A 231902-nucleotide genomic window follows, 5' to 3' on the forward strand; every position below is an offset into this window, starting at 1 on the left:
GGATTTTTTGCTTCTTTTGTTCAAGGTCTTCAAATACACTTCACAAGTCCTGTGTCTAAGGTCCATCAATTTAAATTAAGCTGGAGAAAAATTGGTATTTTCCCTATTAAATACACAGGGAATTCATAGTTAGATAAATGCCATCAAAGACCAGGGTGAAAGTCTACAGCACAATTAGAAACATAAGCCAGATTTACAGGTTCATGGGCCAATATCTCAACAAAAGCTGCTTGCTCTTTTTGCCATGGCTGAGAATCAGAACCACTGCTGCTGAAGTCCAAAGTCCAGACTTTCAGCTCTCTCACAAAGGAATAATCGTTTCTTCCCTGACATCCATTCCACCATATTGTCCTTTACACGAATACTCAGTTGTTTCTATCCTTTCTGCTTTGCTGTGTTAGCTCTACATCCTCATTCATTTTGTCTTCATTGAATAGTCTTAAATTATTTTTGAGAGTTTTATTTATTTGCATTTAATTAGAAGATGCACAGTTTAGACTTTCATGTAAAACCAATTAATCAGTGCAAGCTTGGAGAGGATTTGTATGAGAAGAAACTTGTTCTTAACTATATCTTCATCCTTTTTTGGTGTTTTTCTCTTACAGTTCTAACAGAAGTCTAGCTGTACTCCACCAGACTGCTCTGCACCTGTGTAGATGGGTGATTCAGCAACATTTCAGCTAGAGATTTATCAATTTATTGATATGGTATTGGAGACTGAAGCAGAGAGACTATTCGCCATGGTTTAGAAAAAGGCAAATATCACATATCTCTTCAGAAAGGGAAAAAGGGAAGATTGGAAAACTACAGGCCAGTCATCTTGTCTGGGACTTGGAGTCAGACTCAAAACTGGAAAAAATCATGGAAAATTTGCAGTAAAACACTTTTTAAAATTCTGTATTCATGGAGCTAAAATAACAACATCTGAAAAAGAAAGAGGCTAAAAACAGACTGAGGGGAAGAAATCCTGAAAAGAAATGACATGGCAGAATGAAGCTACAGAAAAAGTAAGCTAAGAGGAAATTAATGCTAGAAAGGGAGAAAAGAAGTATGTGTGAGGTAAGAGAAAGATACAGAAAATAAAGGAAGAAAAAGAGGAAAGACAGCTATATAGAAAAACAGAGGGCATAATATTAATTCACTTGGCTTAAATTACCCTTGGTAGAAAGGCAGCCCTTGGCTCATCTTTATTCTGTAAAATGTGTTTGCCAAAGTTCATAATGAAGTCTGGATACACAGAGAATCTGTTGTGAATTCTCTGGGCCTTTGCATATTTTTAAATCATTCTAGATATCACAGAAAAGAAACTGATAAAGTAACACTTTTCTGTGTCTCATTCTAATTCAGTGAGAATTTATAAAGTTCATTTTTTTCACATTGCAATCCTCATGTAATAGTAATTTTTAAATTGTGTATTATAATCAGAAGAGATCATTACCACAATGTAAGTTACCTGAAGACCAGAAACCTAAATTATCCTTTAACCAAAGGGTAATAATATAAAACATTTTATAAAGATTTAAATCCTTTAAATTTCCAGTGCAGTAAAAGAAGCTGAAATTTTTAGATCATGTAGGAAAACCAACTTGCATCACTGCAGTGCTTCTTCTGTACCATTTAAGACATTGTCATCATTATTATAATTATGAAAATAACACTGCTTGCATACTACATAATTAACTAAAAGCATACCATAGTTCCTCATTAACAGTCCTGCATTCCTATCCTGAACCTGTGCATGGAACATATAACTGGGAAATGCACAAGAGCTATTCCAACAGTCACAGGAAATTCAAGGTACCAGCTGAAAGGCTGGTAAATCTGTATGTCATAAAATATACTGTACTACAGTTACCTTGTGTGTGACAGACAAACCCCCCAGGTGTGAAAGGCGGCTATGCAATGCAGCACGCTGCTAAGGAATTGATGTTTCTTTGTACAGTCTATATCCATGTATAGCTAGGTAACTATCAGCCAAAGAGAAGAGAAAAAAACAAAAACAAACATCAGCTTGGTGATGGCTGTCAGTCATCCTGTGTGTGAGATACTCCTCTGGCCCCACCAGGGAACAGAGACTCACAGAATTCAAATAATCCAGAAAGGTCTCTTCAAATTCTTAGTCACAACTTTACCTAAGACACCAAGTGTATTTGAACTGCAAAAGGAAAAGAAAATAAAAATATGTAATGTTCATTTTTCTTTTTAATAATGAACAATCATTTTTAGAAATGGTACCACAAAGAGGCCCTGATGACACTGGTGCACAAGGCTGTGCTGACACCAGCCTTCCTTGTCTTCTGTCTCCTCTTTTTTGTTCTCACTTGTCCACAGCACCTCTGTCCCTATGCTCTGAGTGTTATGAAATGCCAAAACAACTATTGAAGTTATGGATCTTAGGTTTTTTACTTTTCCCTAGTTATTAATGGAACTCTGTGTTCTATCTGAAACCTCATTTCTTGAAACTTACTGGAACCTAATCTTGTAATCTCTCCTGTTCACTGAAAAAGCACAGCAACACTAGTTGAAGCAATAGCTATGGGAGCTACGGGAACAGAGAGGTGGCAACATGAATATTGAGGAACTGTTTTTCCAAATAGGAATGGTTGTTTAGAGACCAGAGGAACACACCAGCCCATCAGCACATGAGATTTCTCTCTACCTCCTTTCTTCTTGTTAGATAAGAGAATAGTGACAGATTTTTCCAGAGATCAGAGGCAACTGTCTGATCCCAGTGGGCTTTAGGGACCTGAGAGGTCTTGCTGAGGGACCTACCACTAGTTAAAAGCAAACAGCTCATCACACAGCAGGAAGGGATCTGAAAAGATGGAAATGAGGCACATAAATGGGAAGGAAGGATTTGACGACAGTAAAAGTGGTAAAGAAAGAATAAAAAAAGAATTAAAAAAAAAAGAAGGAAAAAGCAATAAAATACAGAGGGATGAAATAACCACAACCCCAGTTTGTGCAGGACAACATCATAAACTTCCTGGGCTGCAGCCTTGTTTTAAAATTCCACAAGAATCAGCAGGTACTTTGAGCTGACAGTAAGATGCAGAGCATCCCCTCACATTTATGGGAAGGGTTCTCAGGTGAGGGGAAGTTTTTCCCACGGATACAACAGAATCATTAATTTGCTGGCCCTTGTACTTCAGCACATTAAGACCACATCCTCCTCTCTCCCTCTGCTCATGGGGATGTTTTTCCCTGAATCTCCTGTTCAGGTGAGTGGTTTTCCACTGCTGACATTTAATATTGTTCAAGGTAAAGAGACTGTGTGACCAGACGTCTTTATCAGCAAAAAAGTAAACACATTTTTAGTGTTACTAAATTTTGTTTGGCTGCCTAAAACGAAAACTAGACTGAGTGATAACAGGCTGAAATACCCTGAGACTCAAGGAAATCAAAGACTACTTTAATGGGGACCATGAAAAGTCTTTTGAAAAAATTCAAAGAGCAAAATACTACAGTGGCAAAAAAACTGAATGCTATCTTGAGGGAGTGAGTTAGTTACTTTTCCTCTCCAAAGAAAGTCAATACAAAAAGACACCTGGATCTTCTGATACAAAAAAAAAAAAAAAAAAAGTGGACAAATAAATATTCCTGCCCAGAACTCTCCTCAGTTGCACCAGTTCTGTCTGGAAGAGCTCTAGTGAAGACTCTATAAATATTGTTTCTATAGCATAGGCTTTTGAATGTGGCTGTAGCTTCCTACCTGCAGGCTGAATGGAAGAATACATCCAGAAAACAAAGATCCTTCTTGATCAATAAAATCCACAAGACAGCTTCGGCCATTGAATTACATACGCTCTACAGGAGTTTTCAAGAGAGCCTCTAGAAAAGTTAAGTGAATATGTGTTTTCTTTCTCATAGATAAAATACTCAAGCGTAAAAAGATTAACTGATACTAATTCTGTGCATGAGGCAGCACTGTCTGCCAGTCCCCTTCTTTTGGTGACACACCTACACCCACAAATATCCATCTTTGCTGCGAGATCCCTCTTGAGGGCCTCTTCTCTCAATGCTTATACAAAAAACAGCATCCAAAGGACTCTCCATGCTGCACTGCACACCACACTTACAAAGCACTGCAGATGTATATGCGTGTTAGCCTTGCATTGTGCAATATCCACCTTTACAGGGACACCAGAAACAAATGTGTCCACCACCACCACGCGTCACCACTGATTTGGGAGCTTCTGCTCAGTTCACTCTCAAAGCCTGTTTTGGTTCTGCTCATGACTGCTAATGCAGCAGCTATCTATGGACTGCTTGCCATCTGTTGCTTTTGTCGCTGAGGTGACTTGTGATTTCTGCTTCTGAACAGAGTCAGCTCAGATTCAGAAATGATCTGGTCCTCCATCACCATAGATATTGTCCAGGGCAGCACGGAGTAGCAGCCAAATGGCCTGGTTTTGCCCATGCATAGTCCCCACCACCAAGAGCTTAGTGCAATCCCTCTAGTATGTGACAGTCATTCCTTATATCTGACATGTCTCTTGTCACAGTGCAGGCATTAGGAGATATAAAAGTCTAAATTTCCCAGAGCAGGACATCTACATGTCCACTGCCATGGTTGCAGTTGCATAGTAGTGCCCACCACCTTCTTGCCCAAAGGCTACTGTCGATGCAAAGGACACATCACTGACTTCGCATGGCAGGTGAGGAATGTTTAATGAATCTGCATGAACTGGTGATGAATGATAGATGTTGCTCATTATTAGCAAAGAAAGGCAAGTACCGCTTGGAGTATTTTGACATGTTAGAGACGAGTCATGGGAATTCCTTATTTTGGATTATTAAGAGTCCATTCCAAATAAAGAAAATAACTAATATAAAAATAGCTATTTTCAGCTTCCAAGCTGCCATCTGCTGAGTTCTTGTCACCACCCAGAGAAGCTGGTAAGCATCTAACAACCTTGTGTTACAGGAAGGTAAAGCTGAAAAGCGTGAATTCGTTTGAGTGACAAAGCTGGAACTAAAACTCAGCTCCTCACCCCAACTCAGTTGTTTATACCATATTTCTCTCCTCTAAAATCTTAGAGTGGTTAAATATGAAGTTCAAGTCATTCAAACAGAACCTGATCCCATCAGCATATCAACAGGAGTACTACTGTTAATAATTCATTGTGAAGTCCATGAAGCTGCTGGCAGAAAGTGGGTGTCCACAGCTTCTCTCTGGGAGTAGATGGAAGGCTAGAGAAAATTGTGTTTTCTTAAAAATGGGAAAGAGAAATTGTCAGATGATTCTCCAACTTCAGTATTGTTAGCTGTTGTTAAATTAATAAAACATCCAGTACGTGAGCAAACTATCAAGTGGCTTAAGCACAATTATAGTGCATTTTAAATATCAGTTCTAATTATATTTTCCTTTGACAAAGTAATTACACTTCAAGAAACTGCAATCAGAGCAATTTTTCACTGCCAAATCTGAGAACAGAAGGTGAAAAAGGTGCATTTAGATGATTTTATAAATGAGTAGCTTAACTTTTATATAATAAAAAACCATAACAGTAGAACAGCTTAAAAATAGACTAGAGAACTCACATTTTAATCTTATTTCGAGTCATTCAATGATTTGTAATTTAATGAGCCTTAACACAGAGCTTGTATTTAGTTTTCTTTCCCTCCATTAGCTTGATTTCTTGATATATCAAGTTGTTTGGCTGCTATAGAGACAATACATATTTTTAGTCCAAAATTCACACGAGAGCAAAATTAAGCACAGTCATTTCCTGTCCCACCTCATCTTCACAAGATACTCTGAACGTCTGTTAGAGAAGACTGCAAAATACTCTTGTGAGGACTGAGAGGCTATTTACTTTGTAAGGATATCAGGTTCAGGGCTGATGAGCATAAAAGACTGGGACAAGAGACAGGAAGAGAAAGAATAAATTAAAAACCAAGGCACAGAATCCAAAAAGAGCAGGATAAAATTGAGCCTATACCAAAGACCAGAGCTCTCACTTTGATTATTAATGGGGTATTGCTGGAACTACTTAAAGCTTTGAGGAGCTTGCACCAAAACTCTTTAACTGATAAGGATGTGGAAGCAAGATTACCATGGGTGTTAAGGACATAACAGTACTATGAGATATTTGAGGAAATTGTGGCAGTGTGATAAACTTACTATGAAATTTTAGTGGGAGAGGAAATATAGACATCAATGCAGGCAGGGAAGGACCAATGATGGAAAAAAAGGAGAGAAGAGAGGGGCAGTTCAAAGCCACCAAGTCTGTGCTTGACCACTGCAGTATGTCATTGTTACACTCCATTCCTAAATATTACCCCAGGTGAGAGTGCTCTCCAGTCTAAGCAAATCTACTCTAGAGAACTTCAAGACAGAGTAGTCAGTGAATAGTAGAGATCTGGGGGACAAATACCAGAAGTGTGAGAACTGACTAATGGTGGGACCGTGGTCTGAGCCAGCTATTGGGCAACCCAGGGGCCTGAGAGGTGAAGGACACCATAGGGCTGGACCTGCTACCAGAGAGACCTATTTGTGCTTGTGTGTGTGTGTGTGTGTGTGTGTGTGTGTGTGTGTATGTGTGTGTGTGTGTGTGTGTGTGTGTTTGAGAGCTGCTAGCACGGTTGGATCCCAACTAAACAACAAGTAAGGACCACTTGTATTTCTCACGTTTATGTCAGATGGCCACTGCAGTCCAGAAAACAATGCTGTGCCCCAAAGCCTCCCAGACTCATCCTCCAACAATTCTCCCACTGTAATCCCACTGCCTTCACATACATACGCACACATCTCTGGATGTGCTGTGGATGATCAGAACCACTCTGTCAAGGCAACACTGAAAGAGAAAGCATCTTCTCCATCCTTGCCATGTGGATCTGATGTTATTCCAAGTGGAGGCAGCAAGGAACGTACAGAAGAACTCCCATGTTTCCTCCGTGCTGACTTTGATAATCGCTCCTTCTGGACTGACAGCAGTGGAATAACATGATAAGAGCAAGAAATGCTGGTCTCCAACTCTTCTTTCCTCCTTGCAGTGTAAAGCATAACAGTAGTTTCTGATAGTATACAGAATACTACGGATTTAATGAGGCCTGTAGGGTCCTCTGTGACAGAAGACCAAGAAAAAAGACTACCTCTCCAGGGCAGCATGGTGACTTGGATGCAGTATCTTTTTAAGCTCTACCTCAGTCTCAAAAAGCAACAGTAAGGTCTGAAAAAGTTTCAAGTAGCATTTGACACACAACATTAGCTACTTGCCTCCCCTTAGTGCCCATGAGAAAACCACATACTCAAGATAGCTCACAGAAAAAGCTTGGTGGAGATGCAGGTAAATAGTGGATTTATCTGCACAGTTGACTAGTAGCAGATTGAGAGAGGGAAGATAATTAGCAACTTGGGGATGCTGGCAATAAGCAATTTCAGACAAAAATATTTGCTTTGAGGCTCTGACTTATAGTTCTGGCTCCATTTCTGTTCCAGTCTTCCTTTCTAGATGCTAGAGACAGTTCAAATTCTGGTTGATTGCTGTTTTATCCCCCTTTCTTTTCCTCCCATAATTAAAGTATACTACTTGGTTTTGGAATTAGATGATTTCATTCAATGTTTTCCTTTTTTCCCCATATTCAACTAATGAGCATCACAGCTAATAAATTTGAAATGTTTTCTGGTTTTCAAATGCCACCCACCCTCAACTGCAAGTTTCAGGGCCACTGCAAGCACGTAGCAGCCTCCCATGTGCATCCAAGCAGCTCGTACTTATTTTCTTAAGAAGGAAATTCTTAAAGCAATGCTGTATAGCAATTAGAATTGCTAGCCTGGCTCTTTTTGCTGTATTCCCCTCATCATTTTGTGAGGGGAATCTCTTTCTCATCATTTTTTGTTGTTACACACCTTTTCAGTGTCCTCCCATAGTAATGCCACAAGTCAGGTCAGTTGTTTCTGTATATACAAAGTGGTTTGCAGGTTGATGCTGGGACCCGAGAGGCTGTGGCAACTGCCTGGCTGGGCCCCAGGAGTGCAGCACCAGTGTGCCACTCACATGAAGGACCTGGGAGTGATAATATGCACATTAAAAAGGAGTTATTGGGATGTAACTGTGGAAACAGCCTCCATCATCCTTACTGCAGTATATGTCTGGAAAAATAGTTCTATCTCATAGCAGCACTGTGAAGAATAGTAATTACACCTGAGACCATGCAAGCTAACTGGACTACCAAGCCATGTTTTGACTCACTTCTCACCAGATTCAAATCCCACTTCTCATGTGAATACTGGAAGGTACCAGAGTATTTCACCCATCTAGTGTCTGGTTGTAATTCATAGTCAGGTTCTGAATGCAAACAATGTCCAGAAATAGTTTCTTAAAGGTCCTTTTATAATAGTGATCATGATGGGAACATAGAAAAAAAAACAAATTCAGGCATATTGGTATTCATATCCCAACAAAAAGCGTTAATGTAGTCCTAAAAGTCATTGACCTGATTTGTTGCCTGAATTATTATATTCCTTCAGGGTTTCAGTGATGACACGCTTGCCACATGCTGTCTGTTTCACACGGTTCTTAGTCTTTCTCAGAATTATTCTGTAAAAGTCAGAATTTATGTAAAAGAAAACTAAGGGAAGATTAGAAAGGCCAGGACTGTGCTAGGCCCAACATACAAAACATTCAGCCAACATGCCTTATGTATTGTCGCCAGTGGCACATCTGTCCCTTCTGCTTTCCACCCTCACCCACAAAACATTGTTGGTTTTGCCTTGAATATCACATGAAAATGCACGTGAACATAGGCTTGAGCCTGGGGTTCACAGCAGCAGGGCTTTGGTGTTGATTGTGAGCCATTCTGATGTTTTCCACTGATTACCATTCATGTTTCTCTCCTATTCAACATCTAAAATGATTCCTCATTTCTGTTGTCCTCTCTCCTAATGCAAGAGAAAAGGGCATTCCCTAATATTGAAAGGCAGATGCGGAACACTTTCCCCAGGCAAAGCACAATTAGCCTGTGGTCAACTTCTTTCACAATATTCCTTTCTGTCAACATCTTTCATAGATCCCCCAGATGATTATGCATTTGTACTGATAAGGAGAATACCAAGAGCTTTGGTGGAATATGTGTCCTCGTTCTTCCTTCGAGGTACAAAACTGCTTCTCAGTCAAAGAGACAAAAAAGAAAGTTTCTGTGTCCTTAGAATATTAAATAACTGCAAACTTTGTATTTCTGTAACACATCTAGTACCTCCTGTTACTGGAGGCAAAATAATGAGCTGGATAGACCAGTGTTTGAACAACAAGGTTGCTGTTTATTAATATCATAAAAGACGTCCACTGACCACTCAGTTCTTTTATAAATGCATGCCAGCTCTTATGCATAAGATAGACAAATGCAATATCAGTAATTGTTGATGCATTTTTTCCCTTTGTTTCATAGTCTTTCTCTCTAAGTCCCATTAGCAATCAACAATTCAACAGTCTCACAGGTTGCCCTACTCAGAGCAATAACTTATTTTAAACTTGACTTATCTATTCCTTCTCAAACCACCTACCAGAAGCAGAAATTTTACAGCTTTAAAAATACATTAATACGAAGCTGGAGGCAAGAGTTAATGACAGTCATTTCTACTTTTCTCTAAGTACTGACTTTACATGCAAGGGCTCAAAGAAATTCTTGTTTCTAACAGTATGCATCCTTCACTACAAGATGAGGAATGAGGTGAGTTTCCTTTCTTTTCCAGGAAGACAGGCTTTAAAGGACTTAATATTGCAAAGGAGTCATAGGGTAAAACAACACCACCATACTTTCCCTTATTATTTCACCCCAGGTTGCAGGCACACCAAATATGCAGCTGAATTGTCACAAAATCAATCAAAAAGAAATGTAGAAGACACTGGGGACCTTCAGCCATTACTGTTACACAATATGTGAAACAGTGCCAGGGAGACTCAATGTATGTGTCCAGTTTTGGTATTTCTCCTGTGAAAAACCCCAAATGTTAACTCTTGGCTGCTTCTGAAATCTTGAACATAAATATTCCTTTTTTAAATAAATGGATAAGTTTTTAATTATGAGTCACTCATCTTTAGGGATATTATTATTCTATTTTATTTACTTATTGACAGGTTATAGACAAGAACAAAAACTATTCTATTAATGATAAAATATGACAAATGAAGAGACATGTACTATGCTTAAATGACTTTTCCTCTTTAAGGTTTTGTAAAAAAATAAATGTTTATTGTGTGCTTAAGATCAGACTGGCAGTTCCAAGGCTGTAGTTTCCCTACACCATATATTTAAATAATTTAAGTATTTAAATGAGCTATCATGTAAGTCTGATCCTTTGAGTCCATATCTACCCTGCACAGTGACTGAACTAAATGTTCATTATTAAATGCAGTTGAAGCAGCAAGGAAGGGTGATAAATCACCACCACACTAAGGAAAACAGCCCTTTAAGCTGCTAAAAGTCTGTACAGTCTAGTGTCTCTGAAGTACTTTGTGATGTATATCCTCTAAAAACTCATCTAAGACAAGCTTGACAAAGAACTGAGGTGGACATCACTGTGGCAGGCAGGTACCAACACTTGGAGAATATAGGGACATTTTAGCTACTGTAAGCATGTTTAATGCTTAAATCCCACCTTTCTCACCTTGTACTGTGAAGTTCAAGGATACCCAATAAATGACTCCTATCTCAGGCTGTACCCTCCCCTTGAGACTAATTCCAATGAAGTTAACAGCAGGATTAATTTATGATTAATTTCATATCTTACTCTGCACAGCTTATACTTGCCATCACTAGGAAGAGTCTAACCAAAACAGAACCTCTCTTACTTCTGCAGACACTGCACAGCTGCCCAGAGGTGCTTTATGGATACACAGGAGAGGTCTGACACCTCCCAGCCCACCAGATTTACACTCCAGCTGCAGACTGACCTCCCACAATGTGGGCAGATAGTTAACAGACATATCAAGCTCATCATGCTGCTAAGCTGCACTGAAGCTAGTTGCTTTAAACTGCTCTACATGAGGAACCCCACCAAAGCAAGGAGCCTGGCAAAAGCTGTAGTTTGTATTAAGATAGAGGTACTTTTCATGGCTTTAAGCTTTGTTCTTTTCAGCCTCTTCCTCTCATTTCCTCAAGCCTGTGAGCAACTGTGGACATGGCTCATGGGTACAATTTGTTGGCTGAGAGAGGAATTTCCCAATAGCTCAAATCCTGGAGCTGACAAACCTGCTCTATAAATAAGAGGAGTGGCAGTTTTTCATCATGAGTTTAAATTAGGTTTGACCATTCTGAAAAACCTCCAGTGAACCTGCGATACTGATAAGAAGTGCACATATTTACTCCTTGTATAACCTTTCTCAAATTAACCTCCTTCTACCCATCTAAGTTCTTTCCATCTGGAGGAAATTTTGTGACATTCTGATTCAGATGGAGAAAAAAGGCTGTGGTACTTCATCCAAAGTTTTGTCTCCAGCTTGAATGTTCAGCTAATTATGGAGGCATCTATGCTTCCTTGCTAGGTCTTGAGCAACATGGTCCCAGGGTACTGTTGTGCGTGCTACCAGGGTGTGTCCCACACTTACCGTCGCACACATGTCTCCCTTTTCCACCCCTTCCACCTGCTGGTCCGATGGAAATGAACCCATCAGATTCTCAGAAGGCACCAACCATCTTGGGTTTCATTAAAAAAAATAATAATATGAGGGAGTAAATTTCCCCTCATGCCCAGCAGGCAGGTTGGTGCTTGCTGTCTTGTTTGCCATTGGTGTAAAAGTGCCAGATCCAAATCCTCCCTCCTCCTACACCTTACAAGAAATCTCAAGTACCGGCACAGACTTCTAGCAAGAATATCTTGATTCTTGGATTACATTTTCATTTCTCCTATTGGAATTTCTCCACCTTTTTATGCAATTATCCAATATATTTCGGAGCAGAATTTTAATGTCTGCTTTCTGCACTTCTGACATCATCTTGTGGTACGTCTCAGGAAACATACATTTGAAAAACAATGTCTGCAGAAGATGTGCCCCTACAAAAAAGTATTAAGAGTGCATTAAAATATATTTGATTGCCCTAGTGAAAACTGTCAGAGGCCTACTTGTTCTTCAATGCAGAAAAAGAAAAAAAAAGGCTTTTGGTTTCTATTGACAAGTCTCTGAGCATGTGCAGCTTAGTTTTTTTCCTCCCTTTTTTTAGATTGAGATTTATTCTCAAGTGAAGGGATCAACTTTTACTATTACAGAGATCAATGAGAACATCACTGGCACTATAGGGATCAATGATAACATCACCATATATTTCCCCCACTCTCCTTCTGGCTCTATGATTTCCAGAGGAAACAACTTACTAGGCTTTTTCTGTCTTAACCTTAAGGTGAATTTCTAAAAATATTTTAAAAATCAAGAAAAATACACATTTCCTGTGTATTCTTTCCTATTCTGTTGAGAGTTTTTGTATTCAAGACAGATGTTTTAAAATTTTTTTTGTGCCTATTTAGCTCCATTTCCAGTGAACAGACCCTCAGATGAAAGCAAGGATTTTGTATATTCTTAAGCTAATAATGAGAATTTTATTTCTTGTTAGTATTAAAAATTGCATCTGCTTGAGCTTATTCAATGGTAAATTTAGTTCATATATTCCCTTATGGAGGTTAGGTAACCTCAGCAAACATGAATTTTACCTCTTCGCCTTCTACTCTTTGTGGATTTTCTTTCAGAAGCAATATCTCAGCTGCTAGCACTACATCCTTATCCAGCTTGAAATTAATAAATATACCATTTCCTTTCATGCTGGCAGTTCTCTAAACTTTTGCTGCAATATTGACAATGATTCTTATTATATATTTTATGAGGTAATATTGTTGCTGCAATCTTCTTAGCAGATTGTGTATGAAAACCTTACCAAAGCAAATCAACACAATTTAGTTCTCGCATGTTGCTGCCTGGGGTTGAGTGGTTTGATAGATGTGCTGAGTATTTGCAGTCTCAGCCTTCAAACTGAGCCTGCCTTCCTGTCCTGGGTCTATTTTATTATTTTGATTCTCTGTCATACTTGTAACAGCAGAACAGTCTTCAGCCTTCATATGGTTCAAACTGCAGTATGTTATTCACTTTTAAGGGTAACTTGATTTCATTTATTTCACATTTATATTTATTCAGACCTGGAGTTTGGATCAAAATATGCTAATCTATATATAACATTATAATAAATATACTTACATTTATTAGTTGCTCTATAGGCAAATGTTTGCAGAAAACGAACTTTTCTCATGACCCAACACAAAGACATACTCTTGCAGTTATTAATGAAAGTGTAGAAAATCTCCATACTTGAAGTTACTTGAAAGTCAGCTGTATAGGTCCACCAGCAGCCTGATCTAACTGTAAACTTGAACAGAAACTTGGACCAGATAGCCTCCAGGGATCCCTTTCAACTTAATTATTCTATTTATACATAGCATTAGCATCTTATCTTTAGTATTGATTTTCTTACTATAGTTTGCTGTCTCTTGGGAAGTTTGGCTGCAGAACGAGCTATCAGTTCAGCGCTTATGAAATCACCACACAACAGGGATTGCCTAACCTTCATAGCAAGAGTATAGACTGTATAAGCTTCCCAGCTGTTTTTACAACTACACTTTTAAGATACCTTATTCTTCTTTTTTCCTGTCCAGGGAAGAACTGCAGTGCTAACTGTGTGGTAGATCAGTGCTCTGAACATATGGTACCCTGAGCCCTATATGTTGCTTGCAATTGTTGCTCTTTAGGTGGCAAATCACTTAATAAAATTCAAGCGTATGAGGACAAGTATATGTCCCATCAAGGAATATTTTCTCCTGATGCCTATGTGTTTTTCTGCAGCCACCCCTGTCGCAGGAGCTCCCGATCTGCACACTCCTGCTGTCCAGAGAGTCCTGCTGAGCCAAATCAACCAGTACCTTTCCTTCAGCAGCACTCTCTTCCTATCCCCTTCCCACTGAGTCTTTCTGAGTCTGCTATAACAGTGTTTTGGGATGTTCATGACTTTCCTAGCAGAAGACCTTTCCAAAACGGACCAAAGTGTGAGGACTTCTCTGAGTGACACGGACCAAGTTTCAGCTGGTGACAATAGACACACACATTGCTCATTCATTGATGGAGAAGGCTTCAGCAAAGTCTAATTAGAAAATAATTGCCAAATGCAACCACAGCAGCTTCTGTCAGATACCAATACATCACAACATCTAACACTTCACCACCATCTTCTAGTCCTTTTTCAATATGATTTAATCCTCCCCCACATGGAATTCAGGGTTCTGGGTGTTTCTACTGTAGGCAGATAGGTGGGCACTAGGAGTTTGTACTGCTTAAGGCATAGAGCAAGCACTAAGTCTGAACTGACTGGAGTAGTATAAAAGATAGACAGATGCAGCTATCATTCCTACTCTCCCTTATCACCTAAATACATAAGGTTAGCAAATATGATTTTCTAGGGTGATGAGTTTGATCCTATCAATAGATTCTAGCTACGGAAATATCATTTCTTTAACTGTCCAACTTTGGAAAGGGTGATATTAGGTAAGGAAGAATGAATGTAGTAGAGAAAGTTAAAACAGAAGGAAGCACAGAAAGGGAAGCCATACCTCTGCAGAAAAGGCAAAGTCACTTCACACACGTACCAGGGAAAAGACAACAAAAGTGTAACCAAGTTATTTGAGCACAGTCTTTATGCAACCAGGAAATCACCTATGTGAAATACAAAACAAAGCCTGAAAAAACAAAAACAAAAGTAGAGTAAATTTTGCATAATGTGTCCATCCTAACCTAAGGCTTAGCAAGTAGAAATCTACAGAAACTGATTTAAAATAAGGAATTAACTTTGAACTGTGGATGAAGTCAGAAAGGTAGAACGGACGGTGCTGACACTGCTCAGAATGGAACATTTCCTATAGCCAGCTGGGACAGACAAAGGAATGCAGAATTATTTAAATAAGGATTATAATTTAATCCATGAGGCTCACCATTCTGTATCTTTAGGATTTTAAATCATAGCATTCATAACTTTTCTTGTATTTGAAGACATTTATTCAATCCTTATCATCTACCAGAGCTTTCCGTACAGTAAATAAAGTTTCTAATTGGAGAATGAAGATCAGATCTATTTTTGTAGCTTACTTAAGTGAGTATATAGATCCCATGATTAGCAAAAAGAAAATAGTTGAAACAAGTGATAATGAAAGGCTTATGAACTGAAACACTCTGCTCAGATGACTTGCTATATAAATGATCTGAAATAACTGTATTTCCAGCTGTAGCTGGAAAAATCAAGGTTTGTTTGAGAATGACCTGCAAACAAATGTAATGAGAAATCTGCAGTGACCCGATCAACTTCACAACCTTGGTACATCCCACAATCCTAGCAAAGATGACTGTAAAATATTTCTAGGTGACAAATGCCAGATACAACCAAACCATTTTACTTCTTGTGATCTACAATGGCAAAGTGACGCACAATAATTAGTCACTTCAGGATTTATCACAAGCTTATGATTTCAACTTTATGAGAAATCAAGTGTTACATCAGACATTACAGGACTCTGAATCTTCTGCAGAGCTGGAGCACGTGCTCAGTATGTTATGCAACATGTGAAGTTACGAATGATACTTTTAAAATGGTACATCAGCTTCATCCTTTCCTTTGCTGTTGCTACTGCTGTAGGTAGAGACAAATTTTAACTGATATATTTCAGAAAGGATTGGGCAAGTCAGTATATTTGTTAAGGTGAGTTGATGAGTACATTGCTTGCGTGACATACACCAGCTGAAAAACTCTTTTTGTGCTGCACCGACCTTTTGTCTCTAATTGTTTTGTATGATCTTTGCTTTTTACCTGCAACTGTATGCAACTGCCAAATTGTTTAAATGTGTGGTTACTTATTTAGCGGCCAGTTAAGGATAAGCAGCACTTTGGGCTCTAAGACAGTTGAGTTAAATTGTCTTACTGAAACCACCCACTGAAAATGTAACAGTTAAGTTGAACTTATTGCTAACTGTACTTTTTCTCCCTTTTCTCCCTTTGTTTCAGGTTCCTTTGCATCCTACTCTCACCACATACTTCGTGTTTAACTTTCCTACTTAAGGAAACCTTCCTAGTTTTAAAGGGAAGGGAGGGAGTAGCACAAAAAGAATTGCAGAAATATATAAAGTCCAAAAGGATTACTTTAATCACAAGCAATTTCTTCAATCATTTTTAATCGAGCAACAAGAACTCACATTATGATAACTCTCTGAATTTTTTTAATAATTATTCCTCCTGAACTGATGTTAGTGCCCAAATCAGTACTCTTTTAGGAAAGAACATTATAATCTCTTAATTCTTCTTGTCAAGCAGTGTGAAATACATTAATTCTGTAGATCAGTTTTTTCAATAAACATAAAACCAACGATGTCACAGCATGTGTGTACTCACTGCAGGAAATTTTGGCCGCTCTGAGAACCAAAGGTCCAGCTAGATCCAGCAAAATGTCCAATGTCCTAATGCGAAGTTTCTCTACAATACAAAATTCATAAGAGCCTCAGATTTCTTCTCACTTGCACTTACTTTTACTAGTTGTCCATCCAAGTGATGTTCTATATTTTACAAGTCTCCAGTCTTGAGCACATTATTTGAATATCCTGCCATCAATGGACTTGCTGAGAATCATGTAATGAACAGGCAGGGATAGAATTTTAAAAATATGAAAACTGAGGTCTACTATCCTCTGACAAAGATGCAGTTTTGTCCCAACTAATTAACATTGACACTGAGTATGCTACACAGTAGCTAAATTGCAAGCTGGTTTGTTTGTGTTAATTGCTCTGTTACACATTATTTATCTGTCCTGAATTAATTTAAGCAAGAACAGTTTTTGTTCTTTGGATTTCAATGAAGACTGTATTAAATATAGCTGCTTTCATTTCCTTTGCCATTTTTCCTTGATGTTGCAAAAAGACCAATTTGAAAAGAAAGAAGAACACAGTAAATTTTGGCTCAGTGGGAGATGCACTCACAGTTGGATTCCTTCTTTTTATATTTCTCATAAATGCACAAGTATGTTGCCTCCTGCATTTTCTTAATGACAGAAATTTAAAGTCCTAGACAACAATCAACACTACAGGGGAAAAGTAGTGCAATTTTATTACCATAGAAATAAAACCAAAAGCTAGATTTGAAGCTGTACATTTTTCAACTTTAGCATAATTTCAGTTTTTACCACTTTTTCTTATCGTACATCACAAAAATCTCAGAGTTCTCAAGTTATTACTGAGTATATCAGATCATTTTTAAATTAAGTATGAATAATAAATAGTGAGAGTGAGGATTTTCTTTGTGAACATGGTATTGATATGAGTAGCATGTTGACAGAGGATGCTGAATCCCAGGCAGGTTAAATAATTTACTCAACCCCACACAAAGAAGTGGTAAAAAAGGGCATGGGTGACAGTACCAGGCTGTTCTGCAGAACAGGAGTCAATTCAGAGAAAAATTGTGGGGACTAGAGAAATCTGCACAGACAAAACGCAAATAGACTTCACAACTCCCACTGGCTGCAGTAAATTTTCTGACATTTTATGAGATGACATTGTGGAATGTCCAGTTAAAGCCTTGACCTGTAGTGGGGAAAAATTAAAAGAAGCATAAAATTCCCATCCAAATTAACAAGCCTCTAGCCCTTTCAGACATTTCTAGCTGAAGGAGAGGAAGAGGCAGCACTAAGATTATGATTTTAGTGCAGGCTTGTTTGAAAGATCAGGACAGGGTGGTCGTGTCTAAAAGGGGTGAAATAGCTGCCTTAGGGATTTAGTGAGTACATTAGTGAAGAAAAACATCATGTGCCCCTTCTGTTTCTCTTTTATTAATGAAAATAACTAATGTGAGATGAAAATTTTATTAAGAAAAGAGGTTTATATTTGCCATAGTAAAGACCTTAATAATAAATATGGATGAGGACATAGGATTTTTTTTTAAGGAATTAAGGAGGTGGCGAATGCTCTCAAAGCAACATTCTCCACTCAAACTCCCCTTGGTTTAAACATTGCTACAAGAATCACTAATGCACTGCAGAAATAACAGATGTCCCTCAACTAAAGAAAATTACAGGGAGATCATCACAGAAGTACAGCCTCAGCACAGAGAGATATCATTATTTTCAGGCTCTAGCAACCTGCAGACTCTGCTGAAAAGAAATATAGCCACAGTCAGACCTAATTTACACTAGTGAAAATCCATGTTGAAGCAAATAATTTATTTTAACTAATTATTGTGAATGGAGGTTGGAATCCATTCCGGAGCCTATAATTTTTCCTCATACCTGAAAAAATGGAGTCTAATGGAATTAGATATCACAAGACCACGACCTCATAATTCTCTGAGAGACTGGATAATGAAGAAACGTCTGCAAGAAAAGAAATCCCAGCTTCTACTCTAGACTGTGTTCGGCAGATGGACAGCCATCACTAGCTCTGCACTACCTCTGGTGCGCTAAGCCTCAACTTCACTGGAAGGTGTCTGACTCCAGGCATTCATAAGACAGGACTAGTTGCAAACCATTCTTATTGAGTATGAAAGATATCGAACCATCTGAGACTTCCAAAGAAATCAAGATTTTTAAAATATAAATATGGGAAAAACGCATACAGCAATGTTGTTTAGGCATCGGTTTGCAGCTATTTTAGAAAACTAAAGCAATAGGCACATTCTCAGATATGTAAAGGGAATCCCATTATATTCCTTTATAAATAAGGGAGAAGGAAACAACAGAGTCACATTCTTCTTCCACACACTTTTATGTCTTCTCTAATATTAGTGCTGAATCTGCTTAGAGTACCACACAGACCAGTAAATTACTATTGACAATATGCTACATGAGCAAGAAAATCACTACTTCAATCTACGTTATTCATAGTGAGAAACACTGTATTGTTATTGCTTTAGCTGCTTTTGTAATTTTTTACATTCCTAGCAGCAGCAGAGAAGGATATATTAAACAGTATGAATGATTCGCCATTTCTTGGGTGCTAGTACAAAACCTGAATTTTGACATCCTTTGCTGAGCTCTGTCCAGGCTCAGGAACCTAAAGCACTTTCAAATTGCAACAAACTCTTTATTCATACACACAGCTCCATACAGAACACTACAGAATCTCTACAACCATTGCAGCTCAGCAGAGCAGCTTTTCACCACTCGCAGCAGCACTATATGGTAATTGTAAGGACCAAACACTGAACAATATATCCAGTGATGTTGTGGGGTGTCAGGGACACAAAATATAAATTAAGATATTGTAAACTGAACTGGGACCAATGCCTGCAGTTAAGGTCCTTTATCAGGCTCCAGATTCAGTTGCTTATAATTTTAATTTAACCATTGAGCCAGAGGTTTTCTGACCCAGAGGCTGTCTTGAGTTAAAATTTCAGATCAATTTTTTTCCTCTGTTCCCAGAACAAGGGCATTGCTGGTGAGGTGAGTGCATTTGGCTTCAGGTGGTCTGAAAACTTCAACAGGTTCTAGTTACCACTGCAGCAACCGAAGAGGCCTTGCAACCATCAGCTACTTCTGGGAAGGCTCACACAGGACCAATATGACAATTAAACCTTCAGATTCATAGGTCTGACCACAAGAGTATTCCCACCAGTGCCATGAGTGTAAGGAAAATATATCATGCTTGGGCCATACATTATTGTCATCTGTTTTGTTGTTAAGCTTTAAATGAAGTGTTTGAAAATTAGCATGAAAGGTACTATTGAGATGTTGGAAATGACACTGTTCCTGTAAGAACTCAAAGGTTAACTAAAACTACAAGGCTTTAAATAGATTTGATTTGCCATAAAATTATGAAGGTCCTGGGTAAAGAGAGGAGACAATCTCAGGAAGGATCCATCTGGGGAAAGAAGCAGCAAGGGCTCAGGGTGTTGAATTAAGGGCTGCTCTCTGCGGTCGCTGAGACACCTTCCATGCACTTCAGAGAAGAGGTAGCCAAGACCTCAGGGTACGAAAAAAAACCTGTATGGGAATAGAGAAAAACAGGGAAAGTAGTTGGGGAAAAAAATAAAAGGCCATCTATTAGCAGAGAGAAAGAGATAGCTGGGGTTTGAGACAGAGCAAACAAAATAGAAAAGGTGGGGAACTTGGATACTGCAGGTCAGGTGGGATGGCAGTGAATGGGTTGGAAGCAGAGTGGTGGTGAGGGTCAGGGCAGGATTCCGCAGAGTGATGAGAGGAGACAGCAGAGCAGGACGTGCAGCACAGAATTCTCCTCTGAAACTCAGAACCAGAGACAGTTGTTCTGAATTTCTTTATTCCTCTTCTGTGCTGTTTTTCTCAGCCAGGCTGGAAAAAACAGAAAGCCTGTCATACCACACCATATGGGCCTATCCTGAGGCCCAGTCATCTGAAATTCATCACACAAGTGTGAGCTGAGCGAGTGACTGGGAGCTGCATTGCATGATTATGCCTTGTGAGGGTCTGCTATAACTGAGGTACTCAGAATATTAATGGATTTTACAATGGCTAGAGGACAAATGAGGATGCATTTAAGTTGGCAGACCTTAGGAGTAAGTCCAAACTTATTGTATGACTGAATTTCTGTGTATTCAGGTTGGTGGGGGGGTTTGTTTTTGTTAGATATTAAAAACACAACACTAGTGTCATGAAAGCTAAAAGACATACTCAGTAGTTTTCTGTACATGGAATGAACACTGTAGAAAGGAGTATGTGATTCAAGGCAGTAACATGATGCATAAATCCAAAGCAGTTGAATTTATTTTGCAAAGCAAACCTTCAATCTAGAATTTCACAACTTTCCCGAGTTTGACTTGCACTTTAGTATTGCCTTACTGGGTAATGGAATGAAGGAATTATGCAAACTGTGGTGCAGAGGCCATGGGGATCATCTCATCACCTTTCTTACCAAAGTAGCCCAAGATTTTTAACTAGTGCAAGCTCATTTTCAGTCAGTGTACCCCAGTTTTAAGCATTTGCTGGGAAATGCTTCTCTTCCTCTGCAAAGTCATCATACTGTGTGAGGAGCAGTGGCTCCAGAGACATGAGAACTGAGTGATCTGCAAAACCAGGCATCTCATCTGGTAGGTCTGGTTTTAAAAGTGCCAGTCTAAATGCTGGGGCAGACATAGAGTGGCTTCTGCAAAACATGACAGGACCCAAAGAGGCTGTCTAGTGTCACAGGAGACTGCAGAGCAGAAAGTTATTTTTGGAACCATTCCTTCTTCTGCAGCCTATAATTACTTTTCATTTCTTCAACTGCTTCTATAAGCAATTTCTCACCAGCATGGGGTTTGTGCTGTCAAATGATATACTTTATCTACCTATCTCAGTCTCATTTTTGTTGGTTTTTAGAGCAGAGAACCACAGGGGATCTCCTGAGCTGGTGTAAATTCTTATCTCATTATGGAACTCATTTCATTGATGGTTGAAAAGTGAAGACTACTTTGGATTTGGCATTTGGGCATTCTTTGACATCAACAAACTGAAGAGCCCAGAGAAAGCACCAACCAGAAAAATAATTCAATACAAAACAAACAAACAAACAGACAAAAATGCACAAAACCATTTTTTTCTTTAATTATCATTTGGACTTCTTCCACGCCCACAAGGAAAACTTAGGAATGCTGTCAAACACATGTGCACAGCTCCCATTTCCCACTGAAGTTTCCAAAGAGTTTCATATGCTTAGTGAAGGGTAAATAATTTTCTGTGAGCCTCTTAATGTTTATTTGCAGATGTGTTAGAATCTATATGACCAGTATGCACAGACATTATTGCATTTTATTGTCCTTCAAATGTAAGTTGATTTAGAGAATAAAACTTGTTACACAAGTTCAGCAACAGCAGGCTTATTTTGCCTTTTTGCAACACAAACACAACCCCTACAAAAACTGAATCACGAACTGTTGCTTTCATAAATTATGAGATATGCCTTCTCAGCATTTAAAAAATGAATGAATAAGTAATATTTGAAAATCTGTCTTCAGTACATTTCCAGTTATTTTCTTTTGGCTTTTTAAGTCTATATTGCAGTAATAGCATCATCACCACTCCAGGCATGCTAGGAATCAGTATCATCCAATATGGGTCCTGAGCGTTGCTCTTTGAGACATGTTTCTACCATGGCAATAGTTTAATGATTGCTTAATATATAAAAAATACCTTTAACATTTTATAGTATCATCATGCCACCTAGAGGTGGCAAATCACTGAGGTTCCCACTTATGCTCAGAAAAAAGCAACATCATTAGAGGTATAGTGGGATAGAGGCCTTTAAAGGTAAATTTTCACTAGGGTAGAGATAGTGCTATATGGCATGGACCCTTTGGTGGGCAGTGTATCTGGTGATTCAGATCCCATGGGGGGTAGCAGTGGAAAGTAACCCTCTTAAAAGATGTACCTTTGGGGGTTCTGGTTATGCGTAACTTCTGATCCCAATCCAATAATACGGACTTCTTTCTGACTCTTCATATCCCATACGAAGCCACCAGCTAAACAGAAATCAGCCTGCCCAGATGCCTCTGGCTAGGTGCTTTAGTGGCAAGACTCATAATTTAAAAAATGGCAAATAAGCTTGCAATTATGGAGAAAGTCCCTAATTTCAGTGAACTAACACACCTCTTCAGTTACAGCTCCCATTACAGAGAGAGGCCAGAAGGGATGGAAAGCCCAGCAACATGAAATATACTGTTTTCAAGAAACTGTCCCTCTGGGACATGGAGCATGGACTTTCTGTGTCCAAATAGTCCATGTCACCAGCTGCAGAAGAACTGTGGACCCATTTACTATAGTTTGTGTCTGATACTGAGAGATTCATGAACTCTGCATGAGATGACCTGTAGGGCTCTTATCTCCCTGTGCTTACCTTTGATCTCCCCTGCACAGACCTTCATCCCAGTTAGTGCCTAAGCTGATGAGAGAGACACTGACAGAGTCTTTCTCCATCACCTAAGTTCTTTCTCTCATTAAACACATGGAAATGTAATATTTAAGGCTGCTCCAACAGATTTGGTTTCAATTAGGCCATGGGTTCCAGCACTATTAGTAAAGGACAGGATATGTTGTTGGCTGGGACTCATTAGAAAGTAAGTTAGGCATTCAAAAACCCACTGTTTATGCACAAAAGAAAAATAAGCAATGGACAGTCTGTTGCTTTTCTACTCAGCTCCACTAGAAACTGTGCTGCATCTGGCACTCCATATTCACCCGCCTATGAAGTCCTACAGAGGAATAAACACTGTAAGGATCAATGCTACTTGAAGCAGTAAGATGAGTCAAGTCCATTTCAAAAAGGAAAATTTAAAACAAACCGCCAGCCTTGCACTCACCAGATGCTCCCCATCTGTCTTCATCCCTTGATTTCCCAATACTTTTCCTATTTCCCTGAAGTAACAGATCTCTCAACAGGCACCAAGTATTTCTCACAGAATTAAAGGACCACCAGATAATTCACCCTGGAACTGGCCTCAGAAGGTCTCTCTTCCTGCTTAAGCAAGGATAAGTGTGAGATCAGAACAGTTTTCTCATAACTTTGTCTAGTAAGGTCTTGAAAACCTGCAAGGACAGAGACAGCACAGCCTATATGGTCGAACTGTTCCACAGCTCCACTGTTCCTGCGGGGAACAAGTTTCTCATTGTATTCAGTCTGGATCACCATTTTTCAGCTTATACTGCTCCACCATGCATCTCCGTGATGAGGCTGGCTCCATGTTTTCATAACTTGCTTGTCTGTACTTCAGGGATTTGGTCCCTTCTAAAGTCATATCGTCTGCAGGCTGAACAAGCAGGTCCTTCAGTCTCTTCCCACAGGAGAAGTGCTCCAGCCCTGACGACTCTGGGATCCCTCTGCTGAACATGTTCCAATTCATTGTTGTCTGTCTTCTATTGAGGCCCCAAAACTGGCTGTAGTAATCTAGGTATTGTCTAATGAGTTTAGCTCATTAGCAAAGTTCAGCATTTGCTATAAATTTATTATATTTTTAGCCCTCTGTACAACATTTGCCTTTATTATCTCATGATTTCTGCCTCTGAAGCACGGGAGATGTATGTGTTTCATACATCTGTGCAAACTCTCTCCTTAATAAGGAGAGCAAAAATAAAGAAGAAGCAGGACTACTGACAGGAGGTTGCTGTTGGAAACTAGCAAGAGATACGTGATTATGTTTAGTTACAATTCTCAACTTCTTTTACCTAAGGTGATTCTTGTCCTGTTTTTAAGGATACAAGAAGAGTAAATTAAATAAGGGTATTGCATAGTAAAACTACTGAGAAAAACAGAAATATCTTTTCCCTCTAGCAAAAATCTATTGCTTGGTTTACTTTATGCTTTCTGTTACATATAAAACCTATGGCTGAATTTGCTTTACTATCTACTGTTATATTCCTATATCTAAAAGTACAGAACAAGCAAACGTCAGCATTGAAAAATAATACAGAAAATAAGGTCTTAGCTCAGTGCCCTTGCAAAATAGCATCAAAGGCATTCTGGAAACAACCCTAATCACTAGAAATATATGTCAAAAAGTAGTAATTAGTATTGTAATTATCCTACAGGCTTGGTATCTGTCTTATATAAGCATTTAAGCCCCAAGAAAGCAGGTCAGCATGACTTCAGCTGACACTTACAAAGCGATGAGATTGGAAGAACCAACCAAAACTCAGAAAAATATCATGTTAGCCACATCTGCATTCACTTAGACAGTGTTACATTGGATGTTTTCACCAAGCTCCCAATACCATCTGTCTATGTTATCCAGCAATTCCTCCAATGTAGAATTCATAAGCTGCTCTGGAAGCAGGAGTTACACCATTTCCAGTCATATCTCTAAACAAGAACAATCATTTCCACTGTGCTTTGTGCTGCATTCAGAGTTCTTGGAACACTGAGCGCTCATGTCTCCTATGCTGGGAACCAGGGTGATTGCAAAGCCACCACGGGCCGTATCAAAGAGGCTCTCTGCCCATGCCATGGTACACATCACGACCAACAAGCTGTGGCAGCAGAAAATTGAACCGTTGAAGCTACTATGTGAAGTAGCTCCATCTGTGGCTCAACCTCTTTGAGATACAGCATCCAGTTAATTTTGGCTAGTGAGGATAATTTAAAATTTCCTCTTTGCTGATTTTTTTTTTCTCTAAAGAGAAAGAATAAGATGAAAGACTCAAATAAAAACAGCTCCAGATCCGATGCCATAACAGATCTGCCTTTTTTCCAATCTCTGAAACTTCAAGTTTCTTAGGACCGTGAAACCAGGTGCTTTGGAGCAATAATAGCAATAACAATTTTATCTCTAGTCATATAATTAATATTCTGGTCTTATTCATAAATGTTTCTAAAAACTCTGGAAGTTTGCTGTAAATATTGTAGATTGAGGCTATCTGCTTTAAAAAGAGAAGTCCAGGCTTTAACCTCTCCCTATTTTTTTTTAGAACGATTAATTTACTTCAAGATTATCAATTTTATTTCAAGATTATTAGAAGCTTGGCTCCCAATATAGAGCTATTGGCTCCCAATAGAGAGGTGAAATTTTCCAAAAATTTGGTACAAGGTTGCTCAGCTTGTCTTGTTTCCTGAAAATCAGCCACTTTTTTTGAGCAACGCTGAGAAGTCACAAGTCCTGAGACCTCAAAATTGTCAGTAAAATTTGAGAAGGTTTTGGTATATTTTTATATACATATAAATGAAAGAGATTATTCATATGCATAATGAAATATGATATATTTATTAGATAAATGAGAAATTTATTACAATGTGAATGCACACTTCTCGAGAAAATTCATGGTCCTTTTGTTTCCATAACCATGGAAGTTCATTTAATTTCATCTTTTACAGGATAGGCAGTTATAGTGTTCGGTTTCCTATTCCATGAGTTAATGCTAAGCTTCTCAGCAAGTGTCTGCCTTGTGAGTTAATCTTGCACTCATTATCTACACCAGCAAAATATACCCTTGTGACTGAAAGAAATGGCACCTTAACAGAAAACAGAAAAGCAGATGCCCACTGTGATCAGCAAAAACAACCAGAGCATGATGTTCCTTGAGGATCTCTTTGAATTGATACATAATGACAACCACCATCAAAACAAAGATAATGTCATAAAACAGGAATGGTGAGAAGGTGTAGTAATATTTGAAACAATAAAACTGAATTTCTGAAAAAAGCCTAAATAAAGAACATATTAATACAATCAGGGAAAGAATTAGTGGAACTGGATTTCCTTCTAAGCAATCCTGCACTTTTTTGCTATAATGATGAGCAATCAGTCGAAGAAAAAAACAATTACCCTAGCCCTTATGTGGTGCAGGAAAGGATTTATAAAGAATAATTTGCATTCACAATACAAGGAGGCTAGTGAAAAACCCAGACTGTTTCCACAAGCACCACTAAATTCCCTTTCCAGCTAATGTGCGAATCTTTTATACTTTGTGATTCATCTCCTTGTGCATGTCATTCACATTAGCCATCACCCAAAGAAAGATATAATCACAGAGAGATCCAATGGAAAAAAAGCCCAGAGACTCCCAGGCTTGTGACCCCTACTCCCTGCTGCTTGTCCTGACCTGACTTACCACCCCGCACAGGAGGTCACTGTTGCACAGAGCTGATTAAAGGCAAGTTCTTCTATTTCTCACAAAGTGAAAAAAAACAGGTCATTAACAAGGCCCACAGTACCTACACAATTTTACTAAAGTGATTGCACTGAAGGTCTACCCTGCAGCAGTGGCACCCCACATACTGCAGACAGGACAGTGGCAGCATTAAGGGGTGTTCAGCCCACCTTCATCCACCCTCGCCTCACATCAGATTACCATGCTCACAAAGTTCACCTGTGCTGAACTCAGACCTACACGCCCATCAACATCCTCTGTTGAGATGTGAGCATTTTTTTTGACTCAGTCCTGATCTTCTGCATACTGCCCTCCTCCTCCTCAGCCTTTATCACTAGCTACACCCTCCAGCAAAGGGAGAGTTGATAGCCTGTGTAAAGTTAACCACCAGTAGGTCTCTCACCAGTACTCAGGATGGAATTAATATAAATACAGTCTTTGGCTTCTCTGCTTACTAGTGATACGGTAAAATGTTTAAGTCCAACTTTTATTCATTGAGAGCACTATTCTAAGCTTATCTGTATTATCTGTTGCTATGCATACAAGAAATATAAATTACCTGTGCAAGTAGAGTAGTCCCTGAAAACATCTTGCACTGAACTCTCTCAAAATACACCTTTTGCTCCTTTCTTCTGTTTCATCCACTTTGTAATCCTTTAATCTTTGCCAGCACAATGCTTTCTAAAAGATTTATATCCATAAAAATAACAAAACCTCTTTGCGGAGAGCGATGTGAGTGAAACAGTAATACCAGAGAACACAAACTAGCACAAAAGTGCTCAAGAATGTTCATGCTGGGAGTAGCTAAACTCATGAATTGTTCCCCCTGTAATGTGTCAGGTCTATGATTCTCTGCAACACTGATCCATGACTGAGACAAAGAGAGAACAGCTTTGTGTTCTATGTGTCAAATGTGAGGTCTGAGTGTTTGCATACAATGCCAAAAGACAGAACTTTCCAGAAACATCTGCCTTATCTCTACAGTTGTCTGATTTTTCCAAAGATCCTTTCATTTTGCCTGTTCTGCTTCGAAAACATGCTCGTACCTGTCCCCCTATGAAGTGCAGAGGCTGTCCCTTGTAAAGTAAGCTCTTCTATAAGCAGCACACACAGGGCACTGAGCTTCATATTTATCCTCTATTCCTTGCAGTCACCATCTAGTTACTAGTTACTAGTCACATCTAGTAACTGCTCTCTTCTGGCTTTCCCTTTCACACTGGTCCATACTGTTGTGACTTCTTCCCCTTTTGGTCTTTGTGCATATGTCTGAGTAAGGGTACATAAACATCTGAGGTTTTCATTTTGTCCACAAGGGTTTATGGCCTTTCCCTCAAAACTCCTGCATCGATACAAGAGTGATTTTTACCTTTTTTTCTCTTTTTTATGCCCCCATGTAGATGGAAGTGCAGGAACAAGAGGAAGTCATTCATATCTATGAGTTTAAGTCCAGGGTTTAAACTTTTTCAAGAATTTAGCATATTTCAGTTACCATTTTGCACCCTGGTCTGTGCAGATGTTCCTCCCACCCTTACAGTGAAAAGCACAAAAGGGTAAGCATTTCAAAATGAATGTGTCAATTTGTTTTTTCCACAGGTACCTGGAGAACAGAGGTGGACTACCAACAGTCAGATCAAGGGATGGCCATCACTAAGGATTGTGCACTACTTCCTGCTAGGAAAATTAATGGAGGTCCCAGAATGATGGCTACATATTATACTGACAGAAAATGTATCTCGGCCACTGAGAAGGTATTTCAGGATATATGATCAGCACAGTTTCTGGCTCATATGCAATTACTGGAGAGTGAACAGGCAGTAGGGTTTTACTGTAAAGGGTCTTAGAGCTGTCTCACGATGTACAAGGCTCCAGAAGCACAAGTTCTGATACATGTGCCCTGGGCACACCCAGTAACTGTGGCCAGAAAAATTCCCGCATTCCATCAGACCTGTACTACCTGTCTTGCATGCACCTGTGTACCCCAACCTGAGTCTGTCCATGTTCCAACATGTCCTCCAGGCTGGGCCACACCTGCTCCTGTAGCAGTCACACCCCCAGGGTCAACTGTAAAAAAAATCTGATCAGGATATTCTGATATTCCGAAAATCTGATCAGGATATTCAGTCACCTTCTGCCAAATCTATGGGGTTTGGTACACATTGTAGGAATGCGCCCTCACCACCAGGATGCATCCCATCCTACATGGTGATAAGGACCAGTTCTCTTTAAGCTGGTTGCTGCAGGAAAATAATAAATAGTGGATGCTTTGCTAGTGGTTCACTGCCTTGTCCATGGAGAAGGTGTGGGTGTTTGTCTACAGGGGGAAGCCCAGGCAAGACTGAGATTGCACTGACCACATCCAAAATGCTGTGGCCATGCAGCTCCTGGCTGGGCTGTGCAGGCATCAGCTCACAGTACCACAGTAACCTCTCTGTCTTCAGCAGATTCATGCAGGTCCTCCTTGGGGCTCCTGATTTTTTAAGTGCTAATTTCACTATATTTATCAAGTACAACCTCATGAAAGAACTACTGTGCAGTCAAAAAAGAGGAAGTTCTTAACATGGAAGGATGAAATTCCTCTATTTTTGTGTGCTAGGCCACTGAACGAGAAATATCACGTAAGTGGGTGAATTGAGTAGGTTGTTTTTTCCTTTGATACCACATAAATAAAATTAATAAGTAGATTCTTTGTTTATTCCAAAACCATCTTTTATTTCAGATTTACTACAGTGTCAGTACAGAGACAAATTTTGTTATGATGTTCTCCAGCACAAGGTTAAATAATTGAATTGTCAGCCAAGAAACTAGTTGAGATCTTTAAAAAATATTTATAACTGTCTAACACATAAGCATTGTAGTGTTTTCAGTACTAATTTGTTTCCTCTTTAAGGCTTTCAGATCATTCAAATTGAGACAGACATTATTTTTTTAAAGGATGTTTCTAATATGTTATTATATTATCTCTACAGAAACTGAACATTTATCAGTCCAGGCAAGGTTGTCAGCTTTTGGAACCACAGATATTTATGTATTATGCATTTCTATCAATCACAGCAGAGGTATCCACATTTTTCTTTTCAAAACAAAACAGATATACACGTCCTTTATTATTCTCTTCTCTTTAAACGCTTCTAACATACAGGAATTGCTATTTTATATCTTAACAATTGGTAGTGTTACATATTAGAAACCACTCTGGCCAGTCTAGGCTAGAAATTATAGCCAGATTTCCCATACATCAGAAAATAAGGTACTTAGCAGCTTCCTTAAATAGAGAATTGCAAACACAAATCCAAAGCCAGGTGGAGATGGAGATTGAAAAGTTTACAGAAGGATTTGGTAAAGTACTGCTGATTGCAACAGCACACAGAGGGGCACAGACATGCAGGAGACCTTCTCTGGTTATAGAGTCATTATATGTATTGCTATATATGGTGTTGTAATAGCTCCATAGGGCTACCTTCATCCTCCAGGCCGTGCCCCTCCTGCACAGTGCTCCTGCGTGGAGAAAGGATGATGGTGTGGACGTGCCTCTCTGAGTGCAGACTTCAGGAGAAATCAAAAGCAGCCCAGGCCTTCAAAGCAGCTCCAGTGCTGCCATGCCCCTGTGCACATCCAGCCACCACCCTGTGCCCCTGTGCCCTGTCACGCAGCAGGGCCATGCACCTGGCCCTCGCTCCTTGGGCAGCCCCGCTGGCCATAAAGTGCTCTTTGGAACCGCTGGGTGTTCTCCACAAACAACCTTAATTAGTGACAGCACCACTGATAATCAATAACAACAGCCCTAGTAATATCCAGCTATAACCGTGCAATAAACAGATATCAAATCTTTCATATTAAGTCAATGAATCAGTAGGTAATAAGAGTCTCTTAAACCATCAGAGTGGCATTTTAAATAGATTACTGAGACTTTAAAAGTTATTTGATGTGGGCTTTATCTTCCGACACGGCGTATTCTCAAATTTTTGCACTACTTGCAAAAGCACTGCCAAACCTGTTTATTATCGATACAAGCAGCACTACCTAAGTCAGTAGTAAACAGAAGGCTCAATATCAGCATCAAGTACAGCAGGCTGTGGGACTGGACAAACAGGGGAATGAACAGCAGCCTTTGAGCAAAGAGTTCCAGGAGGGGTAATGGAATAGCATAAACAAATAGGAAATCATCTACAGTTTAAAAATGAGTGAACAATTGGTCTACCTCGTAAAGTAAATAATGAGTCTTTTCTTTCTAATTAATTATTCATGAGGCTTTCTATTGAATCTTTTCATGCCAAATCTCTGGTTTACACTTAAACACATCATACAATAAAATCTTTTCTATATTGATCACATTTTTTTCCTAAAAGAGCAGTTTTTATTGCTCATGAGTAGATAAGAGATGTGGTTTCATCCCTCACAGTGAAACTAGAATATCAGCATAATCCTTCTTAATGCTTTCTTTTCTACTTTAGCTGTGTAATCGTTTCCAAAAATATCTGTGTGACTAGGGATCCAAGTGAGCTCAACAACAGCTCCAATCGATTTCAGTTGTTCATACAGCTGTATGACTTAAGAATATATCTTTTATCCTTTTCTGAATTGCTAACAGAGTCCCAGTAAAATCCTGTAGGATTTTATCTGTTGGTGTGAAACTGACTCCTGATTAATATTAACCTGCCAGTTTAAAGCTGGGATAATACAATTACCTAGAGCTAGATCTTGTAGCCCTACTTACACCTGTGAACACAAAAAAATTCAGGAAACATTGAGAACAGGGGAAAAAAAATCCTACCAGTGTGATGAGTGGATACATATATTAGTGTTTCCAAATTACACAGCTGAAGTCAATGGGAACTTTTATGGAAGCCTCTAGAAAATCTGCATCCTTGGCCAAAATTGAAAGATAAGTACTCATCTAGGGCATTATTAATGTTAATATATCATATCCATGTCATTAAATTCAAAGACAATCTTTAAACTGTAATTTTTAGAGTATTACAAGGCACACGTGAAGGTGAGAAGCAATTTTGACTGACAGGTTACTGATTTATGTAATTTTAACTATATCAACGTATACCAAAGTTTTAAGTACTAGTGACACTATCACTGAGTCATCAGAGCTAACAGGTGCAATTAAAACACGGGGAACCAAAAGGTTTTGCTTTCTATCTGATGTGGAAAATGCAAACGATTTTTTCATTTAGAGTGTTTCCTGATTCTGAGGTTTACATTGTGTTGGGTTGCACATCTGGACTCTCAAAGGGCCCCTTTCTAAGAGGAAAGTGCCTCTGCCCTGCTATGCTGATGAGAACCATCAGGATCCTGGAGTAATGTAAGGCCAGAAGGAAAGTATGTTGCTAAATCACACCAAGAAAACAGTGACTAAGAATTTTTTGTAATTAATTGCGTAGATGATGCAAAGAAAAGGTGGCTATAATCAACATTTGCCACTAAGTAACTATAAAAATAATTTTTGATATTAAGTTCAGCTCTTTGGTTTAATTGTGATCAAGTATTTGTCACATCCTGAAAGCACTGGGGAGGTGGTCTGCCTTGGTTCCTAGGAAAAGAACAAGCTCTTACAACAGTGTGCTACCCTACTTAGACCACAGCAGGGTTCTACATCACTTTCTTTCAGCTATTTCTTTAGTCTATTCACATGATTTTCAAAGTACTTCATCCCGTTTTGCTAAGTGTTCCATCATTGATGACTTCCTTTCAAAGAGTTTTCCAGGAAGTGTTTGATAGCAGAGTTGTCTACAACATGAAATTGTACATTAGCAGCACAAAACCTCTGTAAGTGAAGAAACTTCTCCTATATGATGCATTATTTTTATCTTTAAAGAAAATATCACTTCTGATAGTTCTTGGTTTTCCTACTATAAATCTACCACCATGTTACTTACACTTATACAAACTCTCTCAAGATGTTTTTCAGTGAGCCTGCAGGACCGTATACTAGTTTCACAGACCGTCCACATTGCCTCCTTCGTATTTATATTTGCCTTTATGTTCACAGTGTGGTTTTTTTGAAGAAAGAATTGTTTTTACTTCAGTGGCATTGCTATCTCACACATCTGTAGTTCCACTGCTGACCTATATTTCTATATTTGCCTTCTGCCTGTTTACAATAGAACATTAATTCTGGGGAGAGTGAGAGACCCACTCAATCTGACATGCATTCTCCCAGTTTGCAATATAATCTGTATGTAAAGTTCCACTCCAACTAATGTGTTTTTATGACCAGTGTGAAAGACTTTTAGGTAGATTATTAAGATTTTTATTCTGTGATCATTAGCTATATATATCTAAATATATATCATAAAATAGGCTTCAGACAACATAGTTATAATAAAAGGACCAACATACCCTTTTGTACATCCATTTGCAATTATTCAGATACACACTTCTCAGTTTATAACAGATCATTGCAAAAATTTGTTTAATATTATATAACAGGATGAGGTTTTTCATCCTCAGTTCAATCACTGTCACTTAAAAGGCATGTCTCTTCTGTGTCCTACATCTGAGCACATTTCAAATGAATATTTTTTGTGATGATCAATGTTAACAACTTTCTGTGATGATCACACATCCAACAACCACCTCCCTACTGAACTTTTGCTGTCGTAACTAGATAATTTCTGTTTAAGTTATTTAACTTTTCACCTTTGTTTTTCCCAATTACTGTTAAAATAGGCAGAAAAAAAATCCTTTAGGGAAAAGATCTTTCAACATTATTTCCTAGTGGTATTTGTGAAACAAATGCACATAATTGAGTTCTATATCAACATTACATAAGTGGGCATTAGTTAAGTGTACACCTGCGTATAGGACTATAATGTAACAATAAATAAGACATTTCAAAAGCTGTTATAAATTTAATTTGGAACAACACAGATTTGTCAATACAGGATAGAAATTACATTCTACAAGACAAAAACAGTAACAAGGAGGTTAGTGACCACATGGCACGTAAAGGATTGGAGAGCCAAGCCCTTCGTACTTTTTTAAAGAAGCGTGTGTATCGTCATAATAATTTAATTCCTTTTTCTCTGGTAATTTTATAATCCTGGATCTTATTTTAAAAGCTCATTTTATATGATAAACAAAACATAAAAATCTACATGGGAACTGCATATTCTTCTATTTAGTACAAAAAATATATTGAGTATATGCAGTTCTGATGATTTGAGCTAGAATTTAAGAAACAAATTAAATACAATCTCTCTTCTTGATGTGAGAAGATTACAGTAACTATCATGGTAGAAGAAATTTAACATTTAATGATTTTCTTCTGTCTTAGAGATGTTTTGAGAATTATTCCTAGTGTCAAACAGAAATAAATCCTATAAACTGGCTATAATAAACCAGTAGGAGTTTCTACTGTGTCTGCAACATTTAGATGGGACAGTTACTTTCCCTTCTGGCAGATGCTTTATGGGTCACATCATTTAGTACACCAGAGTTTTATTGTGAGGCACCATTGCACGCTGCAGAAAAGGTCAAAATATTCATCTGGAGGAAAGAAATCCACCTGAGGATTCCTTGACGGTGCTCTTAGCTCACAGCTCTGTAGCAAAGAGGAGAGTTTTCACTGCTATGAGGAAAGTTTGGAGTCTGCTCTCTCACCCAGTACACCTCCAGACAACTACGGGATAAACAAATGTCTATCCAGGCAACACTATTGCCACTGTCTTGTCTATCCCTGCTCTATCCCAGACCTCTGAAAAGGAAGCTGCATATAAGACAGCACAAGCCCTGAGAAGGAGCATTAATTTTTGGAAGCAGTTAAAGAAACACCACCAGTGTACTTAAGTCTGCTTTCTTTCGTGTTTGATTCAAACAACACTTTTGGACAGGAGACAAGGAAAAGTCAGTGTTGACAGAGAATTTTTTGTGGTCCACAGTAGAGTGTTCCCTCTTTCCCATTCCAAACTTGATCTTCTCCCTCCCAGGACAGGCACTGAACAAGCCTGAGGCCAAACTAGGACACAAAGTTCCAGCCTGGGAGGAATTCTGTTCCATGAAGCAGGTGGTTAGAAATCCTCCCTGTGTCCTCATTTCCGTGACATCTGTATTCACTTTTTTTAACCATCAGTCAGACCAGGCTCCTCAGAAGAGATAAGCTGCAGATCTCAGTAGGACTCAGGCATGAAAATGAAGCTAATTTTATGCAAGTTGTTTTTAACATTTTCTTTCCACATAACAGGATTCATTTGCATTGAGTGTGGCTTGATTGACTGCAATATGCTGTATAACTGAAAAATGACAGCTGTCAGTTCTTAGACAAACAAACTAACCCAGAGCATAGGAACCCAACTCCTTCAGGAGTCTTCATTTTGGGTTTCCACCTCATAAGGCTGATGAGACCCATGCCCAAGACTTCTTTGCTTGGTTCCACAGGGCAGAGCTGTACAGTCTAACAAGCAGGGCATTGTCATTGCTAGTAGGAGCCCACAAACTTTGTATTATGTCTGGAAAGCCTTGGAGTTAGGACATGCTTGTATTATCTTGGACTGCCTGAACCTTTCTTTTAGCTAGGTGAGCTGTAACAGAACTTGTTTAGCTGCCAGGTGACTGTTACCTAGTTTGTTTAAGTTTTAGCTTAGCTTTGTAGGTTTGTGTATTGTAACACCTATTGTTAAAACACTTCTATGATTTCTGTATATAATAGATAGTAGAGGAGCAGTAGCTACTTTGTGTAGAGCAGCTATGACGTGGAATAAAACTAGTGTAGAGGATTATTGAAGCAACTCATTATAGAAGAGGTTCTGTAAGTGTGGAGATAGGATGAAACCAGACACTCCTGGGCTATAAGCAAATCACTAATGATCAGTTACTGGTTATTAAGCCCTTTGGAAGGCCAATAAAACTGGCTTTAGAGATAACAAAGGGAGCAAGGAACAAATATTTACAATGAGTAATTAAAACATACTATATATATTTAGATATAAATTGGAATTGTGGACTGATGAAGAAAGAGTAACGAGCGGTACGTGCTAAGAAACATATAAAAATAGCCCCACACTGATCCTAGAGTGAGGTGAAAGAAATCCTCAGCAGCACCATACTTCTTCCAGTGAAGAACTCGGGACACTAACAGCTCACCATAGCTCTCTCCCCTGCTTCTTGAGGACTAACAGAAGGGTGAGCATAACACTGGAGAAAGGGGTAGACACGAGCAAATTGGTTTGTACTAGTATCAATTGCATCATGACTTGGACGGAGCTATAATAACTGGAAAATTTGAAGTGTTGGTTTCCTCAAAATGGGATTAACAATAATGCTTTGATTATACTGCAAATACCTTAATTAATTCTTGGATTGATATGCAAGGTTTCGTTTTTCAGCTCATATAAATTTTGTGATATGGGAGTTTTTTGTGTATTTTGCACCCATAATTCTTAATTGCAATTGTGGATGCAATGCAAAAATAGATTAACAAAATTGTTATTCTCTGGAGCATAAGGTCTACACGATGACAAAAAATACTGAGTACATGAGACAGAAGTTGAAGTATGAGTTAGTACTAAACCAAGCATACTATCTACAGGAGACAGAGATTTCAGAGAGACAATTGTGCCTATTGCTTGGAAGAATAAATAAAGCCTCTTTGGTTTAGAGAAGGTGAACACTTTTTATTCTGACAATTCTGTTTTCCCATTAATAGCTTCCCAAGGCATTGCCATCAGATTGTTGACAGAAATGTGGTTTTGTAAGTATTAATTTCTAGAGGGGGTGGCTCTGTCCCTTAGGCCATAATTTTTGTCACAATAGAAGCAGCTTTTTACATTGCTAAAATTAGTCTTTCAGTTGACTTTGCAGGCAGAAATATGACAAATGCTTCTGAAAATTCTTATTAAGCAAATTTCATGGAGATATTTATTCAGTTTCTTGACATTCTTTAAAAAAATGCAAAATAGAGTATTTTTCTGAGGTATATGACACATTTAAATAACGTCTCACAGAAATAACAGGGTGTAGATGAGAATGGTCAAGATGACAATAGCTTTACTGTAATACATGCCCGTGTTTCCAGTACCATTTCTAGCATCTAATACAGTCCACCTGAATCTTCTGCCTGTTTGCATTTTGATTTTTCTAAATAACAAAATGGACGGGGGAATGGAGAACAGAAGGCCCAATAAAACAAGGTAGAAATTTTTCTCTTGTTCGTATAAAGTCTCTTGGGGCTGCTGTTGGCATATCTTCCAGTCCATATTCACCTGCCTGTGAAATACTACTTGTGAAACCTGGAAGTCCACATCTGTACTTGTTCTGTAAGACCTCTCATTCCCACTTCATTGAGTTAGCCACTACCTTCACAAAAAGTAATCCTTATGTGGCTGGGGTAGCGTCTGACAAAGATACCAGAGAAAAGCTCACTGATCATAATAAGCATATTTTAAAAGAAGTTTAAGGGACAAGAAATCTAGAAGAAAGAGAAGAGGAGCAGAGAGAGCAGGGTCAGTGCTCTGAGGTCAGTAAGAGGAAAGTGTGAAGGGAAGAGACTTTGAGACTAGACCATTTGTTGTTCAATGATCAAAACCAAAACCTTTTGGAAGGATTATGTCAGTTAATAACAGCTCACAAACATTTCTGAAGAACTCATACTCATCCTTTCAGTGAAACTCTTCTTACCCAGTGAAACCAGCACCTTGCATTGTTCAAATAACTTTCTCTTTTGTCTTCTGGTTGGTGGCCAAGCATAGCAATGATGGCCAGTAATATCATATGCACTCAAAAGCCCTGAATAAACTACTGAGAAGTCTGAGAGGCCTGATAGCACTACAGACAAAGTCCTCTATACCATTGCCAGGCTGGCACCAGAAGTCATTTACTCACTTAAGTAGCCTATTCATCTTCATGTCCCCTACTTATTGCTCTCTGTCATAATGCAGTACAAATTCTTTTTCTGTGATTAATTATAACATCATAAATGTATCACTAGAAAAGAAGTTCTACCCTTCTTAAGGGAGCACAGCTAAAAAGATATAAAAATTACTTCTCCTAGGCTAAATGTTAACTTTTATTTCTGTCTGCGTCTGCTGGTTATTGTTCACATTATAATGAAGTTCCTGTTTTCAAAAGGAAAACAAAGAAAAAGATGGGAAACAAAAACACGTTCTGTATGTCAACTAGCCTAGAAGCAAAATGATGCTTTACAAGCTCTTCCAGTGCTGGATGATACCAAGAAATATCTACCAAGAAATCTGTGTCCAGAAAATTTATGTTTACGATGGGTAAAGAAGGATTAAAGCAGGACACAAATACCGTGCACATTCAGTCAGACTTAGTCAGACTGGGGATTGAGCAGAGCTCAGTGGAAGAGATTTAAACTAATACGGTAGTATTCACTGGAATAAGTGGAGAGCATGGGCATAAAGAGGTAGTCTGGCTCAACTGATATGTAGTAATTCCTTCAGCTGCTGTGATTTGATCATCTGTTTGAGTATTTTCACAGTAGGGGTGATTTTGTCAGCTATTGAACTCAATAAAAAGTCTGGCTATGCCAGTGGTGTGATTATTCAGCTGTTGGAGTGAGTTGCTCAGAATGCATTTGGGGCTTTTGTAGTCTTTCTGAGTCCATAAAATTGACTGGTTCACCTTTCTATATTTTCCACTATTATTAGGGTTTATATTTCTCCTTGCAGCTTATTTTTTAATTAGCTAGACAGCAGCTGTAAAGACATCACATAAATAGGAACAATAGTCTGGTATGGTTATGGGTAGAAGTTCTGTAGCTTATTTTCTCTCTCACAAGCAGTTCTAAATTTCCAAATATGGTTGCATCCCAAATGTGGGAAAAGGATACAGTGGTCTTGGGTTTTTTTAAGTGAAATTTTAAAAATAGTTTCATTTGGAAGATCTACAACATTTTTCAGGTATATAAACCTCCAAAAGAGGTATTAATCTTTCCAGAATACATCAAACACCTCTTGTTAACCTCCTCTAAATATGACAGGTTAGCTTCATGGAATGGAAGCAACTTCAGCTAGAATTACAAAGCAAAAAATATCATCCTCCCTGACTTATGGATGTTTGTAAATTCTTCTAAGAAAAAGCACTAGATGTAAGGGAATGACATTCAGGGCTTGTAGACCATAAGGATGTATTCAACATAGCCTAGGCAGATTTCAGTTCAAAGGCATTATGGTCTGTGAATAAATATTTCTTAAATTTACCTTTTTTTCCTAGCCTCATTTTGAAATTGTATTGGGCATTAACACACAATCTAAAATACAGCACCCATTCCTGTGAGTTTCAGACTATGATGTTTCCAGTTGTTGAGGACACTCTACAGACATAAAGCACTCCCAGTAAGACACCATTACTTTTGTGCAATGTTTGTACCTCCCCACAGCCCAAGGAAAAGTACACTTATCCAAATACAAAATACACCAGTCAGAAGCTCAGAATGTAGGTTCTGCTTTGGGCCATTGACTGAAATATTTCTGTGTGCTTTACTTCATGCTTTTTTTTCACTGTACCTAAATGTTCTTCACAGAATAATTCAGCAGCAAGTATTTTGTCTTCCATGTCATGCAAAATCACAGTATAATTTATCTGTGGAATGCTAGGAAATTAAAATCCTGCATTCTCTATAGCAGACAATAACTGCCTTGGGGGATATTTTGGCCTCCTGGTAGGCACTGTCATTAGCAGAGTATGTTCCCAGAAACTAAGTGAGCAATAGTGTTACATTTTTGTTGCAATTTAAGAAAAGACTAATTAGAAACAAAGCAACAAGCCTGAATGCAACAGGAATCCAGAGCAGCCTTCACAAATGCATGCACAAGAGCTATCTCTGGTCACAGGGTAACTTTATCTGCTGAAACAGCAAGGAAGGCTGAACGGTATTATCATCTCAAAAATGGAAGTGTCACTCTGTAAATAGATGATAAACACCAGCTGAACAAAATTACCTTTATTTAGCATAAAAAATCATGAGGTTTTAGCTGCATGTGTCTTCAGCGCCTTTAATTCCCACACTTAAAAACCAAAATGGCAGGTAGCCAAAAAAATAGAAAATAACACCAAGAATGTAAAACCTTATACAGTTACATTTTCCCATCTCCTACTGACATTATTACAAGTAAGAGGTCCCTATAGGATCATCTTTACTGATCTTCACATGTACATTGAAAACTAATGAGATACAATGAAAACCTGAGACATCTCATATATATATATTTGAGTGTAGTCCCTTTGAAAATATTAACTTTAGAGGAAGGAATCTAAGAGAGAATTTGGCTTTGCCCAAGTTGGGAGCAGCAAACGGAAAAATGTTTCAGCCATTACAGACTTTCAGCCACCCATGTGTCAGTCTCAGTTAAGACAAGAAAAATTATTCCCTTTCTCATGTTCGTCCCTTCTCAAACACTTTCTAAGATGATCACAATGAAGCATGGACAGGCTGGACGAGCCTAGCGATTTATATAGGAAGAAAGAAGGTAGAAATGACTGTCTCCTCCAAAAAGTCACTCGTTCCCTTAGCTTTGAACCTCTGTATGTATATATTTGGCTTGTGACTTCACTCACTGAGTACCTTATGAAATGCTCTTTATCTTGGTCTGCAACTTCTAGCAACATGTGTTTCTCACCAGCTTGCATGCCCAGTGCTTCCCTCACAGTCTTTACAGTTAAATCACTTTTCAGGAAAGAAAACTAAAGCTGTCAAAAGTTCTGGAGCTTATGCACAGTAATGGTCTGGATACTCCCACTCTGTAGAAATTGATAGCAAATACTGTCAGCAGCACCATCTGAGCACATGAAACAAGAGAAACATCACAGGAAATAGTCAAGCAAAGTACAAGAAAGTTTGTTGGCTTTATTTGATCTGTCTCCTGAACACCTCTTTTTTTTTTTTAATCAAGTTTCACTGAAGTTACTCTGAATTGTTTCCAACCAATGATGGTACCATTGTATGAGAAAACCACGGATTTAACAGTGACACCTGTATCTGCGACTTTGTGAAGGGTAATATTGTTTCCCGATTCTGGCAAAGCTGACGTCAAGTCAGCTACCCCTAAACACTAAGGACCCAGTACTTCACTCCCAAGAAACTATGCTTTGTGCAGAAATGCCATGATAGGGGCAAAGAATACAGGACAAAGCTTATATTTAAATCATGCTACTGCATGCCCTGCTTTCAGGTAGAAATGCATCTTACTGTGGTATCACTGACATTAGGATTAACTAGTCTACTTGATGATGTTTTGTCATCTCTAATGCATAAATCCTCAAAGATGTGTTGATTTCCATCCTGAATACCTATGCAAACTTGGACTTCAGAATAAGCCCCCAGCACAAGATCTCGTTTATTATGTTGTCTGTCTGTGAAGGTTGCACACAACAAAGACAGGCTTTAAAATGCTATAGTCAGAACTTTTGTTTCAGATGCTAAAACTTCTACGTACGTTCCCCTGACTATACCTTCCCTGCTAAGGAAAACATAATAATAAGTATATTTCAAAAAGTGATACAGCTGAGGGGTACAGATGTTTATCAGTAGCCTTGAGGTTGTATTTATCAGTAAATTTCCATCAGCCTTTGAGGTGTCCTGTGGTGTCCCTGTGGGCGTGCTGGCTCCCCTAGGGCACAAGGACTGCTTCTCTCATGGGCAGATAGCCTAGTTGTGTGTCCTGGGTCTCCCGGTTTCAGTGTGAGTTTGCTGTCTCATGGAGATTTTGCAGCACAAAGTGACAGGTTTTGTGCCTCTTCTTCTCTTTCCCTTCTGGGTTTTTTTAGAAGGTTGTCATCTCTTCTTCCACAGTAACTATGAGCCTGGGGAAACAACCTCCTACAAACAACACGCAGCTTTGTAACATCATTGCTCTTTTTTTTTTTTCCCTAAAAAAAGGAGCACAGGCAAGTATGATATGAGAACAAATGAAATAAACAAAAAAGGAAGGTGAAGTGTGAGAGATGAGAGCTCAAAAATGTATGACAAGGACCCCAAAGATGGACACCAAGAAGAGCACACCCCTCACAGCAGGCTGCTGGGGGTTGTCAGGGTAGTTGGCCATCTAGGAGTGGTAGGCAAGCCCAGTGGTTTCAGCATTCCCCCTCTTGCACTCGGCCTTTCTGGTGGCAGTGATGGACAGAGTGGCCAGAGTAAAGAGAACATCAGCAAGCAGGTCTTGTGATTTATGGGTCTTGTGATTTATGGGTGAGGCAAAAACTGAGAGCTGAGAGAAGGAGAGGATTCAGAAGCTGTGAGAAGTACTGGGAGGGAGTACTCCCAGAGGAGGTACAGAGGAGGGACTGCAGGGAGCTGCCACCTGCACATGCAACTGGAGGCTCTGCAGGAGGGGTGCCTGCCTCTTTGTGGCTCCTGCCTCTTTGTGGCTTCAGGGGTCCTGGTTGCTTCCCCATCCCAGGTCTGGACAAGGTCCTGGGAGACCAGCAGCCCAGAAAAGTCTCCCAAAGGCAGATTACTGCAGGGATCAGTAGAGGGTGGTCACAGCAAAGCCCTTGGTGCTGATGGAGGAAAGAGCACATCGGCACTCCCCACATCAGACTGCCTGCTCCAGAGAGAGTGTCTCCAGGGCCTGGAGGAGAGAGGTCTGGAACCAGCTATGTGTGCAGACCAGCAGCCCTAACCTTTCGTCCTCCAGGGCCAGGAGGACCCTCCAGCCCATCACCTGTGCAACCCTGCCAGAAGCAGCCCTATGTTCCTGGGCCCAGGGTTCATCCTGTGCTGGAGCTGGTGTTTCTGCCACCAGCATCGCACAGCCTGTGAAGCACCAGCAGCTCCCGGAACCCCACATGACATCTACATGGGTGCAATTCACCTGTCTGTATACATCTACATGGTATTTTAATTCCTTTTTCCGTGCTTTTTGGGCTGAGCAGGAGAAAACCTTGACACACACTACAGTTTGCTGGAGTCTTCTTGTCAGGGGCCAATAGTAATAGATAGTAAGACTGCCTCAGAAAAAGAAAAATAATGGTTTGGATCATAAACACTCAGAAAGCATTAATAATCACATCCTCTCACGATCCAGGGTTTTTCCTGTTTTTCTGTAAACACTTTGACTAGGTACAGCCATCACAAGGCCAAGTACTGGGTCCTGCACTTTGACCACAACAACCCACTGCAGCACTACAGGCCAGGCACAGAGTGGCTGGAGAGCAGCCAGGCAGAAAAGGACTTGGGAGTTTGGACTGACAGGAAGCTGAACATGAGCCAGCAGTGTGCCCAGGTGGCCAAGGACAATGGTATCCTGGCCTGTATCAGGAACAGTGTGGCCAGCAGATCCAGGGAAGTGATTCTTCCCCTGTACTCAGCACTGGTGAGGCCACACCTCGAGTACTGTGTCCAGTTCTGGGCCCCTCAGTTCAGGAAGGATATTGAGGTGCTGGAGCAGGTCCAGAGAAGAGCAACAAGGCTGGTGAAGGCACTTGAACACAAGTCCTATGAGGAGCAGCTGAGGGAACTGGGATTGTTCAGTGTGGAGAAGAGGAGGCTCAGAGAAGACTTCATCACTCTCTACAGCTACCTGAAAGGAGGTTGTAGCCAGGTGGGCGTCGGTCTCTTCTCCCAGGCAACCAGCAGTAGGACAAGAGGGCACAATCTTAAGCTCCACCAGGGGAAGTTTAGGTTGGATATTAGGAAGAAATCTTTTACAGAGAGAGTAATCAGTCATTGGAATGGGCTGCCCAGGGAGGTGGTGGATTCACCATCCCTGGAGGTTTTTAAGATGAGACTGGATGTGGCACTTAGCGCCATGGTCTAGTAACCACAGCAGTGTTGGATCAAGGGTTGGACTTGATGATTTCGGTGGTCTTTTCCAACCCAGTTGATTCTATGATTCTATGATCACCATGGCCACATTACATAGGATATACGTTATTCTCCTTCTAAACACAGTTGCTAAGCTGAGACTCATGTACAAGAGGTCCCTGGCCTTTTCCTTACCCATTTGAATCTTGAAATTATTGGCATATATGCTTTAGAAAATCTTCCCCAGTACTGTTTTTGAGTTCACCACTCTCATGTTTCCAGGATAAATTTAATCTTGCATTTATGATATGAATTTTTTTCTGAAGCATCTCAGCCTCAGTAACCACTGTTGTAATAAGAGTGATGAACAAATATCTCTCTGGACTTGGTTCCATTGTCAAATTCTCTAGAAATCCAGCTTACAATTTCAAGGATATATTGAAGCTGCAAGTCACACTCCATAACTGAAAAATAATGAAAAATAACCGTTGGCCAGGCTCTGTTTGGTAATTCCTTATGATTTACAATCAGTTTCAAATAGCACTGGCCTTCAGTAAATAAAAATGTATGGTTTTGTTTATTTCCATGACTGAGATTAAATCTTCTTTTTTTTCCCCTGTGAGTATACCTAAGTTTTTGTTAACTCATAAACTACTACAATCTTTTTTTATTATTATTTTCCACACTGCTTAGAAGGACTACATCAACATATGCCCTGAAATCCTCCATGGATGATTTACTTTAAGGTCTGAAATGTCTAATTAATTCCTTCTTTCTCAATTTTTTCAGTAATTACATGTAAGATGATTATGACAGCACTCTCCAGAAGCTACATTAGGTACATATTTCTCTTCAAAATTCAACATCCAAATACTGTTGGAGAATACATATTGATGAATATTTTCTGGTGATTTACTTGGGTTTGTGCCAATTTTTTTTCATGTATGTTATTAGTTGTGTTACATAGTATTTACAGTGTTGTTTGTCCAGCTTCAGCCCAGAAAGACAATTTTTTCTGTGGCTGCTCTCAGCCAGTATTTTTCACCAAATCTAAATGCCATCTGTATAAATCTTACTAACTTGAAAGGCATGAAAAATTTATCACATTTTTCCTTGGGTGCCAACTGCAGCCTAACTAGGCATGTGAGAAAACAGTGCAGCTCACAAAGGCTTCAGAAAGTTCAAAAAACCCCCACCCTTTTATTTTTGCTACTATGAATACCTGCCAGGAGCCCCATGATGTGTGAGGGACAGAGGTATTTGTCACTGACCATATCTCCCCTTGGTAGTGTAACAGACCTGTTCTGTTTCTTCAGGTCTATCAATGGACAAACAAGGAGTTTCAGTCATCTTTTCTATAACTGCAAGAACTATTCTGTCTATTCTTCCAGTCATTGCAGAGTGATACGCATATCCTGCTCCTCTTTAGAGCATGGCCTTTCAGTGTGAAGGGATCACATAGGTGTGGGAATTGTTGGACAATTCAATGCTTTCCTGAATTTTTTAGTATTCATAAGGTATTGATCCACTATAAAATGACTTCAAATTATTTTCAGCTTTTTTTGCTTGTGTTCTTACACAGGATCTAAATGCTTACATCACCTTGATGCACTGAATTGCACTGCACTTTCCCTTTTTTCCATCTATTAAGAATTTGTACATTTATTTCTCATATATCTTCTGTAGACTTAGCCTAGTGGTTTTAAACTCTGTGACTCAACTATTTTCCTTTCCATTCCCTTTAATTTAAGTGTAATAACACAACTTTTGGCAGCATCTTAGTATATCTGTCACCTGAAAATCAGTACTACTACTATCCCCAGACAGATCCACTGCCTTGGTGGCCTTTGCTCCTGTAAGACATTCTGAGCCAGGTCATATGCTCTGCATATGCCATGTGTGCCTTGCTGAAACTTCCAACCTCTTCCGAAGTGATATTACCTTTTTCAGTTCCTAGATCTTTTCCAGTTGTTCAAGTGCCACACTTTGTCACAGTGTACAAGTGACACAGACTGTTCCTCTCCTAAGTCTCAAACATGACCTGATGCCTTCTCTAGGGCTCAAGCTCTCAAATACATGTTCTTCAGTCCTAGTGCAGTTAAAAGTTGTTCTGAAAGAAACAACTTCTTCTCCTCTCTTTTTGTTTTTAGAAATCACCTCTATGTTTTATGTTTTCTATGACTTTTCCTTCTTAGTGTGTTTTCTTAATTAGTTTCCAGTAAGTCTCCCAAAGGCAAGATTGTGTAACAACATTTTTTTTTATTTGTTTTCCTCTTTAATGGCAGACATTGGTTGCAAGTCTAGAGTGCTATATTATTTAAATCCCTTCCAATTCATTTTTCAAACTTATAAAATATCAATGCTAGTGGGACTGTATTAGACCCTTTCTCTCATCTGGACTATGATCCAGTGCAATGATCTCTTGATGCTCAAGTCATCTGTTTGGAGTTATGTCCCATTCTGAACAGATATGTAACGTCAAAAAATTTGCATCCTCACAGCAGCTTATCCCTTAAAGACTCATTTCTCAATGCATATCCATTGCAGACTCTGGCTCCGCAGGATGGCTGTAGCTACCAAGAATATCTAGAGAATCTCAGAGATCACGTACTTTCAAGCATCCCCATGCCAAATTCCATTCATTCCAATGTGACATTCCTATTGTCCCTACTCACAGGTAAAATGGCACAGGAGAGCCGAGACACAAAAAAAGCAGCTCTCCTTCCAGGCAAGCATTTGCTGTTGTGCTTCTACAACATTCTTGGCTTCTGCAATTCTCGGGTTAGGCTTCCAAGAGTAGAGAAAGGCAGCCAAACCTTAGGTCTGGCCAGTAGCCAAGGGGCAAGTCAGTGCCAGCATGGCAAAAGCAACCACAGCTTCACCTCAGCTGTAAATACAAGGTCTGGGACTTTCCCTGAGACTTTGACGGGAAGTTCTTTCAACTTGCGCAGACAGAAAAGGCTTGCGACATCCCCTCATCTGTTTCTCCCCGTGCACTCACCCCGGCTTCCACTAGATAAACACCAGATGGGCTGCCAGGGTTTCTGCACTCTTCTCTGCAGCTCCTGAGGTCTCTCTTGGTCCAGCACATACAGCATCTCAGCAGCTCGGAGAGCACTGGCTTGCTTAGGAGGACTGCATCAGGTTGAGTGCACAGGTGAGTTTTATATAAATGAGACACAAGTTTCTCTCATTTCTGCAGGTGGGAAATGGGAACAAAACAGCTAAACTGTTGACCTGGGAAGCTTAGGTGGGCTCAAACTTAAATTTTTAAGTCTTCTGATGAAATTTTACCCCAGTGTTTCTCCCTAGTAGACAAAAAACCCACAGATCTAGGCCATGTCTGTTGGTATTTTATTGACATTATACAACCTATTTGTAACTAAAAGCTGATGTATGGAAGCACTGAGACATAGGAAAGTATTTTTATTTGTAAATTTAGGACAAACCAGAGCTTCATATTTGTCAATTAGTATTCAGAGAGATTACATATCAGATAACAAGTTTATTTAATCTTCCAGAGGTATTTGCTATAGTTAAAGAAGTCAAGAAAACTTTTGCAAATAAGGGTTGGAAGTGGGCTTTAAATGATGGATCTAGAAAGTGGATTTCCTTTCCTAAGCCAGAGCCAAAATATTGGTTTGAATTTTAGTAGCAATCGCAGGGTGTTGATTTTCCCCAAATTATAAGTTATAACTAATAAAAGTTGGAACTAATGATTCCTCTGGATTTATATGTGGATTTCAAGTTTTCTTATCCCATTCAGGCAGCATACCAATTTTAATCCTGTTTAATATTTTATAAGTAAGGGGCTTCAATGCTGCAGAAGGAAATGGATTTTTCTTAAATATTGTCTTATATCAGCTCCACATTATTAATTCAGAGAACATTTGCAGCTGTCAGAACTGTTCTTCAATTTTGATATAGGAAATTTCATATCCCCTCTAAATCTGGAACACAAACTGTCACTCAGACGAAAGGCCAATTTTTTCAAGTCTGTTGAGACTTCATAAAATGATGCAATTAGTGGAAGATGTAAATCTTTTTTTAGATGTGGCCTTTCTGAAGCTCCTAGATTTGTTAATAGCAACGATTTAGACTAGCATGAAGTAGCACTGAACTTCATACCAAAACATTGCAACAGCCATTGAGAAATCAAGCATCCCTGTACTTTCTTCCTCCATATTGGAATTTTCTTACACAAATATATTAGGCACTTTTCATATTTGTGCATTCTTAGGCAGATGACATGTTTTTAATTTACTTCTTTTAGTTACAGGCAGAAATAATGACCACATAAGGGGTCTACATTGTGTTCAGAAATTATTCACAAAGTGTGTAACCTACATTAGTGTTTTATTTCTGAGCAGAAGTTCACTTGGGAATTATTCTGCTGCCCTTCACCAGATATTCTGTCATGTTTCACATGACAGAGCAGTTGGGGACATGCAACCTCAGCTGCTCATGGGTGAAACAAAACAATCTCACAGCTAACTGCAATTAAGATCACAGGACCAGACCAGAGCTAGTCCAAAGTAAAAACCCCATCAGCGTGGGTGTTGAGTGCTCAGGTTCCTCCATATAAACGCAGACCCTCAAAAACACAGACCCTCCTCAAAAACACAGACAGTAACTAAGGCTTTCAGGGAGGGTAATTAAAATCTACATATTTTAAAGCCTTTTTCACTGCTTCCCCATCTATTTTTATTAAAAGCTGTTTATTTGGTAACTTCAATATTTAAGCCAACCCTTTCTCCCATTTTGAACTTAGTTACTGGAACTGCAACTTTTTCAACATTTTATTTTCTGTGGCACATTTTAGAGATGTTGGCATTTTGACGTCATTTTTATTCTATTTAGATTTTAATGTATATTGACTTTGGTGTTTGAAAGCTTTTTTTTTGGTGAAGAAAAAGTAGGTACGCATATTTAAATGTCACATTTACATGCCTATTCCAATCCAAACGCGTAGGGTCTTTTTGTCCCTGCATGCTCTAAAGCAAAAACCCCAGGGGTTTTTTCCCTCTTTTGACATCACTGTTTAGAACCACATACTCTTTCAAGATTTCTTCAACATGTACTCCCTTTAGTGAGAGCACTGAACAATGTAAGTAAATTCACTTACTTGGTGTCGTAGGCAGGGCTGTGACAAAGGGGTGCACTCTCAAATGTCCTTGTGAGCTCTTCCTGGGCTGCTGCTGACAGGTCTCCTACCTGCTGCAGCAGTTTGGGCAGGGTGCTCAGTGGGTGGCAGGCCAGGTAAGCACTGGTTATATTGGTGCTTCTTGGACAGAGGGGGAGTAGGAACAGCTGCTGGCAAAGACTTTAATTAGAGGACTGACAAAGCTGCTTCCCAATTTCATAGTGACTACTGAGTACAGCCCTGGACATACAATTGCAACAGTGACTTTTTGGGTTTTTTTAACTTTACTAAATTACTGAGGTGACTTCTGGTGGGGTTACAGGAGAAATGCTCTAACTTTGGTGGTAGCAGTATACTGAGACAGGTTCAAGACACCCAGCTTGGAACTGCTCTTCTCATGCTTGACTGAGCTGCCTCGCGTGTTGCGCTGGCAGAGCAACGCAGATCACCCTGGGTCAGGAGAAAGGCTAGGTCTAACCTTGCACTGGGAGATGCATTCCCATGACTTGCTTAGGAAAATATGAAGTTAAGATTAAATCAGGAGTGAGGACAGGTTCTTAGTTCTGGATGATTTCCCTCCATGTGCTTTTCTCAAGTGGAACAGCCTCACCAGGACTAATCAGAATGTTCAGAAAAAAACATTCTCATAAACGGCATGATATCCCTAAAAAAATAAGAACATTACTAAATTTCATTTGAATCCTGCAACTTGAACTGCACCAGAGCCTCATATAACTTGGCAGTTCAAAGGTGTTTAATTATAATAATCTGCTACATACTACTTGATCAATACTGAAATGGCTCAGCCACCCAGTTCAGACAAGTTACACTTGAGGAGTTACACCTGAGCACCTGGTGATTGGGATCAAAGTGTTTTACTGCTGCCTGTCACCAATCCTTTAGTGATAGCACCATGTGAGCTGGAGGCATCTAAATAAACAAGCCTTAAGAGCTAAGAAATGTAGTGGAGAGGTTGATTGCCAAAGAGCAAAACACTTTCTGGCATCATTAGAGCACAGGAATGTTTGACCAAGGATTGCTCTGGGTGGTCCCATGCTATGATGACTGTGAGAGCAGGAAATGTGTAAAAAGAACACAAGTACTCAGAACAAGTGGATAATTATGCAATAATAGTAATAGCATAAAATGGTAATCGAATAAAAGACAATGGGTTTATTCAGAAAACTCAGTTCCTCATTTTGTATTGCATTTCCTTGCTAAAAATGCAAGAGAGGGTCACCCAGCAGGAGGGAATTATTTTGTCCAATTAGGCAATTACAAAAGCAGCATGACACTGTGTTTTGTACCTCCTGGCACCCTCTTCTTTGCTCTTCAGCTAAGTTTAGTAAGAACACACAAGCTTTTCATTTGCCTCTGCTCTACACCATGTCCCAAATACCCACGTTTTGCTTCACTCCTTTCTAGCTTATTGCATGGTCTTGATGTGCGGAACCAAGAGGGTGACTTATGCCTTGAGTCCATGTATTTCACAGGGGTAGGAACAAGAGAGAGGCAGTGACTGAGACCCAGGAGAAAGTAGAAGACAAAAACCAGAGCGATTTCCCTCCACAGACAGCACCCTCTGCGTAAGAGCACTCAGGTAGCAGGGATCTGTAAGAGATCTTGTGTAAGGTTTCCTGTGCCCCTGTGCAGTGAACCACGGCACAGGATAACACTGGCTGCCATGGGCTGTACTACAAGCAATTCGGTGGCAACTGTGCCCCAAGAGCAATGCCTCACAGGCAGTACCCTGGCAGACAGGTGTCATTTATACCACCACCATCTTGGCTGGGAGCCAAGGTAATGTCCCACTGCTGTGCACACCCATCCCTGCTTACCAGGTGAGGAAATCAGCAGCAGCAGCTCAGGAATCTGCAAAACCCGGGCTGAATTCACAGGGAGCTTTGATTAGAATAAAAAAAACCAAAGTAGATCTTTCATGCTGCCCTGAACAGCTCTGTAATTTTTTTACTAATCCCAGTACTGTTTTATTTTGGGGGTTTTTCTATTTTAAAAACATGTTTCTAAATTCAGGCTTCTCAGCAATTAATTTTCAAAGCCTATAGGTTAAGGTTATTGCTTGAAGCATCTTGAAATCATTGGCTCAGTAAGGAGAACTTCTCCCATCTTGCAAAAGAATTAGTTTTTAAAAGATTGCCTGATAAGAATTTTACCTTGTTGAAAAATGCAACAGCATTTAAAACTGGTTTTTTTCTTGTTTTATTTTTTTCTTTTTTCTTTTTTTTTTTTTGTGAGGAACATAATTTCATCTGAAAATATCAGTATTCATTTTGCCCTGAAGGCAGGCATGCCTCTGCAGATGTCACTTGCCTTTACTCAAGTGGGAGAGGAAAATGTTCAAGTCCACATAAAGGAAACCAAAAGGAGCAAGTAAACACATTTAATATACCTCACATTAAGTGAGTAAGGGAGCTGACAAAGTTATCTACTGTCTTGGATTGTCATTCAATCATATGTCTTTAAATGCATTTTAGTATATAAGCTAGTGTAAGCAAGAACACAGGTTAATGAACTTTCTGTAAAATCTGATTGGCCCCATTCAAGACATGTTGTGAACACACATTAATTTGTTTTGGCATGGAAAATACATATTCATGCTCCGTTTCCTTAAATCTTTCATCATACTCTCACTCCTGAGATTTCTAAGGGCATAGGACAGCCAAGAACACTGTCACTGCATCACAGCAGCCACCTTGCCTCTGTTTTTATCACAGGTTTTATGAAGCAACTGGGTTTCATTTTTTTTTTCTCACTTGTGCAACTCCATCCAAACACGAGCTAACTGAAAACCAACAATTCATTACTGTAAACAGGAAGAGAGTCAGGCTTGTCACGCACTCCTAGAGCTCATAATAAATATGTGGCATGAACTCTTGCATTTTTAGTTTTCTGAAGCTCTGGTTTTAGCGGGTTGCTGGTGTAATGCCAGCTAATTCCAGTCTTAGTGTATGCTACTGATGGCCTGTCAATAAAAGTTTCCTGCAAAATATCCCCTGACTCGTCCTCCATGACTTTTGACCACAATAACAGAGGGTCACAGTTGAAAGCCATTTCTCACTTGCTTCCTTCTCTTTTGGTGATACAGACATGCATTTGGGTGTATGAACATCACAAATTTTTTAGGGTGTCCATTATTTTAGCTTCATTTCTGCAGGAAGTGAGATTTCTCTGCTCATGGAGGGGTATGTGAGCGTCTTATGTTTGTGTGTTTCTCAATAACTTTTTTAGTGATGATTTTAAATGTACCACGAGGGCAGAGCGCTCTCCTTTCCATATGTTGCATGAAAAAGGGCAGCTGAAGACCCCACAGAAAAGTTCTGAAAAATTAAAGACTTTGACTATATACATTTGAAATACCTAAAATCCACTAGAAGAAGTGTTCTAGGAGTCATCTCCTGTGATTGGAAACAGTCTCAAACAGCGCTTGTAATCAGCCAAGAAACACAAACCCCTAGGAGGCCAGGCTTCATTATTTTTAGTGTTATTTCTCTCTGAGATAGAGCTATTTGTTAATGTCTCTAAATGGCAGATGCTCGAAAGAATAGCTTCACAGTGAGGGGAGGACTGCAGAAGAGCAAGGGGTGCTTCTCCATGCATGGTGTATCTGCAAGCATGTCTTTCAAGGTCTCAGCACATCTTTTGGGCCAATTGGGGTAAACCCAGTGCACCCTGCACTGTAGGCAGGTCTGTCTCTCCTTCTCACACTTGCTCACCTTCAGCTGTTTTAAGAAATATTTTCATTCTTCTTGCAGTTGACTAGGCTGGATTAAAGCTTAATACCTACACACCTCAGAACAGTACAACAGCCCTGAAGAGACTGAGGAAATTACTCAAGTTATAGCTGGTTTATGGGAGCAGCTGGAGGTGGTGAGATTTCCAGCCCTCTCAGTACTTTGCTATGATTTAGACAACATTAAGCACATCTATTTAGGACGATACTTCATCTGTTTGAAGAGCCTCCAGGCAGCTTTAGTGTACTCCTGATAAAAAGTGAAGATGTGGTAGATGCGATGTCCTCCATAGGAGGATTTATTGTCTCAAACAATTAATTTTTTATCAGCTTTGTCAAAACTTGGAGCCCAGGATTTTCTGCTGAGAAGAGCAGCAGATATTCATTTGCTTGAAAGAAAAATCATGAATAATTTGTTGTAATACATTTGTTTGGAGCTATTCTGCTGTTTTCTTTACATGTTTAAGTACTGGATTAATCATGGGAGAGTAGTTTAGCCATGTGCCTTTCAGTTTTAGGTGTATCAAGAAACAGAAAATGCAATTTATAATTTAGAGCAGATTTGGTTCCACAGCTGTCAACTTATGAGAAACAGTATTTGTTATAGAGTGCATTCTTTCTCTTTCTGTGGGAATAGTAAAATGAAACTTAAAGTAAATGAGATTGCCTCCAAGTAGTGCACATGTCTTTCCAAGGAGAAATTTTAAATCGCATTTCACCTGTTTTCCAAGCTAAACCAGAATTACTGTATATTATGCATGTGTGAAATACTTCATAAAGTATTCCAAAGCTGCAGTATTACATACGTAAGAAATGAAGCATCAGTCTCTCTCTTTTTCTATTGTAAAATATAAAATATATATATATAAAAAGCATGTATTTTAATGAATTACTATATGTAATTTTAGTGAATTAGGGTATTTTTGTCTAATATACACCTTTTGATCATAGATTACAAGATAAAGCAGAAGTTTCATTTAGAAAAAAAAAAAAACAGCAGTTGTGGATGACTTCTACTTGCCAGTACATGCAAAAAATATTTAAAACAATAATGACAATTAACTCTATTCCTGAAAGAAACTGTTTAACTTTGGAGAACTCAACAGCATGGGAAACTAAAAATCATCAGTGCAAAAACTATAAATCCAAACAAAAATATGTACACATTTACTCCTTTGGTTCAAGTTCACCATGCCCATCCACAGGTATACAGAGCTTAAAGGAAGTAATGAAAAAAAGAGGGTTGATATAAATAAATAAATACATACATACATACATAAATACAGACCCTGGCTGTTTCCACTGCTTGTCACTCTCAATCATAGGCACTGTTCTTCATTGCCACCAGCTTATGTACATGTTTATAGGCTGGTGTCAAAGCACCATAGTCACCAGCAGTGCAGCCCAGCCATGATTGAAAAGGATGTATGTTTATCAGGTAGGGAGGGATTAGGTGTGCACAGAGGCATCAGGGAAGCAAACCTGATTAAACCTGCTTGGTCTGTTCAAAGAGGTATGAGGAAGGTCAGCAGGACTTGGGGCAAGAGTTTAGTTTCACCAGTTCAGCCTTAAATGCAAACTCAAGATCAGCTCACAGTTGCCCAGCAAGTTCAGGATGAGTAATCACGTTAAGTCCAATAGCATGCAGGGCTTTCTGTCTGTAGTGGTGGTGAGAATCTGTTTTAAAAGTGTTTTGTAAAAGACAGGCTGCAAACCTCTTAATGAAATGAGATGCCATGTGCCCTGCCTGTGTGTTTCAAAATATGTAAGCAAGTTCTTGAATCCATGTGAGGAACTGCATGCTTTCCTGACCAGAGAGATACAGAGCTTTGACTGGAAGAAACCCCCAGCAGAGACTTGAGGACTAATATACGTGGATGGTGTGTGAGAAAGTTCAGCTGATCCTTGCTGTAGTGACGATACAGAAGACCAAAAAAAAAATAATCAGAAACAGCTAAATCCTCTGCGTTAAAAGACCAGTGGAGTTACAGCAAGATGTAAAAGTCATGTCAGCAGTTTAAAATGAAGGTATAGTCTGAATCCAAACTGCTTATTCCAGATGTCCCTGTTGTACCAGCAGAGTTAAACACCAAAGGTTAGCAAACCTGAGGGAAGAACTAGTTTCTTCATGCAGCAAGATAGTATTAGAATTCAGCTGTGCAATGGACTAAATTTAATAAGCTCCAAAGTCAATCCAAGTGTGTCTCCATCATTACAGAAAAATAACCCTTTTGAAATCTGGAGAAACAAAGTTTATCTAGAAAGGTGAACCCAGAAAACAGACTTCATACACATATCCTGCTACACAGAACTGCTGGAATATGCAATCTACATGTCATGGTTTCTGTGTAACTATGTATGAATTCACGCAGCTGAATCTACCCCGAGAATTCTATATAATGAGCAAGATGAATTATGGCAAAACCTTTATTTGCCTCCAGAATGCTGTACTAGAGCAATGGCAAGCTACCCGAGAGAGGGGCCATTCTCACTGTTTATTATTTGCATAGTGTAACAGAATCCTTGCTGTTATTTACAAGGAAATAGCAGTAAAAATATTTTGTTTACTTAGAAAGAAGGCCTTTGAAATTTCATTTTTTAAAGTTATGCTCCCATAATATTTGTTCTGCTTTTAATCCTTATGTCCACCTTTGGGATTATGATTCTGACAATGAGTTTAAAAAGGGAGGGGAAAAAAAAAAAGATAAACGGATCAGCATTGTAAATCTTGGGACTAGTTCCTGCAGTAGACAATACCATAACCTACTTATAAACCTTTCTTTTACATGGCAGCGGATCAAATTCCTGGCAATACTTCGGCCACTTCTCACAGTCCTTATATCCTGCTTTGTCTTCTAAATTTTTGCCCTGAGTCAAAAGATAAAAGAATATAATCCCAGTAGAAGATTTTGGAAAATGATAGACGGAAAAATATAGAGGGTCTGTCACAGCTGGGAGCCAGCACAGGCCACCAGGCAACATCAAGTGCTCAAAAATGGATTTGTCCACCTAGCAGAATAATAAACAGAATATACTAGACTCTGAAGGTGGGATAGTGATATTCCATGAGAAGTATAATTTGAGGAGAAAATAAGGTCAGGAGATTTGGCAGCTGCTTATAGAGACTGTTAAAAGTAGAGACATAAAGATTGCAACGCAGAGCAAGGGCTGAAGTAAGCCATGCAGCTGGACCTGTCAGTTCTTCCAAAACTTCAAAATCTAATAGCATACAGAAACCAAAATCTATGGACAAGCACAGAATTGTGCTGATATATTGGTAAGATTTGAAAAGACACAGCACAAAAAGAAACATAATTAGTAAGGTACATACAGAATAACAAGAAGTTTCCTATAAAAACATGAACTGTGGAAGAAAAATCAAGGAGAGAATTGATCCACCGCTCAACTGAGAGAAAGCTATTGACTAACAACTCCAAGAAAGCCAACTTTGTAATGTCTATTTTGCTCTTTGTTCACTAGAAGGGTCAACCATGATAAAAGGGTTTATATCAGCAGCAAAGAGCTGGAAATTGTTGCTAAATGACAGAAGAAAGAGATTAGGCCTTGCTTAGGTGAGTTAAATGACCTGAGATTAACGAGGCTGATGGAATTCACCTCACACTGTTCAAGAGAAAACTGAAGCATCTCCTCACTTGTAAACAACTATCTTTAAGAATTGTGTGGAAGAGATAAAGTTTTAAAAGACTGAAAAGGCAAGAATAACAGCTATCTTTAAATGTACCAAGAAAGAGGAGGTGTGGAATTACGGCCCAATCAATTTAAATACAATTCTCAAACAAGTAGAGGAAGCAAATAGAACATAAGAAAGAAACGGGCTATAGGCATAAGGATTAATCAAGAGTAAATCATTTCAAACAAACCTCGTTTCCTCTTATAAAAGGACAGTAGGTTTTGGGAATACAACTTGGCATAAGCAAAGTTTTTAGTATGTTATGTGTCAGGAAAAAAATTCAAAAGCAAACTAGGAAAATGCAGTTCAGATTAACCTTATATAAGGTAAAGTTTTGTGGAAATAACAAAAGAAACATTTTTCAGTCTCTCCACTAAATATTATCAAAGTAAAAGACTGCATTTATTGCAGATATACAGGGAGTCTCTCGTGGCAAAAGTCCTGTTCCAGAATTTAATTAAAAGGCTGGAATAGATGCTGGAATAGACACTATACTCATGAAAGCTGACAATCTGACAAAGTTGAAAAGGGCTGTAAGTACGATAGAGGACAGGCTTGGAAATCAAAATGATCTTGGCAAATCGAAGCTACAGTTTGAAAAAATATGGTGCTATGCAACAGGGACTGCACAATGCAGCTCTGAGTTGGAAAACACTGCAGAAATCAAGGATGGAATAAGTGGCGAGGGAGCAGTCCAATTAAAGGATTGGGTGTAACAGGATGCCGTTGCATTAGTATTTCTGTTCTGATGAGATGTAGAAGCAGATTGTCACTTTTCAAGCTTTGCTTTATACACAGAGAGCTCTTGAAACATACGAAACTAGATTCCTTTCCACAAAATCTCAGCCAGAAGACATGTTTTAGTTGGACTCAAATGCACTGCAGCTGCTAGCTAGCTAAGTAGAATTAGTCCAAGGTGGCAATCTCTGACAAATGGATAGTGTGGAAATCATGAGCTCAGCATCAGCTGTTGCACTCCACATCATGGTTCCTGTTGCCACACACACTACTTGTTAAAGCACTCATCACCTTAATGCATCACAGGCTGACTATGAATCAGCTATGTTGTGAATAAGACAAATGTGACAGCAGGATTACATGTGATGTGTGACACAAGTGAAGCAATCCTTCTAGTATCTGGTAAGATGTCCTGCAAGAGTACTGCTTTCAGTTTCAGCAACATACTTTTAACAATTGGAGCAGTTTAGCCTAGAAAGATCAGAAGAAAGCCATGAGAAAGATCGCCACTCTCAGAAGCACAAGTTGCAGGGAAAGATTTGGGACTCTTTTATCTAGAGAAGAAAAGGGTGAAATGGTAACAGCTTTCATGTCCAACAAAGGCTGCTGCAAAGAGAGGGGGGATAAATTGACAGCTGCTGTGGGGGAGGCAATACAGATTGCTAATAGGAAAATCTGCCTAATAGAAGGGCTGAGAAAGCAGTAAGCCAAGGAAGCCTTCGGCATCCACAATACAGGAAGGTTTTACAAACAGGTTAGACAAGCATTTGTCAGACTTGATTTAAACACAGTTCATTCTGCCTTAGGAGAGGAGGTGGACTAGACAATCCCTTGAGATCACTACCAGAGCCACTTGTTTTGCTTCTGTTTTAAATGTAAATAGTAAAATCACTCTTTCCTGCTCCTTTCATCTTGTCTTTCTAACTTTTGAATCATTCCACTGATCTTCCATCTGCATTTCATGTCACATCTTTCTGATCTTTCCATTATCTATCCCAATCTATGTCTTGATCCCATCTCTGCCTTTCTGATTTTGGCACTGTACTTTATTTGTGGCATTGCTTCTGCTAGGATCCCTCCTTTTGCCCAAGTGCAAAGCAATGTGCCTGTCTTAATTCAATTCCCTACATAATCAAAGCATTTGCCTATAACTGCTTAACTAAACGTTGTTTCTTCATTCACCTCCCCTAAGCGTTTATGCAATGGGTAAAAATGACAGTGTTGCAATTAGGTTCTATTTTTCTTTCAGCACCTCCTTTTATTATTACTGACCAAATAAACTCAGAGATTGCCACCATTTTCCTTAAAACAGGATCATTCAGTGTACAAGAAGGAGGAGGAGAAGGATTACCTTTTAAATAACAAAAGGCATCCCTAGTGCTCTCATGTTAAGGGAATGGATATAAGCAAAAACATTATGTGTGGATACAAAGCTTTATGGCTTTTTCTCAGTTAATCTTTGGCTACTTATGTAAAAGAACAGACAGTGGTTACTGCATGTTTCTTTGCTGGTATTTCTGCTTTCCTCTGGTGTTTTGAGAGAGCCCAGCACAATCCATGGGCATGAAGCAGAGCCCCACTGCCACCAGCTGCTGACTGATAGCCCAGTGCCAGCCTTTGGGCTGAACTTCAAGTTACTAAACAAGCCTTGTGTCCCTTGTGATATACTTCTGCTTCCCATCTTTCACACTGACATGACAATAAAACACCTCGTCCTATAGAAAATTACTATCCTTTTGCATTGCAGCTATCACTGTCATGAATCTGGGAGTCCATTCTTTTGACTTCACAATCACACAGTTGCCATTAGATGCTGCATTTTCTTCAAATACACAGAGCAAATCCAGAATTTTTCTATGTGCTCTCTATATGCTTGCAACTTACTGCCTGAGTTAACCTCCAGAAGTTCACTGCCGAGCCCACAACCTTCTTTTAGTTCAATAACAGCCAGCTGGCACAAAGACATGTTGAAAGAAAGGAAAAGTAGGATTCTATGGAGAAAATTAACTTAATTTCTGTCTTTATTAGAAGGAGGCATGGTCCGGAAGGCCTGGGATTTAAAAGCAAACTTGCCTTGTCTTAAATGTGATTTTCAGAAGTAGCAGATGCGCTATTAAATTACTATCAGCTTTACAATATACTTAATTTGTTTAAAAGTTCATTGGTGAACAGTTTGTTTCTAATATACAATATGTGCCATCAAAACAGCTATGGGCATCTCTATTAGGTAATTATTAAAAAGAAAAGGTAAATTCTGCTTACTTTATTCAAGCAAATTGTATCACTTGTTAAAAATTGCATTAAGATAAATTAGACCACCGATACTAAAGAAAACTTTTACTCTCTTCAGCTTTCTATGTCTTCTACATTCCCTTTACATCTTAGATAGCGCTTCAAGAAACTGTATTTTGAAAGAAAAAATGTTCCTTCCATTAATTTTTTCTTTTCATCTCCTTCTTTTTCTCTTCTCTGGCAAAATGAGTTCAGTGTTCACTAGCAAATGAGATATTCAGTATAAGTGAACAATGGAAGCACTTCACAGACTTATTTCTTGCTGGTGGATCCATTTCTATAATAAATATTTTTTAAGGTCAAGCAAAATATAACTTGACTGATCTACCAAATATATTACCTGATAACATCCATTTGAGTTTTGGAGGGTGTTTTTCCAGTCTTACTTTGGAGAGGAAAATGATTTGCATAGTTCACTCAGGAATAACTTAAGGATTTCTTGAGGACAAACACAGATGTTTTCAACTGGATGATTGTGTGTTACAAATAAGTTTTACTTTTGATTTTAGCTAGGAGCCTACTTTGTTAAAAAGAAAAATTAATAAAGGAAAGTTGAGCCTTATTAGGTATTGAGTTGGACCATTTATTAATATTACATATGCAACTCTTCTCTATTTTTTGAAATACAGACCATCCCCAAAAAGGAAATTCATAGTGTTAGTCACATTAGAGCCTTGTGGGACATTAATAAACCCCTCAGAGAATGATTTTCAAATATGTCAGAGGACTTGCAATTTTATGCATGTGCCAGAGTCCCCAGATATTCAAGACACGTTCAGATGGGAATCTATGAGGATTTATTTTCATTTTCAGTGTGCTACTTGATGATGCACATGCATAGCTGGGACTGCAGCTCAGCAGAGCCGGGGTGAACACCTTGCTGCGCTGCAAAGGTGCCAACAGGACCTGTTCAAGCCACACAGATCCTCCAGCACGCAGATACTCAGGCCCTTTTCTGCCTGAATCCACACCTTCCCCTAATGACCAAAAGCAACTCTGTTGGCAGCTCTCTAAGTTACAGGACTCCCGCAGCTCATTGCGAGAATGGTGCTGAGCAGGCGCTGATGCCAACTGAGGGCTACATAGCTACACACAGAGGTAGTCCAAGCCAAAATCTTCATATACAATTCTTAGAGTAAGCATTTATGTGTCCATCTCACTAGCAAGGCTTACACCCTACAGCATAGGCCATGGATGTTTGAATCCTTGACTTATGGCCCTTATCTCTAGGTCATGGCAGGGTAGGGGAAAGTTCAGGCTTGATTTTTTATTCACCAAACATATGCAAGGTTTGGGTCAAACAGTTTAAAATCATGCCAGATTTTTAAAAAGCAAAAACGGTTCTGACTAGAGAAAATTACAAAAGGAAGTGAAGATCATAATCTCAGTGTTTTTAAATGGCAGTATGTTTACATTTCAGCATTCTGAATGGTGCTTCACAGATTAATGTATGCAGATTAATGTTCCTAAATAGCAGAAGTAAAGCAGTTGTTTTGTGTTTACCTAACCATTTCACGTATTTCTTTCCTGCAAATTAGAATATCTGTTATTCCCACAGCTCTAATAAGGACAGTTACCTGTGATGCAGCGAAAGACTTACCATCAGGGCTCCTGCTAATTAAATTGCTGCTCTAAGTACCAAATTGATGGCCAGTTCAAGAGAGGGGTCTCTCAGGGTCTCCTCTTGGAGGTCTTAGGTTGTCTGGTTTGAGTTTCGTAAAGGGAAAACAGCATGTGGACCTACTGCAAGACCTTCGACATTTTTGATTGTGTGTTTGTATCATGGGTCTCACTCTGCAAGTACAGAACATACATACTGCTATTGAATGGATAATACATTAAAGACTTGGAATCTACCAGGTACTGCGATATATAAAAATTTCTAAGAGAATTTCATTATGAGTAATATATAAATCTATGTTCAACATGAAATATTCCAAGTCCACTGTCTAAATGCTTCACGGAACATTCTTCAGAAAATTGCAGAACAGCAATAAAACAAACTGGTACTGACTAGTTGAATTAAGGAAATATTGAGGACAACAGATAGTTTTGTAGCTATATTTTATAATATCTCTTCTTCAAGTATTCTGAAAAACGCCTTCCAGGTTCTAATCTGATTAGAAACACACTCCTCCTCAATGCTTTTCTATAGCATAACTAAGCAGAAATTACTCTGAAATATGGGCTACCCTTACTCTCTGTGTTCCAATGTCTTTTCCTCCTGTTTTCCCTTTGAGAGAGGAACACTGCAACAGTTCAGCTGAATGTTAAAATCCATAAAATTAATGGAAAAGAGGGTGCCATATGAGAGGTGGAGAAGTGAGTATTCAGACTGTTCTTTTAAAAATTGTACAGAAATCTTCTGAGAGTGTGTATTCAGAAGAGTGTGCAGGAACCATATTAAGCAGCAAGAAAACTCTCAGATTCCTGAGAGCTGTACTTCCAGAGTGGATACTAGCCTTTCATTTTCAAGAGATTCATGTTTTGCTTAGTTTGTTCCTATTACTTTTTTTTTAACAGATGAATACAAATTCTTCCAGCATGATGGCCTTGGCTCCTAACACTTCTAAGAAAAGAGAGACAGTGTGCATATTTGGAACTGGAGATTTTGGACGAGCTCTGGGGCATAAAATGATTCAGTGTGGCTACCACGTGGTGTATGGAAGTCGGAGCACCCAGATATCAAACCTGATTCCCAAGGATGCAGAGGTGTTGAGCCACACAGAGGCAGCACAGAAAGCTGCCATCGTCATTATAGCAATCCAGAGGCAACATTACAACTTCCTTACACCACTAGCAGAAATTCTCCGTGGAAAAGTTGTGGTGGACATAAGCAACAACTTAAAATTAAACCAGTATCCTGAATCCAATGCAGAGTACCTTGCTCAGCTGCTGCCAGGCGCCAGGGTTGTGAAAGCCTTTAACACTGTGTCAGCCTGGGCCTTGCAGTCGGGAGCGTTGGATGCAAGCCGGCAGGTAAGTCTGAGCTACAGGGATTTCCATTTGTCATGGAGTTATTCATCGTATGGCTTCTTATTAGCTAGAGAAAACACACACGGGACATACAAATCAGATAGGGTTGAAATGGTATTTTCTCTATAATCCCTCATTTCAAAATAATTTGAGCTAAAATTTCCTTTGGGTTTGTAATATGGCATGACAAGGAATATCAATAGCTTGCCTCTGAACTCAGTGTTTAGAGACGCTAGAGAAGCAAGGAAAGAAAGATGGCAGAGCTACCAAGAGAGAGACAGTAAATCAGGAGGACGTGAGGGTTGCATCAGTTGTTCATAGGGGTTGTAAAGTTAAACAGAAAGGAGATAGGAGGAATATAATGAAGCAAGAACAAAATGAAGAAAGAAAAACCAGGGAGGCAAGGGATATGATAGGCAACAGAAGTGAGCTAGAAGATGAATAAATTACTAAAATTTTCTAAATTAGAATCTATCACCACCTAAGTTTAACACAACATCAGAGTGTGCAAACCATTTTAACCTACTCCTTAACCACAGGCCAGCAAGCACAGAGCTGGGCATAGGAAGCAACATGGCAGCTTATTTGAAGAAAAATCATTTATTATTACTCTATTTTCTGCCACTTTCAGGGACAGTGCTCTTGTACAATGCATGAAATCACCCAGCTACTCAAACCATTACTAGCTTTGTTTTCTGCTGCCAGATAAATGGTTTTGGCTAAACCAAAGGTCAAATCTTCTATGCAAAGGCTTATACTAAGCATGTTATACATTATTCTTTCCAGATATAAAATTTTGCCACTTGAAACAATCTCCTTCCCAAAAGAAAAAAATCATATTCTAAGTTCATGGACCGGTTGGCCTAATGTACCTATAGGCTACTTTTTGCCTGTTTTAATTAAGGTCAGCAGGGAAGTCAGCAAGCAGCCTAGGAAGCTTGTGCTCATTGTCTACATCCAGGACCAGCATGGCAGCAGAGAATGTCACAAAAATCTGTCAAAATAAAACTTCTATTTGTTTTTGGCTGCAGGTGTTTGTCTGTGGAGATGACACGGAAGCTAAAGAAATGGTGATGAATATTGTTCGTGCACTGGGTCTCACTCCACTTGATCAGGGATCCCTCTTGGCTGCTCAGGAGATAGAAAATTACCCTCTGCAGCTCTTTCCAATGTGGAAGTTTCCCATCTTTTTGTCCCTTGGCCTAACTGTATTCTTCTTCTTCTACTGTTTGGCTCTTGATGTAATTTACACTTACATATACGAAAACAACAACTTTTCATTTTTTATTGCAATGACCATTCCAAATCGAATCTGCCCTGTAGTGGCACTCATCCTTCTTGGCTTGGTTTATCTTCCTGGTATACTTGCTGCAATTATTCAGTTATACAGAGGCACCAAATATCGCCGTTTTCCAAACTGGCTGGACAAATGGATGCTGTGTAGGAAACAACTTGGACTAATAGCCTTGGCATTTGCCTCTTTGCATGCTGTGTTCACTCTTGCTAGTCCACTTCGTTCCTTCATAAAATGGAGAAACGGCATATCAATCATTTCCCAGGTGAGTTTTGTTCCCCGCGGTAGGTCTCCCTTTCTTCTGGCCTTGTTATAAGTACTACCATCTATCTTGAGCTTCAGAAATCCATGTGGACAGCCTAATGATCTTTACAATAGGGTCATATTCCTAGTTTCTATGTTCCTTTTAATCATTGGTATATCTAAAGTTTGTTGGCATTATGCTGAGCTGAGGGGATTTCTGGCCCCAGTCTTCCTTCTAGATAGTTGACATATTAATAAAATAAGCAGGGAAAATGTAAACATAAAGAGTACTTAAAAGAAGCACATTTCCCTATTTCTTCATATACCTTTAAGAATAGAATATATTTTTACTTTCTGATTCTACTTAAGAAGAAAGGATCACATATCTGTCTCAATGGCAGGTAAACAGATATGTAAAACAGGTACCACAATTACAGGTACATGGAAACCACACGTAATATAATGCCTCCTTCTTGAGCAGGCATTCAAAGTAAATCTCCAATGATTTTCAGAGAGTTAATGTATAACATTTATCTCCTAGTTACCTTAAAGGATGGAGTTTTTTCTGTTTATTGATCCTAAAACTGCTATCATGAAAATATACCTGGTCTTCTTTTCTTCAGGCACTGAACAATAAAACAGAACCACTCGACACGACTAATGCCTGGCTTAGTGACTCTTACTTGGCTTTGGGAATTATAGGGTTTTTTTTCTTTGTTCTTGTGGGAATAACCTCCTTGCCTTCAGTGAGCAACAGTGTCAACTGGCGAGAATTTCGATTTGTACAGGTAAGAAAATGACTTCCAGAAAAAACTTCTTCCCTTATAAACTATGGCCACAGGCAGGTTACTAGAGACTTATGGCTTTCCTCCATTAATATCTCCAAATGTGATGTGTGTACTCTCCATGATCAGATAGTGAAAAAAAATCTACATGGCAATAGAGCTTAACTATAGAAACCCACAACTGCTCTGATGGCTGCTTAAGGTGCAGTTGGGATTACTACATAAACAAGAGAAAGTTGGGAAGATGTGAGCTCCTAAATGACAAACAGGAAGCTGACTTTGATGTCAAATTCCACAATTACACTAAGGTGCAAAATAATTTAGCCATTTATTGGGATAATTTTGTTGGTTTATAAGATAAATCAGTTAAAATGGATTTGAAAAGTTACTTTGTACCTTGAATCTTCTCAATGCCAAGCATCTAAAGAGAATCTGCAATTTCTGCAGAGTGTAAAAACTGATGTGCCTATAAACAGGCTGCCCTCACTATAATCTCAGCCCTCTTTTAAGAGGAAGTTTGGTGCAAGCTGCCATGCCTCTGCAGGAGCTGAGCTGGATGGGAAGGGGGGCAAGAGAAGGGGAAATTACTATCAATGAATGTTTTACCAAGGCGAAAAACTTGCACAGTATGGTATTGCTGGATAGATAGCACTACAGCATAAAAAATCTTGGATCTCTCCACTGAATGTCACCACTTTCTCTGCTTTTTCACAAATATGACAGCTACTAGGGAATATGCGTGAGCCAGGAAAAATTATCATGGATATTGACAGAGAAGAAAAACCAACTGTGTTTCCCCAATATCCATTTGAATTAATCTTTATTAAAAACAATAAGAGCCTTTATATAAAACAGTTTCATGTCACCAGTCCCCAAATTGGCACATGCCACAAATCTTACTGTGTTCTTAAAATTCCATTTGTTCTGTTTTAATTTTCTGTTTTAACCTCCACTTCTTTCTTTCTTTCTCTCTTTCTTTCCTTCATTTTCTCCTAGTCCAAACTGGGATATCTGACACTGATTTTGTGTACTGCGCACACGCTGGTTTACGGTGGAAAATGGTTCCTGAGCCCATCAGCATACAAATGGTATCTTCCAAACATCTATATGCTCTCCCTTGTTGTGCCATGTGCTGTACTGGTAGTCAAATTTGTGCTGATATTTCCTTGTGTGGACAAACCTCTCACACGAATTCGACAGGGCTGGGAGAGGAATCCCAAATCCTCGGAACAATCAAATTACATTATAAACAAGTCTGCTGTATAATTAGACTAAACTGTATCATCAAAAAAATATTATGAAGACACATAAAAATGAAGTCTTGAGCCTGCTCTATCTGGAGAGGGAGAGAAAAAGTGAAAAACTTGGTCAGACCCTGTGTGAAACAAAGTTATCCCAATGACAAGCTTAAAATACAAATCAAATGAGGCCACTGATTTTCTACACCCCAGGCAGTCTTTCACACAGGTGCAGGCCCTCTCTTCTGCTCTATATATTCCCCCTTGACTGTTTATCCTCCATTTCTAAGAAGAGTATGTGAGAAGTAAGTGGTGATCCATGTCCCTCCTCTGTAGTTTCAAACCTCCTCCAGAGCTGGGCAGATCCACAGTAACCTTTGCTGTTAGACAATGGCCGCTCCTCTTCCCTATCCTGCCCTTTGGGACTCAGGTCTACATGCACCTATACGCATCCACAGAGATCCATATACACACCTGCATATATTTCCACACATTTCCCTGTTTCCATCCCCAGAATCCACCAGCACCAAAAGAACAGATGCACAATGGATGCTATCTCTTCCTCCTAGCATTAGTTTATCCTCCATTAACATCTGATCCAAAGAGATCTATGTTTATACCTTAGAGATAGTTGAGTAAGATTTGTTTAGTTTATGTACAATGATATTCAAAGGGTATGGGTCAAGGACTGCTGAATCTTTGCTTGTACTGCTCTACCACAAATTTGGGGGCAAGGGGAAGGACGAAAGATCAAAATGGCAGAGAGATGTGAGAAGGGCTCACAAGCCCATGCTTCTCAAGTATAGGCAAAAAATGATCTGTGATCTTTTATGTAAGCAGTGAGTTGTAAGGAAAGAAACTGAAGGAAAATCCTTTCTGTATGAGGTGGTTGTATTATATGTCATAGCTATATCTCATGAAGATAATACTGTTGGTATTTAAAAAAACAAATCTTTGGACATTATATTACAAATATTCTATAAAAATACACATATTTTAAAGACAATAAAGATTTTTTTTTTACACTGTTGAGTTCTGTTATCACTTCCGGAACCTCTTTTGCTATGATGCAGCTGCTGGTGCGCTCAGTTGCACAAAGATTTTGGAAAGCTTCAGGACAAATAATAAAATGGGATCCTGCCTTCAGCCAGCTGTCTGGACTCACCTTCCCCAATCTTTGTTTCTTGGATGCTCACATAAGCAGATCTTTGCTTAGTCAACCAAGTTGGCTGAGGATGTTGTGGAAAAACAGGATCCAGCTGGGATGGTGACCTCCTCTTAAACTGCAAACAGAGGATCCAACAGTGTCCTTTGGATTGGAGAATAAAGAAAATGCAAAATGTGCTTGTTTTTATAGGAAGAGAATTGCTTACTGTTCTTTTACTTTTCTGTTGTCCTCCTCCCTGTCCATACAAAGAATACTCACACATGTGAAAGTATGAGCATGCTAACTAGTATTGATAACTGTGCTTTAAAACAAGCATTATCAAGCAGCTCAAAAAAATAAAAAAAAAAAACCACACAAACAAACAAACAAACCTATCTGAATGATACTTTTCCAAACATTTCTCAACAATAGAGTCTTTTTTTATTCCAGACACACATCCCCTTCTCATGTGATCCTCTGGCCCAGAAAGAATCTGTTCTTAATACCCAAAAGAATGGTAAAGGAGTTTGGGATATCAGCAATTGATGGAGCCAGATTTCGTAGAAATAATTCTGGCACCAAGTACTCTCACTAACCACCACTGGAGCATATGTTATACTTGTCCTAAACTGATACGCATATATTGATACAAGTCTTTACAGAAGTCTCCCTTGACCCATGCCATGATGGAGTAGTACCACATTTCAAGTTTCCTTCAGTGATTTTCCACATTAATCTTACAGAATCATTTCCTGCAGAAGGGCCTAATGACAACACTGTTGTGAGGATGCCTGTAACACCTTTACAGCTCCCCAGAGAAGAGAGGGATGGAAGCAGCAGAAAGAGAGAAGGAAAACAAGACAGAATAAGAGAGAGTTTGTGTGTGTATATAGGTAAAAGAGAAAGGGACAGACAGAGCAGAAAATAAGTAGCAGCAGCTTCAGTTAATATTCTCTAGATTTGCCATTTTGGGGGCAAATTCTAGTCTCAGTAACACAGTTACTTGAGATTTATATTATTACAAGTAACATCAGTTCCAAGGCACTGACACATCAGTTTTTAAAGGATATATTTTTGGGGGTTCTGCCTATCTAAACCTGATCTAAAACCTACCTTTCCTCTCTCAGAGCTCAGTCAGTGGGTTGGAGTTTAAACTGCAACAGCAATGGCAAGTCCCACCCATTTACAAGCTATGCTCTGCATCCTTTACGTCCAGCGAACAGGCTCTTGTGTGTTTCTGAGTGCCTTGCGTTAAGGAGAATCACAGGCCCAACCAGGTCTTCTTTACCCTCACCGAGAACCAGTGCACAGTAACAGTGGCCTGACTGCACACTGCCTTGTACACTCACTGCCATCTAAACCACAGTCTCAAACACCCACAGAATTGTTGCTTCTGCAGGAAAGACAAGAGAACTTCTTTGGAGATGGATATCTCATTGTTTTGCTAAGTGAAAACATAGGCCACGATGTACTGGAAATGCTAAGTGGCTGGGTACAATTTGCAATTTGCTGTTTGCTCCAAGGATAAAGTGCCAATATCTGCTGTGTACAAACTGAGGAGGCAATACTGTTTGTTTACATGGGGGGTGTGCAGCAGCTCTCAGGAGAAGATCCAGAGCCCTTGCATCTGAACTCAGAAGCAGGTGCTTTGTTGACTTACATAGATAATAGGTCAGATCCTCATCAGCACTTGTTTTTCCAGATGGAGTGAAGGATTTCATGTCCTGTTATTCTTGGGCAGCTGGGGAGTATTTGCTTTACAAATTTACATATTTACTTCTTGAACATGGTAGAGAAAATCAATTTCTTCAGTAACTGTACATGACAGTTAAAGTATTCAATGGCAGTATTTTGAAAAGTATAACCAGTGCCTCGAAAACTGTTGGTAGCTTGTATATACTTCTCACAGCTGAGCTCTTGGTATTTTTTTTTCTTTTATGTACTGACAAAGCCTGGTCAAAAAGAAGATCAGAAGGATCATGAAAGGAATTTTGGAAAAGGTTTTTTACCTATGGTTCCCAGAAGCCATGAAGAGTTTTATGTGCATATATATATATAATGCCATTCTAAGAATTCCTGCAGGAATACAGCATTGATTATCAGATCTACTTCTAAATCAGAGTCAACACTTGGAAAATAGAAATTACAGCTTTTTAAATAAGTGGTGACATGGATATTGTCATGATAACAACTAAGTTTGGATTTCATTGCATAAGAAAGTTTTATTCTGATGCACCACAGCATAGCGGGATAGACAACATAGTGTGTGTAGACCTCTACATCCTTCATGATACAGCTAACTTCACTTTCTTTGCCTTTTTATTATACCCAGGGAATATCTATTTCAACCAAAATGTTCACTTATTAGTGAATTAATTAGATTTGCTTGAAACAGAATGGGATGTCAGACACACGCTGGCCTCAGGGGATGGAGCTGACACCATCTGACTGGCACAGCTGACACTGCTGGATTCCGAATCACTGAGATCTGAGCAATTCCCTTTAGTTCCACCACACTGCACTGCAAGTCCTGAGATCTGCAGCTTGTTTTGTTCTGCAGCATGACCTTCTGTCAGGCTTCTCTGCCTTATCTAACAGTCACCTCTCACTCCAAGACATGAGGCTTCATGATCCAGCCTACGAAGCTCCTTTTTTGCCGTATGTCAGGTTTTTGTAGCTTTGCTTTTATAACCTCCTCAGACACAAGATTTTACAAGAGCATCTTTTGTTTCAAACACTGGTGAGCATGTTGGAGTCACTAGTCCAAATAAAGAACTAGTGTATAGTATGAACTCTTGCAGTAGCTATGTAACTTATGTTCAGCTGCTCTTTCATACTGCAATTAATATATTTAATAAGCATCCAGTTTTCCCATAATAGTCTAAATATGGTTTCTTCCACACACTATGGAAGCTTTTCTCTCCTACAGAGATTCTTTTCTTTTCTCTGCATTATACATTTTGGTGTGGATTTCCATTTCTATCACGAATTCCTGACCTTAACATAAAAGGTTCACTCCCTCAAAGAAGTTGACATTCATCAAGACATAATTTTTTTATCTATCACCACAAAAAACTGCACATCTCTTATTCTTGCACATTGCTTTAATTGAATGTTCTTGAATCTACAAATACAGAATAGACATAAATAGTAGCTCTGACAAGACTGGACCCCTACATATTATTTTCTTATAAGGAACCTCAGTGCTACAAGAAAAATACACTGCAGAACCTTGAGAGGATATTCACAGACCTCAGAGAACTGCATAAAACTTAGCTAATGCCTCCAAATGCTGCAAACCAGAAGCGGTAATATTTTGTCCATGTGGCTTCACAGTATCCTTTATTCCTGTCTTTGTTTTTACTTCCACATCCAGATTTGCTTATTATTTGAGATACAGCCCCTTCATTGTGCTTGCTTTTCTTCACACTTGCTCAGATTTAAACTAGGAAAAGCTTAACTGCAGTCAGTAGTCTCAAGCTATTAAACATCAGTGCATAGGCCTTTCCTACTTTATTACCCATTAATTTTTTGGTCCCCAGTTTTATGGAAGATGGTAAAGAGTAGTCTTTATAATCCTTTCTTTAGAGACTTCAGAAAGAAATAAATGAAAAGTGAAAAAACTTAAGTTATTGTAATACGCTAATCATTATAGGACACAAGTGGTTGAACATCACTGGACCAAATGAGAATGTCCCAAAAAAGGCATTTTTGGGATATATTATCTATGACAGAGTGTTGGCATCAAAGCAGGAAGGTATTTTTAACGAAATATTCTGGAGAAAAGTATATGGAACAAAAGTAAAAAATTTATTAGAATGAGGAAGTGAGAGAGAAGGAAAGAAAAAGGAGGAAGACAAAGTTGGTTTTCTTTTTTTCTGCTGGCTCCATGACAGAAAATGTCATGCATTTTTGATTGCATGGTACCAATTATTTCAGCACCTTATAAAGAATTAAACGATGCGCTTGATCTTGGCAGTCCCGGAGTCCAAATTACCCTTTAGGATCCCTCCATAAGCTTCTTTACCCAGACAAATGGGTACAAATCTGCTTCTCATCCTTTACAACAACCTTTCCAAAGATAGTTGCCACTCCACTCCACACCACTCACTGTTGAGCAGCAGCAGTAGCAAACCCAGTTGTGCACCAGGCACAGGATTTGCATGTCTTAGAACTGAATATAGTTGGAAAAATGGCGTCCTTGGGGTAAAAGAATTAGGAGAGATGCCATTGTCCAATTGTCCCTACTCAGGAAGGAGACTACTTAATGGACCGCTCCATTTCAATGTGGGACACCATCATCTTCATTTTACAATTAAAGAAGTAAAATCTTCAGGATCTTGCTGAAGAAAAGGTAAATCATTAAGGCGGTATGAAAATTTGATCTAAAGGAAAGCCTACAGTACTCAATGAAGAAGATAAGTGAGAGCTGGACAGACTGAGCAGAACCTGAAGACGTGGCTGAAAGGGTAGTCCTTTCCCCTTCCCACTTGTCTAGAGATGAAACAGAACTTTGGGAGCCCAGGAACAGGACAGATGTAGTGTCCCTGTCCCTGAGAACCAACCCAGGCAATCACAGGAGATGGGTGCAGAAGCAATTGCAGGGAATTATGTTAAATACATACAGGATTACAGTTTGTTTGTTTTGCTTGTAGCTTCTGGTTTCCAATCTCACAAGCAAAGATTGAAAATCAAATCCCATCTTTAATTGGATTGGTCTAAAGGTCAAGTCTCAAATCACATGACAGAAACTCCAGTCTCGTTTTACTACTAAGCCTGCCTGGGCATTGTTGAGATAAATAAATCTTTAGGATACCCAGTCTTGACAGGGCCTGAGGGATATCCCCTGTCCAGTTACAAAAGTCTGAGAAGGGTGAAGAGGATGACTTGGAACAATATCATATACACAAACATCACTGAATAACTTCTAACATCTCTTCTTCAAACACAAACCCATGTTTCTCAGCAAAGCTGTCTTCCCTGTCTTTTACAAAGAAGCTGACACTTAGATTCACACTTAACTGTCATCACAGACATATCCCAACTTTCTTTAATGATCCCTGTGTCAGTAACTCATAAAACATCACACAGGAAGTCAGAGACAAGGAGAGGAATTGGATGCAGGTTTCCTGGAGCTAAGGATAGTTCTCTAATTACGAGGAGCTTTACAGATTAGAAAGCCAGAAGGTAACCTTGTGATTAGCTATTCTCTCTTCCTGCAGAACATGAGCTGCAGACACTGCCTAAATTAATTCCTTTCTGAATTATCAGGAGTTGTCATATTTTTCGGTTCACAGACCTGCTACAAATTTTCCAACAGTAATACAGATTGCTGTAAAGTTTAAGCTTCCTGACAACATGTAGTTTTATCCTAGCTACCATTTGTTATTGCTGGCAGGTAATCCATTAAAACAGGCTGCATTAGAGATATTCTGAAAGAACTGCTGAACTTGATTTAAACGTTAGAGAGCTCACCACAACTTTTGGCAAATTATTTTGACAGCTGATTACCCTCACTTCAATATATAGCCTGGATTTTTTTCACTGTAGTATTCAGCCAACATAACTTATGATTTCCATGACTTATCTGAAGTGTCCAGAATGGTGGCAATATATGGAACATATAGATTACTCCAGAGAAGAAGCCCAGGTAAAAGAAGAAAAAGTGTAATATATAGATACAAATACAGATATAGAGGAATATAAATTCAACTAGTCCTACTGCATATGTGGAAATTCAACCACACACTGAAGCTTCTTGGTGATCACAATGAAAAATTTGAGGTATTTCCAACTACAACTTTTTTATTTTAAAATTAAAAAAACCCTAACAAAGTAAAAACCTAAAAATATTAACAGTCACCACGAACAATCTCAAACTTGACCATAATTTCACCAACCCCATCCCCCAAACAAATGCTAATAAATGTTTGTTAATAACACGGTGAAAACAAGGATGTTACCTGCAGGATTACAGTTTTTGTAACCTACTCTGGTAAATTCTTACAGAGAACAACTACCACATGAGTCGGTTTCTAGGGAGTTTCTCAGGAATTAGTGGCAGACCTAGTATTACACATAAGAAGTCTCAACAAACAGAAAATCACCGCTGAGGAAATGTGCAAACCTACATTACCCTGGAAATCCTTATGCACAATGAGGACAGACAGAGACGGAAGCAATTCGATGGGTGGTGCATTTTCAGCCATAGCCCCATTGAATCCAGCTCTGAGGAAGGCAACTGTAGAAGAAAAAAGACTGAGACTGCATGTCACACTTCCAGCCCAAGGAGATGTAGCCTGGAAAGCACCAGCTGAAAATCATTCACAGAGGGTCTACTAGAAAGGGTTATGAACCACGTTCAAAAATTCTAAGTGGGCAGGAAAAAGAGGACAGGAGAAAGATCTAACATGCTTTTGTGATTTTCAAATTCACAGAGAAGAGAAGTTACTCAACTGCTCATGAGTGGCTGCATATTGTTTCACACTGTGAAAGGGACAATGAAGACTCTGGTAAAAACTCCATTACACCAAAAATGGTGCAAGAATGTGGAGAAATTTCTTGCACTTGCAGACTACAAGAATTTAATTGATTCATTTTACAAAAGAAAATTTAGAGGTGAATGCAATAAAAAGTACCCACATCACTATTCTACTTACAAGATGTCATAATCCAGTAACTAGAGAAGTGAGAGAAAGCAGCTTGTCTCTTCTACGAAACAGCAGAAAAAAACTTAATTTATACAAATATATGCAATTCTGAGATTGTTTAACAGAGCAGTGGATATGAGAGAAGGATACAGGGAGTATCACATAAGCTTCAGATAAAACCACAGTGTACTTGGGCAGCTTTGGCTTGGTTTAAAGTTGAAACTCTTCTCAAATCACTCTACCCAGAGGCTGAGAGTAAAGAAACTTGTTCATTTCTTCCCAAATTTAGGTATTAGATATTTGATGCTACTGTACTTATTTTCAAAGAACACACATAAGGAAATATATGGCTCAATTACAACTTCCCTTTCTAAAAAAAAAAGAACACAAAGAGTAATAAGCTGTAAATGCATGGGGTTAGGAGAAGCATTAGAACCATTAGAGAGACGAAACACCATTATCCCAGCATGGGAAAGATACAACAAAAAAAGCACAGAGATAAAGGTATACAAATTACATTAAAAACCTTCTGGATGTGCCTTGAAGACAAAAAAAATTGAAAAATCATCCTCAGGTATCAGGTGAGTATTCTTTAATATGGGTGGATTCTCTCTTGCAAACATCAGGTCAAGCATGGATGCCTTAGTCAAGCTTAAGTCACCAAGTTTAGCATACGGTCAACAGCATTAGATTAAATGTTAAATGCCTGCGTAATGCCAAAGGTTACACTACATCACGAAATCCTTGTTTGTTCTCTAAATTATGGGAATGACTGTGTGAATGCTACCACCTGCATACCTTTCATTTATTCTTCTGAGATTTCTTAAAAACAGACAACTGAAAAAACGATCATGCTGTTTCATCATCTCCTTCGTCCCCCACACAGTTATGAGGAAAAAAAAAAGTGAAGAGTTTTTTAAGTAGGTCATCTAGCACAAGCACAGAGTATGTGTAAATAAAGAGCCATGGATTTTCCCCTTAGCTATCTGGAGAGAAGTTTCAGTGATCAGTCCAAACACTTTTTCTGTCAGAGAGGTGTTGGAAAAAACAGTAAAAATAAATTCAGCAGAAAATACAATAGCAACAACTTCCTAAGTAGGGTTCTTTAGGTTTTAGAAAATACACAGTAATAAAATAGACTAATTAAATTCAATCTGCTACATATGACATGAAAAGCAAGCTGAAAAGGGATCACAGTGCTAGAACTAGGGGCAGTGCTAATGTACTCTGGGAAAGACACATAGAACTAGAGGCATCTGACCACTCTTGACCCTCAGCTCTAACTACTGCAGTAGAAGAAAATCAAGTACCTCTCTTTGGGCGCAAAGTACTCATACCTAATGTATATCTACATTGAAGACAACTTTTAAAACCAGATCTTTCAACCAGGATAAGGACACCCCTTAACATGCCTCCATGTTATGTTCCGGAGAGGAAAGGGCAGTTTCTTTAGCTTTCTGACCAGTTTTATTATGAGTGCACGAGAGAAACAAAATAAAGCACTTAATCCATATTCATTCTCCACCCCTCCTCTCCCTGCACTCACAAATCTCCAGAGGAAGCAGACTTTTTTACCACTCAGATAAAAAACCCCCTGGCTACTTCTACAAGCATGATGATAGATACCTGTGACCTCTGCTCCCAGGAAGGTTTTCAACAAAGGGCTTCACAAGATTGATTCAATCTTTACAACCATTGTAAGTTCCTGTGCAAAACAGGCCTATGCAAGTATAACTCACTGGGCCCACTACCAGAGAAGAACTGTGGCTCCTTAAATCCAAGATAAGGATGGTCATAAGCTGCCATAAAACCATCTCATGTGCCAGAACTACTACACAGTTGGCTCTGCCCTGAATACATATTTGCAGTTTTATTGGACCATATCTTTCAGGGTTTTGTCCCAGTCTTCAATATTTTCATTAGCCTCTATGCTAAAACATGAAGAGAACACTAGTTTTGACCAAATTTTTTAAGTATGTATGTAAAATATGTATGTGAAAGTCTGCCAATTCTTTGCAGTGTTAGATGTGGAGGCATTGTGCTTAAGCTAAACTACCAAAAAGGTATTATTAGATATTCACTAATACAAAAGAGGATGAAAAACATCAGGAATGAACAAAGACGCAAAACCTGTGGATGAAAGCAGAAATAGAAGAGGATGAGAACATCCTTAGAGTTATATAAACACGCTTGTCCAGAAGAGTGTGGAGATGACTGTGCTTATCCAGACTGGGCTCCCACATCGGAGAGCAGCTCCAAATTTCAGAGTGTGTTTTTAATGTTTACTGCCACCAACCAGTTGTTCTAACTTTCGCTAAAATAAAAATCAAATTAAATCAGAAAGCTTTGCTGTAAACTTGCAGAGTGCTACTAGACAGCTCAAGGCCAATTCATTCCTGACTGTAACACATAAAGCATGTACAACACAAATGGAAAACACCAAGTGATTACAGATTACAGATTACATTTGCAGATGCTAACATCTGCAAAGACTCCTGGAACAGGTCTATTATAAAAAAGTAAGTATTGTTCTTAATGACACTATGCAGTTATCAGAAAACAAAAAAGTAAATTTCTGTAGCTTTTCTTAAATTGGAGAATCCTAAACATTTTGGAGTACAGAGTACAGCAACTGACAGCCCATTTGGTCTCTTTATCCCTTTGCTTTCTAATAAGCTCTGCACATAGTTTCAAACAACATATGTGGATGTTTTTATTAAGAGGTGATATAGAACCTGTATTTTATTTTGCTGAAAATTCTAATCATTTTACTGAAAGAATAAGGAATAATTACCTATGATGTACATATTAACAATGCATGAAAGGATTCAGCTACAAAAGGACTGGACAAGAAAGAAGCAACAATACTGATCATGATCTCATTTGTAGATAGTGCTCACTCTTTCTAGGTGGACAAAAAGATTCTTACCCCCAACAAAGGGAGGAGAAATGTTCCCTGATTCATATAAAATATGTCAAAATAGAATATTTTAAGTGGCAGATTTATGGCTAATTTTAGAAATTACACTGCTTAACCAATCTAGTTATTTAGAACTATCATATCCATTTACATATTAGCCAAAAACTTCAGAATGGATTTCCAAAAATATATGCATAAGCCTATGTTAAGTTTTTCCCAATAGAAAAACCTATATATAAACTCCTAAACCACTGACAGATATTTAAAAAGGGAGTTTGGCACATGTAATTCCTTTTGGCTCAGGAATATTACAGCTCCTATTAGAGGTCATCCCTGAGATCTAAGGAGCCACTTCTGCAGCAGGTACTTGAGGCTTACCTAGGTAAGTTCTGTTTCTACCTTTGGCAGAACTTACATTTGTATATGGTAAAAAACAGGTATAGGTTACGAAGCCATCAAGCAAGGGCTGATGTTCCCGTATTAGAAGTGCCAGTGTGACATCTAGTGGGCACTTTTTGGGACAGCAATAGCCTTTTTAGCAACTTATAAAGGTCGTGAGAAATTAAACAAAAGGAGCAAAAAAGCTAGTACGAGGAACAAGAAAAACAGCACGGACTACATGTGTGAGAAAAAGCGACAGCTGGAGGAAGATATTTTGTGTTCACTGGTATTGCTTTCAGAGTGTGCGCAAGTACGATAAAATTTTGTGACAGGAACTGCAAATACGTCTCATGTTGGCCACTTGGGGATGTGTGCTGCAACATTTGAGGTATTTCCAACACACACCCCATGCTGTAACAGAAGCATTAACCGAAACAGGCACTGAGAGGAGACATCATGATCAGGAAAGTGACTTTTCCCTACAGGGTGTGGCACATCTCTCTCATTCCCAGTATGTTGAAACGTGATTTCTCCAAATGCTAGAAACTCCACTACATCATCGGTGGTAGTGGGGAACATAAAGAAACGAGTAAATAAAACCCAAACTTCATTTTCCTGAAGATGTTTATTTGCATGACACTTCTACTGTATGAGTCACATGCAAAACAGCCCAAGACATTTCCTCAGTAATTTGACCAGTGATTGGTTAAGGAAATTGCAGACCAGGAAAAAAAAACTAATTCTGGTAACACTGGAGTGGCATCAACTCAGTTCAAGCACTAGACATGGAGAAAATAAACTCTATCTGCCTAGATTCTCAAGAAACCTAGGAGGTAAAACTGAGAGCCCAAATGGACATTAGGCACCTAATGGGTGACAATCATAGAATTCTGACACCTGAAACACAATTTCTATATTCTGCATGCTGTTTTTCTGTCCAGAAGTACTGTCCCATGGCTGACTAACCAGCTAGGAGCTAATTTCTCACCTATCACCAGAGGTGATGGTGCAGAGCATAATTCCTAAATCCTCTGATTGGATCACATGGCACAACTAAGTTTACTGCAGAACAATGTGGGCAGAACAGCATGATACCTTTTTGTTTTTTGGTTTGCATAAATAACTCCTAATGCTGAGGGGTTCATCCACCAAGTGGCAGAAATTACTTTCAGGTTACCTAACAAAAAGCTGTCCTTCAAAATCCTAGCTGAAGGGAATTTTGTAAAACAATATGTTTCAGCTCACATGTGCCACTGTGCAACTGGAAATTTAATCAAGAGAACAAACAAGTAAGATAATTTTACTTTATCCCACAGATTATGCATTTCAGACCTGGCCTCCTGGACTGTTTGTCCATTTTTTCATTAGGTTTTTAATTACATCATTCAGAAAATAGAGAGTGGAACCAGGAATACGCCTTTTGTAGCTGGATACTCATGACACTGCTTCAAAAGAATAAGGCTTCACAGCACTTTCTTTCCATACGCATCTGAGAGTTTTACAAAATGATGCTTGTCATCCAGCCAGTCCTAGACTTTCAGAAGGTAAAGTAGTATAATACATATTCTTATTTTTATCAGAACATATATGCTGACACATATGATTGCAAAAAGTGGTGTACGGAGGAAATCAGATGCCTTATTGCTGAACTTGTTTTGTGCTGCAATCATTTTATACACAGTTCATATTCTGGCTTCTGCCTGGCAAAAACAGAGACCTGGATCCTGACATCACAGTATTCAACCAAAGAATTAAAGGAGCTTACTTGGCCTGCTTCAGTTATCATCAATCTGTTTTAGATTATCCAAGCTTTTGGTATTGAAGGTTTTGAAATAAGGTACATAGATAGTAAGGGAAAAAAGATCAGTTGTAAAGGGATATGCTAAGTAAGCAGTATTGTAAATGTCTTTTCCAAGTCATGGGCATGTATCACTGTTATCATCAGACATCTTTATATTGTAATTACAACTTTGGTTAAAGACCATCTTGGGAACCATCTGACTGCAACATACCAGATCTAAGAAATTATTGTCATTACTGAAAAACTGCCTTTCAACTTTTGTTCTGTAAAGAACTCGTGCCTGGGGAATGAGTTCTTCATAAATATATGCCTGCTGTATTTATAATTAAATGGGTGTGGTAAACTGTGTTATTGTACTGCCTTGAATAAAAGCTGACCATTAGCCCCAAAATCTCAATATCAAAACTTCACTAACTGCACCATCCACAGTTAAAGTTATCTTGTCTTGGGCCTTCAGTGATACTTTTCCTGATGTTCAGTAAATGATGAAAAATTTCCCCAATTTTGAACACAGAGGAAACAAAGAAGGGAATGAGTATGAAGTAAGGAAGTTGGTCCCCACTGAATCATCCATTAAAGAAGCTGAAGCTGGGAGAGAAAAGTCTGGAAGACAGATGAAGTTGCAGAAAAATTGAAGTAGCTCAAATGGGATGATTAAAATCCACAAAAATTTTGATCAACATTCTCTCTTTACCTATAAAGTGTCAGGAATGCCTTTCCCCTGTCCCCTATCCTTTCATTCACATTACATGATGAATCCAACATAAAACTTGGCTATTAAAGAAAATCCCGTACAAAGTAACTGGCTGCAGAACTGAGCATAAATAATGGGCAGTAAATAGAAAATGAAGGGGAAAGGGTGGTGTCAAAGAGAAGAAAAAGCAGCAGAACAGTGGAGCACCATTCCTTCTGGGCACCACGTGAGGCATTACATTAACAATGTCTGGTCTGTACTATATTTACTGTATTTACTTTTACTATATTTACTTTTACAGGAACCTGCACGTGGGGCCGCAGGGTCCCCCCCTGCGGATCTGCACAGCACAGGGCCGCCTCCAGGCCCGCACGGGGCTGCCCCCAGCGGGGGAAAGGAGAGGGGGAGCTTCGCCGGCCCCTCGGAGCACACAGAGGTTTGCCGGTCCGGTCTGGGGGAGGGGAAGGGTGCTGGGCGGGCCGTGGGCATCCTCGGGCTGGCGAGAGGGTGGGTGGGGCAGCCCTGCGTGAAACGTCGCAGGTAAGTGGTGCGTGGGAAGATATGAGGTAACACGGTGGGGGGAGGATAAGGTCAGGGTGGGTAATGGTTTCTTCTGGGGGGGTTGGGGATCCTGGCCAGGCTAGGGCCTTGAGAGGTACTCGAGCCCCAGGTGGGTACGGGGGCCGGAATGATTTGTTCGTTTGGTTGGTTTTGGCTCACCTGCGTCTACTGCCCATGTTCGGTATGTTCTGGATATATTTGTTACATCTTGCAAGGGTAGTCAGGACAAAAGGTTGTTCCTGGGTATTTCCTTGGGATTTAATATAGATAGGTGGCAGAAAAGTAGGAAGTGAAAGACTTGCCCTAATCATTTTAATAGGAATGAAGCCTGTGTACCCCATGCGGTTGCGAGCTATGCTGGCAATGGTACATACCTTCAGTAGGGTCGCCCATGCCAGACAGGTCAAAACCGTAGGGCGAGATACAATATATCCATGGGTAGGATGAGCTCGTTAGCCTTCTGGTAGTCATCCTAGGAGAAGGACAACTCTAATCCCAAACCCAGGCAGATGGAGCTCGCTTAGCCCCGTAAGGCCATCCATCTAAGAGAAGGTCACTCTAATTAAACCTACGTCCTGAGGACCTCGCTGCCACCGTCCAAGCTCGCTCAGTCCTGGCAGATGAACCTTAGGATTAAAGGGTGGGTTCAGTTTCGCACATACTGCATCTCACCTAAAAAATCCATTGTGCAGGCTCGAAGGCCTTACTCACATTTGCAAAGCCCTGTAGCGACCGGCAAGGGTCAAAATGGCAGGTGAAAGGTGCACTGGAAGCCGCAGACCCAACCCTGCATGCAGGCGGTTCAGGATATTGGTTGTCAGAGACTGACCGGAGATGACAGTCTCTTGGGGCAGCACCCTGAATGTCCAAGCAGCCTTTTCAAGGAGAGCACTGCTTGCTCCACTCGGAGAGGGGTCTAGAAAAGGTGGCCTAAACAAAGCTCATCTCCCCCTTCACCTGGCTGGTTAACCGCGGCCAACGGGCATCTTCTACAAATGCGGTCACACAAAGATCAAAAGACAAAGGCATACACCTGCCTTCAAAGGTGTACCCAAATTAACTCTAACATGCTGGAACATCAGAACCATGCTGGATTCTGCAGATAGCGGACGTCCTGAGCATCGTTCTGCCCTAATTGCCCACGAACTATCACATCTCAACATCGACATTGCTGCTCTCAGTGAAGTTCATCTCCACGAGGAAGGCAGCCTTAGAGAACATAGTGCCTGTTACACACTCTTTTGGTCAGGTAAACCCAGAACCGAAAGGCATCTCTCAGGAGTTGGCTTCATGATTAAAAATTCTATTGTTCCTAAACTCGAAAATCTGCCAATAGGTCATTCTGATCACATTATCTCCTTACGCCTCCCACTAAACAACAAGCAACACGTTGTCCTCTTTAGTATATATGCCCCAACTCTTCAAGCTGACCCTGCTGAAAAAGATAAATTTTACACCGACCTGCGCCGCCTTACCCAAAAGGTTCCTGCAGATGATAAGATCATTATCCTTGGTGATTTCAACGGCAGAGTAGGAAAGAATTTTGAAGCCTGGAAAGGAATTTTAGGCAAGCATGGTTTTGGAAACTGCAACGATAATGGTCGCCTTCTGCTAGAGTTTTGTGCAGAGCAGCAGCTCACCATCACTAATACTATCTTTCAGCAGAAAAATAGACTAAAGACAACCTGGATGCATCCTAGATCTAAGCATTGGCACCTCATCGATTATGTCGTGGTGTGATGGAGAGATGCCCGCGATGTCCTCCATACCCGTGTGATGCCCAGTGCAGAATGCCAAACAGACCATCGACTTGTGAGATGTAAACTTAACTTCAATCTTAAATTCAAACCTAAAAGGGGCAGTATCCCAAGGAGGAGACTCCAAGTTAACAATCTCCAATCAGCCATAGTGAGAGACAGATTCCAGGCAAATCTTCAAACTAGGCTTGAAAACCATTCCATAGATTCTACAGATGCCTCTCCTGAAACACTTTGGCACCATATTAAAAACAGCATCCTGCAGTCCTCTGAAGAATCCTTAGGGTTCTACTTCAAGAAGAACAAGGACTGGTTTGATGAAAACAATCAAGAGATCCAGGAATTGTTGAGGAAGAAGAGAACCGCTCACCAAGCACACCAGAAGCGTGGGGGCCCATGCACTCCATGCTAAATTTCATGAGTTTGTGGTGCGCTGTTGGGAACTAGGTGTACTACCATCAGACCTTCGTGATGCAGTCATCATCACTTTGTATAAGAAGAAAAGAGTTAAATCAGACTGTTCAAATTACCGTGGTATTACTCTGCTCTCCATTGCTGGCAAAATCCTGGCAAGAATACTCTTGAACAGACTAATACCCGCTATAGCAGAAGGAATTCTACCTGAAAGTCAGTGTGGTTTCAGAGCCAACAGGAGTACCACAGACATGGTATTTGTTCTCAGACAACTGCAAGAGAAGTGTAGGGAACAGAACAAAGGTCTCTATGTAACCTTTGTTGACCTCACCAAGGCTTTCAATACTGTGAGCAGAAAAGGTCTATGGCAGATTTTGGAATGTTTAGGATGTCCCCCCAAGTTCCTTAAAATGATCATCTCACTCCATGAGGATCAGCACGGCCAAGTCAGATATGGCAATGCACTTTCTGAGCCCTTTCTAATAACTAATGGTATGAAACAAGGCTGCGTTCTTGCACCAACCCTATTCACAATCTTTTTCAGCAGGATGCTCCAAAGGGTCACTGCAGACCTCAAGGATCAGGACGGTATCTACATTCAATATCGTACTGATGGAAGCCTTTTCAACCTAAGGCGACTGAAGGCCCACACCAAGACCTTAAACCATCTTGTCCAGAAGCTGCTTTATGCTGATGACGCCGCCCTTGTTGCCCACACAGAAGCAGCTCTGCAGCGTTTAACATCCTGCTTTGCAGACGCTGCTGAGCTCTTTGGGCTGGAAGTCAGCTTAAAGAAGACAGAAGTTCTCTATCAGCTGGCACCTCAGGAAGTCTTCCATCATCCCCGTATCACCATTGGCAAATCAGAGCTCAGATCAGTCCAGCAGTTTAATTACCTAGGCAGCCTCATCTCCTCGGATGGTAAGATTGAGGGAGAGATAGACAACATGTTAGCAAAGGCATATAGTGCCTTTGGAAAGCTTCATAAAAGAGTTTGGCAAAATAAACACTTGAAGAAAAGTACAAAGATCAGTGTTTACAGAGCCATTGTGCTGTCTACTCTCTTATATGGACCTGAATCATGGGTCATCTACCACCACCACCTGCGACTCCTAGAACACTTCCATCAACGCTGCCTCTGTACAATCCTAAACATTCACTGGTCAGATTATGTGACTAATACATCTGTTCTAGAACAAGCAGCAGTCACAAGTACTGAGGCCATGTTGCTGAGAACACAGCTGCGCTGGGCAGGACATGTCTCAAGGATGAAGGACCACTGCCTCCCTAAGATCTTGCTTTATGGTGAACTTGCCACCGGCTGCCGCATGAGAGGAACCCCAAAGAGAAGATACAAGGACTCCCTGAAACAACATCTCAGCCTTGGCCATATTGAGCAACATAACTGGTCTACTCTGGCCTCCAATCGGGAGGTCTGGAGACACACGCTGCTGCTTCTTTTGAGAAAGCACACAGGATCACTCTTGAGGAGAAAAGACAATGCAGAAAGAATCGTGCCTTGCAGAATTTATCACCTAAGGAGTCCTTCTGCTGTACCTTTTGCAATCGGACATGCCTGTCTCGTACTGGTGGCCTTTGTAGCCACCAATGCACTTGTAACAAACGTGGGTAGAGCCCTTGCCAAATCTTCATTCGCGAAGCCTAGCCATGAACATTTACTTTTACACTGTTTAAATTTATGCCTCTTCTCAAGTTATTGCAATTAAAAGACTAAGGAGATTATTTCTTGTCCTTTCTTAAGCAGTATACTTATTCAGAAGTCTTTATCCCCTCAGCTGTGCTAAGTAAACACGTCAAGACATTCGAACTTTATACTTTAATTCCCTATTTCCTCCCTAGCTTCTTTTATTGCAGTTCTGGAAAGGACAAATTCCACACGTGGCTTGCCAGGAAAGCATGACACCTCAGAACGCCAGCACCAACTCCCAGCCACTACACCAGATGGGAACATAACTGGCAGCATGATGTAGCTCAAGGCTCTCAGTTCAGGGTGACTGAACCATGTGTGAGCTCATGACAGGGTTAAATGGACCCAGACTCAGAGGGACAGAAGTAGAGAAGATGGGCAAGCAGAAAGTGTGTGACTTGTTGTGGGTTTATGATAGCCTTTGTTCCCTGTGAGGAAGTGTGGCACATACAATGAATGTGACTTGTGACCAGAGTTTAAGGCAGTAATGTTTAACTGTAGCTCCATTTTGAATTTCTTCTTAAAATCCTATTACAAAGAATCCAGCAAAAGCTATGGAATGGAAACTGCATGTAATTTTCACTTTCTAAACAAAATTATTTTACTTAAGGTCTTTTCTTAGGAAAATATACTGAATTATCTCAAAAAAACAAAACAAAACAAAAACCAAACCCCCAAAAAACCAAAAAACAAAAATCCACAAGACAATAGTACTAGCTTTACTTCAATTTTCCCACTAGAGGGATTACACGTTCTTTGAGATCCACAAAATCAGAAGCTATTTATTCTACACAGATTTCTTACTGGTTATTTCCAATACGATGATCTTATCATAACTTAAAATGTTAACACAGCTCAGCAGCCCTTCAGAAAGCAGGTGTGTACTCATTAATCTCCTCAAACACCCTTCTTTTGTAGCCTTCTTTTTTCTTAGATAAGGAATAAACAAATGCACCAGTGCAAACAAAATGCCTACCCAATAATCCATATAAAATACATCCCTTGGTTACATCTGTCTCCTAGCTCTTTTGCTCATGTATGTTTAAATACAAATAATGCTACAAATGCCAACTACTGAGTGCAATGCATTTGGGCCCCTCTCTACAAAAAAGACGTTGAGGTGCTGGAACGTGTGAGAGAAGGGCAACGAAGCTGGTGAAGGGTCTGGAGCACAAGTCTTGTGAGGAGAGGCTGAGGGAGCTCAGGGTGTTTAGCCCAAAGAAAAGGAGGCTGAGAGGGTTGTCATCCCTCAACTACCTGAAAGGAGGTTGGAGTGAGGTAGGAGTCAGTTTCTTCTAGCAAGTAACACAGGATAGAATGAGAGGAAAAGATCTCAGGTTGTGTCAGGGGAGGTTTCAGTTAACTGGATATTAGGAAAAATATCTTCACTGAAAGGGTTGTCGAGCATTGGACCAGGTTGCCCATGAAAGCAGTTGAGTGACCATCCCTGGGAGTATTTAAAAGACACATAGAAGTGGCACTGAGGGACACGGTTTAGTGGTGGGCTTGGCCATACTGGGTTAACAGTTGGACTCAATGTTCCTAGAGATCTTTTCCAACCTAAACAATTCTATGATTCAGGAGTCTCAGCAGAACTACTGCAAATGGAGGAGTACCAGGTATTTATGCTGAGTTAAAGCAAGAAAAAACCCCACCCCAAACTGAGAAACACATTTTACTTTTCTATACAACTACAGTTGTATAGTTTAGTATCTTTATCTACCAACTGGTCTGAATCTTATCTGGTTTTTTCTCACTGAAGCAGTTAAAAATTAATTTCTATTAAGCTACTGGCAATATATATATACTTCTCGATGTTTTGCTTATCAGTGTATAACTCTTCAAATCTTATCACTTATATTCTTTGCCACTTATTTTCAATCTTTCCACCCTTTAATATTTTTTATCACGGTTCCTAGGTCCTATTTTAATTAAGAAGGCTTCTTGCCTAGACATTAATATGTGTACTCTAACAAAGTTCAGCCCAGGGTCTCCAATAACCTGCACTACACGTGATTAAGGCTGGTGAATAAAACTATTTGACCACCACACAGTTTGATATCAACAGACGCTTAGTCAAATACTCTTGTGAGATATGTATTTCTTAAGCCAAAAAGCTAGCCAAGTTCTTGACTTTGTTTCTCAGCTGCCCTGAAAAGATGGGCTTCATATATGCTATCCTGTGTGATGAAGGTATTAAATAATGCTTTGTCTCTTTCATTTGGCAGCTCTATTGATTATTAAATTTCACAGAACACCACAGTACTTGTTTTCATGTCACTGGCAACTGTTAACAGTTATTAGTTGGTGCTTAAATAAATATATGCCATATAGATACTATCTGGAAGTCTTGTTTACTGGATCACTTAAAAGATGAGAAGGGTGACTCACTTTTAATAAAAAGTTTGCTATAAATTAGCATGCTCTAATTAATAAGGTCCTACTCAAGTTTACAAATTTCTTCAGAAATTACGTTAATAAACAATAAAATGTTATGTGTCCAAAATTCTGACAGTAGACCATTTACCCTTCCAGGTCAAATCAGTAGATTTGTTTCAGTCATATAGACTCTAGTCTATAGACTCTAGAAAATCATTTCTCATCGTTTTGAGACAGAATTAAATACCTCTCACCACGAGGGAGTTCTAATGTTTTGCAAATATGCAGTCCAGCTCAGACCAAGCTGAGGTCATTTCAGCTGATGTTGGTCCCCGGAATACAGAGTGGTCAGTGGGATCAAACCACGGGCTGTACCAGTTCCTCCAGGCGGGATGAGGATGTTGGATCAAAGCTGGGCCTCCTTCAGCTTCAGCTTCCTTCAGCTTCACTCCTTCAGAGTGGCCCCTGCCTGAACACAAAAGGGCTCCCTAGCTCCAGTGGCACACCGGCATTCCCCCAGTTCCTGCTGAATTTGGACCTACAGACCCAAGAGAAATCGTACAGCCTGTTATGTGTCTTGGGGAACAGGGACAGGTGCTCAGACTTTGAAGAGAAAGCTGCGGTACTAAAAGAGAACATGTAAGGATGCGTTCTGCGATACACGTGATATATATTCACGAACTACAGAGTTTGAGCTTTGTGGCCTTTTGGTAAATCACGACTGGGTGACTTTAAAGTAATCTGACATCAACTCAGCCGATTCACCACTGAGTCTGTTCAGAGCTTCCCTGGTGCCTTAGCGGGCAGCAGCCGACGCAGAGCAGCGCTGCCCCCGCGGTGTACCAGGGACCGGCCTCATCTCCGCTGCCCGCGGCCGCTGGCTCCGCGCCGCAGCCTCCTCCTCAGCGGAGCAGTGGTGTCCACGGGCGTGGCCTCCCACGGGTGTCCGTCCCCTGATGGCCGGGAGCCGCAGGCGGCCTGAACCCGCTACCCTTCACCGGCAGCTGCGGCGCCCTCAACACTCCCCGCCTGCATCCCACCCCGACGGACCCGCCCATCCCCAGAGACCCACATCACATTCCGCCGGCGGACGCCGGGAAGGGGCCACTCCTCCTCCCTGTACGGGCGGGCCCGAGGCAGCGCCGCGCTCCGCAGGCACTGCGGGCAGGAAATGCCTCGGGGCGGGCGGCCTGTACCACCACTATGGAGGGGGGAACGTTAGAGGAGAGAAAGTTGGACGGCGTGGTCCCTCGGCTCCCGATGGCACCTTCCCGGTGACAGAAGGCTGCCGTTTTTCCCGCAGGGGCGGCAGCTTCCAGCTCCAGCCCTTCCCGGAGCCCGCGGCCCGCCACTGCGCCCCCCTGTCTGGACGGGTGGTTGCGGCCGGGCGCGGCCGGAGCCGTGGCCGGGGCAGGGCCGGTGCCAGTGCCAGGCGAAGATGGCGTTTCCCGGGCAGCCCGCGCCCGGTGGCGGCTTCTACCATGGCGGGGTGAGCGGGGACTGTCCGGCCTGAGGGGGGGATTTGACTCTCCGGCCCAAGGGGGATGTCCCTGTCCGGCCTGAGGGGGGATGTGGCTCTCCGGCTCAAGGGGGGTGTGACTGTCCGGCCCATGGGGGGATGTGGATGTGGCTGTGCAGCCCAAGGGGAAGGGGTGAGAGCCGTGTGAGGCGGGGTCTTGCCCGGCCTCCGGCCGCCGCTCCCACCGGGAGGTGCTGCAGGAGCCAGCTCGGGGCTGTGCCCTCGGGAACGGGAAGGGAGAAGAGGAGGGACACGGCCGGCACCTGCTGCTGAGGGACGAAAGTCAGTGCCGGGGATGTCATTCCGTGATTTTCAGTTAACGGTCAGTTTTACTTAAAGGTTTTCACACTTAATGCATATTCTTCCAAGTATTTTCCCTAGAGATCTGTCTTGATCAGTTTTTCTGAAGTGGAGAGAAAAATCTGCAGTGCCTTAGTCTTTCTTTAGCACCCCAATTTCTGCTAATGGTACACTAAAATTAAACTTTGATGAGATTCAGTAGACTGTATCTAGATCAGTGGATTGCTCCGGTGCAATATTTTACACTGATCTGCTTACATTACAACAAATTAGTATATCAATACTAAATTTAAAGTTCGTGATTTTTTATAAGGAATTTCTTTTTTGATTATTTTTTTTTTTAGCATGGTGTGTGTATATAAAACCGTAAGTTGATCAGTACAGATTCTTAACTGAATCACTGATTTAAAATTACTTTTCTTCTTGATTACTATAGTATGGAGGAGCCCCAGGAGGACCAGCATTCCCTGGACAAGCTCAGGATCCTTTGTATGGTTATTTTGCTGCAGTAGGAGGGCAGGTAAACTTCTAAAATGTTATTTGCTTCTTGATTTTTTTTTCTGGGGAATATTTTCTACAGTAGCCTTTGGAAAGAGGAATGCCAATATTTGCACTGAGAAAAACTACTATTTCAAATTTAAAAAAAAAAAACACCAAAACCAGAATTGTTTTACTTAGCCCATTTGCTATATGTAGGTGTGTCACTCTACAATATAGCTGTATACACACAGGAACTCTGCAGCTTGAATAATGCTGTTAGTTTTTATATTGTGTGTGTAAATACATGCATATATATATGAACATATGCTTGTATGACAGTATTTCCTATATAGGTATATACAGGGTCTATATAGATGCATGAAATGTAACTGAATCTTGGCTCAGCTCTGGTCTGGTGAATGCTGTCAGATTCAGGACAAAGAAACCAGAAACAATGGAAATCATGGGCTGTGGAGATGGCCTGGCTAAGAGCAGGAAATGCTAATAGGAAAGAGGTCATTACATGATCTTAATAGACTTGCAAATGGAAGAGCAGTCCTGAGTTGTTCCAATATCTGGGTTTACTGGTAGCATAGAGTGATTATGCTTTTAGAGGATAGCATTCACAACTTTCTTTTTTTTTTCTTCCCTTTTCTTTCCATCATTCTGCAATGCATTTTGAATTTCTTTCCTGTAATTTTGTGGCATATATATTGGGTTTGTATGGTTATGTACCGTACTAGATAAGTAAGATAAATGTTGCTTGAACTATACTACAAAGTCTAGGAGCAATTAAGTCAGGTTTATTGAAGTTCTGTCTTTGTTGGCCATATGTATAACTGTTTATTGCACACTTGTAGGATGTGTGCGGATCTAAAATTCTGCTCCTGGGTCTGTTATCCACAGGTAGACATAACCACAACATGACAGTTTGAATTCAGCAATATTAACTGATGTTCAAATCCCCACTGTAATTTGGGCTAGTTTTGTTCTCTGTGTTAACTCTTTTGAGTTAATAACGTATCTCACAGACTATATCTTACTTCTTTATAACTGCTTATGAAAATATTTAGACTGCGTGTTTTTGTAGTAAAGGAGAACACTGGAACGGCCTGTGTGTAGTGAGGCCTCTCTGGGAAGGTGGAGCCCAAGCTCAGTTCTCCTGAATGTGCTGACAAATTGCCTGCCAGCTGAGATGCCTCTGCATGCAGGTGCCACCTGGATGTGTGCCAGGAGTCAGCAGTGGAGCCAGTGACTGACACTGGAAGAGTGAATAAGCTCCTAGTGTAAAGAGAAAGGGAGGTAGCAGCAAACAGGATGTGGAGCTGTGGAGAAGCGGTGACAGGAACTGGACATCAGCAAAACGTAGACCGTTCCCAGTCTTCTCAAGTGAAGCCTGGTTACGGAAAGCTAGGGAACCAGTGGGTTGATGGGTATGATCAAGTTATAGCACTTTAGAATACTGAAGTTAGTCCTCTGAAATACTTTATATTTGTAGAAATCATTCCTTACTGAAATAAACTGGGTAGCTTTTGAAATGTTATCCTTGGAATTGGAGGTGTCAGTTTTAGAGACCAGTGGCAGTGCAGAAGTAAAAACCCTGTAAGGAGACAGTGAAATAGAACAGATAAATTATCAGCTGCCATCTGTGCAACTCTGTAAAAAGTCACATCTCAGTTTCCCCTATGTACTTACTGTAGAATTAGTAGGTTTTGATTATGGTTTGCTGCTCTCTGTGTTGGTTTTTATGCCTATATAATATATAATGGTATCTCTGAGCTTTCTTTGATGTAGTTTACAACAGAGATCTTGTCTTTGATTTATTAGTTTACTTTGTTTACAGAAGAAAGTCAAAAGTATTGTTTCAAATCTTTATTCAATGTAATCGAGTCTGTCTTTGTAGGAAGTAATAATTTTATTTTATTTTAGTCTGTTTGCAAAGCCCATATGCCTTGTCTAGTTTAATTGCTTATGTTCTACTTAAAAAAAAGCCAAGGATCTTTTTGGTAATGTTAATCTTGATTACAGATCATGCTTGTCTGTTTTCCTCTATTTTAAAGTTATGCAGATCCTACCTTTGCTTCAGAAGCTATAAAGGCTTTGAAGAGATTTGCTACTTAATATTCCTGGCTATATATCTTTTTTTTTTTTTTCCCTGTGAACATAAAGTGTTAAATACATCTGTATTGTTAGACTATGGAATAGATTGGAAGCAATTTTGGGTTTAGGTTCCCTTTACTTTACATAGAATCAAAACACTGTTGCTCTTTTTTCAGAGATTGTCAAATATTGTTTAACATAGTAACTACTACTTGTCTTATAAATAATGATACTTCATTTTTGAAAGCTATCTGGCTGTGCTGTTCTCACCATGCCATTTAGTAGCATATCTCTGTTCTTATAAAAGAATAAAAATAAAAAAAAAAACTTAGCAGATTTAAAAGCATCAGGAAAATGCTGAAGCAAATAAATTTGTTTCAAATACAAAGCAATTTTCTTTTCAATATTTAATGCTTTAGAGAAGGGGCATTTTTATATCTACAGATATAATGTTCCCTTCCTGGATGAGGTTAAATTAAACTCTCTGTGAACCAAACTTCATGTTGGGTGTGGAGGAATAAAACCTAGAATTCCAGCTCCACTTTTGGCAGATCATTGCTTTCCGTGAATTGGCAGTTGTTTTCTCTATTTGGCCTTGAGCAGGATGTGTTGAAAGTGCACCTTTTTCCAAACCGTGCAGATAGGTATCTTTTCTGGGTTTGTTTTGTTTTTCTTTTGAAGTTCTTTGCCTTCTGCTTTTGTTTGTTCTGATAGCAACTGACTATTTCCAAAACACCCCCAGATTTTTTAGTTTAGATTTGTCAGTCTTAAAGCTGTCTTGAGAATAGGTTATGTATCTGGATTCCTTTTTGAAAGGGTAACTAATTTAATGCTACTGGAAAGGGAGTGGGTTCTGGGAATAACCAGACGGGGAACGGGAATTAAAACAATAGCTGATACCTCTTCTATTATCCAAAGGATGGACAAATAGATGCTGATGAGCTACAGAGATGTCTCACGCAGTCAGGGATTGCAGGAGCCTATAAACGTAAGTTAATGATTTAAATAAACAAGCAGATCTAAGGCATAATAATTCTTCTACCATTTACTAGAAAATGCTTGTAGTGGTGCCTTGTCCAAAGATGTCCATGATAAATGGGTTTTCCTTTCATGTGGACAACTTGGCAACATAAATTCTCTGTACTCAGTTCTGTGCACATAATACTCCCCTTGTCAGCGTCTTTAATTTACCACTGCTGGGCTGTGGAGTCGGAGAAGTGTTTGTTTTGTAATGGACAGACAGTTCTTAAAAAGGTGTTTTGCTTTGGTTGAAATGGAGCTTTGATATTGACCAAAATCTGTGGCAGGACTCCTCTGTCAAGATACCTCCTGTTCCGTTTACAAAATCAGGCTTCTGTGAGTGCAATTGGCTTGCTCAAGCCGTGTCTATGGTGGAATATAAATGACCACTTTGACTGAAGCACAAAACTGTTATGCATTGATATATAAGTAAAATAATTTTAAATATAACTTGAATTGCCTCCAGGTTGTCTACTATCAGTTTTTCTGACAAGTAATGGCTTTTACTTGGATCAAAATATAGTATGGTTGTATACAGGGGAACCAGTTATATAATACTTTATACGTCAAATATACTATCAGTATATAATTTAAATATATAATAAATTTAAAATTTTACATTTGGACAAAACTGAAAAGTATGCTTTTAACATAATTTATTTTTTGTTTTTCTAATTTTAACAGCTTTCAACTTAGAGACTTGCAGACTTATGATCTCAATGCTGGACGTATCCTTTACTATGAAATGTAAAAATTTTTGCATTATATAAGCAAAGATAAAAGGGTGCCAGAAATTTGGGAAATGCTTGCCTTTACTTGATAAGTATTGTGATCATTATGATTGGGGAGCTACTTCCATTCTTACTGATTTTAAAGGATGAAGAAATAATAATAAAAGAGTCTCGGTGACTGATCTTCTTACAAGTGGTATTCCTCTAAGCCTGGGGAACTCTTTCTGCATTCATGTATGAAGAATCAGGTCTGGTGGCACAGAATAGAGGTTTGTGCAAATCCCTTATTGTGCTTTTCAAATAGGACAGCTTTCCAGTCCTTCCAAATTAGTTTTAAACATTTGTACTACACAGCCTGAATAAGCAATCTAAGTCCCCCTAAATCGTGTTCTTTGAATGAATCAGGTTTGAATATTTAATAGAGTGGTATATGGCACTCGGTGGTAGGACCTATGGAAGACGTAGGTATACTGTGTAAGGTACACCTTGGAGTCTTTTTAGCCAAAGCTTAAATTGTTATGTTAGAATGTTTTGCTGCTTCAAAAGAAAAAAGAATAAAGGAATCTTTCTTAAAAAGAAAAAAGCAGAAATAAAACTGGAAGGACTCTTAGCTCACCTTGAACAAACTACCTAGAATATGAGAGAACTGATATTATTATTATAACTTAATTTTTTCTTTGGCATCTGTTTTTATTTCAGATATATATTCTATTGGTTACAGTTATATACCAGCAGGTTAAAGAGAAGTGTGTGAACTAAGTTAAATTCAGAAAGAGCAAAGAGTTTTAGCAGGTTTCAGTGGGGAGAGGAGGTTCTCTGACCTTTGGATTTGGGCAAAAGTATTATCTCCATCTCTGCTGGGGATGCTTTAGGTAGTTTCCTACCAGAAGAAATGAATAATAGTAAAATGATATTAATATTGACCTTCAAGTAAGGGTTTATAACTACAGAGAGATGGCTTGCTTTGTTTGTTTGTTTTTGTTAAGAAGTGGTTTTCTTAGCTTTGAAATCAGAGAGATATGTCTGGCACACTGGGATTTAATGAGTTTAAAGAACTCTGGGCTGTGGTCAATGGCTGGAAGCAACACTTTGTAACTTTTGACAGTGATGGAAGTGGCACAGTGGATCGTCAAGAACTGGAGAAAGCCTTGATGAATATGGGTAACTTGGGAAATATTCTTGCTTCTGACACTACTTACACCATTTCCCAGTATGAGTTATCACCCTGCAGTAACTGACATGATATTTACAATGAAAAATGCATTGGAGTCTGTTAATTTACCTGTGTTTTGAAAATAGGACTTTTTATTTTCAAATAGGATTTAGACTGAGCCCACAGGCTGTGTCTGCAATCACAAAGCGATACAGCACTCACGGAAAGATTGCATTTGATGATTACATTGCCTGCTGTGTGAAACTCCGAGCTCTCACTGGTATGCTGGATTATAGCCTTATTACTATCATTTCCATAATATACTTTTATTTAATAAAATCTGACTGCTCACTTATCTTAAGTTCAACTTTTGTGTACTTCAAATTAGGTTTCCTTCAATAGTCTACAGGCAGAACTGGAACAGCTCTTACTATAGATAAGGATTTTTTAAATTCCAATGGAAAAATGGACTTAAAACTAATGCAGGGTTTACTCTAGAGGCTAGAAGAGTTATGTTATCAAAATTAGGAAACTGTGTTTATTAACAGAATGTAAAGGCTTGTATATGATAAATACAAAAATTTAGAATGGGAAATTAAGTCTTGGAATGAATTGCAGTATTCTTTATCAGTTCTCATTCATGTGACTTGGGGAATTTTAGAAAACTACTATATGTTTTTAAAAAATGTATTAACTGTAATTTTTCTTACCTGGTTTCTGTTTTCTTAATGTATTTTTGCAGAATGCTTTAGAAGAAGGGACACAACTCAGCAGGGCTTTGTGAATTTCCAGTATGATGATGTAAGTGAATTTTAAGGAATACATTAAAATTCCAGCATAAAACCAAGGAAAAACATAAAACAGAAGACAATCAGTAATGATTTGAATTTGTGCCTATCGTCTCTACACTTCTCTACTTTGTGTAGAGAAGAGACACTTAGAGCCCAAAAGTTCTGGGGCTTGTTGAGTATTGTCTTAAAAAGTTTTCATGTATTTTATAGGTTTCTATAAAATGTTGTTGTGCTCTTTTGTCGGGAGTTTTTACCAGCCTGGTTCAAGAAGATCCAAGAAGCTACATTGCTTGACAGCATCACTTTCTGTGACTGTCTTTTCATTTTTTTATTTTAAGGCTTGGTAGGCATTTTTCCCAGGAAGGGTTGGCAGAGGTCTGGTGGGGACAGACACAAATCACACTCAGTCAGGCTTGTGGTTATTTGCCTCCTGGCCACATTTGTGCAGGAAAAGGAGAAAACTAGATTCAAACCTTCCTGTTTTTTGGGGTGGGGTTCTTTGCTTGTTGTTTTGTTTGGGGTTTTTTTTGGTGGGGGAGGGAGGCATTCATTGGGGTTTATTTTTGTTATCATTAAGGAGGTACTTTGTTTTTATTAGCTATTTACTGATTTTTGTACTTAAAGTTTTGTTGTTCTTTACAGAATTTCTTTACAGAAAAGTGTAGTGACAATGAGTATTGTAGGAGAAAAAGTGAAAACTTTATCTCTGCCTTACATCTAATACGTGGTTTTCCTCTTTTTAGTTCATACAGTGTGTTATGAGCATCTAAATCAAAAGGAAGCAAGCCATGGATGATCATGATTTAACATTCCAGTTTGTGTTTTGCTTTGCCAACTCTTCCAATGATTGTGTATCTCAGGATTGGAAACTGCATATTTTATGAAGTACCGCTTTACACACATTTTTTTAGTCTTGATAATGAATATGAACTACTCACGTACTGTTGTCTATCACTTCCAACCTGTGATTATTAAAGATGCTTTTATTTTTATAAACTTGCAATTCACTATGTATAACTCAGATCGTGCAAATGGTAAGATTTTCTGTGTTTACTTTTTTCCCATAATGCACTAAAACCAGTTTCTGGAGTGCAACTTACCTTTTCTGTCTTAAACAGTAACATGTATGACTTAAGATGATGACTTCTTTTGTCTTTGATGGTGTAAGACACGTACAAACTGAAAGGGCTTTGGAATGGTCATTTTACACTGGTCTGTTAGAGCATCAGTAAGTTTTTGTTGCTTATTTTGTCAGCTGTTTTCAAGATGAATTTGTGACACCATGCACTGAGTGTGAGACTACCTGCTGGAACTTCTCATAAGCAGGGATGCAACAAAACATAGCAGAGAACTCTCCTAGCTGCATGCTCTGGTATAGGGGCTTTTGTTCCTATAAGATTCTTGCTCTGATTGTGTCACTATATAAAATACTTTTAAACATCCAAAAGTTGTTCCATGTCAGTTTGTACATCAACTTTCCCTTTTAACAATTAACTTCTAAGCTGGCAGACTTCAGTTACATGTAAATGAATGTTTCTATCTCCTCCACTTTAAACCCTAACAGGTAGGGTTTGCCTCAGTATGCCATCTAATGTACAAGGGCCTAAACCCACTACAAAAAAATTCTTGCCAGATTAGTCTTTCAGATCACAGCAGTAGTTACCAATGCTGTAGCATGCTCATGAAAGCACATACAGAAAGACATATAACAGAAGTAATCCTCAGAGCAGAAATCTTGCTTGAAGATATTTTTTATACCCTACCTTGCTAAGAATACTATAAAATTCAGGTCTCTAGTTTCTGGGCTATAAATTCAAAGCAGGCTGCTCTCGCCTAAAGAAGCAACTCATACTTACTACTTAAATTTAGAATCCTTTGGATATTGCTTCTAGTTTCATTTCAGGAGCTAGTTCTCTTTCTGCATAGACAGCATTATACTTTCACATTCTGATAATTGCACATTGTCCTGTTGCACGTAAAGTTGGGAAACAGACAGAACGCTACAGAAAGCATTTCTGATGTAGTGACCAAAATTCATAAAGGTTCATCTGAGTCAAGTAGCCAACATCAGTTTTGCTGCAGTCCAAAATTCTGACAGCTGACAAGGTTAGGAAGAGTATAAACCAAAGGCTATTCTTCCTCTAGGGACTTGATAAGACCATTTTGCTTAAATACAGTATTCATCCTTACAGTGTTCATTTTACCCTAAAAATGATGAGGTATCTTTACCAAAATGCTAATTACCCCCAGAGTTTTTCTCTACCTCTGCTTAGTTGTGTTTCTGGTCTTGTAGTGGCTTTGCTGGGATAGAATTAATTTTCTTTATGGCAGCCTATAGGCTGCTGTGTTTTAGATTTGTGACTACTCAGCATCAGTAGCACAGCAGCATTTGAGCTGTTGCTGGGCAGTGCTTGCACAGATTCAGGGCCTTCTCGAGTTCTCAGTCTGCAATTTCAGTGAGTAGGCTGAGGGGGGGGGGGAATGGAATGGGGAGAGCTGACCCAAATGGGCCAAAGCACTCAAGGCCCAAGGGCCCAAGACTCAAGTCTTTCTCAGTTTATTTTGGCACCAGCCAGCTACTGGGCAGTGAAATGCTGCAGTGTGAACCAGTAGGGTTTTCTTCAGTGATCTTTGTAAACTGGAAAACAAATTGTAAACTGGAAAAAAACATTGTTCCAAAACCAGGAGAAAATTCTAGCTTACTCAAGAAAAAAAAATGTTTTTTGTTCTCCCATAAGCATTTTAAAAATCCATCATATTCATAGGGACCAGTGGGATAAATCATCTATCATGTTTAGACACAAACTAAGCTAATACATACAGATGCTAAGAAGTTACTATGCTATCATCTAGCTAAAAAAAAGCCACCTGAAACCTTTGTGAAAACTGCTTACCCATTAAGAGTAGATTCAGTGGGCAGGTTGAATATACAAGTTACCTGCTTCAAAGAAACAGTTATTTCAAACCCAGAATTAAGGGTTTCTCTTTCCCACAAGGCATACTGGGAAGGATGCTTGATACCAAGAGGTGTGATTGCTCTTGACCTTTGTGCAAACAATTGGGCATAGTTTCAAATGGATATTTTTTCTAGGTTGCCCTTAAACCTGCAAACTAAGGAACAGTAATTTTAGATTTGCTTTGAGAAAAATAAGCCCCTAAGATAAAGATTTGAGAAGCTCACAGGATCATTTTCAACCCTGGAATTTGAAAAATAACATCGGTATTCTACTATTAATCTTTTCCCATTCAAGCATCATCTTTTTTTTACAGAGGCCTATAAATCAGAAAGTGCTAAATACAAGAACTTAGAAGAACAAAATACACACAACAGTCTTTGTCATTGAAAATCACTTTACTGATGTTACAATATGTTAGTTACATTGAAAACCACAGGCATTTGTATTAAATACTCTCATAGAAGTGGATAGTGTAACGCTGTTATTATTAAAAGTGAGCAGGAATTTAGAACCCCAAATTACAATTATTTGATTTTATAAAAAGCAACATTTTGTTTAGCTACATGAAAGCCAGATTCATTCAACAGCCCAATGCCTGTAGTGTTTATGACAAAAATATCACACTGAAAGCTAGAAAGTTGTAAATTGCAATACTTCGTTTTGGTGTTTGTCAAAACATTATGCTTCTGTTACCTCAGATATGATTTTTAAAGGATTTTAACTAGCAAAGACAACGATATGGTGCAGATTGTTGTTTTTGCCAATACTAGCCCAGCCACAGTGGTGAAACATGATTCTTCTTGCCTCTCTCAATAAGGGCTAGTACAAGTGAAAAAATAGCTTTTTTTTTTACAGCAATGTCCAAGTTAAGCACTAGCACAAAATGAAGATGGCAGAGCCAGTTGGTCTATACCACTCCAAAAGCTTTGCTGAAAGAACCGGTCATACCATAAATAGTGTTTTCTCCAGCAGATTAAAAATTCTGTAATGCTTTGCTATTCTGAAAAAAATACTTTGCATTTATGCAATGATAAAAATAAGTACTGTATTCTATATAAAACATTACCTATTGTAATATATTTTTACCCTTAAGAAAAGAAAAATCAGGTTATATATTCACAGTTTGAATATGTTCTGGACTGTATTTCCAAGCATAAAATATGTAGAGTCTACACAGGCAGTGAGCAGGAGTTCTTGTACCAATAATCAAAATAAATCAGCATTTACTGTTATACAGAGCCTTACAATATTGCATGGTTATCTACTCGCATCACTATACTTACAAGGTCAGTCAGGCCTATATACAGAATTTCTAACATGGTTGTAAAAATAGACTCTCCATGCTAAAGTTAGAATATATTAGGTCTTAAGGCCTCATGTTGATTTTTTTTAACAAAAACTTATTTTTTTTTACTCATAGGAATACAGAAATAGAAAAAAAAGTTTGTTCCTTTGACATTTTTTGCTTTAGCAATTAAAGACAGTGTTAAAGCACCTGTACTTCTGCCTCAGAGAACGTTTCTTTTTAACTGCTGTGTGCTTATTTTCCCAGATTTTCCTCATCTCATTCTGAGTTATATTGCAATTGCAGCTTAAGTAGCACAAGTTTTTAAACAGTTTAAACCTGGCTTAGCTGAAGTGATTTTGATACTGTTGTAGATTGGATTTTAGAGAACTAAAACTGCCAGACCTGGTTAGGTGAGCCAATTTTGAAGCCAGGTACAGAGTCTCAAGGGTGAGCAAATTGCCACATTTCTGTGTTCTGACCTTATTTTTACTGATTGTTTTGGTTACATATTACATATTAATGTTGACTGTTGTAGTGCTTTCTCTAAAGTTGCAGAAAACGGTTGTGGAATGACAAGATACCACATGCTGGGTGCACAAGCTGCTGTTTCCAAAGCTTTAGTTTACATCAGCATCCATACTTGAGGCACCAGAAATGATTTTCATAAGCTGACTTAGAAAATACTCACGTCAAAGCAGTTTCTTGGTGTAGATGATAGAAACTATTAACTCCTTTCCTGTTCTGGTCAAATCACACTTAAGAGAGTCCTATCTGTTTGCAGCTATCAGTTTCACTGTTTCCTTTCTTCTGCTTTATTAGGATAATAGTTAGGCACACACAGGAACCTTACCCACCATGCAGTCATGGGATTACAACCTGCACATATGTGTGCAGTTTATTTAAGTCTGTCTTCAGGAAATGTGATCAAAGTCAAATACCATATTGCCAATAAATGTCATATGATTTGGAAGCTATGCAAAGAGTGGGTCACCAGCTCAGTAGTCTGATGGATAATCCATTCTGGGAATAAAAAGTCTTCAGCAGAGACCAAAATACTCAAGTTCTTTAAAAATGAGGCAAACAACCTCACACTGTGGTTGATAACAGTGGTCCAAACAGTCCACTGTTATCCAGTGACACTGATACTCAAATAGTTTAGCTAAAGAAATGAATGATCTTCAGCCTTGGAGCAAGAGAAACAGGAAACAGCTCAACTTTTAGGTTCACAAACTTGGTGATTAAAGAGGCTTAGCCTTCAAAAATGCGAAGGTGAGAAAGACACAGGATGGCTGAGCGACCAAGTGATTTTACCAGCTGTCATTGTGGTTTAACCCCAACCAGTAACTAAGCCCCACACAGCTGCTCACTCACCCCCCACCTCCAGTGGGATGAGGGAAGAGAACTGGAAGGACAGAAGTGAGAAAACTCATGGGGTAACATAAGAACAGCTTAATAATTGAAATGAAATAATAGTAGTAGTAGTAAAAAAAATAATGAAAAGGAAATTAACTGAGAGAGAAATAAAACCCAAGAAAGACAAGTGATGCAAATTAAAAGAATTGCTCACCACCACCAAACCAATGCTCAGCCAGTCCCCTGAGCTGTGGTTCCCCACTGCCAACCTTCCCCCTAGTTTATAGCTGAGCATGGTGCCACCTGGTATAGAATATTCCTTGGATCAGGTGAGGTCACTACTGTAGCTGTGTCCCCTCCCAACTCCTTGTGCACCCCCAGCCCACTCACTGTTGGGGCAGTGTGAGGAGCAAAAAAGGCCTTGGCTATGTGCAAGCACTGCTCAGCAATAACTAACAAATTCCCCATGTTATCAACAATTTTCAGCACAAATCCAAACCAGAGCCCCATACCAGCTACTCTGAAGAAAATTAAGTCTACCCCAGGCAAAACAAGCACACCAGTGCAAATTGCACAAGAGGTGAGGTGCCATCACCTACACTATAGCAAAAGCATAAGATCACAGAATCATAGAATGATTTGGGTTGAAAGGGACCTTAAAGATCATGTAGTTCCAACCCCCTCTGCCAAGGGAAGGGACACCTTCCACTAGACCAGGTTGCTCAGAGCCCCATTCAACCTAGCATTGAACAATTCAAGGGATGGAGCATCCACAACTTCTCTGGGCAACTTGTTCCAGTGTCCAACCACCCTCACTGTGAAGCATTTCTTCCTAATAAGGTGACAAACTTAGCAGCTTTCTGATCTCAGCCAACTCACACAAGAGGAAATCAGTGGATAAATCATTCATGAAAATGCTTTTCAGTAGGAGTAGAAAGGGGACGGAAGAGAACAGGAGCTTGATGAGTTTTACACTGGAGTGCAATAACTTTCCTTACAACAGCTATGTATGGGATTCGCAAGTCCTAAGAGCTAACTGGTTATCCTTTAGGATTATGAAGTCTCATCCTTCTTTCACATTACATCCTATCCTATTCATTAACCAATTCATTCATGAAATTACTGCAAATTTGGTCAGAATTTCTAGTATATGCATGTCTATAGCACTGTATGTACCCATTCTTTGCTCTGATTTTGAAATCAGTTGTCACATAAGTGTTGACAAGACCAGTCAGTCCAAATCACCAACAGGGATTCGAGTAAGAGGATTTCAGTACACTAGCTATTGACACAATTTCTTTCTGATTTTAATTCAGGATATAGCTCAAAAGTCCACTTGTTCATCAGCACAATCAAAATTATTTCATGAGCGCATCAGTTCAGCAGATTCAACATCTCATAAACCAGGAACTCTTAAATCATTTGGAAGAAGCCATCTTCAAAGTAAAGTCACACTTCAAATCAGATAACTGGCAAGTAGTGGTTTAAGTTCACAACTTAAGCAAAGGTAGGCTGTACAAAATTAACAATCTCCTTGAATCTAATTACTTAAATATAACAAAATTATACATAAATTATCAGTCACAACCATTTCTGGTATATTGCCTGAGATTACTGAAGTTTTTGAATCAACAAATACAGATATTAGCAGGAAAATTTTTACTTATTAGACTGTGGCATCATTGTGCAGCGTTATTATTCTGATATGATCTGCATTTTCCAGTCTCCATCAGTTAGTCATATTAATTTCATTATAAATTATGCAAGATTCTTCTCCCACATTGAAATACCTAAAGCCAACTATAACTCATCCTGTAGGTCCTATGCTCATATGAACAATTATTTCTATTTGAGAAGAACTGATAACATCCCCACTTCAACAAGCATCTGCAGTGTAGCTGGCAATAACTAGTTCATTTATTAAAATTAAAATAAAACAATAAAAGCATGAGTCTCAATGAGTCAAAATCACTGAGCTATCTTAGTGACAAGTACTCTACTTTAGTCTGGATGAGGTATTATGCAGCAATTTTATATTGCTATTGCCAGTGTAACTAACTATAGTGGATAGAAATATTTGCAATCTTCGAGGTTATTAATCTGGCAGCTTTCCAACACACTACATTTTAGAAGTAGGACATGACAGACTGTAAGTAAACAACTTCCCTCTCCAACCTCCAGTGGCTTGGGAGGCTCACACAGCCCTGCCAGTTCAGGTTTTGTGCAATGACAAGGTTTCCCAAGTTACCAACCTGACAGAAAATTCTCTGCAGCAGAATTTTACAAAAACCCAAGTCCTGTGATATTCTCACTCTAGACCAAAGCGAAAGTCGATATTTATTTAACTTAAACTTAGTGCTCATAACTAGACTTCCAGTCACTACATATTTCCAGATTTGAAGGTGACTGTTAAAAGTACACTACACACATAACTGTACCATCATATGCTACAAACAAATTATACCAAAACAAAAGAGAAGCTGGAAGTACACGCTACATTGAAAATACAGTCAGGAGAGCCATTTGTTCGCAAAACAAGAAGCTATGAACATTGCACAAAGAGCCAGTATGTTATATCCAGTTCTGTCTGCCAAACCTTGCTGCTCCTTGGTAAGGCAAAATGGAAAGGGAAGAGTAAACAGTGGTAAACATAAGATAAGCACAGAAATCTAACAGAACTATTCAGAATAACACACCAGTTTGTATCCAAACAAATACCATAAAAGGCACATGATGAACAGTCCAGTTACTGAAGACAAGATATGAATATAAGAGGGAAAACTAGCTTCCGGGGAACAGAGTAACACAGTGGCTATAGGGTTAGCATAATGTCCTAATGTGGGTGAACTTCTTGAGAGTCCTGCTTAAAGTCCAGTGAAATCAATAAAAGACATACTGATTTCAAGTTACTATGGCTGAGACCCTAATTTCATGAGTTACATGCTACCAACTATCTTTAATCCAGTTATCTACACTCAAATCTTTGCAAAAATATTCTTCAGTGCTGATGGATATTTACCTTTCAAAAAAGTGCAGAACCTTTTCCTAAAGCAATTACAAGTGACTGGCTCCTTCCAGATGGTCTGTCTGCACCCAATGGCACTCACATTTGTCTTTTTCCAAAATACTTACCAGAACCCGTCAGCTGTGAAGGAAAATCATTTGAACACCAAAGCCAATATTTTGCCATAATCCAACATACAGCCTAATCATAAAATATAGTGCTTCTAAAAATCTTACATACTTTACACTTGCTGACATCTTTAAACATTTCTTCATTTAATCTTAATATATCTAACTTTATTGAGAGACGTAAAAGTTAAAAAAATATATTAAAAGGTTGCAAGTGTTGGGGTCACTTATTAAAGGAAATACATGAAAGAGGTAGAAGATTCAGAAACACCATAGATGTTCCCATTACAAGAATATCTAATTGATCGTACTGCTGTTGGGCAAGGTATTCAACTGCACCACAGAGTCAGGTGTTTTATTCTGCAATGGTGCTACCCAGAGCTAAGAATCGGTCAATTTTGGAAAGCCAGAGAATTATACATTGATTTAATATGGTCCAGTTCCTTTACTAACTGAAAATTCCCAAACAGAAGATATTTGTTTTACAACAACCTTTAGAAGTCTCAGGTGTTAGAAATATAACCATCCACTCACTCAGGAGATTAACATCTCCATAGTAAAGGGTTTGTTGCCCTCCACCCTGTTCTTTTTAGGCTAAACTCACTTGTACTCAATTTAATGCCCAAAAAATGTCAAGGGGTCTTCAGGGGCAGCAAGCACAGCATTCAAGCGCATGGTAACAAAAAAAATTAAAAGACAGCAATGAAACTGGCCACTTGCCCAGCACTGTTATTATCTAGTGCAGTGAAATCCTTATACTTCTCATAAGCTATGCCTTGCCATCTAAAACAGTGTCTGAAATGGTCTATCAAAAATACACAGCAACTCTCACCAGACAGACTTCACATCACCACATCCTGAACTGACTACTTAGAAGTATTCCCAAATGTCCAGTAAGTTTGGGCTGCACATGACTTAAAGACTATGTTGTCTGCTGAATCATTCTTGATTACACCTGTGAGAGGATACAGTGCTCATCTCACTGAACAATGGATTTTGGCTGGTTCCTCTTACGATGATTTAAGACAAAGTGCTGCTGTACTGGTTTCTGCAGTCTACTGTACAATTGAGATTGTCAAGACAGTATAAGATGGTTAAAAATAGTACAGATTTTGGTCAAACACCAGTTTCTGAGAGACACAGTTTTACAGTACTGTACTTTCAGTATTTCCAAAGATGTCTGCTCGTAATATTAGAAAATCTGAAGTGTGATGATGTTAGTCATGACTGTTTCTTTAGGCATTTGGCAAAATACACTTACGTATAACAGCTATTTTTGACATTATCAAATGTTTACATATATACAATCTGTATATTGAGACTATAAACATGTAAGGTAAAAAAAAAAGATATGATCCTTGTTTGTTTGACATTTGTGTCAAATAGTTGCCTTTCAAAGCTTGAAATCCTGTCACAAAAAAAATCCTATATTTCTTACTCCTGCATGCTAATCTCTACTACAGCATGTTGTTTATCCCTTACATGTGGAAAGTAAAGAACACAAGGTTCATGCATACAGCGTACAAGTTTACATCGTCTGGGCTCTCCGGGAGGCACATTCCCAGTTCCATTTTGGTCTGACTTGGGACTGCAACAAACCAGAGAAACACCTCTCTTATTCAGGACTGGCAAATGGACTGCAGTTGGGATTCTAGGTAAGTGTATCTGTCGTCATGCGGCATAGCCTTGTCACATCCGGGCTAATTGTCCTCTATTAATTGTTATGATTTTGGTTGTTCATGAAATCCGTAAAATATTAGTCAACAAAAAAGAAAAAAAAAAAAAGACTGCTTTTTTCCCTTCCAGATGAGAGGAAGTTCTCACTGCGATCACAGGCATCTCTGTTGATCTTTCAAATTGTCTGAAGAGCAGATGAATGTGCAATGACTCAGTGATGCTGAGTTTCTATAAAATCCAAAGTAAACAGTTCTGATGTGACCCCAGGAAAACAGTGCAGCTAGATGGATGTCTCCCATAGCTGGAGAGGGGGAAAAGGAACACAAACACACATTGAACACCGAGATAAAACAGGCTGTTACCCAAACAGTGCAAGGAGCTTGTTTGGGGAACTGCATTTAAATCACTTGGGTTACCAAGGCTACGCTCTTGGTCTCGTCCCAGCCTCTGGTGGGTATCTGTTCAGTCCACAAAGTCAGCAGACAGTCTCAAGCATTTTAGCATGACTTGCAGTTGGCATAGTAAATGTCCATGGCTGGGAGTGCAAAGTGTTTGAAGGAAAAATGTCAGTGTAGTACAAGCAGACTTGTACTAGACAGCTTTTACCTTACAGTTACACTAACTAATATTAGTATAGACATAATTTCCCATTCTTTTCTGCCTAACTCTGCTCAGAACAGCTTGACTTTCTGCTGTGGGTTTGAGCTGCTGCCAAAGCAGCTCCAGGGCTGAGACACATCAGTAAAGCCTGGCCTCCAAGCTGTGCTGAGAGACCCTGTGCTGCACCTCACACACTTTCTGCCCTGAGCAGCACCGGGAGTAGCAGCTTGCAGATTCCCTCAGCAGCACTCCACTCCTTTTCTTCTTGACAAAGGAGGACAGAGAACAGTGATGAGCATCAGCAACATGAAGCAAAGCTATTACAAGTAAAATTTCTAAAGCAAATTTCAGGGCTTTTTTCTTATTCAAATACCTGCTACGTCTGAATTAACATAAAGGAAGCAAGAGCTAGCACCGCCTTTTGGAGTAGCTGGAAATCTCTCTATATGGAGAGATCCACCCACCACACATTCCAGCGGTCCCTGCTCACCCTGGGGGGATCAGGGTGGGGCTCAGGTCATGCAGCAGCGAAGTCCCTCCAGGTCTGCAACGGCTTGGTGCAAGCCCTCCACATGCTACATAACAGGAACTTTGTTACTTTTCTATAAAGCTGGAAACAAGCTATCCCCCACCTGAATGAGAGTTGCTGGGAGAAGGGGAAGGGAAGGAGAGCCAGACACACCACTTGCTCCAGGGCTGCCTGTCCTCTGCACCCCAAAGGCTGCCCCAGGCACTCTCTCAGCTTGAAATAAGAAAAGTAGTGAAATCTGAGCTTCAGGGCAGGTTTAAGAGCAACCTGAACAGCTCTCTGTAAACATAGCCACTGAGGCTGCCTTAACGACTGCCAGAGGCTCAGCCTTCAGCAGCTTCAGAAGTTCAGGGTGCAAATCAAATGCCACTCTTGCTCTCACTGCTAGTCACAGGTGTTGATCTGCTCACTTTCCTTTCAAAAAACTACCAGTAAATCAAGTCACTGATGAAATGGAGAGAGAAGAGGGATACATACCCTGGCACTTTGCCTGTTGGCTTTTTTCTCTTCATCAGGAAGTGGTGGCATCGGGTAAGGATATTTTCTGCTGGAAGCAATAGATCCAGTGGATGAAGATGGAGACTTTGCAGGAGACAGTGTCCTGAGATGTTGAAACAGACAAAATAAATGTGATGCTTTTGCACTCCAGCACTGCAACAGCAACTGCCATTACTCTGAAGCTTGGTTCAGAACCAAGTATTTAGCTTATTATTGTCTCAATCAGGGGGATAAAATTGCTTCATCAGAAGTCTAATAATTTCATTATATGAATAAAGGTATTTATAGATTTCAGGAACACTGGAAGAAAAAATAAAATTTGCTACTTCTTATTAGAATTGTATTGCATAACAAAAAGGATTTCTTAAACTGTTTTATACAGTACTATAATTATTAATTATAAAATTAATAAAACAAATCTGCAGTTGAATAACTACAGAACTAAAACATATTATAAGGCCTAAATAGAAAGAGTAATTGTATAAATAAAAGCTGAACAACATCTTCTGCCAGTGACTAAATGGTAATTATCAGCGTCTTTATGGATGTATTTATATTGATACAAACATAGCAAATAAATCTATTATTTTTATAACACATTAAATTACACGAATGCATGCACTTAGAGGCCAAACTGTTAGTTGTGAAGTAACAAAGGCATATACAAAGTGCTAATAACAAATTATTATACATGCAAGCATCATACAGTGCATATTGTTCCAGCCAAAGAAAGAGTCTGATGAGAATATACAAAAATGGACTGATTAGTCAATGGCAATCAGCATTTCTGTACAAGGTGAGTAGAGTAAGCAGGAGCAAGTAAATGTTTGTATCACATGAAAGGCATTCTTTTCATGTCAATAAGGCAGCAGCACATTATTGACTGAAATTTTATACCCAAGAAAAACTCTTACGCTTCTGTTTTGAGATTCTGCACTTTTCCCACTTAAGAGGATCCTATCTAAATGAGAGGCTCTAAATCTGGGCAGAATTAAAGGGAAAAAAAATCCTCAAAGTAGAAAAATTGAGCTACCCTGGCCTCCTTGTTCTCTTATGCAGACCAAGGGAAGCCTCATACTAGTGCAGGCACATCACCCAGACCCTCCCTGGACACCACTACCTACTATCTTCTGAGTTTAATGCATCCCCGAAGATGGAGGATTTCCCTCAGTCCCTACAGACAGGTCTTCCAAGTCCCTCAAATGTAGAAGGGGGTTGCAGCATGCTGTGCATCTACAGACCCCAGTGATGAGCACTACTGCCAACATCACTGATTCCAAGGAATCACAGGAGTGACCGCTGGCAGACAGCCCCACATGCCTGGCTCTGGGATGTAGAGGATCAGGTCCTTTCATCTAGAGAGGACTACAGACAAGGCAGGGACTCTTGTGTCTGGAATTGTTTTGTATCTCTAAGTGAAATTTATTTACTTTTAAATAATTGTATTTTTTAATCTGGAGTAGTGTATCATTTGGTTGTGTCTGCAGCTCCCTACAACATCGCACTCTCTTGCCTCCCATACAAACAATGACTGATGGTAGCCACGAGCAACAAGGTGTCAATGGAAATTAAACGGTGAGAACTCTCCAGTCTGGCTTATGATCCTCTAATGACTCATGTGGTAGCCTCTAAGTTCAACAGCACTTAAAAGATTTGGGTTGGTACAATTATCCACACATGGAAGTGTACATCTTCAGTACATGCACTTTGATCACCCATTAAGATGAAGTGGACATACATTAATGTTTTCAGGAAAAAAAACTTGAAACAGTTACTGCAGTATAAAACAAGGTTTTCATATGTCCAGCATCACAGATCTGGGCACCAAACTGCATGTAAGAAAACAGGTTAATTTAAAAAAAAAAAATCCAGGGAAACATTCTCAACAGTGACCTGCTGTTCACTACCCATACAAGTCCTCTCATGTCTGTCCACATTTGGACTAATAACAATCGCTGATAAACTATTGGTGGATCTAGAATTTAAAAAATAAGAAGAGGAAGGGGGGTGGGAATAAGGAGAGCAGATTTTAAGTATTATTAGTAATCCAATTATTCACAAATTTTGCCCCACGGTTGCAGTAGAATTTAAAATTTTCATATTAAAATTTATAACAATGCACTTGGAGATTAGAAACAAGGAACCGGTGTTGTGAGATGTGACTTGGAAAGCCCTATCAGAAAGCTGTTTATAATGGTACCAACAGCTAGGAGGTGGCATGAAGAATGAAGGAATCTCCATCTCTTGGACCACAACCAGGCACAACATCACCTCCTGCACATCACAGGTTGTGTTTTAAAAACAGTAAGAGAAGGCTACAGTGAGAGGAAAAGCCATGGCCAATCTACCTGCCCATCAGTCTGAGCAGGTGATCCTGGAAGGAGTAATAATCCCCCAAAGATGGGACATCTTGAACATTTTCCTTGCACAAACAGGTCATCTGACCAGGATCTCTAACTGAGCCTTTAGCCAGGCAGCTTTGCACCATAACCCAAACACAATGCTGTCTTTTCAAAAGATTTTGAAGGCCAGACCTCCAGTGTGGCTTCCTACACATCCTTCTTCTCAAACCCCCCTGGCACTGCCTGCTCAACTGTGGTTTGCCATGTCTAACAGATGTGCACTTTGCTGTTCACCTGCACCTGCAAAGCTACAGCAGAATACATCCAGAATGCAGTTGCACACTTAGAGAAATGACCTTGCCCTCCTTTCACAGGGCCTCACCACTTATTTTTGCTACAGAGTTATGTGCTACAGAGTTACATTGTCATCTTTAGTGCCCACTACTTTGAACATAAAGGACTCAGAGTATGCTCACAGATCTTACAATGCGTCTTCTCTGATAAATGTAGTTGTTTGAGGCGGTTTTGGTCACCTTTCAGGTTAAGCCCTGCAATTGTGTATGTGCTGTGTATCCCAGATTTACATATACTTTAAATGAGAAAGAGCCAGTCATGACCTTTCTCATTTACAGGATGGAGAGACAGCATTCAGGGACACTTGCAGGTAATGCTGGGGTTAAAGGTAGGCAAAACTTGGCAGTTTTGGTCAAGGGTGGGATCCATTTAGCTTTCCCTAGGGTTTTAGTTCTCCTGCAGTCAAATCCATTAGCTTTCATGCCAAATGTTGCCTCCAGCTAAAACTTATACAAGAAACCAGTACACACCACAACAGAGATTCAGAGGTTTAACTGCCACCCCCAAATGAAGCCATGCACCTCAACGTGCTACAAAAAAAAATCTAATTTCTGAAGAGAAAGCAAGATGCAGTAGCCACTTTGTGTCTCTCTTTCTGTTCTGGAAGGTGAAACTAAGAGTGTGAGACTACTCTGTGATTCACAACAAAACACTGTAGCAGCAGGAAGACACCCTGCAGCCATAGGCTGCCTGTTCTGCCTCTCTTCACCTAAACAGGGAATGTTAGCCCACAAGAAACAGTGCAAAATGTGTCACCTGGTCACACAACCAAACATTTTGCAATTTTGAGTGTTGTTATAGCTGAACTCAAGGCAGGTGGCTATGACTGATATGAAATATTCATAAACTGTGATTGATTCTCTTTCCCAGACTGAAATACTTCAGTGAAATTCAATTAATATTCAACCTGGTGAAAGCATTTCAAGCCCATATATAGATACTGTCAGCCTAACCTGACCTTTGCTGCCATGGGTAGATCTCTGTAGGGCCTCATCAGCCTGAATTATTCTACATTAGGAAGTTAGGATCTTCTAGAAACATTGGTGTGGCTAAACATTTTAAATCAAGTTCCTTTTAAAAGCCACAGATGTGCACAGAGGTCCTCAGAAAGAGCAGCAGCAGAGGGGAGAGGAGGCTCAGGAGTGGCCGAAGAAGAGACAATGGCTATGGCTTGAGCCACCACTTTGGGAACTGTACATCAGTGCCCCAGAAGTCACATGCTTTAATGAATTCTTCTCCCTAACTCTTGAAATTAAATCTAGATCCTACTGACATCAATAAGCATATTTTTCGTTGTCTGCCTACACAGCCATTTTGCTTTGCTTGTAATAGGGAAAAGTTTTGTGGGTTTTTTTCTTTAAGCACAGTCTAGAACTGCCTCAATAAGAGAAGGGTAGATAGGGGTTGGTCACAGCTCTGCCTCAGCTGGATGCTCATAGAGGAAGGCAATGGAGCTGAGGAGGAGCTGAGAAAAAATCGAGGACACAAAAGCACATTAAAATAGGAGAGAAACGGCAGCCTGCTGTCTCCTGCCTTCCATGCCCCTTCTCAGTGCCCTTCTGACATGGGATGGCCATTTTCCTTCTAGTTATGTGCTCTGGGTCTCCATCTAAAAAAAAAAATAATTTCCTTGTAAACTATTTTTATATTTAAACAACCCTAATAAAATATAAGTTACTGTAAATATTTGCACTAAATCAAATGTAAGCAGCTCAGTGCTTCAGAAGGTGCCTTCTAGGTTTTTTTGTTTAAAATTATCTACAGAAATGCCACATCTGGAGATTCTGGCAGTTTGTTTTCTGATACCAACATGGTTCCCAAGTCTTTCAAGATTCAATGAGAATTCTGAGTAATTACATTTCACAAGGCCAGCCTGTGCAGTAATTGCAGTGACTGTAATTGTCAGTAACAAGAATAAGCAGTCATAGCACATTCATAAAATAACATCCCTTGCAGCAAAGCCAAAATCAGGGAAAGGCTTCCTGCCTGGGTTTATTGCTGGGGTTATGAGCGTGTAGCCTGGCACGAGCATTTTTCAGATCGCAGTGTGGCCTGGTGCAAGGGCGGGGGATGCACCACCACACATGCAAAATTAAAACCCAGACTAGTCTTTGAGCAGGAAAATGAGATTTTTCTTCATAGATCTTATTTTCTTACAGATAGGAATCCCACACCTGGGAATTTTCTGGCATCAGAGACACCATCAGCTACTATTATTACTATCATTAATAAAAAGTAATTATATAGAAACAGCCATCAGACTTGCAGACTAGAAAAAAACCCTAGAACATCAGGTGTTAAAAAGACAAATTCTGATTTATAAAGGGTTTTTTAAGTAGATGCAGAAAATCTTTGTAATGACTAATATCTCTATTTTCTAAAAATCTGCAACATTCCTAGGAATTGTAAGAAGTCGTTTTGTCTTTTTTCCTCATTCTACTTCGACTCTTCCTAAAGCAGCACTAGTCACAGCATATGATTCCTAAAACTACAGGAAAACAAGCAAACCAGCAATGTTACTTTGACAACTCCTTTGAAAGAACAGAGAAATCAAAGACAATTAAAAAAAATATTCCTCAGCCAATCACCTGGTGTAAATTTCCTAATATAGGGCTGTGACTCCTAAAATATGGAGCTGGACAGTCTGACTTTAGCCTGATTTTCTGGTTTATCAAGCCAGATTTGCTTTGTTTTGTTTGCAAATGACTATACAGGCTCAGGCTCAACACCCAGCCACGGGATGTTCTGACACACCGTTCTTAAGCAAAATTGCACCTGAGTTTTAAGGAGAAAAAGTTCAGTTCAACCTTGTGTAAACACATGGCAACTCATCTCAGGAGAGTTGATCCTTTGCCTTCCATAGTGTGCCCACAGAATACTCCCCTATGATTTCCTCACTTAATTAGGACAGAGAGGTTTCTAAATTTATTCTAGTTGCTTTCTCATTTCTAAAGCTAACTGCTGCAGGCAGTGATTAGTAAGCTTCTATGGTGTAAAATTTTTAATTTATGTTTCATCTCTGCTGATATACAGCTTTTAAAACTCATACAGGTCAGCCTAATCCTCATCTACATTCCAAAGATGCTTGGTTTGTATCAGATACAATTAGAAAAATGACTCATTCAATGCAACAGCTGAAGACCCTCAGGGGCAGGGTACCTTCTCATCAATTTAATCTAGTTACTAAATTGTGATATACTGATATTGAAAGATGAAAACAAAAGTATAAGTGTGCACACAAGATTTTAAGCCTGTTTAACTAAACCCTTTAAAGTAACCTATTTTCAACTAGTGCTACATTCATATTCCATCAGTGTCTTTGCTTATTGTGACCACAGGGTGTCCGATACAAACACCCTGAAAGACAAATACGGGATTAGGTTATGGTGGGCAACTCTTGACTTTGCCTGAACAATAGAGGTCAAAAGGGTATTTTTATGAAAAGGTTTGCTAATAAAAACACATCTAATTTCTCCTGTGAGTTTGCCTGATTTCACATTCTAGTGATCTTTGGTCATTACCAGTATTAGTTTGCTAATCTAAAGGGCCCACCACAAAGATTTTGCTCCATATGCAGCTATGAGGACTTCATGATCAGGTAAGTGTTCAGTTGTTCCATTAAACTGAACAGCTTGAGGCCCTGCAGTCCTTTTTTTTTATGGTTTCACTGGGCTTAAATCTCCCCAGTTCTAGAACATGCTTGATGAACCATGGACACCAGAACCTGACCCTGTATCTCAGTGCTAAAATGACCAGACTCACAATACTTCCTGCCTGAATGTCCAAGCACCAACACAGAGATGTGACTGATACCAATGGGCACAATCACAATCTCCTGCAAGCCTTGCATTCTTGTATCAGGGATCTTTACTCCCTGTTCAGGACCAAGTTCAGGACTGAGAGGCTTGAGTTTACTCATTTTCCCTATTCACTGGAAAGCTTTTCTGTGGTTTACTCTGTGATTTACTAGGTGCTGAAAGCAAACACAAATGGTTTTAAAAAGTAACCATTTTATTGTCTTTTAAGAGTTTGGGACATTTTTAGTTCTAAAAATGACTAAACTCCTACCCTGATATTTGATGCCCGCCACTGGATCTACTGGAAAAAGAGTTTCATTAGTATCTTGTGATACAACTCCATCACATTTTTTTCCCAAATGCAACTGGACATATTTAGTGTATGTTTCTGCCCTTTTGCATTATTATTAGGTCTACTTGTGTAGCAAAATTATTAAGATTCTATTTACTTGTTCTTACCATCCTTCAGTGTTTTGGCTAAAGATTTTGCTTGTTACTTTCTTTTCTTTGTGTTTCTATAATTCTTTCAGCTTCATTTTTGATATGTCAGCTTAGAGCTTCCTGGATTTCATTCATGTTTTATGTTATTTGTCTTAAATTGCCTTCCATTCTCTCCTATGTTAGCTGATCTTTTCAGCTGATGCAGACATCTGTCGTTCTGTCTAGGCTGTGGGATAGTGTCTTTTGGGAACCTACTGCAATGTTCTCAGTCTCCAGATTCATGTCCAACAGGGAGGCCAGCCTCATGCACGCTTCTTCTCTTTAACTTGCAATGTATAAAATAATACACACTTTTCCCTTTCAAAAACAAGTGATATTTTTGACTGAACCCTACCGCACTTGTAACAGATTCATTAGCAGTTTGATAATTAGAGCACAGAGTATATTCTCATACATTTAGCTTTCCAATTACAATATATAAATTATTTCATTGTAGGCTGAGGGTAAAATACTACTGCTTTTTATTCTTTTTTTCATTTAAATTTTGGTATGCACTATATAAGACAGTGGGTAGAGTCAATGTGTTATGAAACCACTTGCTTCAGTAAATTAACATTCTATTTAAGTTAATACTACTTTATTAGTGATAAATACGTCTCATGCCCATAAAACACTACTTGGCATAAAATGATGCAAAAGCTACTACAAGCTATAGATGATGGTGGGAACGCATGCACTACACACACCCTTTTCAATGGCTTCATTAAAACATTCAGAAAAAGAACTGTAAATTGCACGTGAAGCCAAAAACAGACATCAAAATGCAGCAAAAGAAGAGGGGCCCTTTGCACCTAGAGTAACTTGTATTGATTTATACAAGGTAGGAGTCCCAAGATATTTGTATATGCTGGAACAGCTCTTAAAAATGAGAATTATAGAATTAATTTACAAAATACCTAAAGTATGGTCCTTCAGTGTTTTTATTCACATCTTCTACCCACTTAGCTACATTATATTCTCTTTTGAACCATGGGTTTAAATACCTGCAGAAAGCAATGGAAGGAACAGAGAAAGCAGAAGAACAAGAATAGAAAATCTGAGAACACACAGCACAAGCTTAGCAAGGATGTCTTCATCCCCAAAATGCAAGTGAATATGGCAAATAAATCAGAATGAATGTTGGGTGAGGACTAGGCAACGTGTACAACTGCATGAGAAAATCTGACCTACAACAAGACTCATATGTTTGATTAATCTGGAAACTCTTTGGGATATACCATTTATTTAAGGGTAAAATTCACTCCTATGCAGAAGGCCAGCATTAAGCTCATGGTTTAACTTTCCTCATGATCTCAGAATAAGGATGAAGGGGCATTTTGGCTCCAATCATGCAGTTTGCTTGTTAAAGACACACTTTTGCACTCATCTAAAATAAATTGCAAGATAATTGCTAAATGAGCACAAAATCTTCAGTTTGACCCTTTCTACAGGAATGAATTTCAGCCTCAGTTTGTTAAAAGGCTTGAATTGTTTGCCACTACAGTGACAATTTTTACACTTATATGCAAATAACCCTCTGATTTTTCAATGTTCATTTAATTTGGTAGGATCACAAGAAGCTTTAATGGAGGTGGGCTGCAGAGTTATCTCACATTTTACAGAAGCAATCTTGATACCAAAACCACACTTTATAGGAAAAAAAGTCTGAGCTGCATAATCATATTAGGTACACAAAAATTATGAAATAAAGATGTTTAATTATCTGACAGCAAATTACTAGGGAAGAAGAAAATTTTTTTATAATAAATTTTCTCCAGTAACAAGATTAGCAAATTCCTCATGTTAAGAAAAAAGGGCGATGCAGAAACAGAAGTCTGCCTGGTCCAATTTATTCTTGTTATATACGAATGGCAACAGTTAAGTGATTATTTGTGATCACCACCTTTATATAACAGAGACTAGCACAGTGAAATAGGAAACAAATTATAACCAAAGAAAAAGGGAAAGAAAATTCCTCTTTAAGTTATTGTTGATATTTCTGGTCCAGTTCTTGCCACCCTTATTTGTTAGATTTACTCCAGTGACCTCACACATGGGAACAGGCCTCACAAGATATTGCTCAGATGAATAAAATCAGGCCGAATCATGTCTTTCAACCCCCACCATATTTCAAACCATGTTGACAACAAAAAGCAGCAGCACTTTTTCAACTTCTTTTGCTCCTTTTTTGCTCTGGAACATCTCCTCCCCGCCCTGCGCAAGCACAGCCACAGCTCTCAGAAAGTACTCGCCCTCAGCCACAAGTGCTTCTAAGTAGCTTCCTCAGCTCGCTTATTTATCAGGAATCGGGAGTGCTTTATGCTTTCCAGCTCGGGATCTTAAGAGAAAGGAAATGTCAAAAGTGGTAGCGCAGCAAAACAGATGAGCCACAATCAAAGCAACAGGCCGATGCCAGCATTGCCAAGAACTAATGAACTTCTGCTTTGACTTTAATTGCACATTTTCTTGTACTTGCTGCAATACTTTTGACTTCAAGTTTTTCATTTGAAAGGGTCTTTTGGTAACCATGAAACACTCCCAATCTGGCTTCCTGTATTAGAAAACAAAGTGTAATGTGGTATCAAAGCATGCAATTGTTGCACAACCGTGTTGCAGGGTTTCCTGGGTCTGCATGTATTACAGACCACCATTCACCACCTCAATCCATCTGTTACAGAAAGGTTAAACTCGAGTTACTGCAGACCACTATATGATACCATTAGAAAGCTCTTAGGCTGATCTTTCCAGCCACATGTTCATTAGCAAAGGACAGAATCTGCATTTCCTTTCAGTGAGAAATTCTGCTTTAAAACAAGGTGTCCTTACACATAAGCCTACAGCTAGACGGACAGCTCAGTTTGGCTTGTAGCGCAACATGCAACAAGGCAAAAGACCTGGGCTCAAGAGTACTCGTACTCCTCAGGCCGGTGAGGAGGAAGGTTAGCTAGCGCTGCATCAGCAGGAGCACCTCCAAGCAGTCACGGTGTTTTGCCACAGTGAAACTATTGTACACTGAGGGAAGGGACTTTTCACGGGATAAAATGGCAGCCCAGAATGCAGGGGTGGGTGAGACTGACCTGTGATCCAGACTCCCTGTTTGGGGGTGGTCAGAACCCCCTGAGCTTATGCCTTGGGCAGGGGTTTGGTGGGCGAGAGAAAGCCCAGGCTCAGATGCATGGGTTACCCGGCTGCAAAAAGACAATATATAATAGAAAGTCTAAACCAAAGATGTTCGTATCAGTTATAACAACGAGGAAGACAAATGCTTATAGGAAAAGCCGTGCAAATTAACAAAGGTCTGAACCTCTATCTGTTCCCTGGAACCTGTTTTAACACAAGCTCCCAATTAAACTATCAACTTATTCAGAAAACTCTCATTATAATTCCTGAACAATTCTAATTGATTTTAATAGAGAACTCTTTTATCAGGTTGTTTCATCAACCATGTTTCTGAAAAAGCATTTGGCCTGTTGGCATTCCTTCCATGTATAATGAACCATCTGCCTTTAGTAAAGAACATTAATTTTGTTTTAAAACATCTAGAAACAATTAAAAATGCCCCAAAATACCTTTAGTAGTCTCCACTGAGCTCTACACTTAGCATAAGCCTTGTTCATGTATGTTAGTCCAAGGGTGACGCAAACTTGCGAGCTGTAAGTTTTTCAGGAGCTGCCCAAAATGCTTGCAAACCTCCCACCAGTGCTGCTCATGAGGGCTGCAGACCTCAAACCCTTCTCAGTGTTTAAGAAATTTTGCTTCTGTGATTAATGACACATGTCTCTTTAATGCTTGGCTGTATAAAAAAAAAAGCCTCTGTGCATAATATGTGCAGTTATTGCAGACTTAGGCATACACCAAATATTTTTGCAGGCATCTGCACTAGTGTGCACCTGCTAAAAAAAAGAAACTGAATTCTGCACAAGGTATGGCACAAATGAATCCAATTTTCTAGTGGTTAACTACACTCTACTAATAACAGGAGACCAACAGTGTTATCCCTTTTCTTCCATTCAGCAAGTATGCTTCATTGGACTTCTAGGGGCCCCACAGGTGGACTTTCCAAGTACTGCTTCAGAACAGATTTCAGTATTATTCTATATTTCCCAGAGAAGGTAGGAAGGTACATATGTCTGGGAAAAGCCTCCATGTATTCTGAGGCATCCTCAAAGCAGCTGGTATTGCTTTTTTTTAACTTAAATGAGTAAATGCTGTCCACAGTTATATCATTTTCAGTCAATTTTCTCTGCTTGCACAGGAAGCTACCCCTCTAACCAGAGCCACCATGTGCCCTTGGCAACTCTCTCCATTTCCTGCTGAACTGGCACAGCATGTGGATCATTCAGTGGGAGCTCTCTCTGAGTGGTGACGGGTCTGCCAAGGAGACTCAGATAAATCATGTGAGTGCAGTCCAGGATAGACCCCATCAGGAGAAAGAGTGTTTTCCTGCCTGGCAGGTCTCTCCCAGGAACACACACTGTACTTCATCCCCAACAGGCTGCTACATGGCCATTGGGAAGTACAAGCCTCCTTTCTCTAGCACAAGGGCTGCTGTTGGGCTGAGGGACCATAACAAGCATCAAGAAGGAAAGCAGAGAATTAGGTGGAAAATCAAGGGCACCTTTAAAAGAGAAAAAAATTTACATGGCAAAATATTTCCAACTCACAATATCTCTGTCTGCCCACTTATTTAGTGCTCCAAAGTTCTCAGAGCATATCTCATTTGTGTTCTTGGCAGTTTGGTCAGACTAATTTTGGTTTTATCAAACTGTCTCATGCAAGGAGAAAAGAAAACAAGCAAAATAATATTTCAGAAAGAGTTTATCGGCACAAAGACCAAGAGCACAGGGACTCTTGATAGATAAACTCCTCCAAGGGCTAAAATTTCTGGTTCCATGCTGCCATTTTGACCATGCCATGTTATAATTGCAATACGCATCAAAATATTATTTCCGTATCTTGTAACACAGGGTCTTCTCTATGAACCTTTCTGAACCTACTCACCTCAAGACAGTGCACTGCAGGTGAAAGAAAAGTTTCAGAACAAACTCAAGCTCCCCAAACCAGAGAAAGTGGAGCCCAGAGAGAAATTAGCATTATTAGTTTCCAGCAGGGTTGGTATCAAGCCCATTTGCCCATAGAGGTGCAAAGTTAGTACTCAAGACATGGGGAAGGGCAGTGTCATTGCCAACATGGTCAAAGAAGGGGCCACTCCTGTGTGGTGTAAGTGCCGTAAGAGCAGGCCAGAACTTGACAAGCCCAGAGATTACGCTTCCAGCCATTCACCATTCACTCACAAAAGGGGCCTGAACCAGCAGGCTTAAGTACATTAGAAAGGCTCTTTCCTTTTGGGGAGCACTGCACACATGGGCTCTTCAGTTAATAAATCAATAAGCAAGCAGCTCTAAGCCATACTGGAAAAGTTTGGGGGTCAGTCGCTTGGTAAGGACTTTAATTATCCACTTATTGCAGGGCTTGCTCCAGACTGGCTGTTTCAGGCTTATAACGACAAACTTCAAGCTACTCTCAAAGAAGACAGATGCCTCTCCTAAAACCTCCAGGAAGGTACATAGAGATACACATCTCTAACTCTGCAGTGGCCCAACCCATGGTGAAGCAAAGGGTAGGAAATAGGTTATCAGAAACTCAGTATTGAACCAGGATACACTCAGCAATGGCAGTTAACTGTAGACAAAAGCCTGCAGTGATGGTGCAGGCTGCCACCATCACTGGGAATTGCTATAGGAACGACTGTGAGGAAGCCTACATAAAAAAGAAAATTCATAGTTAATTTTTAAAGAATAAATAAAAAGATATCAAAATACATTAGCCAAACCATTTACCAGATTAGCAGTCAGCAATCAGAAAGGGCCACAGAGCAAAAATGCAACTGTCTACTTTTCAGTACTCTTAATCTCCATCTACAAAACACAAATATGAAAACTGTACTTTTTGGCTTTGCTTTTGTAAGTTCAGACTTACTCAGTTGAATTAGACCGTGGCCTAAATCTTTTGCCTCTGACTTTCTTTCTGTTTCCTCCTATATTACCTGAAAGAAATCAAAGGATAAAGACAGACAGTAAAACAACTTGAAACTCACCTGCATCCCATGCCAAACTGTATATTCTTTTTGCATCCATAGCAAAAGAGTTGTTACCTCAATAGCTTTAACCATTTAAATGTCACAGGTCAGTCCCTCTTAATTTACCTCAGACTCTTAGGTGAGCTTTCTCTACTTTTTGCCGCAACTGCGCAGAGCAAAAAACTCCTTAATTTCAGCTTTCATTTGACAAAATCACTACACTTCAAGAAAAACACTAAACACTGCCTGATAAAAATCACAGAAGCTGACAAGAGTGAATAGACTTCCTTCTCTTCTTCATGTTAGCTTATACTGGAGGAGTGGGAGAAATTAAATGTCATTTCTATGTGACAAAGCACTGCGCAAAAAAAGGCACTTGTGTAGGGTGCTGTTAAATCCTAAGTCCAGGTTAATAACAATCAGCACAATTTTAAGGAGTCATGCTGCTGTCTTAAGATCAGCTAAACTTCCAGCAGAGCAGCAATGGTCCATAGGCTGGTTTCCACCGTGGCCAGCACAGTAGTTCACACTTACCTTGCCAAGAATTACTCCTAGGCCTCCCATTTTCACAAATGTCTGAAATATGTTTTGTGTCTGGGATCCTTTCACTCCAGGAATGAGATAATCCATTTGACCTGGAATAGGAGGGCTCAGATGCGGTTATTGTTAAGGGTATTGTCTCACATCATGTTAACTCAGTGGTTCAGTCACATTCCCGAGGCTAGTGACAAAACACAGCCTAAGGTCTGTCTGCACTAGCAGAGCCTCCAGGATTTCTGATTAAACCCTGCAGTTACACTTTGCAGCTGTCTCTGCAGTGGTCTGGTGTGCCCACGTTCAAGAGTCAGGCTTCAGCAGTGCTTTCTCACTTGTTGTCTGTGGAATGCACAAACACCAGCATGCACCAAATTTCCTTTGGATTTGCAGTTCTGCCCCAGCTCCTAGATAGAAGATGCTCTTCCAACTGTGTTCACCTCAAGGTTTTTTTATCTTGCAGTCAAGCACATCTCACCTGCAGGCTGCCCACTCCCTCCTTGTGCTGCTGCAGGAAAGCGTGGACAGCTTACCTCACCCCACTGCTACCAGTCTCAGGGGCTCAGGAGTCCTTGATAAGTATGTTCCCACCCAGAGCTGGTAGTGCCAGGGGAGAGGTAACTCTGCCTCATTTTTGATAATTTTGAATTTTTATAATATTTTATTAGTCAATTGCTGCAGTGTATACCTCTAATGCTAAACTCAAAGCCAAAAATAGTCTTTTTATCAAGGTGCTTGGTGCAAACTGAAGTTTTTCTTTCCTCTCGTATTCCCTCTAAGAGCCAGAGATGTGTGTTGGTGATGTCCAACCTGTGTGGTTTTGCAACAGGCTCCCTCTTGTTGAACTAGAGCTGCTGCTCAGCTGTTTGCCATGAGATCTACAATTATTTCCAAAAGAGAAGAGGAAGTTGAAAAATTCATAATAGATGGCTTACTTACTACAAAGAAGTTTTGCTTAAAGGAACTATTTCTGCAGTTTTTAAGTCTGGATACTCCTGCATTTTTCAGTCTCTGTTTTCCTTGGAGGGCAGGCATCTGAGAGATGCTCTTCAGTTTCCAAAAAAACAGGCTAATCACAGCCACAGTGAAGTACACTCAGGGTTTCATTAACTGAAACTTAATTACAGCATGAAAGGTCTGAGAACCAACAGATCCACTGACAGATTTTTAAACATTTTCTCCCCCTCACAGTCTATTTTCAGGTTCAGGAATATCTTGCTATATACTGGTTTTGGTGTTTGCTATTTCATAACAGCAAGAGTTATCATAAAGTTATGTCTTAATCCTTGAAAACCCTCTGAATCCAAATAATATCTCAAAGTGCTTTCCATCATGGAGAAGTCCAGGCACCCAAAGGCCCAGCTACTCTAACATCTCCCAGGAGATGCCATCCATACCGGCACACAGAGCAAATCAAAATCAGCTCAGAAGGTAGGAAATAGCACTCTGGGCATTAAAATGGAAGGACTATGTCAGCTGTATCACAATGTTAATGGAATATTTGTCAGACTTACTTTTCCAGACTTGACAGTGGCACAACATACCTGAACTGGCAGTGGGGAACAACAAAACTCTCTAGTACAGACAGACCTTAGAATCCATTAGCTTTTTGGAACAAATAATAAACAGAGACATATGAAATAAATGAAGTATGAAAAGAAACACAGATACTGAATGAAAGAAGAAATACATTAAATTACATTAATTTAAAAAGAAATTTTTTTCTTAACTGGTATTCGAACCTGATACACGAAGCTGCAAAAATTTGCTTTCCCAAGACTTTTTGCAAAATTTCATCCCAATGAAAAAAAATTCTCCAACACAAACACTGAATCATTTAAGATTAATGTTTACTTCCTGAAAAAAACAATAATGTATCCACCCACACATCTAAAAAACTGAATTTAAAAATTAGAAATCATTAATTAATCACTACTAAAGTTTTCCTAATAACATATTCATTAGAACATGTTGCAATATTCATTAGAATGGAGTTGTAATAGGATCAAGCAGCTACGTCAAAATAGCAAATGTGTCCCTTCCATACATTTCTCTTTACTTTCATTGAAATAACAGCATAGAAAACGGCTTCATCAACTGCACAGTTATAGGCTGCTTAGTGAGACAAGAATTGAGAATTGCAGTTTTCCTATGAAGTAGTTCAGGACTGTCAATCTCTCCTAGACACAGTGCTTCTCACAAATTGTTTTACAATGCTAGCTGGAGATTTTCATAATTAAAGGATCTCTAACTGTAGAGGGACGGTAAGCACCATGACCTTAGCAAATACCAATGACTCTCAATGCTTTTCAATGAATTTTCCATTTTAAAATGTTGGGGGTTTTAAGCAACTGGAACAATAACAGAATTAGTGAAATCGGATCAAGGACAAAATCTAATTCTCTCATGATAGCAAACTGAAAACTACAGAAAGTCTTTGTAGAATTATTTTCTAAAATAATGCTTGGTGATCATTTAGTATACTAGTCTAGTAAGTGGAATAAAACGCAAGCACTATCATCTTTAATAAGAGACAGCAGAAGTCTAGGTCAACACAGTGAATTAATGACACTGACAAATAAAGATATAAAAATAACATTCATATTTAACATTTTATGTTTATAACCATTACTGAAGCAAGACAGTGTTCCTTTCCTTTGATTACATGACCATGATTTAAAAAGTTGTGGATTTTTTATTTAATTTTCTTTCAGCCAGCAATTATTTTTACAGTCTACTTGAAAACAATTCTCAAGCAGGAAGATGATGAAAATTTGATTAAACCAAAGTTTGTTTACAATGCAAAACGTTTTTATTCTAGTCTAATCATAATAATTAGTAGCTTAGGATACAGGAGAAAAATCAGTAATCAAAGCAAAAAGGATGCTATTTCAAACATTCCACAAAGAAAGAAGAAAGAATCAAACCTGCTGCAAAACAATGAAATGTTCTGACTAATGGAATAATGGGTGATGGAACAGGTAGAAATCTGAAAATGCGACAGAAAAGCAGACCTCTTCTTAGAACTAGATGCAGAGTTTGTGCTGACTCCAGGAGGCATGTCGCTATAAAAAGAGTCGGCCTCTCCCGGCTTTTTTACATAATCTCCCTGGGGTATTTGTCTAAAGTATAATAAACATTGTAGAGTCAGAAAACATGACAGGAACTAGCACGCACACAAACATGCATGAACATTAGTTTAAAAGAAAGAGGTAAAGATAGCAAGGAAGCCCGTTAATCACACACAATAAGGCTACTAATACATAATTCAACCATCTGAGAGAAAACTCCCACCCGCTTCTGTTAAGTGGTTATGTGGTTTTGGTAAGCACAAACAAGGAGAATTTCCTAGGTAAACCCTTATCACAACTTTCAAAGTGAACAGTTTGTGTTTATTGAGACACTGGATAACCAGTTCAGACATTTCAAATGGCTCATCACGCCGGTCGCAAAAAACACCCCCAGGTGCAGCACCAGTACTGAGCCTGAGCTGAATACATGCCTGCATCAAAAAGGAATTCAGGAAAAGTGAATGCTTTTTTCCTTCTGAGATAGATGCTTTCCATTTAACTTTTGTGATGATTATTGAATTCAAGAATAGCAACCTGTTGAGTTGTTTAAACCTCAGGAGGATAAAAATCTCCAGTTTTTTTAACTGATTTCTTGTGCAGGGGAACTAACACCAGTGTCAGAGATTCTCACCTACTCCTGATTACCACAGTAGACTCAATCTGCCAAGACACACAAAAATAATGTCACACATATCTGATAATAGGTTATTCTTTTCCAGTACGAGAGGCTCCGTTATGGTACACAAAACTATCAATGCATTAGAAAGTTCTAATCAAGTTATACAGCGTTTTTGTAGATGGTGAATTCATCACCAGCTGAAAAAACCTGCCATACAAATATTCCAGTCATAGTTCCATCAGGTTGAAAAATCCTCCCAAGTACAAGTAGCTACTCTGAAAGTTGGCTATTTCATAGCATCATCAACTTAAGCATCTATTCAGCCTTGCACTCTCCAAGGCCTTTTTGTTTCAGTCTGCCCTATTAAGATGCACATTTATTGGGTTGATTTACATTCAGATTGTGTCCAGCTACAGATCTGAACTGGGATCTCTTCAGGGCATATCTGAATTTCTAATGCTCCTAAAATATTTAAAGTATATAACTACATGGCACATAAATCATTTAGTATAATGCAGTACTTCCACACTCCATCTTCTAACACCTTCTCATCCCATTCTTCAGCTAGTACATGCGTGTGTTCAGAGTTCACTCAGTGTGGGCAGCTCTGCTCCCCAGGGTTCCTCTAGCAAACTGCTCTCTTGCTACTCCATCAGAAATAACTTCTCCCATGTAGCTGTGCCCTTTACAGCCACACTATCCCAGCTGGCAGAATCCTTGCTAATTGGCTCTTGCTACTTTCAGTTTACTTGCTTCAGTTGCTTAGTGCTACCACGTATCACCCCTTATGCAATGCTCAAAAATATCATAATAGCTTGTTTTCATCTTCATTCAAGAAGTAATCATAAACAATTAAAAAAAAAAAAAAGGGACAGCCTGGACAATCTGGTGGATGTCTGTTTTTTCTATTTATGGAGAACTCCTTGCATTTATCTAAAATTCCAAAATTATTCTATTTAGAAGTCAGCCTAGAGAACTTCATTTTTAGCATGAAGGAGATTTATTTACTAAATATCTCCATCATCTTTAAAGTGACGGAGCCCTCCATTACCTTCAGAAGCCTCAGTTTACACCAGTTTCCACTCTGCCCATTCCCACAGACACAGCTGCAGACTGACTGCATACTCACAGCTCTCTGGCCATAAACCAATTTCTGGAGATATGGATATCTGAAAAAGTTAAGTTCTCTAATATTCCAAGGCAAACATGCACGGGGTGGTCTCTTTCTCTGTTCTGTCATCAGCCAATACTGAAACACCCACAGTAGTGACCTGATGGCCATGTTAGTCTGCACTGAGATATATCACACACCACTAAGCAGCACCAAACCCTTAAATTCTGCCATCCTAGTGCCATTTCCTACTCACCAACCTCTGCATAAGGCTTGATTTCAATAGCTTTGCCCTTTTCCTGTTACTGTACCTTTCCCCAATCTGACCTTGTAGCACACAACCAGCACTTGGCAGTGCTTTTCTGCTTTCACAAGTATTTTGAGTCTGGTAGAGAAAGTGCTACACAAGGAGAAATGGAGAGCAAGCACAACAGGTAGCAGCAACAAATAAAGCAGCAGCTTGGACCAGGAGGCAATGGTGCAGGCAGAAAACAGGGGAATTTGAGAAACCCTCTTATCTTTGGTGGACTGGGAGAGGAAGGAGCCAACTCCTTCCCAGAAGACCCATCTGCCAGACAGATGGTTGATCAAAGGGAGGTGGTCTTCCAGGGGCAAAACACAAGTCACTTGGAACAGTTTGGGTTTTGACACAAGCTTGAAATGATGAAAGCTCAGCCCTGTGCTGAGGACAGTACCATGCTTTAGCTACAACATCAACCAAACAGGGTGACGAGAAAGAATGGGCTCTTCATTCACACAGCAAGTTAACTGCATTGTATATTTAACTGCAAAGAAGCTCCAGTAATGAATTTGTCTCAAAAGGCTCCTGAACATCATGTTAATATTAATTATTCAATTCTTAGCCTCCCAAGAACACTTTCATCTCTAATAGCCAATTTTCAGTCTCTTATTGGAAATGTTCTCCTGTTTTACTAAATAAAATAGTCTATTGCAGAAGTAAACATTATTTTTGCTACTGAGTCCAGTGAAATCAGGATTTCAAGCAATTTATTAACAGAATACCACTTTCATAAATTCAAGGAAATATTATTTAAAATATGATAATTCATCACTATATTTTCTTTATAGCATGTAAATGAACAAGAGAAAAGCTATTTTCAGAGCTTTCTAAGATACATTCCATTACTTTTATCACATACCTCTGTCTTCTGTAGTTTCTTTCCATACAAAGAGAAGAGAAAGAAGGAAGAATGAGTTATTAGTATGCAGGTCAGTAAGATAAAAAAAATGTAAAAAGAAGAGCAATGTATACAGAATGAAATTTTAGTTCAAAATATTTCTACAAAAACACTTCACAAATAAACATACTTACAAAACTACTAAATCAGAATAACTTAGAAAAATCACGATGATGGCCAAAGTCAGTGCTGAGTTGGAGGTATAGTTCATGATGGATTTATGTGTATTTATTGTGAAGCTGCTAGTGAAAGGTGCACTATTGCCCTCCACCTCCAAAACTAATCTCACTGGCTAGACGTGATCTCAAAATGAGCCCTTAACTTTTGGACTTTTACAGAAAAGAGAAGTCCAGATTTTCAAATGCTGTCAGAAACTGAGAGTGATATACAAAGACAGTATAACCTACCTTTCTACAATCCTAATCTTCATGCTTTTTTCCAAATGCTTGTTTCCTTACATATTTCTGAGCTGCCCTCAGTCCTACCTCAGTCTAACAGATCAGCAGGGGATGTGACAGTTTGTTATGCCAAACCTCTGGGGCCATGTCCCAACTGTAGCACTGTCTGCAGCTGAAACTGCCCTGCCCTCCAAGCACACCAAGGACCCAGGGAGGATGGACCTCAAGAGCCAGTCTCACCCAAACAGATGATAAAGTCAGTACCTTGAATCATTTTTTATTACAAGTAAAGAACCATAAATCCCTCTATTTTTAGAAGAAATCCATAAAAGAAGGAAAAATGAAAAAGACCACTCAGGTTGCCGTTATGGATTTTGCCTCTCAGTGAGCACTGACAGCTCTACACCAGGCAAGAACTTTCACCTTATTTGCAAATTACAGATTTTTCTGACCAAAAAATGTGCCTGAATTAATTTCAGCTTAAGCTGACTAAATTAAACATCTGTTCAAGGAAGCATATGGTTAAATGCTTTACTGACTGACTGAAGGCTAATCTTGTTATATTTACTTCATTATAAGGAAAAACTGATAATTGTATTTCCTTTGTCAGATACAGTAAAATCATAATCTGATCGTTTACCAAAGAAAAAAAAAAAGAAAAAAACCCAAACTGAAATGAGCAATGAATTTCAAATCTGGATCAAGCCCTCCAAAATCACATACAAATGTAAGAAGTGCTTGAAAAATATTAGTACTATAAAAATGTCCCTATATAAATATTATTGAAGTAGGACTTTTTTAGATTGCTATTTTCATAACATAATTGGCTACCAGATGAAATACACACATTTCTTAACTGTATTAAGAAGAACAAAACTTACTTACTTGTAACCCCAACCAGTTATTCCTAAAACGAGAGCCAACACTAAAATGGTGCCCGCAATAGCCCCTATTATTATATTTGTGCTAACCACACCTGGAAACACAAGAAAGAGGAAAAAATATACAGTGTTTTAGGAGAAGAATACACAAAACCAGTAAATGCACCATCTTTCAGAAACCTGCTTGAACAACTTGCACTAGGCTGATTAATTGTAAGCAGTGATATAATCCTGAAGTATAGCATGGACATAAAAGATTACCTGTAAATCAAGCTTTGATCTCTGTGTCTAATCCCTTAACTGAACACTTGCTACATGGGACAGTCATGTCAGGTATGTCAATACAATGTTATCAATATCAAACTGCTGTGGCTTACATCCTTACAAACTGCCTGGCAAATACATGCTTAAGTTGCAATAAAAGTGACTGTTTGGTTTTGTTCAAATCTCTTCTATAGGTGAGTAAATTAACCAAAAGAGATATTCTGAAAGATGGTAAACTGTCCCCCCTACAAGGATTTATAATGCCAAACATTTACATGCTCTTTTTTCCACAGTATAACCTTCTCTTGGAGGCAAGCCTAAAGCCGAATAAAAACTTTCACCCCAAAAATGTAAAAGCCAAAAATTTGTGTGCCAACATGTTGCATACTGGCCACGTAATAAGAAATTTACACTACAAATAAAAACCAATCATGTAAGTAACATGACCTTTCCCTCTGGATATGAAAAGCCCCAGTAACTTTTCTGCTTGTCCTGATCCACTAATACACGTAATAAGGCCCCTCAGATGTCTGGGACAGGCAAGGTAGAGCCGCACACACTGGTACCAGCTCCGGAAGGTGTACTGAGTGTGAGCAGCACCATGCACACCCAAACCCAGGTCTGAGGCCTCATTTACAGACACTGAGTGCTTCTGCTGTGGGAGGAAGGGAGAGGAACAAGGCTTCTAATGCTGCAGCATGTTGCATGCTAACTGAAAGAGTAGGAGACCTAGTTTGCCTTAATGAACATTCCTCAAATCCAAGATTTTCCAGTTATTAGTAAAAGTTATAGCAACATACCTTTATTGATGGCATCTTTATCAAAAAAGAGATCATCTTTGATGCGAGAACTGCAGTCGTCTCCTCCCCAGAATCGGTCACAGACGCACTTTATTTCATTGCTACAAACCTGCAGCCAAAAGTGTAGCTCAGAAAAAAATTAGAAAATTAATCCATTCCCGTAATTAATACCTAAAGTATAGGTACAGTGATAAAGCACTGATTTTGACTGCCTGCAAAATTTTACAAAAAAATTTATGTATTAGATATAAATGCATTAAATGTACTATTACATTTTATATAAATAGAAGTAACATGTATTAAGTACATTAATATCTTTTAATGCATTTATAATTGCTTTCGGAGACTCTGATCTCAAGACTTTTTTTTACAAAATATGATGAAGTGGTTGATTTCAGATTAAAAAGGGAGTTTTAATACAGTATACAAGACAAAAGACATTATGAGAGAACAACTCCTTTAACCTCATCTCGGCCATAGGGACCTGGACACTGTTTCAAACTGCGACGGACACGGGGACGTGCCAGGACCATTGTAAAGTCACAGGCTGTGCACCAAGCAGAGAAGCTGCCACAAGCCAAAAGCCGTGGCTTGCTCCTCCAGAGCAAAGTATCTCTCAGCCAATAAAATCCAACACCTTATGAACTATCTTGGCTGTTGACACAATAAGGAGGTAATTAAAAAGGACATCTAGAAAAACAGAGAACCAAGTTTCTCAATGCATAAAACCTTTGTATTTATTCTCCTCTACATTGCCAGAAGAAATATCAATCAAGTGAGCAAAAGTGATAGCAAAAAAATTGATTGATAAAATTTTTGTAAAACTAGTACATACTTACATACATACACATTGCTTAAGATGCCTTGACAGGAATGCATTAGGTTTACTTAGGTACTTCCTTTCTTTTTCCTTTTGAAAAACTTCTCTGGCATAAAGACTTCTAGAGTCATACTGCTGGCTTCCTGAAAAGTCTGTACAGGCTAGTACACTACACAGTGCCAGGTACTCAGCAAAAACAGAAAGAGAATAAAGAGTGTAAGAACATACACCATGTCCTGAGCAAATCTGGCTGTCTGTAGTGCCTGGGCAGGTGCTGAAGTTGAAGGCCTCAATGGGGAGGCAGCGATGGTCAAGGCACACCATGTTGGGCCCACACGGTGTCCCGTTCTCTACATAGCCCAGGTCCGTCTCCTCATCAAGCTTCACATGGCCACCACTGCAAGACAACCAAGAGGATCTTGGAGACTTGTGCTGTGATTAGATGGGACTATTTGAGAAACTGGGTTCTGGGCTGCTGCCTTTATTTCTATCTACATTATACTACACACAGGTATATCTACATCAAACAAATGTAATGGTAAAAACAAAGACCATTTTTCCTGTGAAAGAGCTAGAGTTAGATAAAACACTGAGTTTACTTGTTTAGGACTTTATTTCATCTTACAGTTCTATGAAACTATGAAAACATACCATGTCTATAATTGGGATTCATCGAACATATAGCAAATTAAGCTGCCAGTTAGCTTTGGCAGTGCAGGCATATGTCTAAGTATTTTGGGTACATTAAGTACTTTTACAAATACTAAAGAATGTAAAATCAAGGGGCCTGAGAAGAGCATTACATCTCTACAGGCAAAATTAACCACTGAACAGAGGGGACTGCAAAACAGTTGCACACCCCATAATGCAGGTAATTTCCTGAAGCTTAACAAAGGTTGAAATGGAATAATGATTACGTGCTAATAGGAAAAAAAACTTCATGGAAATAGTTTTTCTGCACTAAGGAATGATAAAGCAGCTTTTCTATGCAAGATGGATATCCATTGTTCTGTTTTCAGGATTTCCAAATACCTGCAATTGTAGACTCTTCCAAAGTGCAAGATTGATGTTGTGATTTCACCATCAAGTTCTCCAAGTCTGGGCACACTGGATATATTGGAGCACAGAAGGTATCCACAAAGCACATCTCTGCATTGAAAGAATAAAAAGATACTCATAAAAAATAAAATTCAATTTAAATGAATAATAAAAAAATACAAGGATTTCTAACTTTCTTGGTTACATATTTGTTATTCCTTTTTTCTCCCACTGACAATAACTCCCATAAATAATGTGGTTCCCAAGAAAATTTTCCTCCTTGAGCTTAGATTGGGAAAAATCTATATTTTATAACGTATTATCAAAAACGCTCTGAGTAATAGCAAGGAGGAAGTTGTCAAGAACAAATCACATCAAACTGATTTAATAACCGATCAAAATACAGTAATTTGTCCACAGAGGAGCAACAGTAGATACTGGTTTTAAATAAACTCTCATATGACACATATGTAAGAGAACTGCAGACATGAAGTTTAATTCAACTGCTGAAGCAACTTTACTTCTCATGTGTGGAGACTTTTGCACTGTCACAATAGCAGGGTCTGGTATCCCACATATTACTGAATATTTTTTACTTATGAATTTGTAATGGAACAGAAGTAAGGTTATCAAATCTGCACAGAAAGGTGGAAAAAGACATCAGTTCACCAGTAGGCAGAACTAGAATTCAAATGGCACTGACAGAATGGAGAAATCTGAAAAAACAGTTTTATAAGGACTGGTGAAAGGTTCAGAAATAGGCAGAAATAATGAATTGCATAAATACAGAATGTGAAACAATGGTTTAAGTAACAACTTGCAGGAAAATATTTGAAAAGTTACAATACAATGAAAAGTGAATGCAACTTAGCAATGCAATGGCACAGCATAAAAAGATACCACAACAAGACGTGAGACCACAGGCTACTCTCCCCCTCACTGCTAAGCCTCACCAAGAGTAATAGGGCCACTTTTGGTCCAAGTTTTCCCAAGCTCGGATGGTGCTCTCTTGTCAGAGATCATCTCTTCTCGACACTTTGCTTCCTCCACAATTTCTTGCACAAAGGTCTGCAGAAGGCGGCCAGGAGAATTCTGATCCACACAGAGGCTTTTTGAGCCTCTTCATACCAGCTAAAGAAATGGATCAGGGTTCAAAAAGCTCATACCAGTTGTTTTCTAAATGGATCAACTTACTGTTTATTGCACTGTATCCAAGACTCTTTGTCTCGTCCACAGTTTCCTTTCTCGGTTCCTTCAATATTCAGTTTCTCATAGCAGTACCTGTCAGCAGCCGTCACTTCTAAAAACAGAAACAAATCTCTTCTAAGATGATGATGACTTTGAAAAGCCAGGTCACAGGAAATGGGAATGCACAATCAAGCAAGCAGGGCTTCCCAATTTGTGAACTGAAGTACCATGATCTGCAGGGGGCCCATGAAATTGCACGATGTTCTTCTGAATTAAAAGTGAAGATTTTAGATTTTGTTCAGATTGATAAGAGGTTATTGGTCAAAAATGTCCAGAAGACACTGAAATTAATTAATGAAGCCTAATGGAGCCTAATGAGCCTAAACTAAAGAGTATAGGCTCCCTAGATGATTATTAATGAGAACTTAAACCTCAGAGTAAACACCAGTAGGCTAACAAACACTGGAGAAAGAGCTGGAAAAGAGGATGGAAAGACGAAATGAAGGGGGAAGAGTCAGAGGGACATACAGTTCTAGATATTTTCAATGGTTCTCAATATGTCTCTTCCATAATTGTTTTTAGCTAAAATAATCTTTCAAGCCACATGAATTACAACCAATGTAGAAACAATAACATTCACTCACTTTCACCCCAGATATATTTACACTGCCGGTCCCTGGTTTTACATCTTCCTCCAAAGCAAATACCCTAGAAAGAAAGAAAAAAATACAGAACAGGTTTCAAATCACTCGATTTTCCAAAATACGTAATTTTTACTATACAGATTTGTCACATGCTTTCTACTGAGGTAGCTAATATGTGATTCTATCTTTTTTTCATTGAAAATATGACAAGCACCCGAAACTCATGAATGTTAGCAGAACTGTCCCAGGTGATTTCCAAAGATCCTAAAACAAAATCTATAAAAAGCAATTTACAACTGCAGAAAGAATGTAAAACAAACTGAAGTGCTAATTACCTGTTTGTTATCACATGAATATCCATCCATTTTATGAATATTAGGAGAACACTATAGAAATACAAAACAAGTAATACATCATAGATCAGACAAGCATGAAAGCAAAGTATACAACAAAAGTGATATGAAAAATTATTTCAGTATCATGCTGGTTTTTTCAGTATCAACAGGTGTAACACAATTTTTATTTACCTTACTATACAAAACAGTAACATTCATTGTGATTGAGACACTACATGTGGGATTTTTAGTCTTTGGATAGAAGACACAAAAATCACCTGACTAGAATTTCCTGTGCAGTTCTCTGCAATATCACAATCATTCACCGCTTCTCGACACAAAACTCCTTTAGGTTCAAACTGGAAAAAAAAGGACAGAAAATTAGTGTCTTCATTTCTCCATATCTTGCCTTAAATGCAATGCTTCCTTATAGCTTTATCTAAAATAAAAAAATAGGAAATATTCATGTGCTGACTGAAGTGCAAAGACTTTCCTTTATGTGGTGTGATTGCTGCCTTTTACTCGTGCAAGTGATACCACTCTCTGAGGCACTCCCTCCCAAGTGCATCAACTGGGGGACCAAGCAGGAGAAGTGCTCTCTTGGAACACAGAACACCTGGGATTTATCAAACCAATACCACAGTGGCTTACAGCATTATCCTGACTAGGTCATTGTGCCGTTCTATGACTATTTTACTCTTCTTTACAACATAAAAAGAGTGATCCTGATCCTCTCTCTAGGGATGAAGAACACCACAGAGCTCCACGGATGAACACTTTGGTTATCATAATCCCCCACTGTTGTTGCAGAATGGAAACTATTACTAAATGTACTGAATTCTGTACAGTTTGACACAATTTTCCAAGTGACAAGATACTTAACAATGGGCTAAGTCTCAAGACCTGGAAAAGCAGGAAGACATCCCATTTGTGGAAATTGTTAGTGCTTCTGGTCATGGACATACTACAGATGCCTTATTTTTTCCTGAAAGTTTTCTTAACCCTGTGATACCCAGTACATTTTGCAGTACTGAGTTTTCCTTTTTTTTGGATCTGCGTGCACACACATTTTGGTGGGGAAAACTGCTAACTCCACAGCTGGTGCCAACGGGCACAACCAGTGGAAGAGCTAGACTAGGGTACTTTCTGAGCCTTCAGCTTCCTTTTCCTACCAGTCTTTGGAATGCAGACAGGAATTTTGTCAGAGACATTACAGGATGCTAGGATGTACACTCACCATGTTTTGCTTTCAACCCATCCTTCAATCCTGCTTTCAGGCAGGGTATTACAGGGGACGGTAACTCCAAGTTTGGGAACTGTTATATATGGTCTTTTGAGTTGTCCTTATTAGCACCTCCTGGGGATACCTGTTATGCAAAATTCTACTTTTCTGTTCATTTGCTCACCCTTACCACTCTGTATGTAGATAAAACCTTGTGTTCTTTGCAAAAAATACAGAAGCTTAGTTTTGTTTTGATAGTCTTTAATGTACTGCCTATGTGACTTAGATTCTTGAACAAAATTCACCCACACTAGCAATCTGCTGATTTCTTTTTTTTTATATTACAGTAAAAAAAGGAATGTGCTAAGGGAAATGTGATCTGTTCCAGCATAATCTGTGCTTTTTCTTTTTTTAACATTAGGATGAGCAAAAAGTCGAGAACGTGGTCCACAGTTATTACTAATGATCCTCCCAAGGAAATGAAACCATCAAATGTGCACAGACAAAGATAAAAATATCACACATAGTACACCAGAGTTTTAATTACACTAATACTAATTATCATTATTACTAAATGAGTATAAACAACTATCTGAAGTCATATTTAGCTGGGCTCCCTTACAGCCAAGATCTGGTTAAACCTCCTTTTACTATTTACTGATGTATCAGGAAGAACACCTTACAGTTTACATAGGGCTTGGTTCTCTTTACTCAATGGGATTTCAGTCAGTCCAAACATAAGGAGACACAGGCAGACCAAACTGAAACTGAAGTCATGTGTCTTTTAGATGAAACCTTCTGAACAATTCTGTTAGCTGTGCTTTTGGTTTTCTTACTGTATCCTTTTCTCAGACCCTCTGTGGTACAATTTTCCCATTCAGTCTCATAGGGCAAATCCAGAGCAGCATGTATGGCACTGGGAACGGCACAAGGACATCTAATGAAATCTCATGGAACTTCAACCTGATTAAAACTTCTCTGAAACTGGAAGGATTTAATTTACCTCTGCATTTGATGACAGTCCCTGCCCCAAGAAGCCAAGCCTAAAAGACAGAGTATAGCCCCAGACAAATCAGATTTCAGCCAATTTTAAAAGGTAAGCTTTCAGAAGAGTGATCGCAAGGTCTGGAAGGGATGTGGTACCTGCAGCCACCCGGATGCATTCCCACCAGGATGCTGCAGTGAAGGTCACTGCCCTTACCCGGCACTTCCGACAGCAAAGCCCGTTGCTGCACTGGGAGCCCGCTGTCAGGGTGCAAGTGTTGCAGCACTCTCCTCCTTCACTGGCACACTCCTGAGGAACACACACACTTATAACAGAATACATGGGAAAAGCACATGAGCCCCAAGCTCTCTTATTACTTCTCGTCTTAGCATGCTACCTGAATGGATTTCTACTCAGGCTTTTAGGCACCTGGAAGAAGAAAAAGGCATGCACTTGTGGGGCGTGAAACTGCTGTTTCCTATGCAATATAGAAAATAATTTTTCTAACTTCATATTGTCAATCATTAAATACCGACATTTTAGCACTGAGTCGTGTTCCCAACTAGCAAAATACTTTCTTTAACATCTTTGAAGGCCTGATTCTGCACAGGCAGGTATTACTATTACTCTTCAGAATTTATGTGGTGATAAAATAAAAAAGCTGGACCACATTCTGTTAAACATGATGGAAAATGTAAGAAATTATGAATTCTTTGGCACAGGACCTTCACATTGCTTGTCTTCCCCCACTTATTGTTAATGGCAGCAACGGGCAGCACCAAGTCCTGGAGAATCTAGTTGCTAATTTAAAGTGCATTGCACTTACCGCTATTGTCCCACAGTCACATTCTTCTCCATCTTCCACAAAGCCATTGCCACATTCTGGAGGATCCAGAAGCTGCAGGGTAAATGCAGAAATCAAAGGGCATGTCTCTCCTAAAGGAATCATTGTCATATTTACTCTGTGCAACATGGTTTTTTACCCAGCACTCTAAATTTATTAACTGAAAAACAGTATCCAATCTGAAACAGACTAAGAGAACACAACTGAGGTGTACAGAGAATGAACACTGCTTTAAATTAATTCAACAATACTGCCCAGTCACATGGTAACTTACGTGCATAAGTGTCAGTTTTACAGCAAATTCAGTTTGAGCAGAAGTTACAATGAAAAAAAAAATGTGACAATAAAGGAAGAAAATTAAAACAATATGATGCTTTCATTATCTTCACAGTGGTTGCAATTGCTGTGCTGAAATTCAAGGGATGAGGGCTCAGAGGTTAAAGCCTGCACTGTAAGTTCAGAAGGAAAATCCATAAAAATTTCTCCTTTGGTAGTATGTGGCTTAGAAATGCATGGAAAGTCAAGCAGCTGAGTTTCTTTGTCAGTTTTTGTTGTAGCTGGATTTTTCTTTCCCTTTTTCTCTACCACAGTTGGAAACTTTCAGCAGTTTCCTATAAGCATGTATCACATAAGGGAGATGAGGAAGTATAGCTGGTGAGACTTCCTCCCTTTCCTTTCAGTCTTCCCACTGAACCGTAACTTAAAATATCTAAATCTGTATACTTGTGTGCTATACTCTCTTCTAATGAACACTTAGACACTTATATTCTGTTCTTTCCAGTTTCATTGTTTCTGTTTTTCTAAAACTACAACACATAATTCTTCTAAAAGAAAACAAATGAGAAGGCATATAAATGTGTCACAAGATTAAAATTTTGCAGATTGTCTCTAAGTTCTCTTGTCCCATCTGCACAAGTACATCATTCATGGTGTAGAGTGCATTTCTCTCCACCTGCTGCCTCTCTGTCAGTAGCCCACAGGATGGAGCATCACCCCGCGCGTTTCACTGTGCCACAAACCACAGCCTGACACAGGCTGATGTGCTATTATTAGATCCCCCTATTAAAATGGAAATCTGGCTGCAGCATGAAATGCATATGAAGAATTTAACATAAAATGTATGCAAGCAATTATCTTTTGGAGTTACTAAGGAGTTGTAAAAACTGCTTGTTTCCTATGTATTTTTCCAGACATCTTAACTTCTTCCTTATGTCTAGGTTGGCTGCAGAACAGAGACAAGGAGATGGCAGTAACAGAGCGTCCTGCCTTGAAAAGGCCTTGAGGGGAAGCCGTATGAGGAATGGCTGAGGCCACTTGGTCTGTTCAGTCTGGAGGAGACTGAGGGGAGACCTCATTGCAGTTACAACTTCCTCCTGAGGGGAAGAGGAAGGGCAGGCACTGATTTCTTCTCTGTGACCAGTCACAGGACCTGAGGGAATGGTCTGGAGTTGTGTCAGGGGAGGTTTCGGTTGGATCTTAGAAAGAGGTTCTTCACCCAGAGGGTGGTTGGGCACTGGAACAGACTCCCCAGGGAAGTGGTCACAGCACCAAGCCTGACAGAGTTCAGGAAGTGCTTGGATGATACTCTCAGGCATATAGTGTAACTCTTGGGGATGGTCCTGTGCAGGGCTAAGGGTTGGACTCGATGATCTTTCCAACTAGGTATAATCTGTGATTCTGTGAAAATATTGGGCCAATTTGCTACAGTACACAGGGACAGCTAAATAAGAAATTGAAGAAAAAAAAACCCCACATTAAAAGTAAACTGTGTAACTTTTCCCCAAATTTATATTATTCATCCATTCATTTGAAAAGTGCATATGTTCAATCTGCTTCAGCAGCCACTAATGTAATTTTCGGGATCATAGCTGATCTAACAGTGGAGCACTGTCAAACACTGCACCTTGTCACATCAACTTTCCTTTATCTCGTAATTCCTGAAAAGCAAAAGTAAGTTTGTGTTTCACCATCCTTGCTAGGAAACACATCTTTGACAGCTTTGTGAATTAGACAGACATCCATTGACAATACCTTTAAACAAACTCAATCACAACATATAAAAGAGTCTGAATCACCATGGCTTCCACATCTAACTTCCATATTTCTGCATGCCATTAGAAACAAACTGTAAATATGCCAAACTAAATTGGAGCAGGGCAATTGGGTTTTTTTTCAAATGAGATGTGTAAACAAAATCACTAAAACAAGATCAAAGAATCACAGATCAACTGGCTTAGAAAAGACCTCCGAGATCATCAAGTCCAACCCTTGATCCAACACCACCATGGTTACCGGACCATGGCACTAAGTGCCACATCCAGTCTCTTCTTAAAAACCCCCAGGGATGGTGAATTCACCATCTGGGCAGTCCATTCCAGTGTCTGATTACTTTCTCTGTAAAAAATTTCTTCCTAATATCCAACCTAAACCTCCCCTGGCACAGATTAAGATCATCCGCTCTTGTCCTGCTGCTGGTTGCCTGGGAAAAGAGACCAACCCTCATCTGGCTACAACCTCCTTTCAGGTAGTTGTAGAGAGTGATGAGGTCTTCTCTGAGCCTCCTCTTCTCCAGTCTAAACAACCCCAGCTCCCTCAGCCTCTCCTCATAGGACTTGTGCTCGAGATCAAGTAAGACACATTACACTAGGTAAACAATTCACTCAGCAAAGAAATAAAACCACCAGTATTTCTCTTTACCCTTAACAAACTTTTTAAATGCAGCTGCATTCTAAATTAGAAATCTTACATCTTATTCATGAATTACAGTGCTTTCTCTCCATTTTTAATAATACATTATTCCATCAAAAGAGACCTTTAGGAGAAAAGCAGTCTCAGCTTGTCCAGATGTGATGCCTTCTCTTCCCCTCTCTAACATTTATTGAAACTCTGTGGTTATCAGAAGATGTACTTTTTCTCAGGTGCACCAGAAGGAACATGCATCACTCCTGAACTGGCTTTCTTCTCTTTTACATCTGTGACCACCTCAGTTATCAAGTCTTTTTTCCACACTGGACTGTCTTTCTGCCTTAGCCTCTTTGCTTGTTGAAAGACAGCCATTAAGCAGAGGCTAACGTTAATTATATATAGAAAAGAGTCAAGACCATTATTCTGCTTGCTTTACATTTTAACATGTGCTTCAGTGAACAGAGCAGGAATATACTGAAACACTGCTGCAAATCCTCCACTGCAGAAGCCCTTGCATCCTGGTTGGAGTTTCTTTAGCCTTGCTTTGCATTTACCTGCCTTAAATGTCTGGTGGTAGGGCAATGCACCCCCTGCAGAGGCTATAGAAGTCATGTCTTCATCTTGGGACAGATGTGAAATAAAAATGATCCTACTTCAGCCTCCAGAGATTTATACCAAAAGACATTCAAGGTAAATTAGAAAACAAGCTGTGCAAAAGTTTACCAAGACACTTGAAACCTCAGTAAATACAGTCAGTTGTAATATATAACATAATACAATACAATAATATCACACAAAGATATAATACAAAAATGTATGGTATTTACAATATTCAGAACAAACTGCATGAGGGATGGTTCTAGATCAAAGGCTCTGAGAACTCTGTTGGACATGAAACCGCTTTATTAAAAATGTATTAAAATATAATTTATAAACTACTATGAACTAAAATAATCTACTTAGACCCATATGTTGCCAGAATAGTTAGAACTTAGCAAAAAAACCCAGATATATAAAAATTAAAGGGTTTTTTCCAACATTATAATTTTCATTTTTCTTAGTTTCATCTAAACTAGGAATAGAATAGAAATAATACTCAATAATAAGGTAATGCTTACTTTGGTTGGTTTATTGAAAAGGCAGGCGCCACCTCCATTGTTTAAAAATTCATGATACTCTTCAATATCACACTCAGAGAACTTGCTTGGAAGATAGTACCTGACAGAAATAAGGTAGCAGGATTACTTTCTCTAGTGCTTTTTACACTGTATTTTCTTTTTTCAAAATATGACATTATAGTTTAGAAAAAGTATAAAAGCACGCTGTTCAGAATCAAAGTGACTCTTTGTAAGTCTATCTAATTGGAAATCCTTTCAGTAAATAACAAGGAAATTTCAACAATGACATAGAGCTCATGGAAAGCGAGAGGTTTAGAACGTTTCACTAAACTTTTACAAGTCAAAGACCGCAAGTCTTATTACACAGTATGTAGTTCTCACAAGTGTGACTTGTTCCACTAACAGGCCTGATCTCAGAAATGTATTTCTTTCCCATACATACTGCAAGAGACAAAGACTGATCCTAGTTTGTTTCCCTCTTAGAGGAAATTGCTCTCCTGGCCCACAGAATAGAGTTATGGCATTTTAAACATGCTTCTAACAAACACCATCTAACATTTCAGCTTCCCCCTGTCGTGTGTCCCACTCAGTAAATTTCAACTGAGTACAGAGTGCCAATCTGAGGCACAGTGCCCCACCTAAAAACCATATGACTCTTTGCATGGATCCTTTCCACAGGGAAATAATTTTTCTCAAAGGACTTCAGTGATCTTTATATTCAGGTGCATAGTCATGAAAGTAGTTATGCTTCAAGCAGATTGTGAAGTCTCAAGGGCTTTCCTCTATCAGCTCATCACAGAATAAAAAAAATATTAGCCAGTGTTATCCTGCATTTCCAGGAGTGATTACTGGCCCTTTCCATCCCTAGTGTTCATCACTTAGGTCTAAACACTACAGAGATTGTGGAATTCACCAACATTCATCAATAAGCTAGGTAAATAAAAGGCTTTTTTGTGTACCTAATTATTTGAACATCAAATAAAGAATTTTAAGGCCCTTAGATAAGAAAGCACTTTTGCAAGAATCAAAAATGTTTCTCTGATTTGATTTTTAACACACTAAAAATCAGAAAAATCCTACCGTATATGTTTTCAGGTATACCAAGGTGAAAAATGCACACATTCATACTTTCAAAGAGCTTTGGATGAAATACACTTCTTTGTTCAAAATTTTTCTGACCACGAAGCTACTGTGAAAATTTGCATATTCCCTTGAAATGAATTAAAAACTTGGAGCACTGTCTACATCTAAAACTAGACTACAGTTTAATTTACACACATGATAAAAGACAAGCTTGTAATCAGAATTAAGGCCTGTATACACATATTAGAAGGCATCAAGTTTCAATCAGTAGCAAAAATTTGCTGATTCACTAGTTCTTAGGTAAAATCTCTCCAGGCACACTCAGCCTCCAACGGGGGCGTTTTTTTTCTGACAATATCACACAACTTGAGGGATAAAAAAATGATAGATACAGATGAAAGATTCCAACAGAAACACTGAAAATGAGACATACTTCAGAAATTTGATTACAGTATTTCAAGAATTTGGGTATGTCATTGTTTGTTCCCACAACTCAATAGTAAACTTGCAGGAGAAAAGAAGCTACGCATGCTTCTGTGTCTTTGCAATAACATGGTTTGACTGTTGAACCCAGTGCTTTTAAAGTTAAATCAGCATTCACCAAAAATTCTCATATATCCTCTCATTAAGTCACTTATTCTCACATTTCTTTGAAGGTATCTAAGGTACATACCTAATTCCTTACTTTCTGAAAAATGAATCATCAAAAATATTCTGCTGAACCACAAGAGGGAAACATTTTCACACCTTTCCTTTATGTCACTGTATAAAGAACATGACTTTACTCTAGTGAAATGCCTTACCCCATATCTCCCATTATGCATCCAGACCACATGTCCTCACACTTACACTCACCTGACAAAAAAAAAAGATAAAATCAAAAGTTACATCTTTAGTCTTGTGAGTCCAAAATAATAGATTTCTTATCACAAAAACCACACTGTACTCAGTTCCATTTCATATTTTAATACAAGTTGAAAAGAACAATTTTTTTGTTTATTGCACACCTTGGTTTAAGTGTATCAGTGCACGCTGCCAAACTTTTTCTAAAAACTATGCATGATTCTATGCAATCCTGAGCTTTGAAAATATGTCCTGTTTTTCTTTCCTACTCTTAAAGTGAAGTTAGAGGAAACTGCAGTGTCAGCCTTCAGCACTTGCAAATCATGAGTCTGCTCTCTCGTCTTCTCCTGAGTGATGATATTCAATTCCCAAATTTTCAGAGTAAAAAAAAGAATCATTTTAACTCTTCTATTTTTTAGTTCTCTTCTTTGACTATACTAATGGGACTGAGGAAATCTCCACTCGAAAAAAATCCCTAACAATAAGGCAGACAAAAAAAGCATAAAACAGTCAGTAAACAAAAGGCAATACAGCAGGATCTATCAGCTTCTTCCTCTGCTCTCCCTTCCTTCGCCATGCAACTCCCTGGCTGGCAGAGGGCAGTCCTCCCTTCTGCCCTGCCAGCCTGTCTGGGGTCACTTTGTTTTGGTCTCAGTCCACCACTTTCATTACTGTGTCTTGTTTCTATTTCAGTAGAAGTGCTTTGTACATACGCTTTCTGTAACTTGCCTTACTGTACAGGAACATCAGTTTATTGCTTCCATTTTAAAAGTACAACTAGAAAGGAAATGAGGCTCTGTCCAACAGTTGCATTCTCCCCTCTCCCCATCAAAACAGTGCCCTGCCTCCCTCAGCCATAGAGAAAGGGAATTGCCACTATTATAATTTTCACTTTTACCCTGCCCCTATATCAGCTCAAAAACATGCAGATGGAAAATGAATGCTGAACATGTCTGTAGCATAGAGCATCCGCCCTACATTTCTGAGTATTTTTAAAAATAGAATTACATAATCTGCAAAATCCTTTAAATGCAGATATATCCCTGCATTATATACTTTCTTTACAATGTCTATAAACAAAATCCACGTAAGCAGAGTTCTATTACTAAAATAGTAATTTATCTTTTTCCAAATAGTAATTTATCTTTTTTAAGCCACAAAAGTACATATGATCCAATAAGTAAACACTCCAATTCATCATCTAAATTGTTTCAAAACTGTATTTTTATTTTAATCATATCAAGGCTGGGACTTAATATAACATGGAAGCAGGGAGGATGAAGTGCTTGTTGTGGGAGATTTCAATTAAAGCACTGCTTATAAACAGGGGTTACTAAGAAGTTGAACACCAAGGTTACAGGAGAGAAATGGTAGCAGTAGGGTGGCAAATACAAGGTATTAGTGTAATCTACAAGAGGAACTGGGCATTTGGGAAATCTACAAGAAGAAATCAATCAAGGAAAACAGAGAAAAAGTTATATTGTCAAAACTATTTTGCGTAACAGTATTAAGCTTACTCCTCATAATCCCCAGGTCTAATAATGTATGTCTCCACCTTTGTGCTGTAAGACAGCAGCTGTTTGGTCCATGGATGGAACACCAATCTACCTGAAATGAATGGAAGTGGCAGACAACTTTATGGTTTATTTTGAATGAAACACTGACACCAGTGCTGCCAGGAATTATGAGCAGGGGGATATCATAGTATTTAAATAGTGGAAAATTAATGATATCACAGAATCACAGAATATGCCTAGTTGGAAGGGACCCACAAGGATCATCAAGTCCAACCCTTAGCCCTGCACAGGACCATCACCAAGAGTCACACCATGTACCTGAGAGTATCATCCAAGCACTTCCTGAACTCTGTCAGGCTTGGTGCTGTGACCACTTCCCTGGGGAGTCTGTTCCAGTGCCCAACCACCAAAGGGTGAAGAACCTCTTTCTAAGATCCAACCGAAACTTCCCCTGACACAACTCCAGGCCATTCCCTCAGGTCCTGTGACTGGTCACCACACAGAAGAGATCAGTGCCTGCTCCTCCTCTTCCCCCCATGAGGAAGTTGTAACTGCAATGAGATCTCCCCTCAGTCTCCTCTTCTCCAGACTGAACAGACCAAGTGACCTCAGCCGCTTCTCACATGGCTTTCCCTCAAAGCCCTTCACCATCTTCGTTGCCCTCCTTTGGACACTCTCTAATAGCTTAATGCCTTCTTTATATTGCAGTGACCAAAACTGCACACAATATTCAAGGTGAGGCCATCACAGTGCAGAGCAGAGCAGGTCCCATCCCTTGACCAGCTGGAGATGCTTTGCCTGATGCCCCCAGGACATGGTTGGCCCTCCTGGTTGGCCAGCCAGGGCACTGCTGACTCATATTCAACTTGCCATCGACCAGGACCCCCAGGTCCCTTTCCGTGGCACTGCTTTCCAGCACCTCATTCCCCAGTCCGTATGAACATCCAGGGTTGCCCCATCTCAGGAGCAGAATCCAGCACTTCCCCTTGTTGAACTTCCTATGGTTGGTGATTGCCCAGTCCTCTAATTTGTCGAGGTCTCTCTGCAGGCCCTCCCTGTCCTCAGGGGAGTCAACAGCTCTTCTGAGTTTTGTGTCATCTGCAAACTTGCTTAGTATCCCTTCCAGTCCTGTATCCAAGTCATTTATGACAGAGCTCGGTGGAACCTCACCAGCGACAGGTCACCAGCCTGATGTTATCCCATTCACTGTTACCATCTGTGCTCGACTCATGAGCCAATTGCTCACCCACTGCATGATGTGTTTATCCAGCTGTGTGCTGGGCATTTTGTCCAGAAGGATACTGTAAGAGACAGTATCAAAGGTTTTACGGAAATCCAAAAAGATTACGTCAACTGGCTTCCCTTGATCAACTAGGCGGGTTACCTTGTCATAAAAAGAAACCAGGTTTGATAAGCAGGGCTTTCCTCTCATGAAGCCATGCTGGCTGTGACCATGTCTGTCCCTTCTCACGTTATTACAAGAAATAAAAATATTTCAATGTTATGAGAAAGACAAGGAAGAAATACCTGTTAGAGAGATACTGATAAGATTCTCCACATTTTTTTTTTCTTGAGATAGAGTGAAAAAACAAATAACCTTACCACTTATAATTTTTCTTCTGTCTGAGAAAATGCCAATGTTTTGGGCCAAGGTCTGTGCCAGGGTAACTGCCATCAAGTCTGGCTTTCCAAACTGACAGAAATAAGCAAGGTAGGAAAAGTAATCAGTTACATACAGGTATCTCAGATTAAAGTGAAGCTTTTCTCACTTCAAAGCAATAAAAGGTAAAGTCTCATGCACAATGTTAAGCGTTCTTATTTCAGGGTAGCTAGATAATGAACAAGTGAGGAAAACTAAGCACTGGCTTATGGATAAGTTAAGTAAGAGAAAGTCTGTTTATTTCTTGCTGTTGTGGCTGCAAATATGAATGATAGGATATTGCAGAACTTGCTGAAAAGTGTATTTGAATCTATATCTGACTTTATTCACTCATCACTTCATTGAGATGTCCCTTCTATAGAGCTGCACTAAAATTCTGAATCAGTAAAGAAAGAGAAAAATATTTTGAGGAACATATCTGCACTGACAAATTCTGTGCAGATAAATTTCCACCACTTTTTGCTCATACCAGTATCCCCACCTACCTCATTCACACCTCCGCCTTTAAGCAAGGAGCAGATTCCACCCGTGTGGGCTATTCCACTTCGACTGCTCTGAAATCGACTCCCCCTTTGACAAAAAGGAAAGAAAAAGGAACTTTACCCTGACCAGTCCATGAGTTTCGCATCTATTTATTCCAGTATCTACCCTTCTGATTTTCAAATGAGAAGCTGGCATTTGCAAATGCTGGTTACCACCACCACACTGCAAACTGTGCCTCCTCCTTCTCAGAATACCGAATACAAGAAGGCATAAGAAAAAGAGGACTATTTTGTCAAATCACCTGGATCTCACCAGCCCTTTGTTTCTTGACATACCACTGCACTGAGTGACTTCTGCTGACACATGCTACAGGCAGAGTGCAGGAGAGGTCATCATGCTGCCAACGCAGGGGGACTAGTAAAATGACACTGTCTAATTGGGTAATGCTGATAGTAAAAACTCATAGGGAGAGGCATTAGTGGAAGATGCAGCAGTAGGTGAAAATTCCCTGAAACTGCAGCCCGTCTCATCCAAGGAACAGATGCACTCCAAGCCTAAATCTAGTTACCTCTTTGGTGCTGACCACATCAGCATGAATGACTGCCAGTTACTGGACACAAAATATACTCTGCTTTGCTTGAGAGTACTGATCCATCTGAGCCCTGGTAAGTTATTTTTCTCAAAAAAATAAGAAAATCATCGAGAAACAATACAATGGGCTACCTGTGATGAAGGTGAAAGTTCATTTGTAACCACTGTACCATCACACTGGCTAACCTCACCTCCTAACTTAGCCATGTCTCACTCAATTTCAGAAACTGCTATTTCTAAACAATCTATGAATGCAATACCTCAAACACCATTTGGAGGGGCTATAGATAGCACTAGAATTAGCATTACAAGCCAAATCAAGCTCTCTTCTGTCATAGTCAATCCACACACTTTCACAAGAACAAGACTTCCCCCCAAAGATCCTACAATGTACCGGAGAACATCCATGAAGGATGTGAGAAAACCTGATTCCCATTTAACAGATGAAGATCTGAGCCATGGAGAAACAAAAATCTACAAGCACCACTTGCAGATCTTACTAGCTTTCTTCATGACAGAAGTCAATGACAGTAATTAAGCATGTGCAAAAATTCTGAGAGGATGGATACTGGGCTTGGGTATCCTGGAACCATACTGGAGTAATGTAAAAGTGAGGTGTTTAAGTTAGGTTTATTCATATAGGATTCTAAAATAGTCAGCACAGGGAAAAAAGGACCCCAAAAGATATTCATATGGTCTGTCTGTTGTGGATCAGAAATCTCAGCCATGAACCTGTCCTCTATTTTTGGAGGTTCTATTTTATTATATCAATCTTATTTCCAAAACAATTAAGATATTTAGATAAAATAACATTCTTCTCGTCTTATTCTTCCTATAGCTCAAATGTCTTGGGAGAACAAACTGTGTGGAGAATCTGAAATACTTCAATAATCCTGCAGCATGCAGGTCATTCAATAGTAAAGTAGGCCATAGTGTGCTTAAGCAGGAAACCTCACTGGTTTCAAAACTGATGTTCTGCTTTTAAATACTACAACAGGGCCATCCATGCTCTGCTGCTGAAGAAGTCAACCTCTGAGGTGGAATCATGCATGACCCTCCAGGTATCTGCACTTGTGGATAGGCAATTGCACAGAATAACAAAGGATCACAGCACATGCAGCTCAGTCTTAGTACGTTAAAACTAAAACGAGAGTCAAACCTCTAGTTGCATTGGCAGGCAATTTGTGCATTATCTTTTCCCCACCTCCCCACCCAAAACATTTTTTTCTGAATTATTGTGGATTACACACACAACAGAAAGGAGATACATGAGCCACTTGTGAGAATCAACCCCCAAGGAAAGAAAAAGCCCAGTAATAAAACATCACACGAGGTTACGTACGAAAAAAGGTGAACTGCGTCACTTTTCTCTCTGATAAAATCCCTCCTATATTTCATAAACTCACGCAGGGTCACCAAGGGATTTTCAGATATGGTGAACTTGTTATCAGTAGCCCAGGTTTCCATGGCAACCAATACTATCCTGGTGTTAAGTTGTTCTTTATATATCTAGTATATTAACAGAATGAACAAACACATTATGTCAAATAGAACAAAGGTGAGTTTTACCCTTTCTTGAAATAGCTTGCATTTTTACATAACTAAATAATTAGCTTCTTTTAGCACAATTTAGGTTCTCCCGGGTGATTTTATCTCCCTTAAACACAACAAACATGAAAACAAAGTAAAATCTAAATTCTAGGCCTAATTCTTCAATCAGTTCTCTTAGTCTGCAAAAAGATCCCTTGTAGGTCCTACACAGGCAGAGGTGTATCGAAGAAAGATATGATTTTTGAAAAATTACTATAGAACCATTCCAAATACCACGAAGATTTGGAATTAATGGGTCTTTTATAAATCCAGCTTACCCCAGTGACACATAAGGGCTCTCTTGTACTGAATAGTGATCTATAAAACCATATTTTTTACTGTTGTACACCTCTACAGGAGTATTTAACCTTATGCTGGCTTAATCACGAAAAAGAGGCCATCCTTTCAATGCTGGGGGTTGACACTCCACACCAAATACTTTCAAGCATTTTTTCTAGTAAAATACTGTTCTTTTTCTAGCAATACTTTAGTGGGGTGAGGTGCAAGAGCCAGCATCTCATCCAATTTAGCATCATAGATATAATCCACATAGCCCACCTCTACATCCCTATTCTAACTCATTTACTCAAATGCACTTTTTCTGGAGAATTTTAGTGCATTCTTATTTCAGATTGTCTTTTGGGTTTCAAGTCGTCAACACAGGAATCTTGTGTTAAAAATTGTCATATCTAAGGTGCTCTTTAATACCCAGACTCAAGGCACTGATCCAGCAGCATACTTAAACATTTGAAGCCACAAGAAGTCTCTAATGCATTATGTTAGACAATAATAGGTGGCTGACTGGTTATAGGTGGCTGACTGTGGTTCTAGATGAAAATTTGTGATCTTTACATACATTATTATTGGTATACAATGAACTGACAACTCCTGCATACATCGCCTGGAGAATCATATGACTCACCTCACACATAAAAGAACATTTAGTTGAGTGATACTTACTAAATCTGCCATGTTCACAACTGATTTAGCATAGCTGTTAGTATGGCCGACTGACAAGCGGTGCTTTTTACACTGTGAAACAAACACAGACAAGTTACACGTGCAGACTTCAGAAAAATAAGCTCCATTTCCAAAAAAGAATGAAGTAAAAAGCAACTATGTCAACAGTAAAACCCCTGTGCAAAGTTTGGTCTCCTGTGTTGAATGTAATGGCAAGAAGCAATACTGGAAAATTGCTCAGAAATTCAAATTACTGATATACTTTACAACAGCTGTTGTGAGGATCTATTAATTCCTGTTTGGAAAGTACTCTAAGGCCTTTACTGGGAAATGCTATAAGAACCACAACATATTGTTACTCTTCTTATCTTTATTGTTGGCAACTTTAAAGTCCATCACAAATGCCAATGCAGAAATTAGCAAAAAAACTTCTATAGTTGAGACTCCTTTAAAGCTGTTATCCCAGAAATCCTGAAGTGCCTGCATCCATGTTCTAATCTAACAGACTTCCTTTTTTTTCTTCAGTTCACTTTCTCAAGCTGTTTTCTGTTTTTCTGCCTGTATAGTTACACATTCCCAAAATGCCACAGTAACTGGTTCAAATCATTTCAGCAATCAGATTACAATGCCACCTTTACTGAAATCTGTAATGCAGTTCTATAAAGATGACACTGTAAACAGCTGTCCAGGTACTCCTATTTACAGGAAAAAAACACTTATAAATGAGTACCATGGGTATGGAAGTCACAAGTATCTCAGAGTAATTTAGGACAAAATGGACAAGATTTTCAGAAATGTTTAACTATCTTGTGCCCCATGATGCTTGCTTTTGGAGTGAAAGTTGTCCATATTTTCTGGGAGTTAGGATCTTTTAGTGGGCAAGACGAAGTGCCCAGCAACTAGCGGGTGAGAAAGATATGGTTTCAAGAAGGAATGGGGGGAAAAAAACACCAAAAATAAGGAAGTTACTGGAAAAAAAAAACAAAAAAAACCAAAAAACAGAAGAACAGGACTGTGAATCTAAAAATTACAGAAAGAATGAAATGAAAAAGCTAAAAAATAAATGGAAAATGAAACACTGAAACAAAGGGAAATAAGTATACTACTCAAGTCTCTATTTGCAGTTAAAATCTCACACTTTAGGATACTTAGAGACACTGGAGGCCTACTGAAATATTTTCAGTATAATAATTTATAAGTCCATTTGGGTTTTAAAAGCTTTATGCCCCAGCTGGAAGCAATGGTTGGACAAGCAGCTGAGAGGGCAGAGAGGTGGGCACTGCACCCCTCGCAGTGGTGAGCACCCCAGGGGGACTGGTGGGATGTAGCCAGTTCCCTGGACCAGAGGAGGAAGCATGAATTTCATTGTGCCCTCTGGGAATGCCTGGTGAGGGTGAACAGCAAAAGAAGCTCCAACTCTTTAGGGTGTCAGCTCCACACCGAGTGCACCTGGAGCGAGGCATCGACTGATGCACAGAGGGAAATCTAAATACACATGTGCACCAGCCCAGGCCATGGGGAAAGGGACAACCCCAGAGCCGACAATGATACTTCCTTCTCCCACGAGGAGATTATTTGGCTTCTTCAGTCATGGATATTCACTGGCATTTGCTTCTGAGAATAAACTCCTAAGTGGACTGACTCTTGCAGTAGCTGTAATTAATCCAAGTCAGAAAACATGGTCCTTGGAGAAAATCTTCCCAAACAGCTAAGGTCCCAAGGGGAAACTTGTTGCTTCGTGTCTTTAGGATCAAACACAATTACACCAATTTAGGGAATCTGCATCCATTATTATTCGTTTTAATCCAAGAATTTGTTGCTATGCTCACCAAACTGAGCTGAAGGAGGAGCACGCTGTCCAAGGACAGTGACACATTCCTTGTATACTTTGATGTCTGTTTTTGCCCATTTGGGTATTGTTTGAGAGAACCACTGCACATTAAAGAAAGAGTAGACAAAATGTATAGAAATATTTTGATTTTTAAAGTCATAAAGGACCATAAAATCATCTAATGTCACCAATCAGATGAACACCACCAGTCTGAACTTTTATCCAGTTACTTCAAGATGGGATTCTATCGTTTGTGTTTGACACTACCTTTGAAGACTGCAAGACATGAAGAATTCACCATTTCCTTTGATATTTTCATTAATTATTAATAATCTTCACTTACATAAATCTGTGCCTTTTCCCACTTCAATGAGCCTGGTTTTTCTTCAATACACTAATCTTTATTATGTCTCTTTCCACTACATTAAAGAGCCTATTTATGTTCTCCCAGAGAAAGTATACAAGCTTAACAAAATAATTTCCCTATATTGATTTGGATGTATCAAAAAATGTAGTCACTATTAATTTCCCCATTGTCAACTGCAATAACTGCACTATTGATTGCTGAGTGGCTGTAACTAAGAGAAGTGTTCAAGAAAGCCAGAAAGAAAATCATCAGCTTAAGTCACACTGACATTACTTTATGACCCTTTTTCCTGATACTCAGGCCTAGTTGCATTCCTTGTGTAATTACCTTGCCAAAATTCAGAAACAACTTCATCAATGTTTAATGAAACCAGAATCTTTTTTATTAAGGACATACTAAATGTAATCTGGCCATATATTGTTCTTAATTGTTATCTCTTATGGATCAATTAAAGGTGATGCTAATTATAATTGTAAGATGTTGAAGTGTGTCAGTCTTACCATTAGATGATCATTTACAATCATTAACTCAATATATTTTGTTTCTTCTTCAACTTTACGTGGAATCTGACGAACCTACAGAGAGAATATAACTCTAAGGTTAGAGTCTTACAACACAGAGAGAGTGTAACTGGTACCAAACACCTGCACTTAGTGGCTCCCTCACTTTAATAAACAGGGAATGAACCCTCAGTTTAAAATATTTATTTTGAATCAAAATAAAGTGAGCTACTTGTCACCATTGTAACATAAAAAAAAATATGTATTTCATTAATGGGAGTTTCTGATAAAACTCTATACTCAAAATGAGAAAAAACAGTTTTTCATTTGGAATTCAGCAGTATTTAACAATTTCATAACTCTTCAGGTAAGCAATGTCCAAGAGAACCCAACAATGTTCAGCTCACATTACATATCTCTTTTTGTAACAGCTGTATTGATATAGAGACCTCATGCCAAACCAGCACAAGCAGCAGAACTCCATGTGGGTAAATTAACTCAGCAGACATAAAAAAAACTTGATGGTATATTACTTATAAACAAACATATTGGCACATACCTGCCTTTTCCTTCTTTTGTGTCTTGGCCTTACAACAAAATTCTGTGATGTAGCATTCATCTGCCAGAACTCTAAGCAGAAAACACAGACAAATACACCGAATATTTACAAGAATATATTCCAACAATCAGTGACCCTGATGCCACATGACCGTAGTATGGCATTCTTTAGCACATCAGATACAGCAACAACAACTCATTTTTTAAAGTTTCCGACTAGAAAGGAGGCAACGTTATAGATGCTTCTCAGTAACAGGGCTCTTATTAAAACCTCTACTAGTGATAATCTGGGTCTGTTGAAACAGATGATCTGTGGGTGTCACACTTCTGAAAGCACAGCAGATGTTCTATGCCAAAACTTCACCAACACTGGGCATGAAATATTATTAGCACAGTGCTTCCATGGAGTGAATAACATTTTCAGGAATTCAGCAGCCATTGACAGAGTTCTTGCAATAGCTACCTAAATTAATAAGAAGAGCATGGAAGTCAGAATTAATGCTTTAAGACGATTATATTCACAAAGCAAAATATGTCAGGGTTGGGAGAAACCTTATAAGATTTGGCAATGCTCACTTATCAATACAATATTCCTCCCTGCTAATCCCACTGTGTCTTTAATTTCTTGAATCTCTAATCATATGCACCAAGTAGTTTATTCTTTTGCCAAATCCCTTCACCAAATCTATTACTAGCCACTCACGGAAAAGGACACATTATAAATTAAGCAGAGGACAACACTTGTTCTCACCCTTTTAAATGTCCAAGAAGTATTTTTCCATCATTAATCTTAGATTCATAGTCGCTGCCTCTCTTTCCCTATACAAAAGAAACCTCTTTCCTTATCTTGTATAAACGTGTTTGCTATTCACATAACCCCAAGATCTTTCTTTGAGACATGTAAATTAAATGTTTGCAGTTGCTTCATTTGTAATATTTATTTTTCCCTTTACTGACTTCACACCAAAGGTTCCCTATTTATAGCTTAAAGACCTGCAGTCTCTTGAGTTTGCAATGGTGAGAAACTAAATCTTGAAAACTTTCTTACAGTGTTGTTTTTATTATGCTTTATATATGTTAATTAATTTGGCATGTGTTCTGGTGCTACACAACTGGATCTTAACCTGTCATTTTTGGTTTAATAACATGAGTAATGAAACTGCTAAAAATAACACTTTTCAACTAATAAAAAAATAATTTACAATACGTATACAGGATCTCAGATAACTTTACCAGCAAATGTGATTGTTTTACCACTATCAGAAGTCAGTCATCTCCAGACAGAAATGATGCAGTCATTAATGTTAACACATTAACACTGTGTTATAATTCACAAGCTGGATGAATTCACACATGGTACATTTCCAGCCAAGAGCCTTCAGGCAACAGAACAGGACCAGAAAAATCACCAAAAGCCTAACAAGATATTTTGATGGAAGTAGTTTACCTTGAAAAACTGTAATGAGGATTCGCAGTCATAGCATCATTTTGGTTGGAAAAGACTGCTAAAATCATTGAATTCAACTATAAACCAAACACTGCCAAGTCCAATTAAATCATGTCCCTAAGGGTCACATCTGCACATTTTTCAAGTGATCTCAAAAAAAAAAAAGGGACATCTGTTACACGTTATTTGAAAAACAGCACCTTCAATACCATAGTGTTATCTAAGGTTGTATCTAAGGCATCACAGGTTGTGGGGAAAAATATAGTCTAGTAAATACAAAGTCAAATGCTCTAAGCATGCCAAGTCATTCATCCAAGTTTTCCTTATTTAAAGCCCTATTACCTCTCAGACCATTCCAAAGTACTGTACAGTAAAATCTTTTGTGCAATACCTTGCTTCTTTTTAATACACAAGAAGCAAAAGAATGTAAAAAGTACATTGTTATCAATGATAGCGATACTGTAGTATAACAGTGTGTGCTTTTACTATCACTGATAGCAAATAATCCCTATTACTTGAATTTTTTCCCTTTCTAACATCAAGATTGGAGCTGATGATACATCCAGTTCATTCCTAATGCAGTGCTGAGTGGAAATTTTAGCTTATACAAACATTCTTTCAAAGATAAGAGGAAAATCTTGGCTTCAAGGAAGATTTCCTTAGGCTGATCAAATTGATAAATTACAAGAATAATAAGGAACGTAAGAAATACTGATGACATACCGTAGCACAATGCTTGCTACTAATAATAATAATTCTGCTGTAGTACTTTTAAAAAAATCAATCATAACAATACTACTAGCAATTAATTGCCAATATTATTTAAAGAAAAAAAGACAAGTCAAGACAACGCTCAGCACTCTTCAGCACTAGAAGGGAAGAGGCAGGACCACGCAGAGACATCGATGGGGCTCTTGTCCTCTGGAGCTGTGGCTATGCATGGAGGATGACTTAAAGAGAGATAAATTGAATAAACACTGACAAAGAAAAATTGTGAGATTCTTAATGAGGATGTATTATAACTATGGAAATTTTCACTACAAACCTCAGAAATGCCTTTTCAAACAATTTTACAAAAGCAAGTATGAGCATGTGGGAAAGCAGACTGTGAGTTAAAGTTTACTTCTCCATATCCTACAGATATTCTTCAGAACCAAAATTAGGCGAGCCAGTTGTAGCAATTTCCCTTGGCTTTTTCCTCACTAGCTCTCTGAATTATTCTTTGCTTGACAACTACCAAACCTGCACACACTGTGCTCCAGGGAAGGACCATTCTATGTGCAGTACTCAGCACCATAAGATCTCTGACTCAACTGTTACCACAGGACAAAAAGTTTGTAACAAGAAGACTGGATATTCATAACTCTCCTGAAGAAATTAGTCTAGAGACGGTTTGTACTAAAACATCAGTGTTTATGACGAAAAGTTTTATTTATCTAGGATATATATTATAGAGTAGGAAAACGCATCTGTAAAATTGGCAGATCCTTGACAGAATGGGGATATGTCATAAATACTGCAATTTTAGCTTCAATTAACATGCCAACTTCTCAGATGAAAACTCATTTTTTTAAAAAACCCTTCTCCGTCCATACAAAATGTGAAAAGTTCGTGGGCATTCATCATACAAACACTTGAAACCACTTCTGCCTCTATATTCATTTGCACTGAAATGCATGGCTCTCATCAGAGCCGGTACTGTGAAAGATGCTGATTGGACTGGAGATGAGAGAGTCACTGAACAGCAATGACATTTGGCAAGTTCTTGTCTCCCATGCTTATGCTCACACCATGGTACTTGCCCTGTATCTCAAAACAGGAAAAATTCATGAAGAGTTATCAACCACTGGCAATGTAAGGTTTATTTTTATCATCTTTAGGCTACCTCAATCCTTTCCACTCTACAAATACTAGCACATAATTCAGTCCATACACCACATGATTTTTTAAGAGAAACATATATCACAACATGAAGTTCTAGGAGAGGTTTCGTTCATTGGATTCAGGGTTCTTTTAGCACTTTCATCAAAATCCTTTTTTTCAGTGCCTTTTTATTTAATTGGGGAAAAGAAGATACATAAAAAGAAACAATATACTATCAGAAGATGATCTATCAAATGGCATTAACAAATTTGGCCTTAGACTAAAACATTTCATAATTCATGAATAGTAAAAAATCATACCAGATGGTAGGTCATCAGAAGGAAACTCAAACAACTTGGATTTGTAAACAGAGTGGAAATGGAAGTCATCCTGTAATAGTAAATAATTGCAAGAATTAAACTGGGAAAAACTAATCCATCTCATGAGCCTTAAATAGACAATTGCAAAGGTTCTTGTTATCCAACACATATACCAGTGAACATGTAAGTTGCAAGGCACCGTTCTTCTTTACCCAGTTATAATATGATCACTAACATCACAGTTAATCATCTTTCACTGGAAATACCTGAGTATATCAGAGTGGCTGAGCATGCCTAAAGCTAGGCTTAAGAGAGCTGCCCAGGGAGAGTTAATGAGAGTTGCAGGAGATGCTGAACTAGAGTCAAGGATGAACCAGGAGGAAAATGATGTCATGAACCCACAGCAGGAAGTGCCAGACAAGGGGACAGGGCTTCTGTTGCTGGTTCCAAGGGACCCTCATCACCCTCTGTGCTGCAGTGCTCTAAAGTGTTACGGAGTACACACATATATATATAAACCACTGCCTAATTTTTGTCTGTGATGATGGAGTCTTACACATGAGGTAAATGAGTGGAGAATGAGGGGATGATCCTTTGGTCCCACAGCCTTACGCCTACCCTGCACCCATGGATGACTGTAATCAACAAATACAGCAGGACTACTGCAAGGTCTACTTACATCTGAAGTGTAGTTCTCATCTGGCTCAATAAGGTAAGTATGATTTCCATCATAGAACATCCCACTGTCAAGAGCAGGAAATGTAAATACTGATTTACTAAACAAATACTGGTGCAACATGGAATTAAGTTTAAGAAGTTCATATACTTTAAAAATTTAAATATTTAGAAAAGGAAGCAGTTAAAACTGGTTTCAGGAACTGAATGCAATTTTGGACCAATCTTTTGTTTCTTCACTTCAGAAAGAAAGATTTTCTCCTGTGGTGAAACAGACTGTTCTTTCTTCCACAAACCTTCTCTATAACATATACAAACACCAAAAAATGGACTAATTTAGCCAACTGAAAATCTAGTTCAAAGCCCCCACTCCCGCGCAAGAGATATCTACCTTCAACAGATAAGTAAACAACTTGTCTTTATGAACACACATATTTGGAACATAAGAATAGCTTTCCTCAAATAAAAAAATGTTATTTAATTGAATTAATGTTAGGTTTTAATGGGTTTTATTAACTCTTTCCTCAGCATTTCATTTAAAGATAGTGTTGATACTGATATTACAGTAAGAGCATAAAGTCAAAGAGTATTTCTTATATCACTACCACTCTGATCTTCAAGCAAATCAGCATATTTTTTTAATACTTTTGCCTTTATTTCAGTGGCATACGTGCATGATTGGGATTAGGTTGTATCAGCCTGTCCCTTTCAAAGGGCCACTACTAAGGTCTTTAAGCTTGGCCATAAATATGAACTGTGAACTCAAATTAGGCACAGAGCCCTCAACAGCAGCACAAAAGCAAGATTATTTATTTATTTGCATTACTCTTAAAACCACCCAAAATAAACACTGAATTATAAACAACAAAACCAGATACTTTTCTTTTTTCTTATGCAGCAGGTTTTCCTAATCAGCAAAATTGACAATTACAGAAGTATCTTGGGTTATTGACTGTATAACATACAGCAAGTGTGAGCATGAGTAATTTCTAAAATGTAAAGCTGTTTCACCATTCAAATTACCTGTGCTTACTCTTTAGAAATAAATACTGTCTACACAGCTTAGGTGAAATATTCTAGCACCTACTGAAGCTTCTTTGCTTGGGAATAAGGTGAGGTTGGGGAATATACTGTAGCTTTTTATCAGGCCAAACTTCCAATTGCAATTTTAGTTAAGCACAGTCTGCAAGACAAAGCTCTATCAGCAAACAGCTTCTCGTGAGACTGGTGCACCCAGCAGCACTGATCTCTGATCAAGTCACTCAACAGTGACAACAATAATAGTCACAGCTGACCTATAGATCTGGCTTGTCCTCTCAAAGCGTTAATGGCTCTTTTCCAAACAACTTCAACAGCCCAGTGTCCTGTGAATAAACCCCATGCTCATGGATGTGTTAGAGAGAAACCAACACCAAAACATGGGCCATTTCAAAAACCTGCATTTTGATGATGTATAGTCTTCAAACAATCAAACTTGTAGGCGTGAAAGTCAAATTTGCAGCAGTAACGGCAGTTTTAACATTCACCACCAGCTGGCAGCAAAATCCCAGACCTGCCTGCTGCCTGTACTCTCTCCTCCAAACCCAGGGCTGCCTGACTATAGCTTATTTATATCCCAGCAACCGCTGTGTTTTGCATTCAAAGTCTTTTTTGTGTTAACCCATAGGAAACCGTGGTTACAGCACATCTCACAGAAAACAACAACAAAAATCCAAACAAAGCGGCTCGCTGGAAGTTAAGGTTGCAAAGGTACCTTTGTCATTAGTAAAGTCATTAAGAGAAGACATTCATAATTGTAACTATTCTGTCAGCCAGTCATCTGATCAATTTAACTAATAAAAGGAAGCACACAAAACAGACATTACCAACAGAAGAACTTATAATTTATGATTAAAAAAGCCCAACATTTTCTCACATGTATGAAAAATTCTGCTGTTACTGGCCGAGATCCAGAGGTACTAATATGCAAGAGAAGAGACTGGCATGAACTTTGAGGATATGAAGCTTGTTATTCGATTAAAGGCATCTGTTCTGTCTTATGCACTTCTTAAAATTCATGAAAGCAAATGTCCTGCCCTGTAGACCTTATTAGAAGACAACTCTTCCCAGATTCCCTTATTCCAGCGAGGTGCTCCAAACTGTGGTTGAAGCGAAGGAACTCTGTGCCAGTGTGAGTTTCTAGTAATTACTTATCATTTAAATTCGACTGTGTAGGAACTAGTTGTAATGACAGAAATGCAGCGCCAGAGAACGTGAGTTTAATACAGCTCGGGAAAGCATTACTTTCTCATACTGGATGCTCTAATTACCAGCCTGCTAGAGAAAGACCGTGTGAAGGATAACTCTGCTGAAACTTTATTGTAACAGGAAAAAAAAAAGGGGGGGGAGAGGTTGAGGAGGGGAAGATAACTCTCAAGAGAGAGCTCAATCGCACAATTAAAAAAATGCAACATTTTTGATGCATCATTTTGACCAATTTGAATATCAGGCCATTTAAGAATACAGAGCAGCAGGATGCTCAGTCTTAAGAATAAACTCACAAAAAGAGGGCAGGGAAGGACAGATGCAGACTCTCCTTCCTTTCTGCTTTTTCTCCCAGGAGTTAGCAGAGGCCAAGACCTAATGGATCATTGCTAATGGAAGCCATGCAGTGGCTCAGGATGCATTAGGATGCTACTATTTTTAGTCTCACTGTCCATACTGAAACTGGGCTCAAGTTTCTTGAGCTGCACAGCTGTTAATCAGGTAAGTGCAAGGATGCAAGCCTTCTGCATGCATTCTCGCCCTTCCTAACAAAGAACATACAAGTATAAAAGAAAGACACTACTTAAATATATGTACTTATATGGTTGATACCAGAACTACAGAATAGCTGAAGATAGACAACAGGCTGAAGATTTCCATCAGCTAAGCCCCGTTTTTGCAGAAAAAGGCAAAGCTCACATAACCTCCACACTTGCCGCTGTGACTTTTCAAGCTGACCTCAGTATCAAAAGTGCTGAGATCCTGTAATTCCCAGGTGCAACAGGCACTGAAGTTGCTTGGTTGCTCTGAAAACCTGACCAGCATCATTCAATAGTACCAAAAGTAGACAGGTCCAAAAGCTGTACAATCAATAACACAGTTTAATGTAACCCTCAGATGATAGATGTTTTAATTATATTTTCACTAAAATTATGAAATTCAAAGCAAAATTATTGCACCATTTTATATCTTTCCTTCTAGATTTTTCAAGATTTTACTATATCAAAGGTATTTATTCAATGCCACAACTTAAGGCCAGCAATTCTGCTTAAAAAAAAAAAGGATAGTACAAAATAAACTCTAAACTGGCATTTTCTTTGTAAAGAAATTAGAAAAGAAAGATAATATACATCATTGTAGCAAAAAGAAAAGACATAATTTCCAAATGGTACACTGGTATTGTTTTCATTCTTGTAGAATAGGATGTTTTCAGCTACTTCTACTCTGCTGTCTCTAATAAATTATCTTAAAACAATACCTGGCCACTGCCATAAGTACTCAGTTTGAAAAAAAATAATTCTGAAGATTGTTGAGTACTTAATATTGGTGACAAACTAGTAGGAAAATAAATAGCATTTGTTTTACTATATACATATATTATTTTACTATAAATAGCTTTACTTTCCTTCAAAGAGTAATAAAAAAAGGCCAGTAAAACTAAAAGAGCAAACTTACTGTAATCCATGGCATGTTGACAAGGCAACAAATGATACAGGATTTCCTCGAATTTTTCCCTGATAATAGCAATGTTCTCCTCCCTGAAATTGGAAATTGAGACTGTAAATCCACAAGACATCCCACAGTATCACACACCATACTGTCAAACACTGTTTTTCCATAAACACATATCCAAACCGCTCACATGACACCAGGAATTGACTATCACTCACAAGGGTGTTCATCCCATCTCCTTTTAGCCATGCTTTCGTACTTAGACAAACACCATCCGGACATGCTACACCAAATGGAGATATCCCTGACATCCTGAGACAGATTTCAGAGACAAATTACTCCAGAAGTGCTTATCTTTCTTCATTGACCAGGAAGAGTTGGAAGTAGGGGGCTTAGGCTCAGCATCTGCTCTGCACATGGCTACATCAGACAAGATGAACTCTGCTCTGAGGGTAAGGCAATTTCCTTCTTCTGAGGAGAAAGGTATTTAACCAAATAATAACCACAGAATACCAGAATATTCCGATTTGGAAGGGACCCACAAGGATCATCGAGTCCAACTCTTAGCCCTGCCCAGGACCATCCCCAAGAGTCACACCATGTGCCTGAGAGCATCGTCCAAACACTTCTTGAACTCTGTCAGGCTTGGTGCTGTGACCACTTCCCTGGGGAGCCTGTTCCAGTGCTCAGCCACCCTCTGGGTGAAGAACCTTTTTCTAAGATCCAAATTAAACCTCCCCTTACACAACTTTAAGCCATTCCCTCAGGTCCTATGACTGGTCACCACAGAGAAGAGATCAGTGTTTGCTCCTCCTCTTCCTCTCATGAGGATGTTATGCTTCAGTAAAAAAAAGAGCAAATCAGAAGTAGTCACTAGGGTAACAAAAATAATAGAAACTCTAAGTGTAACTAAACAGTAAAGAAATAAAACGAAAATTAATATCTGCCTCTTCTGCAAATAAAATATACACCTTTCAAATCAAATCCAGCAGACCCTATTCAAAAATTCCCCCTAGTTTTACTGACAGGGATGGAAGCCCTACTGCATGTGCACCAAATCTGTTCAGTATTGAACCATGTCAATACTTGTATGCAGAATTAGAAAAAAAATCCAAACTTCCCTTAAATTCTCACTGTCACTCTACCCTTCAGAAGAACTTACCTATTAGTGCCTTACCAAATTCAGCTATGTTGTAATGCACTAATGTTGATTAAAGGACTATGAAGGAGATTTTCAGTGCGCCTTTTTTTTAATAGCATTTATTTGCAAATACTTGTTTCATCAAATGTGTAGTCTACCTAGCCTAATGTACCCAGTCATGTGAATATTTATGTCCATTTACTGCACAGAGGGAAAGGCATTACAATTACAGCTTTTTCAGAAGCCAGCAGTCACTTGCACGATGCATAGCATAGTCATTTTAAACATCTGACATTAACTGTTCTTACATTTTATGTTTCAAACATGAAAAAAATTATCAAGATGAGGCAAAAGGCGAGAAAATACATAGAATCTGTAGGTAGTTTTGTATTTTGATTGGGAAATCCTGTTCTGTTTTCTACAAGATGAGCAAACTGTTTTTGAAAGCAGCTACAAAGCATGGATGCCACTGGTATGAGGTGCTCTCCTTAAGAGAGTATAGGAGCCTGTTTATCAGAGCACAGCTGCATGCAGGGAAAAGGACTTGACCTCAGCCTGATCACTGGAAATTGCTAGTTCCTCTTCAGAATCTTCACTGGAGGGTCCGTGCATGCCATGCTGCTGCCGGACCCCAAAGCACCAACACAGAACACCCGAGGCAGCAACAGCAGCAGCACTGTAGAGAAATGCAACACCTGACCCAACAGATTACAAGTGACACTATTTGGCAGGCTCGTTGCTTCACTCAGCAAGAGAATCCCTGTGGCATAGCTTCTGTTAAGTGTTACACTTCCCTCCCCCGAGTTTCATTTAATCTTATTATTTCCTCTCTTCTATATACCACTTTTTTCTTCCACTTGCTGCAGTGACTGCACCTCCACTGCCTATCTATCTTGGCATCTTTGCCTTTGGTACAGACACAGAACACCTTCACCAAACTGACCTGTACATTAACCACCATGATGCCCATCATGGCACTTCTCTGCTCAGATGTCTGAAAGAAAACTGGTGCCACACAGGTAATGTTCTGTCTCATGTTGGTGAAAAGCTCTGGGGCTGACTCGCACCAGGCTACAACAGAGTGTCTGGTAGAAGGTGTAAAACACATCACCCTTGGACCAGCATTTCTCAGGACTAACAAGGGTTTGGGACACAGACCAAGTACAACGAAAAGGAGGTGGTTTGAGTTTCTGCTTTGCACTCACGTGCATTTCAGCCACCAACATCCCAAGTTACGTTAGATTTCAGACCCTACATTGTTTTTCCTGAAACCTTGGCTCATTTTCTCCATTTTATTCTCCTTTTTTACACCTATTTACTTCTATATCTTAGCTACTTATAGCTCTCTTCATTTGAGATTTTCTTTCTTTCAATCTGCAGGTGTCCCCCACTACAGGATCATGAGACTGCTTAAGGTTTTCAGGTCTTTTTTGGAATATATGAATAAAAAGTAAACAAAGAGAAACTCCAATAGGCAAATAACAAAACTAACAATCAAATTATGTGGACGATCTAAAACCTTATGAGTAATAAAATACTCTCTAAAGAGAATTCTTGCAGCAGTATTCCTGTAAAAGATATAACTGGAATAAGTGCATGAATATGGGAATAATGTTGAAAAGACTATCAGTAGGGAGTTGTAGAGAGTTCTAGCTGTGGAAGGATTTTGGAGTAATTACACAAATTGGTTTGTTCTCAGAAAATGTAGTTAATATGTACCAGAAAAAGAATCTCAGGCTCCATTACCTTGCAAAACCATGTTTTTGCAAACAGGAGGAGCATTTTTTCATACTAAGAATCCAGTCTGTGGCTCAAAAGTGTTTTTTGATCTTCTTAATGAGAATCAAATAAATGCCGCATGGCAGTACCTTCAAATTAATTTATTCTGTAATAAATCCATGGGAAAAAATTTACACATACAGATCTAGAAAAGAAAAATGTAAGAAAAACATCTCTAAATTCTTGCCTGGGAAAAATATAACTCAGACACACAACTTCTATTCAATCAAATCAATTTAACTCGACTCATTGATCTACTAAAGTTCATGGTAGTTTCGGTGGAGACAGAAACACAATTGTGATCTCAGTCTCAGGGATCAAATCTTATCACTACAAAATATTCACTTCTATATGCTGTCATCTAGGGGATATTTTTTATGTATGTATTTACGTTCCTATCACTATAATGTAAGTCCCTTCAAACCAGTTAATAAAATCAACTTCAGTTAATAAAATTTAATTTCATTTCTTCAAATGAAAATAGGTTTTTTTCAAGTACTTAATGCATTAGTGGTGTGTTGGTTTCTTTCTGAAAAGAACTCTTCAGCATAAGAAATCCTGCTGTCAGGATACTCCTAAGTGAAGTTCTGAGGATTTTTATAATCTCAGCAAGGAAGTAGGAGGTGATGCAGTGACATCAGATGGCACAAGCACTGGATGGCTCTGGGAACAGTGATTACTTACCACTCCTTACCGTGTATCAAGTGGACAAAACATGCCAGTAACATGTGGCATGTGGTGGGAAGGCTATAAATTGTGTATTTTCTATATGGAAGACTCATTTTCAACAGTTCACAAAATCGGTGGAGAGAAGCACTTAAAGCTACAAATTCTGAGACTGGAAGTGTTGAAGAAACCATCCTATGTGGCACTTACTGCTGTGGTTTTGTTGGCATAGTGGTGTTTGGTCAAAGGTTGGACCCAATGACCTTGGAGGTCTTTTCCAACCTTAATGAGTTTATGATTCTATGGTTCTGTACTAAGAGTCAGGGACTCTACAGGTCAATGTTTTCTTTAGGGCACATGTAACTTTGGACAAGAAGTTTACTGTCATTGCCTTCCTGTACTGCTGAGGCTGAAATTATATTGGGTTTGACATGTACTAAAGCTCTTTTATAGCAAGTGCTATAAAAAAATACTCTGTACAAGAGGAGGAATCACAGTATACGGGAGATCTAAGACCACTAAAGGACTAAATGTAATCATTATATCTCTCTTCTTTTCCTCTGCTCTTGGAACCACTCCCTAAGGACTGGGATTGTCCTCTCTGTTGGTATCTGTAGCATTGAGATAGAAGCTGAAAAAAAGATCTTAATTTTCTTCCTAAAAATATTCTGGCCCCATATGAAAATTAAGACTTCCCCCATAGGGAAGAGTTGAAATCAGCATCAACAGCAGTTCAGTCCAGAACATCAAGGGTGTTTTGTGAAGAGCTGCTGGCTTCCTGTAGCTATTAGAGCATCTCTCTGCTCTCTCAAAAGCAGGCAATAATTGCCAATCTCAGCAAATCAAACCTCCACACCGGCCTTTGTCAGCTACTGGGGAATGGTTTTGTGTAAGATAAGAGGAAATTAGACCGCTCTTCTAACATATGCCAGCCATAAGCGTGAGTGGCACATTTACCATTTCTGCTCTAAAACTGAACCTGGCCAGTATGGAGTGTGGGAGGAAATTAGGCTACATGTCATCTCCTGTGAGACGAGGTCAGCCTGGTGACAATGCCTGTGACACAAACCTGCAACCCACACAGGCACACACTCACACCATATCCAAGGGCACACTAATGCTACAGCAGAGACAAGTTCAACATTTTTGCCCCCACAAGGTGCTCAGCCACTGTTCATGCTGTGGTTTCCATCACGCAAGGCAAATTTTCTGCCAATGCCATTGGCACTCTTGTCCGTTTCCTTGCATCAGTAAGTTATCCTCCCTTCATGAAACTTCTCAGCCTTTTCAGTGACATCCAAGGGCAATACAAAATATACAGTTGTTTAACAAGGAGTCTATTGAATTGGAGAGATAAAAATGTAATAACCTCCTACAAAAAAAATATAAGAAAAAAATCAGAATGACCCCAGGGTCGATTAAAACAAATTAATCTTTATGATAGTGGTCACTTTGTGATATAATCTTCATCTTGATGTTTCATTTGCCTAATTATAGCAAAATCCTGAATTAGAGGTATTTGCCCTGTGAACTGCTACAGCTCATTGCCAATAAGATGCAATCTTTTTGCCCATGCCAGCACAAGTTTCCCTGCAGCCTGTCAGGTAGGTAATGTGCCAAAGATACTAAAAAATGAGAAGACGTAGATGTTAGCAATAGAAGTAAAAATCTGTCCTCATTTTTATCCTTTGAGATAGTTTGTCCATAATCAGAGAGGCACCAGCTGCTGAGTAGACACAAAAGAGATGAAAACACATTAACCAATACTCATAATAAAGGGGGAAATAACTAAAGCAACATGCAGTAATCGTGGCAGTTCACTCTTCTCTGCAGTCACAGTGGAGAAAGCATCTGCTGACCATACACTGACAGTGTTTGCTATTCGCTTCAGAGACCATGACCTTCCCAGGGGAGGAAAATAAGGATGCACATTCATCTGCTTTTGAATCAGATCTTCAAGTAAGCCATTTTCTGCTATTAGGAGAGGTGATGGCCAGTAAACATCATGCTACACTCTGGTACTTCCTTCTTCTACATATTCCTATTTTAACACTCATTAATCCAAAGGAAAAGAGATTGCTGGTCTAGTTCAAATCCTAGTAATACATCCCCCTCTTTCCTTACAGCAGAAAGCTCCCAAAAGGCCACCTAAGGCTCAAGACACCGTTCCATGAAGCGTCAGATAATGAGTAGCTTTTTAAAGAGCTACCTGTTGTGGGGCCACTACTTGCCAAACTGCATAACTAAGACTGCATGAACAATAGCAACAGGAAAAGAAAATGCACACTTGCTCCTGACTACTACAGCAGAAAACGACCTGTTAGGGATGGGTTTCTATTTTTAAATAGAAAAGTCAAAATGGCACTTTGACCTATGTAACTGTAATGAGAGAGAGAACATTTTTTTCATTGACATGTGCTTCAGTAATTGGTGGGGGGCCAGCTGTGGGGCTCTGCTGCAGGACAGCAGAGCCCTGGGCTTAGCTCTTACACAGCTCAGTAACAACTTCAGGGACCCTGGCACCACCTCTTTGCAGGGTATGTCTCCGGACCTTCCTATGGTGTACTGCAGATGCCCGAAAGCCAAACATTTTGAAAATGTGAAGGATGCCCTCCCTTTGTAGGAAGACAGCTATCACATGTACACATACACCTCAGAGCCAACAAGCTGTAGTCACATTAGGTTATAACGCTGTTTCAAATTCTGAAATCACAGAGATAGATTCCAAAATTAGGATAAAGCATCACCGCTTCCAAGTCTTCCCCACAAAATGCCCATATTTAAAGACTGTTGCCAGTGCTCTTAACAAATAGAGACACACACGTATGTGACAGGGTCCTGCACATGGGCGACTCACTCCAACTGCCGTCGGTGACTCACAGTAGGCGCTTTCAGCAGATGGCACAACATATCAGCCCAGTTTCCCGGTTCAGAGGCCAAATGAGGCTTCTGTTTACTGCCCAGTAGCTATGACAGAAGATGCTCTACGAACATAGCTGCAGGCTGTGGACAGAGAGCTCATGCCAGCACAACACCATCTGGTCTGGAAGCTGCCTTGGCATCTGCTTGGGAAACAGCCTCTTGACTTCCCTTGCCTTACCTTGGCATTAGAGAAAATTATTTTAAATATCAGCTGCCAGACAAAGATGAGGCAGAGGAGAACAGGTTACCTCTTCCTGCCTACTCTGTTGTTGTCTTTTAAGTCAGCTCTTGTAGCAGTGCCTAGTGTCTCTTAGTCATGGTGTCAAGTCATTTTTAACGACAGGTATTTTTCCATTCCTGCATGCCTATTCCAGGGAAATGGAAGCAAACATTTTAAGGGACAGTATGAACATAATTTAAAATCTACCCATACTAATCTGTCTCATCAGGTCATCAGCCTACCCCAAGTCTAAAGCCAAGTTATAAGCATGTGAGTTAAAGGATTACTATAAACACAACACAACACGTACGTGGATACCAATCAGTCAGCAGAAGATAATGTCTTGAGGAAAATGGAGAAAAACACCACACCTTATTGGCTCGTTATTTCTGAATAACAGGAACTCCTTTTTAAGTGAAAATTCACAGAGCTTGTGACTGTATCTAGAAACATTAACCTACTGTATATAATACACTGCCAGGTTGGTATCCATAGAGAACAACAGACATGTCTAGGCAAAGCTATTTACAGAAGTCAAGATGAAGAAAGTAAAGATGTCAAGCCAAAACACACTTAAGTCTTACATGGAAGTGCTCCTTCAGAAGTACAGCAGCTTCTGTTTGCTTAGCTAATTCCCCCTCAAAGGGATTAAGTTAAACCCAAAAAGATACTTTCATTTTTTAGTAAGAGCATCTACAAAGTGATTATAAGTTCTTTAATGTTATAGCAGTAATTAATTTCTCTTAGTTATACTCAGTCCTCGCATGGTCTGAGATTACCGAACATTTGGTTGCTACCACTTTCTGGTTATGTATGCTGTATGTTGTAGCATACAACAATATGGAAAATAACTCACAAGGTGAACAAAGTCTGGCAAGACTTTTCTGCAAATTCAAGCTGCCCTCCTTCCGGGGCATGTGAAGACTGCAGCAGAGTACACAAGAGGTGACTCCTGATGGTCACAAAGTCACTCGACTTGTCACTTCAGCAGAACTAGGACTTTATCACTGGAGCCCACATCTGCAGTAAGATATACTTTTTAAGCTCTTGAAGACTCCCACTTTCTGACAATTTTCTCCCCTCCAGAACTAGCTAAACCCACTGGATTAATTTTTTTTTTTGTCACAAAGAAAAAGGAGACAAAATAATTAAACCTGCAAAATCCTACATGAATCATGATCAGAGATTCATTCTAGTGTAGTATATGCAAAAACATGACCTGGGAATGACTCCTAATACAGAAAGCTGCCACTTCTAATTTTCTTCTTCTTGGTAGCAGAATCTATGTAGAAAGTAAGCTAGTAATAGCAGGGAGATAATCAGATATAAAAAATGCTACTGTGATCATTAGGTCAGGTAAATGCATTACATATAAGGGCTGATTATCTTGCCCTGTTATCCCACAAAGGATACTACATTTTACTAAACCCCAAAGGGTTTCATAATTCAAGTAATGCTAAAACAGGAAAGTGAAATATTTCTCAATGCCTATCAATTCAGTGTGACAGTATAACACTGTTGAAAAAAAAGATATCCAGAGCAACCAAAACCACACAGAAATTCAAAAAATTTGTCAATTCTTCATCAAGGTTCATACAGTAATATTAGTTCTGGTCAAAATCCACAGGAAGTAATTGGACCAGCATACTCTAGGACCACAGTTCTCTTCCATCCTGTTGTTCCCTGTTCCACTACTACACAATGATCTTCGCCTTCTCGTGGAACTTTCAAGTTATGAACTTCTATCATACAGTAAAAACACCTACAATTAGTATAAGAACTTGCCATTTTTTTCTATCCCATTTTTGTTTACTTCATTGGTCAAAAATAGCCAGTTCTCCAACTGATCCTTCTGTGCACTGTAACGCTGGCAAATTTCATTAGTAAACAAATACTTTTTAAGTCATTAATGAAAATATTAGATGAGAGCACTCTGAACATCAACCTTGCAGGAACCCTCTGCTAAACTGTGTCAGATGCACAGACTACCTGTCAGCTCTTCTTCAGTTAGTTTACTGCTATCACTAAAAAGTAGATTATGGCCTAGATTTGTTATAATAATTTGCCATGAGGCAAACAGAGCTCTGTTGAGGGAGTAAAGGAGAGGAGATCTGGTGACATTATGGGAACCTGTATTCAAAATCTTCTTTCAAACAAGCTAGAGAGTAATTTTTCTGCTACTAACAGCTTCTCTAGTCTCTGGACACAGACAAAAAAGCTCTGCCAGAAATAGGCATATATAATTCCTGCATTATTTATGATTTGTTCCTTTTCAGGTTATTTTTTCCCTCAGGGGCTCATCACCAGGTTGTGCAAGTTCCAGGTACATGCACGCACAGCTCCCTACCAGCCCCAGGCTCCAGTCTGCCAGGGCAGAGTCTTCCTGTGCTCCCCTCCCATCCCCTCCTGCCAGCCCAGCTCTCCCTCTTTCTTCAGGAGAAAATGTAATCCCATACAGGAAAGCATGTTTAGCATACAGGCTTTTCTGGCAACTGAAACACCTTCCTCTTTGGTTACAGAATGGTGAGTTACCAAAAGTGGAAAAAAAGTAAAGAGATTCTTCTATGGAGCTCAAACAGTGGATGCCCTAATTGGAAAATGCTGGTGGAAGCACCTTGCTATAAGACTGGAAACATAGCAGTCAATAATTAAAACTACCTGCTCACAGGTTCAGTGTTTATTCTGGCTGCACCACAAATTATTGTAGACTTATGATCAGTTTGTACCTGTGGAGATACAATGAAATGTTGGAATGCTACTTCGGATAAGGTCTCATCAAACACAGGCACTAAGATGTGACATACACACACTGCTCTCAGTCAAGGGACTGTACCTAAACAACTCTTTGAGCAGCTCAGATCTGAAGGAGAAAGTTTAGTTGAAAAAGTAATATTCACCACATCAAGAGTACTCAAACTCCTCAGATCTGAAGGAGAAAGTTTAGTTGAAAAAGTAATATTCACCACATCAAGAGTACTCAAACTCCTCTACTCTATCAAGATTTCAATATTTTTCTCACTTCTATATTATTTTCCGAAAAAAGAGCACATAAAGAGCCCTTCAAATACACATCATGGCACATAGAAGATTTAAGGCAATGAAGAACAGTAATTTCCCCCTCTTGTGCAGAGGCATCAAAATAGCTGTATGCTACAGTCACAGGCATCTTACACACACTTCTAGCCACATAATGCACATAACAAAATGACTATTTTTGCATACTGACTGTTCTGCTTTGCTGTGCAGCATTAGAATGCATTTGCCCCAAAACCCCCACTGCCCAAACTACAATGATGGTATCCCTGCTAGAGCACAAGGTCACACTGTGGCACCCCAGTTCAACAGGACAGCCCTGGGCACTTTGAAGAAAGGACACTGGGCACTGTCCTGCCCACACTCATGGGCTGAGCACCTCAGGGACCAGCAACACAGCTCAGCACAGCCTGGGATACAAAGCCATGAGGCAGTCTTAAGCCACAAGACAAGACTGGCCAAAGCTTCTCTGTCAACACTACAATAGAGAAAAACAGTACCTAGCATTTACTATGTCTCTATTTATGTTGTTCAGTGCTATCGTGAGTATGAACATGCTGTGAGATAGAAGCAAAAAGTAGTGTTCTTTTACGCTGTAAGCACTCTTGCTGTAATTTTGTGCCCATAACACATACACTGTGTTTACACCGCCACACTAAAGAATTTTAGACTTTAAGGACTGCCTATGAAATATAGTTCCATCTAGTTACGTTTAAACATGCCATCAAAAATTTCTAGTATTTATCTACCACAACTCTCTACCTGTGCAAGTTCTCTGACTGGGGATCTGAATTATTTTCATTGCTTATTTTTTTCCAGAAATCTATTTTCTAAGAATTAATAGAATTGTCCAATGTTTTGGGGGAATACAAGAAGAAACATCTATTTCTACACACCCTGAAGAGGAAAACTGAAACGTTTTATATGAGAAAATATCACTGAATAGATATCAGTTGTTCCTTCTGAGGGAGAAAAATCCAGCAATGTGAATTACTCAGCACTATAGCTGTTTTTTGCCTTTCATCTCACCGACAGCATCAGTGACAGAATGATAACCAAAAAAAAAAAAAAGAGGGAGAGAGAGATAAAAGGACACAGAGACATACTGCAACAACATTAGGTATACATAGGTTGAGTACTGATGTGCTGTGAGCATAGGATGATCTGGAATGACACAATCAGGAAAAGACAATGCCAAGAAGGGTTTTTCTCTTTCTTATTAATTGATTATTCTCTTTGCTACTAGAGGAAATTTAGGCCAACACTACCGCTTTTCTAGCAGTTAGACACATGATGTACAGTAGAGGAGGATGTGAGGGGAAACACCAAAATAATTCAAACATCTACCTCTCTTTTTTTTTTCCTCAGGAATGGCACATTGCTGCTGGTTTAATAAGAATGTCATAGGTGCTGCCTAACTGTGCCAAATTAACAAGGGCACCTCACACAGAAGCTTCTCCTCTGCAGCAACTAAATGCTGGTACCCTGCAAAAATATGTGTAACATGTTCTACCTTCACAATGGTCTAATGTATTAATGAATTATGCAGAAATCAAATGCAATGCAACTTTCTCTTATGATAAAAAGGTATGTTAAATTGAGGACTCTTCTCCCTATGAAAATCTCTTTGCTACTTCAAAGCAGCATTTTTTTATGATCTGAATGTTTCTCCCTTTCCCTGCCCCCCTCTTCTCTCTGAAGCATCCTCAGTAATGGCAGAAGATCCATCTGTATTTTACAGCACAGGAAGTTTTATTGGGAGGCAAGGAGAGGGGGAGGAGTGGCAGAAGTAGTTATCAACTCCACATCACATATGAGCCAAGGCAGGCATTCACTCCCCAGACACATTCATGCCTGTAACATTCCCAAACTGCTGAGTGTATGTACAGCTGCCTTCATACAATGATTCAAAGCTCCTGACATCTCCCATACAGCTGATGGCACAAGAGCAGCACTGACGATCCGTGCGTTTGTGCGGTCTTCCTGCACAAAGAAATGCAAGTGGAAATATGTATGTATTTTAAAATACACCTTTCCTCAGCCAGTGAGAAGGCCAAGAACAGAGGAGGCCATTTTGCTGTATAAACAGGCTTGCTCAAAGCCTGCAGTTGGCAGTGGATGGCAGATGGACATTTTCTTTCTGTCACCGTTTCTCCCACCAAAGCAGCAAGAGAGATGTTGCCAGGCCGCCTCTGTCTCTGCCTACGGCCCAAGACAAACTGCACAGAGGTGGGTGAAGAGCAGCATGTTGAAGCAACTGATAGAAACCTGGCTCCTTTCTGAAATACTTCTTCTGCCTCTGCTTAAGAATATGCTGCATAGTAGAGTGCATATTTTGCAATTTATTTATAAGTTGCACCCTTTTACTACTGTTTTTAAATAAGTATCTAAGCAATCTGCACAATCCCCAAAATCTAGTATAATTATGTAACCAGTTATGGTAAACAATTTCCACAGAAATGGAAGATACTAAGTCACTATAACGAAAATGTCTTTTATTTGCAGCACGATTTTCAAAACATTTGATGTAAAACCAGAGCTCAGTTTCTCAAATGCAAAATAGATACTGCTAGGCTTTTCAGAAACTGTTTGACAGACAAACAAAGCTCTCTAATGCACTTACAGGTGGCTCTAAAAAATACTGGTCAGAAAGTATCAGATTTATTTTTAAACAGCTATTGGGTACTGAAATCAGCTTCACTTTGTGTCTGGTAGCAAAATGTACTTGGTAGCCTGCATTTTTCCAGAAATCAGTATCTAAACTTTTCTGAAAACGTTCCCATGGTTGGGGCCAACAGGTTCCCTCTCCTCCGATCCCACACACTCGGGTGCAACAAAACAAGTAAAAAATTTACATCCCCCTTCCTAGCATGCTTCCATTGGACTGCTGCCTGCAGCAGTGGAAGACGAGGGGGCAGAAAAGCCTCTCTGTATGGGCCATCCACCCCTGCACCCCTGCCCATGGGTATGCAAGGTATGAGGTAGCATGGAGGGGGAAACACACCACTCAAACAGCAACCTCTCTCCTTTATAGTACAGTCTCATGCCCCTTTCACTCCCAATTCAGCTAACGTCAAGTATCAAGCTCCATGCAGCAATGCTGGTTCTCTGCTTAAAGCAGATTTGAGAGTGCTAAGCAAGGTAGTGACAGCCATCCCTGAAGGTATACCATGACCCTGCATGGTAGATAACTGAAGAGGAAATAATCTCTGGGACCCTGGAGACTGGGAGTTGTTTGGCCCAGATCATTTTATGACCCTTCCTCCGAAAAGCCTGATCCTCCTATCTCTTCCCTACGTAATTAAACAGTACTTGGATGCAAAGAGCCACTGATTTCAAACACTTCCTTGTTTGATTAAGGCTTGCTCATCAGAAATAGATTTGTCCTAATCCAGTGATGGCACTTGGATAGATTAACTTAGATAACTTGAACATACACCTTGATGCAGACAAATGGATTGTTTTGTTCTTATTAATATCAGCTATTACCTTTATTTCTGCTTTGACTCATATTCTGAATCTCAGTCAAGACTTCTTGACTGCAGAGTACAGCTGACTGAGAAATTAGTCTTTACAATTTAATGGAACACGAATGTGTTTGCCTCAGTCTGATAATGTATGCAGACTATCATCTCTGACAACAGTAAAAGAGCAGACTTCACATCTGCAAGTGACTGAAGGGGACAAACCAAAGGATATCTTTAGCTATTCATTGGCTAAAGGACTACGTTGCCCACTTCCATTTCCATTTTCACACTGCAGAGGTTAATACATTTGTTTCAGTGTATTTAGGTGATCTCAGATCTAGTAATGCACTCTGGGGGACTTGAAAAAAAAATTTAAAAATTTTACATTTTTAAAACAAACTTTGAGCAAAAGTTTATCTGATAATTACCTCATAGCCAAATTTAAAGAGTTTCCATTATGCAAAGCATATAATACATTTGTGCACATTTTATGTAATCTACAGCAATTTTACAGCTGACATCTACAAAATAAGTCCTAACAGAAGATCCTCAAGAAAAATCTCCCATGTTACATGCATATAACAAAACACTTCTGCAAAAGTTGTCGGACATTTTACATTGCAACAAATAGGATCCTGTAGTAATCATGCCAACAAACATACAGAGAAATAAACCCATGACTAGATATTTGGAAATATTATACCATAAATCTTGCTATTTTCAAATTCATAAAGAAGTTCATAACCAACAAACTTGGGCATTACTACAACGTGGAAAGCTAGATATCAAAACAAAAGGATTTTCTTCTATAGGCATCAAAAGTAAAGTATATTTATTACTAAAATGAACTATCATATATACATTTTTCATGGATACCATTTTGATATGAACATTAATATACTAAATTTGCCAAAGAAGTTTATTTGCCTTGTTTAAAAGCCAGAAGTTAGAAAACATGAAACGTGCTTGCCTCAGAAAAGTAGAAAAGTAGATTTTCCCTTGAAAAATCAGATCTCTCTTCTTTCACAAACACAGGTGAGTTTGCATTAACATCAAAAGCCAAGTAAATTAAAAACACAGTGTATAAAAAGGAAATTCTTACTTTAACTTCCACTGTCTTCCCACCTTGCTCGATATGCCTCTCAAGATACTCAGAAGACAGCAGGTCACTGCAAGAAAAAGAAAAAAGGAACAATAAGCCTTGCGCACGTGTTCTTGCACTCCCTCTCAGCAAGCACTGATTAAACATTTACATTTGAAAAGGGCAAAACCTGCAGGATACTTTTCCTAAAATGTTCATAAAAATCACTGAAACAACCATCTCCAATGGAGTTACACAGTGCATGGGATACATTGATTTTTAATACCAGAAGGTGGGACAAGGAAAATTGAGGGAGAGTTTCTTCATGGAAGCTTCAAAACCAGCCACTGATACTGATTTTAATTCAAGACGCTTTCCTATTTGCTGCCAAAGCTGAACAGTACAGAAGTTAGGTGGACTTTAAAAAAAGAAAAAAGCAGAAGGATGAAAAACCAGCAGGAGTGACTCCAACTCAATATGAGGGAAAGTGGTAGCTGCGCTGGCAGGCTCCTAAGGACACAATGGCACAATAATAAAATGACCTTGTAACACCAATACGATGAGCTCAGGTCCATACTTAACAGGTGAGCAAAGCCATCGGCCATGGGAGCTGCAGCCCAGGCAGGCTCACAGTGCAGGTGTGAAGGCTGTGGTGGGGCCCCTAGGGCAGGGCCTGTCCCAAGGAATCCCCACCACCGCTCTCCCTGGGAGCCCTGGAGCTTTAGCAGTGCTAGAGGAAAAGGCTCTGGGCAACAGCAATCGCAGCCTTCAAGTACGCAAGGATTTGGAACAAACACTGAAGAGAAAAAACAATCAGACCTGGGGCAAACATATATAAATTAAATGCAGGCTGTATTTACTAAGACACTTCAGTGCAAAACCAGTCAAATCCTCTCCCTCATAATTATTTTCTAGGCAAGCAAATTATAGAATCACAGAATCGGGAAGGTTAGAAGGGACCAAATCATCTGCATCATAAATTTCACTAAGCATTTTCAAAGACTGCAAAATATTACTGAGATTAAATAAGTATAAAGACTTGATATTGTCCCACCTCAGTGGTGATTAAACTGAAAAAGATGAAGAATTGGTACAGAAAACCTGACAAGAGGCAGGTTGACTGCTGGGCCAAAAGGCAATTAGCAGAGAGCCCCTCAGCAGAAGAAGCACAATTGAATATTTCTCCTTCAAATCAGCAAAACACCAGGCTAGGAGTGAACTGACCTGCTGAGGGAGGGCAGGAACAGCAGAGTGGCACCCAGGGCAGCGGTTCATCACCTTTCCAGAGCTTTGCTCTGGCCAAACAGGGAGCAGGACCATGGACTTTGTTGCTCACAGCCATGAGTGAGCTGCAAGCAGGACAAGGTTGACAGCATGGGTCCTCCCATATCAGCCCTAAAAGCTGCCAGCTTGGTATTCGCATTAATAACCCAGGCACAAATCCCAGGAGGGTTCCAATGAAATATGCTGATAATGTTAAACTGGAAAGCATGAGGAATAAAGAAGAAGAAGAAGAAGATCAAAAAAACTCCCACAGGAAAGACCTGGATAATCTTCAGCACTAGATATTAGAAATAAGATCAAATTCAATTATACAAACAGCAAATTTATGCACTTAAGGGATGGAGGGAATTTCTATCATGTTGTTTTGGAAGGCCTGGTTTATAAGGAAGAGAGACATGACCGCACTTGTTTCTGGCAAAATGATTTGCCAGATCAATAGGGTGTCTTCCTGAAAAACACAACTGTCATCTCAGAATACATCAAAGAAGATGTATTTCCAGTCAAACTGAGGTAAGATTAATACCATTGCCCAAAGGAAAACTCTTTCCAAATACTGCAGACAAGTACTGGACAGCTTTGTTTATAAAGTTCCATTACCTGGCAGCACAGAGAGGCTCCTGAAGACTAGCAAAAAATTGAGTTGTGAGGGAATGTGAATGCACCAGAGTCTATACACCAAAATATAAAGGCAGATAATTAGGCTATAGAAGATGCTGGCAAAACCTCAAATGTACAAGGACTGTCAATGGAAACTGAATGTTAAAGGGAAAAAACAAACAAACAAAAAAAAAACCAAACCAAAAACCAAAACCACTTTGTATCTCAGTGTAAGCGACAGCAGCCACAAAAAGAGGGATGCTAACAAATTTCTGAATGGTAGCATCCATGGGACAACTGTCCATGCAGGTGGGGTTCCCTCAGTCACAGTGAATTCACAGTTGGTTGCTGCTGAAAGCAGAAGGTCTCAGTGCCCCCTCAGGAGCAAGCACTGAACCTACCTTGTGTAAGCACAAGCACTCATCAAAACACTCTTGGTGTCAGAACTAACACTCATCAAAACACTCTTCGTGTCAGCCCTGGTATAAGTCAAGGTACACTTGGGAGGGTTCAACAAACCCATGTTTTTGCTGCATTAGGTAACTGAAGTCCTTTGAGAAGAGGTACGATAAGCTCCAGAGCTGACAGAAGGGAGGGAATGTACCTGAGCAGCTGCCAATAAGGGTGGAAGAAAGAGTGAGTGACTCCTTCAGCCACTGCGGAACCAGTGTGATCAGCTGCCCCAGATTTGCCCTCTAGGACCCCCTTAATTATGGTCAGGTCCATATACCTATACCTATATTGATGTTTTGCACAGCCGCCTGCAGGTGACCCATTATTGAGGAGCACCTAAAAGAGATGCTGTTGAGTTACTCATTACAATACTCTAAACCCTCTTAGAAGTGAATATTAAATATTTAGGATACTCATTCCCTGGGGGAAGCTCAAAGACTTCTATAAGGTCTTGTATACCTTTTCCAGATTTAGAAACTTAGATAGATGTTCTCTTAAAATGTATTTAGTTCAGCTTGCTGAAGTCAGATACATAGTTTCCCAGCATTCACTACACTTTCTTTCAGCAGAAGTTTATGCTTCCACTGATTTACTAAAGCCTCCTTTATAGTTTAGGGTTCTACTTTTACTTTTCACTATTTCTAGGGGACTCAGTTAAACTAAGGCTGTCATTCTCATCTGATGGCCACAAAGGGTTTTGTGCCAAGGAAGATGCAAGAGATTATAAAATGTAAGATATTAAAGTAAGTATACAGTACAAAAGACAAGGCTCAAACAACATGGTTTAACTCAGAGAGACTTTTATAGTTGTGTTTGGAAGGATGATAAGGAGAAGCACAGGGTCTGCTCCTGTGAGTCTGACAAAATTACTGCTTTTTAAAAGATACTACTGTTAATGTTTTTATGTTCTTGAAGATCATATATTATCTTCTCAAAGATCTGGATATTGTGTCTGCAATGAGAAAACAAAGAGATTGATCATTCTCTGCCTTGTACAACACAAGAACTAGGACGTAACAGAAAAGATTGGTAAACTCAGAACTAATAAAAAGGAACCTTTTCTGGCACAGCCACTAGTTACAATGTGCCAGTTCAAGACACTTTTAAAGCCTATCCTAAATAACATGGCAGTATATGTCCGAGAATATTTTATAACCTCTTGCCACAGGAAGGTATGGATACTAGAGGTCTGTATTGGTCCAAGCTGGGAATGAACAAGTTAGTGGACATAAGTGGGAGCTGCCAAATGCACAGAAATTGCACCTGACTCAAAGTCTTGGAGTCCTGGAAAAGGACACTGGGGATGCCTCATACAAGCTTTTTCTGCTCTTCCACTTCTCCCTCAGCATCTGCCCAGGGCTACTGGGACAGGGCAGTTGGTCAAGCACCCCTTTGACCTGGCCTGGGCTGCTCTGCCTGCACCCTGAAGGGCTGTGTTTCTCCTATGGCTTATACAGGGTCCCCTGGGATCCAGCTCCAGGATTGCTGGTGGTCAGTCAGCTGCTCTTCTCCCACCCATCACCCTTGTGATGGACATACCCAGGTTGTTCAAGTTGTGTTTATTTACAAAGTAGGCCAAGAAAAGGATTCCTAAACAGGTCCATCCATTTTTTCCTCCTTCTATGTCCTTACTTTCGAGGACAAAAGGGATGAAAACAGCTGGGGAACCACTGGCACTCCCCCACCTCTTGAGGATTCTTGCAAGTGCCTTGATTCCAAAAATGAGCCTGCCTGGAAGGGAAACACCATGGGGTCACCTGCCTGCACAGCTCCTGGGGACCGAATTAAGAGCTTACAAACAGACAATGGGTCTGAATTAAAGATACTTTTAAAGCCTATCCTAAGTAACATGGCAGGATATGTCCAAGAATATTTTATCAGTATAAAAACCACAAATGAAGCCATGTTATGCTTTATTATTATGACTCACTGCACTGAAAATATCATAAGAAAACACAACACTCTTGCAGATCCAATAATGCAATCAGTGCTATTACAAACTAATCTACAACCTAACAATTATAAACGATCTTAAAAACTCAGGCCAAAAGATATGCTTCTCTCATGAGATCACCTCATAGGTGGAGTCATGTTTTGTCTTCAGTACCAGTGAGGCACATAAGTGCATAATTTTAATAGAAGTCATTGCTTTAAAACAAACAAAAAGCTAGATTAAAATACTTGTGAAACATTATTACAATTATTTAAGGCAAGACAGAGCGATCAGCATTAAAATAATATGCATTTCAACATAAATAAATAAACACTTCCCTACGGTAGAGACAAAATAGGAACAATTTAGCTTGCCTGCCAATCTATCCTAAAAGCCATCTTTGTCAGCTTAAGTAGTAGGTTTTGTATCAATTATAAATAAAATCTGTGAAAAAAGAACAGACTGTGAAAAAAAATCTAAGCAACACCAGGGACAGAGAAAATTACAGAGAATAAAACATCAACACTATGAAAGACAATACTGTAGAATGAGATTTTCAGAAACATTTGCTGAGCCATTGACATAAAGTCTTTGAAAAGGCATGGCAAAAACCTGCATATGTTAAGACTTAAAACAAAAAAATTTCACAGTAAAAAAGCACGTGATCTGTTGTTTTTACAAGGAAAAGAAACGTTACGCTAATAATGGCAATTCTGTTTTCAGAGGTCTGTTATTTTTTAAATGTACACAAATTTAGTAATGTAGTTTTGTTTTCAGCAGCATCATTTCTTTGAGCATTATCTTAAGTCCATATGAGACAACCCATGAGTCCATTCAATACAGACCCAATAACAGCATAAGGGCCAGAACAAAAAATGAGCAAGCTCCTCTCTGCTCTTCCAATGCTCCCAAACAGTCACAACAATACACAAGAAGTAGAGGCTGCGGGGAATTTTTTTTACAGAACAGGGCCCCAACTAAGGAAATTACCCTTATCCAAGATGATGCATATATATGCACTTGAATTGTGCCTTGAATTACTGCAGCATTTGCATATGAGGTTTACCAAAATGAAGCTGGGAGTGGGAACCCAGGAAAACAGATCAGCTTTGGAAATAGATGGGTTCCCCAGCAGAAAGAGGCTGCTCCAGGAAGAAAAAGAGGTTAAAAAAATGTACTGGTAAGAGAAAAGAGGACAGAACAGGTCAAGTGTTTAAAGAAACAGAAAGAAAAAACAGGAGATTACAAAGCACTTCTACTCAAAAGAAGAAAAAAAATAGCCCCTTAAGATTTTTGAAAAAGGAAGAGGTTTGCATTTGAATATGAAATGGATAAAAAAATGGAAATTATCCCTTGAAATTTAATAGAAACGTTCACTTTTCAATATAAAAGGAAAATTCCTATCACCAGCTTCTGAACAAATATTAACTTTCTAGATTTAAGAGACTGAAAAGACTAAGAGCTGCAGAAGAAAAGAAGCAGAAATGATAGGGACCTCTTTAGAGGCCACAGGAAGAATTACAAAGTCAAGAAAGGTAGAAACAGAGGGAGCTCATAATCACAGTACTAAAATGCACTTTTGTCAACATAGTGTTATAAATGAGAGAAATTACTGGTTTCATGATATCTGATATCATTGCTGTGTCTCCTTGAACACCATAAGAATTCTTTATCATTTCTCCTGTTTGTTCACCCTGATTTCTGTCTCCACAACTCTCCATTATGTACACCTGAAATTTCAGATTAATATAGTGATTTCAGATTAAATATGGTGCCAGACAAGGACATCAAATGAGAGATCTGAGGTAAGATGCATTACTGAAAAGGAAGACAGGGTTTTAGTTGAAGTCAGCAGAAAGGTCTGAATGGGTGGAAAGCCAGCAGGAAATTATCAGCAGACAGATGGAGACATTCAAGAGAAAACAGTTTCAGGGAAATGATAGAGACACTGATAAGAGATTGATGTCGTATCAACTGCACAACTAATGCTAACCCATGTTGCAGAGAAAGCTGTGAGAAGGAAGCCTCCTGCTTGAAAGGGTTGCAGTAAAAGGAATGGGCACTGTTTGAATGATGAAACTTCCCACAAAATAAAATATTTTCCCCCGATGGTGTACATCCTATACCAAGTATTAACAGGACTAATAGATATGGAAGGAGCGGCTATGGGAGGTAATTTTTAGAACAGCCCATCTTGTACAGCAGGAAAGAGAAGGCAGCTTGATTATCATGAATCAAGGACCAAGAAAGAGGAAGACTAGATGAGAGGGAACAGAACGGATGTTTGTATCTGCCAGTCAGTAAGAGTATAATGCAATTTGTATTACCTTGGATTACACTATGGTCCTAAAACATTTTCAGTATCAGCCATGAGCTAACCACAGCAAGATAAACTTCAAAAAGCCCCTTAGCCAGCAGATTTCTCTATCTGACTACCTAGGACATTTTAATTCTGCTTTATCCTCATGCCTACCCGGAAACCTTCTCTCTGCTCACATATGATCTTTCTTTGCCTTTAGGAGGGATTATCTATCTCCATACTCCATGAACCAATCTGCTTTAATAGCCATAGCTCTAAAACTTTCATCTCCACCTTCCCATCAAAAGAATTGCTGAATTTCTTTTTATGTGGATAGTTAATTTAATTAATGACTGTATCTGTTAAATTAGCCAAATGGACTAATCAATCAGAATTAGATAGCTTCTCATAGACACGGTAACAGTTTTTACAGTGCCTACTCAGAGGAATTAAAAAACAACTGAGAAAAACAGAGCCAGTTTTCGTCTGCACAAATTGACATTTCACCCCTTTTTAAAATATTCTTACTGTACTTTTCTGTTTTTATTGCTCCTAATATGAAGGGGAGAAAGGAGAAAGTAATCTCTTAACATTTCTACTCCTATCAACTATTTAAGACCTTCTTCAAAAAGAAATTAGGGACTTAAGAAGGTGTTAAATCCTCAAGGGATTATACACAAATGCTGAGTCGTACCCAATCTCTGTCCTTTCCTGGAGCTTAATTTCACATTTCAGTAATAAACAATGATGCACAACTTGAATCTCTGCTGATGTTTCTTCCAAATACTAACGTTTGCTCATTTGTTTCCCCTCCAGTACTTCTGTCTCAGATCCCTAATGCCATCTGACTTGAAAATGCACTTAGTCCCTTCAGCCCTTAATAGCTAATTTGCCTGTAGGATAGGACACAATAGTAACTGCCCTGCACCCTACTGCAGACAGGAAACCGCAGAGCAACTCTGCAGCCCTGCACAGGGCCTCCACCTCTGGCATCAGAGAAGGAGTCTCACAGCTCTGGCTTACAAACAGTATGTGTTTCATTTACTGGACTGGCTTCATTTCTGGATGAGAACAGGTTTAAGCAGGTTGAAGACATTCTTTCTTAGTTTCTCCAAATTTCTATTACATATGGTTCCTATTGTTAGCATAAAGTAGGAGAGAGTACACAACAGAAGCTGCAAGTAAAACCTGTAAAGCAACAGCGGTAGTTTCAAGGCTCAGGCTGGTGCGACCATATCCTGATGCTGGACGTGCCTTGTGCACATGAACAGCACCTGAAGTACATCCAGCGGGCGTTCTGTGGTGACACTTTCCATCAACAGTTACTACACTATTGACTTTTTGTTCCATCCTTTACGATCTTTGCAATTCAGTTTGAACTCCTCTGTCTAAATGACCATATGGGCAACCTTATCATGATGAACAGAAACGCCTTGTATTTTCCAGGGTGAAAAAAACTAGAAGTTTATATTTAATTTCTGCAGCTAGGAAGAGACATACTTACACACTAACTCATTTACTCATATTTACTCATATCACCACAAGTTTCTTTTCACTATATTTTAAGGAAATATAGCTCTCTACCCCAACAAACTAAGAGCAAAACATAGCTAAAACATCTCTGAAATAATAATTTGGGGTTCTATTTGTTTATTGCAAGTTAAATATAAACAATAATTTGATTATATTTCTTGTATCAATATTAATATTTCCTAATAAAAACAGTGAAATTGATAAGTAGCATCTGATATGATATATAATGAAAACTCTTTTATTTTTTAAATAAGGCATTTAAAAACATTTTGTGGTGCAAGCACTGCAAAGGGCATAAATTCAGTACAGCAGTTAATTCATGCTGCTAGTGATGTAGGGAAAGTGATTACAGTCTTCTGTTTCAGACAGCAGGGAGATTAAATCTACTGCCCTAACAAGGAAGCTGCACACACAGTCTCACAGATTTTTCCCAATATCCATGGGAAGACACTGCTACTCAAGATGCCATAGTGCTAAACTAGAGACTTTAACAAGAAGAAAGAGCAGACAGCAGTTGTTTGCAAGATTCTTATCAGGCAGAAAGGTGAAGTGGGATTTTTCCTGCTCTAAACTTCTGCTTTCACAGGCAGAGTTGAAAGCAGTCTGGGCAAGGTTCACTCTCCTCCTTACCCATTTTTCCATATAGTACTGATGGCAATGCAAGTGTCAATAAAACCTCACACTGTTTTTGCTGATGAATAATTACACCTATGTTTCTTCTAGCAATTACTTTTTTTCTTATAGAAATTTCAAAAGGAGTCCTATTAAAATGAGGAGATATTTTCATACCATGTTTATACTGTTACTACAAAGCAGTTTCCTCCAAGCCATTCTGTTCATACACTTGTTCCTTTAAAGACAGGATAATCATAGTTAATTTTAGTATTTGAGAAGATCATAAATTAATAAAAAAGGGAAGAGAAATGCACACAAGAAGTACAGGCTACATATTTTCCTGCACAAATGCACTACTAATCCTAGTCTAATCCTAGTTTTTAATATGCTTCTTCATACACTCAAACTGTTTTATACTACATGGAAAATCACTCCCCAAGTAAACTCACTTGTGATTCAACCACATTTCAACCCAACTCTCTGTGTATTGTCCACAAACGCTGTATTAAAAGAGAAAAACAGAAAAATTAAATGCTTAAATGTTATATATGGCCCTAATATTACTTTGTGCTCTTAAACACAAGCACATATTTTGCACAGGACACCTGTATCATCTAGTGAACAGACTTTACTATATTTTTTATTTGGGAGCTTCCTTCATGATTTGCCCTCAAATTTTAGTTACTGTATACATACTTCTTGCCCTGAAGCAAATATACAAATTATTTCTGCTCTTATGCACATTTCCATGATGTTCTCTCAAAGTACCTGCAAAACACAAACACAAAACACAAATACTGACTACATACTGTCCCCAGAAGAGTTCATATTAGCAGTTCCCGATCAAACTATCTATTTGTTTTGGGTACCCAGTTTAAAACTTCACAGAGCCACATACTTTAGAAATACAGTGCCTTTTTCATTTTAACACATTTCAGATGTGTCCTGCCCTGTGTTGCAGTTCGGACAACTCAGGAGCTCTTGGAGCTCTTCAGAGCTGATTCCAAGAATCCTCCGCATGGAGTGCCTGAAGAACAAGAAACTGTGACTAGAGCAAATGGTGAAGGCTTCACTTTGGGGGATGTTTGTCCAGAACCATGAAGGAAATCCCTGTCAAAGTGATCAGGCATCCCCACTAGCTTTGCACATACACACTTTCCAACCCAGTAACAGGTAAACTGGGACTGTTGAGCAAACTGCCTCATTGCCAGCACAGTCTTGCCTCACTCCCAGATTACAGGCAACAAACAGCATATAATTACAGAAATAAAATAAAAAATCTTAAACTGAATAAAATAGGAATACAAATTATGCTCTGCTTCAGCTTCATCACCTCCTTCCAAACTCTCCATTGTCATACCTACCTTCCTCTCCCTTTATTCCCCAGCCCACCACCCTCCCTTCTTGCCAACCAACATTTCCATGCCACTGCTTCCCACTTCTGCATGATGCCAAGGAAGACTAGCAAAGGAAGTCAAGAGATATACAGTTATGCACTAACACTGAACACATCCATCCTAAAATGTGCATTCTTAATGACAGCAAAGCTTTCCCCTGCTGTGCTGTCATTTCTTTTATAAGCACTTAACAAACACCCCCTTATGCTCATGGTTACCTGCTGTTAGAACTTTGCATTTTATCCTCTAATTTGAGAGGCTGCTCATGCCCCAAGAACATTTTATGTAGTCATCTCCAAGAATAGTAATTTCTTCTGATCTGTGTTATTTCATGTAATAACAGTATTTGTATCTATGGATTGAAAAATTATGGAGAAGTTTGTTTTTGTTGTTAATCTAATGAATGCATCAATTGTTCAAGTACCTGATATGTGTCAGAAAAAAAGATCAGAAAACATGGTTACCCCTACTTTTATCTTTGTTCTCAATAGATGTGAACTTCAGAAAAGGGTATACCTGAAAATAGTTTCAATTCAAAACACAGCACACCTTAAATCTAGGAACTAATTAGTTGCTAGAAACTACTCTGATGAAGAAAATATGCTAGAATTTCAAGAAGATAGAAATGGGCTTGAAACTCAGAGACATTGAAAAAGCCTGTTATTGGTAGAGAGGCTAAGGAATAATGAGTCATGAAAAACATCTACAATGAGAGGCAAATTAAAGAGCAAGAAACTGAAATTATCTGCTGTAGCACCTTAATTTCTCTATTTTGATAAAGAAGGTCCTTTTTAACAGCACAGAACATTGTGTCAACCAGAAGTCAAAGGTCTCACACTTCATCTGGGGTTGGGCCAGGATTTTAGTCTGAAACTAAGCAAATAAATCCAATGGCACAGTTAAGGGAGACAAGGAAAGAAGTCTCTTGAAGAAACAGTCTGCACTACTGAGAAAACATCTCAAAATATCCACACATAACACATGACACAAAGGTTTGTGAAATAAAATTCATGGCTCATCTTATAAATGAATGAAGAGTGGGAAGACACTGAATTCTCAGGAGCCAGATTCTGAGACAACGCTAATCACTTAACCAAAGTCCAATGAATTATCACAGCTCCCTCAAACTTACAGTAATCAGTCTTCATTTAGCAGATATAACTACAAGAGTACAGCTAGCTTCAGAGAGACAAAAATCCATTTCTTAATGCTGTTCCAAGTCAAATTTTCTGGCTTGCCAGATGGCTCTGACATTACTGATGACCCCAGCAGGTTCCTTTGCCTCCCTGTGTGTTACCTGCCAGTAAATTATCCTCTCTAAACTCAAAAGGCTCTTCAATTTGGAGAAGAGAGGATGGGGTGAGGATGTGGGAATATGATACAGGTTTACAATATCATGTAGACCATAGAGAGAATTAATACAAAGCTGTTATTCACCTAATTCTGCATTAGTAAAATAGGGAAGTACTTGAAGAAATTAGAAGACCAATTTAAAACAGATCAAAGAAAGCACTGTCACACAACAAGTTGTGAATCTCTGCAACATGTTGCCACAGGAGGCTGCACAGGCACACAGCATCAGAAGGTATCAGAGAAAATGACTGGAAGCCATGAACAATGGGTTCATAAACAGGTACTCAAAGGCACACATAGGGATGCGTCTTCTGGCATCTCTAATCAAACAGTCATGGATGTTGTGGAGGGGTGATTGGAATAGATACTGAAAGTGGCCCAACCCTGTGCTCTTTCATTGCCAGTGCCAGGACAGATGGACCATTGGTATGACACAGTTTCATTTCTTGTGTGTTTAATCACTGTCACTGCCCCTTAGGGTAAAATGAATACAGTAATCTGATATTTTAAAATTATCTTTCTATCCAAAGTTATTTTCTGAAACTGAGAGTTCTTATAGAATTTGCACTTTTGAATTCAAATTATTTTTTCACATATTAGCACAGGATTGGTTTTAAACATATGGTTCATATTCACCTCATGTAACCTACAACAGGTGTATGGAGTAACAGTGACCAGCAGCACCTGGCTAGCTGCATCCATTGCAGAGACTGCTCCACAGCTGTAACTGGAGATCTATTTCTGAAAATGCAGCTATGATAGTTTTCCATCAGCTGTTGCATGGATAGGACTATGATTCAATTCATACTGACTATCCTACAGCAAAACTCCTGGAGGTTCAAATATCTCCCTCTTTTCTTATCATAGGTATCACATCCTTCTGGTAGGATGAATATGATTATATGACTAGCTTCATTCCTCTGTATGCAAAACTCCCTATCTTCACACTCCTCCAAGACAACAAAACTTTATATTAAGGCCAATTACACTGGTGGGTGACATAACTATAGGTGTTATTTAAGCAGTAAAAAAGAGAACACAATGAAATCCTTGGCATTATTAATGGTATTCACATATCCACCTAAACTGGTGTATTGATTGTTAAAAGAAGTCATAAACAAAATTCTGAGGTTTGCAGCTGGTTGACTCAGGTAGCATTGGTAGAAGTTCTCATTTGACTGATGTTCTGCTGCTACCATCCATTTTTTCTATACACACACTTATATATCCTATATATACACACAGAGAGATCTTCTATAAACTACATATCCAATTTTTATAGGGTATATTTTACATCTCTAGCAGGCATCTGTCAGCAACACGCTATGCATGATACATCCAACTTGCTTATTTGTTTTCTCTTGCTCCTTCACCTTTTTCTATCCCTTTATTCTCATCTTTCATGTCATCCTCTCTTAAATCAGGACCTTGCCTGCCCTATTTGCAGAATTGTCTGTTTGGAGAATTCTAGATCAAAATTGTTATGATTAGAAAATAGCAGAAAGCTCTCTTTCTTGACTTAAAACACAAATCGAATTGTTTTATCCTGCATGCCTACTAATGTGTCTAATGTGACAAGACTTTCAGAATTTCACATATTTTATTCAGTCATGCTCCAAAATAAGCCACCTGCAACTCTTCTTGCTGCCACCTAAGCAATGGTTTAAATTTCAGAAGATATATATCCCACAATGGAAAAATTGGCAGGGTTAAAGCAGATCCAAGAATACTGAATTCTTCCTGTAGAGTCTTAAATCTTAATCACCATCTCCTTATATCTCCAGAACACTTGCCACAACAACTTCTCTGAAGCAGGTTTATGGTGCCAGCAAAGACTCAAAATTTTGTTTTGGTGATAATGGAAATCCTTACGACTATTTTGTCTTTTCCTTTAGCCTCTCATCTTTCAGCCATGATGTGTCTGCAGACAGAAACATTATATACTCATTTATAAAATGAGAATAGATTTCTAAGAAATATCTTATTTATTATCTATTAATATTATCTATTTTTATCCTGATGTACTCTCTTTAGGATGAAAAGGGATCTTCAGACTTGAGTGTGCCAGCTCCAGTTACTATGTTTCAAAGAACTAACCTCTTCATTAGGAAGTTACTTACCTGCTCTCCTTTTTTCTTCCAGGGTATTTTCTGTAGGTCAGGCTGAGCACCTGGCATCTCAGATCTGCAGGACTCAGAGAGTGGCATTCTTTGCAAATGTGGCAACTCTCTGGCACTGAGCAGTTACATTTCGAACGTGGTGCAGCAAAACATTACAGTCGTGCTGCAAGTGCATCTTGCAGGAGGAGATGCAAGTATGCAATCAATTCCAGTAGAGGCAGAAGTGAGCAGGAATATATTCTGCCATTCTAGCATACGCCTTGTTTTCCTTCAAAGGGTTTCACATTAATGTCTTTCCGAACAGCTGAATATAACCAAGACGAAAACCTAAGTCTGTTTAGATGAAGTTAATTTTCATGAAGCAACTGCATAGCCTGATGCTTGCCCATAAAAAAATAACATCTAAAGGTGCAGAACAGCTGCAGACCCTTTTAAATGCTATACAGTAGTGTGGTAGAAAACCTTGAAAGAACAAAAGAACTGCCCTAAAAGCACACAGTATAACACCTTCCCCCTCAGAGCCTTTGACTCAGTCACTACTTTCACAGAGCACTTCATCATAATATAACCTCTGATAATCAGAAGTGCCAGTGTTCCTCAGCAAAGAGATGGGGAATAAAGACCACAGTGTCACTTCTGAATGCCACTGTCCCTCTTGTAGTCCTGTCCTTTTGCCCACCAGAACTGAGATGTGAAACACAGCTGAAGGGATCTGTGGCTGGGAGCACACCCAGCATCTGTAGAGCCATCCCATCAGCCAGGGACACAGTCACATGCAGATGGCTCCAGGTATGATCTGCATCTGAATGTAGAGCTGCCTCTAATTAAAATTTTAATTCAGTGAATGATGAATCTGAATTTGACCAAGCACTTCTAGAGGAAACCTACTTTCAAATCTCCTGTCATCTTTGTTTGGCATCTCAGTGATGTGCTTACACTGTTCTAACAAAAGAACTGCTCCAGCTCCCTACTTGTCCTCATCCTGAGCTAACCTGGTATCCTAAAGGAACCTCTGCAGCAGAGCAAAGATATAGAAGGACTTTTTTAAAGAGACAGGGAAACCATCCTCCCCCTTCTTCACTCTGCTGAGCCACAGGGAAACAGAACACTCCACTGGGAGGCTGGTCCCTATGGGATACCCCTCTCCACAGTTAGCAGAGAGAAAAGAGCAGTTGCTCACAAAGGCAAGACCTCACCCTCCCACCAGACTCCTACCCCAATGACCCTTTGCCGGAGCCCACACTCTCCCTGCTAACTACAGAGATCCTTGGAGATTAGCCTCCTAAGTTAGGTGCCTCTGATAACCAGGCAGGGGAACACCATGGGAATACAATCCAGCACCTCAGTGGAGAGTTCAAGAGCCTCTCACTTACAACAGTGCTCATCAGTTCTTAAGGAACATCGTGTGGTTTTGCAAACATTAATTTCAATAAACAGCACACTACTGTTTATACCTACAGCTCACATTGACAAGCAAATGTTCAAGAAGGTATTCTCCTCTTCAGTACAAAAATATATAAGGATATTCTTATTATCATCCTTACTACATATTTCTGGAATCTTGCTCAATACTTTAAATTATTTATGTTCCTAAAAATAATCCTCCTAACATGTCATGTGTTACTTATAATAAAAGCTGGATTTAAGACTCAAGTTCTACAGTGCAATGCATTTGATGAGCAATCATCAGGGAGGCTAATGTGGCTTGCAGAACAAGAAAAAGCCTTCCAAAAGCTCCACATAACATTGTGGAATTTAATGCCGAGCTAAACTATAAATTAAAGCTAACCAACCTCCAAGGATGCTAATGGTTTTTAAGTTAGAGGACTTACAGGGTTATATACATTTTTATACACCCAGACATTTTTTCCCCCTCAGAAAAACAGAGCCAGATATATTTACAATTATACAACCAATTAATCAATTCTGTAATGTTTTTCATGGGAATATTTTCAGTACATCTGGTAAACACTGTTAGTACAACTGAAATCTGCAGCATTCTATCTTAATATTTGGAGATGAGAATTAAACTGCAAGTTAGAAAAATAAATATAGCTGTTTCTTTAATCACAAAGACATACATGTTGATGAATACTTTCTTAAAGCTAATTGACTCTGCATATTGATACGATTCCCAGTGTTTGGGAAGAGGTGACATAATCTCAAACACTGATTGCCATAATTAGAAATATATAAATCTAAAAAAGGATAATTTAGAAGTAAAGTAATCAAGTGTAAGGAATGCCTTCACCAGAATAAATGCATTTTTCATTTACATTTGGTTTTTTTACAGACCAGCAATGTGTGGAGGTGGAAACAACTACGCTGTATAGAGAATTAGAATGTAAGAAAGATGGCAAGATGTCTGACACCTCAGATGCCCTGAAAACATATTTTTAAATTAGTGCTGGCCAGGAATTTCCAATAAATGGTTTTTCACAAAAAAAAACCCCTCCAGCTTTTCCAGAGTGAAACCTTAATCAGAAATGTAACAGTTTAAAATTTTTGTTCCAAAACACACCTCCATATAGCCAAAGAACTGCACAACTCTTTACATTCACATCCAAAGCCCTGATTTGCTTGATTTAGATCAAGAAATATAACTGAAGCATCTATAAAGAGATGTGTACCCTAATTATTGCTCTTCAGACTATTCTTGGATTGGCATCAATTTCATGATTTCCACTCTGTGCCATACAAGTGATTCATTGGACCAAAGGAAGCAAAAACAAGACTAACTGAAAAATGTTGACACATTTGAGATATAAGAGGCTTTAAGTCTCCTGGACCTATTATCAGTTCTCGCCCCTGTTAGTTTCCAAACTGCCATTTTCTCTCAAAAACATGAGATATTTTGAGCGGTTGAGCATTCATTATGTGCATTAAAAAAGCAGAGGGTATTAATATGCAGCACTTTTGAAAATCAGTTCATTTCTATTTAAACAATAGAATATGGATTGTGCACTTCATATTGACATATCTGGTCAAAAATACGTAAGCGTTAAAACATTCAAAATCAGAATAGAAATGTGTAAGGGAACCCTAGAGATACATCAAAGTTTCATGAAAACTTACTTTGTGAGAGAATATGGCTACACCCATGGCAGATGGGTGATGTACTGCAGAACAGGTGGATTCCAGATCTTCCAGTATTGGTATCATCACTTTACACAGACTTCAGACTTCACAAAAGTTTAGTATTTAGGGTTACAATAGCAGAGCAAAGACCTGCTACACCTTACGTATTACAAGAGGTGCCTGTCACTGAAATCTACTGACACTACACTTCCTTATGAAATATTTTTAAGGGAAACAAATCTTAACAGAGCAGAACCCTTTTCTAAACACAACAGGTTTTCTTTTCATTGAGTTGCACAGTCTCTGAGGTATTGACAAATTTCGCATGGAGAATTCCAGCATTTTCAAAACTCATTTCATTTTGATACAATATACCCTAGAGCTTTTCATTGTGGAAGGCATAAAAAATAACACAGAAACTATCCAAATACATATGGATTTGGTTTTCTTATTGAAATATTTGAGTTTAAAATCTCCTCAAATACGACTAAATTTAACACCAGAAACATGAACAAACTCCTGAAATGCAATGATACGTTCTCTACAAAGTCTTAATCCATACATAAAAATGGTAGAAAATTAACATTGATTAAAAAAAAATTAAAAAGAGTAGATGTGTTCTCCCTTAACCCAAGCATCCTTTCATACACTATTTCACTTTTTGACAGTTTGCAGCATAAAATGTTCTTTAAAGTTAAATAATGCATTTGCAGAATTAATATATAATATCAGCTGGAAGCACACGTTAAGGAAAATGTGAGGAGAGAAAACACTTTCATCTTAGAATGAGATAACAGAGAAGCAGGAGATGAAGTAGTGCTATTCTAGATATTGTGAGCTGCTAGAGAAATTTTCTTAATACCCAGGATGATGATATTGCTCTGAGACATGAAGTTCATACTTCAGTCCATGCAATCTGAGTATGCAAAAAGTGAAGGCAACCAATTCCCACTTAAATGAGTGGAAGTCAAGGGTACTCAGTCCCTGAAAGACTTAATCTCTCTGAGATGAGGCATCACTCATGCCAGCCTAATTTCAGATTACAAGAATCGGTCTATAATCATACTTGGGTATGCCTGCCTGAATCCATGTATTCATGAATTAGCTTCAGTCACAGAAAATGAAATGGAAGGTGACACTTAGAAAGTATAGACTTCGATATGCTACTCAAAAGCACTGATGTGCAGTAGAGCATGGGAATTACTCCTTGCAGCTAGGCAGAACTCCAGCCTCACTCTCAGCAAAAATGGTGGAGAAGGAACTACTATTTATATTGTACAGCTATTATCTATACTTATGTATATGTGTATACTTTGTTATTTATACTACATTTATGCTATAATAATATAGCATTATTTATACTATTACACCATCACCTCAGAAAGGTGACAAGAGGTGGAGAACTGCAAATAAACTAAAATTTGAAAAGACAGGAGTAGAAAGCAAACCCCTTCGGTGTCCCAGAGATGACTGCATTCCAATCTCCTCCCAGCTATGCCCTAAAGCCAAAGGAAGCCCCCTAAGCTATCTGATCAGCATTCTCCCTCCCACACAGTCCAAGTATTTAAAGGCTTTTGCTCACAGTATGTCGATATAGTTCTGTCCAATATCGTTAATTTTGTATTCCTGAAATCCTTTCTTTTTCCAGTGTATTTTAAAACACAGAAAGTACTATACAGTGAAAGCTCAGAAAGTTCTATCTTGTTACCATATTTTTCACGCCATAAATGGACCATAAATAGCACAAAAGCTTTACACTTTTATCGGTTTAATCAGGAGTTTCCATTCACTAGAGGTTATTCAACAAATTCCAGACCCTTTTGTCTAATAAGAAAGAGTTTATTAACCTTTTTTTCCAAATAGGTTTTCTCCCCCAAGCAATTCCTTTTTTTAGTCTTCAAAGGCACTTAAATAAGAGAAACCCCCCAAAATAGAATCACATTCATATTTCCTGAATGAGCAACTTGTTGTAATGTATTGGAAAACAATTCAAAATAAGCAATTATTCTTTGCTACTTGGCCACTTCAGCCGCAGCAATTTTTTTAGGATACAAATACGTATTTTACCAGTACTATTGACACGGGTTTATAAAAGGACACGGAAAAAAAATCATGAGTTACTATTCCAGACTTGCAAAATATCATTCCCAAAAGCACAATAACACTCTTGTCCGAAATTCAATTTTTTCAGAGTTATGCAGCAAAGAACCCTACCCTACAACTGAAGAGAAGTCAGTGACTGGGTAACAACAACACACTAAATAGTGAATGAAACACAGAATGCAATATTTCATCCAGGAGAAAAAAAAAAAGTTTGCAGGAAAAGAATACAACCAAAAGAATAATAAGCACAAATGTAAGCTAGTTTGTTAAATGAAAATCTGAGAAAATGTTAAAATGTTGTACATTCTGTTGGTTTATTTAAGTCAAGACTTGAAAAGCTTCTGCAATATTTTTAAAGAATGATTTTGTTTGCATTTCCACCCACTGTTAGTGTCTCAGCCATCAAGACAACAAAGAAACTACTGCCAAAAAAATGTCCAAACTTCATTATTGTTCTTGGTTTTGTCAGAAAAATTGATAAATTAGGTAAGATTCTGGCAAACATACACATTGTTTTTCTAACAGAAAATCATCTTATCTTTACAGCAATTATTTAGTTTTTATAAGAACACAGGTTATCACTGGCAAGCCTACTGTAGAATTTCACTTGCACAGTTCACACAACTCCAAAAAATAACTAGACAGAATTTCAATTGCAATTGTTGAGATTTTTAAACAGTTATGTTATAGATGGAAGATTTCTACCATGACCTGATCAGACATAGCCAGAACTGTGAGGTGGTTTGTACCTTCAAGATCTTCAAGGAATAGAATGCTTTTCATTTAAAAAAAATAAATACATCAAGAGTAGGTTTTATTTTAATCTAAATCAGAATAATAAACTTTTTAATCCATCCGTCATAAGAAAAACCGGTTATGTAACAGCATTTATGTATATCCAGAAAGTGTGTGTAAAAAAAATCGCCCCAGCCCAATGAGACATTGCAGAGCAGCAGCACTGAAGATGCCACAAGCAGAAAGTGTGAGGTGCCACATAGGTCTCTCCTAGGAGAATAAGCAGTCCTGGGGCACAGGCTCAAGCATGGCCATACGACCATGCGTTGCGTTGTCTGCAGTGTTGTTTCATACACCATGTCCTGAGAGAGAAGCTTCCTGAAAATGGACACTGCTGCCAGGAGGCTGCAAGGTTTCCAAGCCTAGGAAGTGAGAACAGAGTGAAGATAGCCTTCCCAAAGAAGCTGTGGATAGTCTTCTCTCTTGGGAACATCCTCACAGATGTAGACTTCTCCAAGTATAAAGGCATCCAGGATCTTCTAGCCTTCATGTACAGTCCCAGAGTCGACACTCTGAGACTAGAGACTGAGGGAAAGGATTTCTCACTGAGGTAAACTTGGAGTTTGGTCTTAAGCATCTTTCTAGGCCTGAAAATTAACAAAATATTACAAATAACATATAACTAGAAGACATGGTTCACCTGAACAATTTTCAGTGCTCCACTTGAAGCCAGGCAACATGGAGAAGCCAAAGTGGAGTGTCAGTTCCGTATACAGGCCATTGGGCAGAGGCCAGAACACTGTTCTGCGCCACTTCACCTGTAGCAACAAGCTTGAAGAGAGAGGAAACAACAGTGCAACTCTCTGAAAGAGTCCAATATGAGAAGAAAAGGGGCAGGCAAAAGGGGAGGAAAAGTAGAGGTTCTGGGAACAGCTGCAGACCAGACCAGCTGGGCATCCTAAAACACAGTCCTCAGCCAAAGCTGGATGAGAGGCACAGCAGGAAGCGCTGTCCTTAGGCCTTCAGTGTGAGGACAGACAACACATATGGGGCTCCCTGTGAGACTGTAAAAGGCAAAACCCATCTACACCAACTGTTTGAAGTTCCCATGCATACACAGGAGTATATATGGGTAAATACGCAGAGCAGATACATATGTGCAATGCTACAAAACCAGAGTACTACATATTTTTCAAGATAAAGTCAAAGAAGTTATCCATTCTTCATAATCTCTTCCCTATTCCCTATTGATACTATCTAAACAAAAAAATAAGTTCTCCAACTCTCCACTGAGATTCATACTGAAACACCTAGAGTTCTCCCCTTGACACTAAACCATGAGCAATATCCTGAAAAACTGCATGTACTACATGCATCACTTTATGCTTAATTTTTCTAAAGTAAACAGGTATCACAAATTTTCACCGCTGTCAGTGATACAAAAAGGGACTACAAATATTATTAAAAGAACTTCCCATGTGGGTATCAGGTTGATGAGTACTTTTACCTCTTACATTAGCTATGGCTAACACACCGGTACACCTTTTATTTCTTTAATATCAAGACATTAATGTCTAAAGAACTGACATTCATCAGTAAGCTTTCTCTTCCAAAGACAATCAACAGTAAAATCTTTATTACAGACTCTTGGAAATGTAAAGAAAGAGATAAAAAAGAACTCTTACAATGAAACAGTTACAATTCGCTAACCATTTCACCCAAAATATCTCACAAAATATTAAAATAACGTATCTGAAAACCAGCACAGAACTATAATTTTTCAGACAACCAGAGTGCAAATTATTTCCAAATGTACTTGGGAAAAAAAACAAAGTGCTATCTTTCCACCCACATGAATGTTTATTACTGTCTATATAGTGGTATAAAAACACTTGACACAAGTGAAAGGGAATAAAATTACGTGATTGCTACTGGATGCCTAAATACTCTACTTCTCCCTCTTTCCCCTTAAGATTATTAGAGTTTACTTTTAAGGAAATAAAGACAAACAGGGATTACTGGAAACAAACCTTCTCCCTTCCCTTCAGTTAGAGGCCTCATTAGCAAAACTAGATCTGGATGACATGAAAAAATGCAGCAGATCCAAATTCCCTGGGTATGCTCTAAATTTCACAGTCCTGCTCCATCTCTAACTTCACTGCTTGAGCCACCACTGGGCTGCAACCCTCCAGCTCAGGCTCAGCGACTCTCCAACACTGCACGTAAGAAGAACCAAAATCAGTTTGCAGTCTCTGCCTGCTGGCTCAGTTCACACACAAGTGCAGGCTCTGTGGCTTACACTGTCCTCATGACCGCAGAGGTTACAAATCTGCGAGCTGCCAGGAAAATTAATCTGCCCAGAGGCTCAGTCCCTGCAACCTCTTTTTTCTTAGAGTAATCAGGGACAGATAAATTGGTCTGGTGGTGACAATGTTCCCAGCCACTGCTTTCCCTTGATCCTTCTCCGTGGATGTGTGCCAGCTACACAGACAAAGCATGGTCAAAAACGGCTGCAAAAGCCATGTGGACCTAACCATCCCTGTTAGCCATCTTTCTTGGGGCAGCTATTTAGTGATTCAGTTCTCATATGTTCACATGGATACACAAACTGTGGTGGCTTGGCTGCCTATGCATGGGATAGCCATGGAGTCCATGGACTCTAGATCAGGTGTTGCTTGGAAAAACAAGATTAGCTGCAGTTGCACAGCTCAGCTGAACCACTCATGCATACTATTCCCAGAGGAAAAGGTTTTTCCTCACACTCCTTCTGACATACAAAGATGCTAAGGTACTTGCACAGCTGGATTGGACTGTGCTATGTCAAAACACATAGCCCACAGAGTGATATACCCCTCCCAGCAGAGTGTTTATTCAGTTGTTTGGATTGGGAAGGTACTTTGTAAATGAAAAATCTCAGTTCAAAGACAGGAGATTTGATCTAAAAAAAGAATTTTGCAAAAGATGTCTGGAAACTGAACAGACAAATGTGCTCTGTTCCTCTCAGAGACCCTCCTGGAAGCAGTCTGGGTAGGATTTTCTGGGGTTTTTTTAAGCTCATTTGTGTGTTTTTTTCCAGTACTATAAGTCTCTATTGTTAACTTATGCATTATTTAAGAGATACTGAGTTTAAAAATAGCTCTAACCCACCAAGGGAAAATGGGAAAAGCAGTGAGCTGAAAGCCACAGCATTTCTCTCACCGATTGTTTCAGCACGCAAGACATCACAGTTTTCTGCCGTTTTCATTTCAATTTAGTAGCTGTCTTTGACATATGCCCACCCATTTTCACCATCAAAGTATCTGAGGATAGCTCATTCCTGAGGGTGCATATTACAAGTCTCTGTGCACCACAGCAAATTACTACCACACTAGGTCCTGGGATATATATATATATATATATATATATATATATATATATGGTTAAAGCCTTTGGGTTTGGAAGTTCTGTGTCCAACCCTCATGTTTTGAGTTCGCATATTAGATGAGCAGTTTACACTCTTTAATATGTTAAAGCTCATGACACCCTTTCAAATTAGAGATTGTCTATTATCCTGCTTCACAGACACCAACTGAGTTACAGTGAGATGAAGTGATTTGCCTAAGACTGTAAGTGAAGCTGTGGTAGATCAAGGGACTGCCCATCCCCAGGGGTGTTTCTAGCTACTGGATCACCTTTGCTCTCCCTTCAATTGCAAACAACCATACAGGATGGGTGGGCTACCAAGGTAGCTCAAACACAGAGGAAGCTCTTGCACATGCTGACTGTACACTGTACGAGCAGCTACCTGGGGCAAGCAGCAAGCCTTCCTCAGGCACCTGAGACAGAAAAGATAAATGGGGTCAGAATATGAACATCCTAGGGCATAAGGAAGGAATTAGAAATATCTGAGGCCAATCTAAAATCAACAGTGATCCTCACTCTTTATAACATATGTAAATTGAAGTCCAGAAGAAGACAGGTCTGGAAGTACTTAACAATCTTCTGTTTATAGAAGTCTCAGCACTGAGCTCCACAACAGGGAAAGAGCAATCATGTAAAAACTATATGCACACCAGAACTAGAGGACTGCTCCACACCGCAAGAGAAACTATCTTAAGCATACATACGTTGATTTTAGTCCAAAACATTTTTCTGGAGTTTTGCCGTGTAGTGATCTTAGACACTACATTAAATGGTGTCCGTGAATGTTTATTTCCAAAGAAAGGAGAAATAATAAAGGGAGGAGGGGGGTGTCATGCGGGCAGGAAGGGTTACCATGTTTAAAATATAGCAGGTTGTTCACATCTCAAAATTCAACATGTGATAGGAGTAATAGTTAGAACCTGTATGGACAATACCCTGTATGACAAAGGTACAATAAAACAAAGCTATCACTGCATAAATTAACCCATGGATAACAACAAAAGTGTTCTAACAGCTTGAAAACATATACAAATAACCCCAAATGAACCCAAGACTGCTGAGGAAGAAACCCACACCATCACCACCAAGCTCCTGACAAAGACCTCAGGACAGTTCAAGAGAGGGTGGTGAGGACTAATGACTTGATGTTTATGCACTGAGAAGAGTCTTAGAGAGTCCTTTCCTTACCCCAGTTTGCAATAATGGAGGCTGTTTCCCTGAAGTAATAGGTGATTTGTTATATTAGTCAGCCCCTTGTTACAGAGGTACCCCCCAAGTTATGGGGGGGCAGCAGGAGTCAGTGCAAGAGCATGCAGTGAAAACACCATGAGACTTCTAAACTTATCAGTGGCTAAGGACAAAACAGAATAGAAAAAACAATGTTTCTGTATAAATATACCTATACTGTCACCTTGAAATCTCCCCTTCTTGAATACAGAAATATGTACTGCAGTATTTTAGCAGAATGGTAGAGGACCAAGATCTGTACAGAGTGCAGAGGCCCCATAGTGCAGCAGATAACATATGGTACCTACCTTCAAATTGATTTTGGGCTGCTGAAGGAAGGTACTGCTGATAAGATCTCTGCAGTGGAGGTGACACACAAAAAATGACATTTAAAGCTACCTAGTTCTAAGAGTTAAGAAAAAACATTATTCTTGTTTATAGCTGCTAGAGACAACAGTACTATTAAACACACTAAGACAACACCATAAAAACTTGTACAAAAATACTCCAGAACTATAACTAAAAACAAATTCATGAATTGCATTTGGTAATTGGTGGAAGAGAGAAGACTTTAAATGGGAAGAAAAAGCAGAGGAGAAAGTCACTGAGAGAAGAGACATGGCTGGAGGAGTAGCTCTGTGAGATAACGCCAGGAAAAGGAATGGTACATTAAAAATAAAATAAAAAGAGCAACCTTAAAAATTAAGAGAACCACATTAAAACTTTCAGCAAAGATTTCAGGCAAGATGAAAACCCCCACTGATTACTCAGATCCCTCTGTCTCCAGCACGAAGACAGTTCAGTCTTTTCAAGTGCAATCTGAAATTAATGTGCTATTGCACATTAGAAGTTGAGTGACACACATTTCCTAGCCCTGACGTCCTTAGCAAAAACAAACATGTGAGAAGAGACAATGCAGTACGTGAGCTAAAACAATCAAGTAAAGTCCCAAACCAAGGAGGAGGAGAAGCACTGTTGAAAAAAAGTCACTCTAAGACTGCAAGAGCAATGTCATGCTGCTCTTGATGTCAAGCCAAGTTAACTGTGATACACTAGAAGAGTTCAAAGGGGCACCTGATAAAGGTGCATCAAGTATTCTTGCATCAAGTATTCTCTCTACAGTTGGAAAATGTCTAATTCCAGAGACCCATCACATTCAATATCATGCAGATAAAGAAAAATTTATCACAAAGACAGTGCACCTGTGTGACACTGAAAGTTAACAGCTATACTATTCCAAGCGTGGCATGTGACTGTTGACAAGTAGAAAACAGTGACTGCATTAACAGCAAACAGCCAGGCTCAGTGTTGATATCAGGAGAGCAATATGTATGTATTTTCTCTCTCTCTAAAAAAAATAAAATAAAATAAAATCATTTTTAATAATGAGAAATTCAATCCATGGGAGCAACACAGGTATAGAAAGGATGCAATGGAAGAAGCAATAGTGGCAACAAGTAAATGCTTGCACCAAGTTACAGTAAGGACAGAAAAAGCAAGCAACCATTTTCTAAACTTTTTGATATTTAGCAATACCAGAGTGAGAAGGAAGATGACAATATCAACACAGCAGCACCAGCTGCCTCCCCTGTAGCACAGATGCATTGATGCTGAAAGAGATCAAAAGCTGTGTGATATTTTGGCAACCAAACCTCCTTGAAGGACAATGGAAGAGTCAATTGAAAATTATAAGATTTTGTTCATTCAGATCTGGACACTGGCTAAAAAACAGTGATGACATTTTCCAAAAGTTTTTAAAACTCTCCTGGTTTCTTACAGGATGTTCAGCTTGAGACTTTGAGTGTGTTGGCATTATTTTAATGCTGTTTTTTCATACCTAAATTTTGTGTAAAAAATTGTTAAAAAATATTTTGCGGTTAAAAAACTCCAATAACCCTGAAGATATTAAATTTGTACTAAGGAAAACTAGCTTTATACAAAGGGGACTGGACAGGACTACTCAATTTTGTATTAAAGAGAGAGGGCTTCTATGGATCCTTATCAGAAAAACAAACTCTGTTCGAAAACACTTGTTAACAGATAATACTCAATCTCTCATTGATGGTTATAGAATGAAAGTACAAACTATGGCATTCATGCACACTAGTCCTAGTATTATACTAAAATAATGTCATTACCAATTTATTATGTAAATTGGTAATATGACCATTTATTTGAAAGTTACTAAACAAGGTCACAGTTTGAATAATAACAATTATTTCAATGCATAGCTGATGTGTCTGTAAGGAAAAGCAAAGCAAGAAAAACTCAGCAATTCATAAACAGTTTAAAGCAAGAAAAACTCAGCAATTCATAAACAGTTTATCTGTTCACATCCTCTAATTTAATGCAACTTTTCTTAGTCACTAAACCAACAAATTCTTACTGCTCTTCAGATTGATGCTGACACCAGTTTAATCACTAAACAGCTACCACAGATAAATGAAGCATTTCTCTGTCTCAGTTCAACATCTACCCAGTATAAACTCTCACACAATAACAGACACCTAAGGAAACAAGACAGCTGGCAGACCTGTTTTAAAAATCCCTACTTAGGTTGATTTGATGGAAAAAAACTTAAATCAGGTTTCTCACATCCCAGGTCAAAGCTCTAACTACTGGGCTTTTGGAAAGCTTTTGATTTGTTATACATGCTCAACAACCATTAAGCCTGAAAGGCAAATTCTGCAGCGAATGACTCTGGACTCTGAGTTGGAGTGGTAAACGTGGTCTAAGTCCTACATTGGGCACTGGGAATTCTCCTTCCCATTAATGGGGAAACTTGTAAAAACATAGAAACATTTCTTACTCCAGCCTCAGTTTACTGACCGCTGCATCCCCAGTTTACCAGCAGGCGGGCAATCCCGCTCTACCCATTTACTGCAGCATACAAATATTATCAGAATCTGTTGGGAAATACCTAACACAGCTTCAGCCTTTTAGTTTCTCCAGGGGGTTTCTCAGTCTATTGATTACTCCCAGCTCTAGCTTACTCTTTAACAGGCATATAAATTCCTTTGTCTCATGGCTCCTTTGTAGTGAACTGGAAGACTTTGGTTGCCATATGGTCTAAGAGAAGGGGAAAGGATTCTTGATTTCTGATATGCTCTTGTGCCAGTTCTGCTGCTGAGAGCTGAGAGTTGCCTCCCCCTCTTCCTGCCTCTTCCCTTAAGTAACAACAGTAATCCACAGCAGAGGTTGTTAGCTACATTTGGAAACCCCAGGGAATATATGACTTGCACAGTTACAATACATGACCGATGTATACAAATACAGCTTAAAAATTATACAAAACACAGTGTCCCAGTAAGCGTATCTATAGCAGTTTCTACACACAGCTGGTGTTTAAGATCATTGTGCTCTGGTTAGAGTGTTAATTGTCCATGCAGACTTACAAAATCCTAAACACTTTAGTTAGGTGGCAGTAGATTTCAAGGTCTGGGATCTCAAAGGTGCTCAGACACCGGCCTCTTATTCCCATACGGTATTTAGCTCCTTCTGTTTGGCTTTCCAAGGTCAACTGAAAGAGACTTGTTAATAATTCTGGTGATTTTGTACTTTGAAAACAGGGAGATGCAAATTCCTAGAACACAGAATGCACCAAAAGGGGTTTTAGGTCCAAGGCAAAGTACTTTTTTTAGGATGTTTGCTTGCAGCTCCTGCTGAAGTCAACTGGAACTATTAATGTTCATCCAAGGGCAAAATTTGACATATAACATTTATTTTATGCTATACACAAATCTGAATAAAGATAATATGAAATGCATAACTGAAAACTAGCTAATAGGTTTGGACAAAGCAAAAAACTGAAAGGCAGCAGTTGGCAGGAGCATGATTTAGTTTGCTGTAGTCCTTGTGCAATTCTACTACCATCCTCTTTTTCTGCTGGGGTGCCACAGCTGACACAAGAGTATTAATACATCTTTTGATGTATTTTTGTTTGAATCACACACAGACTTCTACCTAGAAATATTGAAGTACTAGTGGGCCAACAGTACAGAAAACAACTCATGACTTGGTCATTCCCCAGCCATTCCCCTGAATCCCACACTGTCAATTAGGTAGCACCATGGTGGTCTTCCTTCTCCCAGTGTGAGTAGGAAGGAGCTTATGTTATCAGCAACATGGAGTGTAGAGATTACATCCACAGTGATTTACAGTGACCTGCAAACCATTCTGAAAACAGCTTAAAAGCTGCTTTCCATATAACAAAAATATTGAAAATGTCCATATTTTTTCCCTGTTGAAGGTCAGCTTGAATACTTTTCTTATTCCTGATGGCATAGTAAAGCATCAGCATGTTGCTGCTTTAATTTCTCCATAACAGAAAGAGAAGCAGAGAGAATTAAAAAAAAAAAAAAATAAAATAAAAAAATCAATCATATTGCACTAAACTAATGTACTTAAAGGTAAACCCTTTCTTATGACAGGCTTTGCAAGGACCAAGCAGTAATAGACTTGTTTTTCTCATGTTCATTTTGTGAGAAATAAGAGTTGCTCTCAGGAATTATCTGCATGATTATTAACATGCAAGAACTGAAACTAAAATAAAAGCAGAGTATTTTATTAAAAAAAACCAACAACCTTTAGAATCTATCTGTAAAAGAAATAAAAGTAGTGAAGATCTCACTCCTCTGAAGTGCCAAAGTGCCTCCTGTTCAATCTGTTCATTTGAGGTGGAGAGTGGGATAGAAATGGAAAGCAGGAAATTTGAAAGAATCCTGCTAGGAGGTAGGTGTTCAAGTTCATCTCCCATATGAGAAGCCAAATCGAGAATCTGCATAACCTTCCTGCTCTAATGTCTGCACACTCAGACAATGTCTAGACAATTCTATTGCAGGTAACAGCCTTTCTATGCTGCTACTAGGAACAATGTGTGAATTACTTAAAAGTCTTTAATGCACACCAACCTATGGAGAGGGAGTGCAGAAATACCACTCTGTTTATGTGTGTGTATATATGTACCTGTGGGTGGGTGGGTGTGTGTATACACATAGGTTGATTAAAAACAAAGTACAGAGGAAGTTACTACAGTTAGTAATACAATTCATTGTGCTATTTATGAAGAACTGTCAAATAATATATATTTCTTTGGACTTTCTGACAGCCTCTACCCATTTCAACTAAACTATGCAGTTAGCTAATAGTGAAACTGTTCTGATCTAATCCATTGGTATTACACCAGGCAGCAACACGAAGGCTATCACAATTCAAAGATAAATACATATTAATACACTATCTAAATTTTGCTCTGTTTTTCTTTGATTGAAGATAATTTTCTGTATAAGGTCAAAAAAGTCAATAGAAGCAGCAAGTGCTCTGTATCCCTGAAATTTAAGTTAGACTGCAGCTTAAGGGGACATACAGTGATGTTTTCTCCCTTGTTTGTACTTACATGAAAACCTTGTTTAAGTGGATGTTTATATGAGATTTGAAGGAAGGAAGAAAAGAAAAGAAAAAAGAAACAGTTAATGACAAACTCTTATCACTATATTTCAACAGAGTCCATCCAGGAATAAGACCCTGAGTAAGTTTACAAAGAAAACAATTTACATTTAAAAAGTTAACAGGTCACTTAGGAGGAAATGCATCAATATGTCAGTGAAATCTGGATTTAAAGGGCAGAAATGGCATCAGTCAGCAAACCTATATGCTTGGGCCTAAAGTGTTGCATTTCTGCTGTCCAGACAAAGCAGGACTGGAATTAAGGTGAACTCAAACGAGCTTCACAGTCCAAAACCCCTAAAGTCACGTACAAGAACCAGTCATCAAGGGAAAGGCAGAAATTCAGTATCAGCTCCTAGTCTTTCAGATTCCCAGCTGCAAAATTATCTCAATCTTACTACCAAAAATGGAAAGCAAATATATTCAATAAGAAGTGATGAATTGCCACTTTTGAATTTCCACAGTCTATCTTAGAGACAGGAAAAGGGAAGAACAAAACATGAGTAGAGCGTAGCTGCCTAATTCAAGAGGCAACACATTACATATTTGCAGGCCATTGGAACATTATTATATCTATTTCTATTGTAAAATTTCTAGCACACCAGAAATCCATTAGCAATTGTGTTCTGGCAAACCACCAAAGAAAAATACATCCTCTTATACCAAAAAAGAAATGAAGATCACAGAATGATTATGGATAAGTAGAGGCTAAAGATCAGCAAGCTCACCCAGAAAATACATTGTAATGTAAGATTTAACAATTCTTCCAAAAAGAGAAAGACAAAAGAAACCCTCTAACTTTGCACCAAAGCAAAGGCTGTGCACATAAAGATTAAAAGCTCCAGCCATCGTTTTTCATTAACACTGGTAATGTATTTATATTAATCTCTTTAGCTAGACTTGGCAGTTTTGTTACAGTATCATATTCAGCTCGATCTTGGTGCTTCTTTGCAGTTTCACAATTCGTGATTTCCACTTACTGATGAGCAGCTTTCCAGAGAGAAGTACATTAAACCAAATTTATTCCTTGGCTAACTTTTAGGAAGTTTTCTCTGTAATCAAACTGGACACCTGACATAGGCAGAAATGCATTAATAATCTGACACCTTGGGATTGATTACTGTCTCTTCAGTCATCGGGAGAATTCCCCTGCTTTTATAATTAAGCAAAAATGGAGGTGACGCTAAACATATGGCAACAAAACAAAAAGCTTTCCATCCCTTCCTTTAGGAAGTGGAGATACATCAGAATTTCCTTACTTATTTGCTCTGAAATCATGCATAACTCTATTATAGAAATATTACATCAAGCTCATTTTTTTCCTTTTCCCTCATCATAACTTCATTGACCACTATCTAAATTTGACAGACCAAATGGAAAGTATGATTCATTATAAGAGCAATAATGAGCAGAGAGACAATTGTAATTTTACTGTCGCCACCAAGACTGTCTCTGTGAAAGGAAGGTTGAATGGGTGTCACTTGGATTACCACACTTACAGTCAGAAAAGGTATGGTTTTGTTCTAACTGAACAGCTTTGCAGAGGGAAAATCTTTAAGATGCATTTAGTTATCTCTACCATGATTTAGTCTCAGAACTCTCACTATGGTATATTTGATAACACTCAACTAAGGGCCTAAAATCTGTCACACTCTCTGGACATGAATGTTTTCATTTTGTTCTTCTGAAGCAAATCTCACATCTTTGATATTCAGGCCAACCTCAGTAGGTCATCAGGAGGGGTTTTACTTTAGGAGATGAGTACATCCCGTACATTTGTAACTCTTCCTGCATGTTTATACTCTCCCCAATAGACTCTTCAGCAAGAACACAGAGATCTGATAAGAGGTAAGCAAACAACAGTTGATAAAAACAAATTCAACTATTAAAAAGCTAGTTTTAAGTGGTTTTATTTCTTTAGAGAAAGAAGGGGAGAACATCAAGAGAAAAAAATGTATTTTTTCTCAAATGACCTTTTACATCTCAAAAAAGGGCAGAAGCCCAATTTAGATGAAATATCTCTTTGTAGGTCATCTTTAATAAAAGTACAAGATGATTCTTCTCCTTCATCTCACTGTATATCACAGTAGATGACAGCATTTTATTTCCTTTGGGATAGTGGAAATAAAGTAAATGGAATAGAACAAGGACACATGATAAATACTCTTTTAACATTGTTTTGTCTTTTTTTTTAAAAAAAAAAAAAAAAAAAAGAAATAGAACTGTTATCATACAACCAGTACTTCAGTCAATCGATAAAGGGATCTTTTTTTGGCTTACGTGAATTTATTTGTATTTTATGGTTATTATACAAGCAGATTCCATAATCCTTTATTAAAACACTTGAGAAGAAACAGAAAAGCTAAAAAAGGAGTTCTTTTCAATAATATACCAGAAAACAACCACATGCCTCAGTATTTCTGTTAGGATTATCAGACAACACATTTGATTAAACAACTTCTTAATATGTTGGTGCAAAGTAAATTGTTCCATATTTTCTTAAAAAACAGATTTTAATGCCATACTTGATTAGGTGTACAAGTAAGGTATATGTCACTGCCTCATCCATCTACTACTATTTTGTAATACAGCTTGGACAATAAAGACCTAAAACTAAATAGGAAGCAATTAGGTATTTGAAGAATTTTAGAAACATAGTGCATTCTGTTCAAATCAGATTATTTAGAAGAAAAATTTATCATATAATTGAAAAAACCAAGGAAATAGATGGACCATTACAGAAGAATCACAACAACAATAGGTCACAAACTGTAAAGTCCGAAGGCCTGGTAAGTATCAAAAGATTCCAGCAGTTTGAATTGAGGGAGGATCAGGTTATAGTCAAGCCAACTCTCATCTACAGTACAGAAACAGAGTATCTTTCAATTATACACAAAAAATGAGAGCTTTGCCAGTAGGAAAGTTGTCTATCACAAGCCAGTCTACAATTCTAAAGCATCCTCCAGGGTGAAAACCCTCTGATAAAAGGCCACGACCCTGACTCAGCCCAGGGTGCTGTGGAGAGCAGTGGTACCAGCAGGACAGGGCACAAACCCCTGCCTTCCCTGGCCACAGCACCCCTGACAACAGGGAAACGGCAATGAGCTGGATCAGTATTTCTTACCAGATTTGCATTTGATAATTGGTGCTTTGGAATTTGAAAACCTGATTTTTGTGCGTGTTTTGGAAGAGGAAAGAAATTTCCCCATATGGAGGGGTTATTACACTGGGTAATAACCTGCTGCTTCTCATGCTAAGACAGCCAGGAAGAGAATCAGAGTAACATGTATGAAGTCTTTCAAACCAGAGTGCAGAATTTGATTTGCTTGTGGTTTACTTCAAGAAAACTCTTTCTGCACCAAGACAACACAATTGTCTGTAAACACAGTTTTACCCACTAGCAGGTCCCAACCAAATGAAAACAATTACATTAAAGACCACACTATACAGAAAGTCTGTCAAAAGAAGCCTGTTTCCAGCCACTGAGTGAGAAAACATGAGCACACCCATCTTGAATCTCACTAACAAAATGCATTAAAAAATGCCACATAAATTTCACATAACCACAGAAACAAATAGCTACAGACTTCAAACGTACACCTTATGTCTGCAATAGATGCTGCAAAGTCAGCAAACAAGCCCAATGCTTTGATACAACAGAGTTCCTGTGCACAAGTTGAGCACTGTTATTTGCTGGCTAAGATGTTCCATATGTTAACAACATATTGTTTTAATAAAGCCTATTGATTCAGTTTCTGGACTAAAAACACATTTCTCAGGAAGAACCACTATCCTGAGTAAAAAAGGGCTGAACAACCTATTCCTTGTGTAATGATCTTACAGAATTAAAGACCATGAGTTTGCAGGCTGATGGTTTTCCAGTCATTCATTAGGTCCTCTGATTCTACACCAGAAAGCCTAGTAGTTTTTATTGCTTTCATTCTTCATATCTTCCTTCCTAGCTCCATGCATCACTTGACTCATTGTCTAGAAAAGGAAATTTCTATTCATTTTACTGCTTGGCTGAGGAAAGTATTTGAGCCCCAAGCTAAGAGGCCTGTAGCACTTCCTCTGTTTCTCTAAGTGTTATTTTTACAGAAGGTTATGATGCCAAAGGAGTTCTCAAGGAGAAAGTAAAAAACAGGGCAGAGTGGCTGGACAACACCAGGAGAGACATATGAAGGGAACTGTATCAGCAGGAAGGCTGCTGACTCAGGGAAGAGATGCCCTATAAATGACAGTACAGAAAACCCCTCCTATCCACAGTCCAAATTAATGTGCTTTCCTGTTTACTACCCTCTCCCTGTGTCTTACTCCAAGTAGTATTATACGTAACAATTCATAGGGCCATAGTAGTGTTGTAGCAACAGTGGTCTGAGAATCTAAGTGACAGAAAGCAAGAAAGAAAAAATAATCACTTCTGTTAGACCAACTTGTATGGCTGTTGCTTGCTTTTGTAAACACAAACCCTATTCTAGCTGTTAAACCATAACCAAATAAAGAAATGATTGGAAAAGTCAAGGGTTTGTTTTACATTATTTGCAGATGTGGCAGTAATCTATACATAAACCAAAACTCTGGTGCCTAAACTGACGTTAGCATATCAGAATATAATTTCATTACAACAGTAAATCCAGAAATTACACTTTGACTGATGAGAGCCACTTTTTAAAGGTTAAATCAAAAGTACAATTTCTCTTTTAAAATCTCTCATAATGGCTTATATGACTGTTAAAGTTACTGTCACTTGGAGATACCTGACATTTAGAAGATAAATTCATAGGTGCTGAAACGTTATTTGATTCTTCCTCTAGTTAAGCCATTTTACTTAAAAGTTGATGTTAAATATAGATCACGATTGATCTGCACACGATACAGAGATGAAGTATGTCTGTATATGTGTATGTGAAGTATATTTCTCCTAAGTGACCTGGTAATCTAAGGTATATCATCAAAAAAGGAAAACATCATACTAAAAGAATGATAATATCTCTCTGGAATAATTAATCATTTTCTTCCTACACACATACCCTCAAAAATATACAGTAATACATTCTCTATAACTACTTTTGTGTCCAAAAAATCAGACCATGAAAAGGCAATTTACTCAGAATATATATCCCATATATTTTAATTACTCTACTCTAAAACAACAAACGCTGCTTCCAGTGAACCACAGTAAAATATTCTTTATCACATTCATTGAGAGAAAAAAAAAAAGGACTGACCTTTTCAGAAACTTTTTTTAATGGGCCAGGAAGGTATCTTATGAGTGAATTCAATGCAGTTACACAATCAGAAATAACAGATAAATTAAACAAACTATCTTTTTCATTCTCACTTTAACCGGGATGCCAATTAACCCTCACAGGAATTTTACAGAAATCACTTAAACTTTTCATATCCAAATGAAATCAATAAACCTGTGTTGATTTCAACAGCCTTTACCAGTAGCTGGTACTAAATCAACAAATCTAACAAAAATAATAGAGAAATAATCGTAACAGAAATTTGTTAATCTAAAACTAAATTATAATATAAAAAATAAAATGCAATTGAGTTATCAAAAGCAATTTACCCTTTCAAGAGAAGTTTTAAGCATAACAGAACAGTGTATAAAAAAAATGAAGGAAGGTAATAAACTTACCAAAAATCAACACAGGTTTATAGAAAATTTTTCTTATCAAAGTAATCTGGTATTTTTCTTACATGGGATTACAAATTCCATAGTAATAGTGATTATATAATAAGATCAAAGAACATAGTTCATATTTTCTAAACAAGAAACTCTAAGCTTGGAAGAAAGAATTTATTTTTTTTTTTAAATTTAAATCCTGAGCAAATCCTGGGAACTATGTAAACAAGGATATCAATTAGCAATGTGAAACCTCTGCTACCTTTATACATGACACTGTCAAAATGCAGTAGTGAATGTACAATTCAGCAAGAATACTGATATTGGGGAGGTCATCGAAGAGGAACAGAAATTATTACAGGCCTTAAAAGATGCCATTTTATCAAGGATCCAGGAGATCGACCTTTTGAATATAACAAAAAGAAGGCTGATATGCTGTATATACCAAGGTGGGAAGAAAACTCAATGCTGCAGAGCTTTTTCAAACTGAAACTATGGTTCAAACGTTTAGCAATTAGGGTAATTAGCTATTCAAACAATTTATATTTTGACAAATTCTTAATTCTCATACTTCTTCATCACAAAAATGAAAAAAAAAGAAATCCCCAACAAACCACAAAAGGCAGGAACCCTTAACGATGATGCTACACAGCTCTAACTGCATAATCCAAGGCATTCTCCCCAGTCTCAGGATATTTAGTGATACACTAGTAAAACCTTAAATTTTTGCCTTACCTTCCTTTGTCTTTGAGCCCAATCAGAACTAGTTGTCAGAAATCTCTGCAGAATTAGCATTTCTCATTAAGCGTAAAAAACTGTAAGTCATTCAAAAACAGTTTGTACAATACACATGTTAGCAACAAATGGAATAATTGCCTCCCAAAGAACAAAATCAACCTCTGAAATTAAGCAACAATATAAATGAGAAAGTGTTTCCCAAGACTTGTTTGCAGTTATGACCAAATTAGTTTTTCCATCACAGACTGGGATAGGGATAGAATGACTTTGCAAAACAGGGCTGTGAAAGAACAATCCTGTTGGGTCAGCTGGGGTTCTGATCACAGAGCACATGATAAACACTACTCAACAAATGATTGAAAGAAAGTGCAGAATACGATTCAGGATCTCAGTCAGAAGACCTGAAACCAGTCTACGTTGCACTACATGTAAATTGATAATAAATATTACAATTAACTTTTCAGAGCACTCTCATATGGTAAAAAAGGCCATTATTTTAAGTAAGAATCAATTACTAAAATGTGATTGTACCCAAGTGGGGCTTCTCAACTGGCATGCACACAGAGTGAACAAGAAAAGCGAACAGAGCTTGAATTCCCTTGATTCCAATAAATTCCACCCACCAGTGGGAAAAATTGGGACTGTGTGCAGCCAAGATATTCATTAAAGTAACTAAGAAAGGACTGAGTTGGACTTTAGGGAGATGCAAAACAGATCAAAGGAAGTGCTGCTCCTCCTCAAGTCTGATCTGACCATCACTGAGCACACGCAGTTACCCAAACAGTTACCAGGCACCACCACAAAAGTACCAGAGATCGTAAAGCACAGAGTACTTTTAGAGCAGGAAAGGCAGACGAGTCCCCTCACATCCAGCAGCACAACCCAGCAGGTCATCCCACATCAGACCACGTGGAATCCCTCAGCAGCACGCCCATCCCATGGGCAGGAGGAGCGCAAGACTCACAGGGACAGCACAGGAGAAAGACTCACCAAAAACTACAATAGTCACAAAACAGTGTAACTGCATTTTTTAAACCACCATTAATCCTTTTGAATTCCACGCAGCCAAATGTTTACAATTTAGAGCAAATTTAGGAATATGTTTTTCATTTACAGCTTACATGACACATTGATATTAGTGTTGGAGACCATTTGCCAAGAGAAATTACAGGCAAGGTTTCAGCAGTTTGCCTCATGAAAATGCTGGCACTTGTCTGTCAGGCTGCCTTTTATTCTGCTTCTGTTTTCAGGGTTTTTAGATGAAATTTACAATCTGATTCTGTAAGGTTTGCAAAACTAGTTAGAAGACATTCCTAATAAACATTCCCCACAAAACATGAGGAATGTCTGTATGTCTCTCAGCAGAAGTTGCAAAAAGCATTCAGTGGTGAGACAAAATAATTCAACTGCTGGAGTTCCAGGAACCTTCCAGTACTACTAACCAGAAATAATTTAAATTAAGATTGATACACACAAAAGATCTATCAATATTTTCTGAGTAAGCTTTTTTTGTTTTGCCTATCTTTTGGTAAACTAAGAGAAAAGGGTGTTTATTTTCCACATAGAGAACAGAATGACTGCAGAGATTTTAAAATTTGCCTGATGTTTAGTTTTTCAGTCTCCTGAATGTAGCTGATCACCACAGCCATTAATTTACACACAGTGTTGGTACTCCTTTGGGACACAGCCAGCTGTTCAATGGGAAGAGAAGACGTGTGAGTTTCCTAAAGTGGCAGTTTCTGACCACATCTTGCCCAGCCTACTACTTCTTTATAGATTACTTTCCACTAAAACATGGACCAGAGGAATTAAATTTGTGTTACAAGAAGAGAAAGCAGGTTTTGATTATGCTCCATACTAGTGACTGAGCACCACCAGGAAGGACAGAGCAGTTCTGAAGCACTGAATATAAACTTGAAATCCTTATTTATGCTTGTGACCCTTCAGAGCACTTCCTCATCACCACAAACCTGAGGATCCCAGGCTATCAATGTGTCAACTCTCAGGGAGGGCTTTTTTTGTTACAACATGAGAAGTCAGAGTACATGCAGGTGAGCCAGATGCTTCAGCTTTCTGAAGGCCAAGCATCTCCTCACCAGGGCACCTGGTGTCTACACTGCACCTCAGAAGTGACCACATTTCAAACTCATACTTAAGAAACACTCTCTGCTTGTCTCCATGATGGGAGACATCACAGCCCTTATATGAAGATTGATGCTGCATCTTTCTTACCTATGATGGCTATCACAAAGCGAACCTGGGGTGATCACCCAGAGCCCATCCACTCTCCAGACAAGTACAGATAAGAGTGTAATTTAAGAAGAAATACATTTAAGAAGAAATACTCTGCATGAAGAAAGAAACAGCCATTTGCTGAGCCATGGATGACATGACAGTACTAAAAATTTCAAGGGGAAGGAATTAAAAAAAAAAAAAAAAATGAGGAAGCACACTTCATTGCTTTGCGACTCCTGCACAGGTCTGGGTCAATGGCCAGCACTGGATACATGTGGGAGCGGGAAGGCTGCGAGCAGCACCTGTCTGCACTGCTCAGCCAGCCGGCCCTGGTTCTGCTGGTGCTGGAGGCAGCACTAACAAGGAATAGCCAGAGAAAACAGCTCCATTAGATGCAGCCCTGAACGCATAAGGATATCGAGGCAACGGATTCATAAACACACCGACGCAACTAATGCATCCCTAACCTCTGCCTAAGGAATTGAACCCTTTAAAAATACAGCTGATTCGATCTGAAAGCTTCTTTGTAAACACTTCAGACAGTCGAACAGGCAAGAAAAGCTAAAAAGAAACACTGTATCTTAAAAAAAGCTCATTGTAGAGACACTATAGCAACTCTGGGGAAAAAAGGAAGAAAGAACGAATGGTGACTTATGAGGAGAAAATACCACCATCATTGCAAAAAAAAAAAAAGGAAACTACACTATAATTATAACAGCTTATTATTATTTTTTATTATCATTCTACATTATGCTTCAGTGTATTTGACATCCGCATTTAATGTGAACAAATGCACATTCACAACTGGTTGAGTCCAAAGTGAGCAAGAGAAAGCACGCAGATTTCAGTGTTAAATTAAAACTGCCACACTTTAATGCCAGTTGGAAATTTTTTTGTTTCCTTCCTCTCACTTGCATCCAGAACTTGCAGAACACTCCTGTCCCAGGCCTCAGTTTTCTTGATGTCTGGAATGTCAGTGTAAGCTCTGCTTCTTTTTATTTCCCTGTCCACCTCGTTTCCCAGCTTGTTTCACTGCAGAAATCAGCCTTTGGTTGCAGGCCACTCTTGTAAGAGATGGTAGAGGAAGGGACTAGGAAAGGAAAGTTGCTTCAACTAACACCCAGATTCAAGGGAATCATACAATATCCTGAGTTGGAAGGTACTCATTGGGATCATTGAGTTCAACTCCTGGCCCTAGAGGACAACACAGGACACCCGTAGAGTGACACCATGTCCCTGAGAGCATTGTTCAAACGCATCTTGAACTCTGTCAGGCTTGGTGCTGAGACCGCTTCCCCGGAGAGCCTGTTCCAGTGCCCAAACACCCTCTGGGTGAAAAATCCAACCTAAACCTCCCCTAACTCAGCTTCATGCCATTTCCTCAACTCCTGTCACAGGTCACCACAGATTAGAGATCAGTGCCTGCCCCTCCACTTCCCCTCACGAGGAAGGTGTAGACTGAAATGAGGTTTCCCTCAGTCTCCTCTTCTCCAGGCTCAACAGACCAAGTGACCTCAGTCACTCCTCGGAAGGCTTCTCTTCCAGATCCTTCACCTTCCTTGTGGCTCTCCTTTGGACACTCTGTAATAGCTTAATGTCTTTTTTATATTGTGTACACAATATTCAAGGTGAGGCCACACCAGTGCAGAGTAGGGCAGGACTTGCTTTGACTGGCTAGCAATGCTGTGCTTAATAGTAGCATGTCCTTTGGTGAAGTGAAGAGATAAAACAGAGGGTATCAGGCAATGGGGGAAGAGAGACAAGTAGGAGATCCTGAACATTTCTGCCAGCCTGAACTGTCAGTGTACAGAAGGTTGCCAAGGAAAAGGTTGCAAGTAAAACAAGAATTTTGTGTGGTACCTGTGGTGATGGAAAAGTGGACAACTATTCCTGATGTAAAGATAAGAGAAAGAAATGTGTGACGCTAGAAAACTGAGTAAGAACAGAGATGGAAAATACACAAACACAACAGAATTGAAAATACAAAAGGGTACACAACAGGGGGATAAAGGAGATAGCACAGGCAAATGCAGCAAAGGAAACAGAGAACCTGTCAGATAAGAAGATGGATTTGAAGAGAATAGAGAAAATAATGCCCACACGGAAAGCCACAAAAAAAAGAAAAACTATTTGAGGACAATCATTAGGAGGTGGGCATATTTTAGTTTCTGGCTTTTTTTAAGCTCTTTGTTTGCTACTCTCATTTTAATTTTGAACTTTATTTCCTCCATAAATTGGGGAACCACATGGAGGAATAAACATTTTCACTGTGACTGACCACCACTGATATTATAACTGCAGATGATGCTCAGATATATTCATACGTACAAGTCATATACACTAACCTTTAAACAACATGGAAACTGCAAGAAAGAAAATGGACAAAAGCAGGGAGAGTCTCTCCTTTCTGATAATCTATGTATTTCAAATTATTTCTCCCCACTCTGTCCCCCATACCTCCCTTACCATTTTTCAAATGCATACTACACATAAGAGCTCATTTTACCACAGGGGCCTGCTTCAGCATGCTTTAGATATTAGCAGAGGTTCAGTTATAAATACTAAGCTGATGTTTTTTCCAGAGAATAACCAAAATCTTGAACCTTGCTGCTTACAAGAATTCAACAACTCTTCAACTATTAAGTTAGTGTGGTCTAAATTTGCAAACCACTTCTCAAAAAAAAATTAGTTGTTTTTTTCTCAGGTCTCTTAAAATATACACACAGAATATACTATGGAGAGTAAGAACTGCAAAAGAAGAAAAATTGTATACAACCTCCTGAATGAAATAGATTTTTTTCACAGGAATGATAATAAAAAATACATTTTAAATGCTGGTCTGGTTTACACTTGGTTATTAAAATGCTCACAGCCACCAGTTTTCAGCAAATCCATCTCTTATTATCCAGGGAGGCTCTGCATGAGAAATTTGCTTTTATGGTAAACTGAAAGAAGGCAAGGTCACACCTGGAGTTCTGTGTCCAGTTCTGGGCTCCTCGGTACAAGAGAAATATGGAACTCCTGAAGCAAGTCCAACACAGGACAACAAAGATTATTAAGGGACAGCAGCATCTCTCTTATGAGGAAAGGCTGAGGGAGTTGGACCTATTCAGTCTTGAGCAGAGATGCCTGAGACAGGACCTCACCAATGTCTATAAGTATCTGAAGGGAGGGTGTCAAGAGGATGGAGTCAGGCTCTTCTCGGTGGTGCCAAGACACAAAGAGACAAAGACAAGAGACAAGGACAAGAGGCAAAGGGCAGAAACTGATGCACAGGAAGTTGCACCTGAATATAAGGAAGAACTTCTTTACTCTGCGGGTGACTGAGCACTGGAATAGATTGTCCAGAGAGATTGTGGAGTCTCCCTCACTGGAGATATTCAAGAACCATCTAGATACAATTCTGTGCCATGAGCTCTAGGATGACCCGGCTTGAGCAGGAAGGTTGGACCAGATAATTCACTGTGATCCCTTCTGACCTGACCCATCCTGTGATTCTGTGACTCTGTGACTCTGTGAAATGAAATTATAATACTAAAATGCTAGTTACACTGCAATAGCTCCTAAGTATCAAAAATGGGAATATCAAAGCCTACAATGGTACTCGACAAAATAACAGAAGAACTTAAAATATGCTACTGTAGATCAACTCACTACCTAAAATAGCATTTGTGTCATAATATAGCCTCTAAAACCTCCACTGAAAAATTACATTTCACTGGCACCAGGTCTTGAACAAATGTAGAGTAAGATAGTCATTACTTACTGGTTTAGTGTCACATCTAGGATGAAAGATGATCCAAAAGCATCAACCTGGAAGCTGGCTCGAGCAATGTGGGTAGACTGCAATATGGAAAAGACTGGAATTATTATTCAGCCACAACAAAACATTGTACTGGTTTGTGAATGCAGAAACAAAATATATATATATACTAAGTATATAGATGTTTCTTAACCTGACTCTGGACATCGACCGGTGGAGAACAGCTGAGATGTTACTGGTTTGGTCAGTCACATATACATTCACAATTCTCACCAACATTACCTGACAGAAACACTCTCATTTAGGACCATATAGTGAGATAATAGCAATGGGCTAAAACATGATTAGTTGCATTTTCTGTAAAGCTCTGACTCACCACCCTGTAACCTATCTCCTCTAAAAGGCTTCCAAAACTCCAGCCCCCTGAGTAGTCACTAAAACCAAAGAAAAATGGGTGGTAGAAACATCTTTCTTTCTTTCTTTCTTTTCTTCCTTTCTTTGCCATATATTTTCCCCAAATTAATTCCTTTCACAGTCCTATAGAGGACAAACATGGGAATACTTCGTAACTCATGATCTGCCAGAAACAGTGTTTTATTCTAATAGTAGTGGAAGAAAATACTCAGCTATCCAATAGAAACAAGACTTGTTTCTAGACCTGAAAACTCTCAAGAAACAGAACAGCCATGTTATGTAGTTAATTAATAAGAAAAGCTACTTGCAGACACTTTGGAGGAGTATCAACTTCGTTCTCATTTTCTTTCCATTGAAATCTGCACATTAAGATTTGAAGCATGTAGACAGAGGACCTAAGAGGAAACACTGAGGAACCACTTACAACTCTCAACTATACTTCTCCAAATAAATAGAATACAGGACAGTACAACTGTAACAAAGGATTTATTGAAAACTCTGGGAAACACAGGACAGGATGGGATAATGTGAATCATCAAATTCACTCTCTAAAACTACTGGCAGGCTTTCGATAGGCATTAAATCCAGAAGAGCTGAGAATACCACTTTCCCTGGAAAGGAACAGCATCAAAGAAACAGAAAGTCAACGGAACCATGACTTTTTTGATTATTACGTTTTTTAGTTGCCCTACAGCAAAATTTTCTTTTTATGTCTACATATATAAGCATGAGTATTAATAAATAAAAAAGACAACAACCATGAATATATTTCCACAAACATGATGAATGCTTTAAAAAAATAAACAAATGTCAGGACAGCTTCTCTTAGCAGAGGACCCTCAGGCTGAGGGCCCTCTATAAAAATGCCTGGCTGTGTCACTGCAGTGGACGTGCATGCAAAATTGCATGACAAGAAAATCCACACATTTACATTATACTTCAGAAGGACACAGTTAAACTGGAAAGTTTCTTAGAAAGTGCCTCAGTAGATATAATTCAGTGTCAGATGTCAGACATCCTTTCAGCTATCCCCATTACACCTAACACAGGCCATAGGTCTTTGCTAAGTGCTTCTTATAATTTCTGAATGATTTAAGACCTTCTTTTTTGCACAGTTGAGTAGTCTTGACCAACTAATTGACTATAACATATAATTTAGCTTACCTGGGCAAATAATTTCAGTGAATAATTACCATCAATATTAAAAGCCTACTTTCTATCCAAAAAAGATTTTAAAAATAATAAAAAAAGCAAGCCAACAAACATAAAAAAGACACAGCCAGCTGGCAATGAAAGACACCACAGAATGTACAGACACCCACAGCACATACGGCACCCACATGTAGGACCATCATTTAGCTATTTCTGGCCTGCAGCAGCTATGCAACCACAAATACAGTAAAAATAACCATCAACAAATTATCAAATTACGATTGTTGTTTCTTTTTTACCTCTCAGGCTTTAGAGTCTGCTTTGAATGATTTTAAAATTTCATCTTCTCTTGCTAGATGAATTCTTAAGCTGCTGCTCACAAACAGGATGTGACAGGCCAAGTATCAAGTAACATAAAAGGAGCCAATGGTAGTTTTGTCATTCCCTTGTTCCACTGCAGCACATTTGCTAACCTTAACTAACCTTCATTTACCTACCTGCACTGCAACAACCTCCTTCTGATCAACGAGTAATGGCAGTCCAGTTGTTTGCTTATCATCATTACATTATTAAATGCAAAGAACATTCTACAGTACTTTTTTGTTTGTTAACAGTATATGTCATCATTCAGATTTCTTTACACAGTATAACCAAGTCTTCTATACAACCATATGCTGGTACCAAAAGACAATTAGTCAGTAAAAACAGAAAAAGAAAGCCTAACATGGATTTCTAGATGTACATATACTAAATGTAACATCTGTCATTAAAATGTATTCACGTCATAGACCATAAAAGCAAAAATGACTAGATTGTTTCGGTTTGGTTTTTAACCACTAGGTATATTGCACCATATTGATTTGGTCCGGGAGATTTCCGCTCTTGAACATGTCTTTAATATAAACAATTAGAAGGCTAATGTATTTCTAAGGTGACCCTGGGCCAGTTACTCCCTGACAGAAACTGCTCATGTGGATTTAAGGGAGAAAATACCTCTTAAGCAATTAATATGGAAAATTACACAGATGTAACCATCTCCCAAGACTCATGATACAAATCCAGAAAGCTTACCATTAATTTTAAGCTCAAATGCAATCAAGTGTATCCCAAGGGTATTTCAAGCCTACTGAGATACCAAAACATTTTGGATAGCCTGACAAACTCAGCCCTTTCCAGGAATTGCAGCCCTTCCTTCAGCCCTGATATGTGTTTGTAAAGCACTGCCACACTGCACGCTGTGGGTTGCTGCCAAAAATGAGCAGTTCTGCCCCATCCTGGCCATGTGTTCCCACCTACTCTCCCTTGTCAGCTCATGTGACTAGCCAGAAAGTCTGACCAGCATCAGAAAATTAATCATCACATGGAGTGGGTCCAATTTTTGTCAGACAAATAAGCTGATCCAAAGAAACCATGAGGTAGATGCAATGCAAAGAAGCCAGAGGGCACACCCAAGAGAGACTGAGGAGGAAGACAGATTCCCACTTTCAATAGCAGACAAAAAAATCTCATTCAGCATAAAAAAAACCTATCCCTTAAGAGTTCCAGTCAGTACATTTTTTAAGATAACTAGGTATTTAGAAGAATTGTTAAGAACCACAAAATAAAGAAATGGATTTTAAAAAGTCTTGGCTCTACATTATTTTTAAGCACAGCTACCTGCCTGCTCAGTGAATAGGTAAACTGGCCAGTTGCAAAGAAAGTTTACATTCACAGACATATGTCAATAAAAGAACCCAAAGGAAGGAAATAAGTACTTTTCCATCTATACCACCTCATTCAAACAGAAGTAACAAGAAAGACACCTGCAAAGGTCTCTCTAAATCACTGAAGCATGACAATCAATTATGTCCTTCAGTTCTCAAACCAAGGAATTCTCTTGGAAAATTTGAGGTTTTTCCAACAACCATCAGCTTGACACATCAACGGCTGACAACTGAGTCATAAAAGGGGAGTTCTTGGAGCCCAGAAGAGATGTACTCAACGCAGAGCATGAACAAGAGCCAGGAAAGGAGAAGCTAACAACTTAATGGAAGAGTGCAACGACATGTCTCCAACACAATCAAAAAGTTCTGAAATTTTAATGTCAAACAACCGAAGAAGGAAAACATCAATAACAACTCTGAAATTAGCTCCAGTACTTTCAGATGCAATTTCTAGTGGCACATAAATTATATTACCCTGCAAGCCCCTCCAGAAGGAAATACTAAGCATCCCATGCATCCAATGCAACTATGAGAGAGCTAACTTCTGTTAAATATTGTGAAGTTTAAGCATCTCAGTGAATGTCTGAAAGGAATCAAAAGTAAATGGAGTCGAAAGGATTATTTCAATTCACTAAGCACAATGGTATTTTATCTAAAACTAAGATTAAAAGCTTGAATTCTAGAAAAACAAAAGTGGTACGCAAACCTTGCTGCCAAACCAAGAGCAATGTGATTCCAATTATTTTAAATCACCTGCTCCATGCCTCAGGGATCAATCACTGCAGTAACAGAGGAGATGGGCAATCAGTACCAAATATGACTACTTATTATTACAAAGAAACACAACTGAATAATGATGTCCTTTCAGTACTCCAGCTGGGGTTCAGCTTTCTCCAGAAACTGGTCCTGAAGAATGAGCATCTGCAAAGGGAATACATGTACATCAAACTACAACCAACATACATCACTGCAGATCAACATCATTGCACTGGAGGTAACCTTAAATGTGTTTGGAAGATTTTCATTTCAAATAGGTCAAATACCTTAATCACCAGTGAAACACTTACAAATAATCAAACTAACAAGAATTTTGAAAGGAAAAATTTAGACATTTTCCTCACATTGTGTATAATTAGCTGAGTGCTGAAAGCAGCACAGTAGCATGATGACTAATATCTTTCCTCATAAAATAAGGAAAAATAATTAAAAACATATCATAATGCAATGTGCAATTCCTTGTAACATGTTTCTTCCTTTAGAAGTATCCTTAAGAAAGCACTTAGATGCTTTATAATAAGTTTTGCTGGAAGAGATAAGAATTTCCATCAAAAAAGAACGAAGTCTTTTGTAAAAAAAAATTGAGGAGAAAATCCTATTTATATGCTTGCCCTTTGATGTAAAGAATTTTATATTTACTACTATTTATAGCATTGTGGTTTCTAATTAAAAGATTCTGATCAAACTTGTAGACTTGAAAGAAAATCACCAAGAGAATCAAGAGATAAAATAATACAGGATGATATAGGAAGAGAGAACTTAAAAACTATGCTTTAGAGTTTGCAAGAACAATAAGGTTTTATAGCAGGCATTTGGTGATTTAGTCACATTTAGAAAATAATAGATATTAATTTAATTCCTCCCTCTCTATTTCACAGAACAGAAACTTCACCTTGCTAACAATCCTTTAAATGTGCATGAAATAATTGTTTCTTAAGTTCAGTAAGGACACAGATAAGCCAATAGGAAATCAAAATAAATATATTAATGAAATTAAATGACAAATATACTAAAAATTTTATGTAGATTTACCTAAAAAGAATTAACTGCTGGTTTGAAAATAATCATTACACTTAAATTTATACTAGAGTAGAGGAACACAGTGCTAATTGGTACATGTACACACCAAAAAAGGACAATTTTCAGCCTCATTTTTGTTGTAATAAATCCAGAGTTATGGAGTACACTGTTGCTGTATGTAAAGTAAGAAATTTTTTCAAAAACTGACTTTTTTACTTGTACTGGGAAGAAAAAAAAATTAAGACTTTGCTCAGAGACAAAATTCAGAAATAAGCCTAGGTCTAATACTAAAAATAAATACCCAAAGTGAAAGAATCTTCTTTAAAAAATGCACAATAAAATACAGCTGCAACATGATTTCCAGGCCTTCTCTATTGCCATTTGCAAATATCTAATTTTAATCAAAAGTTCAGTGCCACTGAACTGGATCCACATATCATAGCATATTAAACAACTACAAAATCTCTTTTTTTACTTTCCCTGGCATTCTCACAATATTTATAGGCACTTGTGTGTATTAAACACCATTATCTTTCATTCTTCATGCAAACTCTCTCTTTTTATCCATTGCATAAATCTAAATACCTATGGGGCATTTGGTAGGGGGCAGTTTATTTAATGAAAAAAACGCAGAAAAGAATCATGGTTTTTACAAAAGGCTTTTACAGCTGCCTCTTTGGGGTACATTTAGTAAACAAGTTATTTATTCTGAGAAAAAGCTAGAAATAAGAAAATATTTTAATAGGTCCATGTTCGTTTTTTAATCCTGGATCACATCTGTTCTCCATGCCAAGTAAGGGTGGAGCAGAGGGAGACCTAAACACCATCAGCTGGAATGTAGTGGCAAGGGCCAGTTCACTGTGGTCATAAATATGACCTAAAATAGCTTTTCTCCATATAAATATCATAGTATCAATGAACTCTAAGACAGAAGCAAGAACTGCTTGTACTTCTAAAATGCCAGTAATTAGTCTTATCAACAGAAAAGAAAAAAAAAAACAACCAAAGCAAAAATACCAAAAAAACTCTTTTGTTTATTTGTGTGTTTGAAAGCAAAGGCTGTTCGAATTTGCTCAATATAGTAGGGGGGGAACAGCACCAGGAAAAAAAGTCCCAAGCACAAACTAATGCAATGTATTGCAGGTGTCACTGCTGCAGAGTCAGTGCCTGGGCAGCAGCACAGATCCTTCTCATGTCCTGCAGGGGTGTAATGCTGAGCTACGAGAACTTGGCTGTATCTGCTCACACATCTCATCCCAGACCTCCACCCAGCACTCCAAAACTATGAGCATCTTTGAACAGTTACAACAAATTGAGTAAGAAAAAATAATTCTCATTTCCCCCTGAAAACTTCTTTTCTTGCTCTACTTCCTCACCTCCACTTCATCTTTCTCAAAAATTCACATGAGGTTAAATGATGGAACAACGAAGACAGGAAAACTATCGGCCTGTCACTGATAGCAAATTTAGCATGAGCTACCATTTGTTCCCACAGATCTAATAGGACAAATTTAAGTAACTGAATGGGCAAGATGCTGCTTCCCAAGAGGCAATTTCACGCTTGTCTCCAGCACCAGAAAAGCCCTGTGGCACCAGATCTTACACTCATGCTTTTAAATACAGAGAATGACGTTAATTTGATTCTAAAATTTTGTTTATAACTTTTGATTTCCTAAGAGACTAATTGCTGCAAGTCTTCATATCACTGCGAAAGAAAGAACTGCAAGAACTTTTGGGAAGCTGTATTTATTTTTTTCCCCTTTTTCTGGAAGGGAAGCAGCAAAGATTCATGTATAAAAGGTTACATACAACTAATTTGCAAGAGGTCTTAAAAATATCACTACTGGGGCAATGCACTCAATCAGGTTCTTCATCAAATACTAATGACTAGGGAAAGTATGACCAAATAGGTTGTTATAAGTGTGATTAATCAAGTACAGGGTCACGAACAGAAAAGAAACAAAAATCATGAATGGAAACTTGTAAAGTTCAGAATCTTTTCCTGCCATAATTCATACAAAAGCTTTGATAACTGTTGGAGATCACACTTGCAAAACCAAGAAAGGGCGTAAACAGATACTCATCCTGTGCCCCAGGAACATCACAGTTTCCATTGCCCTCCACAGCAACTGTGGCTTTCAGAGGGTCAGATCTAACAAGAAAAAGAATGCTACCTACAACTGCAGTAGTGCAATGTGTTCCATCTATCTCACTCAAGAGCCTAGGACCTGACAGTGCAATCAGATGGGGAAACTACTTCCTTGTGAAGAAACATGAGATCAGATGGAAGGAACTTGAACAAGGACAACCTTTCCTCAGTGAAATATTCCTCTCCCAAGGATGTCTGCCAGTATCGAGTCAGCGGAACCCAAACGAGCCACTAGTTGTGCACAGCTGCAGCGTGAGAGGCAAACAACCAACACACCACCCATCTGCAGGGGGAGAGAACACAAAACAAGGGCAGCAATGCACGCACCATAGGCATCACAGACCCATCTGGACCACTATGTCATCTATCTGCAGAAAGGGCTATTGTCTCAAGGACCCCATCTAGGCAAGAAGGAAAACTCAATGGATCTAAGAGTCAGGAGGAGTGAACGCATTTCCTTCGCCAGACCAGATGGTGCCTTGAGGTCATTTTTAGCTGCATGTTTTCCAAGCTCTGAAAGGAATCAATAACGTTTTAAGAGTCCCTTTTCAGCATCTCTTGTAGGCTTCACAAATGAAGGAACCCCTTCATTATGCCACCTTTACATTACAAATTGACACCTACATTACTCTTTGACACCTAAAGCCTCCCGACACGGTTAATTTCTCCCATGAACAGCTCTGGGCACCAGTAGAAAGTTTAGTAACATCTTGTCAGCATCACAGGCTAAGAAGAGCTTGACAAAACTTGCAGACTGTTAGGCATGCCAATATATTGCTCAATCAATTCCACAGATAATACTTTTTAAATATGACTCACCCTCTACATTTAAGTATCAAAGTCCTGCTTAAAGTTGAAAAGTGCATGAAAAGCAAACTTCAAAACTCCTTTTCCTCTTGATACAGACAAGGAGATCAAAACAAATCAACATTTTCATTGTATATATTTTCTGAAACAGCTGATGGATTTTTTTTATTCCCGCAGAGTTTCAGGGGTTGAAATACTCTAAGGAGACATTTCTGGAACAGAGTGTATTCCTACATACTACTATTCTCCTGGGCAATTTTTGAGTCAGGGCTGTAGCCTCCATACTCCTATACATCACACTTCCATTAAAAGGCATTTACCTTTTTCTAAACCTTGTATTATTACTTCATTCTGGAATATGTGTTTTCTAAAGCATTGCCACTTGCTACAGTTTTCTGGTCTGGCAACACTCATTTCATTAAAAAAAGGAAAGATACTGTACAATAAAATTTAGTATAGGTAGACAAATCAGAGCTGGTCAAATTACCAGCTGAATCATCAAATTTCACTGTAGGATGGCAAATGCCCAGCAGCAATGCCATGCTTCTTTAACTGAATCCAATTTTCAAGCTTAACGACTCAACAGTTAAACAGCTCTATGTCATTTGCCACTTTCTTTGATTTCTACATAATCAATCGTGTCTTTAATTCACATGACACGGGCTTTCCACTTGAACTTACCCAATCAGCAAACCCCCATCATGGGAGTGCATGCCACAGCTTGGTAGAACACATTCTGTCCATGTGCTCAGCACTCCCATGCAGCACTTCAGTCACCTCTGCTGCTCAATGCTCAACAATAAAGTTTCTGGGAAAAAAAACATGAGCCTTCCCTCACACAGTCCTCCCACCAAAGTATTAAAACCTTGCACAGATGTAATCTTCTGTGTGCAAAGCTCTCATCTGCACTGAACATACCTCTCCATCTGAGGAGAAAGATGTTGTTCCACATCCATGCTTGGCTGTGGCTCAGCACAGCTGCCACTGCACAGTTCATCCCTGCAGCAATGATTTATCCTCCTCAGATTAATGCAACTATTGCAGTGGCTTCAGAGGAGTACTATCAGGGGGCATCTGCAGCTATGAAGAGCAAAATTTCATCTGACAGGCCTCTGTGATCCTATATGTGCTCCAAAAGACATCTCTGCAGAACAGTGTATCCATACAGTATCCAGGAGGCCACTGGCAAGCCAAAGAAAAGAAGATAACTAGAAGGACTCTGAAGGCTTTCTTGTCTGAAAGTTTTCCACAGACAATCATAGCAAATTTGACTTGGTTTAAAATAAATTACGTAAGTCAAAACTAGAGAAAAGGGAGACAGGTTGGAAATTACAGTGATTTGTGGAGATGTTAAATACAGCAGTTTTGATTAACATGCAAGAAACCAACAATACACTATTTCCAGAAAATACGATACTGAAAAAAATATTATCTAGGGACAAAAACACTGAACCATATCAGTAGATGAATGAGAAAGAGATATTGTGTAGGAAGACACCACAATCCTGTGTCCAAGACTAGTAAGCTTGATCCTCTAACAGTACTGGACTTTACCCTCCACATCCACAGTTATCCACACTGAGAGAATACACACAGACCTGGCCTGGCAACCAAATCATCTGACAACAGACCAGTGAACTACTTCCCATGAAGCAGAAGGGCAGTCTACCTGGGAGAAGCAACTTCGTCTCAAACCTACAGGAGTGGAAGACAAAGAATCCCCATCCTCTCAAGGTGGCTGCACTAAGTGGAAGGACCACAAAACTCAGCAGAGCTGATTTGGGAGGTAAAAGCACTGAGACAGCACTAGCCACAAGGACCCACAAATTACAGAGTTTAGCCTTATCAGGTTTTTGAAGGTTTTATACAGTTCGATTGACCTTTAAGCAGTGTTTGACAGGATAACTGCGATAATGTTTTCACAAGCAGAGCCCTAAAAAAAGTTGTTAGTTTTGAGTCACTTAAAGAGTGGTATGATTATTGGGAAAACTACAAAAGGGACCTGGACTACCAGAAGGATAATATAATACCAGATCTACCATGATTGTGTACACATATGTCCATAATGATCTTGTGGAAAACATTTCAGAGTGCACGTTAACGTCACTGGATGTAGTTCAAATTATGGATGTAGTTCAGCCATAATTTGGCTAAATCTCAGCAAAGTTTATCATGACACTCCTTGTAATGCAACATGCTTCTACACCATGAATGTTTTATAGCTGATATAGCTGATTAGCCACTGCAGAGGTCCCAGAACATGTATACTCCGTGAAACAGTGGCAGAAAGAATATTCTGTTTGATCCTGCACTCGCGGGCACCAACACAGAGCAGGAGTGAATACAGACACGTTGATTACCAGAGCTAGAAGGGACTTCTCTATCAGACTTTTCAATTACTACACTGATCATGGCAACAAGCAAATGTTGGGAAAATACTTTCTATATGAATTGTTACATCTGAGCCTTTAAGATCCTTCTTGACTGTATATAAGCCTGTTTTATGCGATTAAGCCATAGCTTTAGGAAGATCTCTCTTTTCAACGCTGCTATGGGACAAGCAAGAGAAGATAACACAAAACAAAGATTTTTCATGCAGTCCTTTTACCCAAACTAGGATTTTCAAATATACCTATGTCTTTTTACCACCCCTCAAAATGTGAGTCCTGATACAATGTTTCTGCAACATGAACTCTGAAGCAGCAGCTACCTGAGGTTTTTTTGATGGATGATTTCTTTGGACTTATACATTTACTGTCATAACAAATCTCATTATCAAGCAGGGAAAGACTTTCACTGAGCTTGCCAAGAAGGATAAATTAGGAATTTGAAATATTCTTTGCTTATAAAATACCAAAACACATTATGAATATTTTATAAAAAGGTGTATCTGAAAGTCTCTCTTACATTTGAGAAATCAAAGGACACTCTAAATGTCCTTGCATCATTCAACAACCTATAGCAAAGTGTGGCTTTCAGGAAGGCAAGACCTGCATCAAAAGTATGGGTATTTTAACCATAAGTATTTAACATATTCATAAAGTATTGCTAGGTTGGTGAAGTATCTTACCCCTACGCAAATATTGCAGAACTGCATACAGTGAACATGCAGGAAAGTATCTCACGCACTTTGCCTAATGTCTTATAAACTTTAAGGGAAGAGGAAGAAGAGGCAACAAGGAAGGAAGAAGAACAAATTCAGCAACAAACCAAAAGCATGTTATTACTCACTATAGCCCAGTTTAGCCTTCTGCCCTTTGGTTTTGTGATAGGATGACCAAAAATTGTGCCCAAGTTTCTCCAAGAGACCACAGTCATTAGATTAAGTGAACAGAAAATAATTTTTAAAATTGGGCAATTTCTCATGACACTTCTCTTTTCAACATCACCATCCATCAGTCCCAAACTCTAGAGATGTTTTTATAAACCACTCAACAGTCAGCACTCATATTTTAACCAAAAAATTACTAGTTGTTTGAGCTACCCGACACAGTAACTTACATTACCAACAGAAGCTGAAAGTATCAGAACAGAAAGCAAGAGTGTTTTAAACAAAGTCAGCAGTTTCAGAAGCAACTATAAAGAATAGGGATATTCTGTTGAAGACCAGAGCGAGAGGCCAACAGTCAGAGAATCCAATAGCAAAGACTAGGCAACACCTGAATAACTAAGGAAGATTTCAACTCTAAGTGTAAGCAGAGCTATGCAAACTCAGCATGACAGAGCAAAGTTTCACTGCAATTATTATTATCAATAAGAAGTCATTTTAGAAATCTGTAAGCCATGCTTCCAAATTGGTGTCTGCAATTTTATCATTTGGTCACAAACAAATCAGAAATGCAGGCTGCGGAAGGCAAATAAATTCCTTGCTGAGAACTACTGACTCACTCTGGACTACGAACATGTACTTCTGTCTCAGCTCAGTCCTGGAGCCCTTTCACACCAGGCTCTCTATAACCAGGTCAGCCCTTTTACTCTCTAGGAAGGAATCCAGTGTACCTTCATGACAACTGGCAATGAGCAAGTGAAAAACAGCCTGACAAACTGAAATTGCTATGTTTGTGCAAGGCATTCATAACAGCAGAGATGAGGGAATCTATGTCCATAGTAGGTCAGAACCTTGTTCCCGCTGAAAATCATTATAAATCTCACATATTTCCATATCAACACCTAGATATATAAAAAATGGATAATGTAATAAAAGCCACAAGAGGAACAATGTTGTCCCTCAGACTATGTGTGCAGACCTACTAGTATGACCATGAAGTGCTGGCCTTAAGGAGAACTGGGACCCTTCACTGGTGTTGTTGAGTGGCAATCTCCAGCTGAGAGCAAGATCACTTTCAAGTTATACCGAGGGTTCAGGGAAGGCATCTGTTAGGTGAAGGCATGTAGTGGTCTGGTACTCTAATTATCAGCTGGAAAATGGACCTCATCTTCCCAACGAGAACATCTGACCCACAGAAAACTACAAACAACATACACTTCTGTCTCCAGACACAGCTCAGTCACATTTTAACAAAAAACACATCTGCATAGTATTGACTAAAGCAGAATATTAAGAAACTTGTGGTTTCCCATGTGCTTTTTACAATACCAAAATACAGCTCAAGGCACAGAGTTAAAAGGTTCCTTATAAATGTCCACAGTAGGATCTTTCTTTCTTTTAAACACAAAAATCTTAGCTCAGCCTGCACTAAATGCCCCTGACATAGAGGACTTTCATCTTCTAAGAGGCTTATTTATGCAACCGTAAATTAAGTGTCCATTGCTAAGATCCTGGATTGTATTAATAATTATATAATATTAGCATATTTTTAGATATATCTTATCTTGATTACCCCTTAGATTAAGTTCTGTGCAGCTGCTAACAGGCCCCCTTTGGGGAACAGAGAAATTGAAACATAGGAGTGTCACAGATACTGGTAGAGACGCTATTTCACAATGGAATTAAAAGCAGAAACCCAAAGTCACATGAATTCTCCTATATCCACTATATACTGTACGTTCAAACATTATTACCATGAACACGTAATAGCCTACAACATTTGCCTTGTGCTACGTTCTGAAGTCCAGTAATGTTTGACAACTATTACTGTAAGCACATTAATTTTTCTTAAGCAGTTACATTCTGGGCTTCTAGGATGAGTACACAGATTACTTTACTAATTAATAGTAAAGCATGCATGTTGAGAAGTCACTCAACAGTTATGGCAATGGCAATGGCCCAAAAACCCCAAACCAAACAAAACAAAGGATGTTGCTAGAGAAAATCCTCAACAAATGATATAAATAAACCATACATGTCCAGAAATCTGCAATCCATCACTTCCTAGTAACTTCTGCCTTTAATTAGCTGCTTTCACCTCCTTTTATCGTATTACACTCCTCTGGTTCAACTCCATCTTAAGCCTGTTCTAAAACTCCTGATTTGCTAAGGCCCCGCTTTGCTTCTGTGTTCCCCTGCATGATCATCTTCATTTCCCTTTGTGGAATTCCAAACTCAGGCTTGTACCCTTCTTATACAGCTTCTGCCCTTTCTGCAGCTAAAGCTTTCATCCAGGAATTAAAGGAATCCAATCCGGTTTAATGCAACTTCCCTCTCTCCAGTTTATCTCTCTCTCTCCTTTTATCTTTATCCAACTCAAAACACAATTAGATTGTTTTACATTAATTCAACTACAGCCTTGTTGTCTAGTCCTCTGACTGCACCCTCCCATTCAGGTATCTCTATTTTTCTAGACATGGTTATTTGTCCTTCACTCATTGAAGATTCTTCCTGAATGCTTCAACCTCCTCCAAGAAGCATCCTCCCTAAACTAATCCAGAAGGCCCTTAGCTTTGGTTTGAAATCTATTCCAGACCATTTTTTCTAACTCTCATATATAGCTATTCAAAGACTACTAGCAATGAATAGAATAGGGCATGGAGACAGAATGTATTTAATCATAAAATAAACTAATACACATGGAAATGTTATGGATGGAGAGGGAACCTCTGTTCCCCTACCCTTCATATGCCACTGATCTTGGGCTCTTAACTCTTCAGGGCAGGCATGGGTGTCTCTTCATGTAAGAGCAGAATCCAGTATCTTTATACTTTATGCGACTTTCATCACACACACAAAAGCAACCATAAAAGTTAACTCCATGAAGTCAGTCCATAACTTTGATAAGCATTCTGGCAGAGGTAACAGTGTTGGGGTTTTTATGGGATGCTAGACTTTAGGAGTCAGGATATTAAATTACTCAACTGCAACCCTTAACACCAACAATACAAAAGTACCTTCCTAAACGCAGCTTCTACAAAACTTCATTTAAGCAAAGTCAGCCACACTGCTGGTCCATTACCACCGAGCTGACTCAGATCTCTGGGCAAGGGATGCAATATCTTGCAATTAGGATGTAACCATGCCCTGTGCCAGAATCACAGAAAATCAGTACTGCTCCACTCAGTTTGGCCTGCTCTGCAATTTTCTTTCTCCAATGCACTGCCAGGTACTGTATCCTTCAGTGAGTAACAACCATCAGATACCACGGGAGAGGCTGGAGATATTTTAAGCAGCAGAGGGGAAACTTCTTCATCAGGAAGAAAAGTTGCAGTTGCACAAAGAGCTTTACACATTTCCATCAGAGCTTCTACACATTTACATTGGTTTAGTGGGGGGGCTGCTGTGAAAAAATGCATTTAACCCTTTTTAAACCATTTGTGTTACTTTTTTTTTCTGCTTGGAGTAATATTCATACTAACAACTGAATTAGGTGAGAATGACTTGAAAACTTTTTATGAGCATAAGATTTGGTGAACAAAAGCTGAGACATTCAGAAAACTAAACTCCATTAAATAGCAGTTTCTTCTGTAAGACCAGTATTTTAATTGTAATACTAGAGCGAAATGCAACCATTACTATGTTTTAAACAGACATGTTACAAAGTGTTTCAACTTGTGACTGTTCAGGGACCTTCAAAGAATCCTGAAATGCATAGAGGATTTTTTTTCTTTTTTTTTTTAAGCAAAGCATTATGGACCTTTAAGAATCCTATTTTATTGTACTGTAAATACGGTCTTCACATCTGAAAAATCTTTACACAGAATAAGTCACATTCAGAGGCTAATAAATACGCTATGAAGAGCCTGCTTATTATTTAACTATACAGAAAGAATACAAGCTGTCAGTGCTTATACTTTACAGATTATAAAAAAGAAATAGGAGACAATTTTTTCACTTGTTACTTAAACACAAAGCAGTCAATTGGAAAAAGAAGAAATGGAGGCCTGCAACTCATCCTGGATGTCAGCAGCTGCTTCAAATGCACAAATTTTATGTTCTTCAATAACAGCAAGGACTCAATTTTTTTTATCTTTAGATGTAACAGCCATGTACCACCTCAAACATGATCAGTAGCGGTCAAGATGAAAATTACTGTATTTTAATACAAATTGGGGCGGCTATTTGTTAAAAGTTAGAGGGACTGGTCTTCATGCAACACGAATATGTTTTATAACATAAACATTGCTAGGTTAATGGTTGGACTCGATGATCTTAGGTCCTTCCCAACCTGAACGATTCTATGACTCTACAGAATTTGAAAACATACTCCGGTTTGGCTAACAAGCAATATGTACGTTAAATCGCTATGTTATGTTCACATGTTATATTTCAAGCAATTCCCCTCCGATTTCTATTTTTAAAATCACATCCGAGCCCACGGAACACAAACCCACCCTGCCTCACGCTTCAGCCAAAAGCCGAAATTAAGCCGCAGCGTTTTAAGCCCCCCTGTCGCAAAGGCACCGCAACTTTCATTTCGGGGCCCCCGGTCGCCGCAGACAGCGGGCTGTGCCCGCCCGGGCCCCCGCTGACGGCCGGGGGAGGGCATTGCCAGGCACGGGGACCATCTTAACTAATTCGGGCGCCGCTGCGGAAGGACTGGCATTCCCAGCGCTCCTGCGGGAAATCGAGCCGCGCGTCTCGCCGAGCATCGCAGTGCACTGAGCGTTATCTTTCAGCGGTACAAACACCCTTGCGGAGAGGTGCGGCGAGGCTCCTCCGCACCGCCGCCCCTGCCGCGGGCCCCTCTCCCCCCGCTCCCCCAGCCGTGCCCGAGCCCCCCTGCCCCCGCGGCTTCCCCGCCCGGCGCTCACCTGTGTCCGCACCGCCTCGCTCCGCACCCGTGTGCTCAGCGCCGGCCACCGCGCCCCGCCGCCGCCCTCGCCGGAGACCAACCGCAGGGGCCTGATGCTCTCCCGCTCCGCGAAGCGGCTCTCGCCCCGCCGCCCCGCTGTCGCTGGCCCGGAGCCTCCTGGGCAGGGGACAGGCACCGTCAGCCGGCTGCGCCCTCGCCCCCAGCGCGCAGGCTGTTGCGGGGGCTCCGTTTCCATGGGGCTCCGCAGCAGCCTCGGCGCAGCGTCCCCCCCTCCCCGCCGCCCCCGCCCCGAGCGCGGCGGCGCTGCCCCGGGCCGCGGCTCACCTGGGGCAGCCGGCAGGGCGCAGAGCGCCAGGGAGAGGAGGCAGGCGGCAGCCCGCATGGCGCTGCCCGCCGCCCCGCTCGCCGCCGTGTGCCGCCCCGGCTGCCGCCGCCGAGCGCCGCCGGCTCCGCGCCTGCACGGGCGGGGGGGCTGCGGGGCCGCGGGGCCGGGGCTGCCGAGCTCCGCCCCGCCGCCGCGCCGAGCCCCCTGCCAGCGAAGGAGATGGCGAGAGCCGCCGAGGCTCCCCGCAGAGCCCGCTTGGAAGAGGGAAGTGCTGGGAAATGTAGTCGTTTGCCAGGGTGTGAGGTAGCGGGGCGAGACCGGAGGGGAAGCCCCGGAGCCCGAGGAGCGCTGCAAGGATTCC

At 39.2% G+C, this 231902-nt stretch overlaps 3 protein-coding genes across 11 annotated transcripts; 2 read left to right on the forward strand and 1 right to left on the reverse strand.

Annotated features, from left to right (window-relative positions):
* The first annotated feature begins 3653 nt into the window (after positions 1-3653).
* On the forward strand, positions 3654-66549 carry STEAP4 (STEAP4 metalloreductase). Of its 4 annotated transcripts, none has more exons than XM_032708825.1 (5): positions 3654-3839; positions 61449-61904; positions 62933-63460; positions 64062-64226; positions 65220-66547. In XM_032708825.1, the coding sequence occupies exons 2-5, from the start codon at positions 61449-61451 to the stop codon at positions 65487-65489; spliced, it is 1419 nt and encodes a 472-aa protein (XP_032564716.1). In that variant the 5' UTR covers positions 3654-3839; the 3' UTR covers positions 65490-66547. The 4 variants fall into 4 exon arrangements, with proteins under 4 accessions (XP_032564716.1, XP_032564699.1, XP_032564724.1 ...); XM_032708808.1 differs by lacking the exon at positions 3654-3839 and adding an exon at positions 28211-28347 and having other exon boundaries at positions 65220-66549; XM_032708833.1 differs by lacking the exon at positions 3654-3839 and adding an exon at positions 35706-35728.
* Positions 66550-86972: 20423 nt separating this feature from the next.
* Positions 86973-95414, forward strand: SRI (sorcin). Its single transcript, XM_032679064.1, has 8 exons — positions 86973-87362; positions 88129-88212; positions 91191-91260; positions 91977-92020; positions 93037-93184; positions 93343-93456; positions 93919-93977; positions 94711-95414. Exons 1-8 carry the CDS (start codon positions 87312-87314, stop codon positions 94735-94737), a joined length of 597 nt encoding a protein of 198 aa, XP_032534955.1. The 5' UTR covers positions 86973-87311; the 3' UTR covers positions 94738-95414.
* Positions 95415-100850: 5436 nt separating this feature from the next.
* Positions 100851-231602, reverse strand: ADAM22 (ADAM metallopeptidase domain 22). Of its 6 annotated transcripts, none has more exons than XM_032678598.1 (32): positions 231541-231602; positions 231215-231372; positions 215051-215127; positions 173124-173190; positions 158797-158879; positions 155102-155165; positions 154423-154492; positions 150794-150864; positions 150235-150309; positions 147537-147608; positions 146329-146495; positions 144398-144482; positions 143855-143945; positions 140696-140747; positions 138810-138909; positions 134989-135060; positions 134379-134471; positions 132234-132314; positions 131956-132006; positions 131621-131684; positions 130983-131088; positions 129783-129899; positions 128979-129147; positions 127931-128039; positions 126871-126961; positions 125549-125566; positions 122602-122709; positions 119588-119688; positions 118954-119020; positions 113892-113978; positions 105981-106104; positions 100851-104675 (listed from the first exon to the last, which is right to left on the reverse strand). In XM_032678598.1, the coding sequence occupies exons 1-32, from the start codon at positions 231596-231598 to the stop codon at positions 104655-104657; spliced, it is 2769 nt and encodes a 922-aa protein (XP_032534489.1). In that variant the 5' UTR covers positions 231599-231602; the 3' UTR covers positions 100851-104654. The 6 variants fall into 6 exon arrangements, with proteins under 6 accessions (XP_032534489.1, XP_032534397.1, XP_032534656.1 ...); XM_032678506.1 differs by lacking the exon at positions 113892-113978 and adding an exon at positions 116052-116162; XM_032678765.1 differs by lacking the exon at positions 122602-122709.
* Positions 231603-231902: the final 300 nt, after the last annotated feature.

This window comes from Chiroxiphia lanceolata, chromosome 1 (genome assembly GCF_009829145.1).
Source record: "Chiroxiphia lanceolata isolate bChiLan1 chromosome 1, bChiLan1.pri, whole genome shotgun sequence".
Taxonomy (NCBI): Eukaryota; Metazoa; Chordata; class Aves; order Passeriformes; family Pipridae; genus Chiroxiphia; species Chiroxiphia lanceolata.

Excerpts from the sequence above, each read along its gene's own strand:
- SRI (XM_032679064.1), top strand. The coding sequence starts at position 87,312 with ATGGCGTTTCCCGGGCAGCCCGCGCCCGGTGGCGGCTTCTACCATGGC. Across the intron at positions 91,261-91,976 it reads GATTGCAGGAGCCTATAAAC|CTTTCAACTTAGAGACTTGC; the intron begins GTAAGTTAATGA and ends TAATTTTAACAG. Across the intron at positions 93,457-93,918 it reads GAAACTCCGAGCTCTCACTG|AATGCTTTAGAAGAAGGGAC; the intron begins GTATGCTGGATT and ends GTATTTTTGCAG.
- STEAP4 (XM_032708808.1), top strand. The coding sequence starts at position 28,237 with ATGGCCATCACTAAGGATTGTGCACTACTTCCTGCTAGGAAAATTAAT. Across the intron at positions 61,905-62,932 it reads CGTTGGATGCAAGCCGGCAG|GTGTTTGTCTGTGGAGATGA; the intron begins GTAAGTCTGAGC and ends TTTTGGCTGCAG. Across the intron at positions 63,461-64,061 it reads GCATATCAATCATTTCCCAG|GCACTGAACAATAAAACAGA; the intron begins GTGAGTTTTGTT and ends TCTTTTCTTCAG.
- ADAM22 (XM_032678506.1), bottom strand. The coding sequence starts at position 231,598 with ATGCGGGCTGCCGCCTGCCTCCTCTCCCTGGCGCTCTGCGCCCTGCCG. Across the intron at positions 150,865-154,422 it reads TTCTGATGACCTACCATCTG|AGTTCTGGCAGATGAATGCT; the intron begins GTATGATTTTTT and ends TTTTCTGCTTAG. Across the intron at positions 147,609-150,234 it reads TTGTAAATGATCATCTAATG|TGTAAAAAGCACCGCTTGTC; the intron begins GTAAGACTGACA and ends TTTGTTTCACAG.